General features: G+C 41.5%; 18 protein-coding genes, 1 long non-coding RNA gene and 3 other non-coding genes across 30 annotated transcripts; 14 read left to right on the top strand and 8 right to left on the bottom strand.

Moving 5' to 3' along the window:
- Positions 1 to 34975: 34975 nt before the first annotated feature.
- rgmb (repulsive guidance molecule BMP co-receptor b) lies at positions 34976 to 43369 on the top strand. Its single transcript, XM_026342525.1, has 3 exons — positions 34976 to 35480; positions 39227 to 39774; positions 41084 to 43369. The coding sequence occupies exons 1-3, from the start codon at positions 35363 to 35365 to the stop codon at positions 41837 to 41839; spliced, it is 1422 nt and encodes a 473-aa protein (XP_026198310.1). The 5' UTR covers positions 34976 to 35362; the 3' UTR covers positions 41840 to 43369.
- Positions 43370 to 45812: 2443 nt separating this feature from the next.
- On the top strand, positions 45813 to 53039 carry erap2 (endoplasmic reticulum aminopeptidase 2). Its single transcript, XM_026342591.1, has 21 exons — positions 45813 to 45872; positions 46623 to 46891; positions 46999 to 47185; positions 47274 to 47443; positions 47569 to 47707; positions 47898 to 48032; positions 48120 to 48240; positions 48364 to 48518; positions 48633 to 48746; positions 48851 to 48982; positions 49198 to 49329; positions 50017 to 50085; positions 50210 to 50385; positions 50481 to 50560; positions 50642 to 50825; positions 50981 to 51137; positions 51236 to 51420; positions 51555 to 51716; positions 51862 to 52002; positions 52189 to 52270; positions 52505 to 53039. The coding sequence occupies exons 2-21, from the start codon at positions 46731 to 46733 to the stop codon at positions 52649 to 52651; spliced, it is 2829 nt and encodes a 942-aa protein (XP_026198376.1). The 5' UTR covers positions 45813 to 45872; positions 46623 to 46730; the 3' UTR covers positions 52652 to 53039.
- A 1344-nt stretch (positions 53040 to 54383) lies between these two features.
- Positions 54384 to 66857, top strand: lnpep (leucyl/cystinyl aminopeptidase). The gene is made up of 22 exons (XM_026342590.1): positions 54384 to 54791; positions 57097 to 57191; positions 57715 to 57917; positions 58416 to 58527; positions 58704 to 58961; positions 59077 to 59267; positions 59508 to 59646; positions 60170 to 60304; positions 60453 to 60573; positions 60700 to 60851; positions 60925 to 61038; positions 61148 to 61279; positions 61439 to 61573; positions 62170 to 62330; positions 62415 to 62503; positions 62718 to 62901; positions 63043 to 63199; positions 63405 to 63589; positions 63766 to 63927; positions 64229 to 64369; positions 64483 to 64564; positions 64722 to 66857. Exons 1-22 carry the CDS (start codon positions 54770 to 54772, stop codon positions 64851 to 64853), a joined length of 3102 nt encoding a protein of 1033 aa, XP_026198375.1. The 5' UTR covers positions 54384 to 54769; the 3' UTR covers positions 64854 to 66857.
- Positions 66858 to 73156: 6299 nt separating this feature from the next.
- Positions 73157 to 77109, bottom strand: slc14a2 (solute carrier family 14 member 2). Its single transcript, XM_026344351.1, has 10 exons — positions 77004 to 77109; positions 76648 to 76713; positions 76378 to 76546; positions 75694 to 75883; positions 75373 to 75501; positions 75020 to 75212; positions 74408 to 74555; positions 74080 to 74214; positions 73858 to 73907; positions 73157 to 73775 (listed from the first exon to the last, which is right to left on the bottom strand). Exons 1-10 carry the CDS (start codon positions 77052 to 77054, stop codon positions 73374 to 73376), a joined length of 1533 nt encoding a protein of 510 aa, XP_026200136.1. The 5' UTR covers positions 77055 to 77109; the 3' UTR covers positions 73157 to 73373.
- A 16821-nt stretch (positions 77110 to 93930) lies between these two features.
- Positions 93931 to 126838, bottom strand: setbp1 (SET binding protein 1). Its single transcript, XM_026344312.1, has 7 exons — positions 126074 to 126838; positions 119885 to 120477; positions 106248 to 106663; positions 104110 to 106041; positions 103769 to 103976; positions 102618 to 103668; positions 93931 to 98805 (listed from the first exon to the last, which is right to left on the bottom strand). Exons 2-7 carry the CDS (start codon positions 120317 to 120319, stop codon positions 98300 to 98302), a joined length of 4548 nt encoding a protein of 1515 aa, XP_026200097.1. The 5' UTR covers positions 120320 to 120477; positions 126074 to 126838; the 3' UTR covers positions 93931 to 98299.
- A 7328-nt stretch (positions 126839 to 134166) lies between these two features.
- Positions 134167 to 139401, top strand: cdk7 (cyclin-dependent kinase 7). Of its 2 annotated transcripts, XM_026342258.1 has the most exons (12): positions 134167 to 134264; positions 134479 to 134538; positions 134629 to 134662; positions 134766 to 134833; positions 134979 to 135047; positions 136605 to 136715; positions 136806 to 136924; positions 137280 to 137379; positions 137480 to 137566; positions 137666 to 137815; positions 138170 to 138308; positions 138933 to 139401. In XM_026342258.1, the coding sequence occupies exons 1-12, from the start codon at positions 134199 to 134201 to the stop codon at positions 138959 to 138961; spliced, it is 1032 nt and encodes a 343-aa protein (XP_026198043.1). In that variant the 5' UTR covers positions 134167 to 134198; the 3' UTR covers positions 138962 to 139401. The 2 variants fall into 2 exon arrangements, with proteins under 2 accessions (XP_026198043.1, XP_026198042.1); XM_026342257.1 differs by having other exon boundaries at positions 138170 to 139401.
- A 137-nt stretch (positions 139402 to 139538) lies between these two features.
- On the bottom strand, positions 139539 to 140999 carry LOC113150308. The gene is made up of 3 exons (XR_003297672.1): positions 140868 to 140999; positions 140152 to 140257; positions 139539 to 139882 (listed from the first exon to the last, which is right to left on the bottom strand). It is a non-coding gene; the product is annotated as an uncharacterized LOC113150308 (long non-coding RNA).
- A 38-nt stretch (positions 141000 to 141037) lies between these two features.
- Positions 141038 to 156435, top strand: serinc5 (serine incorporator 5). Its single transcript, XM_026342752.1, has 12 exons — positions 141038 to 141199; positions 147612 to 147779; positions 149304 to 149482; positions 149860 to 149942; positions 150259 to 150352; positions 151023 to 151234; positions 151467 to 151559; positions 152709 to 152835; positions 153364 to 153433; positions 153612 to 153648; positions 154102 to 154246; positions 154612 to 156435. The coding sequence occupies exons 1-12, from the start codon at positions 141173 to 141175 to the stop codon at positions 154754 to 154756; spliced, it is 1380 nt and encodes a 459-aa protein (XP_026198537.1). The 5' UTR covers positions 141038 to 141172; the 3' UTR covers positions 154757 to 156435.
- Positions 156436 to 156447: 12 nt separating this feature from the next.
- On the bottom strand, positions 156448 to 164075 carry thbs4a (thrombospondin 4a). The gene is made up of 23 exons (XM_026342751.1): positions 163826 to 164075; positions 162881 to 163078; positions 162507 to 162754; positions 162307 to 162409; positions 162106 to 162197; positions 161373 to 161424; positions 161039 to 161274; positions 160808 to 160945; positions 160630 to 160710; positions 160399 to 160551; positions 160190 to 160294; positions 159994 to 160101; positions 159750 to 159909; positions 158731 to 158849; positions 158598 to 158650; positions 158425 to 158509; positions 158237 to 158333; positions 157945 to 158123; positions 157707 to 157755; positions 157409 to 157605; positions 157160 to 157332; positions 156939 to 157078; positions 156448 to 156851 (listed from the first exon to the last, which is right to left on the bottom strand). The coding sequence occupies exons 1-23, from the start codon at positions 163905 to 163907 to the stop codon at positions 156793 to 156795; spliced, it is 2907 nt and encodes a 968-aa protein (XP_026198536.1). The 5' UTR covers positions 163908 to 164075; the 3' UTR covers positions 156448 to 156792.
- Positions 164076 to 165357: 1282 nt separating this feature from the next.
- On the top strand, positions 165358 to 170159 carry mtx3 (metaxin 3). 2 transcript variants are annotated; one of them, XM_026342753.1, is made up of 9 exons: positions 165358 to 165467; positions 166781 to 166850; positions 167087 to 167163; positions 167276 to 167368; positions 167454 to 167636; positions 167726 to 167802; positions 168140 to 168297; positions 168566 to 168654; positions 168803 to 170159. In XM_026342753.1, the coding sequence occupies exons 1-9, from the start codon at positions 165387 to 165389 to the stop codon at positions 168896 to 168898; spliced, it is 924 nt and encodes a 307-aa protein (XP_026198538.1). In that variant the 5' UTR covers positions 165358 to 165386; the 3' UTR covers positions 168899 to 170159. The 2 variants fall into 2 exon arrangements, with proteins under 2 accessions (XP_026198538.1, XP_026198539.1); XM_026342754.1 differs by lacking the exon at positions 168566 to 168654.
- A 1060-nt stretch (positions 170160 to 171219) lies between these two features.
- cmya5 (cardiomyopathy associated 5) lies at positions 171220 to 182176 on the bottom strand. Of its 2 annotated transcripts, none has more exons than XM_026342272.1 (15): positions 181931 to 182176; positions 180416 to 181058; positions 177701 to 180275; positions 177423 to 177664; positions 175358 to 175453; positions 174998 to 175216; positions 174856 to 174878; positions 174519 to 174643; positions 174262 to 174396; positions 173996 to 174142; positions 173708 to 173846; positions 173382 to 173515; positions 173179 to 173296; positions 172930 to 173106; positions 171220 to 172842 (listed from the first exon to the last, which is right to left on the bottom strand). In XM_026342272.1, the coding sequence occupies exons 1-15, from the start codon at positions 182044 to 182046 to the stop codon at positions 172590 to 172592; spliced, it is 5142 nt and encodes a 1713-aa protein (XP_026198057.1). In that variant the 5' UTR covers positions 182047 to 182176; the 3' UTR covers positions 171220 to 172589. The 2 variants fall into 2 exon arrangements, with proteins under 2 accessions (XP_026198057.1, XP_026198058.1); XM_026342273.1 differs by having other exon boundaries at positions 177423 to 177669; positions 177706 to 180275.
- Positions 182177 to 183093: 917 nt separating this feature from the next.
- tent2 (terminal nucleotidyltransferase 2) lies at positions 183094 to 188312 on the bottom strand. Its single transcript, XM_026344189.1, has 15 exons — positions 188241 to 188312; positions 187752 to 187906; positions 187255 to 187362; positions 186865 to 187093; positions 186644 to 186758; positions 186478 to 186566; positions 186296 to 186353; positions 185862 to 185928; positions 185700 to 185776; positions 185398 to 185526; positions 185264 to 185307; positions 184868 to 185004; positions 184176 to 184267; positions 183994 to 184073; positions 183094 to 183886 (listed from the first exon to the last, which is right to left on the bottom strand). The coding sequence occupies exons 2-15, from the start codon at positions 187868 to 187870 to the stop codon at positions 183800 to 183802; spliced, it is 1431 nt and encodes a 476-aa protein (XP_026199974.1). The 5' UTR covers positions 187871 to 187906; positions 188241 to 188312; the 3' UTR covers positions 183094 to 183799.
- Positions 188313 to 189913: 1601 nt separating this feature from the next.
- homer1b (homer scaffold protein 1b) lies at positions 189914 to 207019 on the top strand. 2 transcript variants are annotated; one of them, XM_026342407.1, is made up of 9 exons: positions 189914 to 190321; positions 194596 to 194752; positions 196083 to 196214; positions 197893 to 197985; positions 199992 to 200140; positions 204695 to 204851; positions 205074 to 205184; positions 205299 to 205379; positions 205515 to 207019. In XM_026342407.1, the coding sequence occupies exons 1-9, from the start codon at positions 190317 to 190319 to the stop codon at positions 205704 to 205706; spliced, it is 1077 nt and encodes a 358-aa protein (XP_026198192.1). In that variant the 5' UTR covers positions 189914 to 190316; the 3' UTR covers positions 205707 to 207019. The 2 variants fall into 2 exon arrangements, with proteins under 2 accessions (XP_026198192.1, XP_026198191.1); XM_026342406.1 differs by lacking the exon at positions 189914 to 190321 and having other exon boundaries at positions 194453 to 194752.
- A 1221-nt stretch (positions 207020 to 208240) lies between these two features.
- Positions 208241 to 221187, bottom strand: LOC113149919 (junction-mediating and -regulatory protein-like). Of its 2 annotated transcripts, XR_003297613.1 has the most exons (11): positions 219509 to 221187; positions 217259 to 217432; positions 213851 to 214001; positions 213053 to 213222; positions 212797 to 212962; positions 212495 to 212664; positions 212029 to 212112; positions 211854 to 211949; positions 211235 to 211769; positions 209392 to 211142; positions 208241 to 209269 (listed from the first exon to the last, which is right to left on the bottom strand). XR_003297613.1 is itself a non-coding variant. In XM_026342241.1 (10 exons), the coding sequence occupies exons 1-10, from the start codon at positions 220337 to 220339 to the stop codon at positions 210835 to 210837; spliced, it is 2685 nt and encodes an 894-aa protein (XP_026198026.1). In that variant the 5' UTR covers positions 220340 to 221187; the 3' UTR covers positions 208241 to 210834. The 2 variants fall into 2 exon arrangements, 1 of the variants encoding a protein (XP_026198026.1); XM_026342241.1 differs by having other exon boundaries at positions 208241 to 211142.
- trnaq-cug lies at positions 215412 to 215483 on the top strand. The gene has a single exon. It is a non-coding gene; the product is annotated as a tRNA-Gln (tRNA).
- A 2011-nt stretch (positions 221188 to 223198) lies between the features above and the next one.
- On the top strand, positions 223199 to 223270 carry trnaq-uug. Its single transcript has one exon. It is a non-coding gene; the product is annotated as a tRNA-Gln (tRNA).
- A 560-nt stretch (positions 223271 to 223830) lies between these two features.
- Positions 223831 to 223902, top strand: trnaq-cug. Its single transcript has one exon. It is a non-coding gene; the product is annotated as a tRNA-Gln (tRNA).
- Positions 223903 to 224628: 726 nt separating this feature from the next.
- On the top strand, positions 224629 to 227232 carry cenph (centromere protein H). The gene is made up of 10 exons (XM_026344337.1): positions 224629 to 224920; positions 225465 to 225605; positions 225751 to 225806; positions 225890 to 225935; positions 226031 to 226099; positions 226275 to 226331; positions 226419 to 226482; positions 226573 to 226624; positions 226792 to 226952; positions 227055 to 227232. The coding sequence occupies exons 2-10, from the start codon at positions 225484 to 225486 to the stop codon at positions 227145 to 227147; spliced, it is 720 nt and encodes a 239-aa protein (XP_026200122.1). The 5' UTR covers positions 224629 to 224920; positions 225465 to 225483; the 3' UTR covers positions 227148 to 227232.
- A 60-nt stretch (positions 227233 to 227292) lies between these two features.
- On the top strand, positions 227293 to 230971 carry dimt1l (DIM1 dimethyladenosine transferase 1-like (S. cerevisiae)). Its single transcript, XM_026344335.1, has 12 exons — positions 227293 to 227486; positions 227887 to 227960; positions 228091 to 228177; positions 228297 to 228358; positions 228460 to 228553; positions 228640 to 228689; positions 228788 to 228911; positions 229054 to 229146; positions 229241 to 229305; positions 229397 to 229460; positions 230053 to 230159; positions 230259 to 230971. The coding sequence occupies exons 1-12, from the start codon at positions 227429 to 227431 to the stop codon at positions 230299 to 230301; spliced, it is 921 nt and encodes a 306-aa protein (XP_026200120.1). The 5' UTR covers positions 227293 to 227428; the 3' UTR covers positions 230302 to 230971.
- Positions 230972 to 232160: 1189 nt separating this feature from the next.
- On the bottom strand, positions 232161 to 246937 carry kif2a (kinesin family member 2A). 4 transcript variants are annotated; one of them, XM_026343752.1, is made up of 22 exons: positions 246734 to 246937; positions 241610 to 241704; positions 240475 to 240597; positions 239673 to 239727; positions 239271 to 239387; positions 239067 to 239111; positions 237635 to 237735; positions 237390 to 237485; positions 237243 to 237297; positions 236997 to 237159; positions 236733 to 236823; positions 236544 to 236607; positions 236339 to 236430; positions 236111 to 236253; positions 235718 to 235922; positions 235455 to 235565; positions 235293 to 235360; positions 234903 to 235028; positions 233849 to 233996; positions 233606 to 233707; positions 233200 to 233335; positions 232161 to 233084 (listed from the first exon to the last, which is right to left on the bottom strand). In XM_026343752.1, the coding sequence occupies exons 1-22, from the start codon at positions 246792 to 246794 to the stop codon at positions 232999 to 233001; spliced, it is 2283 nt and encodes a 760-aa protein (XP_026199537.1). In that variant the 5' UTR covers positions 246795 to 246937; the 3' UTR covers positions 232161 to 232998. The 4 variants fall into 4 exon arrangements, with proteins under 4 accessions (XP_026199537.1, XP_026199538.1, XP_026199539.1 ...); XM_026343753.1 differs by lacking the exon at positions 239067 to 239111; XM_026343754.1 differs by lacking the exon at positions 234903 to 235028 and having other exon boundaries at positions 232162 to 233084.
- A 2644-nt stretch (positions 246938 to 249581) lies between these two features.
- Positions 249582 to 257188, top strand: unc45b (unc-45 myosin chaperone B). Its single transcript, XM_026343634.1, has 20 exons — positions 249582 to 249691; positions 251070 to 251231; positions 251329 to 251365; positions 251487 to 251662; positions 251774 to 251863; positions 251982 to 252149; positions 252280 to 252445; positions 252665 to 252835; positions 252940 to 253111; positions 253220 to 253520; positions 253781 to 253875; positions 254093 to 254234; positions 254317 to 254457; positions 254562 to 254689; positions 255026 to 255092; positions 255216 to 255329; positions 255685 to 255800; positions 255901 to 256018; positions 256138 to 256293; positions 256809 to 257188. Exons 2-20 carry the CDS (start codon positions 251070 to 251072, stop codon positions 257079 to 257081), a joined length of 2793 nt encoding a protein of 930 aa, XP_026199419.1. The 5' UTR covers positions 249582 to 249691; the 3' UTR covers positions 257082 to 257188.
- A 10685-nt stretch (positions 257189 to 267873) lies between these two features.
- Positions 267874 to 271395, top strand: LOC113150984. Its single transcript, XM_026343766.1, has 9 exons — positions 267874 to 268128; positions 268958 to 269016; positions 269094 to 269159; positions 269242 to 269478; positions 270473 to 270502; positions 270594 to 270677; positions 270973 to 271045; positions 271127 to 271180; positions 271289 to 271395. Exons 2-9 carry the CDS (start codon positions 269010 to 269012, stop codon positions 271356 to 271358), a joined length of 621 nt encoding a protein of 206 aa, XP_026199551.1. The 5' UTR covers positions 267874 to 268128; positions 268958 to 269009; the 3' UTR covers positions 271359 to 271395.
- Positions 271396 to 272305: the final 910 nt, after the last annotated feature.

Here is a 272305-nt window from a genome sequence, read left to right as displayed (position 1 = left end):
AGAGCAGAGGAGAGGAGATCCACTTACTCTGCCTGTTCTGCTGCAAGTCTCCTAAACAATAATCTGCTCTCAGGTGCTGGTACAAGCAGCTATGAAAAGAGGGGCCTGAGGAGAAATGTGAGGAGGGGGGGCATAACCTGCTTCAAGCCCAGCTGATGTAGCGTGAGGGACATGTATGCCCACACATGCACACAGGAGAAAGGCTATTTACCTATATTAGACCTTCACATATGTTTTATGTCTCTCTTTCTAAACCTGTGGAGACAGCATTGTTCACCATCACACACAGACGAATCGCACAAACCCTGACCCACATTGTTTTTACAGCTGAATTTTACATTTGTATGATACAAAGTGTATGTATAATATGTAACTTTTGCTTTATAACACTTTTGCTGCTAAAATAGAAATATATTCATATACTAACTATTTGCAAAAGTTATTAATGTTAGCTAATTAGTTAATCTCACCTCCAAAAGCCTTGCTTACCAAGAAAATACATCATAGTTTCTCAAAATAAGCTCATTCCTCCACAACACTGGCAACAAGTCTCACTCAGGAACTAAAGGCTGACACTCTTAGTACACTGAATTACAAAATACTAATGACAGAGAGCATTACATAAACTTTAATTGCTCTTCAAAGTCTGTATGGTTGTTTTTTTATTGATAAATACATATTTTTATCACAGAATAACATGTATATTATTATGTATTATTATATTGTAACAAGAATGAATCAGCAATGCAGCAATTTGCTTCAGTTTGTACACTGCAACATTGACTGCACCCTTAAACTATGATTGACCACGTGGCCAGTAATTGTGGTCCTTATCTCATCAGAGATCACAGCTCTTGATCTTCCTCTGCTTCCCCTTTACCTCTTCCTGACACTCTTCTTTCTCCACCAACCTGTCTTCTTTGATCCATATTTCCAAAAAACAAAGAAAAAGAAAGCCAATCACAAGTCACCTGGTTATGTTTGTTATTTCCCCCTTTTTCTTTTTTTCCCTTTCCTCTTTCCACTCCCCTGAACCAGTGGAGGCAGATGGCTGCCCACCCTGAACCTGATATTGGTGGAGGATTCTTCCTCCTCTCCACTGGTTTTCTATATAAATCTATTTATGGTTGTGATTTTGTGTTATACAAATAAACTGAAATTAAACTAAATTCAGTTTTAATTGCATTTTAAATCGTTTTGAACTCAGTATGTTAGCATTTGAAAAAAGTAAGTGTTGTAAAAGTATCATGTTTTGCAGATAAAGGTCTCTGACTGAGAAAGGAGGTCATGAATTTCGGTAACTGTAGTCAGTGAATGCATTTTGATGCATTTCATAGTTTGCTCCACATAGACTTCTGTTTTACTGAGTGAGTTTAGTTTTGACACCGTGACTTCAGTTTGGACCAATGCTTGTTAACAGTTGAAAAAAACAGCAACAGAGTGTAATACATCCATAAATATATGTAGACTTATAATATATGATTGGGTGCAATGTTTGCACCAACTAAATATTTATCATGATGGTTGGGTGTTCTGTATGGGTGTGTACTTGCAGTTTACACACTATACAGTGTGTAGTATATAAGTGTGTATCAGGCTAAGCTGAAAACGTTGGCTGAATTATGCTCCACTGTCAGACTGGTTTGCTCTGCACAGGAATAACAAGGTGCTGGGAGGGCAGGTTTGCATAAAGATAAAGACTAGTTGACAATGCAGTGTGTGCACAGTTCAATATTCAGTGTCATACATATAAGTTCCTGTTCTACAGCTATTCAAAGAAGTATTTTAATTGTGTTTATTTGTTACTTACCTCTGCACTGTGTGGTGTGATAAAATCAAGCTTTGCATGGATCTGTGTGTGTATGACCACCAGGGTGAACTTCCTTTTTAGCCCCCACTCCCAGTTTTTTAAGTAGGTTATCTAAGAATAAAGAAAGACTTGGGTGTAGGGTTCGATTTAACATTAGGCAAGTTGTGGTTTTATAGGGAGTACTGTATGTACTAGGACCTTTTCTTGGCCAGAAGCAATGACTTCTTTATATCCAGTCATAACTGTGAGATTTCCATTCTGTTTCCAGTCTTGATGCTAAGTTACGCTAAGTTTTCATTTCCCCAGCATCATATTTAATGGGCAGACATAAGAATGATTTTAGGCATAACATTCCTTTGTGTTTAAGCATGTACATGTACTGCATAAGGAATATCTGCAGTCCATGAAGTGTCCTCACAAAAATATCATGAAAAATGTGGATTTGTGTGGGCTTGTGTACGTGTGTGTGTAAATATGAGGGATGTAATGTAGACCCTACCCAGATAATAACATGCCACAGTGACAGAGAACGCTGTTAACTAACAGCAGTTCTCCGATGATCCTCTCCATCACACACACACACACACACACACACACCATCGACAGTCTGAACATGGCTGTGTATCAGTGGAACAGGAAAGCTGCTCTTTATCTCAGAGGTCGACGTTGTTCAGGCCATCAGATAGCAGCTACATCTCGACTCTGTCTGTGTGTGCACGAGTCTATGTGTGTGTTTGAACGTGTGCACATTTGAGTGCGTCTAGTTTAATAGCATTAACTCCTGCAAGCGTGAAATGAGACAGTCTCCAACTATCTGTCTTTAAGAGCAGGGCTGAAAGAGCAGAGTGGCTGAAATGAGCTGATGGATCATGCAGGCTTCCAGTCAGATGAGCCTGTTAGCTCTAATAGAAACTGTGCTGGTCTCAGTGGAGAGACATTTTAGAGTGAACTCCACAAAACCACCACATATTGTACCTGCTATGTCCTTTAACTAATGATGTGATTTCATTATGTGATGTAATATTTTCAAAGGGAAATCTTGGGGTACTTGTGACTGCTAGGCAACACTGACCTCATTTCAATGACAACTCATCAGGTCACTGGTTTTGTCTTTTGGAAAATTACACTGGTTATCACCAGGGATCCTAGCTAAGCAGGTTTATTGTTTAGTCCAGACTAATAAGTATTCTATAGATTGCTTAGAAAGGAATTCTGTTTAAATCTATCTTTTAATCTATGATCCAAATGCTGTACCAGGTTGTGAGATTCTCATAAGTTTGTGGCTGTAGTGGTTGGATAGTGTAGTGGTAAGATCGCCCCCCTCCATGAGGGAAACTGGGCTTTGAATCACCACTGTGGCCTACTTCCAGTAAGGGTCCTTACCCTGCGAAAGCGTAAGGAGGTCTTTTAGATAAAAGCTTCTGCCAAATCAAACAAATCTTCTGGATGTCCTGACGGCAGTCTTGGCTACTGATCAATTAGATTACTTCATAAAACCCTGAACATGTTGTCCAAGACTTGCCAGCAGGTTAGCAGGCACCGTGAACACTGCCAGAGACAGCAGAAACAAACAAACAAACAGACAAACAAACAAAAAAACAGATGTTTTTGTTCTTGTCTGATAGTTTTGAATCTCACTTTTGTGCAGATTCATCTTCCAGTTCCGCATGAACTGTTGCCTTGATAGAAATGAAACAACACACACACACACACTTTACACACAAATATTAAGGCTGTGCATCACGGTAATCACACAGCAAGGGATGCTGGGTAATTTGGTTAAAGATGTCAGGAACGTAAATCACCTCCAATCAGTCCTGCTCTCTCATTGGTCAATTCTCCCACCTCCAGAGGAACTTTATTGGCTACTCATCCACCCGGCTGTCTCTTAAGGTCTCACGATGTTCAGCTGTTGCTCAAAGGACGCAGACTTCATTTCAGGCTCCAGTGTTGAACATTTTCAACAGTAATATAACTGGGCCACTTTATGTGAGAAGACTTAATTAGGCACACACAATCAACTGACAGACGCAAATGAGTTTTTCTCTGAAATTGTTTACATTATTATTGCTTACATTTATTCTTTCTGGGAGTTGAGCTGAACTAAATGATATAACTCTCATTTCTGCATGGCAAATATGGAGTCTCTCAGACTAAAAAAAACATACATACAACACACACACACACAAATACAATGATGTGTGCATGTAATTGTAAGTATTTCTGTGAGTTACTAGATTTTCTAGGTGTGTGTGTCCTGAGTTGTTTATTTGCTCTGTCTGGGTGTATGTATACTATGAGTGTCTGCTTGTTTGTGCCTGTTTTTACACACTAGCTATGGTTTTAGATGTCACTTTGGCTGCTCCGACATTACATTTCAAACTAATTTCCACAATCTCACTTTGCAGAATGAAACATATAGAAAGCTGTTCTCTCTGCTACATGTTTTACATTTTAAAACACAGATGTGTTGACTGTAGTTTTGCTGAAATGTATATTTCTGTCTGTCCTCCTGAACACTTACACACACACACACACACACACACATGCACAGAGTTTTATGTGCATACATACTTTAGATGTTCGGGGCTTTGATTTTCTACAGCCTGCACCACAGAGTAGACAGCTAGAGATCTTCAAACAATACCTGGATAATGCTCTGACAGCCTCACTGCATATCTAGTGCTAATGATTACTTGTTACGCACAACACACACACATGTGAACACATACTCATGCACACAGGCATGAGCTCAGACTTAATGATTCTGTGAACGTTGCATATTTCAGAGCTTTTTTTTCCCATTCGCTCCCTTTTCCCTCAGGCAAGGACCTTCATCACACCGCCGACCATTGATTGGGACGATACACAGCATTAATAAATGAAACGAGTGCATTGAAGGTAGATGTACGGCATTCCCGGGTCTGTTGAGAATGATGAGAATGTCAAACTGTGGTGGCGAGTATTTGCTTCTGTGGATGGGGGCAGTGGAGGTGATGGACAGTGAACCGAGCATACAAATGAACAGCCACCCACAGGGAAAATCGTCCCACCTTGGATGTTTACTACACAGGGACTGCTCTGTGTGAGACTGCGGTTCTCAGTAAATATTCCTGGTATGTGTGTATGTGGTAGTGTACACTCTTGGGGAGGGGTGCTATGTGGAGTGCTACAAATGTACTGAAAGAAGAGATGCTGTGTGTGTTTGTGTAGGTGTGTGTGTGTGTGTGTGTGTGTGTGTGTGTGTGTGTGTGTGTGTGTGCCCTGTCCAGGTGGATGTGTTCTAGGTCAGGCTGTTTGTCAGAGCTGGGACCAGATCGATGTAGCTCTAATCTAAGGCAGTATGATTTGATTGATCACCTCATATTCTGAGGCCCTGCACACAGACCTCCACTGAGTGTGATGGATACACACACATATATGTACAAAGACACACACAGATCACCTAAACAAAGGAACTGACTGGGATGAAATACATTTTGGACACTGTGTCCAAGAGGGTCAGAAAAGATTATGAGAACAAAAAGCATCTTTCACACGTGAGACATTGGTGTGCGATCGCTGTTTGCCTGTGCTCTGCCTCTTCATATCTGCATGTGTGTTAATGTAAATGTGACACTGCGTGATGTTGACACGGTGTTAGTTTTCCTGAAGGTCGGTTAACACCGACAGACAAGGGAACGGTTCCTTTTGAGTGGCTAGAGGAGTGTGTTAAATGAGCAGAGCTGCTTGCACCCACAGCATGGCAGGGTGTTTGCATAATTTTCCATATTTGAAATGTTAATGACACCTGTAGGCTATGTTATAGTGAATCTGCTCATAAGTGAATAAAATTAGATAGTGTGTGCATGTAATTGTGGGTATTTCTGTGAGTTACCAGATTGTCTGTGTGTGTATGTGTGAGTGATGTCAGTTGTTTATTTGCTCTGTCTGGGCGTACATACACTACCACATGTCTACATGTGTGTACTTATCCTTATTTACATGCATGGAGTCAGGATCTCATCCGCAGTACTGGTAATGGACTTTGCTGTGTGTTTGCCTGCTGGGCAGTACTGCCTGATCTCTTTTGAGAGCTAATGTATTGTTTGAACATTCAGCACACCTCCTCCTCTGAGTCTTTCTCATTTTCAATATGGACTGAAGCTCTATTTTTTCTCTACTTGAATTAAATGCAAACTTAATTATTAACAAGCTGATGCCAAATGTCCACTTTCAACAAAAGTGTAAACATTAAGTAATATTGTGTGGGTGAAAAACTGTTATTTGGTTTCAGAACAAGTCCTTAAAGCAGCTTTTCAAGATGAGAGTATAAAGAGAAGATTAAAAGCTGGAAACATTGTTCTTATGAACATATATTCTTATAAAAAAAGAAGGCAGGTTTGTCTTTGTGTTAATAGTGATTAAGTGCAAGGCCTTTACCTTGCCCTGGGTATCAACCAGTCACATGGATGTGTGATCAGGTTGGATGAGGAGCATCAGCCTCCAGCATGTGGTGAGTCCAGTTGCAAAGTCTGTCAACTGGGATTTTTCTTCTCCCTATTAGCCAAACATTAAATAAAATGCTCAGCATCACAATCAAGGTTACACGTTTCATATTTCCTTGTAGAATTTCAATGTCTGCTGCTTCCCAAAACACAGCGCAGGTCCAGCCCCATCTGCTGTGTAGCTGTAAAGACCTGCTCCCCCTCAGCCTCACAGGACCACACTCACCACAGGCAGACACACAAATGAACACAGATAAGGCCACTCTGCTGGATTCATCACTGCTAGTTTCACTCTCCAAATGTGTGAACCACTCCCAGTCTGTCCCTGTCTGTCCTCTTCCATTTCTATCTCGCCGACTCCCCTCTTCCTCCCCCCTTTTGGACCTTCCTCTATGAGCCCATATTGTTGTTTTATCTGACTCCCATTTCTCCCCATCCCATCAGTCACTCTGCCTCCTTTGCACCATGGGAGGAGGATGTCCCTTCATGTTGTGCCCAGGTTTTCCTCTCTGAAGTTTCTGTGTGTGTTCGTGGGCTTGTATGAGGGCATGAAAGAGGAAGAGAGTGCATTTGAAAACCCCATTACAGAGCAGGTGTCCCTCCATCTGTGCTGATCACAGTTAACTTCTTCATCTCTCTCTGACTCTGTCTCTTCCTGCCACACAAAGACGTTCACTGCAGGGAAGTGTGACATTACTGATTGAAAATGAGAAAATGTGAAAATGAGTGAAAGCGGAAAAAAAAGAAGGGTAAATCAGAGGTTGGACAGTGCCGAAGACAAAGCAGAGAAAAAGAAATCCAGAAGTAAGGGTAAACTTGGGTGAAAAAGGATGAGATAAAAAGGAAATGAACAGTGTTTACAGGGAGTTAGATGAGAACAAATGGCACAAAATGGTGTGAAACGAGGACAATGCTGGAATAAGCATTGGTGAGGTCACCACTGCTGATATACATGCAATTTTATGCACACACACACACACACACACACACACACACACACACACACACACACACACACACACACACACACACACACACACACACTATTAAAACATGTCTGAGGGCTGCAGGAAGCAGCTGATCCGCTCCCAGGGGAGAGCATCTCCCTGCCTGGATGGATGGACCAATTCTATGAGTATTACATGGATGTATGGGTGGGTGAATGGTAAATGGCAGATCAGGTGGACAAAAGGTGTGTGGAGGGTTTTCCCATTCATTCTGTCAAAAAAATTGTCAGATGTCAGATGCAGCTGTCATTTTCACAACAGTAATTTTAGAAACAAGCAACAACATTTGTGTAGCAGCAGCAAAGCTGATCCATATCTGGACATGAAAGTTTTTGTTTTATAGTGATAAGTGAGCATTATTTTTATTGTACTTCCTGGAATCAATAAAATACTTAATTAAAAATGCAGCACTGACTTTTTTTTCTCAGCATTTTTCTTTGTACCAGTGATTTTTTTGTTCGTTGGTTATCAGTAATTACACAGAATGCCCATTTCTCCTGCTCCTCTCAACAATAGAGTAATTATTGAAATAATTACTACTGTGGTCAGTAAAACTAAACACATCTGAATGAAAACAAACATGAACAATACAATAAATGCACCATTATTTGCTCCAACCTTGCTGTTATACTCCGTCTTGCTATTACAACATAAGCTGGGATTTTTGCGTGACCACTATCAATATATACTATATTTGAAATCTATTATTCCATACTGATCAGTAGTGAATGTGACGTTTACTCTCTGCATGATCGTGGTCAACCTTGCCTCACACTGCCTCTCTTTCAACACCTGCCTTAGAACAGCAGATAGAAACAGCATGATGATTCTGGTGTGATATTAATTAGCAAACAGACCTAAACCACACATGACATCACTCTTAATGTGGAATATGACCACGCCTATTCTATTGGCACTAATATTTATGCTTTTTTCAGTCACATTTTGATGTCATTTAGTGCTAACTCATCTTATTTGACATCTGTGTTTGTTTGTCAGAGATTCTCTGACATGTATTGTTTCTCTTCTGATTTACTAATGGACCCTAGTTCAGCTGAGACACTTAGAAGCTTCCTGTCAGCATTTGAAACAAACCAGTCAGAGATACGGCTGAGACTCTGGCTGCCTTTCAGGCACAAGTTAAAAATAAAACATTCAACTAGAAAGTGTATTTTGTTGAATTTCTGATAAATGGTTTGATCACAGAGTGTGTCTTTTAAATGCAGATGAGGTTATTCTGGACTATTATGAGCAGGACTTCCAGCTGCTTCAGGAGGTTGAGGGAGGAGTCAAGAGACAGCATTTCAGGCAGGATCTTATGATGTGTACCACTCAACACTGAGCCAACTGGGAGCACTGAGCTGAATTTGACACACACGACACCATGATTACACTGACACACTTTCCCCAACAATGACAGCGAGGCACTTGACCCACTTTTTCACTCGTCTGTAAACGGGTGCTAAAGTCTCTCCTACAAGCGCAGGCACAGTTCCTGTAACCTCAGAGCATCATGGTACTTCTGCTCCCCTCGGAGTCGTGTCAGACAACTCAAGCCGCATCTCAGCCGCTCCGGAAGCAGGCAGCATCATACTGTATCATCTTAATAAGACATTGGCAGGAGAAAGTGCGTGTGCTCTTACAGTCACCTGCCCTATGCCTGTGGTTTTATGAATGGTGTAAATATTGGATATGGTGCCCCTTAGGTCTAACACAACATCTTATTTGATGTGAATTAGCACATACTCAAGGGAGAATAAGGGTAAAAAAGAGTAAAGTCTGACTGTCTCTGTCTTTATCCCTAAGAGGTGATTTGAGGAATCGAGCAGCACTTACCACCTATGAGCTGTGGAGTCAGATGTCTGGATATATCAGCTCAACCATTCATGTGTGCTGGGTGTATTTTTATGTGTGTGTGTGTGTGTGTGTGTGTGTGTGTGTGTGTGCATGATTGAATGCGTAATTCTGTGTGATGTACTGTAGCAGGCACCTGCTGGTGCACTTTTATGGGACTGACCTCACAAACACACTCTCGCTGCGCTCCAGACGCAGGTTTAGTGCACTCAGTTTGTTGGTGGTAGTGAGATGGAAAAATGGTCCACAAAGCCTCAAGCAGAACGGTTTGTTTTATTTGCCATCGCTGTGCAAACACGTTCTCTCATTCAGTGTTACAGACGCGAGTTGTTCTATTTTGGTGATTGAACAAGGAACAAGATGCTTTTAAGATGATTATGTTATTATTGTGTTATTTAAACTGCTTTATTATCTCGAAGATTCCCTGAAAGAACACCGCACAAATTTAGCATTATAATGGTGCAACATTGTCTGACTCTGAATTGTATGTATCTCTATCTCTATCTCTATTACTGTACATATTAGTTTTTGGCCTTTTTATGCCTTTATTTGACAGTGGACTCTATTAATAGTTGATGTTACATGCTCATACCACAGGACTGCTCACCATTCGTTCAATACTCACCTTCTTACTTGCCTATCTTCTAGTTATAATATATCATGCCTATTGCATGCGGGTGCATGCATTCCCACTCAGGTGGTTTACAGCTGCCAGCAGAGTGTATGGACAGCACTATGGGATCACATATTTCGTCTAACCCTGCTATGTTTTTCTATGTTGGTCTGGGCTGTTAGTGGTAGATCATTTAGGCTGAAGGAATGGATTACTTGACATTGATTAAATGTTTTGATTATATTTATGTATTTACAAATAGCAGCTCTGTTGAGCTGCCCACATCGAAAATACATATAGTGTTTTTCACATGTGGCTGGAAGACGTGTAAACAGAAATATGATATGTACATATATGTATATATATATATGTACAGGGGTGCTGCTTCCCTTGCACACATTTACATATGTTCTGATACAAGTTGCATCAGGACATTATTTAACCTTATAGCTTCTAGTGATTGTGCATTTGATTGCATTTGCCATTGTTTGCCTATGTAAAAAAACCTTAATAAGGACATTTGTACTGGACATATACCCTGCGGCAACCACTTGGGACCAATCAGTGCAATTAAAATTTTCATTACAGGGAGAAAAAAAGTCATCATTGGAATTTGATGCAAATTTAATTAATTACACATTTGTATTAAAGCAGGAAAAAAAGGGCACATGATAACCTTTGGAATGTGCAGGTGTAAAAATGCTGCTTACTTTCTCCAATTAGATTTCTTATTAATGCACAGGTAGAAACAGCTTTTTGTGTTGGGGGATGTTAGATTGCACACAATCAGAGCATTAACACCTTCAGTGTTTGTAATTGGCTACATGAGGTGCGGTGGTATGATGATGGTATCCTTTTCATTTGCACTGATGCATTGTATTTGAACAGCATCGTGTAATTATTTGTCAATCTCACTTTGGAAGGCTTCCCCAAGGCTAATAGAAACAATATGGTGTCAGCTTCCTTTTCAAATGTCAGTCAGTCACACTGTTTGTCAGTGGATCAGAAAGACAAGTAACATGTTTCTCCTGTTTCACCCTGAGATGTGGGACCTGGAACATTACACTGCCCTTGTTGAGCCCATCTCCCTCCTCTCCTCTTCTATCGCCCCTGTCTTTTATCCAACCTAGGTTTACCCCGTGTCCTTTCCTTTCCTCATATTCTCTGCCTGTTTGCTTCCCTTTCTTCCCCTTGTCCCTCCCTTCTTCCGCTGGCTATCTGCAACTCTTTCAGTCCCTTGCAATGCTGTCTTCCATCTGACAACCTCAGAATGGAAACAAAAGAGAGAGCGGAAGATGGAGGGAGAGAGATAAAACAGTAAAAAGCCAAGTGAAGTCATACTTTCAGCCTCGCTGGATTCCTTACTTTGCTGTCCTCTCTTTTGCTTAATGTTTGAAAGAGCTTTTATTCCACAAATTCTCTGCGCTCTCATGAATAACACATGAGCATCAGTTGCAAACTCTCCCTTTTTTTTCTTTATCTCCCCCCTATTCGGCTCTCACTGGCTCTCTAAAACACACACACACACACACACAAACACACGCTCTTGCACACACTTCACTCACAGATGGCCTGGTCCAGGTCATTTCCTCTGTGGACGGTGGATAACTGGATTTACCAGTCTGCTGTGTTCTGTTGTTCTGTCAGATCTGTTTATGGACAAAAAAAGGAAAAGCATGCTAATAAACTGTACTCCTGTATGTGTATAAATAGTCAAACTGTCATTTTTTTTTATATTTGCAGAAGCAGAACTCTGGCTGATGATCACACTGCTCCTACAGCTCAGTAATAGTGGAATATCAGCCACCTTGTGACAGTATAATGTTAAGTTAATGTGTTCAGCAGATTATTCCATTATGGCTGTCTGTGTTTTGCAGAGGGGACGTAATGGTGTTATTTCTCATTTTTGTCACTCTGTGGTTACGATTTATTTTTTGTTTTAATGTGCACACAGTCATCCGTGCACATTATATTACTCTGCTGAGAAAGCTATTTCCCCATCAAGTTTGATAGAGTTTCTAGTGAAACCGCTAGTGCTGTTTAGAAGTCGGATATGATTTTGCAAAAAGCGTTTCAGCTTCTGAAAAACAAATGCACCACATGCCTTTGCAGCCGAACGAAAAGGCACCCCAAGAGAGTGTTTGTATCCATAAAACACTTCTTGAAGCTCAAATTTGACTGGCATGGCTGTACCCTCCTAAGTCATGTTCTCTAGACAAAAGTCTGTTCCTGGGTAGAAAGTGGGGCTTCTTCTCATTTGTGCACCTCAAGATAACATGACAGTGTACGGCAGTACACACATTAAAGCTTGGAAGGAAAGAATAACATCTGGTGCAGGCAGATTTTATGTTTAGATTCAGCGTTTAGCAGCTGTGCAGTTCTAAATGTGTGTGCGTGGTACTTCAGATCCAGGTCTGCCTGTGGGAAGTAAGTGTTGCATGGAAATAACCAAGTTGGCCAATTAACTGTGCGTGAAGTCATCAGCCCACACAACCCTGTTGCAATTTTAATGCCCTCACGCTTCAAAATAAACACACACTGGCTCGGGCACACACACACACACACACACACACACACACACACACACACACACACACACACACACACACACACACACACACACACATATCCAAACTAAATAAACCATTAAAGTTAACTATCCTTCCCCAGGGTGTCATCTGTTGGGAGGTGCTGAAACATAACATATTTCATGTTTTTGACTTAAGCTGTCAGTCAGCTGCCAGATTTACTGTAAGCTCCACCGTTCCAGTCTGAGATCATGAATCAACCGACAGCCAGGGAGAGACAAAGACAGACAGGCCCGCACTGCTGGAGATTTCTCTTTTAAAATTCAAAACTGGAAGGTGGCATGCTGAGAAAAACCAATTTAGGCATCATAACCTCACTGCTTAACGCCAGTTCAGCTGTAATTAGAGGGTGAGGGCCTAGTTATCACAGCTCTGCTCTCCCCAGTTCTTTTGTTATTTGGATGACATGGCTCGATGGATGCTCAAAAAATGACCTGTCCTATTCAGGGATGGTGTTTGTGTCAGTGGATATGTGGTGTGCCAGGTGGAAACAGGACTAGTTGAATTCAGATTGATTACTATTTGTCCTCTGAGCACCTGCTTAAACACACACACTCACATGAAGCAGTGGTTGAATTCCCAGTCCTATGTTTGAGCTGCATTACAAATGCATACGTAGTGTTTGGAGTGGCACAGAGCTGCTTTCATATGGAGATGTGTGTGTCAAGTCCAGGCCTCAACCTGCCACAGCCTATCTGGTACAGCATTACACCCACAGCTGCCCCCTCTGTCTTTCATACAGTATCTCTTATCCCTCCTCTGTTGAACACTTCCTATGCCTGTCTGCTCCAGATATTATAATGACCCTTAACAATATGCACAGCAGAGGAACTTCTATTAATAGTGATGACAGCGATGCTGTCCCAGTTGTTTGCCTTTGTTGGTAGCCTAGATCCTAAATTAAACATTCTAATTTCAGGGACTGTGAATGGGGCTGGGTGCTAAAGGACTTCAATGTAAATGCATGGCACAGAGAAAATGAGAAGAAAAGAGCTCCAAGATAACTGAGGCGACTGCGTTTTTCTAGTCTGCCAGGAGATAAATACGCTGGAGATGAATGTCAGTGAGGCTCATTGTTTGGCTGCCATGGGAGGTGTAGGCGACTCATCATGTATGTCAGTGTGTGTCTATACGTGTGTATGTGTGTACTAATTATATGCATGCTCTGAGCTCCAGTCTGATTGTCAGGCTGACGTGTGCTCACCTTTGTCTGAGCGAGGAGAAGGGAGGAAGGAGGGGAGAACAGGAGCTCAGAGGGGAGACAAAGATTTGGCAGAAGTTTAGGAGGAAGCTGGAAGCTCTGATCAAGCTTTTGTCATAGATTCGTGTGTGTGTCTGTGTGTCAGAGACGGAGAGAGACGAGAGACGAGAGACAAGGCTTGCCATGACAATATATCCGTTGCTTAGCAGGTGCAGTCTGACCTGCCACACTCTCCCCCTTCTTACATCTCTTAGTTTTCTATTCCTTCTCTCCTCTCTGCCAAACAAAGGCAAGGAAGTCTGTTTCTAGTGATGTCAAGCTGAACAAAGGCACTGAATGAAACACTGCTCTGTTGTAATGCTGCCTTTTATGTCCACCCTACTTCAAAGCACATTTGTTTTTTTACTACCGCTACTAACTATCTTTTACATTACTATATTTTTCTGTATATTCTTCTCATAGGCGATGTCTGAAGCTCTGAGCACAGGTGCATCATTTTATATTATTTACCATGTAAATGGAGTTTGGCCTTTTGACCTCCACTTTTTTCCAAATGTGTGAAACAGGAGCATCCAAAATTAACATATAGACAGTCGATACATATGTTTGCCTTTCTGCTTTCACCCCTCCCTACACACATGAGAACACACACAAACTCGCTCAAAGATCAGCCATTGATCTTCCCTTTCTCCCCTGCCTGGGCAATTATCTCTCTAATTATTCAGAATCCATCTTCAGCTCAGTGAGCGCCATCAACCAGGAAAGTGTGTGTGTTTTTGTGTTTCTTTCTGTGTTTGAGTCTAGGTGTGTGAGGATGTGTCACAGGGTAGGACAGACCCTGTTTCCTAATTGCTTAAAAAAGACAGGAACCTTCCTCTGCCTGACATTTGATTGCACCCAGTATACAGTAGCCTGTGGTGTAAATCAGCCACTAGTATATGCGAAGGCCTCTCTGTCAGGCAGGAATACACACACACAGGACCACCACATGGACAATATGTCAAGCCTGTCATATTTAGGGAGCCATTAAGGAAGAGTCAGCACCCCAGCTCTTATTAATGATGTCACTGTGGACAGTATATTGTATTAATGATGTCACAGCAAGCAGTGCGTTACAGCAGTGGGTGTTTGTCAGCCTGTGTGTGTTTAGAAGTGTGTTTGTGTATAGAGTGAGGAGCAGACGGGTGGAGCAGTGCTTCATTTGTAACACGGTCCGACCTTGATGCCTGTGAATGAATGACGGGGGGGGAGGGGAGGAAAGTGGAGGGAGGGGGTGGCGGTGGAGGAGGGATGGAGAGGTGTAACATCTCTTTGTCATCACTCCTCTCCTGTGGTTTTCCACTCTACCCTGACGCTCCGCTCTGAGGTGCTTATACTAGCACAGCCTCGCTTTGTGTGCATGCATCTAAGCTACTGTCCTTTGCTTTCCCAGCGCGATGTGTGTGTGTTTACAAGCTCAGACACCAGAACAACTCTGAAACATTCCTCTAGCCTGACTGGGATTACACCACGCAGTCATGTGCAGAGAGAGGTGAAGAGTAAAAACGTGTGTCTAAACAGTGGCAGTGACCATAAGAGTGTCTAATTTCTGCAGCGTGGTGATGCTGAAAGTGGATCACATCACAGCAGCTGAAGCAAAAGAGCAATCCGGACTGTATGAAACAATTTAAGTAGATTAAAGTGTTTTATTAGAAAATTCTGCTGATGTCAGAGCTGTAGATGTAAGGCTGATCTCAGTTCACAGAGAGAGAAAAGAGGTCAGGTTACTGTGTGTGTTTGAGAAGATTTGTGCACATAGGTGCTGACTGCACCTTTCCGTGCTGCACCAAGGTTGGATTAGAGTGAACAAACACAATTTACAGTGATTTATGTCTCGACTCATAAGGAGAAGGTTACAGAGATTCCTCTCTTTTGTGGCATTGTACATGGTGGACAAATAATGTCTTGGCTATTTCTCTCTCTCTTTCTTTTCTCTCCATGCACCTTACCTTACCTTTACTGTTTATTTTGTTACTTTCATAAAACCTCACGATCCTTCTTTTGGGATATGCTGCTACTGTATATGTGTGTCAGAGAGATGTGATTCTCTTCCTACTGGGTGTGCAGTGATTGCTTCAGAGTCTCTGGGGCCTAGAACACCTACTGGCAATAGTATTAGCATCTGGAAAACAGTTTGGTGTGTGTGTGTGTGTGTGCACATAAGTGTGTGTGTGCAGAGGATGTGAATCCTGCAGCCTCAGACTAATGATGTTTTTGACCTGCTCTTTGTGTTGAAACAAAGAGGTGCTTGTGGCCATGCTCTTCTTGGCCACACACACACATAATAAACACTTTTTAGAAGCAACAGCTCTGTGTGAGTGTATAATAAATGTGCATCTGTCTTTAACAGCTGTGTCCATGTTGAGGACACTGAGATGCATCATTGAGATGCTGAGATGCATTGAAATGATTTGGGATGCATGTGTCTGAAGCAGCTCTTCAAACAGCCCCAGCCCTTGTCAAATCACCTCTACTTGTGTGTGAGAGAAAAAGAGTGTATATGTGTATTAATCTCCATAAGTAATGACTTTAGAGTGCAGAAACATTTTGAGGCAATTATTATCTGTAGACACACACACACACACACACACACACACACACACACACACACACACACACACACACACACACACACACACACACACACACACACACACACACACAGAGCATTATGAGGATGACTTTACAAAGTGTATGTAGTTCAATTATCACCAAAGTCACAGCACAGTGTGCCATGCTCACACACATCAGAGCTGGAAATATCACAGCAAACAGCTGTGGACAAACAGAGATAGGGACGCACTTCCAGTCTCATTTACACGTCTAGTGAGTGAACAGTCACAAACACAAAAGCGTCATTACACACACATGCATTTAGAGACCTAAACACACCAGCTGACAGTAAAGTAAATACATTTATATCTAACGTCAGATATGACTTGCTTATCAGGCGTCAGGCAGTCCAGAGACTTTCCTCTTTGTCAAGGTGAAACAACACGAAGACATGCTAAATCAAAATAGTTGTTTCTACAAATTGTTTGGTTCATTGTAATAAACTGGACTGTAAATACTAATGTTTGTTAGTGAGTTTTGTGAATGTTTCTTTTATTTAATGAGGGACAGCTGTAGGTTTTATATGTATATCACAATATTCAGGAGATGAAAATGATCCATATAATATGTACCTGATGGGTTATTTACACCAGTCTTTCATGTTAACACTTGCTTACATTACAGTCTGTCAAGTTCCTTCCTACACATTTGTTCAGAGGCTGTGACATGTGTGAGCGCTCGCTATTTTGAATAGTTTCTGTTTGCTTGCTTTTGCCCCAGGGTATGCACTGTATGTAGTGCTAAAATGAAACCCAGCCGACCACTGTTACAACCATTTATAATCTCATACCAAATCTAAGTATTTAGTTTATGCAGCTAGGTCCCAGCCTTGTGTGTGTGTGTGTGTGTGTGCACTTGACCATGTAGACACTATAGCTCTGTATGTAATGACTACAGTATGTAATCATTTAGTGTACATAAGTGTCACTCTGGATAAAACACAGTGAAATACTGGAGCTGCCCTCACAAATGACACACCTCCTGTATACTGACAAAGCAACAGGTCTGAATGATTTTGTTGCATGATCCAATGCAGCAACATATGGTAGACAGTGAAAGTGTAATGAACCTCTAATACCGTTTGCCTGACAACAATATTGTTACTCTGATGTGATTTTCTTAGGATCACATCTGCACATGCGCCAAATTAGTCATCACGCTCATGCAGCTTGAGGTTAATTATATGAGTAACTCACTATGCACACTGCTGTATTTGTGGGTAGCGAAGGTTATCCTCAGTTGCAAATGGGTGACTAGCTGCCAATCAAAAACTTCACACTCTGTGTGTGTATGTGTGTGTATGTGTACATATGCATATACTTGTATAGCTGAACCTTCCCGTCTCTCTCCCTCATTCTCTGTCTATGTGCTGGGGTTGACAGAGGACAAAATGTGTTGCTGAGCACTGGACTTCAGCAACTGTGCAGAAGTCTGTGTGTGTGTGTCTATATGTGTAGTCAGGGATAGCTATGGGAAAGGATTAGGACAGCTTTAGACAGGCTTTGTTTAATAAGCAGCACAACGGCTGCTCCGGATGGGAAACCACCCTAGTCCAAACACACACACATGCAAGCACACACATCGGAAAGATACCAGTAGGCTAAAAAAGCTTGGACCTTTGGTTTGGTCATGGTGGAAGCTGGGCTGTGGCAAAGTGCATTGTACTTGTGTGTGTGTGTGTGTGTGTGTGTGTGTGTGTGTGTGTGTGTGTGTGTATGCTGAGCCTCTTTTCCAGGGATTGGGGTCCCTGGTTGTGGTAATTGGGACCGATGGAGCTGAAAGCAAGGGATGAACCATGGGATAAAGGATGGATAAAGGATAGGATAGAACTGTGCACATTGCCTAAGGAGCTCTGTGCTGATTGGTTCAGAGTGACTGTACATGTGTATGTATGTGTATGTGTGTGTGTGTGTGTGCGTGTGCATATATATGTGTGAATCTCTCCCTGCAGATGTGAACAGCTTAGCGATTTTCTCAGCGGACCAATTAGATGAGGGGGTTTGGTCCCCAGGTGTGAGAGCCTCCTCCTGGAAATAGAAGCTTGATTAGTGGGTGTATTAACTGTGTTTTAGCCGACGTGAATATGTGTGTATGTGCATTTTTTTTTCTAGGAGAGAGGAAAAGATTAAACTGGGCTTCCAGTGATTTGTGCCTATTTGTGTGCTGTATGTCTGTGTGTCTAGGTCTGGTCAGTGAAGTGGCGCTAATTCAGTTAAGGCAGAGGAAGCATCGAGTCCCATCCTTCTCCTTAATACATGCAAATAAATTCCTGCTCTGTTTGTCATAACAGAGATTGTTCCAACAGACCATTGTTTCCCAGCTGGATCAAACAGGCAGAGGTTTAGTGCAAAAGTTGGAGAACCACTTAAACTAGTATATTTCGACAACACTGTTGTTATCCTACAAAAGCCACGTTGGAACTAATGGTTCCAGTAACAGAGAGCGAGGATTAAAGTGTGATGGGGGAGAATAGGAAAGAGGTGAGGAGGAGAAGAGAACGGTAGAGATGGAGAGGCCGAAAGGAGTGCGGCCTGCTTCATGTGCGCCACCCCGGGGAGCCTAAATGCTTCCTCATCAGTAAACAGTGAATAATTCATCCAGCTGCCAAGGAGAGCACACTCACTCACATACATCAGCATGTGCACGAACACACTCGCGCACACAGCAAAACGCATATTCATGTCACAGACAGGCCATTTTTACAGCAGACAGATATACTGGTCCAGTGTGAAGCTTTTATTATTCACTAGCTTATGAACTCTGTGAGACCCTTCACTCTTTGACTGTCTGCATGTGTGTGCATTTGTGCGAGTGTGCATGTATAAATGTGTGTGTGTGTGTGTGTGTGTGTGTCATTTTTCTGCATCTGTGAGGGTGAAAAGGAGGACAGGGAAGAGAGGCACGCAACATTCCCCTATCCATAACCCCGAGGCTTGCACACACACACACACACACGCATTGTGCACACAGGAGGAAATGGCTTGAACAGATGATGGAGAGTTGACTGTTCCAGTTTGATCCCAGAAACAAATATAGAGGTCCATTTCTCAGGACCTCCAGTGTATATTACAGTGGCTGAACTATCGATCAAGGGTTGGACACGTCACACAAACACACCTTGTGCATACACACTCTTATTAGAAGAGCTCATGTTTGTGATTCATATTTGTCACATATAACAATATCACGTCTTAGCAGAACACTGCTGCGTGTGGCAGAACAAAAGGACAATATTTTATTTCATTTCCATAACTCCAGTCTGTGAATTGTTATTATGCTAATGCTGTTTGGGAGTCACTGCCACTGCACGCTAAGGTGCCAGTCTCGCTTTCTTTATAAACTGAAAGGAAAACACGGTGAAACATAATAAGCACCGAGGTAATCAATGCTAAACTGTTTACAAAAGCGGCTGGGGTTGCTGTTCCCTCTCATTATTTGATCACAGCAGTATTTCACAGCGTGTACAGTATTTTTTAAAACAAAACCAAGCAGAGGGCGGCGGCATGATAATGAGGTACAAGAGGAGGAAATGGATTTTGTCTCTAGGTAATTTCAGCCCTGCCTGTGTTTGTGTGTGTGTGTGTGTGTGTGTGTTATATGAGATGACTGATGTGTCTGACCATAACCTCTGCCCCAGAATCCTATGGACACCTGTCTACCCACACCAGATCCTCCCAGACCATCCTGTTCAGTGAAGGTCTGATTTATTAGACCCTAAGGGCTCTCACTCTTTCTCTGTCTCTCTCTCAGCTTGCTTCATACTCTCTCTCTCACTTTCCAACACAGTCACATGAACACACATTGAGAACAAACCATCATCCTGAAGGGCCAGAGAGAAGAGAGAAATGGTTCTTGTCATTTTTCTCTCTTAACTGGGGTTCTGCAGCGATCTCTGTCACCGATCTCCCGAGGGGAGGACATCAAACAAAGGAAAAACCTTTCACACTTTATTGTCTTTTACCACAGAGAGCTCATATCTCATTTCTCACTCTCTGACTCTGTCTTCACTCGTTTTTTTTTTAAACGTTTCTATCATATTCCCCCTCATTCGTCTTTTCCACTGTTTGCTTAGCCTCTGTACATCAGTTTATGTATCTGTGTTTTATAAAGTTTGAGGTTTGTGTCTGCTTGTCAGAAGTAGAGCGAGGGCAAAGATGGAAAAAAGGCGGTGTGTGTGTGTGTTTGCATGGCTATCATTGTGAGGACCAGCATGAACTTTTAACCATAGGACTGAGGACATTTTTACAAAGTCCTCACAACCTCACAATAACATTTAGCGTATTAGGACATTATGTTGGAGAGGAAAGACAGATGTCTTTCTCAAATCCAAAGATCAGTGTGTTGGATCAAATAGATGCCATTCAAATACTTTTGACAAAGCATTTTATTAATGTTCATGTCGGTTTGTCAAGAAAGATTTTGCACATGTGCTCAGATTTCAAGGAGTGGGTTTCTGAGATGTCACGATTAAAGGCATGCTCATATCTACCCATTTTCACAAGGACACAGGTGAGCACATGTGATTTACTGTAGCCTATTTGATCCCTGCTGAGACATGTGTTTACTATGTGTTGTTCATACACTGAAGCTGGTTCACAGGAGCCAAACCTTCTCTGACGTGTTTTACTGTGCTCCTGAATACCTGACATATACGTGCTGGTCTTTGGCTCTACCATTCAGTCATTCTGAAGTTTCCACACATGGATTTATTTAAAATATTTTAAAGGAATGCAGAGGGAAAAATGGTTAGAAATAACTAAAAACTTACATACAACACACTGTAAAGAAAATAACTATAGTAGCAAGCTACAATAATTGATTAGAATCTGAAACTGCATAATAACATTTTTCACTAATTACTTATCTAACTGAAACTGTCATTTCTTATATTTTGTGGTCACGGGTCACATCTTCTGCAGACATCTTGTACAAATCTAAAAAATTGGAGATGTCAGGAAGGCCCACAGACACAATTGATCAACCTCTATCAATATTTTACTCATCAGCCTATGACCTATATGACCTCTGTCAAAATCTTCCAGCTCTTTGTGCAAAGGTTTCCAGCTCGGGATCATTGTTGATGATCCCAATGACATGATGCCAAATCACACAGTCCAGTTTACTTAAACACCCCCACAAAAGGATGGACCCACCTCCATGCTAGACACATGGTGTTTTTCTTGTCACAGGCCTTACCCTTCTCATGCCAGACATAGGGCTGATCCATGGATCAGTCTCATCGCTGAATGAAACACGCCTATCCACATATTTTTTGCACATTAGGTTGAAACAGCAACACTTCTGAGCGTGAAATCCTTCTTTGTGTAGTGTTCATTTTGTAGTCTGCACTGATTCTTTAGCATCACCTCCTCTTGCAAATCTCTGGCAGTAATATGGGGTTAGGATTTTAGCTGGTTTTTATTCAGACATCTGAGTCCTCTTGGAGAAATGTAGCTTTTTAATGTCGTACCATGACAACTCACTTATGAAGCCTTTTTGGTGCAAAGACATAATTTCCTCTCTCAGCTTGTGAAACAGCTCCTTTATCTTTGCCTTGTTTTGTCAGCTTTAACACCTGCATAGATGGGATTTATATGGAAATTCAGTTTCATTATTGAGTTTCCAAAAGTTTAATTGTGTTTTTGACAATTTGCAAGCATTTCATATTAGTATTTGAAAATGCTGTATTAGATAGAGGTTGAATAATTATGACACGGCTACTGGAATAATAGTCACTGTTGTAACAAAAAATCTTCTTTATAATTCTTTTTCATAGTTTTTCATAGATTTAAAAAAATGCCATAGTCATAAATGTCATAGTTAAACCACTATGACAAGATGGGACGAATTAAACTAGGTTTAATGATCATGGCTCAAACAGATGTGTTTCTCTACCTACTCAGTTGGGAGATATAATGTTAGCTGCCGTATAATAGACCTTTTCATCACGTAAGATTTTAAAGAAAATGATATGGATAATGGCTGATTTTGATCTCAACATTCACAGAATAGTGACAAAGAAAATCTGGAAGTAACTGACATAGAGGAGTTTATGAATCTTTACTGAGAATAGTGAAGATTATTATGATTCGCAACATGATAGTGTGTCTTCAGCTTGTGGCTTTGCAAAAGAAACATATCCATATATTTATGAATGATGTTGAAAAACTGTCCTGTCATAGGGGAATAAAACACAGTTTCTTGTTTCTTCTTCCAGCTATGCAAAGTGTCTTTGTGTGTTGGTGTATAAGCCACTTTCTGTTTCAGAAAGACAAACACACAAGAGACACAGTTGGTTCTTACAGAGAGACTAGCTGATCAAATACACTCCAATACCAACCAGATGAGCCATCCATAAGACCAGGGAATAGTTACACACACACACACACACACACACACACACACACACACACACACACACACACACACACATAGAGCAGGACAGGGGCCAAGTTTACAATAAATGGCTCGGAGCGGCCGTCATCTGAGGTAACTGTTTCCCTGTGGACTCTCTGCCCTTTTGCAGCAAGCAGAATTTCTCCAAGAGAAGATGCTCACAGCGTCATTATTTTCATCTTCCATGCAGGGGTGAGAATGCTTCAGGAAGTAAATGGCTTGACACAGCTGGTATCTTCTGGTCTGAGTTGGGGGTAGGCTAATCAATACCGCTGAGGGAGATCAATCCTGCTGTATGTCTCTTAGTGGTTTTCACACTGTGTGTGTATATGTATGTAGGTGTGTGTGTGTGCGTGTGTCATTTCCCAGGTGGTCACTGTGTTTTAACTGTTATAGGATCTAATGGGAGACCTCCTGATGACAGCTGTTAGGAGCTACATACTGTTAAAATACTGAGTCTGGCACACCATCTGATTGGCTGTTGGAAACTGGACAAGCACAGTCTCTCTCTGTGTGTGTGTGTGTGTGCATGAGCGCACTTTTTTGTTTTTGTCTGTCGTGTGTCGGGGAATGTGTCTATGAATACACGTGTGTATGTCTTTGTGTGAGTGTGTTAGCATGTGTAAGAGCTGTACCCAGGTGCACTGCCTGAAGGTTGATGGGGTGAGAGGAGTGTGTGTGTGTGTGTGTGTGTGTGTGTGTGTGTGTGTGTGTGTGCTACTGAAGGGATGACAGGGTGTGTCAGGAGGATTCCTCTCCCAAAATCCCCGAACAAGAAATAAGGTCAAATTCAAAATATCATGTCAGAGTAAAATAAAAGAAAGAAACAGTGCTTGAAGGTATTTTTATGTAAATTATGATCCTCAGCTGAGTTGGAAATGTTGAATTCTAATAAATATCCACCCAAAAACCAAATGAACTTGAGTCTTGTTGATGTGATGTGAACATACAGTACACTGATAATGATGTTGCTAAAAGACAGTATATTTATTTTCCTCGAGTATGGGTGTGTTCATTTTGTCCTCAAGATGTTTCTGACTATTATTCCTTATACAACTACCACTCCTATCACATGCTTTCAAGGCATTTAGGCCATGCTTACATTCTAGATTTATGGTTCAGCTGCATGAAAGACCATCTTTAGAGAGAGGTAGAGAGGATAATGTGACACAATTTGAATATGTGTGAGACAAAGGCAAACAGACACACAGAGTAGAAGAGACACCTGTGAGGCCCTTTTCCTCCCCTGCTCCGTTATTCCGTTTTAGCCCTCTGGTGATTGGGCGTGTGTGTGGGTGTGCAAGCTTGTAAAAAAAAAAAAAAAAAACAGAAGACACACACACACACACGCACACACACTGACACGACAGTTCCACTCAGAGCTACTCACATGTGCAGACACAATGGTGTCTGAGTATGTTTCAACACTCGAGCAAAGCAGAATAAATTGTGTGCAAATATTTGTTTTCATTTCAATAAGCCATGTCAGGTGACGCGCAAACAGGAATGTGTTTAAGTTAATATAAAAATGTAAAGTGTGAATTTTAAACCCTTGATTTTAAGAGATGAGAGGAAGGATTTGTGTCAGGGCTATTTTTTTTATAATTTCTGCTAAAATATATGATGCTAAGGTCCAAATTATGCTTGTTTTATGAAGAAATACATTCAATTATACTTTATTTAGCTTCCTGGAGCTGTTCAAATCTCATTTGAGCTGGATTTTGTTTCTGTTATATTATGCATTACAACTCTGACTCAATTAATTAGACCTATTTATTATCATTGTGCACCAGTGCTCCACCTAGTTAATGGTCAGTCATTAATGCTAATTCTTGTGGTCCCTTTTACACTGAGTTAAATGAGAAAATTAGACATGAATATTATCCATGATGTATGATGTCTTTTGAACTTTGATCATGGAGCCAGGTGCTACGTTCATTAAAGTTGGCTGCTCTAATCTGCCCTGACATAAAAACCAAACTAACACTTTTAACACAGTGCTGGGCACAGTAGATTCAAAAGCCCTGCATCAGCTTTTATGACTTGGGGTCCAACACTGTGTCTGCGAACCAGATATTTGTTTAGCTGGCTGTCTTTCCAGATTCTGCTGCTAAACAGTTTTCACTGTATCACAATGCAAATATTCATTCTGCACGTTTTTGAGTTTCTTGTCTCGAGGAGCATTACTGACCTTATACAACTGCAGTAGTCTCTTTTTCACAGTTGATTTCTCAACTGTGAAACAGTTCAACCAGCCAGACTGTTGCTAAATGAGTTTTGGACGCTGCACCCCACCCTCCATCCAGCCTGGGTGGGCCTGTCTGCAGGGTGCCAAGCAGGGTGTCTGTGTCCAGTGATGTGAATTGACATGATGTTTGAAAATGGATCTGCCTAAATTATTCAGTCTGTTATTTTAGTGTCAGCATTTGGTGATGATGTCCGGTTGTCACGGAAACATAGTCCCTTGATCCCGAGCCCACAGCTGAGTCCCCTCTGGAAAAGAAAGAGATGCACTGTAGCCTCCTGATCATTTCAACAGAAAGGGAGGTGAAAATAAATAGTCAGCCAGTACATGTCGAAATGTATATTACATGTGTGTAAATAAATGTATTTGCTGGAGAGAAAAGACGAGAGGGGGATCGAATATTTTTATGTGATATTTCAACACTTTATATAGAGGCCACAGAAATATGTAACATGTTGCTGGGGTGTAAAGGAAATACTGTCCTTGTCTGGAACTTATACATATGTATGTATAATACACATACTGTATGTAGGCAGTTTTCTGGCTCTGTCTTTCTTTCTCACTTTTTTCAAGCACATACACAAGAAGGGTCCCAGGCTGTGATGGTCAGGCTTTAGGGATCTCCAGCGAGACATGAACACATGGAAGACTCATCTAGCCTCCAGCTGCTCGAGTGGAGTTTCTCTCCATGTCCCACTGAGATCCTCTCTGTCATGAGAGGCTGGCACTTCACTCGCTGGACACTTGTTTGCGAAGAAAAACTCCTATTTGTTGTCATGTGCGTTTGTCTGCATAACTGAAAGTCTGTGTGTGTGTGTGTGTCTGTCTTTGTGTGTGGACAGTAAACACTTCTTCGCGAGACCGAGAAACGGCTGTGAGAACAGCTGGGGAATCAGACGGTGATTCTCTCTTCCACCTAAACACTGGGATTTACACGCCTCCCAAAGCCCAGACTCACACAGACACACAGTGCTCTGTGCCAAGATGAACATGCATATGCATGCAATCATGCACAAATACACACAAAGGACTCTTCCACTTGCACAGCTTGCATCATGCATTTTAGGTCATTTCATCATCTGTTAGTCATTTTTCATCCCAGGCTTTTCACCTTAAACAAACAGCCATAATACACTCATTGATTTATTCCGAACGAGAAAGGGAGAGAAAAAGAAAGAGAACAAATTGGTTCCTGTTCAAGCAGCTTACTTGTGATATAACATGCTACCTACTGTTTCAGTTCATTACACACTCACTCAGCAGCATTTTAAGCCCTATTTAACCAGACAAATTGACTAAGTCAGCACTGATTTGTTCCTCCATGAATAGGAGGATCACACATACAACCAGTGTACAGTACTGGTGGATGGATAAGATACATCTTAAGGCACAAAGACATGATATGATACTTCACATCCACCTTGTACACTAAACGTCCCCATAGCCATGTGAATTTTATCCTAACTGGAGCTCAGCTCAGTTTGTTTCGTAAATGTTTCAAAGCACCAAAAAATATCTTTGCAGACCCAAAAATAAAATTTCAGTCTCATTTACACACACAAAAATCTGTATTCCAAAAAAAGCACATGACTTAATGCCAATCAGGATATGTTAATTCCCGCAGCAGCCATTTGGAGACATGCACAGCCTGCTGTCTTCACAGTGTGACTCCAAATCCCACCATTCCTAGTGTACTTTCATCCCTACCTGTCAGCAGATGAGAATGCTATACACCTGCGGCAACCGTCGCCCGTGTGTGTACGTTTGTGTATGTTTGTGCATGTCGATGTCCAATGAGGAGCTTGCTGTGCAAGCATATTCACAGCCAGCATTTCTGGAAAGCCTAATGAATCTCCAGAGGACTGTAACCTGCCAGCTCTCTCTTGTTCTGTCTTGTCTTCATTGTTCTCTCACTCTGTTTTCTACCTTCTTGTTTTCTCCCCGCTCACCCCCCCCCACACACACACACTCACTGTTTGTCTGCCTAAAACTGACGTTGCCTCTCTTAGTGCAGTGGGCTTTGCCTCCATCAGTTAACAAGCTTCCTGTATCTGCTCTGGGTACACAGCTTACATCTTCCCATCAACTACCAAGGAGTTAGGCAGTCCAAGAGAGACTTGCTGTTTCAGGATAGGGATCAGATGAACTCCTCTCACAACAAAGCAGACTGACCCATACTTTTGTTATGTGTAAGAGGATCCTTCTTCCAGAGAGGAGGCTTTAATCATACTTACCCCTTCGGTATTAGTCATGCCTCAGCTCAGCTTGTCTATCCAAAATCCATTACCTATGCCTGAGAAGGCCTTGTTAGTTTACAATTGAGTGCTAATTACACAACATTATGATACATAGGCCTCATCCTGCTGTAATCACAGTAATTAGGGAAATAAAGTCAGGTCTACATGAGCAGGGAGACAGAGGAACCGCAGCCGAGGAGAACAAAAGATTCAAATCCAGACGAACTAGCATTCATCTTAAACGTCCTTCACGAACACATGGATGTGCACGCCCCCACACACACACACACACACACACACACACACACACACACACACACACACACACACACACACACACACACACACACACACACACACACAGATATATATAAAATAAATACACTGACACATCAGTTAGGAAGTTGTGACTGCATCAGTGATCTGTTGCCTCACATGAACTCAGGGGGAGTGTGCACACAGAGCATGACTAATGAAACGCTTCACACTCATTTGGCTTTTGCACTTCAAATGAGATTGGCACGGCGCAGCGTCTAAAACACAACCATTAGATCTATAATGACTCCACAGCCTACTCCCCATGGATTGAGACACACACGCACACGCACACACACACACAGACACACACACACAAAAGACACCCACACACACACCACCCTCCCAGCCCCCCAGATAGACTATGTATTATGCATTCTACCCATCTGCCACTCTGTGAGCACTCTATCCCAAGGGGAAGAGAGGGAAGGGAAGGGGGAGGAGAAGAGATGGAGGCACTCACAGCTGGATGTAGGAAAGAAAGAGGGGCGGCGATGTTTCTCCCCCCTCTCTCCCTCCCTCCTTTTTCTGTATATCTGTCAGGTTGTGGGCTGCTGGAATGTGAGGGGCTCACCTGTGTTTGGGCTTCTTCCTCACAGACAGGTATGAGCATATGGCTCTGATGTATGAGTGATTTATAGATGCCCATACCTCCTCTGAGTGTGTGTGTGTGTGATATGTGTGTGTGTGTGTGTTAGGGGGGCTTGTGTTTACCACAGGAGGATGCGGAGGGCACAGCAGGAGATGGAAGCCGACCATCTGTAGCCACAAAACTCAAAATATCCGTGAAGTTTGTGCATACAGTACATGTGTTTGCGCGTCAACAAAAATGACCTGCTTGTATGTATGTGGAGCAGAGATTAAGAGAACAAGGGATGTTTGTGTGTAATGTGATCAAAGCAGCGACAAACTAGATGAACAGTTTCCACCAGTTCTGCTTTCATCATCTGATGTACAGGCTTGAAAATGTTCCAGCTACTGGAACTAACAAATGGATACAAGCCTCTTCTGGCAAAATCGAGTGGTAGAATCACAAGGCCTCCACTTATTTAACTCAGTGTTCGCTGGAGGAGCAGTTTTAATAGCACGTCTTTGTCTCACGGCTACCGAACATTCATCCCGAGCCGCACAAACTGCAACCCCATGATCCTCATCTGCCCCATTACATCCTTCAGCTGTTTCCTTCTTGCTGCGATGTGTGGCCGTGTGTTCAACAGTGTGTGTGTTTGCCCAGCGAAAACAGAGACTCCGTTGTCGCTGAGTGTGCTCTCTGACGCAGCTGTGTGTGCTTCAGATGTTTTCACACAAAGGACGAAATGATGAGGAAGAGAAGAGCGAGTGTAAAGACAAAGACGTCGTATAGAGTGCAAAAACAGGAGCAGTTTGTCAAGTGTCTTGATGACTTTTTTTTTCCAGATATATTCACTCCTGTTGTTTGTCAGACTATTTGTGGCAAATTATTCACTATACATTATCAGTAGGTTTGTTTTTCAAGGAACAATCGTCTGTCAGGAAAACAGAAATATATCGCTGTGGATCAGTGACACCAGATGACAGGTGTGTTAGTTTCTGTAGACATCACAGTTTTCTATTTCATGTCAGGTTTTGAGTTACTCTTTGAAGATATCCTGGTTTATGCTTTAATGAACACTCATTAAATGAAAATCTATTTATATATATATAGGCTTGTACTGAAATATGCTATGGAAAACATTTTCAGATCAGGAGTATTATCAGCAAAATATATAACCTATTAGGGTGCATCTATTTTGAAGAGTTATATGAGTGGATTATTATGAATGCATTAACGTGTAAGCTATCTAAACTTAATCATTAACACTGCATTATTTTTCATCTGAAAAATAGTAATTATAGTTGTCAAATGAATGTAAAACCTCAAAGTTGTACATATACTACTTGAGTAAATGAATGTGCTAACTTTCCACTAACTAGTGTCCTTAAAAACAACAAGTAGTGGTGATAAGTGGAGGAGGGGGAGAGTTGCAGAGGTGTATTTGAACCACACTAACATGTTTTTAATCTTTTTTCTCTCCTCTGTTCCTGTATTCGACTGCAGTGTTTTGATATTACTCAGATTTTACGTCAGTACCAGTCAGTCAGTGCACATCAGGTGGCTGGTCTGGGATAAAGAGACCAGAGATGAGAGTGTCAGAAGAGAAGGATCAATGTGATAATCTTTCTCTCTGGCCTGCATTAAAGGAATCCTCTCCCACTGATCTGCGGACTCTGATCACGCTACATTTCTCTTCAATGTTTTGAAAGATAAACTGACCCCAAGATAAGCGCTCTCGCTTTTCCCACTCCGACACTTTTTGCATAGAGGCATCTGAAACCAGTCTCTCTCTTTCTCTTTACAACAGCGGAGTGAATGTGCAGACACAGGCTGGCCTGATAAGTGCAGTGATGTAAAACACAACATGAGTTTGGCGAGGGAGGGAAACAGCTATCAAACAGGCTATTATAAGATTGGGTTTCCACTTGCATTACAAGAGGCTTTGATACCTGGATTTTATCTTTTATGTTATCGTCTCAGATCAGGAATATAAACACACACACCTGCAGTCCACTCTTACCTTTACTACACATCCATGAATGAGTCAGCAGTGAGAGTGTGTGTGTGTGTGTGAGTGTGTGTTGGGTGGATTGCACCCAATAATAGCCATGTAGTTCAATTTGAATGTCGAGTAAAGTGTAGTGTAACTACAACTATAACTATAACTTCTTTCATTTCACCTATATGCTGCACTATATTTGGGAAAATAATCTATCCAAAAACATTTCTCATCTTTTACTTAAAAGCTTTATTACTTATTTTTTGAGTTTTAAAACAATTTTTCTTATATATTTATGTATTTATTCTTTGCAAAAACCTCTTTCTTATCAATCAGTATATAATCGGCGTCCTATTTTCTTGAAATCAGTCAGGAGGAATGCTAATTTGCAAAGTATCCTCTGAAATTAGATTTTTTTATATCCCTGATCCCTGCTGAGGAAGCTACTTTGAAAGTATAACCTACCAATCAGAGTAGTTCAAACTGGAAGAAGTTTAACTATACAGCATTGACACCACAGCAAAAAAATCTAGTCACGCTGCTTTGAAAAAGTAGTTCAAACTACTTTGTTAAACATTTGACGCAAAATTTTAACAAAACATAGAGCAAAAAAAGTCCCCTGGCAGCGAATGATGCCACTTTTAGTTCCTACTTGTTCAGAGATCATATATAAAAACACACAGCAATAATAATAATATTAAAATAAAGCAAAATCCACCATTACCTTTGGAAAAGTACAAATTATGTCATCTATAGTTTTGTATAATGTCCACCCGTCTAACCTGTCTACTAAAAGGGATGTTGCACCAATCAGGGATAATGTTAGCCAGGTAACTTCTAAAACAGCTTGCAACAACTTCTCTTAACATTTGTTAATAAATAGCAATAATCAACAAGTTTCAAGGAATGCTACTTTTTTGTTGTATTCCTGGATTTTTTATTTTCTTCAACTAAAACTAAAGAAAAAACACTGAACTTGTTTTACTGACTTCAGCGTTGGTTTTAAAGGAATGCAGAGACGTGTGAGTAGTGTCTCAATTTGTCTTTTATGCAAATGTGAATGTAGCTGAACTTCCAGCAAGCTACTGCAAAATGTTCTCAAACTCAGAGTGTAGTTGCACGTAGTTTACTACTCCCTAACACTGCTATGTTATACTACTGATACGTTCTTGTTTGGCAATACAGTCAGTTCACTTGAATTGAGAACTGATCTTTTCCCCTTGTTTTATGTAAATAAGGTTTCCATGACTGAATTGTCTGGATCAGATTGGAGTTAGTGACTGAACTGCCCAGACATGTAAAACAATTCAAAATAGTTTCACCACTACTTAGACATTAATACATTAGTAAAACTAAAATCTGTATATAACAGTAAAACAGTATGAAATGGATCATTCTACTATATGTTTGATACTTTAGATGTAAATAAAAGTGCTTATATATTTTAAATTAAGTAAGACTTCTACTGCAGAACCTTCACGTCTCCTTCACTTTCTTAAGTATTATACATTAATACTCCCACCAGTGTGTGTATGTGTGTTAGAGACTCATAGCAACATCTTACCTTCCCCAAACACAACCTTTGACATGTTTGCAACAATGCAAACTCTGAATACTTACCGTACACACATGCATACGGAGATGTACCATGTAGTTGTGAGAGCTGTTTGTTGAATAACGGGCTGCTTGGAGTTGGGGGAAGGTGGAGAGAAGCAGAAGTGGAGAAGGGAGGCAGAGGTGTGGAGGTGAAGACAAGCTGGACGCACAGAAACAGACTGTCTTTGTGCCTGAGGCTCAGTGTGTGAATGCATAACTAGGCAGAGCATTTTGGCTGTGTGCGCATGTGGTTTAGTTTGCGCGTCCTCCGCTCACAGGCCTCAGCAGTGAAGTAATTGATTAAACGAATTACTGTGAAATATAGAATTAAACTCCATCAATAGGATCATATGCTATCTTGGCTTCTGTGTCTATGTAGGCAGATGTGTAATTAAAATTAAATATGAAATTAGTCATGATAAATAGCACCATTTGCACACATGTAATTGAATTAACCACCCTGTGTTCAGAGTGTTAACATAAGTGAGGTACGATGCAGGTTGACACGTTGTTCAGAGCGGCTGTCTATCTATCAAAATGCTACGTATTTAATGCCAGACCCACTATTTTGTGTCCAGGATGTACAGCTGGGCCTCAAATTAAAGTTGTCTCCGAGGTGGTCTAGAGGTGTCTCAGTAGGGTGCTAGACCTCCAACAGCTTCAGCTGTGCTCTAACTAAGTGATGAACATCATTATTCCAGCAGGTTTTCTCTGTTATTTTTATGATGGTGGTTATTTTAGACCAAAGCTTCTTAATTAAGCTGAGATCCTGAGACTGTGAAGGCCAATGCACATTATTTTCATATTCAGCAGTGGTTAGGGTTAGGTTAAAAGATGTGGGGGTAATATGTGCCTATATTTGTTAGACAGTAGTGAAAGCAAACAATACGCAACAAAAGACATCCCATGGTCAAATATGAGCCAGGGACAAGTGGTTCATGATCAGAACCTCAATCTCTTGGCCATTAGGGAGCTCCAGAAAAACATCTTTTAATTAAGTAGAAGGTGTGAAAATACTCCAGTATTAGCAGAATGTCCTTGTGTATGAAAAGCAAAAGTACTGGTGTGTTATATTTATTATTTTATTTATTAATATTTGTGTAGGTGTTGGTCAAGGTGGAGTTAATTGTAACTACTTTTATGCCATTGGATAATAAAATATGAAAAATTATCATATATTTAGTTGGAAAAAGTAACTTTAGTAACTTTTTTTTTTGTTTGTTTTTTTTGGTTTTTTTCTGTTATGGATTGCATGGGCCTGTGTCAACCCCAGCTCTCACTGGGCAGGAGGCTGGGTGCATTCTGGAGAGCGATGACATATAGAGACAGACAACGATTCATATTCACAATCACAACGTGATTCGCCATTTGGAGTCACCAGTTAACCTCACTGCATGTTTGGATAGTGGGAGAAAACAAGGGGACCTGGAGGAAACTGAGAGCCAGGCAGTGGATTCAATCCCACCTGCCTCTAGATGTGAAGCGACAGTGCTAATCGCCACACCACCGTGTAGCCCATAAATAACTCCTCAGCGTATTTTCCCACTCAGCGCCCCAGTTTTTCAATGTACTCCTTATAATGAGCATTTATACAGTACAGTACAGCATTTGGCAAGATTTCTTCACTAGCTCACACACACACACACACACACACACACACACACACACACACACACACACACACACACACACACACACACACACACACACACAGACGTCCTCACTGGTGAGAACAGAGGCTTATGGCAAACAGGAAGCTCTCATAATCAAATATCAGAGTTGCACACATCATCTCCTCCGGACACACTTATTGTCAAATCGCCATAAGCTTTAAAGTGACAGCATGGGTTCATTTTACTGACACAGGGAACCAGAGACCATGACCAAACCTAGGGCCGGCTGTAATGTGAGTTTACATGTGGTTGAGTCATGTTAGGGTGAAACTAGCCAGCATGACAAACAGCACATTAAATACCAGCCACAGAGAAGCTCTGTTTGCTGCAGAGCAGTCAAGGTTATGGAGACGCTTCCATATTGCATGTACACATGGATGAACACACACAAGTTAAGCCAGGGTGGCACAGTGTGGCAGAGTCGGGAGTCCTGCACATAAAACACATGCATCAACACACTTGACAGAAAAAAAAGGTACAGTGTAGAAGCTCAGTAGAAAACTATCTGTAGAGGCTTTAGTGCAACATCATAACTTTTATTTACAAAAGGACGTTTGGATGAAGTAATTCATTTATGAATTATCGCTGCAGGTGAAGAGAACAATAGAGGTAGCAAATAGGTTGTTTTGCATATTATTTATAGCCGTGTGTTTAGTTTTCACTGTCCGTTGCTGGAGGGTGTTTACATTGTCTGCTCGCCTCATATTAGTCACACGGTGCGAACTGTGTGTTTGCATTATTCAAAAGTAACTCCATTCACACTGTGTTGTGTACATTTCTGTTCTGTTTTTATTTTGGCTTTTTGTACAGAGACAAACTCATCCAAAGACCGTGGACCATGGAGGACTCTTTCTAACATAATTATATGGAAAAAAAAAAACAACATGTCAATTCCTAGTGGGTTTCATCAGAATACATAAAACAAACTATAAAGCACTGAGTTAGCCACTTTATGCAAATATGCACACCAGAAAACAACATTTCTCCCATAAAGTATCCAGCTTTAATACAGCCTCAACTACATCAAAGGCTGCAGCAAATTAATATCTCAGCAGTGTCGAAAACGGGGAATCATCCTGCATTAAAAGTTAAGAAGGGGTGTGAAGATTATTCAAGTCTAATTAAACTGCCCAGATTGTGTCATTCTTTTGGTTTTTCATATGCTGTACTGTAGGTTTATAACACATTTATTTCATGTGATCACTTCAAGCTCAAACTGTGTTTGCAGGCACCTGTCCCCGTCTGGTTGTTGCACATTTTATTAGTAGTGTTCACTGAGTGATGCAGATAGTTCATCCTTTGTTTCAGGTTTATGATTTTGTCTATAACAACTTTATGTCAATTATGTTGCCTTTTAGTTCAGAAATATAAAAAAATATCTTAGGAACTCTCAGAAACTGGTTTGACTTTATCAGCTTTCACATTGCCAAATGAAATACTTTGGCAGCCCTGCATTACATAAACCCATTATTCCCTTCGGTGTACGCAGTGATTTATTGGCATCTTAACGTTTTACAACTTTTTATCTCCGGCCTCTTCATTATTTTGTAGACTCTCTCTCTCTCTCTCTCCCTCTCTCTCTCTTCTGTGGTAGGCGGGTTTTCCGCCAGCAGGGCTTGGTTGATTCTTTATTGATTTGTTGGAGGGGGCACAGGAGGGAGGAGGAGGTGGAGAAAGTGAAAGGGGAGGAGTGGACTGGAGGAGAAACCCCGGTCTGTTGAAGGAGAGAGGGATGTGATTGCGCGTGTTTGGGACAAGAGAGGAGAGCACAGAGTGATCACAATCCAGGCGAAAGTCCGAGCGCGACGGGAGCGCACTGAAATCACTCGGGGTGTGGATTTGTACGAGTGAAAAGTGAAAGTGTCGTCGGAGTGACTTTTGGGTGTACTTTGTTTTCTTCCTCTCTTTGCCTCCCCACCCCTCCAACCTGCATTCCGCGGAGCAGCTGTGTTTTAATGCCCCTGCGCACCCGAGGAGGAGAGGAAGGAGCGAAGAGTGAGGAAGAAGAGGCAGAAGAAGAAGAAGAAGAAGAAGAAGTGAGAAGGCCTGGACAACACCCCTCCTCGCCCTTTGGAGGTCTGTCCACTCTCCCCTCCTGGCCCTGTATGGACGGGGATGGGGAGAGCCGGATGCTGTTGCCGCGAGGCTGAGCGCCTCGCCTCCCCGTCTCTGGTGCGCCGCTTCCTGCCACTGCTGCTGCTGATCGTCGTCCTCAGCTGCGGTGCTCACTTAGGTGAGTAACTAACTCCACTTTACGCGTCTGTCGGTCAAAGTCACAACTAGTCTGTGGATTTACGCACTTTCTTATCCAATTTGCGCTAATTGCTGCGCCCTGGACAGATTACAACCAGGCTATAGCAACAACTCTTTCTGTCAGTAGGCTGTATTTATTAGTATTGAGATATGCTTCAGTAGATATTTGGCACATTTGTGTGTCCAGTCCTTGTGCTGGGCCCAGTGCTGCCTGACAATGGCTCTCTCTCCAGCGGCAGTGCAGCAGTGTGAGCGCGGATCGAGTTTCTCCTCCTCTCTCCTGGGCCGTCATTCTCCCGTCTGCCCCTTAATGGCTCATGGAGGAGGGGAAGAGAAGGAAACACAGGCTGACTACCTCTCCTCATATTCATATATCACATATTAAAGCTTGAATCAGAGCAATACCGAGAAAAGGGAGACTCTGACCACTCTGAGGGAAATCAGATCATTTAAAAGTTTGTGTTGTAAATTGAACTAAACCTGCAGTATGTGTTTATTACTATGATAGAAATTAATCCATTCATTATAATATACAGTATCATCAAGGTGATTAAAGATACAATGTAAAGTAGTGCTTTCCTGTAACGCAAGCCCTTTGTATTTTTATTCATGATTTTATCTTATAATTTGTTACAATAACCAAAAAGTAAACAAAGATTTCTTTGTCTCTCTCTTTCAAAGAAGTCCTTTCGCTTAAAGACAAATGTTAATAAGGTGTTTGTGATGATTACTGGCTGTAAAACATAAAGTGAATCCTCTTCTGTAGAAATACAGAGGACGTGACCCCACGTTGCTTTTTGGTTTTAAATTCATCGGGTTAGATTTCATAGTAAAGACACATGCTTTTCAAATTATGTGCAAAAAATAGTATAATGTCCTTCGTCCACAAACACAGAAACCAGCTTCCCATTTTTTTTTTTTTTTTGGCCCGTTGTGTGTGGTGCTATGTGTGCAGGGGGTTAGCTGTAGTGGCGGGTGTCTATTGAGCAGTCACACCTCCAGTAATTAGTTTAACACAGCTCAGGCAGTGGGACAAAACCACCTCTGCACACAGTCTGGTGGGAACAGACCCAGACCCACTTCACATTAAAGACCCTCTTGGCACCTTCTGCTGAATGTGTGTCACCTGGAAAGAATGTGCATGATTTACTCTGTTTAGCCAAACAGAGTGTTTTATTTGTGAAAACTTTCAGAGGATTTAGACACATGTCATTGTCGCTCCAGTCGTTAGCTCCACGTGTCTGTTTGGACGGGGACGCTGGAGCGTCTGAGTTGTTGACTATTCTTCTCGGTGTCTCGTGAAGAAAGAGTGCATGCTGTAAAGCGTTGTAATATCTCTTAGCTTCGAGAGCTGTTTGTGTGAGCTGAGCTCAGTGTGTGGGAGAGTGCACACACAACAAGGTGATCAATAAGCACTTCACAAGCCGTTCCCCCGGTTGAGAGATGATCCCAGTAGATCCTCTTCTGATCTCCAGAGATCCGAGAAGTTGGAGGCAGACAGATAGTGAGGCTCAGCCGAATCTTTTGACCTCTGTCTGATGGTGGAGCTGTATGCAGGGATGACCAGAGGGTGAGGAAGCAGACTAAGAGAGCTGAAAAGAGAAGAGTGCTGATGGAGGCAAATCGTTCAAGCTTGGGGGGGGGGGAGAAAAAAAAATCTGCCAACAGATGAGGTTTCATACAAAAGAAGAAATGAGATCTGTGAGATGATAAAAGCAACTGGCAGAGGGGGGTGGTGTGAAAAGAGAGGTTAATATTGTGGTCGGACATGGAAGGAATGATGTGGGCATTGCTGACTGTTTTATTGTGTCTACAGTATATTACATACTTATCCCAGGGGATGAACCAAACCAGAGTCTGGATGTGTTGAACGTCCCCTGTGCATTATTCTTCACGTGAACAGTCCTTTATTTTCTTCATAACATTTTTCTGTCAATTGCATACTCACTTCAGCTCAACTTACCACAAATTGCTTATTTATATGCATAGAATGGATTTTCTTATGAAAGTACAGCTGTGCATACTGAGAAAGGGCTTAAGACGACGCCTTCACAAAAGGGAGATCGCTGGAAGCGATGATGTGAAAAAAAAAATGTAGAAAACTCTGCTTTAATATTGATTCAGAACAGTTTTAATTATCTTATGAAAATTCTCTCTTTGCTTGATGGATTCAAGGGAAGGAAAGAGTGCAAGGTCAGCAGTAACCACATAATAAGAGCTGGTGTGAAACTTCAGCAGATGCTTGTCATCAGAGAGTTTTAAACATTTATGTAAGTTATTGGTTTGAACTAGATTCCTTCAGTTTCAGGCTCAGCTCCCTCCTCGCTGTGTCACCTCGCTTTGGAAAATGTCAGTGAATGCGTGCTTCTGTGTGTTTTTTTAGATCAGCCCGCGATTAAGATGCCCTCCAAACGAGAATAAACGCACTCTGATTAGATTGGGAGCGGTATTTAGCTACTGTAGGGCAGATAGAAGCAGGAGGCTGTTGGTGCACCAGTGGAAGACACAATGTGTCCTCAGTCCTCAGACTGTCTGTACAGCGGTGGTTGGCCTGGAGGGCAGCATGTGTATGTGTGTCTGAGCGTGTGTGTCTGTGGGTTAGTGTCAGTATTTAACAAGCAAGAGAGAGATTCTGAAGCGCAGTGCGAGTAGGGGGTCCGTACCTGTACCCTGATTTCTAAAACTTGGACCACTACTGCCCCCAAATGGTGACACCCAACTCCATGGCACAAAATCAAATACATGTACAAAGACAAGCTGGAATGTGCTATTTAGATATAAATATATATATTTATGTATTTTTGTACTACTGGTACCAACGTATGCTATGAGGATCAAAATACGTGCATCTAACAGAAGCACAACCAGCATTCTTTGTATGATAGCTATTTGTGTGCAGAGCCTCTCTCTGTTTGGCCTAATCTAATAGGAGCACACTGTGACTGATGCATTAGGTCTGGTCTCTAATCTCTCTCTTGCCTGCCCCCCCCCTCCTCTCTCTGGTGATCTATGATATAAAAGGCTGGTTTGACCCTTGTTACATTCAGAAATGTAGCAATAGATAAAACATCAGGGACAATTGTGATGAGTATACAAGGACAGGACAGCATAATCAGTCTTTAAGATCCATATCCTTATTTCAGCCTGCTCCGGTGCTCAATGTTATCACCGTAAAACAAACATAAAAGGACAAAAAGCACAACGTGTAGCCATATTTATTAAAGGTACATTAGAAGCTTCACAAGTCACGATAGCGTGTCTGTATGCATAGTAGCGCACAATGTATTGCATTGCTCTCTCAGTCTGTAGCACCTTATGTGTTTTGTGCACCATGGCTATATAAGCAGTATTATCTCACTCCTTGTGGGAAAACATTCTTTATCTTTTCTCTGTCTGCTCTTTGGTTTATTACACTTCAGGTTTATTACACTCACAGAGCGGCGCTGCTGATTGATCAAGACTGTAAACCGGCGGGTAGTTCTTTTTCCAATTTTATTAGGTTGGATTGTAACAGGCTTGTTGCGTAGTGTGTTTAAGATCAAAGCCTTCTCCACTCAGTAACCTCTGTTGTCTTCTGTGAGCGCATCAACTTTCTACTTCTAGTAGCAGCCAGCTCTAACAGTCCATTCATGCCTTATTTGACATCTATGTTTCTATTGAGTGGTTTTCACCCACTTTAATTACTTTCTTGAATTGTTTCTGACTCTGTATGTGTGTCCTCCCCAGGTGAGTGCCAGGTGGCCACCCCTCAGTGTCGTATCCAGAAATGTACCACCGACTTTGTCTCCCTCACCTCTCACCTGACATCAGCCGTGGATGCCTTTCACACCGAGTTTTGCAAAGCTTTACGTGCATACTCCGCCTGCACCCAGAGGACAGCCAAGTCCTGTCGGGGGAACCTGGTCTTTCACTCGGCTGTGCTGGGCATTTCCGACCTCATGAGCCAGAGGAATTGCTCCAGAGACGGCCCCACGTCCTCCACGCACCCAGAGGTTCAGCCCGAGCCCTGCAACTACCACAGTCGCACCCAGCACGCCCACGCACATGCACATGCACATGCACACTCCCACGCTCACAGCCATGGCCACGGCCATTCTCGGCCTGGGTACCTGTTCTGCGGGCTGTTCGGGGACCCACACCTGAGAACGTTTAAGGACAGCTTCCAGACTTGTAAGGTGGAGGGGGCGTGGCCTCTCATTGATAATGACTATCTGTCAGTGCAGGTGACAAATGTCCCCGTGGTACCAGGCTCCAGTGCCACAGCAACCAATAAGGTGAGAAGAAACTGTAATAAAGGGGTAAGCAGGAAGAAATGGGCCTTTCTGCATCTAATTTGCTGTTATTAAGGCTGAAAAAGTTTCTTAAGTGACAGCAGTGGTGGAACATAGTTTACATATGTGTATGTTAGAGAGAGAAACCGCGTGTCTCGGTAAGATATCGTACCAACGTGAGGCTGAAAAATACCCCGGCCCTACTTTTCTTTCTCTTTTTGCTTCACGGTCTGTGTCTCACCTCTCGTAGTGGGAGAGAGCGACAGACTCACAGGTGTGAGGCAAACAGACTGATCTTGTGACTGAAGCGGCGTTGGAAACCTAACTTGGTTAATGGCTTCATATAGCCTGACCTCTAATAACATGGAATGAAACACGTGAAAGGACCCACTGTTTACCTATGTGCGTGTTTGTGTGCGGCACTCCTTGCACTCCAGCTTAAGGCACTATGTGTGTTAGAGGTCCTTATCCCTATGTGACAAAAGACACACACTCACAAACTCACACGCACCGCCAAATGGATGACGAGCCACACAAAGTGATCTTTGTGGTGTTAAAGAAGCAATGTTGATGTTTCCCCTGATGATCTGCTCTCTCAAGCCAGTCGATAACTTTAATTATTAAAACACATACACACCCACGCACACGCTCGCCCATGCACTCACTCGCAGAAACACACAAACACACACACACACACACACACATTAAGCAAATAGAAGGGTTGCTACACTGTGGAGCTGAAGGTTTGACCTTGTGTCAGAGGTGGGGCAAGTTATTAGTCACTATTAGGAACACACACACACACACACACACACACGCGTACGTCTGCACACACATACAAATACATTAACAGCCCTCCAGGCTTAATGGCCTGCTAGGCCTCATTCCTCACAGCTGTCATGTGAACAAAGCAGCCATTCACCGGAACTATGATGCTAGTGCTAACCATAATGCTCACACCACACCCTCTATCCACCACTGCTTCCACTCACCACTGGAGCCCTGTGTGTTTTTATGTCTGTGTGTGTGTGTGTGTGTGTGTCAGCATGTTTGCTTAGCTGTGTCAAATTACAACTTGTTAAAAAAGTCATTTAGTCATTTCTCAGATGCAGTGTGATGGGAGTGAAAAACCTTGGTAATATTTGTGTGTGTCAGTGTAAATGTGAGAGCCCATTAATAATTTTAAATATCAAATAATCAGGTTATGTTTTCTCAATTATTAACGATATAAGTGTGACGTGCACATCAGTTCCTGCATTTGGAAATCATCACTTGTTTAGCACTTTTAACTTAAACTTCTCCTTCTCCTCAGATCACCATCATCTTCAAGCCTTACGAGGGTTGTACAGACCAGAGGGTCTACCAGGCTGTCACAGACAACCTTCCTGCTGCCTTTGATGATGGCACAATAAGCAGTGGAGACCCCATTCACACTTACGCTGGTGCAGACGGTGCAGCTGGAAAGGTCCGGGCTCTATGGATCTCTGAGCGCACCCCGGGACGCCACGTGGAGCTTCACGCTGGCTACATAGGTGTAACTGTAATCGTTCGACAGCTGGGCCGCTACCTGACCTTGGCAGTGCGGATACCAGAGGAGCTGGCTCAGGCCTATGATGCCACCCAGGACCTGCAGCTCTGTTTGAACGGCTGCCCCAGCGGTGAACGCATCGACCAGGCGGGGCATCTTCGTCTGCCCCTCTCTCCCCCTGCACTCGGCCTGCAGCTTCAGCAGCTGCGTCGGCCCAGCTATGCCTCACAGACACAAGAATACCCCTACAGTGCCACTCAGGCTTTCAGTGTGGAGGGGGCGAAGGAACGCTGCAGGGAAAAGCTGGAGGTGCGGGATATTTACTTCCACTCCTGCGTGTTTGATCTCCTGACCACCGGGGATGCTAACTTCACAGTGGCGGCGTACAGCGCCCAGAAGGACATGGAGAGTCTCCACCCGCACAGAGATAGATGGAGGATCTACCCCCGTGGTTCTGCCACCACTTTACACTCAAATTCTCAACCAATTAAATGGCTCGTTCTGCTCCTGCTGTGTTCTCTGAACAAAGTGTTGATCTAAAAGTGGAAATGCGAGTGTGTGTGTGCTGGCGTGTGTGTGTGTGTATGTGTGTGTGTGTGTGTGGGCTTGTATATGTGCACTAGAAAGAGAGTTTTGGGAGTGTTTCGTTTGCCGAGCACTGATACTGAGCACTGATTTCTCTCTCGTGCAGAGTGGAAACAGCAGGCTGGACAGTTACTGGGAACTAGATGTTTTTTGTAGAAGAGAAGGCCCAGGACAGACTGGTAACACTAACTGCATCATACCTGCCAGAATCTTCTCCAGGTAAACAAAACAAACAAAAAAACACAGGATGGTGATGATGGCTTACGCAGTCTGTCTTTATCTTTGGATAGGACGCCATTGATAATGACACAAACGTATTTGTGTAGGTGAATTGAGTGTGGATAAACACTCCAGACTGTAAATAGTTCATTTTGTCTTCAGTGCACAGTGTAATTGCGTAGAGTTTTTTTTTTTTTGTGCCAGTCGATGTGATTTTTCTTTAATACCTCAGACAGAGGATGTTTGTTTTAACAGATGCACTTTATTTCATTTTATTTTATGTAACAAATCCACATCAGTGTTTCTTCCTCTCACTTCCTCTCTATTCACCAAATTCTCCAAAGGCTCAGATTCTGGAGACTGTCTATAATTTGGCTTTTCTTCCTTTTAAGTAAAAGTTGATTAAACACTAGGAGTTGCCGTTTTTGTTAAAGTGAATTCTTCCAGTTGTTGATTTGACTCAGCATCAGTCAGTCAGTGTGAGTTGTTCTGTTGAATGTATTGTGAATATTGCTACCGAAAATTTTGTTACTGTATGAATTTGTATGTATTTGCTGTTTTTCCTCAATCCTGATTTCAAAGTGTGTGTGTGTGTGTGTGTGTGTGTGTGTGCGCGGGTTTTATGTTGAAGTGTTCTTTTATTTCATCTGAAAACCATGTTAGAGGTGCACCCACCTTTTTGCCAAGAGTATACTTTGTTATTTTCATTTGAGCCAAAGACATATTGTGAATGGTTTTAATGTACAGAGGAAAATGCAACTCACCACCAAACCAGCACCCTTCCCTTCCACACATCCTCTCTCACCCCTGTTTTTAGGCTTGCTACTGTAGACCGGGCTTCTCCTCCACCAGAATTGACAATCTGCTCATTACATGTAAGATGCTGAGGAGACTTCACCAGTGTCTGCTGGGATATATGCTTCAGCATTGTGTTGTGGGAAAAGAATGCCGTTTGACATCTGGTACAAATGTCAACCCCTATGACTATGAGCCTTTTAACCATGTAACATCCTGTATAATTGTGCCCCACTTGTTTGGCCGTATAAGCTTAATCTCAGTTTTTGGCATTGTTGTGATCTCTTACGTCATGTGTGAGTGTCAGCTTGGTGAAGAATGACTGGTCAATGTTGAAATACTTAACTTATTTATGAATGTAGTGTCCTGTAGAGGAAGTTAAGCTCCATATTCTTGCTGTTGGATAATAATTTAAAAAATGTCAGATGTGATTGTACTGCCACCTAGTGGTGCTCTGTTGCTCTGTGTTACTCAAGGCGCTCAAAAAAAAAAAAAAAAAAAAAGGAAAAAAGACTGTGTGCAAGTGTTTTATTTAAAAAAAAGAATAAAGTCAAAACAGTCCAAGTGTATTTCCTGTTTTAAAATGTTACATTTAGAGTAACAGAACTTGCAAAACTGGTTCGCTATATATGTAAAAATTGTTAACAATGTTAACATGCAAAAGGTTTTTTCTCCCAAAAATGTTTAAGTAATTCTAGGAATTCAAAGTTAATGATGAGCAGGACTTTACACAAATGTCTTCACAAAAACACAGACACATATGTACAGTTTGTGCACTAATCCATCTGTGTGAGGTTAGGTTTTGATCAGATACCAGGTCTGACCTCACAAACATGATCTGTTTTCAACTGCCACAGTCAGTAACACCTGGGATGTCGACGCGAAGAGGCTGAAAATGGCGGGACAAAAGTTCTGTAGCAGTTGAGAGCTGCTTTTCTTGATCCTAACAGAAGTTATGTTCCCATTTGTGCCATAAGACCCCGATCCAAAGCTCAGTGTAAGACCATCTTTGTGAAGCCAAACAAGCAGACGAGAACCTATATGCAGTCGACTTCACTGAGTCGACGTCTGGCAAGAAAAAGGTCCCTCTTCCTGGAATAGTTGGTTTTTTCAAGGTCACTTTGTGTGAGCCCCTCTGTTTTCAACCATCTGAAAAGCAAAAAATATTCTTAAGACTTCATTTTAAGCCTCTTATAATGAATTTTAAAACTATTTCCCACATACATTACTTCATACACTGCTATAATACTGTAAACACACTGATTCTTACCACTTAATAACAACGTAAATGGTCATCAGGGTGTTGAAGATGATGATCTTCATGAAGTATCAGCCTGATAGCCAGTATGACCACTGTGTTTGTCCACACAACAACATCTGGATATCAAACCACACACACACACATAAGGAATAACATCTGCACTGTGTGTCTGTTTTCATTAAATGCTTGCAAACAATGCATATGTACCTAGTTGTTCTTCATCTTCATGGCATATGTCGTCTTGCTCATCTTTAATGATAAAGATGTGTTAAAGGATTAGTGAAGATAGCAACAAAGTGATACGCTCACATGTAGCTGTAGACCTACCTGATGATAAGGTGCGGGGCCTCTTGATGACTTTTGGATGTCGTCTGTGACTCACGGAGCAACTGAACGAAGGCCAGTCCCTGGTCGACACTGTGATTATTGCAACAGCGCTTTGGCCACGATGCTTCTTGTTTACAGCTAAGCTGTGTGGTGCAGTGGACATGTGGCCCTCTGATGGTGATCTCCAGCTGACCTGTAGGCGCCCTCTCCTGAAGTCACTCACCATACAGACCAGAAGCGTCCACCCCAGCCTTTCCCCTGACAGGTGGACTGGAGGAGCCAGAGATGCCAGGATATTACCGTCTACACCTCCTGACCCAGGGTGGAGGAAGGTGGAGGGATCACATATAAACAAAAACAGAATGTGTGCATTTAGGATGATGAGGTGAGGTTTCACACAAATCTAGTAACTGTGTGAGTGTTTTTTATCTAAAAATAACATATTTGCTGTTTATCTTATGGGGATACATTTTCAAACATGAACATTAAAATTCTGTATATAGTCTAGTAATAATATTAATAGTAATAATCAAAAAAATTACCTAATCTAAACTAAATAAAAAATCAACTAAACTTCTCACCTGTCCATAAATAGATGATTGGAAGGTAAAAAAGACTCCTGGACGGCTCAGTCATGTCTACTTTAGCTAAAGTCACTTTTATGATCGCTGATCAGCGCCCTGTGTCTGTGTGTGAGTCTTTGAAATGGGGGCATGTTGTTTGACTTTGCCACGAGCATTGCATTATGGGGGATTGGCATGTCTCATTGTTGTGACCTTATACTAACAATGGTGCCTCCCACCCCCATTGCCACCCCCTGCCCCCCACACACAGAGTGAGCGAGACTAAAAAATACAGTGTGCAGTTGTACACATATGGAGCTCTATCTGCATTTATAAAGAAAGGAAAACCCTGAGGACAGGACAGTGACGGGGACATTAAAAAGTCAGCGGAGAGTCATTTTAAACAACTGGAGCCACACCTGCCTTAGGCTGTTAGAGCTGAGGTGAGAAATTGATCATATCAACACAGCCAGAGCATTAGACAGCAGCCTACTGGGGTACACCTGCACACACACACACACATATTTCCCTAACCTTCACCATAACCACTGACCTACATGTCTAATCCTAACCTACAGTAACTTTACCATGAACAAAGTAACTGGTCTAAATTTAAATGATTTGTTCACAACAAGGAAAAACACTGTGTGAGGACTGTTGTGTTTAATTCACTCTCTCTCTCACACACACACACATGCACAGACACACACACTCACACACAGGCAGTTTATTTTTTAATCCGAAGTGGGCGGGAGCTGAAAAGAGAAAGTGAAACTGAAAAGCAGGCACTATAGGGAAGAATGATGAAGCTGAATTGATCGAGGTAAAGCTTTCTGACTCTCCTCTTAAACATAACCTTTTTACATACACATAACCATCCGTCTTTATTTTCCTGACTTAACCGATAAGTTCAATTTCTGGGGAATTCATCGATTCTTCCGACTAACAACTTAATCTTCTCAGTACGGAGCAGCACAACTACTGCCTGTGCAGCCTGACTTGACCTGCAGCTCTGCTCCTGCAGCTGTTGCCACCTGATAGTTATAGCTGTGTGTCCTCATCCAGTTTTGTCCGCATGGGAAATCATGTGAATCATGTTCACTTGTCACGTTTGGGTCTCCTTCAGGATGAGGTTGTGGCCTAACACTGTGACACAGCTCAGTTAGCCAGAATGAACTGTGCACATGGTCCTGAAGGACCAACTTCCTACTAAAACACTTAGTCAGTAAAAAGTAACAGTCGTCCACACTGTTTGAACTATCGGCAAAAAGGAAAGGACAGATTTGTGGTGCTGAGTGAAGTCCTTTGTTTTGACTGTTGCATGATGTGGAAAGGTATTTAATGTAAGCAGTACCTGTTGTATTAATTTATTCATGTTTATTCTACATTTATGGTGAATATCATGACCTTTGAAACCACAACACAAATGTAGCCAGATGAAGCAAATCATCTTAGCATTCAGCTAAATCACAGAAAGAATAGTGATATTGTTTTTATTTATATTTTGTTGATATTGTGACCTATGAAACACTGATGTGTCAATAATTAATAATCCTCTTTTATTGTCTTGCAGGATTAAGAAGATATGACCATTTTTTTCTCCAGTGCCTAACTGTAACAGGTGGTCTTTGGTCTCACTTGACTTTTTTCAACTCACTGGCTGAAGGACATTTTCTCCAGAATGGTTTGGATGGGACTGTTAGTGCTGTCTCCGTTTCTTGTGTCTCTGGTTGGGTGTCAACACACACAGAATTCATCAGCTCCTACTCACCCAGCAGGAGAACAGTCTCCTTTGGGCACTGGCAATCTGTCCTTCCCGTGGAGCCGTCTCCGCCTGCCACGGTAGCCTTTACACTACTTTTGCTTTACGCTCACTTTCAGGAAGTTGACAAGAATTTTTGTTCTTTGATCCTGTTTTTGAGTAAAAACAACGTCTTTCTTAACCTTAGGTACATTGTTCCTCTTCACTACCGCATCCTCCTGCACGCCAACCTCACAAATCTCAGTTTCACTGGCTCAGTGCAGATCCAGATTGATGTCCAGAACAACACAAACTGGGTTGTATTACACAGCAAGGGTCTGCAGATCTCCAAGGCCACCATACTGGACCAGAACCTTTCTCATCTATCCGAAAAGGTAGATGCAGAAATTTTATTAGAGCAGCATGTTTGTTATTGTTACCTAAAATGGATTCAGGGTTTTTTCCCATCTCCTCTCGTTCTAGGTTCTTCCAGTTCTTCATAACCCTTCCCATGAGCAGATTGGCATTTTCTCTCCCAGGGTTCTCAGCAATGGGCAAAAGTACTTTCTGTATATTGAGTTTGGGGCAGAACTGGCAGAAGGATTCTACGGCTTCTATAAGAGCACCTACAGAACCAGCACAGGAGAGACCAGGTAGAACCATATTCATACTTTTACAGCTAATTTTAAAGGATATTCTTAACATATAGGGAGGTTCCCTCTACTGTCCAATAGCCCATTGTCTATATAATACAAACATCTGTGCTGATTCCTTTTAGAACCTTAGCTTTAACTCACTTTGAGCCCACAAGCGCTCGGATGGCATTTCCTTGTTTTGATGAGCCAAGCTTCAAAGCCAACTTCTCCGTACGAATCAGGAGGAGCCCAGAGTACACTTCTCTGTCCAACATGCCTGTGGTGAGTGTCATTTGCTACTTTTCAAATGTTTGGGGTCATTTAAGAGGTTTCTTTGTTTTCCATGGAGATTTTTAGTAAAATACAGGAGAATGCAAATCCAATTCAATTGAATGCTGTTTATACACAAACATTTAATACATGTTTAAATGTGTGACTCATTAATGGCTTCAATCAAATGTATGTATTGCAGATCAAGACACTTAAAATAAGCGATGACCTACTGGAGGACTGGTTTGCTGCCAGTGTAAAGATGAGCACATACCTTGTAGCTTTTGTCATCTGTGACTTCAAATCTGTCACTGCCACAACATCTTCTGGGGTGCAGGTATGTCTCCAGCATGTTCCTTTAACAAAACTATGACTTTATCACATTCGACTTTTTGTTTTCTCATGCACTGTTCTGTTTCTGCAGGTGTCCATCTATGCCACTCCTGAAAAGTGGCAGCAAACCCACTACGCCCTGGAAGTGGCCGTCAAAATGCTGGACTTCTATGAAGAGTACTTCAACATCCGCTATCCTCTACCCAAACAAGGTAAACCTTTAAAAGAAAATCTGTTACTAAGCAACAGATCTTTTTTTTTATTATTACATTTCTGTCAAAATCTCCTCCATCCCATCACTGTCTGTTTCCTGATGTGAGTTTTCCCTCTCTCAGATCTAATAGCTATTCCAGACTTCCAGTCTGGGGCAATGGAGAACTGGGGTCTAACCACATACAGAGAGACCAGTCTTCTCTTTGACCCCCTCACATCTTCGGTTACTGATAAACTCTGGGTTACTATGGTGATTGGCCACGAGCTCGCTCATCAGGTGTGTGTGTGTGTTCCCACTAATGACATACAGGATTAAGTACTTGTTTATCTTCTGCAGTTCTGATGTCAATAAATCACCTTAAGGTAGTAAAATTCAAAATCTCACCTGCAGTGGTTTGGGAACTTGGTGACCATGGAGTGGTGGAATGATATCTGGCTTAATGAAGGATTTGCCAGATACATGGAGTACATTTCAGTGGAGGCCACCTACCCTGATCTCAAAGTGGTATGTGCTTTAATATAAAAATGGATTGATCATAATATTATTTATTATTATTGTTGAACCTTGAAGAGTTAAGCATGATAATCTGTCCAAACTCCATCTTGCAGGAGGAATATCTGCTGCACACCTGTTTCGCAGCAGTTGGTCATGATTCATTGAACTCCTCTCGGCCAATTTCCAGCTCAGCAGAGAACCCGACGCAAATCAAAGAGATGTTTGACACAGTCTCCTATGACAAAGTATGCTTTTTAGTGTTCTCTCAGATGATGGCAAATTTGGCAGTCTTTGAAAATCTGGGCTAAATAAAAAGCACATAACACCAAATGCACTCAGATAAGACTGATCTACTCATCTAAAATAATGTGAAACTGCATGAAAGTCCACACGTACACACAACATAACTGGTCATTGCTCTTTGATTGAATAATAAATTTTTTTCTGTCTCTCTCACCAGGGAGCCTGCGTCCTGCACATGCTGCGACACTTCCTGACAGATGAGGTGTTTCAGAGTGGGATAGTACGATACCTCCGCAAATACAGCTACAGAAACGCACGCAACCAGGACCTGTGGGACAGTCTGGTCAATGTAGGAACACTATTACTATAACATTCAATGTGCAATACACTGTGACGTTCTTTGTCATCTTTTTGTAAATCCAATACCGAAAGGGCAACCTGAAAGAATTGTATTTGAGTTTGTAATCCTCAGAAGAGTAGTAGACTGTTTCTTAATGGCAATTTTACTACAATAATGAATCATCAAGAAAATAAAAGCCATCTAATCGAATCTATTTACAGAGAACGTTCATTTCATATTTTTTATTATAGTTGCTTTTTTTTACCATTTATTTCAACTTCTGAGACTTGAAAGTTACTTTAAAGAGGTAATTAATCAAACCTTTTGTCCGTTTTCATTGCAGTCAGACTGATGTTATCTGTGCCTGGTGCAGATTGTTTTCAAAAGAGTACACAGCCTTCCCAAGAATCAATAACAAAACATAGACGAAAATAAAAACTGCCATTATTTTCACTGTGATAGATTACCAATGTTGGGCTAAGTTTAAAGTCTCTCAAAGTAATTTTTCTACTGTACAAGACTGAATTGGAGCAAACATCTGCCAAAAAGATGGAAAGATCAAATTCAAAACACTACTAGGATCAATAGTGATGTAAAATGTGATTTGTATTAAATGGATGAAACTAAAAAACAAAAAAAATATTATGCATTTAATAGAAACATATGCTCAGAATGTTCAATTGTACTTTATTTCAGACATGCTCAGAAGAGGACTTCATTTCTGGGAAACACTGCTACAGCAGCAGCCAGGCTGCTAAGAATGCAGTGAGTAAACACTGAAACATAAATTGTCTGACCTGTCTTTGCGTGTTGCATCTAATAGCATTGGTATTACTGACCTTTTGAAGTGGTGTGATCACAAGTATTGACCTCTAGTTGTTTGCTACAGTACCTATTTGCAGGGGAACATCTGGACCTGACAGCTATGATGAACACTTGGACTCTGCAGAAAGGTATTCCTGTGGTAACAGTAACGCGGAAAGGCTCTCGACTGCTGCTGAGACAGGACAGATTCCTGAGGACAGTCCTGCCCTCTGACTCTATCTGGCCAACACTGCAAAAAGGGTGAGAGTGCATATGTACACGTAGCTTCATTCTCAGTGAGAGTGTCATTTAAAGTAGCACTCAAATTTTTATAAAAACGCTTTCCTCTGGTATAGTTTCCTTTGGCACATCCCGCTGACGTTCAAGACGGACGCTTCCAGCAGCATCCACAGACACCTAATGACAACACAAACAGGTAGGAAGGAAGAGAGACTGAAATTCAAACATGTTAATTTTCCTTGTTGTGATATTGTTTTCTCTGATATTTACTTTTTAGACAGTATAGACATAGGAGAGGATGTCAGCTGGGTGAAGGTAAACACTGACATGACAGGGTATTACGTGGTCCATTACGAGGACGGCGGTTGGGATGTGATCACCAAACTGCTGAGGGAGAACCACACTGCTCTGAGCTACAAAGACAGGACTCACCTGATACACAACGCCTTTCAACTAGTGACGTAAGCAGTACATGTGTGCATGTGTTTGTAGGTCTCAAACTACATGGTTACAGAGAAAGTTCTTATTGCATGTCTGTAGTTACACACAAGAACAGCTATAATTACCGTACCTGAATTCTACCCAGATTTTCTATTATTTTTGTATCTCTTTACAGGGCAGGCCATCTGCCAATCAATAAAGCCTTAGACCTGATTGGTTATTTGCGATTAGAGACAAACACAGTGCCTCTCCTCGAAGGACTGGGCTATTTGGAGGCCTTTTACCGGTTGATTGAGAAAAGGAATGAGCTTGAAGTGACACACAATCTGGGAGTAAGGAGACAATTACACAGTTTGCATGATATTTATGTGAGTATTAGTAAAGAACTGTATTCACGTGGAATGCTGTTTCTCTCTGTGTGTTTATACAGAAGTACATCCTGCAATTTTTCCGTGCTGTCATTGACCAGCAGACTTGGAGTGACAGCGGCTCTGTGTCAGAGCGACGTCTGAGGTCAGAGGTCCTGGCACTGGCTTGTCACCTGGATGATCCACCCTGTCTGGAAAGGGCACGTCAGAATTTCAAAGACTGGCTTCAGTCCAACAGGACACTCAGGTTCGTCTTTCTAAATGAGATTTTATACACATAATAATAATATATATAATATATATATATATATATATATATATATATATATATATATATAATTTCTTATTTTACCCTAATTGGCACATCTCTGCTGTTTGTAGCTTACCCACTGATGTGGCAGAGACAGTGTTTGCAGTTGGAGCTCAGGACGACCATGGATGGGCCTCCCTCTTACACGAATACAACATCTCCCTCTCTGCAGCACAAAAAGCCAAAATTCTGTTTGCCTTGACTTGCAGCAGAGACACCAACAAACTGCAAAGGTATTTTGTGCCTACCCTGTTTTTCTACACAGTTGATGCTGCCACCATGTGGCCAACAGAGAGTATTGTGTCACACTGCTGCTTGTCCATTTTGTGTTCTTGGTCAGTATTATAAATATACTACATAACTTAATTTGTGTTGCAGACTGCTGGAGCTGGGTCTGGAAGGAAAGGTGATTCGATTACAGGACCTGTCCTCTCTGATCCTGATGGTGGCTAGAAACCCACAGGGATATCACCTTGCCTGGGACTTTGTCAAAGAGAACTGGGACTCACTGGTTCAAAAGTTAGTATAATGGAGAGAAAGTGAAGGATGAGGTGCTACTATTCAAAACATGTGCACTACCACTGCAATAGTAGTTTATAATGTGGATTGAAATGCTGTGTGTAAACCAGTGAGTGGCTTCTTTAGCCTTTTATTACGATAACCATGACTGAGACTGTCCTCACGGATTTCTCTGTTGACCTGCAGGCTCCAGTTGGGTTCATTTTGTATCAGAAACATCATCATTGGCACCACAGGCCAGTTTACATCTCCAGAAGAACTCGCTGAAGTAAATATGGTCTTACATCTTTGATATCCACTGATATACAGATTTGTTGTTTATATTGCCTCACACTGATCATTATCTAACACACTAACCAATATCAAATTAGAGATAAAATCAAAACACTGTTGTGTTTCATACACTACACTATAGAAGCACTCTATATAACAATGAGTAAGCAACACTTTAGTGTACCTGGACATGTTCTCGGACAGAAATGTATTTGTGTTTGGTCCCTAGGTGCAGCTGTTCTTTGAGTCCATCAAAGAACAGGTGTCTCAGCTGAGAGCTACTCAGGTTGCCCTGGACAATGTGAAGAAAAACGTTCGCTGGGTTCAGAGGAACCTCGAGCCTCTGAAAAACTGGCTGAATTATCAAATGCAGTGAAAAACAGTAAGGTGGTGGTTAGAACATGCCTTCATGAGAATATTTGTGTGTTTTGAAGTTATTGCATATGTGTGTGTTTGTTTATTTGTTTTTTTTAAATCACTGGAGAGATGACAGTATTGTATGTAAGAGTAAGAGTGTTTTCTACATTTCCAGGGAACTTATTTGCTAGAATAAAAAATTTTCTTGGTAGAACTGGCAGCTGAGCAGTAAAGCGCACGAGCTGTGTGTACCATGAATATTTGTTATCTTTATGTGTAAGTGTGTATGTAAAAGAGTGAGAGAGAGAGAGAGAGAGAGAGAGATTAATTCCAAGGTGACACACAAAAGCAGTTTAAATGGTTAAATAGATTCTTCACCGAATACACAATAAAAGGGTACATTGTTCCTCCTGGTTGTGTGTGTTTTTCTGTTTATCTGGTGACATCAAGTCTTCAGCTTTTAAAAAATGTCCTATTTCTGGAGGTGGATATTGTGCAATTTTTGCTATTATCTTTCCATTGCAGCACTGTCCAATGACATGCAAAAGGGAAACTGGTCTCTACTACAAACTATGTAAAATATAAAAGAAATGCGCAAATTACTAAACAATATTTATGGTATCTGTTTTTGTGTTCCTTTAATATTTCCTTTTAGATTTTCCATATAGTACCTAAAGAACTGTCCATTTAACAAAAAATGTTCTTCAACTGTATAGATCTTTCTGCAATTCTGTAGGGGATTTTAAATACCCTTTTAAAATAGTCTGTGTTATAGTGGCTGTCATAATCCACAGCATTAATCACATTAGTAACATAATAATTATGCTATTGTCACATTTCATATCTCAGTTGCTCTGTGATCTTTTATTGATTCCATTTGAGTGCAGGTATCATGTTTCTTTCTTTAAATAAAAACACACAAATTCCTGCACATTTCGCAAGACAGAGAGATGTAGTGACTGAAGAGGTCATAGAAAATGATCCACATTATTTATACAACCATTTAGAAACTCTTTGTGTCCTGATAGTGACATTGTAATAATGGAAAAGACCACTTCCAATAGGACAGAAATTATTATTATAGGATCCTCACAGGATGAAGGCGATTTCTCAGAACATTTGTTACTGATTTACAGTGACCAAAAACAATACCATCAAAATCCCTCTGCAGCAAAACAGAGACGCTGGATCCACAATGTGTCATGGGTGAAGCATTCAAGGTCTTTCCTTTCATTTGCAGTTTGTGTTTGTGAGTGTGCATGTCTTTATTCCCTTGTGTGGATACATTTGGTTCAAATACTACTGGTGTGAGGACATGCTGGACATTTTAACCAGTCAGAGAATGAGCAACATAGAGAGAGATGGTTTAGCAATTAGCCTCCCATTGTTTGTGATATATTACCACATAATTTGCCTTATGAAATGTACCACAGGAACTTTTTAAAGTACCACAAGAACTGTGTATTATCTATACTACTTATTTTAGGGTGCAGCCATAGAGTAGGCATGCATGTGTGTTTAGTCATGTTAACCATGTAACCTGTAAATAGGTTGATCTCAAGCAGATACTGGTTAAAGATAACTTCCATTAATAGATGGAAACCAACACTGTGTCCTCACAACTATAACACAAAGCGTGCGCACAACAACGTGTTGTGTCGTTGTTGTGCGTAGTGTGGCGGTCTGGCCCCGCCCCCTCCGCCGTATCGTCCAATAGGATGTCAGGATGGTGGTTTGACGGGACGTTGTCAACAACTGCTCTCAGAGGAAGCAGAGTGACATTTGCTCGGTGGTTAGTTTTCACAGCACAGTGGAGATTTGTTTCCACGTTTTTCTAGCACAAGGGTTGGTATTGTAGAAAGTCCCGGCGTATTAAAGCAACACGCAGCTATGGGCGACAAAGTTACGGTAAACAGCTAGCGTTAGCTCGTTACCTGAATGTCTTTCTGTTGCAATTGTCAGAAGTTGGCTAGTTACAAGCTAGCTACTACGTAGCTAACGTTGGCACAGTGAGGACGGGCAGCTGTTTATTGTGAGCGTCTGATATCCTGCGGTGGGTTGTGGCCAGATTTAAAACCATCACGTCTGTCGAGCTGCTGGAAAACCGCACACGAGGAGCTCTCCGAGGTATCCCACCATGGATCCATTTGATAGTACAGGTAAGAAATAAAAGAAAGATGTGGGGGTAACGTTACAGTAACGGCAAGCTAATAGCAGCAGGCCAGCTAATAATTGACGCGACGTAAGCTGCAAGCTCACTGAGAGTGACATTCACCCTAGGACACATGTTGAGAGGGGTAGGTTTTACCTTTGACAAGTCCACGAAAACTACCTTCATGTTTTCTATGTATTTGTTCTCATTTTTACACTTCATAGATCATCAGAAGCCTAGTCGCACGGTCAATCTGTGGACAGTCCTGCTGTGACATGATAATAATAATAAAACACGAACAGAACGGGATGTTTGTGAATCATGTAATGTGTCTTTATTTATACAACGTTTTGATTTTATTTTAATCATATAGAATACATTTAGTTTGAACACAGGCAGTAACTAATTTCTGACAGCTTAGCCGAAGCAATTGAATCATTTTAGGCCAGAGTTGAAGTTTCACTGTTAAAATACAGTAGAGCTATTTGCCCAGTCTGTTTGATAATAGCTACAGTTTGTCTTGGTGTGGAGTGCTGATAAGTCCTGTCAGCTCGGGCTATCCACAGCCAGCTGCTTTATAACCTCTGCTGTGCTCTCCCCGAACTTCTAGGGTTTTATTTAAAAAACAAAACAAAATGGACACAATGTGACAGCTCAGGGAAGCTGAAGCCACAAGCAAATCACAGAAATTTGACTTCCCTTTTTTGCAGTCTCGGCTGTGACTTAGTCATTTTTAGTGAAAGACCAAGCACAACTTTCACAATCACATTTTGATGATATGTTGATGTGAGAGCTTAAGCAGATGCTTTACAGTTTTTAATGACCATCTAATAAATCAACAGATTATAGAGTTCAGTACTCAGTATCTACTATACATCATATCATGTACCTCTTGCCTGTTCCTACAGACACAATCATGGTGAGTTGTACTGGGTGTTCTTGTGCCTGTCCTATGGTGTCCTATCCTCCTGACAATGTTTATAGTAATTGGCAAAAAATTACCTCACCTCAACATTTGTTACCTTACTAGAACTAAATCATTAGACCTGTCAAAAATATGTAATAAATGTTGTCAGTAAACAGGAGGAACACAGTCAGCAGATACATTGCCTTCCCTTTAAGTTAATAAAGGTACAGAAGCTGTTTATTATTGAAATACCCCTGGTCTGTTTTTTAATTGTAGTCTAAATGATAACCATCACATCGCCTGCCTTCCTTTTCTGACCATGTCATTTTGTGTAGATTACTAACGATTTCCATAATATCCTACAATTACACAAGTTTAATGTTATTTTATAGGTCTTTTCTATCATATGTTCTTGTAGACGTTACACATTACCTCCTACTTAGCTCCTCACCTATTAATAGATATTCATACCACAGTGTGTGGTCACAGCCCTTACAGTGATATCAGAAACACTGTACAGTACAGAGATAGCTAGATTCAGCTCTCATGCTTATGTCTTCTCGTAGTATGAAGAAAACTCACATTTGTTTGGTGTCATTGTCTTTGTGTGAATAGTGCGTGTTCAGAAGCTGTTTCTCTGTGCTTTTCATTCAAATCTATCACTAAAGAAACATTGTCCTTAGCACTGGAATGTGAGGTAGAACAGAAGATCTGCATTGCACAGCTTTTTTACTACTTTTGTTAATATTAAATTAGAAAGTTGATCATGCCTGAGATAGTTTCAGGCGTTACTGAGGAGAGAATCTGGCTGCCAGGAAATCATGTGTATTTTGTAAGAAAGAATCTAACTGTTCTCATGACGCTCAACACGCGGGTCAGTTTATAGAAATGCTGACGTTTGTAGAGTGCGGTATGTGACATGGTCAGAGGGGGAAAATTCATTACATTTGCTTTTTCCAAGTTTTAAATGTACTTCCCTAGTTGTTGGCATTGCACTTACACTTGTAAATAAATGTGCTATGAAATAAATAAGGTTAGACTTGAAAGTGGCTGCTTCACCAGCCTGATGAACCTGTTTTATGTAGGTCAAAGAAGAAGGAAAAACAACAAGTTTACTAACAGGAAACTGAAGAAAACCAGTGCTTTGTTGAATGTTGCTTTATGTTATCTGCCTATCAAGTGACAATAACAATAGCTAACTTTGTGTTGAATATTGACTTGCTGCCACTACACTCCTCTCTGTGAAAAACTCTGACACTCTAAAAGACAGCACAAAAATATATTTAGACACTGTGTGTGCGTGCCGATGTATATATTCATTAGGGCTTAGGGTTCTTAGTCACTCACCTCTGTTATTTCCCCTTTTGAACATCCTGTCAGCTTTCTGTTCCTCTGTATGTTGCAGAGCGAGCAAGCTTGCCGAGGAACATGATTGAAAACAGCATGTTTGAAGAAGAGCCTGATGTCGTGGATTTGGCCAAAGACTCCACTACGTTTCCAGTATGCCTATGTCGTCTTATGTCATGCATGCTGTCTGCGCTTTTCATTTGAAAAACCAGTCTACCTCAATAGATTCATAGATCTGCCCATTTCTGTAGAAGTGAAAGAGGCAAAAGTTCTTTTATCTGTAAATCAGGTCATGTAAACAGATTGGCTTTTTGTAATAAAAGTGTAGTTGCACTTTTGGTAAACTTTTGGTTAACTACATGAGCACACTCTTATACTGTCATATGCAACTGTCTATAGCCAGCACTGTGTGCATTACGTCTTGGTAAAAGGAGCTCTATTTAAGCAAGTTGAAGATGCTGTATCTTTATCACCTGATTTCCCTACAATAATATACAAGGCATTTGAAATTGTCTCTTCATTAAACACATTATGTCCAGGATATTTCTTTTAGCATAAATTAACTATTTCTGTCCTAATTATTTTTGATAATTCCTGTCTCTGTTCTCACTCACTTCAGTGGGAGACACTCCCTAACTGGATAATAACAAGATTGTACTGTACATGCTCTCTGCAGACGTTTCCTCCTCTTGACCCAGATGAGGTGGCATATGAGCCTCGTAGCTCACGACTGCTTGTGCGAGGCCTGGGAGAGAACGACATGGATGATGAGGAGGAGGACTGCGAGTCTTCAGCCCGTCTGCTGGGCATGTCCTTCATGAACCGTAGCTCTGCTAACAGATCCAACTCTTCCCCTTACACCAGACAGTCTCCACCCAGGTGATATACCCAAAAAGTCATTTTTTTAGATGCAGACTAAAACCTCTATAACACTAACACTGTTGAAGTTTTAATTGTATCCCCAGAACAAAAGTATCTGTTAGGTCAGAGTATAATCACAGTATTAGAGTGTGGAAAGTAACTTTATAATCCTGTCTGTGATATAGCTATTACTACGATATCACAAAATAAGTGTAGTTAAATGCACTTAGTCCTTTACACTGAAAAATAAATGACTGTAATTTTCTGGAAAGACTTTTAACACTTTGGGTTTGGCTGTGACTAACATTATATAACAACAGCTGTAAGGTCTGTTTCAACCTTAAACAGATGCTAAAGATTGCAGGGCAGCTTTTGACTGAGCTGAGCAGCCTCAGTACCGGGTTTAAAAATTACTTTCACAGCTTCTGCCTTCTACAGCTTCTTCAGAGTCATTATTGCTCCCTTTTATCCTTATGAAATAAGTTATAGTAAAGTATGTTAAACTATTGTTTTCAGGTCTTGCTCACGACCCTCGACCCGTAACATGGTCGTATGTGTCCTGTTCCTAGTCATAGTGGCCTCTATGGCCATGGTCCTCTACTTCTTACCTGGATGCACCTTTACTAAGGTAAGAAATACTGTATATTATATAGTTCTGTATAGTAGGCTTTGTTACCATTTGTAGATTAACAAAAATTACTATTTCAACACGTTATTTCAGTGTCTCTGCCAAATAATTTCTTTTTTTCATTTCCCATTATACAAATTTCTCTGCCTCACCCCAATCCTCTATTTCTCCTGCAGGCAGGTTGTCGTAAGACAGACAACAACACTCCCTTGGAGCCAGTCTACCCTTTGTCCACAAATGGTGAAATGTTTCCATGGGCGCAGTACCAGCTTCCTCACAGCATACGTCCTCTCAGCTATGACCTCACCCTGAACCCTGATCTCAATAGCATGACATTCACAGGCCGCACTGTTATTAACATGTCTGTGCTACACAACACCAAGCGCATCGTCCTGCATGGCACTGATCTCAACATTACCAAAGCAACCTTTAAGGTGGGATTTGATGGTGGGAGAGTAAGATTTCATTATGCTTGTGCCTTAACAAAACATCAAAAATTTTGCCTTTATGTTGCCTGTTAGTTGTTAACGAATACTTTCCCTGTTCCAGTTAGGTGATGGGGAGGATAGAAATGTGACTGTACTGGAGTACAAACCCAATGAACAGTTAGCCATTAAGTTCTCTGAAGAGCTAAAGGCTGGCCAGTACTGTGTTTTGACCCTGGATTATTCTGCCAACCTCTCACACACCTATGGCGGCTTCTACAACAGCTCATACTATGATAAAGATGGAAACAAAAGGTACACTTGATAAACTGGCTGTACTCTAAGTACTTCACAACAGCTGAAGGATGTGCTGCAGAGTAAGGGCTTTATAAAAAGCCTGCGGATCATGTGTCTTCATAGTTAATCTTGTGACCTTTGGCTGAACTCATGACCAGACATTAACAAAGCAGCAAAAACAGAAATTAAAAATGAATGAAATTATAGGTTGTTTAATGAATTTCAGTATGATCATACTCATCTCTCTCTTATCTCCAGTGTGCTGGCTGCAACCCAGTTTGAGCCATTGTCAGCTAGGAAGGCCTTCCCCTGCTTTGATGAACCATCTTTCAAAGCTACATTTCTCATTAAAATCAGCAGAAAACCAGACTACATGACTCTTTCTAATATGCCTAAGGTACTGTAACATCGATTAAACCTGTTTATATTTACCATATGGTACCAAATGTTGGAGTGTTTATACTATGCTATGCTGTGTACTAACAAGAAACAGCATCACTGTACTAGCACATGTACTAGCACATGGGTAGTAACAACTGGCATATACGGTAGGACAGAGAATTGTGTGTTAGTAGGTTCACTTGCAAAATGGAAGCTCTGTTTTTTCCTGCCTTTGATCATCTCAGTGGACACAGCCTAATTCTCCTTCCCAATACAATATCATCATGAATCTTATGTTTTTCACCTAGATACAGTTATTCTAGAAAGTCTCCCTAGATTATATTACTTATTTCCTTGTGTCGTGCAAGTCGTTCCTGTTACTACTGTGACTCATAAGCTTTTAAGCTAACTAATGGTGGGTTGGTATTTGCTTGCAATGCTGTTTTTCACAGCTGTCTGACACACATGCTAAATATGATTTAGTTGGGCATATACTACTTTAGCTAGAAGACAAATTGTCTCCACACTGTGTGTTTCAGGCCAAGTCTACACCACTTACCAATGGCCTCATGCTGGATGAGTTTGAAAAAACCAGTGTCAACATGAGCACCTACCTGGTGGCCTTCATTGTTGCTAACTTCATCCCTATAAACCGAACCGTCTCAAACACTCTGGTAGGTCTGACGCAGATGCGACTCTCTTTTGTTTCCCCTACATGTTGTATATGTTTGCTCCACCATATTTTTGACATTTAGCTTGCAGTGATGTTGTATTGTTGCTGATAAACTGTGTGGATGATAAATATGATATTGTTTGTTTTAGGTATCTGTGTACTCTGTGCCAGAGAAGAAGGAGCACACCGAGTATGCTCTGGAAACGGCTTCCAAACTCCTGGAGTTCTACAATCAATTCTTTGAAATTGACTACCCCCTAAAAAAACTAGGTCATTACACACACAAACCTGCACATTTCACACAGTGTCTACGTGTCTACATGATAATTTAGCCGTCTCCAGTTGTTTTTTTCTCCCCTTTATGCATCTCACTATGATCCCTTTCTCTTTTGGCAGACTTGGTAGCCATCCCAGACTTTCTGGCAGGAGCCATGGAGAACTGGGGGCTCATCACTTTCAGAGAGACCAGCCTGCTGGTGGGCAAACAGTCCTCTTCTTTGGAAAAACAAGTGGTGGCTTACATCATAGCTCACGAGCTGGCTCATCAGGTAGTTTTTACTTTTGTGAATGAAATGTTAAATATGATCCATGTGCTCATTTATTCCTGATGCTGTTTTGCAGTGGTTTGGAAACCTGGTAACTATGAGCTGGTGGAACGACCTGTGGCTCAACGAAGGCTTTGCCACTTACATGGAGTACATGTCATTGCAGGCAGTGTTGCCCGAGCTGGACATTGTAAGTTCACACATATGACTCGTAACTTATTTCTCTATTTTAAGACCAGATACAGTCGTGTGCTATTCTCTGTGTCTGTGCAGTAAGTCATGTGCATGCATGCTTGCAGGGTAATTTGTTTCTGACAACGCGGTTTAGAGCCTTGGACAAAGATGCTCTAAATTCCTCCCACCCGTTGTCAACAGAGGTTAATACACGTGAACAGGTGGAAGAGATGTTTGATGTTATCTCCTATCAAAAGGTACATTTTTATATATACATAGGTGCGGTGTTGATTAAATCACTGAATTCCATAGATAGCTGTTTATTTTCTAAAGAAATTTCTCTACTTGACCTTAATCTCAGTCGTAACTGTTTTTGGATGACATGATCCCAGACACTTTGTGCCTGTGTCTTTCAGGGTGCGTCCATTCTTCTGATGCTGAATGCCTCCCTGCCAGGGGATCAGCAGTTCAGAAAGGGTATCATTCAGTATCTAAAACAGTTCAGTGGACTAAACACAGACACCAGTGACCTCTGGAATAGCCTTACACAGGTGTGTGTGCCTTATTGTGTTTTTGTTATTTTCATTGAATATCGTGAAAACGAAATATCAATAATTTATCTCTTTGACTGCTTTTAACCCTTAAATCCTGCCGCAGTGGGTCATCCAACACATTATTTAGCCGCATTACTGAGAAATTAATTAGAAGCTACATAGTAAACAAAAGGCAGAATGACTTGTGTTAAGCATTGATGAGGTAACATGATAATGATAATTTATTAATCTTTTGCTTATCCGCCCCTTTAAAGAGAATTGATAATTGTCAATTTTACTGGAGTCAGTAAAATGGACTCACTGCTGCTCTTGATGATACTTTATTTTCACCTGCTCTTACAATGCTACTGTGTCCGTTCTAAATGTATTTTAGGTAAATAGCCAAACAAATAAAGTTGTGTTGTGTTAAACATTTAGAGTTTAGTCCCACTACATCCCTTTGTCAATAACCTCTCTGGGTTTGGATCAAAAGTCTTAATTATTTCCACAAAAAGTAGAACAATACAGTTGTTCAGTACTGTATACAGTACTGTTTCAGATGCACTGTTATCATCACACAGGATCGTGACTTGGATTCTTATTTTTGATCTCAGGTCGAGGTCTCAACGCAGCACCAGAATGTGTCAGAGATGATGAGCTCCTGGACATCACAAAAAGGCTTCCCATTGGTCACTGTAAGCCGCAAAGGAGATCAAGTGACCCTCCAACAGGAGCATTTCCTTCTCACATCTGAAAATACTACACATAATTCCAGGTGGATTACCACAAAAGCAGACACACACACAGATCATAGAAACACACCATGACCTGACTGACCCTACTGTGCACTCTTTTTTAGTTTGTGGAATATTCCAGTGACGTACGTAAACGACAGCTGTAGTTTGGCCCCTGAGTGCAGACAGGTGTTCACTCTGAAGACCAAGTCAGGTAACACAAAACATTAACATTCAACAATAACATGCATAAGATGTAGTTTAGCAGAGCAGCAGACATGCTATTTAAGTATAGCTGGAGCATAATCTTCTGTCAGACGTGTCAGAAAATAAAAAACACAGCTGAAACATCCTCTAGTTAAACACAGTGTAAGTCTCACTCTTCCTACTGTGCCAAATGGTAAGTTTTTGTATGTGTGTGTTTTCAGCCACTCTTAAGCTTCCAGAAAGTGTAAAGTGGCTGAAGTTGAACTACAGAAACACAGGATTCTACATCGTCCACTACGAAGATGAGGGCTGGGCTGCTCTTACAGAAGCTTTGTCCAGTAATATCAGCGTTCTGACACATGAAGACCGTGCATCACTGATACACAACATCTTTGCTCTCTCCAGGTATAAAAGACAAACTGAACAGTCTTTTTTCAGTTGTGTGCTGTGACAGAAAGACGGAAAGAGGAAGAATATTTTCCAAGTCATGTACTTAATTTTCATTTTGCTCCTGCCCTCTCCTTTACTGTCCCATGTTTTCAACAGACTGGAACGTGTTTCCTTCCGTCAAGTCCTTAACCTGTTGAACTATATGTCCAATGAAACTGAGACTGCTCCTGTGACAGAGGCCTTGTTACAGCTCAAAAATATCTATAGGCTGCTTGACAAAAGACAGGAGCAAGAGCTTGTGGCTCGGATGGAGGTACTGTTCATACACATACACTGCCACACTTAAGACATAACCATCAAATACATCCATAATATTCATAAAAATTATTAAAACATTTTAGGATTCTAGAGATTTGGCAAAATAAAATGTGTTTTTTTTGCCACAAATGTCACATTTTAAGGTAATGTAATAATGTGTCAATGATTTCTTTTATTTTTTTATGTACTGTATGTAACAGAGTTATATTCTGAACATTTTTGGTTCACTGATGAGCAAACAAACCTGGGAGGAGGAGAAGAATGTATCTAAGCAGGAGTTACGCTCCACCCTGCTGGAGATGGCCTGTAGTCTGAATCAAGAAAACTGCACTCAGAAAGCCAGATCTCTGTTCAAACATTATGCTGAGCCTGCTGGGACCTTTCGGTAAGTGAAGCATAAGAAACATTTTACTAACTTTGTGACGATTACTGCGAGCAACATAGACTAAATGTCCAATAATTAGAAGGGGGATTGAGCCGAAACTGAAATTTGGAGTGGTCAACTAACCTATGTTTGTCTATTCTTTTCTTGGTATGTCTTTCTGGTATGTATTTCTGTAGGATACCAGGTGATCTACAGCAAGTAGTTTTCAATGTGGCTGCTCAGTCTGATGAAGATTGGATGACTCTGCTCAACATGTATGCAAATGCCACCTATGATTCAGAGAAGCGAAAAATACTTCAGGGCCTAGCTTCCTCTCAGAATGCACAGCATTTAGTATGGTAAGTGTGATAAGCATCGATATCTCTTCTTCTCCCACTGAGAAGCGGAAATATCTTAACTAATTAATAGTAAAATAAAAGTCCACTTTTCTGATGCTGTATTTCCTGCACCACTTACAGCACGCTTAGGTCCTTTCACACAGAGAATGATGCAGACTTGTGACTGACTACTTCACAAAACTGCATGTCAATTATAAGAAAAACTCAGTCAGTATTAAAGAAGCTGTTTTACCTCAAGCCTGCTTCTGGATTTGTGTCCTGCAATTACTTGTTACATATTCACTTATTATGGTCTGTCTAGGATTCTAAAGGAAGCTCTGAAGGGGGATATTATCCCGACACAGGAGTTGCCTTTGATCATCAGCACTGTGTCAAACGGCTTCACTGGCTACTTGTTTGCCTGGGATTTTATACAACAGAACTGGTTCCGCCTCATAGAGAAGTAAGTGATCCCTGTCAGCATTAGACAGATTATCACTGAGGATACATTTTAGCATTTTTTCACATAAAAATAAGGAGAGGGAAAAACTTCTTCTTTTGTTTTTTTGTCTCTAGGTTCTCTGTGGGCTCCTTTGCTATCCAGACAATCATCAAATCTGCCACCTCGCAGTTCTCCACACAGACACATCTTGATCAAGTAAGTTTTTATTGTTTTTTTTTACATCTTTACTACATTACAGAATAATTGAGGGTCCCTTCTGTTGTTTGTGGGGATATCAACTGATTACAGATTGCTTTAATTTGTGGTGTACTGTCAAGTCTAATGTGTCAAAAATGTTTTATGTGTTGTGCAGGTGCAGCGTTTCTTCTCCAGTCTGAAGGAGCATGGCTCTCAGATGAGGAGTGTGCAGGAAGCTTTAGAAACCATCAAGCTGAACCAGCGCTGGATGAACAGGAACCTGCCTAATCTGCAGAAGTGGCTGTAATACAGGAGCTCCATCTAGTCTCAGCCTTGCTAACAGGCAACCGGGGCATGTTGTCAAGACAACAGCAATGTTTGCACTATTGTAGGACTGTCTCTCCTGACTCCTGTTTCCCAGGCGAGAGGCTGTGCTCTGCCTGTGTGTACAAGGTGTTTGATTTTCTGAGACTGGTCCTGTGAGTTTTATTGGTTAGCTCAGGGTGGCTCTGAATCTGTGTCTGACAGGGAGTTGTCAGATGCAAACACACACTCCTCACACTTTATGCTATTGACCAAACCTCTTCTTTGCAGCTCTCATATAGACCTCATGCCCAAGCAGACAATCATGCTTCACGCACACTCCTTTCATTGAGTCTGTTCTCGGGCACTTAAGTGTTTGAGCTGTATAATGGCCACAAGTCTGTGTACTGTATACACTGTCAGTGACTGCTGGACTTTCTGTCAGCCATTGAACATATATGTAGATGCAGCTGTCAGAGATTACTCAGCAATGACAAGTTAAAATTACTGTTCCTTGAGAGTTACTTAGTAAAAGAATTAAATTAACCTTTAATTAATGTATTATGAAAATCTATCTAGAAACGATAGCTCCCTGTCAATCTGTACCATGGTTATTCACACAGCATGAAGCATCCACTATATTATTTGACTGACAGCTGAGAATACCAAACTTGTGTTGGCATGAATTGAATGTACTGACAAACCTTCCTGCTGTGTACAGTAGATGGCGTACTGCACAGCAGTGCACGTTTAAATCAACCGAAATGTGTCTTATATGAGAGCAGGCAGTGCACACTGGAACCACATTTTCATTTTCTTTCCTTGTGTTTTTTCTCTACCAGTCATAAGCCCAGTTCAGCTCTGGTCATTAGGGTTCAGTTTGATTGCTTTATTTTTTGTCTGCAGTGCAGCCACTGTACAGACTTATTCTTCAACTCTGTTGAACTGTGTTTGTAAACCTGTAATTAAAATGTACATAGGATGAAGCTACAACCTTTCTCCCTATGATCTAGGTTGTACTTTTTGAACATTGTGATTTTGAACATTTTAGGATTTGCTTTCAGTTGTGTGTGTGTGTGTGTGTGTGTGTGTGTGTGTGTGTGTGTGTATATACATAATGTAAAGGGGAAATGTATACAAAGAGTTGATCTTGAGACTTGATCTGAGGTCAGTCATTTTTACTGTATTTCCAGATTTGAGACCACAGCGAGGACGTCCTTTGCAAATGAATGTTAATGTTTTAAGGGCTAATTGAAGATACTCATGCATCTTGATGCACACTGATGATACAGAGTGTGTAAAAGAATGTCTGCTTTGAACATGGCGTATCTGTCTAGTAAGCTGTTGTTCATCAGCCAAAATGTAACTACAGGTTAAAAGGTTTAAAGTTACTCCCATGTTAACTAGCTGTGTTGCTCCTGAGAATGAAGAGTAGCTTAGCTATTTATTAAGTTTTTTTTTTTACATGTGTTCCAAGATGTTGTTTAGGTACAACAGCACAATCACCCTGAGCTTTATTTACAATGATTCCATCACTCATGAAGTTTAGAGTTACTGATCTCCAGCAGATTGTGTGATTTTTCTTTGGAGATCCTGGTTATATCAGACTTACGTCACGCTTTAAGTTGCCATGTTTCCATCTTTTAAAACCTCTTTGTCTGTTTATGTAAAATTGTGTTGACAGGAATTTCGCAGTGAGATTCAGGTTCAAGTGTCGGTAGTATTACCTGTGGCTCGGTCATATGGTTCAGTCTGCGTTGTACATACATCATGTGTTTGTATGCACTAGTTACTCCTACTGGTTGGGGCTGCTGCATACGATCAGGGACTACTGAGGGAAACCTGGCACAGGTTATTCTTTGATGAAGTTGAAACAGAAAAAGTTGTCCATGTTAACGGTGGGGAGGGGGTCACAAAACAAAAAACAGACAATTTATAGGATCTTATCACAGCTTTACACAATGTCAGCAGTATAGCCATTACCATGCAATCCATCATAGTTTGTCAAGTAGTGTAATAATGTGCTCAGTCGTTAAATATGGTACAAATGCATTTATATTGAGGCTCATATTGTGTTATTGAGGTAGAGTGTCGTCAGTCTGGGCTGCAGGGAGTCAGCTCAGTTAATCAGCTTTAATAACCCAATAGCACACTGTGATTTCCCACTGTATTCTGATTAGAAAAGAACTGACTTGTGAGAAGTCAGTTAAACAAATTCTCTGGACATGAGCGTAGCTGATGTCCTTTTTATGATCAGGTTCAGTGTTTCGTCAAAGCGGCAGAATCAGTGGTGCGAGGACTGTGGTGGAGTGCCACGTGTGATAAACCTGATCCGTTTGTCTTGCACTGGGATGAATTGCTGCAGATGCTTTTGTGTTTGTCATTCTGTTAACAAAATATAAATAAAAGTTGTTTTCTGAAAATGTTGGATGTTAATTTCTATTTTCTATTTACAAAGAAAACTAGAGTCTTTGGAACATTTAACACACCATATAACGAATTACCTAAATTCAAAATATACTCATTGTCTTGCTAACCAACACAAAATTATTATTGCCATTCTGGTCCTAATAGAGGGAGGAGAGTTTGTGGATGTCAAAATGAAAAAACACCCAAGTTCCTCTACCAACCACAAACAGCATATGTTAATAGTCATTTCAGCTGTTCTGCTGCGTGCTAGAAGAACTCAGTTCTGAGAAAGAATAATGACTAGGACAGTGACTTCCTCTTTCTTTACAACAGTGAATCACGGCAGATTTAATTTGGCTTTTTTGACACTGATCAACAGAAAAAGACTCACGTCAAAGTGAGGACAGGTCTCTGCAAAGTAATGTCAATTAATCAAAAACATGATGTAGGGTCATCCTGGAGGAAAACCTGATGCAGACTGCACCACAACTGCAGCTTGGGAGAAGATTTGTTTTTCAGAAAAACAATGACCCCCAAACACACAGTCAAAGCTACACACAAATGATTTACACACAGCAATGGCTGCGAAGAGTGAGAGTCCAGACCTCAATTCGACTGAGACTGTGTGGTTTGACTCGAAGGTTACTGTTCAAACCTGCACAGAAAAAAAGGGATAAACACAGTGTTAGAAAATGACAACAACAACAATGAAAACAAAGTTAATCAACCACGATTCAATGTTGTAAAAACAATACAGTGTCATAAATAAAATCCTTAACCATAAATGAAAGGCCAGTTAAGGTTACGTGATACTTCCCTGTCAAACCACCAGAGGTCTTTCTAGCTCTTCTGGAAACGTGCACACTGATTCTAATTCATGTTCTTGAAGGTACTGTGCGCACTGATACTGCGTATTAAAATATGGATGTAGAATGACTACAGCGTACTTCTTGTACGCTGGAGATTTTGTGGGACGTGATCGTCCAGAATACCTTGAAATCGATGTCAGTCCTATAAAACTAAATAAAGCTGTAAAAGAGATTTTCATGTGGAGCAGCTGCAGGTTTTTGTGCATTTTAACCCACTATGGCGTTTTCCTCCGTGTGTGTGTATTTTATGTGTGTTTCAGAGTCCGTTTCATTCCTAAAACACTAGTTTTGGCTGAGGGCCACGCAGATGGAAGACATCATACAGGCAGCATTTTCACCCTCATACTTTCTGGCTTGGCCAAACGGTCTAATTGCACAAACATTGAAGACAATCGAGGGCTTTGTGTTAAAATGAAATTAATAATACAAACAGAACCAGTTGTATGACACCTGGCAGACACCACAGGGGCCAAAGCTACTTGTTCGCTGATGGCAGTAAAGGTGACATGAGCTGTCAGAGTTATTTCAGCACTGTCACTGTTGCTTTACCTTAAATTACGACTATGAAGTAGAAGTGTTATGGTCTTTCATGATTTTGGCAACTTTATTTTCATTTTGTTAGGATGAGGTGAAGTACTTAAGAATAATGGTGAAACACATTTAAGACTCACACACAAGAACCCTTAGATATACTTTCTCCAAAAGTAACTTCCTGTAAACAACAGTGTAACAGTTCAACCTTTTTACAGCAGGCTGAATGATACTTTCTTTTTAATATCTAAAAAAGCTGTTTGAAAAATCTGTAATGTCAACAACAAAATATCACAGAAATGATTATTTTACAAAAGAAAACCACTGTTCTTAAGTTGATGGCGAAACAGCATGTAAAGGAACATGGCTGCAGGTTCTTAGCATTGTTTCCATGTATCTATTTACATCTACAACATGCAAGTCAGCCTGCATGGGCCAGTGGAAAAGAAACATGTTGCATGTTTCTGCATGCAGTGAGTGAATACAGCTGGTATTGTTGATGTCATCATGGTATGGCATGAGAGGGTACAACTGCCACTAGATTCATGTTCCACAAATACCACAGACGTGCTGACAACATCAGAAATGTCACATGACAAATTTACATACATTCACGTGTAGACTATATACTGAAAACAGGTTTCCAGAATGTTCTCTGAACAGAAGTATAGCTTGGTCCCGCTTGCTGACATGGAAAAGGTATTTACTAAAAGTCTTTTACAATAACGACTATTATAATGACTAATGATTGTGTCATGTCTTCACAATGTTAAGTAAAAGTGTAGTAAATGGTAAAAGGTATAGAAGTTATTGTGCATATTGTTTCCTGAATATTTTAGTAAATATCATTTTAATATTAAGATTTATTGTCTTCATACAGCAGAAAAACCTGTAACTCTTTGTGTTCAGTTTTTAAATTCTGGCTCATAATTTTTATTTGCTTTACACCTCTATATGTATCGTCGGCATTTTAAGCATTTTAAGTTTAAGTTCTTTATTTGAAAGTGCAATGAAGTAAAAGGTCAAAAGTCAAATGATCACACAGATGTTTGCAAACCTCAGCTCGCATGTTGCAGGCATCAGGCCGACATTACCAACATTCAAACAGTTAGACTATTAAATCTCTATTCTGTACATTTAAAAAGCTCATCTGAGATCAGCACTTCTATGTTACGTTATCTCATGCTAAATTCAGCTCGTTTCTCATGAGTCACACACCCCAGTTAATCCATTCATCACTTACTAATGACCTCATTCAGTCACAGACTTTGATGGAAGCACGACAACCACTGCAACTATGCAGTCTTACTAAACAGAGATGATTTGATTGATGGTATCAGCCGAGCTTTTGTTGTTCATTTGCGATTCCATTGAGATACAACTTTAAGCAACATCTGATCACAAAAAGTGATAAAGCTGTGGTTAATGTCTTAGAATGAGGAAATACGATCATCAGGTGAGCAGCGTGTGACAATTTGAAGGTGAACTGAAAGGCCAGCAGGAATTCACGAAGACTGAAGTCAAATGTGAAGTATTTGAACCACTTGTCATCGGTGTGAGGGGGCTGCAAATTGTAATATTTAAGTCAATACCACAGTTTGTTTCTGTTTCCCTTCTCTCTTTTGCTCTTGCTGCAATCACATGGTGGCAACAGACCTGAAGTGTGAATAGAAATGTACCTGCTCTGTTTCCTTGTCCTTTCCTTTGTGTGAGTGCATACAACATTATAACCACTGACATGTAGTAAAGTGAAATAACACTGATTGTATAATTTTGAGGAGCCCTGTTGTGAGCTGAGGCAGCAAGTGAACAGTTCTTTAAAGATTTGTAGACACATTATTTTATCATTTGGATTTGGACAGTTGTTGATTCAGTGAATAAATCTACTTTTGCATCTGTTATTACCAATAATTACTAATAAACCACTGATTAATATTAATGTGGCACAAGAGAATCTTTCCAATACTATTTTTCCATCTTTATTAAGTCTCTTGCACCTGTTCACTAAAACCATATTACAGTTATGCAGAACAAACATTTCCACCACAAGCGTATGTATATGCAGATAATTTCCTCTGACACAGAACAAAGCAATCAAAATAAAAGTCTTGATGATGAATGATAAAAAAAAAGCTCCCCTCATTATTTTAAAGCAGTGAGGAAGATCTAGTGTCTGGAACAATTAGCCTATCTGCCCTATTACTCCTTTATGGCAATAGCTCAGTCCCAGAGTTTGTGACGACAGACTTTAGGCTAAACTGTATATTTATATGCTGCACCACTAGGCAGAAACAGTACCCCAGCTAATCTTTATTATTTCTATTATTTCATAACTCCCACTTCTAACTAGACAGAAATAACTAGACAGAAAAGCAAGGCATGTCCCCATATTTGCAGCACACTATGAGTTAATCCTCTAGTAAAAGCCATTTAAGCCTGCGTGGTGGATAAATGGCTCCTTCAAACAAGTTGCAACCAGCAAGCAGCCTAGTCAATACTTACCTTTCTTAATAGTTGAAAAATAGGGGAAAATGTGGTAGAGTAAGATTAAAACACAAACTAAAAACACAGAATACGAAAGGTAAATAATTGCCACAGGAAAATTAAACTCAGCTAACTAAGAACAAGTGCAACAACAAGACCCTAATAAAACAATGCAGAACATAATAGGCAAAGAAGAAGTGAAATTAAACTCATAGCAAACTCATGGGGTGGGCGAAGGGGGCCTGATGGCACGTGGCACAAAAACAGCAGCCAAGGCATGGAGAGCAACGACCCTCCAGAGGCTGAGCAGATGTGTGTGTGCAAAGCCTGAAGCATGGCGCAGTGTCTGCGGACTCTGGTGGTGGCATGATGTCAGCTGATCCCTGAAGTGGCTTGCTCGTCCCCTCATTATTGACGGAGAATGAGAGCTACACAACTGACTATAAGAAGCAAATATGACAAATGAGAAATGGGGTGGTGAGGCTACACACTTGAGGTGATATAAACCTGAAGAGGGGAGACACGATCCAAACTCAGTCTAGTACTGATTTACCACCGTGCAGATAAGAGGTAATGATAAGACACGAGGGCAGCAGAAATTCGGACAACAATCTGGCAACAAGAGACTTGAGACGGTGCAGATCAGAAGCATTTGAGCAGAAGTATGACTGGAGGAATGGGAAGGAAGGGAAAGCAAATGACAGAGGGCAAAATAGCGAGCCTAGTCCAGGATTGTGGCGTCTGCATCCTTAGGTCATGATAGGAAAAGTGGAATCAAGAAATTACTGAAAAGCAGATTAAATACATGTAAACGGGCCAGTAATTAAACAGGTTTTTGCTGTTAGATTAGATTAGATTTTATACTTTGTCATGTTAGAGCCCACATCATGCTGTGATGTTTTTGGCCTTAAGGGCAGCTTGACTAAAAAGGCCTCAGGTATTAACATTACCATAAAAGGAGACATTGCATTGACTGTGTCACCTGAATGCCACAGTCTGCTCAATAGTCCTGTTTAGTTGAGCTACTGACCTACTTATTTATCAGTACAGCTAAATAAGTAGGTCAAGATAGATGGTGACACATCTCATATCATAAAATTACTGGCCAAGTGTACTTGATGTTCTTGCAGTAACCAGCTCAGTAAACTGGCTTTCCACAAATCACCATCACTCTTTACTTCTACTAATCAAAAGACTAAACAGCAAACCCTCTGGATGACCAGGTGTCTCAACTAAACTAACATGACATCAAATAAATCTGTGTGCGAGAGCAACAGTGCAGGCAAGTAAGCAGGTTCATCAGGTGCACACCCTCTCAATATCTGTGTTTGTTCAGTTGCATCAACTGTGAGAAACTTCAATAATGTCCTCTAGTATCTCAGAACCAACCTCACCTTAAAAATACTCAGCCCCTCCATAACAGGTACTGTACATTCACTCTAATGTGAAAAGCCACTACGCCATCCAAAAGATACACAGCATGATGCTCAACCCACTAAGCAACAGCCAAGTCACCTTGAGCCACTTCAACTTAGTGAGAAACAAAGCATCCACTCCTACATCTACCTACCAGCCATGTTTTCCACTGTCTACTTGTAACTGTTATAGGTTATAGGGAAATGACTGATCTGCCAAAACCCCTACAGCCAACCTCCACCGAGAGGACCTCAGGTTTCCAAACATGCCCCTCTGCCTCAGCTGTTTTCTAAATCTACTGTCAGTCATCAGTTCCTCTCTCCTTTATCTGCCCAGGGTAAACCAGTAACAGGACTTTGCATGTTGGGTCAGCCAAAATTGCTTGCTTCCTGACTTCTTCACGAACAAATTGTCTCGTCTCCAAGAGCATCACTCTGCGAGGCCAATTATATTTATTTTCTGGAGATTGGACTGGAGTGTTGTTCAGACTCCCCATATTGTGCTGGATGGGAACTACTGTTCATATTGTGTATAGATTTGTATATTGCATCATACCATTTGCAATTATTATAGATTTGATTTCAAGACTAAATAAACCTTGATGTAAATAATTTATTTAAATACACACAGTTAATATAAAAAGTGAACAAATAGTGCTACATGTCATGAAATCATCCAGCAAAACAACAGTTTATACAGTACATTTTCAACTTACACATAATACACACTTATTTACATTCTTCATACATTTAATGAAGCGTTTCCTTCTCTCTCTCTCTATTTTACTCTCTCTATTGTTCTACCAAAACACAGCATTAAACATAATCAGCAAACGTGACCTCTGTGAGGTCATTATTTCTGACTTCTTCTGCAGTATCCTGATGTTCTGCAGGAGGAGCACTGTCATTCTTACTGTCCGATATCTCACTGGCGACCCTCCCTTCTTCCATTCTTTCAAGCTCAATTCTCAGTTGCAATTTGTCATTTAGTGTCACTTGATCTTCGATGGCTTTCCGCTGATCCTCCTTTTCTTTCCTCTCTTTCTCAGCTTTCTCTTTTTTCTCCTGCTTCTTCAGCTTCCAGAAGAAGCCCAGGTTTTTCTCAGGGTAGGTGACTTTGGCCAGAGGCAGCTTGAAAATCCTATTGGTCCCCGTTGTCAGGAGGAGGAAAGTGAGGGCAGAGAGACAGAAAGGCCAGGTGCAGGCTGGCAAACCAAACTGTAGAAGGAAGATACATCATCTTTCAGTTGGTTATTATTGACTGTTATGTAATTAGCAGTGAGAAAAGAAGTCTGCTTACCCTGGACATGATATTAGAAATGGCTGAGCTGAGGTATGCGCAGAAAAATGCTGCAGAGGAGAAGAATAGAAGTAATGTGAGCTAGCATTCATATACCTGCAGTAGCAGGTGTGATCATAGATTGCAAATATCTGGTCACTCTGCCAATGTTTCACATGGGTACATGTCATGTAGCGATCGTGTCTAGATTAAATGCTTTTCATTTTCCATGTGTCACCTTACCACAAGTAATGGCGAGCAGGTGCACCTGCCAGGTGAGAGCATAAAACATTCCTCCAATGGCGATGCATGCTAACACACTGTTATATCCCCAGAGGCCAAAATAAATGTCTCCAAAAGGAGCCGCCAGAGCCAGACCTGCACAACAAACATACATTAAATCACAGCTTTCAAAGAAAAGTGCTGAGCTCAGTGTAATTAGTCTGGTTATTGTTATTATCTGTAGTTGGACAACAGTGATTCATTCTGTAGGCAGGTCAGGAAGTAAATACCAGATGCGCTGTGTATTAGTGTTTGTCAGAGTTACTTTTATAGATGTTGGTCCTCTCACCTGAGACCATTCCTGCTGCTGATCCAAGGACAGCATGAACACATGTGATGGGGGAAGAGATGAAGAGTGAGATGATAAAAATGCCCCCTGTCCAAGGGTTGTCGCAGCCATAGACTTGGCCTATTCCTACTGGAATTGACTTGAAGAGCTGAAGAAGTAGCACAGTAAAGTTAAACGTAATTGTATATGCACAACAAACCATGATGTTCACTCAGACTTCTTCATTGGGCATCTCTCTAACTCATCTGTTAGCTTTAATACATTTATCCATCTATTATCTTAATCGCTTGTCCTCTGAAGGATTACAGGAATGCTGGAGCCTATCCAAGCTGTAACTGGGCGAAAGGTCGGTTCATCGCAGGGTGGACATACAGAGACAACCATTCACAACTAAGAGTTAACCTAACTTGGGGTGAGAGGAAGTACCCAGCGAGAAACACCTTTGATACATCTGTCAAAATAGTTTCCACTAACCTAAAAAAATATCTATTGGTAGCTGAAAACAGGTTTAAACAACTGAGTAACTGTGAGCATGGCTTGTGAAATCTGAGTTGGGATTGTGATAATGTCTAATGCTGAAAATGTTACCGAATATATAGACATGTCACTGACCTTTGCTACGTTAACTTCAGCCCAGGTGATGTTGGGCATCTGTGAGCGAGGCTGAATGAGGACTTGAGGGAAGTAGGGGTTGTAGTGGCCGGTCGCGACCATGTGAAGACACACTAGGATGTTGAAGGGCAGGGTGAACACTGGCAGGTCCCAGCGGCTGTTAATAGATGCCAGGGCGCTGGACACAACTGGGCTGAAACAAGAAGAGAAAACATTCTCAGTGTTCATCTACATTTGACTGAAAAGCACAATTTCCTCTTTTATTATTCAATTAATTTTCCATAATGTATCAGTGTTGACATATTATGCATCATAGATTCCTTGCAGCTACCTTTAATTTCTTATTTTCTTACCACATCATGGACATGAAGATGTTGGGGAGCAGAAGCCACCAGTACCAGTCTCCTGCACTGGAGAACACAGCCATCAGCAGACCCACAAGGATGCCGTTGTATCCATACAGCCCTGCAGCTATTGCACCCCTGAAGGAGTGAAATCATATCTTTATCCAACATAATCAATTATCACACTGTACCATCAACAGGAACTTATATAATTGTGTTTACATTTTTGCACAGTATCGTGCTTCATATATTATATAGAGCAGAACTGTTGTTGTTGGGGAAGTCACATAACTGCTGTATTGGTTAATAAAATAAAAACAGTGTTCAAACCTGTTCTGTTGCAGAATGAGAGCAGAAATGGTAGCAGAAAGTGTGCCCACAAAGCCGTTGAGGGCCCACCAGTAGTTCTGCAGGATGAGGCCGGCAAAAATAATGAGGCCACTCAGAGGGTTGTTGACAAACATAACCTGGGCAGCTCCTCGCAAAACCCAGTCCAGCAACTGCAGCAAGATGAACTGTTCTAGAAAACGGAAAGGGGAGGGAGGCTGAGCTTTTTCCACAGCTGTGTAATCGTGAATCCACAGTGTTGCCACCAGTTCAGAAGTTAGTCTTGTCAGACTCACAAGTGTGCAGCCAGGGGCAAAATGAATAGACCACACAGTTTATGACACCTTTATTTGACTTATGTGAGAAAAAGTTCATCTTGAAAGTCGGTGGCAAGAGACACAGTGAGACGTGAAGCTTGAAGCACATGAGCATTGGCTGACGGTGCATCTGTGTCGCAATGTGATTGGCTAAGGTGAAAGAGGCCCTGTATACGTCTATAACAAAGTCACCACTACATTCACAAAGATCATGTTACACGTTGCTTTTTCTCTACAACTTTGCCTTAAGGTCACAGATTCTTTGAGTTTGTCTGTGGTCCATATAATTGTTTATACATGCATATCATACAGCTAATTCCATTGTGCCACCACTGTACTGGCTTTATGTGGATCTATTGTGGTTACTTACTTTCCATCCATTTTCCAAATGCTGCCATGTCTCCAGAGAAGTAGGATACTCCCTTGAGGAAGCGGGCCCAGGCCCTCTGCAGGGTCGTGGCTCCTGCAGGCTGCACCGGGTCATTCGCCTCCATGTGCTCAGATGGCAGGTCAAGGTGCGCCATTAGTGGCTGGAGTTCCTTAAGAAAATAATTTGAGAATTTAAGGACAAGGACATCATGTTAAAATACTTACATTATCTGTTTCATACTTCACAGTTTAACTGTGGGCACTGACTCACAGTAAAGCCGGTGGTGGCAGGAGAGCTGGTGGGCTGTGCAGCAGATGTGATATTCTTTTGAATATCCTGAGAGAAGCAAATGCATCGTTCAGCAGCGAATTGAATTAACAGTACAATCTCCATTTTAAAATGCATTTAAGGTTTACCAACCTGTATAAAAAATGTGAAATATAATCTTGCATCTTAAGAAAATGTTGTTTTTGATTTGTAACTATATTATATAATTGTGGTTCTATATTATAGAGAATAAACACGAACCAAGTAGCAGGCAAAATGTTACTTCTCTATGGTCGGTGATATTAATTTCAGTGTTTTAACGATTACTCAAAATAATACAATTAGACACGTGTCCTTACCTTTGTGCAGTGTGATCCAGGCATATGTCCCAGAATAGGTACAAGATGCATGGGCCTGCTTCTTACCAGCTGTACTTCAGAAACTTCCTCTGTTGACTTTTATAGTGATAAACTGCAGGGCAATCTCCACCCTTTCTCTCCGCCTCTCCCTCTCATCCATCTCGTCTTTTCCTCTGCTCATCCTCTACTCAGCATTGATGATCTTTTCCCCACCCACATCTCTCTAGGCCAGCACTCTTTTAGTCCACTCTCTCATTTCATGTTGAGATTTTGTTTTGTTCTCCTTAAAAAACCTTCCCTCACATTGAAAAAATTCCTTCTCTGACTCAGATTTGCTCCACTTCTGCTCAATACTGTATTTGTGCTCTGGGATTTCCTTTTGCAGATTATCTGTGCTCCATCTCACACCTTTCTCTTTGCACTCAGCGTGCTGCATGCTCACAAAGCCTCTGCTCATGGATCGCTGCTGCTCTCACTTGGATTTTGACCCAGATGACCTTGTCAAAATGTCTTCTTTAACATGAAGCACTGTAGCCGTTGTACAGTTTATCTACCATAGTGGTCCATCCTGCTCTGAAGGAATACAAATGTAAATCACTGTGATGTTGCCTGTTTACATGCTGGTACCTCTGTTTAGTAACATCACATTCCATTTGTTTTTTACATTAGTGCAACATAACAACACTTCATGTTGTTACTTCGATTAGAACTAAAATAGTTTCATTTTTTGTTTTGTTTATTTCATTTTTCCATGCATATATTGATATAGGCCAAACAAAAACACAACAGATGAATGTATGAATGAATGATGTATTGGCAGTCAGCATAAGTCAGTGGTCGTAAACGAAAAAGAGAAACTCACAACAAAGGTGCAACTTTTTTTACCAACAGCCAACAATAGCTTAAACAAGGGCGATGACAGTGGGTAAATGACACTATAGTACATGTAATTTTGACAACAGTGGATTATCTATTAAAAATAATAGTACAGCCCCAGGAGAGTGGGACAAAGAAATATGAGGCCGCCTGAGAGCATGTGTGTGCAGAGCAGGAGTGGCCAGGTAAAAAAAAAACAAAACGAAAAAATGAAGACAAGACAAATGAAAGGAAGAGCAGAACCATGACAGAGTCATCGTCCGATAAACTGTGCAAATAGTTTAAAAAGATAACACAGGTGGTTGTAGGTGAATTAGGTGCCATGTTTCCAAGTTGAAACCTTTGATTCTGATCAGATTGTTGGACTTTTTTATGATAAACCTGACACTGAATTTAAAATCTACCAGCTATTAAATGCCAAACACGCCTTATTTTCAGCATAATGCTGAGTTGCTGCTTCCTTCTGGTTTATGTCACATTGATCTTAAAGAAAATTGTGATGGGCATTCTCATTGTATTTGCACAATGTGCATCTCTCCCAAATGAACAGCTGACAGTAACCGTGGAGAAGCTTCCACACAGCTAACACAAATCAATGCAAACGAGAATGTAAAAGCTCAGGGATTCTGAGCATCCAGAAATTATAAACTAAATTATTTCATTTATGAAATTTCTCTGCTGCTGTTTTACTGAAAAACAATTCAGATTATTTATATTAGAGACATAAGAAAAATATGTATCTAGTATAAATGATCTGAAATTTTTAAAGGGGGAATGTCTCTTTGATGAAACCATCAACTCACAGACATCAGAAAGGGGGCCCCAACCAGACACTGAATTTTAATTTGTATTGTTTTTGAAGGTGTTTATATACTTTTGATATAGTTGTGTAGTAAAGCAGCATTTACCTGTAAGAAATGTAACTTAACTTAACTGTAAATATAGTAAGGTACGTGTGCAAATGTGCTCAGTCATTGTGTGTCAGTGTCTCTGGGTAGCAGGTGAATTTGTAAATATTGTTTACACTGTTTCACTAAACATGATATCCGAGAGACATGACTGTAAACAGCACACACACACACACACACACACACACACACACACACATACGTACACACATTTGCAGATAGCGAGTGCACTCGGGTGTGGTTGTTCCTGTAGTATTTATTTGGTCATTTCACACAATTACAGCACTCTATCAAAACTGACGAGCAGCACTGATTGCTGCAGACATCTAGTCATCACTGACAGAGGACAAGAGTTCCCACAATTTTTAGACTCATAGAAAGAGGAATGAAGAACAAACAGGTACTGTGAAATATTTGCATCCGAGCAGATCACAACACTTATTTCCTGCAGTGGCTGTTGGTGACTTCTTTCTGGAAAGCAGATTATCAGGTAGTTATGATTTATCAGATAATGCGTTGAGAGTTGTGGCGATGCCAAACACGTACTGCATGTATTCTTGTCATTAGAGTAGAGCATTTACTTACTTGTAAGCAGTCGCCCATGTGCTTATCTAAACCACACAATCATGAAGTTATTTGTTATGTAACTATTTGTAACTTGACTTCCGCTTGGAAAAGACATAATACTTTGTGTTTTCAGATTATCTGGTTTTACGTGTTGGTGAAACCACAACAACAACGTTCTATTACTTAATGCAGAGCTAGGGTAGCTCTTCTTCTCTTTTCCCAAATGTTGCAATGAAGTCTAACATCCACACTAGAAAAAGGATATTGCAACACTTTAAAAATAGCACAGGGAAATAAAAGTGTTCATGTAACAGCTCCGATCGACTGTGGCTGCCGCTGAATGATAGCATCATGTTCTCCACCAGCAGATTGAACCTGTCACTCCAGTCATGTACAAGCTGACCTGATGCAGAGCGCTGAATCAACTCACTTTTCACAAATCACTGTCTCTTCAACTTTTACTGTTTCATTGCACCACTTTTCTTTTTCTGTGCTGCCTTGCATAATTGATTTTTTTAAATTTTCACAGCTTGTCAGATGAGGTGTGTGTTCAGGTGTCCCAGCTAGTATTGAAATATTAATGTCATGCAAATGACAAATGCTGCTTTGCAACTATGAATACTTGTAATACTAATTATTGTAAATGAAACCTGATGTTATTTACTTGTTTAATGTGAAATTACTAAATAATACAGATTGGGGAAAGTTTGAGCCACTCACAGCATCAGTGGCGTGAAGAACACTGAGTTAATTCTGACATCTTGTGGAGAGATAAGAAATTACACATCAGCTCTGTCCCTCACTCCTCCAACATCATTAGACCGGTGTTTGTCTCCCTCCGCGTTTTTCCTCCCCACACCGGATTAAACCAACAAAGTCCTGGATCCATTTGCCTTTAAGCTGTTTCTTGATAAGACTGAGGAGATTTTTCTCATACATAATATAATAGATGTCACACAAATAAAAGCTTTGAGCGCAGACACTTCAGCCCATATTTTCATCACAAACAGATCTGACAAGATTAGAAGAGACAGCAGCTTCAGTGTTTTCATGCAGCCAACCCACCCTCATGCACACACGCAAAAAGTACAGGGCTCCTAAGTATGCCCTTATGCATGTGTTTGTCTCCCTCTGTGTTTGTCCTCCCTGTGTGTGTGTGTGTGTGTGTGTGTGTGTGTGTGTGTGTGTGTGTGTGTGTGTGTGTGTGTGTGTGTGTGTGTGTGTGTGTGTGTGTGTGTATGTGTGTGACGGGGTAGCGGGTGGTGAGGGGGCTCTCCAGCTTCTGCCAGAGTCTATGGAACCTGATACTTCATGACTCCCCATCACAAGAATGTGAGTTTCCTTCTCTCTGGCCTGGCGCCCGGCCACATCTCCATCTGTCTGTGTGTGTGTGAGTGTGTGTGTGTGTGTGTGTGTGTGTGTATGAGTGTGTTACTTGTTACAATTTGCCCCTTTTTCAGAGTGAGCGGCCTCTTTTAGCACTGTGAGACATTCTTGTTGTCCTATTTGTTTTCTTGGTCTTTTGCTGTCATGCTGTTAATTGAATTTGCAGCTTTCTGTGTGAACAGGCAGAAATATAGGTACTTTACTGTCTAAACATTTTATGATAATCAAAATGACAATCTCTGGACACAGGGGCATCACCTTCACATCGATGGGTCTTCAGTGACCTAAACAACATCAGCAGAAATGCATGTTTCTGATGGTTTTAACTTCTCATGTTGCTTTGCTGACAGAAACGTTTACTTCAGGTGTCAGTATGTAACAGCCGCTGTGAGGGATGCAACAGACTTGTTGAAAGTTGATGATGTTGTATGTTTTCTTATGCATGATGAACATGCAGTAGATACAAAAATGCTTTTTACATTTCATGTGATAATTTACTTATTAACATACAGCATAGTATCAATGTTTGTTTAGTGTAAAAAAATGGCTCCTTGTCAAAGTTGGAAAAAATAAAAGGTGAAAACTTCCAGAGGGGTAAAAACATATTATAGGTGTTGTATTTCCTTTTAATCACACAGACTTTATGATTTGAATTCCTGAGCTCATCACTTAGAGACTAGTAATTGTTGTGAAAACATTAAAACAATTTGTTGAGCTTGAGAGGGATTTCAGCTGTCAGCTGTTACTAATGCCCCAGACTTTGATTTAAAGGACCATACCAGTGTTTTTACTGTTAGCTTGTTAGCTACAAATCATGCATGTGTTACATTAATAGCATACTGGCCATTTCTGAGTGCACACTATGTAATTTTAGGACACTGATGTTTACTTTTGCATGGACTGGGAATTAATCGACAGACTCATGAGAATTAATGATCCACCACCATGAAAGTCAGAAGTTGCACAAGCGTGCATAAAACCAAACACTTAAACATCAAACTTTAACAGCATTACCATGCAACAATTATGTATCACTGAAAATATCAAACAGAAACATATTCAGTGTGACAGATAGCAAGTCAAGCCACTGTAATGCTTTTAGATTTTCTCATTATATGGAAATTAATGGAAACAAGTGGAAAGTAGGAAAACTTTGTGTATGTTCAATGATTCAAAACTCTCATACTTACAACAAAGTAAGCAGCTAAATTGTTTTCACACACTGAGGCTTGTAACTGAAGTGATAGGATCCAAAACAAAATGTGTGTATGTCAGACAATAATCTAACTATCACTAACTAAATATGCTTTTGCATTTGCCATAAATGTTTCAAAAGTGATGCACAGGTAAGGAAAATCCCTCTTTGCACTGCCACTTAAAAACATTTAGTGTCTCATTTGCTCACTCTGAATGAAGTGCTAGATTCTGTTTCTAACGTTCAACAAACCGCACTTCCCAGAAACCCAAACAAAATACTGCCATTAGTGTGCGTGTGTGTGTGTGTGTGTGCGTGTGTGAGACAGCAAGAAAGCGAGACAGAGCAGGTATGAGTGAAGACAAAGGCTCACTTGTTCACAGCGGTGCTTTATCCTCATTACACTCCTCATTTGTTTACACTGTTAATTCTCCCACTTCCTCCATCCTTCACTGCCTCTCTCTCTCTGTGGTGACACATTGATTCAGTACACAATCTATAATCAGTGTTTGCACTGTTGCAGCTCTTCACTCATGACAGAAGACGCAGCTCAAACATTTTACTGTAAATTGATCCGTACGTCGTGTTGGTGGGACACGAATGTTTCCCATCTGAACGAAAAAGCTTATGGGCTAAACAGGATGAGGAGAAATCCCCACCGAGGAGGGTCAAGCAGTTCGGATGAAAGAAGGGATTGGAGATGATGGAGAGAAGCGTGTTTGATGGTTATGAATTCCATCAGAAAGATGAGGAAAAACAGAGGGGTTAACAGTGTCGCTAGCTCTCGGTTTATGAAGAGACAGGCGGGCAGAATTAAAATCAGACAGACAGAGAAAATGAGAGGAGGGGGGAAGGATGAAGGGAACGAGAGGGAGAGAGAGGGAGAGAGGGAGAGAGGGAGAGGAGGAAAGAAAGAAGGAGAGCAAAAGACAGAAAGTAATTGGTTCTATGATGGCTTCCAGCTGCATGGCACTCAGCCAAACCAACTCTTCATCACAAGCACTCACACACACACACGCACACACACACACGCACACACACACACACGCACACACACACAACCACTTTAAGTCAGTAGTTCACCATAAACATAGGATCTTGGTAGTTTCTGGTAATATACTGTATGTTAGCGACTGTGACATGCTCAACTGCCCAATGTGAGAAATCCACTTTGTGATTGAAATAATGACCTGTTATTTTTAATAATGAGCAGATTTCTTCCTGTTCTGGTGCTTGAAATTGTATAACATAAATATGTGTGTGTGTATGTGTGTGTGTCCATACTGGCAGCAAGATTCAGGGGTCAAAAAGTTGTTGTTTTTCTTTGCATACATCTCTACTGGTGTAGAGAAAAGTGTGTGATACGCTGCGCGACACAGTACACTGCCGTTACACATTCTGCAACAACAGATCTGTTTAAGTTCAGCTGTAAATGCATGAATAAAGACAGAAAACTGTAACCTGTTCTTGCAGATAAGCAACTTAAGACCTGTCAGATGCTGGAGACGTCGACTCCTGGTGACAAAGATTCGCTGACAACTCATTTAAGCACATATGGGCATGTGAATGTGTTTGGTGGTGATGTATGTTTATGTGTATGTGAATGAGGCGTAATGTGACATCTGTTTGAGAGACAGTAAATTAACAAGTTTCCCTGCGAGTAAAGCAAAGTGTCACTCAAAACAAATTGCTCACGCACAAACGTACTCACTCATAAAGGGTGCGCGGAACAACATAACCACACAGTCATCAAACAAGCTATCATAAACTTTAAATAGGATAAACACGATAAATAACTCAGGGACAAATCAGGGGCTGTGTAGCAGGAGAGAATGAAAGATTAACACCCATGTTAACAACAAGCAAACACTGTCAACAAATAAACGATCAATTAAAATGAATGATGACAATAGAAACACTTACATATGTCATTTACCAAATGTACAAAAAAGGATCTTTTATTATGGGCACATTTCCAAATCACAGACAGGAACAGTTAAGACAGTGTTAAATGAAGTAAAAGGCAGGTAGATAAATGGACCGCCAAAAAAAACAAAAAAAGCTAATATTAAATCTCTGCATATCATATGAATCTGAACATTATAGCTGTGGAGAGTTCCCATTAGGCCTCGCAGGAACAGATTTTGGCATTTCCAATTAAAGGGCTTTTTTTCTCGTTTGCGAGCGTTTTCAAAATGCTAATTCGCTGCCACAGATGTTCCTGCAAATGACTGCTAAAACTTGACAAGAACAGAAGACATTAAGTAGGAAGCATGTAGTTGAGCGTGGCTGAAATATTCATCGAGACAGAGATAGGGAAGTGAATCTGTCGGCCACTTCAAGAGCTCGTTTTCGGCTCTGATGTCTATCTCGCAACAGAATCTCTCTAATTGATATGCAGCTAACACGTCGCTTTACACTGTAGGTTGGTCATGGGCTGTTCAGTAATACTGTAACTCCTAAAACAAGACTTCAGATGGCTAATCCATGTCTTGAGTCAGTAAAGCCGTCTGCTGTTTGACATTCTCGCAGCTTCTTGCTCTCTCTTCCTCCAACACTAGTTGCCTGGAGGCTTTAAACACTAATTCAAAACATTGGCAGCTCCGATATTTTAATTCCTTTTTGAAAACTGACTTTCGCCTTTATGGCTTATTCTCATCTGTTTTTTATGTGACCGTGACCGAATAATGATATCAGAGACCGAGTAAAGACAAGAGCACTGTTTGGATCAGATAGCACTTGATGAAGGCTGGAAAGAGCAAGTATACAGTACAGTATGTATCTTCGCAGCATGCCAAAATTCTCCCTCTCCTCCCTCTCCTGCATTAACGGACGTCCACAGCTCGGCTCTCAAACAGATGGTAGAGGCATTAGGCCAGGGATCTTCAAAAACGAGAGAAGTAAAATTATTATCTCTGACATTTCAATACAGCCTTTAGTCCAAGCTTCCATGAGTGCTTCCAAATCCATTCAAGCTAATCTAGACTCCTCTTCACACAGCTTATCCTTCTCAAGCTTCTTCCTCTTTAAGTCCCGTGGATCACTGCTTGTCAGAATCATCTCAAATAATTTACAGTGTGTAAAACACACCCGCAACATAAAGACCATCATGTAATGACATTTAAGCCCTCCGACACTGACTGGAAGTGACTGTATCCATTTCTCATGGTATTTATGCTCCCAGCAGGAGACAGGCCAAATCCCAGGCTACGGCATGGCAAATTAACATTGCTCAAGTTGAGTGTGGTCTTCACTTTCACAGCAATATGAGCAGTTATCAAAATCACACAAGAGAGCCACATTATGCATGGTAGTAAATGACTAATCTTTAATGAGACCCACATTTAACCTTCTAATGGCTCTTTATTAGAGTAACGAGCTATGCGCCAGTGTGTGTGTGTGTGTGTGTGTGTGTGTGTCAAAGAGAGGAAATGTGTGCGCGCGTGTGTGTGCACACTGCATGTGAGCGCAGCAGTGAAACACTAATTAAGCTGTCGGATGGTGCAGCAGATTAGGCAGGCCCCCCTGCAGAGTCTTCGGCCCCGGTAGGCAAACAGGCTTCATCCCTCAGTCAGCCAACCCAAATACATCTCAGCCCAGCTCTACCCCGAGCTCAGCAGTAACATCAGCACTCGCTACACCCAAATGTCTTTAGTCCATTGAGGCTGGATCAGATGGTCTGCCAGAGCCAACAGCCCAGACTGCAGGGTGACTTTAGACTATTAGCACTTCTTTCAGCAGTGGCTGTATTTATGCATACACGTTTAATCATATGCACTGAGCACCTACGCAAACACAGATGCACAAATATAGTACTGACATAACATAAACCCAGAAGCTGGTGTCACAGATAAAGTCCAGTTTGGAGAATAAGAGAAGGGGGGGATTGAGTGTTTTGCAGAGAGCAAAGCATTTGTTTCATGGTTTGAAAAGCCACAAGATTATAAACTTGTATGATGTGTGTGCATGTGTATGTTTTAAGACGTAGCTACTCCACCACAAAAGGAAGGAAACTCTACCCTCGGTTTTGCACAAGTAACAGTTGAAACTATTGTGAGAGGCATGATGGGGCGAATGTTAAAATAACTAGTCTGTAGTTATTAGAATGTCTTCACTCGGCCTTCTTTGTAGCGCTCGCCCTCACACACACACACACACACACACACACACACACACACACACACACACACACACACACACACACACACACACACACACACACACACACACAAACCCATCTATCTCTCTCTCACAACATTCACATCATCGCTCTGTATATACAATATACCACAATAATTCCAATGCATCTGCTCTCAGTTTACAGAAATTTATGAGGTAAGTTCTATTCTTTTCCTTCTCTTTTAGTCCCACTCAGCACTGAAATACGTTATGTGTCTCTGCTGGATTTGGAGTTTTTCAGGGTGGCCACAGATTCTCATCTGGGCCTCTCTTACAGCTCATACAGTATCAAATACAACATCCTGTCCAAAGGGAACAAAAAGTGAACCGTGTCACCGCAATTCAGCAAACAATGTGTGAACCAACGAAGAACCTCAGAAGATCATTTTGACCATGTGAGTGTTCACATTTATAGTTAGATCATGGCTAAACCCATCCCTGCCTGCATGCATATACCTGTATGTGACTGCAGCCCATCCTGGAGGATGCAAGGCTGCTCTCCCAGGCTCTTAAAATGGCCGCTCGAAGGCATGGACAAATACAGCTCCTTTTATTAATGCTACACCTTTGATTAATCTGAGCAAATCTGTTCCCCATCCAAAGGCTGACAGCTCTGGGGCCAAAGCAGGGACCCCAATACACACACACACAAACACTGTCAGTGAGTGTTGACACAGTCCAGATGTTGGCAGCTCTGTTCCAAATGAAAGCAGGGCAAACGGCCAACAACCTGAACCACTCTCCCCATCAAATGATATGTTTACAATAATACTGTTCAGAGACTTGGGAGACACACGCACATGTGCACATGCATGCACACTGAGAGCAGACACACATCAACGCAGTGCACACATCTCTCATGTATTCTCAAAGCAGGGGAAATGAACTAATGGAAAGCCAGCATACCACATTGGGTGCAAAAGAGAGCTTACTCGTGATGGAGAAACAGAAGAGGAGAAGGAGGGAGTGCGGTGTGGCAGAAAGCAGAAGAAAAGGCAGAAAACGGAGAGACACGGTGTGACAAATAGACTAATCAAAAGAGAAGCGAGTCATTATCATTGCCTTGTTTGGATCTGTGTTTCCCCTGCTATGTCAGTCAGGTAGAGAGAGGCAGGGGATGGAAAAATAATAGTATCGTTATGTAACGTGCCTTGGAGGGCTGGAACTGAAGCAGACTAAGAAAAAAAAAACACCACTGGCTCCACACAGAGGTGCAGCAGAGGTCAGACTGTACCTACTGTTTTCTATAGAAATGACATTCATGCATTTTCTACTTATGGACCCCAAAAAATAGATCCACCCACTTTAAAAGGAACCAAATGTTCAACTCTGACACCAAATGCTAACGCTCTATTTTTCCTTCATCAGGCCATTTCACATGATTAATTATTGGTGGGAGCCCGAGGAATGTAAATATTGATTATTGCTCAAACATTAGGCATTTATCACAAAGATTAAAAACACTCATAAATGCATGTGTTGCAAATATTTTTCTCTTAACATAAATCATTTGGCAAACTTCAAAGCTGCCTAGGCGGTCCTGATCCCCAGGTTCAGAGCGGTTTATCTTTTTTCACTGTTTTCCTTTCAACGCTCAAGTCTGTTGACACACTTTTGTGTGTTTTTATGTAATTACTGCCTGTGAATATTCCTATATGTTGCGATAAATATTCAAACATTATTAGATACGTCTAATGAGCAGTCGTTCAGCTTCAGTCCAGTGAGTCTAGTCAGACGTTTGTTTTCTGCGTGTAACTCTTGGCTGTCACACAGTGCCAATGCATCACGACTAGCCGACAGCTCGTCTTTATTATAACACACACAGCTATATGTGCATATGTCAGATGCAGGCATGTGCATGCATTCAGAAAATGAGGAGATTTAGTAAATATCCTATTATCTTTGTTGCTGTTTCATTCCAGACTATTTTCTGGAGCAATAACAATCAGATAATATTTCCTTGTTGTCGGTTTGATGAAGACAAGCCACTGCAGGCACAAAAGAAGAGAATGAATGAGTACAGCAGCCTGATAAAGAACTTAATCCATTCATCTGTTGCAACAAGACTAGACAACAAGAGAAGTGGTCTGCTGACTGCTGACTGTTTCCTCGACTTGCTAAGTGTACAACCAATGATCAGACTCAATCTTTCAAATGTATAGTGGCTGAGTAGTGATAGTATTTAGTTAAATAAACAAAAGGAGAGAGAGAACTTAAAAATACAGGCTTACTATGCATTGCATCTATGTATCACTCTTGTAAGGTGTTATTTTGAGTTCAGGTTGCATTTACAGTTAAAGTTAGGATAAGGGGACTAGGGAATCAGTATGTCAATGAAAATCAAATAAAAGTATTAAAAGTGGATTTATACCTTACAAGATAAGAAATTTAGGACATAAAATGTTGTTGCAGATGTAATGTAATCTTTCTTATAGTAAAGTTTGTTTTTCATTTTTCCTGCTCGGTGTTTGTTGTCTACCACTATGGCCCAACAACCACAGGAGTACCGTGGAGGTTTGTCTAAGCACTTATTGTGCCTGGAGGACGCTAGTTTTTCCCAAGCGTCACCATAAGAGGCACATTTGTGGTTTTGGGTGAAATGTCTTGACAATCATAGAAGAGTTTGGTGATGAACTTTTCATCCAGTCTCATCACCAGGTTAACATTGTAGGTGATTCAATAGACCAAATACCATAAAACTAATGAAAAGGAAAAGGACTAATGACTTGCTAACACTCTGAGTAAGCAGGGTGAACTATGAACTGTACTGTACAGTTAAACAAAGTAAAACTGTCCCCACCAATGATTTGCATGTTAGTATTGTCCTCATGAGTATGTTACAAAGCTCCCACAGGGACACAGTCACACCAGGCTGATAGTACGGCTGTAGACTATTATTATGATGATTAGACATAATTTTCTATATATAGAGAAAAGCACATAGAAAAGTATATACTGTTCATAATATGACTGCAGATATGCAAAAACAATACTGGATTTGTTGGGTAATATATCATTGAAGCAATATTGTATTTGAGTAAATTAGTCTTGGAGGAGTGTACTTCACCGCAGAGCTTAAAATGCCTGGCACTGCGGAAACATATGGGATGAATTATCTGCACAACACTCAGGAAGAAAGAGAGAGACCGAGACAAGAAGAATATTTCCATGAAATGTTTAACTCAGTAATTGAATGTTGTCTTTTATTTTGCTGTTTTCGGCCTTTTGAAGCTGCACTGTTCCATGCTATCACCAAGCTGATGGTAGTGTAATGAAGTGTGGAGGAACAGTGCCAACTTCAGCAGAAATGCCTGTGGTTCTGCCTTCCAGCCCAATACTAACAACACAGCAGACAAACGGCGAAGATGAAAACTAACCAAGGAGCTGAAATCATTTTTAACATGAAGACATGCTCCCTGGGCGTCACATAATCTCATCCAGTATGGAGAGTGTGTGTTCGCTATGGGGGTCCATTAATAAAATATGACTGTATCATATAATAGACCTGTCTGCCAAATTACAGGAGACAGAGAGACAGCTTATTAGGAGGATTGAGGGGGAGGTGTGTGTGTGTGAGAGAGAGAGAGAGAGAGAGGGTGGATGTGTGTGTGTGTGTGAGAAAGAGATGGAGCCTACCGTCATCAAAAAGCACATTACTTAAGTGTTGGCATCATTAATAAGACTCAGGCAGAGCCAATCTGCTAACAAAGGCTCTAACTGTGACCGAGGAGAGAGGTGGACAATTACTCTCAGCAAAGAGGAAATTCTGCCTTTGTGTTTTTTTTTAGTTCTTCTTCTTTTAATACCACCAGCACAGAAACACACACACACACACATATATCAAACTATTTACACATGCACAGGTCCATTTTCACACATGCAGATACACGCACTTATTACACGCACATACACAAAACAGGGCGCTGTTATAAATCCAAATCCGACTGCCGTGAGTCACACTGTCACCGTGGCAACAGTGGCCGGCTCCATGCAGAACAGATCCTGTCATATCTCTTGTGTTTTTTCTTTGCACCACACACAGACACAACCACATTTCAGCTACAGTTATTCCTGCGCTGATCTCTCCGCTGGATTAATGAATAAAGCAGTGAGGGGTGATGATTTGACAGCTGGAGATTATATAGTTCAATTTTTTGTTATTTCAAATATTAAAATAAAAATAAGTCACCTTTCCTTCTGCTCACACTGTATTTGTGTACCTGTCATGTTTTCAGCTTTAACCACAGTGAGATGAGGCGATGCTGTCTGTCCTGTGGATGCAACATGAGGGCTTTGAAGGGCTCCAGCCGCACTGATACGTTTCACCACCAGATGGTGTCTCCCATCGCTGCCATCAAAGTGCAGTGGATAAAGAGAGAGGAGGGAGCAAGAGGAGCGGGTGTTTAGATGTTGCCTACTCTATCCATCTTCATAAACACAAGCTATAGTCATCCTCTGTAACTCCAACAGAGATAAACTGAGGGAATGCTTGGTTACACGGCAGACTTCCTGGTTTGTTGGCTTGGACTGTAGTAGATTTATGGCTGTCTCAGCTGTTGGTGGTCTGTGTGGTTTTGGACACATTCACTGATATTCACCAGTATTCACTCTGCACTCTGACTCAGTCTGTCAATAGTAAGTAGTGAGAATAATCTATAAGTTTTGGAATAGTGCTGTCCCTTTTTAGAGTGTTATCTTTGAACTCCACACCTGTACTTGAGGGACAAAGCATCAAATAGTGACAGCAAGAGCCACAAAGAACTGAAATCATGTTTTTATTAAAAGGTGACATGAGACTACATTATGCAACCATGGGTAAATGTCTGCTTTTACTCTGAAAAGCAATGATAACAGAGAAGGCAAACTTGTCATAAATGGCAAATGTGGTGGAGCACAGACCCTTTTGTAGACTTCCTGAGGAGTCCCGCTGCCAACAAAGATGAATTTGTTAGCAGAAAGATGAAGAGGAATTGTCCAAAGTCAACCCAAACAACTGAGATTGTTTAAAACTGTGTTGGCTGGTTTTGCTGCAGATGTTGGCATGACAAGAGTTAAATCAATTTGTCATCAAAACCAACAAAATCAGGCTCTGAATCATTTCCACGAACTTGTCCTTTTGTCTTCCAGAATGTGATACCAGGACATGTGCTGTGGCAAAATGCTGATTTATACCGGATTTTAGGAAGTGGGCAGAAATTGGGATGAAGAATCAACAATTTAAGAGTATAATCACCAAAGCTCTGCCCACTACATCTACAACCAACTCCAGCTTCTTTACAGTCTTTCTGCTCTTGGCTGAATGCAGTTGACCACTGCTGGGCTGTTGCTGGACTGTGGTTGAATTTCCGTGCCTGACCATAGCCCATAGTTTTTGCAGCGCTTTGAGTAATGCTGCCTTATGTTGGCTCTAATCTGGGGCTGTGCTGCTCCTTATCAGACATGCACACATGTATTCTTAATTGATTTTCTAACCATAATGTTAGAGAACACAGCATGGTAGAGTGGTTAGCAGTCCCACCTCACAGCAAGTAAGTCCTGTGTTTGAACCTGCCATTTCTGCGTTGGCATGTTCTCCCCTCGCCTGTGTGGGTTCCCTCCGAGTACTTTGGCTTCTTCCAACAATGCGACATCAAGATTTGGTCTATCTGTGCCTGTAGGTGTCAACGACAGCATGAAAGGTCTGTCTCTCTGATGTGTCCAAGTTGTCCACTGAATCTCATCCAGGGTCAGTTGGAACTGGCTCCAGCACACCTCTGACCCCCACAAGTTGTTTGAAGGAAGTGTATAAGTGAAGACTAATTTCCATAAAACGCCATGAATATCCATCAGCTGTTAACTAGCTATGGTTTTCTCATGTCAGTGATCAGCTGGCTGGTCAGTCATCTTTGCAATGTAGGTGAAACTTTTAACAGGAGATATGACGGAGACACAGAACCGATGATATTGCTGATATCTATAAATGTAGATAACAGTTTTTAAAGTAACACATTGGCACATTACACAAACCATTCTGTTGAAGCAAGAATTCGTAATAGGAGACACGCCACCTGTACACTCACAATCACTTTGCTGTCAATATGGCAGCAATGTCGTCTGTGTGAACATTCTTTTAATCTTTATAAGGTCAGACACGCATCATAGCATCCAAGCAGAGATTATGTGTGTCAACAGAACTCAGCACACCCAGTAACTAATCTTCCTTGATAAATTCAGAAGAGGCCATTAAAAAGGTGACTGTATAACATTTTCTTTGCTCCTGACATGTTCATCTTTAAAATGTGTCCACTACATACAGCACAACAACTGAGACCAGGCAACAATCCTAAATCTTTTCTTGCAGAGGCGATTGGACAACAGAGATTTGAGGGAAAGATCCTCCTTTTTGCAGAAAACCTATGGGCCCCAGCTTAGCACTACAATTTATAAACCCTGTCCTCCTCCTGCTGCACTCTCTCAGTACAATCGTCCACTATTGTATTTTCATTACATTATGTATCTCTTGATACTGTATCATAACACTGATCCGGTTCTTCAAATATTTACTTTTTCTGTAGTTGTACTGAAATATTTGTGCACTGTACAGGTTTTGGAAGGATTTTTCACCTCTTTAGTGCAGCCTTGGGACTCTCTAAATTCAGTAAATGTCCAATATATTCTGTTGTCCAGCATGGGGGCTCCACCTACTGACCAGGCAGAATATATTGTACTGTACCTTAATATATACATAATACATACATACATATTTACATTCAAGATATTTCAACATATATGTGCTTTATATGCCCTAGGTCTCGTTTTAGAAAGAAATTATCTGTTTGTTGTTATCCGTCACAGAGGTGGAGGTTTCATAATCACCAGCCTTCATCCTATGAGTGATAAGGTTGTGTGCATATGTACAATCGTTGCACCTAGAGTTTGTGCCATGGATAACACTGTCTTGGTGGAAGCTACACGACGCTAAAGTGGTGAGAAAATCCACACATTGCACATCGGATAAATTATGCTGGTTTTCCTATGAAGTGTCGCTCTGGCTCAACAGTACATCTTTAACGCAGAACGTGACTCGCTGTGCCGTTTCACTGTGATCACACAAACCTGATGATCTATCTCGTCCTCTCTGGTGTGCAGGAGGTGGAGTAGGGACATGCATGCTCATTTACAAGCATCAGGAGAGAGTGATTTGGGTGCAGCCCTGACTTCCATCAGAGGGGGGATTTTTTTCTGCACATCACTGGTGGTGCCAACGTTTCCATCAGCACCACTAGACACACTGAGACACATTTGGGCAGCTCACCCTGCAACCATGGTAACAGAAGAATTTTACTAGTTGGCAACAGCCAATAGTGGGGCACTTCCCACTCAGCTCCGTCCAATAACAGAGCAGCCTGCAGCCCAGCCCACCTAGAACTGACACTGATGGGCTAGTGTGAGGAGGATTTAGAGATGTAGGCTTGGCTAATGAACAAGTAAGAGCGTAAGAGTGTGTAGGTATGTGTATGTGAGTGTGACTGAGTGAGGCTGTAGCATAATCTGATGAGAGGATTCCCTCTCTTTTAACCACAACAAGCACACACATTGTGGAGTAGTACTTACTCACTAAGACCATCTGACATTCAGCACCAACAGTGCAGGAAGCCCTCCCGTCATCTCGTTCCCACACACATTCACATGCACAATGCTCGTATACACACACACACACACTCCAAAATAACATAATCACACTTCTCTTGGCATGTAACTAAGCAGTTTTTGGAAGATCAGAGCAATAAAATTAATATAGTTTTACCCAGGAATAAAAAAAACTAGTGCCAACATCAACTGTCAATAAAGTCATTTATTATTTCACACAATGGATAACATGAACAACTTCAACTGTAGTTCTTCTTAATAAGTGCTCAACGCTGCCAGCCAACCGAAGGGTAGCAAAAGAATGAGCTTTTCTTTCTGAGGAAAGAGAAATAAAAACAAATAAAAACAAACAAACAAACAAACAAAAAACAAAACAAAAAACAAAAAAACAAAATGAATCTACAAGATCATGAAAGATAAACATGACCATAAGCATGCCAGCGGACATGGATATACATATATATTGCATGTATATATGTGCTTAAGACATATATCTGTATGCCAGCAAATGCAAATACAAAATATATGTGTACATTTACACATATATACTGTGAAGGATATATGCATATGCATGCGCATCTAGTATTTACTCATTTACTCTATATGTCAAATATTTGCAGTTTTTAATATTCATACAATGTACAAAAATGCTTCATGAATTAAAAAATTCATTACAAAAAGAAACATATCAAACAATGTACAAGTCTTGCTCCAAATTCAATTGAAATTCAACTTTCGGCTTGTCTAAAATATTTATGCATACAATCAAGTTGAGCATGCAAATAAAGGAAACTCACTCTAGAAAAAGGTTCAAATACACTATGTATACAAACTAAAATATGCCCACACTGTTAGAAGAGCTCACTTTGTGCTCTAAAGAAGTACATCTATTGGTTTTCTCAATGCTTCATCTGTACTTTCAGCTTTGAACAACATTATAGCTTAGAACTGTACATTTATGAGGTGCTGTCTCACATGACCCCTCACTCCATTTGTAGGACACTCATCACAGCATACTACATAGGGAATGGGGGGTGATCAATATTTAGGTGCCATTGTATCCTATCCTTGTTGCTGTAGTGAACAGGTGAATGTGAAATACAGTAAACACTCCCCAACCAGTGATCTAAGATCAAACACTGCTGCTCTGCCCCTGATGTTAACTAGGACAAGACTGGTTAAAAGATGCCTACATCAGTGTTTGGGGTCTCCTGTTTCCACTGGTCCAAACTGGCTGCTAAATAAAACAACAGTAAACTTGAACCCTATTCACAGCCAAATCCCCTCTGCAGTCTCTGTGTAGAGTGAAAGCTCTGGATTAGGACAATACTTGTCAGTGTTAGAAGGCACCGGAGCATTGGCTGGTAGGAGAGACAGACAGGACAGACAACACCTGGGGTCTTTAACTCTTACATCAGAGACTGCTGATTGACCACAGTATGGAGGAGTAAGCTGCCAAGCGTGTAACACAGTCTCTACACCTCATGGACCACAAATCAAGACCCCATCTTCACCACAACAGACTGCAGACCCACCGAAAGTCATCTAGCAAAGCAAGGTTAAGCACACTGAAGTCAGGACGAGTGTATTTTTGGCTATTTCCTCTGAGAACTCCCCCCACACACAATCCTCTTGCTTACTCTTCATGATACTGCACTGCCCCACCCCAACTGGCTGCAGGCACACTAGCTGCCTGTCAGCAGGGATTCCTATTTTTGGTGGAGTACACTACAGTGGGGCTTGTATCCTCCAATACCTTTTAACGGTGTGATAAGACAAATCATTTTAGCCGACTGGAGGGTTGGTGAATGTACCGTAGATTTAGTCAAATATGAAAATCGATTAGGGTTGTCATTTCTGCCTGTCTTCTTGGGTCTTGAGCAGTCGTAACACATAGAGGTCTACTGTGGTTTTAGGAGACAGTCCCAGGATAACTGAGCTCAACTGGTATCCATGCAGGATGGATGTACTAACACTATTTACAACAAACACTTCAATACTGTAGTTTTACATCTGGTTAAGGCTGTACTGCATAGAGCTGCAGTAACTATAGTTTTCATGAAATGATAGTCACTTTCTGCACAACTTATTACAAATTATTACTGGTATTATTCACAATTCTTGTTACATTAATTCATTTTATTCAGTAAATAAGACCACTTATTTCTCTTTGTCGAAGGGTGGACCCAGAACAGAAATACCTTTTAAGGTCATTGCCAGGCATGGCCTGATGCATAGCAAACAACAATGTACAAGAATGTGTTTTCCATGTCAACTTCCTCTGTTCCACCTCTGCCAAGTACATAACCTGTTGTAGGTTGTAAGTAACTGGTTACACAAGGGCAGAGCATAATCGATACTGCTATATAGAAATACATCCAATGCAGTGGGCATTTCTATTCCCTCCACTGCTGTAAACCATCATGTAGGTCACAACATGATGTGTATCTAAACATTTTACCAGTAATTTGGTACCATTAATATTTTGAATAGCCTAGTTCTGTTATGATGATATCAATCAGATAACTACGAGGAAGCTGAGAGAATGACTTGGCAACTGGTGACAGAGGATGCTGACTATGGAAGCTGTGAAGGGACACAGGCAGTGTCGGGGTAACGATGACTAAGACACATGCGTCATATGCACAATCATGAATATTTTGGATCAATTTCTGGGGCACTCTTTGATATTTCTCAGGTTAAATGTAATTGGTGAGAGAAAGAAACATAAGGCACACGTTGAACTGCTGCAACTGAGAATCCCACCCCACCCAAAGAAAATTGAATTTCCATAAATGAAACTTGAAACAAATGAAACAAAGTTGCAGAAGGAACACTGAACCATTGCTTATATTCTGAAATACCTATTTGAGAAAGTACCAACCACCACCCAAAGCCACAGATACTGTAGACAGAGTTTAACAAAGACTTGACATATTGACACTAGAAATCCAAGATGGCTACATCCTAGAGTGCACATAGGGATGCTTTACATTGGTGCCAACATGGTGGAGAGTTTGTCAAACTCTGATTTGAATCATTTTAAGTAATACATCCTTACACTGAATACTGAGACTTTGGTTTCTAAATCTAAATACTGGATTTACTTTTCCAAAAATACTTTCAGGGATATGGATTGAAAATCATGTTAAGTAGAAAGACTGGGATTAGCTTTTCAAAAACACCGACTGTGAGCCCTCTTCTGCTGAACTGTCCAATCACGATTCAGACTGGGACTTCAGTTTGACGCTTTTGGCTGCGCAGCCTGCATATACAAATTGATTAAAATAATGCATGCTCTCTGGAATGGATATCCACACCATCGAAGGCCGAAACATAAGGCTGGAACAAGCATGTAAGTGCTGCATTTGATTGATGGAAATGTATGGTTTTTCATAGTGCATTAAACCAATTTTAGGGTTTACCAAAAAACACACCTGATATTCCTCCAATATGCAATGCCCCCTGGATATACACACAATATTGAGTTTATGAATGAATACATGTGGTTCTTTCTGTCTGAAAACAAATTAGTTTTGAGTCGCACCCATGTCTTGTTTTTGGTTGTAAAACAATACACAACTTTCATTGTCTATGGTACAACAATTCTATTTGATATACTGTATGCCAGTACATGTCTATGAGCTGGTGTCCCATTTTACAAGGCAGGCAACAGTGGACTTTGTTTCTATGTACAGTTTGGGACAGTCTCATCCACCATATTGCCTTAATGTCACTGAACAGGACGGGCCTGAGCAGGAGGGGAGATAAAAACGAGACAAGGGGGTAGGCTGAGGGAGCATAAGCATTGGGAGATGTAAAACATGACTGGGAGTAGATGAGAGGGCAAAGGGAGATGGAGTTGAATGGCAGGCACCAGGGAGGGCTAAAGAATTGGGGTGAGTGTCAAGCAGGGAGGGGAACCAGGGGTGAGGAGCTGCCAGGATGTTACTTGTCGGAAAGAGGAACAAAAAACAAGGAAGGTACAGATGGAGGTGAGAGTAAAAACAGGGATAAGTCATAGGATAATGTGGATTAATTACTGCTGTATCATCTGACATGTCTTTGACACACTTCCTCAGAAAGGCAAAAATAAGCAGAGCTGCACAGTTTTATATTAACCATTCCCCCTCCCCTTGCTGGTAAATATATGGCTACAGCCACATTCAGATACAGTATCATAAAGTACCATACACGTCACTGTATCAGATACATAAAGAATCACATAATATCCTACACTATCATAAGTACCGCACACTTTTATAGCATCAGATTCAGTATCAAATAGTACCATATAGTGCCATTGTAAATGAAGGTCCAATGAATCCTTAAAAGGATCATATCTGGTTGGGCTGAGCAAACAGAGGGATGGTACCACAAGTGTTCCATCCTCCTGCTCCTCCACTGACCCACTGTAGTCCTCACAATTCAGAGAGAAGAAACAAGTCAAAGTGCATTGAGAAATCCCAAAATTAAGGACACTGCATCTGATAGGCTTGAAACAGACTCTGTCGACTGCTCTGTGTTTGTTTACAGAGTTGTTCTCTCCTGCAGGTTTACTGACTGGAAGGAGACCATAATTCATCCCTGCTGTGGCCCCTGCCTCTGCGTTTCCCAACTTTGGTCAGTGGAGGCACTGACCGCGCTTCATGCACAACAGTCTCGATTGTTGCTGAGATGGAATCGTGATTGGAGAACTCCAGAGGCTCGGGGGTTAAGCTCGGCCTGAGGCTCTGCCTACCTGGCAGGTCATCACACCTCTCCAGGACAGGCATTCCCAGAGTCCTTCCATCACCCCTCCTACTGGCCAACATGTCCAAACCCCGATCATCAGCCCGATCTTCCTCCCTCATATTGGTCGGCTCTAATTCCTCTAAGGGTTGTTTTCGGGGCCGTCCAGGTCGTCTTTTGATGACATTGTTTCCTGTTTTGGCTTGTCGCTGCAGGCGCTTGGCACGCAGGATCTTCTGCACATGCTCGAAGTTCAAAGAATGCATCCTCCTGACATCCTTCTGAATCTGCTCCACCTCACGACGTTTATACCTCCGCTTGCTGGGAACACCTGGGAAAGCAGAGAGTAAGCATGAGTGAGGTGAGGCATCACAAGGTAAATAAATAACAGAGCAAGGTCTGAAGAGAAGTCTAAAGAGAAGGGAGTTGATACTAGATTAACACTCAAAAAGAGCAGCCTTGGAAAGGCCAGGAAAGACATCATGCCAATTTAGCTCATGGAGAGAATGTCTTTTTTGCTTCGAGAGCTTCCTGCTAATTTTGACATATTCATGTAAGCCTTTCAAAGCCCAGCTGAGCCAGGAGTGCAGCTCCTATCCTGTAATTGTCTACTAGAGAGCAGGGAGGAGAGGGGAGAGGAGGAGATCCCATTCTGCTAGCAGGAAACCCACAGAAATGTCTCCTTCAACCATTTAATATGTCGCTACACAATAACAACCCTGTGCATCTGGAGCACAAGCTGCCAAAAAGCCAAACACACACACAGACACAAATGCAAAAACACACATGCAAATACACACAAGCCAAACATGCACAAATAATGAATTCAGCAGTTCAGAATGGCTGAGCAGAAGAAACTGGAACCATATTGTTTCCTTCCACTGGTAAACTGGGCAGTATGCCCTTTACATGCTGTTCTATCCTTTCTCTTTCCCCCTTTCCCCATCACTCTCATTCTCTTTTCCACTCTTCTCTTCACAGGCGGCAATATGCTACTCTCTAATTTTCAATTAAACTCGTAACACTGCACCATTTCATTTCCTTCTCTATTTCAAAAAACGTTTCCCGGTCTTGGTCCGTGTCTGTCATTCTTTTTGTTTCCCATCTCTGTCCCATTTCTTTGCTCCCCCCTCCGCTCTGTCTGGGCACTGTTCCCAGGGCTCAGACTGAGCCACAGCCAAAATGGAGGAAAAGCACAATCAGCCACCAGTCCCCAAGCAGTGCGCAGACAACATGCTTGGTCTCTTTTTTTTCTTGAGCGTTTACTCCTATTCCTGGATTCCCTATCCTTAACCATCTCGTTTCTTCTTTTCTTCCAGGATCCTGCTGATACAGTGTAGCAGGTTTCTGCAGTGCTCTAACACACGATGACTGCATTAGACCAAAACAGAACATATTTTTTATACGCAAAATATGGCAGGCTGGATCACAGGGAAATATGTAAAAATGTACAAATGCACTGGGAATACGTCTTTTTATTATATAACGTGTCACATTTGGGCTGAATACGTCAGTGTTTGATGTTACTCAGATTTAGAGTTTCACATTGTTTCAATAAAGTGCTGCAACAAGCAGACGTCAAATATACCGTATGTGATACTGTGATCAAGTCTTTAAAAAATGGTAAATAGGAAAGTTACAGGTAAAATGAAATGTTTTAGTGTCCCCATGCTGCTAATGAACTAGGAAAGATAGGGAAGCTAAACAGAGGCTGCTTGAATGACCCCCAAACTCAGAGAAACACCTCACACTATTGTTTCTCTAGAATTCAGAGCAGTGAGTGAAATTAGTCTAATGCAGAAAGCACTGAGTAGAAGTAGTTTATGAGCCTCATACAAGTGCGCGCACACACACACACACACACACACACACACACACACACACACACACACACACACACACACACTACAAAGTAGCAGAAATTTATGAGCTGTATACATGGAACATAAAACTGGTGACCTTCAGCAGTGTGAGAGGCCATACAGCACTGAGGACCTGTTTCTTTGTAGAATAGGAAGTCACTACTACTCAGAGAGCCATGCTCACTTCTCTCTACTTCCCCTGCAGTGACCGAGACCAGGTTTCAGTCAAAGTAAACTGATCCTGGATGTATATTATTTAGTGAGAGTGTTTCTCTGCATGGAAGTGCGTGCAAAGAAGCATGAGGCCCAAAGAAAATCATGCTTGTTAATTCAGTAGAAAAAGACCTGCTTTTATGCAAATGATGCATGTGAGCGATTACTGTCAGCTGCAGTGAGACCTGCTGATTCCTCAAGACAAACACATGCATTAAAAGAAAATAATATTGTGCAAATCACTATAAATTAGCTCTGTTAAGGAAGGGTTTACGACCTTTGTTACATGCTCCGATAGTACATAATGTGTACCAGAGTGGGCCTAGGCCTGCATGTGCATGTATACATGTATGGCTGTGCAGCAAGCATGCGTATGCACATGCACGTGTTTTAATTGGGGTAAAGCTGTGAAGTGAAGCAGTAAGTCATGCTAGAGGAGGGGCACAGAGAATGGGGAAAAGAGAGGGTAATGGGGGGTGGAGGGGGAAGGGAGACGAGGGGAAAAACAGAAAGAGAAAGGGCAGAAGGAAAGAGAGATATAAGGGGGAGGGGGAGGAAGAGGCGAAGGAACAAGACTTTGTATGGATGTGGGAGAGAGTCGAAGGAAGAAAGCAAGGTGAAACTGCTGAAGAAGCACAAGGTGAAAAGGGAAAGACATGGAAAGCTGAAGAGGTATAGCAACACTGGAGGGATAACGTGAAAGGGGTGGTAGGTTGTGTGTAGGGTGGGTGGATAGTGTGTATATGAATCATCCGTCCTGGATCCCCTGGGGTGGGGGGTGTATTCTAACTGAGTCCCTGGCTTCTCCTCCCGCCACTGGACTAGACCCCAGTCATTAAACCCCTGGCTGCCAGCCATCTCTTTTAACACAGGCAAGGGCCTTTTACGGCGTGTCTGTAGAAAATAAATCACACAGTGTGAATAATATATCTCTGGCAAAGGCATTGGCAGGAGAGAAGGAAAGGAGGGAGGCAGGGGAGGAAAGAGAGATTGGTGAATTATAGTTGTCTCCATCCATGCATTACGTTCTTGCTATCCTCAGCCAGATGTGCTCAAAGACAGCACAATACAAAATGTAGCAAAAACACACATTAGTTTAGCAGTTCGAATTTGGAGCTACTCTTTGTCTGCTTTTAGTCCTAATAATTCTGTACACAGCATGTTTATAAATAGGAACCACCTTGATGAATATGCTGCCACCTACGTTTAAAATGGGGAAAGCCTCGATAACAATATGTGATCAAATAACATTCCTGCTATCACTGAGAAACCAAATAGTATATAATATATAATATATTGGACAGTGATTATTTTTACAAACATGCTACCAGTTCAGCTATGTTAACATTCCACAAGTATACATTATTATTATGTGTAACTGGCTTGTAACGCCATGTACGCCAATTTTCCAGTGCTCTGACGTCGGACACACTGGCCACAATGTAGCATCTTGTGTTTTACTGGATAGTATTTATTTCCATTGTTCCCCAAGTACTAAATGTCCACATAGCCACTATTATGCAATCTATGTCAACATAATGGTCACTGGCTAAAGTGGTCAAGCAGATGACAAGAAAGAACTTTTCTGAAACACTATCCATGTCCAGGCGTCAGTGTGACAGACGTAGTTTGGTTTCATTATTTCACTAGCATCCCTTCTTTTCTCTTAGAGGAGTTTCACTATTTTACATTTTCTACCAGTTATGTAATAATAAGGCTGTTAATGTCAGCTCAATATGTATTGCTGATGCTTCATCCCGTAACACTTTCTACAGGTATGGTGTACCCGTGGAAAGCTGCTTTTAATGTGAGGTAGTCTAGCCATAAGTGATTCGAAACAAGTAACAGGCAGTTATTGCAGTTTGGTCAAACCTCAAACCTCCAACACATCATCAAAGTAAGAAAAGCATTCTAACCATACCATCACTGTAAGAAAAAAAACACACACACAAAAAACCATTCCTGCTGTTATGGTTTTCAATCATAGCTGAAGGGAAGTGCACTGATTTGTAAATACACAGTGTAGTTTGAAACAGGATCCGGTAGTTCTATTGTAAAAGGTTCTTACCAGTTAAGGAGGGACTGGAGCACTCGTTCATCTGTCCTGGCTCCTGCCTGGCAGTTTGGAATGACATTAAGCCCTGATCTCCAAACACATTGAGCCTCATCTTCCTGCTCCTCCCACCACAATCGTCCTCCCGTGACCCCGAAAAGAGGCCTGACGCTGAATCTGACCGCTGCGATTGGTTACTGTAGCCGCTCATGAAGCTGTTTATTGGCTGCCCGGTCTGATGGGAGTGGAACTGGCTGTCCGCAAGAGAGTGTGTGGACAGCTGGTCCGGCTCAAACATCCCTAAGCTGGATCCCATGCTGCCCCTCTGCTTCTCCAGATGCTTTGAAGAGCCCTGACTGGCCAAGTCCCTCCTGTCACTCAGCATGCTAAGACGTGCATTGGTCTTCGCTCCACTAAAGAGACCGCCCAGTTCCTGCCGGTCTCGGGGTGAAAGGAGGGGTTCATCCTTGTGCTTATGTTTGTGCTTGTGCTTCCTCTTATGTAGGCGAACCCCTGCAAGACCACCTGCACTGCTGCTGCTCAGGGATCCCAAGCCCTCTCCTCTACTGGAGGGCCCTTGGAGTGGCCCACTAGCAGTGCGAAGCTTTGTCCCTGGCTGGAGTTTAGAGTGTCCGCTGGAGTGGAAAGCCTTGGGAGGGGGGACAGCAGGCCTCATGAAGGGAGATGGAGGTGCAGGTCCTAGTGAGTGGTGGGGCAGGTAAAATGGGGGAGCAGGGGGAAAGTAGCCCAGACTTAGAGGAGGTGCATAAGGCATCGCATAGGGTGCTGCATAGTAATTTCCCCCTGCCAGCGGATAGCCATATCCTTGAACAAAAGGCAGCTTCGATGTGATTGACTCGCTGGCTTTGGCTGGACGGCCGCGTCTCCTCTTAGCCTTCAGATCGGCGCTCCTGTGGAGGTATGAGCTGGAGTCACAGGGGTATGAGTCATAGGTAACAGGGTAGTAATGGTGGAAGTTGAGTCGGAAGATGGAGGGATATGGGTGCTGGGGGTAGCAGGTGTAACGCCTGTGAGACACCCGTAGCTGCTGGAGCTTTAACACGACCTGCGGGGAGGTTGAAAAAGGGAAACAGTTAGGAAATACACCATGTACTACGCACTTAAACATTACAGTACCTGGTCAAAAATTACACAGTGTTCCTAACCTCCTCCAGTTCAGAGAGAAAATGAAGATGATCCCGGCTCTGTAGGCACTTTCTCTTCTTACGATGATGTTTTTGCTTCTTTTCCTGCTGTGACAGAAAGTTGTCAACAGCAGTTACTTGCCGTTCACAGTGTGTTCTGCTGCCCCTGTTGGATGCCTCCACAGCTGCTGCCTCTGCAGCATCAAACCCACATAGATCAAATGAGTACCTGTATGAAAACAACATAAAATCATATTAAAACAACCATGGTTATGAATATGTTTAAGAACGAAATATGAAGCAAATAAAACTTTAAATCAAGGTTTAAAAAAGTAAAGGTGTAACATAGATGTCTACTGCACCTGCGTCGAGAGGCAGGGCCCTTCTCTGTTTGATCCGACGTGCTGTTGTTGTCAGTCCCAATCCCACTGTCACTGGGAATAGTCTCCTCACTGTGGGACTCACTGATGGGGGATAGCGTCACCTCCTTCACTGATGCTCCTTCAGACAGGTGGGAAGGTGAGTTAGCCAGCAGGCGTGGAGGAGACAGCTTCCAACCCCCAGAGAGGAAGCTTCTGCCCGGTGGCTTGGAGGGCAGGGCTGAGATAGGTTGCAAACTGGGCATAGTGGCCTCAGAATGGCTGACTCTTATGGATGGAGCACTGGAGCTGGGAGACAAGGTGGTGGAAGGCACTACAGGGCTCTCATAGAGACTGGATATGGACAGAGGCGGCTTGTCTCTAGTGGTTTTGGGAAGGTTGGAGCCTTGGCTTTCTGCTCTGGGTTTTCGCCCTCTCTTCTTACCAATATAGATCGTTCCTCTCTTGCTGACATTTATCTGCTTTCCTAGCCGAGCTTCAATGGTGGATGCCATGGCACTCATAGCTGATGTAATAGGGGCAGAAGATGACTTCAGAGCCAGAGCGCCATTCTGAGTAGAACCTGAAAGGATCTCATTGAGGATGCTCTGCATTTTCCCCAGCTTCATCTTATTCACTGGCCTGGAACTGCCCCTGCCACGTTTTAGTTTCAAATTATTAGAGCTGACACTGGTGCTCGTGGAGGCCATTTGCACTAATGTGTTATGTGTCTTCCTCCTGCGACTTAGACCTGCAGAGATTTCCTGTGCCAGTGGGCTTGGAGGGGAGGTGGAAGTGCCCTCATGGATGGTCTCCACTGTTAGGAGTGGCTGTTTCTTGGGGCGTCCTCGTTTCCTCTTGATGGGTGTGTGGACGGTCAGGCTGTCAGTGTTCGTGTAGAGGGGGCTGGAGGGGGTGATGGGGAATGCCGAGGGTGGATCAGTCAGGGTGGAGGGGCTAACCCGGTTGTCTCTCTGTGGTGACGTGAGGCTAGCATGGCTTTTAGCTTTCAGATAGGACCACCTATCCTTGGCCTTCGTTGGTCTAGAAGTGGCTATCGAGCTGGTACTGTGGTTGGGGCTCGGACTCAAAGCTAACCGGGGTCTAGGACTGGGACTAGGGCTGATGTTGGTCCTGGGTTTTGGGCTGGGGCTAGGACTGATGCTTCCCCTGGGACTGGGGCTAGGATTTGGGCTAGGAAGCCTTGGGTTTGTGTTAAGATTGGGTTTATTGATAGGATTGTGAGTAGGCTCTTTGTGTTTAAGAGTGTCTGGGATCATTTTCGGACGACCCACTGGGTTCTTTTTCATTCTGTTTGCAATCAAACCTGACTCTGGGTCTGGTCCATTTAGAACAGTCTCTCTGTCCGTTCTGTCCACCCTCTCTCCTTTTTCTCTTTTATCGCCTTTATCTGGCTTCTCTGCTTTTTCCATCCTCTCTGCACTGACATCAGCCTGACTTGTGAGTCGAGAGTCGTTTTTGTGAGTCTCCATTTTATGTGCTACTTTGGGTTCTGGGGGCCAAGGGTGGTGTTTCTCTGTAGTGTCAGAGTCCTGCCGTTGCTGTGATTGCTCCTCTATAGAAAAGGGCTCATCCAAAGAAGGCCTCCTCCGCCTCTTTCTTCCTTTCCCTTCCTCTGTCAGCATGGGCAACCCTCTGTCTTCTTCATCTCCTCTCCTCCCAGCAATTGTTCTCTCTCTTTCCTCTTTTCTCTTTTCCTCTCTTTCGTCATGGAACCGCTCAACTTTTTCCTCTTGCCTGAACTTCTGCCTCTCCTCGGAATTAGTTGGACTCTCCAGTCCTTTCTCGGACTGTCTTCCCCAAGGTGTATCAGCACCATGGGGATGACAGAAAGCCCTCTGGGAGTCCTTCCTGCCATACTTCCTCTTGATGTTCCCAAAGAGCTGTTCACTGACCTCTTGCAATCCCCTTCCCCTGGAGAGGATACAAGAATACAGAGAAACGATGATGAGGAATTTCACCAATGCTATACAATCAGCAACACAATAAAAGAATAAAAGCTCATTAGTAAGCATTACAGATTCACTCTGATATATTTTACAATAAAATGTCCTTCAATACAGTGTTTTGCAATGTATTATGCAATTTAAAAAATAACCACACAAGCAAATGAACCATACCTGCTGAGAGAGGTCAGGTTGAGAATGCTGGCATCTGTAACCACTGGCAACTGCAGGTCTGGAGTCAGGGATCTCTGAGGTGAGGGGCTTCGTGTCACTGTTCGTGAGAAAGGTTGGGTTGGATCAAGCAAAGAGCTCCTACTGACTGCTGCCAGTTCTCTGGCTGGCTCACAATCGGCGGGATTGGCCGCAGAAGGTGCTGTAGATGTGATCCAGTCTGAACTGATTTGGTGTTGGTGTGCATGAGTGTGTTGGAATTGTTGTGTGAGGTTGTGCTGCGTTTGCTGTGTGTGTGATAGTGTGTGTGCAGGAAGGAGAGGGCTGCGAAGCTGGTGTTTGGGCGGGGTGTGATCCTCGAGTAGTTGTAGCAGGCCTCCCTCTCTCTGCTCAGGCATTCTGAACTGGCGCTCATATGTCTGGAGAAGAAAGAGAAACAAAGACTGGTTACTACACACAAACTGTAATCACAAGACAGCTTTATATAGCTGCGGGAATAGGCAAACGATATAATAATGATAATGCAATGATAGAATTCTGACTATGCTATTTCCTGTCTTCATAACATCAGCCTGTCTTCACAAAGATAAAGCTTTCAGTTCTGCATATAGTTTCGTGTATCAGCCCGTATCAAATCAGTGATTTGTTGTGCTCTGATACGGCATTCTTCTCTTTTCACGGCAGGACTGAAGCTTTTAATACATCTTGTGTGCATGAGCAAACAGTGTGCAACAAAACAAAAGACTTGTTTACAGAGCAATTAAATTCCTGTGGCAAGGAAGCTGCATGCTGTGAGAGCTGGGGGGATGTCGGGGAGTTGGTGGTGTCTGACTGCACACAGAACACAGTAGCCTAGTGTAGCACTCCTGTGTCCCTGACTGCCCCAGACTCCAGATTATTTACTGTATTTTATGTTTATTTTGTGGATAACTCTCCCGTACTGTTCACAACTGTAATTGTCATAAAATGAAAAATAAACTGTCTCGCTGTCAACTTTAAAACTGTCTGTACAACATATATCCTGAAATCATGGCAGAGTTTATCTACATTTTTCCAGTGGACAGCCACAAATCCCCTTTTTACAACTGTCTGTGTAAAACAGAAAATTCATAAGCTTGATTTACAGTATTAGACAACATAACCCTGCTTAATACATCACTGCTGCATCACTGTACCTCTGCAAGCTGAGAAATAGAGCAGCGGATGGCCTTTGTGGTTTAGCCTGTTATTAACAGACTCAGTATGACGCAACAAGACACTGTTCTGCCGCGCTGCAGGAAGATGTAACCTAACCACAGGCCTGCCTCGCAGCATGTACACACAAAGGTGCAAGCGCACACGCACAGGCTCATAGATGCATACAGTAGATATACATGTTTTAAGGGTTTTATGAAAGCTTCCCTTCGTACTTCACTGTACTGGATGAACTCAGTCACATAACCAGTTTCAGAAGGTTGTCTGATGATTAGCTTCTGCTCTATGAATATGGACACGCAATAATTATGACAGGGCACATATTTAAGGGAATGTCCTGTTTTGCCTTTTAATCTCCACTCCTCAGCCTATTTCTTCTTTTTCTTTCTGCTGCTAGAAATCAGCAGTCTGACAATGACACTTGTCTTGTACTTCCACACAGGGTGCTGTGCCAAACGCAAGCTGCAAACACTGACACATGAAAAACATGCAAGAATGCGCCACACAACTCTGAATATGTGAAGGAATACACATACTGCGCAAGCACTGGGCAGCGTAAATAATTAACAATGCTAGAAAAAGCATGCGCTTATACATGGACTCACACCCTCATTTGCATGTATCTCCTGAACACAGTGCTATGGTATCATTTCGGTTCTGAAATGTATAAAGTGCAGGTGTGTGTCCATGTGTGTGCCTGGTGACACTAGAGAAGACACGTTGTGAGTCTGCAGAGGGATAAGATGGCAGACACCTGATACATACTTGCTTTCTCATTTAACCTGTCCTAGAATACCTGCTGTTTCAGGTTAAAGGGGGGCACAGCAGAAGAGACAGACAGGGCGATGGAGGTGGTTAGAGTGAGACAGATATCCATCCACACGCACACACACACAGACACATAGAATGCATCCTATCCGACAACCACAAAGCAACCACCGAGAGATACTAAAGAGAAGAGCCAAGGACCTCTTTCCTTACTACAGATAGTGGAGCAAAAGAGAAGAAAACGAATACAAGGAGCTAACCCCCCTTTCTGGTTGAGGTTTGGCTATTGGCACCAGTTCAGCTTTTTGTTCTTAGTTTCCTCCCTTCTACCACCCTCTCCTCGCTCTTCCCTCCTCTATGCCTCTTGCACCCTATGAAGCATTTCCAGGAAAAAAAATAAAAAACACACTGTCTGATATTCAAGCAAGCAAATAAAAATAGTGGTCAAATAGATCGCGGTACTCTTACGGTTGTTGTGATTACCACTGTGTGAACAGAACTCATCCTTGCCTTTTCAAGACAAGGCAAACCATAATCATTTAGTTGACTACATCATTTTTCATATTAGTACTTTAAATTTTCATATGTATTGTGTGCTTTCCTGTATTTGATGTTTTGCTTTATTATCATTTTCCTCATCAATTTCACTGGAGGCCCTGTTGCCCCAGTGCGTACTGTAAAACTGTATACTCATACTGTACTGTCAGCATCTGCACAGTGCTAGAGTGTTATTCAAATTGAGTCTGATATTTCTCAGTTGCACATAAAATGCCCTGCTGTGTGAACAGGAGCTGTCATGTCCCTGTGCTACTGCTGGCCTGCAGCAGGGGGCAGCGGTCAGGAAAACAGCACTAGCATGGACTTTGACCCTGGAGCAATTCACAAGCACAAGAGCTGCGAGCTGCGAGGCTACAACCTCACTGTCCCTTCTGATTAAATATAGATAAGAAACACAAAACAGGCCCAAAGCATGCTTAGTATGTCTGACGGTCCCTCCCCCAGTGCTCTTTGGGCTGCGTTTACAGGTTAAGGGTTGCACTCCAGAGCTAACCAACAACAATTTCTAGGATGTCTCCCTCTGAGTCAGAACTGTAACAGCATGGATTGGTCACACAAAGTCCCTTCAACACCTGAACGCAGGCAGATATGTACCTGCACTTTTTCTTTTTTCCACTGGTGATGTAACCATCAGATAAGGTCAGAGTGCAGCTGAGGAGGTCATGGATAATATGTGACTAAGTGCTGCAATCATCCAACTGAGAGGCACTTTGGAAATGAGTCAGCATATGACAAATATATGTATCAGCCTGAATGCAACAGTCACACTCAGCAGGTTGTTGTGAATCTAGATTTGAATGTAAAATAGTGCACTCTCCTTTTCTTCAGTTTGATGTGAGGGGAGGTATGTGCCTGCCCCTCCTGTCCTTTCCTCTCGTGTAGCCTGTTGAATAAACTGAACCTCTCTCTCTCTCTCACACAGACACACAGACACACACACACACACACACACACACAGACACACAAACTCAACACTCTGGCTGCACCATTATACAGGGAAAGAACACCCTAAACAGGCACACCCAAATCTCACAACCCAGCACACATATACACCAGCAAACATATACACAAGTTCCATGCACGCACACACACACACACACACACACACACACACACACACACACACACACACACACACACACACACACACACAGACACACAAACACGCTGCCCTTCAAATAGTTTTTCGCAGCCTTTTATTTGGCTGCACGCCCGGTGGTTAGAGTGTTTCATTTTTCCCTGTGTATGGAACTGGGCAGCTGTCCAGACAGACACACAAAGAGAAAAAGAGACAGAGGCACAGAAAGACATAGGGAGAGAGAGAGGGAGAAATGTGAAGGGGGGGGGGTTACTGAAAGAATGAGAGCAGTAGAGATTGAGGGAAGAACAGGACAGCAGAAGAACAAGAATAGAAGTGCCTAGACCCGTTTACAACTACTTCCCTCCAAAACCTTATGATTGATATGATCCTCTCTTTTTCCCACTATCTGCTTGTCACACACACACGCTCTCTCCTGCCTCCCACTGTCTGCCTCTGCCCCTCTGGCCTTGTGCACTGCCCCCCCCTCCCACACGGCCTCATCTCATCCCTCCCTTTTCTTCTTATTTTTTCTTTTCTGGAGCTGACCATTCTCCCCCTGTGGGAACTACCACCACCTCCTCTCCCCCCCCCAAGGCCCGCTTCTCTCCAGCTTCATTCAGAGCAGTGCTTCTCTGTGATCTGTGTTTCTGACAGCTCTGCGCATACAAACACACACACACACACACACACACACACACACACACACACACAGCACCACTGCAAACAAACACCATGAATACTAACACGGCTTTGTGTCCACAGCACTTAAAACAGGGTAGAAGGAGAGGGAGGGAGGGAGGAATGAGGGGGGGTGAGCGCAGAGAAAACCAGGGAAAAGCGATGGTGGAGAAAAGAGGAGCTGTGGCACCGTGTTGATCTTGTGGCCACTCATACAGCGCTCTCCCCCCTCACTACTGCCACCCCCCTCATCCCCGTTTCTCGTCCTCTCGTTCTTCCCACCAGTTCTCCAGGGAATAAAGACTTCCATTCATGCGCCCGAGGAGACTCACAGCAGGAGAGAAAAGAGGGAGGCGAAGAGGGGGGGAAGAGGAAAGAAGAGAGGATGTCAAGGTGGGACAGTTTGTGGATCACTGGGATCAGGCCCGCTGCCTAAAATTGTGTATTTGTGTGTGCCCCTATATCTGTTTTCACTCAGTGTGCGCTGCCAGTGCTCTACTATCTCAGATCTGTGCCAGCCAAAGCATCTTCTGGGAAAGCTGGGTGGGAAAGTTTGGAAATTGGGCCCCATTCAAGATTTCCACTCTTGGACTAATGCTGCAATTCCAAAACTATGTGTCGAGCCTGCAGCCAAAGTGCAGCGAAAAAAGGCTTAATTATTGAGGCTTAAAACTCTTATTTATATTTTTCCTACACGCCGTTATGTACCCTCCCTGCTAGGTATGGTCAATCATTTGATCTACAGCACATTTATCCTTCAAGTGAATGTACAGCAGCAGCCAGATTTAAAGCACAGCAGTAGGTCTCAAGTAAAATGTTCCCTCCTACGTCCACAGCAGTAATCCTTCAGATTGGAGTGCCCCTAAAGATAGCAGCGAAACACCCAACAGTCTCCTTGTCACGCTCTCTTCAGACACACTCAGACGCAGATGACTCAATCTGAACAAAAGCCTGTGATTGGCTGAACCGAAGCATATTATTTTGGTGCAATTGGAGGTTTTCACTCGTGCAGTAATGACAGACACATTTACATGCTACACAAAGTATACATCTAATCCCTGCTATTAGCATTAATGGCGTGTGTGCAGGTGTATGTGTGTAAAGCTCGTGAATAGTGTTAAGAACGAGTTCCTTCATAGCGATTATTACAGCGATTATGTACCAATTGTTCCTTTCATGGACACAACCAAACCTATTGATATGCATTATGCATTTCTGTCAATGCACATGCTTAGCACAAAGAAAATGTACACAAGCAAAGACACTTGCCAGACAGACACACACACTGTCACTCTACATAAAAGCGTAAGAACAAGTCTAATAAAGGCTGGAATGCATCATGAATAGACAGAACGCCGTTTAATCAATGCATCTTTTGAGGGGAAGTAAATTGCAAACACATACACTGTACACACGTGCACAACACACAGTATAAACACCAAAGAAATGGGTTGTGCACCATATGACCCAATCTTACCACTTCTGTACAACAGGAAACAATTAACAGCCAATGAGCTGCTCGAAATCCTAAGGGATGACTTCCTGTGCAGAATGATGGGTAACTCAAGACAGAAGCACTGCTAAGATTAAACACTTCCTCTCTGGCAACCAGTGGCCTACAACTGCAAGGTCTCATTCACATGTTATTTATTTAAAGGTGATGCATTCTAATGCAGTGTTGTCTGGCCACATGTTTCTGTACGAGTTCGGGGAACATTGTATCTGTGCATAACTTTTTTATTAAGCAAAACAAAACAAAAACAAGGCATAATCACACTACAGAGTGTCAGTCAATAAGAAATGAGGCTGACAACATTTTATTTAGTATTTTCTGGCAGCCTTGCTGAATATATGGTAGACAGCTGACAGGAAATATAGGGGGTTAGAGAGGGGGGAAGACATTTGGCAAAGGTCTCCTGCCAGGCTTGAACTGTGGATGTTGCTATTTCACAGTCAGCCACAATCATGTCTGTAATATATGGGAATCATTTTATGCAAAAAATGCCTGGTTTTGGGAAATTGTGAGGGGCATTGCATGGACAGACCAGTTATTTATAGAAACATAACAATCACCAGATTAATCACTATTTAAACAGCCATTAGTTGCACCACTACTTCGTGAATTTAATGCTTATAAACATTTGCTTACTGACAAATTACTGTGTCATGAAGGATTCTAAAGTTTGCCCTCCAAGTTTATAGCTTGTAAAGTAACATTTCCATTGCTTAGTCTACATCTGTGTGCATTTCAAGCCAGGGATATCCTCAGATGATCCCCAGCTTGCAAGAGAGAGAGTTAATGACATCCTCAGTGACAGGGAGAAATGGCAAAGTGAGACACAATAGTCTTAACCAATCAGACTGCCCGCCTCCCCTCAGGCCTACTCGCACCAACAATAACGCCTTTGTGTGAGGCTGCACTCCACTCGTGCGTTCATATACGCACACGCAGACACACACAGACCAAAGCACGGCGTTCTACGATTTCTTAGACAGCCACAGAGAGGGATGGGAAAAGCAGTGTTTTACATCTAGAACTGCATCAACACGTAAAAAACACAACGCTACAGTTTGAAAGTGTGCATTTTTACAGGCAACCTGGCTCTGGGTGTATGTGTTTACTTCCAGACCTGGGCACATGACTGCAGCTGCCCCCTTTGCTCCCTTGTCTAAACCAGAACCCCTCCTTATTGTAGGTGAGAGGTCACACGGACTGGCATTCCTCTCGGGCTAAGAGCGAGCGAGCGAGCGCTACGCCAGGCAGAGGGCACAGAGAGTGAGGAAGAGAGAGAATGAGCAGGTAAAAGTGCAACAGAGCAGGGCAGGTAGGAGACGAGTGTGTCGGAGTGAGCATGTGGCAACGGCTGGATAGTGTAGTGGTAAGCGGGGTTCAAATGCCGGCTGTGGTCTACCTCCAGTAGGGGTCCTTAGGCAAGACGCCCTTAAGCTTACCCTGCCTTTGCCTTGTACCTCACTTGTAAGTCGCTTTGGATAAAAGCGTCTGTCAAACGACTAAATGTAAATGTGCATGTGAACATATGTGTGTGTGTGTGTGTGTGTGTGCTGAAATGGACCACTAAACAGAAGACCCTTGTGGCTCTTCTCTGCTTCATAAACACAGCTGTTTGTTTAGTCTGAGCTGCCCCAAGGGGAAAGACACACATACAGAAGGACAGACAGACACATTTATATCATTTATTCATGTCCGCATTCATACTTAAGAGACAACGAGCAGAAATAAACAGCAGCACTACAGATGAATTATTTTACAAATCCTGCTTCAAGGACATGAAAGCAGCAGAAAAATGGGCACAATCACATAAACACAGTGTCTGAAAAGCCCTGACTTTTAAATTATTTGTATGTGTGCTTTGCACCTATGCTTGGTAACAACTGGTTAAAAAAAAGGGTTTAAAATATGGTTATAAACTGTTGGGTCAATAAATCCTAAAGTGACAGTAAAAGACAGAAAAGGGGGGACACCACCTCTCCACTGTCATCTGTCTTGCTTTTAGACACACACACACACACACACACACACACACACACACACACACACACACACACACACACACACACACACACACCTTCTGAAAGGCACGCAGCAGACAGCTGAGGGGACCATCAGATTTCACTGACAAACACACTTACGCTTCAAGTGAGACACAGTGAAAGTCAATACTCTGCGCCTGCTTCTCCTTTCCTTTGACTCCCATCATCCCATTTTCTCCCCTCCCCTGCACTGAACATCACCCTCTATCCCGGCTGAATCCTCTCTCTAAACCACAAAATACAATCCACTCACATACATACACACACACAGACACACACACACACACAGTCACTGACTAACCACAAAGGCAAAGGCATGATGGAGCCATACTAATAAAGACGCCACCGGGAACACACAACGCTGTGACTCAACATCATTCGTGACCGCAGAGGACATCAAACATGACCGTCCTCCAGATAATCTCACATGTGAGTCACACTCAACCGCTGTCCAAACACCAAACTCAGGCCCATGTATATTTTTTTATAGATTCTACATTTTGCTAAATCAAAACCCTCTCCACTTTGATTTAAGATTTCCCTTTTATTTGCTTTTGGTTGGAGGACGAATTAGTTTTCTTTTACTACACAATATCAGTTTTATATAATTTTAGGAGATGAGTACTTAATGGTGTGAAAACCCTCCTGAAGATCTATGTCTTCTTAAGAGCTGCAGCGTGACTTTTTGTTATAATATCTCTTGATGTAAAACGTTCATGTTCATTGGTAAGTGCTCCCTGACTGTGCAACTGGCATTTCTTTAAGTGCAAGTAGCCACCTAAGGTCTTCATTAAAAAATAACTTGAGCTACACTGGCTATTCTGGTCTGCTTGCATCTGCCTGAAGAAGAACAGTAACCCACTGGGACTGGACACAATAGTGAATGAATGGAGCTTGACCTTTGGGAAGAACTGAAAAGATGGTATGTGTGTGTCTGATTGAGAAATTAGCTACAGTTCTAAGCAAATGATCAGTGTGCACACACACACACACACACATACATACACAGACACAGATACCAAATCCAACCCTGAGGGTAAGAAAGCAAAGGCCAGACTCCAGTTGTCTCAACCCTGACCCACTCGCACAAACAAACAATACTGCACACACACATACAAAGACACACACACACACACAGACACAGAGGCTTACACAACAGCGGAGTCCAGCTATCACCTCGACTTCTGAATGTCCGGCAGGGTCAAAGTTCACCTCTTCTTCTGCCAGCCTCCAGCGCTCTTTTGTGTGGCTGTGTGTGTCTTGGTTTGGTGTGTGTGTTTGTGTCTGTGTGTGCGTGTACATATGTTCACTAGGAGTGACCTTGCAGAGTCATTCATTGTGGATACACTGCAGCAAAAAAACACTACTGCAGAGCTGATGAGAGAGCAGTGTAATGAATTGTGTGTATGTTTTGTGTGAGTTTTGAGAGAGAGAAAGACCGACGAGCAGATTGTGTTTTGTCTGGACCGTCTTAAGGTTTGAGAGCAGATCAGGTTAGATGTGAAGTAATATGTGTGTATGAGTGAGTCAGTGTGGCTGTGGATGTGTGTAGTGTGTGTGTGTACAGGGTGTGCATGGTGGTCAGACACAGATGGACAGCTGGTGTTTCAGTGGTGCTAAATCACTCACCCCTCCCCAGCATGCAGGCACACATGCACACACACACACACACACACACACACACACACACACACACACACACACACATGTCCCATCCCCCATCGACCGCAGGGAAACGCCCCTTAAAGCATTCCCAGTTCTTTACTTTCAAAGACTGCACATTGAGTACACACACATTCACACACACCAACCAAAATAAAAGTCTGGTTACTTTCACCACAGTGACAGACAAAAGTCCAATATGTGAGTGTGGTCGGGACATTTTAGAGGTGATCATTTTATATTCATACACATTCATAAATCAGTCAAAGATAGTAATAACAAAGCTGACACACACACACACACACACACATGCAAGCTCATCAAGTCCCTCAGGTCACCAACCGCCATCTCAGCCAGGGATAAAAAAGCTCACATGAAAAGGCTAACCATTTCACACACGCAGATATGCACACACTTGGTGTGGCAACTGTGGCAGCATTAATTTCCTAGTGAATGCACTTGACTAACACATAATAATCTTAGACACTGCTGGGAGACCACCAAGCAACAACACACACACACGTACATCCAGCCAGTGGGACCACCAAGCAGAGGGGCTGTCAAGACAAGATAAGTGTGTGTCTAGCATCAGGGTTTCGCATACACCCTCTAATACACACACACGTACATACAACAACAATGATACACAGCCTGGCCTGGACTCCTGGAAAAGCTCTGGCTTATCTCTCCCCACAGATAGTGAAATGGATTAAGAGCCACATTTGGCACGTCCAGAGAACTGGACAGATAACCAGGAAAACACTCTCTAACTGCAATCACTGCTCAACATGATTTGTGTGTGTGTGAGAGAGAGGGAGAGGGACAGGGAGAGAGAAAGTGGATGCATTCTAGCTTGCGTGTACTTCCCTATGTGTAGGCATTGGACCAATAACTATGCATGCATGTGTGTGTGTGTGTGTGTGTGTGCATGTGGGCATGTGTGTAGAAGAGTGATGCAGTGGTTGACCCAGGACCCAATCAGTTAGAACACACACATTCAGCTTCCAAACACACACACACACAGCGTACTCAGACAAAGAGCTGTGTGTGAGAGGACGGTCAGCATGTGTGTGATGTCAGCTGGAGACAGAGAAGGGGAGCCCATCATATCCCGTTTATGAGTGTGTGTGGGTCTGTCCCTTGACACAACAAGCATGCTCATTGACCCTCCTGGTTATAAATGCCTGCTATGAGGATGATAGGAGAGTGCGATTCCCGTTAAGGCTGGGAAATTGCATCATCTCTTCTCTTCTGTGTAGCACTGTATGCACATTACACTCAAATAATGTGGTGGGGTTAAATACAGAGATTTCCTATTATTATTATTGTTATTATTACTATTATTATTATTTGTATGCATACTGCTCTGCTGATTTTCATTCAACCTTTCTCACACAAATAGCTAAAAGTTAAATCTTATTGGAAACAACTGACGAGAAGAGAAGAGAAGAGAAGAGAAGAGAAGAGAAGAGAAGAGAAGAGAAGAGAAGAGAAGAGAAGAGAAGAGAAGAGAAGAGAAGAGAAGAGAAGAGAAGAGAAGAGAAGAGAAGAGAGTTTTGACAGCAGACTCTTTGCACAAATTATAAAACGGCTCAAACATGGCATTTCCATGTTTTTCTTTACACCTTTCTACATGTCTGTCGCTCCTCTTCTCTGTCTATTAGAGTCAGATCTCTGTCTTAATGGGCATCTATTGTATCCTGCCTCTCCTCCTGCTCTATTCATCACACTACCACACGCACATACACACTCCCTCTGAGGGGGCCCCTTAACCAGGCTCTCCATATGCCTGACCCCCACCTCCTCCCTTCTCCTCCTCCTCCTCCTCTTTCCACAACCCCCTTCTCCTCTCCCCATCCTCTTGCTCACACTCTGGCTTCTGCTCTGTTGCTGTTGCTGCTGCTGCCCCATGCTGCCATCTGCTACAAGACAACAGAGGGTGAAAGAGGAAGAAAAGAGTGGTGAAGACGAGTGAGTGAAAAGAAGACATGAGGGAAGACGAACATGAGGGGAAAGCAGAGAAAGAGAGACTGATAGAAGATAAAGAGGGAAATAGGGAGAGGGATACAATACAAGAGAGACTAGAGAGGCTGTCCATCTGCTCCCCCCTCACCTCCCCTCCCCTCCTGACACACAGCCACACCACAAAGAGAGTATTTAACCTCACACACACACACACAGAAAGAGAGGGAGACAGAGAGGCAGAAAGCAGCCCAGCCTCTCTCTTTAACCCGTTCCTCTCCAATGAGCCTGCCTGTATTACACCCTTGGGGTGGCAGGTGATGGGTGGATGGAGGGAAAAGATGTAGGGAGGGGGGCAGGGGTGGAGGGAAAGGAAATGGGGGGAGGGGGTGTGATTGAGGGACAGAGCATAGGGGATGAAGGGTTGAAACTGATCTGAATCAACACCAACACGTCCTCCTCCCCTTCCCCAAACCTCAGCAGAGACCAGCTTGCAGCCCGTGTCACTATGACAACCTCTGTCAATCATACTGCAGCTTTGGACTTTCAAATGGGGACTGACGGCTGCTCAAATCCAAGTGCAGAGCTCCACTCACTCAGCTCACTTGTGGATATAAACACTGAGAAGTGGTAAACATGCTTTTCATAGTATATTTAAGGAGAGGTGACAGCAGGTCAGACGGAGTCAGCCTGCTTTGTGGCTAGTATACACATACTCCAGACAGCTAGCTGAAATTATGGCTGTGGCTGACGTCAAAATCTGCAGATGACAAAGCAACACCCACGTGTTTTCTTTCCCATTTGGCCGCACTTTCATATTTGAACACTACACAGACTGTGAGCACAACGTGTCGCGGCTTCGCGCGGTTTGGTGATTTCAACTGATATTCCAGTTGTTTGGAAAACCCAGCAGACATCCAGCAGCGGTTTTTCCACTTTTTTTGGCTTATGAAGCAATGTCTAGTTGCAGCCACCTGTCACCACTTGTTGTTACCCCAGTTCAACCAAAACTGGTTTTCCTTGTTTTGGCTGAGTCCTGGACAACTAAAATTATTATGAAGTATTTCATATCAAAACATAGTTTAAAATTAGAGACAAGTCTGAAAAAACACTGAGCAGCAGAAACGTTTTGTTCTGCTTACTACGCTTAATCATCTTTTAATCAATTTAGTTTTATCATTCAAACAGGATTATGTGCCCCCACCTTTGCTGGGTTCACTGCCGGTAGTCTAACTTAGTGAATCAGTGACATGCACCCTCTAACTCACTAAACAGTCTATTTCTTTATTTCTTTCATTGTCCAATTTTAGAGACCTATTCTTTTTGAGGAGGTTTATTTTTATTAAACCTCATGTTACATTATGTTCCCACTGGTTGATTTGGATTTTTTGTTGCCTCAGAGCCCTGCAGATTTACAATCGAGCTATAACTTACCATGAAAGACTAAGTTATTAATAAAAACATAACAACCAGGAATTTGAATTAAACCCATAACACTGGTGCACAACAGGACAAAACACAGTCCAGCGCAATGTTGACAAAATGACACTTTCACTCCTGCTGGGCCTGTCGAGCTCAGATGACATCGAGAAGGCTGTCAGGACTGGACACAAACATGACTCTGTAGGTCAACACACACTGCAAACACTAGATTCCCCCAAGGACCTGTACATACACAGTGTCACACACACCAAACACCAGTGTAGTGTCTTGAGGGTGCAATGAGGAGGAGGGTGAAGGGGCGTGACCCACAAAAACTGATTTCATTAATAGACAGGAGAGGAGAGGAGAGGAGAGGAGAGGAGAGGAGAGGAGAGGAGAGGAGAGGAGAGGAGAGGAGAGGAGAGGAGAGGACTCTGTGTATATGACCACAAATGGAGAGAGCAGACACCAGCTGTCACATGCTTATGTCAGCCCTATTCTCAGCTCCTATGTGTGTGCGTGTGTGTGTGTGTATCACTGTGGGATCTCAGCTAGCCATGACTGGTTTCAATTACACAGCAAACTTTGACCCTGTGTAACCAAGAAGGGAAAGGAGCTACTGACAGAGAAAGGTGGCGTAAATGAGAAAGGAAGTGAGATGCTGAGATAGAAGGAAGCCACAGGACACACACACGACACACTACACACCTACTCAACAACTAGGACCACATAGGCGGCAGCACTTACAGGGGTGGTGACTTACCCTTTTCCTAGGTGGTCCTCGTTCTTCATCCTTTGAGCCCCGCCCTGCTCCGGCCCCACCTCCTGTTCGTCCCTGCCGCCCCCCTTTCCCCTCTCCAGCTGGTGGCCTGATGGTCATCCTGATTTCCGGCGGGCAAATGTAGTTCTCAAGGCTCTTAGGGGGCTTCTTGGTGCGCTTGGTGGTTTGGATTTTCAGCTTTAGACTTCCTTCCTGGAAGCTCGCCTCCTTGATGGAGAACTCCTGCTCCTCCAGAAGCCCCTCCCCTTGTTCCTCCAGCCCCTCTCCTTCACTGATGGCACCGTTAATCACATCATCACCACGCGCCAAACCATTGCCCCCGGTTCTTTCCTGGTCCTCTTCATTTGGCCCCACCCTGCCTCCCTGTAACTCCGCCTCTTTGGGTCGGGCCGAGCCAACCAGATCCCTTGGCTCCATCCACGCTCCCGCCAGATCCAGTCAGGATGGGGGAAGTTGAGGCAGCCAGCCAATAGGAAGATTAAGAACAGTAGTCTGTCGGGCTGGTTGGTTGTCGTCAATCAGCTACTGAGGTTGGGTTGGTTGTCCCACAGGAACACAGCGAAGCCAGGGACAGTCTGCAGAGAGAGCAGAGAGCGGTGAATGATGTGATTAGTAGAAAAAGGGTGACTAAAGCATGGTCTTGTCATTCCCATAACTTCTATTTCACTGCTGCCTCTCAGCACAGGCCCATCCGCTGTCATCAACATCATTAGCTGCCGGGTATGTATGAAGACAAACACTCAAGCTCATCACAGAAGTGCTCTCATTTGCATTTTGTGCCTCACATAAACAAACTAATTTTTTGACACCCGCAACCGCCAGCCTTCCTCTCTCCCTACTATGTTCTTTACTCACTCTTGGCTAATCATCCCTCATCCCTTCATCCTGCCACAGATTTGAAGCAAAGCCGTGCAGACACTAGAGTGATCAGTGCAAAATAAGACATTCCTCGTCTCTGCTCTAAAACCAGGCTGGAGTTAGCCTGAGGACACAAGACAGAAAAAATGAAAGAAGCTGACTTCTGTTTTTTTTTCTTTTTCTTTTTTACCAGAGCATTGAAGGAGGGTGGGAATCACACAGGGGGAAAAGGGAAGGCAGCAGAGAACGACGAAGGAAAAGAATCTAAATTCCTTCCCCAGATGTGGTTTACGAGCTGGTCTGGAAATACCAGTGTCTGAAGTGTTCTACACACGCATGCAGAGGCTTTGCTACACACATGTATGAAAAGTGCCATACACTTATGCACATAAATACACATACAAATGACAGTGTTGCTGTTACCGAGTAGACTCCTGCCCCCTTACTTCTATTTCTGCTCTCTAGAGAACGCTGCAAAGCTGCAGTTGCCATTTCTCAGAGAATTCAGGTTTTCCTTTTTGGATCATTGCACATGCAAACACAGTATATTGCATACTTGCGCACACGCACACATGCACACGTATGCATTTACACGGCCTTACTTGCACACAGGCATATAAAAAAGGCAATCAAAACAAACACTGGACTACACTTCTCACTACAGCTCCAGGGAATCCCATCAGTCAATATGACATGAGGCATGACTGAGCTGGAAGTGGGGAATGCTGTCTCGAACACAGAGCTTAGACTGACACCATTTACACTGATGTGAACCCAGATTAGACCACTATCTGCGGACATACAGATCAAATAAAAGCTTCTGCTGGCTGCAGACTTACAATGACCAGAGATCACAAAAGGTTTATAGCATATACTAAGAATTATCCACTCCCTTAACATCATTTAAACTGCACTTCAACATGGTTTCTGTGGGCATTTTTTACACTATTTGTGTGTGTTTCCTCTGTATGTAGTCCTGTACCAGCCCACACTACTGTACAAACAGCTGATCCCCATCATAATACCCAACAGGCAGCACAGCACATGCCTACAGTATGATTTAATTATTATAATCCACAGTGGTATTTCAAGAAACTTGTCAGTATATGAGTCCAACCCTAAGGTCAAAGTCAGTGGTTTGTCCTTCCTGTATTGCATTTGCTAAATGAAATAAAAATGAAAAAGCTTCTTTCCTTGTATCTTCTCTTTAGCCATAAGTTTGTCAATGTGAAACCACAGTCTTTCAATGCTGACTCATAAGGGTTACTGGTGTAGGTTTCTCTTAGCTTCCTCGTGGTTAAGTATGAACAAGACTTAAAGGACAATAACAACGATTTTGCATATTTTAACTTATGAACTCTACATTTCCTCTACTCTACAAGGCTGACCTTAAATTACCAACCATTTTCCAAAGCATACTAATACATGTCCAGATAGATTTCCCACCTTCCTGTCAGCAGTATATTCAAATAATTCAGTATGAAAAGGAACTTGCTAAATTTGCTTGAGAAAGGTAAAACACCATCAAGTTTGCAGTGTCATAAAGCAAAATATGTGATTGCAATGCTTTTTGACAGTCTGAAATATCCAGTGTCAAAGTCTTTATCCAAAACAGACCTTGCTCTCTATATAACCATGCAGCAAGGGATGTGTAACAGTGACAAGTACATACTAGAAAGTCTACCAAATTATGATTGATGGTTTACTTATTTCAAAAAGGTCTATGCAAGATGATTTCCATTCCCCGTTAAATGAACGAAAACCATTGTGTCCCTGGAACCAGTGGAAATCAGCTTGGAAAAACAGTCAGCAGTACTGTGCTGCTGACCATTACAGGCAAGTTGCATTTAATGAGCTGAAACATGCAAACCCCTGCAGCATGGACTCACTATCTTTTGGCCATATCCAAAAGACACTGAGTCCGGACCCAACCTGATTGTACAGTGCCCACATGACCCCGTTTGCTCCTCTTATTATCTCAGCCTTTAATGTCAGCTTGGTGACTCGCCCTAATGGCATGTGTGAAAGCCACGCTGACGGTCATATGACTGAGGACAATGACAGGAAAAAGACACAGCTGCCAACCACAACATCCCACACACATGCATCACAAAGTAACTTGTCCACTGCAGGTGGTGCTCTTAAGACTCTGTACCCCCCACCCCCCCACCCCCCGCTTGCAAGTATAAAAGGGTGTAGTGTACAGGTAAATCTTCATTCTGTGCCATTATGGTGTAAACTACTTAGCTGGGTCATGACTATTCTTCCTCCCTGCTCAGCGCCCTAAGCCGTGTTAGTTCTCTGTTACTGGCAGACAGGCTGAGAGTTTATGTAAGACTGACCCTTCCTTGGGCCTCCCTTGCCTGGCTAGCCTGAGCTTCACTGTCTCTCTCTCTCCTCTCTTATACACACAAACACACTGGCACACACACACACACACACACACACACACCTCGACTAGCCTCAGACAGCAGGGTGATTGTGAGAGGCCAGACTCGCTGCATAAATAGCTTATTATGTTCTCAAAACTGCCAGCGCTAACCAGCTTCCCTCTCAAATAACATAAGGTCATTCCCTGTGCTGGATGTGAAAGGCTGTGAGTGAGACACTCCTCCAACATTTGGCCTTGTCCTTTGAAAACAATAATGATAAAGCATTGATAATGGGATACAGATGGACAGAACAGAGATGGTGAGTGATACAGACACACAGACAATACATACAAGTAGAAAGAGTCTGAGTGCGAGTGAGAAACACAGAGAGAGGGAGATCGAGATGGCAGCAGAAACACAACCTTTTAAGGCTGCATACCCAGCAGCCCTTTGCCTGAGGTGGACTCACAAATAGCTCATACACACATGCAGACAGATGCGCGCACGCACCGACTCACACATGCACAGGCACACCAAACGCCCATGTGATTGCACAAGGTGAAGAGCCTTTTTTTTTTTTTTCCTCTTTTCTTTGATGTGAGAGTGTAGTAGAGGCTCGGTCGTCTCTGGCTGTAGATGAGTATCTCAGAGGGATGATGAACATTGTCGGTCTGCCATTTTCAGTTTTCATTTATCTCTTTTATTCCAACTCTCTAGTGAAGGGGCAATCATGTAAACCAATGTCTCTAGAAGGATCAAACCTTTAGTCGGAGACAAATCAAAAGGAATGGCCCCAGCCTTCTAGTACTTCCAAACCCAGTGGGCATGAGTTTTCAAATAGGAAGTCTATTAGTTCTCTGCCTCAGAGCAGAGCAAGTTGAAGGAAGCCATCTTTTTCACCCTGTTCACATCAAAGAGCATATTCAGTTTTGGAATTGAAACCTTACAAACCTACGTTTGCACGTAAAACACGGCATTAAAACCTTTTCTCTCTCTGGTTTACGACCCACTGCCCGTGCATGTGTTCAGACGCGGGGCAGCTGGACAATCAGAGACTAACATGTGTGGGACAGCCATAATAGAAAATGATGGCCTTGCCTCTGCTGCGTGCAGTCCAGCACACACACACACACACACACACACACACACACACACACACACACACACACACACGCTCTGGATGAGCCATATGCCAGGTAGCACTAAAACCATCCTCACCTAACTACCCTGCAGAAGCAGATGAATGTTAAACCATTTTAACTGCAGCAGAAGCCACAAAATGGCTGTCAGCAAAAACACCTCCCCTATTCCCCAACTGTCTTCCTCCTTCCCCTCACCTCACCCCCACCCTCCACCCCCCAACCTCTGTTTTCTCCTGTTCTCTGTGCTACCTCTTTCCTTTACCCTCCACTGGTTTCTCTCTCTCTCTCTCTCTCCCTCCCTCCCTCCCTCTCTCTGTCTGCTCTGCCAAAAGGTGCTCCAGTGCTGATATTCTGTTAAGAGTGCCTGCCAACAGTTAGATTTGTCCTTGGATCCCGTTCACATTCCCTCCTTCCCCCCTCTCTGTGATCCTATTTCGACCCGAGGTATCCAGCTCAGAAGGGAATACACCTAATCGATTTCTCATGCTTTAATTTATAAGTGGCATGGGCAACTCATTACCTAATAGGTGGTTTAATAGCCTGCTTCATACTTTTACGCCACAAAAAACGCTGCAGGAGTTTTAACTCCCTCAAAACCTGTTAACGAGACAAGATCGATGGTTCAGTCGGAGTCTTCATCCATCCCTCAATTCAGTGTAGCTACACACTTCTCTTACAACTGACCACTTGTTCCTTTTTATCCCGTGCTCATTTCCACACCTTCATTCATTCAAATATCCAAGAGACATGACCATTTTTCCATACTTTCCCTGAGTCACACTTTTATCTTTTGCTGCTCTGACTCTGAGGTTTCTCTGGGCTCCTGATAACAGTGATGTGCAGCCATTCACTTTCAGCCAAAGCATGGTCATTACATTTGGCTACATTTTCTCTGACATCCACCTCCAAGCCTTGCAAAACTGATGAGCTATTGATAAACTAGACTGGAGGAGCACCACTGGACGCAGTGTGGGAGCCAGCAGCATCTCTTAACAGCTTTGCTGTGGACTGTGCGCTTTAATGTGACGGACTGGCCGCAGCCCTTTAGTAGTCACAAGTCCAGTTGGCACAAATAAACAAGCGTAAATGCAAAGTCAGAAATGTGACACACTCCTCACACGGTGAGGGAATTTCAACTTGCAACTTCCAAAACATTTGCCATCATCCATCCACCTGAATCCCATCCAACCAAACAACCTTTCAGGAATCCTGTTTGAAATACTGTTGAATGTGACACAAGCCATGTCAGACTGTAGCACGCACAATCATCTGCTTGCTGCAGTTCATCACAGACTGTGATGCTATGTGATGGACCCTGGGTGCCAGTGAAGATGCAGGAAAAAGCCTGTGAGGTGGAGGGCTGAACAGCAGTGGCTGAGCTGCTCCTTGATCAATTTCTAGTGGACACTTAATCCCATTGACCTAATTAGTTGTTTTATCTTCCTGCCGCTCAATTACCAAGGAATACCACGGTGATAATAGATGGAGGCTTGGTGGTACAGCATTTGGGGGGTGATGGGGTGGTGGGGGGTGGCGAACGTGTGACTGAATGTGCGTGCGCGTGGTGGTGCGAGTATGTGCGCGCGTGCACGTGGTTAGTCGAACATGTTGGCATGCGACTGTGAGCCAATCCACGTATTTCATGTCATTTAAGGAGCAAACGTGGCCGCGGACGCACAGAATATATGAGGTTATAGGTTAAGGAGGCATGTAAAAAGCAGGGAGGGACACACAGCAGCTTCCAGCATCAACACATTCACAGCAGAGGTGTGTTCAGGTGTGCAGCCGGGGACACTTACCCATGTCTAATGTTGTCAAACACTCGGCTCGAACGCGTAAATATTTGATCAAGATCATTTAAAATCCATCGAGACACATTTCACACAAGCGAGGGATGGGATGACAGCCTCCTGGCGAGCTGTCAAACGGTGCCAGGATAAATGTGAATATGTATTTTTGACAGAAAACCCCGAGGAAAATGGCGTCAACGCTGCTGTGGAAGGAGAGGAGAGAGAAAATAGGATTTGCAGGCGATCTGATGACAGCAGCAAGGTGGCCGCACAGGGGAAAAATCCAATCGGAAACTTGGCGCTTATTTCCAATTCCTCCCAGAACAAAAACGATCTTTTAGGGGCTTTGGCGAATCGACGGTGCAGAGCGCGTCTCCGGTGCCTCGCAGGGTCGCTGGTCACTCGGGGAGCTGCACAGCGCCGAAGATCCCTCGTAAATCCGCTACTCGGTTGGTAAAGGGAGGAGGGGTGAGTAGGATTGTTACTGCAGTCAAAACAAGCCCGCATCCGACTACAAGCACCAAATCCAGCGAGGAAACGTCGGCTAGACCGCGCTCAGAGCCGCCAGCGCTGGAGACGCAGGAGGACGAGGCTGGAGACCGGAGTGCAGCTCGCTTTCTGTCGCCGGTTCGAGCCGATCGAGGTTTTCCCCCTGTCTCTCTTTCCGTGTGCGTCTCTCTGCTTTTCCGATCGGTGAATGTCAGGTCCCGGAGCCTGGTGTCTGGTAATGATCTCACCCAGCAGACTGAAAGCTCTGACCGAGCAGAGCAGCGCAGAGGAGAGGAGGAGAGGAGGAGCGACATCGCCTCCACCTGGCAGAAACACGCTCAGCGCGTCTCCTTTTTTTTTTTTAACAACCTCCCCTTAATTCCCAGAGTCTTCTCCTGTGGGACTGGAGTTACAGGCATGCTGTTATTTTAACGTATCCTGATGCAAAGTAGCAAAGCTACATTTGCAAAAAGGGTTTTGCTGTTCAGACCGAGTCGCTTCTGTAAGGGGAGACATCTTTTGCACATTTTTTGCATACTTTTATTCTTTGACATGCAAACATAACCCACATACAGTCACTTCATTTGATACATGCAGGGGCCAAAGCATCAGAAAGTCTTAATATCATGCACTCCAGTACGACTCCACCACCCACTGGGACCTCATTAGTAAACATATAATAGAATTAGCTCAGTTTCTGACAGAGAAACTTGAACCTTGTCAAAGTAGAATTTATGGCAGAGCTGCTGTGTGTGAGATTGCATTAGCTTGTACAGCTGTTCCACATAAAGTGGCCTATGAGTGTATATTAAGTTTAATATACGATATATCATCATATCACCATATGTAGAGTATGACCATATCGCCAGTATTACAACATCATTAAGTAAAAGTTTAATTACATATGGTGAGACATTTAAAGTTTAGAAAAACATTATATTGGACTTCAGAGATATGTTTGTCAGCTTCAGGACTGAATAGTTCAGTGAGTCCACAAGCATTGTTCAAATTATCCAGATAACATCTGAATACCACCTCCCAGTTTCCAGAGCATCCAAAGTTAGAAGTCATTGAATTTGACACGTAATGTCACATTAAAATGCTCTGTTTCAGGGGCATCATGGTAAAGATAGCAGCACATCATGGTTGGCTACGTAGAGTTCACTAAAATTCAGTTATAACAAATTATATACAATATTTTGATATCGTCCACAAAAATCCATTAAAGAACATGTACATCAAATGGATGACAAATCCTAAACCAGATCATATGATCATAACACTGAAGCATCCTATTTTGAATAATTTGTTTAGACAAATAAAATATAACAGGAATGAAGACACCTCAACTTTCTGTCTGTCGGTGGATTTTAACAGTGAGTCCACATCTTCAGTAGACAGCCACATAAACCTCCACTGAGTCATTACTAAAAACATAAATCTAATCAAATATTGGCCAATTGCATGCAGTCACAGAGTTTTGAAACATATCGTGAAACATTTAGCAAACCTGTGGGCGATGTATAAATAAGGATTATCACTTGAGTCTTAATAGGAAATGGTTTGCCCATAAACCACAACTACTAGAATGACTTGAGAATTTGCTATTTGACACAGTATAATTAAGTCCAATTTAATCAGAGGGTAGTTTAAAGGTTCAGTGAGACAAAAGTTGCCATACTACACTCTGCCAACACATTTGCTTCAGAGAAAGACAAGGTGGGTGGGTGTAAGTGGGATTGAGTGGGTGAAAAGAGGCAGATTAAAGTGTAGGTTTGTGTGTGTGCTCACGGGTGCTTTCCCCTTAATATGTCAAATTACTGCAGGATGGAAAACCCACATCAGCCAACCATGGACAAGCCACATTTGTTCCATTAATTCATCATTGTCAGAAGTTATGTTTATATCGTGTCTCCATGCAAAACTTGACCTTCTTTGTATGGAAAACATCTTTTAACATTAACAAGCAATGCAAATGATGTCAGATGACCTTTCTCTCTTGGTGTCCCACAGTTACTAGCTGTTACTCATCTCTGGCATGTGTGTGCGCAGGTCACCTACTGGGAGATATTTCATTAGCAGCGGCGGTGTTTGTGATTGTGTGCTTAGTAGCATGTTAACACTCGATACAGTTTCAAACTTGTAGTTAAAAATCTGCACCGCCATCAGCGGTTTGGGTGTTGTTGCTGTTCACTTCCCCTGCTGACTAGATTAACAAATGTGCTATGGGTGTGTGTGTGTGTGTGCATGTGTGTGCGTGTGTGTATGAGTGTATTAGAGTCTCTCTTTCATTTGAAGTGTTTTCATAACAATGGCACCTCTTTACCGCCTATTTTTTCATTTCCCTACTTATGGGCATGAGGCCAGCATTGTATTGCTTTATTTTACTTCTGTCTTTATGAGGCCTTTTTAAATGAGATTTAAATGTATGTACATTTGGAGGGGTTGATTTCAGGATTTAAAAATGAATAAATAAAACATAAATAAATAAATGACCTCACAAATACTAAATAAAATGTGTGTGTGTATGCATTTGTGTGTGTGTGTGTGTGTGTGTCATGTGTGTCTATTGATTTGAGATGTGTGCAAGAATACAAAGAGACCCCTGAGAATGAGGGGTCAACAGCTGCTCCTCAACAACCAATCAATTGCAGTGTATCAGTAAACATTACGCACACACACACACACACACACACACACACGGATACAGACGCACACACGGACACACACAGACGGCACTCTGTTCTCGAATCTGTTGCCATGGATACCAGATACAGGCAGACAAGAGGGAGCAGTTTTCCAGCTTAAACTGTAAATATTGAATTATGATGGGGAGGAAAGAGACAGCAGTGCAGGGCAACGTTCCTGCCTGAATGATCTAAATATCTAGATAATCCTTTCATCTCTATTCACCGCTACAGGAAATCTGGAGCATCATTCATGTTCATCAAATTCAGCATAAAAAGATCAATCTGTCTTCCTGATCCAGCCATTTATCTGACTCTCTATTACAGACTGAGAGCTGCCCTCATTCCTTCATCTTTCCCTGCCTTTTTGTCTGGAAGATCTTCATTCCCTCAAGTAGGATGCAAAGTAAATGCTTCCCCGTGCCTGATTTGCAATGCATAAAAGTGAATCTCAAACCAATTTACCGAATGCTACGGCTTTTATGTGGCAACAGTTCCTCTGTGGTTTCGTCTATGGGGAGATAGAAGATTGAGATGAAGAGGTGAAGAAGGAGGAAAAAAATTAGTTAACATTTAATAAATGCTTTGGCAAATATTTTAAGTGAGGCCACTGGAGAGAAAGAGTGAGAGAAGAGCCAAAGAGAGACTCTCAAGGTGAATGTCAATAATTGGTTTGCCATCTTTATGAATAATATAAGCAGTGGAGTCAGCAGAGCTAAAATAATAATGACACTAATATTCATAACACAGCTACAGCACTTGACTGCACCAGAGAAGGAGAGTCAACATGCTAACCTTGAGCTGACATTGGGAGCAGGAGAGAATCACGTTCAATCAATGAAGGGCTTTTCTCAGGGAGTCCACTAATCTCACAGGGCAGCAGAGGGTTCATCAGAGCTGAGAGACCCCTGGGACTGTCAGAGGTAATGGGGTTGGCTGGGAGAGAGAGAGAGAGAGAGACAGAGAGAGAGGATGAGTGAGTGTGCGTTTGTGCGGGAGAAAAAGATAAACAGTAAAAGCATGCAAGGAACACAGAGTTGTGATAACATGCACTTGTGTGTTGCAGATGTGTAGGACAACAGAGCATCTGTCTATGTGTGTGTGTGTGTGTGTGTGTGTGTGTGTCAGAAGGAGCGAGGGCCATGCTGATAGAGTGAGAAGTTAATGGGACGTGTGACAGGGTTGATTACTGTGGCCTCAATGATCTGGATGGGTTAATGAAGTAAATGACTTCTTGGATAGCACATCACTGGGGCTATCTTCAGCTCCTGATACACTCAGATAAGCCAGACTTCCCCTTCATTTAGCTTACAACGGCGACTTTCTTGAGTATCCTGCTGCCTTTAGTTGCATAAGACATAATTATTAGTCATGACATCAAAGGTTTTAGTTCAACCTAGGGACACATTTCACACACTGACTTGTAATTTCACAGTGCTTTAGTATTTCCCTAGTGAAGGCTATCAAATTATCTAAAAAACTGAATCGATATGGCACATAGAGCATTTCTACGATATTGCTGAAGGACCAAAGTGGCCACCTGCAGTTTGCATATGCAGCCACGATTGCATTTGCAATGCTAGACACAAACACAAACCCAGAGAGAGAGAAAGACTTATTGCAAGACTTTGTTCTCCATTTGGGAATGAGATTCTCCTAATGAGAGCAATAACAATGTCTGAGAAGAGCTGCAGAGCGCAACAAAACAAGAATGCAGATGGAAGCTAAGACAAACAACAAAGACAGCCCTAAATGTAGTTGACTGTGGACTCCCTGCTGACTCTGTCTATGTGAAGAGATGACACTGCGCCCATCCCCCTGCTACTTATGGGGACATTATCATAATGTTGCCTCTGTATGAGCTGAGCTATCAAGTGGGCTCATCTTGAAGTTCACTACAAGCCCTGGTGTACGCTGATGCTTCAGATGCTGAAGGGGCACAGTAGTGAACAGAAAAAAAAATCTGGCCTAATATTTATTCAAACTGACAGTTCTGGCATCTAACAATGCAGCCCAGGACTGACAGCACCAATTTGATGAATCTCTGCGTTGGTTGTAAACAAATGACAGCAAGGAAGATAATGATTGTCCTTCTGTTTGTCCTCCTGTTTTCTCATTGTCTTGTCACTACAGACATCTGCACAGAATAACGTGGAAATGAATGGATGGAGCGAAATGGGTAAAGACAACAAGTCGGTGGAGTGACAAATGTGGTTTCAAACCCTGTCTTAGATGCTATATTATGGGAGGAGACAAACAACAAGTAACATATTACGAGTGGCAACATCTATTACACCCATCAATAATGAATAATTAGTTCTCAGAAACATATTGTTTGTCAAAGCTTGTGTGAACCTTCACACCTCAAACATCCACCCTACAACATCCTGTTGTGTTATAACTGTGCATGTGGTCAAACACAGCTGTGTGTGTGTGTGTGCGTGCGTGCGTGTGTGTGTGTGTATGTGTGTGTGTGTGTGTGTGTGTGTGTGTGCGACAGAGTCAGAAACAGCAGAAACAGAAACAAAGGGGAAAACTCCCCAGATATGACAGAACACTGCCACTTCCCCTGAGCCTATGTGAGTAAAACAGAGATGTAAAGCAGGTGTATGATACAGCACTGACTGTGAGAGCGCTGAATCATTCATCACTTGCACATTCAGTCAAAGTTCCCTATAAATTTTTATCAGTGGTTCCAGTGTAGTGACCCAATAACGGACACACATGACTAAAAGGTCAAATGGAAAAATAGATGACCAATTAACATAGGAAGAGACACTTTTATGTATGGCAGTCGTCAACAGGCTCGGTTTTTCTCCTTCCTCTTGCATTTTGATCTTGTATTCTGCATTTTGATGTGACATGCACAGTTTGTGGGTGCCGGCGGCTTAAGACAAATCTGACAGTTGTGAGCTTGTTCAGTTGCACATGTGTTAGGCAGGGTGATGCAAAAAGAAATGCACACACACACACACACAGACACCTGGGTGATCACCTAAATTGCCTCCTCTTACCTTTCTTTTCAAGACATTTGTCCAGATTATCATAGCTTTACAATCAGTGCACAGTGTCAGACGAAGAATGAGATGGCCCCATACCACACAGACACACATACACACGAGCATGCACATGCACATGCACACACAAAAAAAGACACCTGGTCTGCATTTGTTGTTTACTGTACATTGTGTGAACACTGTCCCATCTAAAGCTGCTTCCCAGCAGCAGGATGTGGTGGTGCGACACGTCCTCGCTCAACAACACCCACTTCCTATGAGTTTGATAAACAGCCCTGTGGTTTTACTCTCCTCCTGCCCGTCAAACACAAGTACACGTGCAAGCTCAACAGCAGCAACATCTGCTAATGTGACATTTAACCAACATGAGTTATTGTGCATAATATTACCCATAGGTGTCATGAGATTTACTGTGACAAACTGAATAAACGCCACCAAAATCACTCATGCCTCCATAACTCAGCTGCTGCTCTTCTCATGTGTAGCCCCACAGAGAAACTGAGGGAAAAGAGAACAAGAATGCCCTCAAATCATACCAGGATCATAGGAGGACATCAATATGTCACATTTGTTTTAGAGGGAGTGATGTAAGGAAGTCTGAGTTATGTCTGCCACTGGACAGTTATGTTCCACATTAAAGCCCGTCTGTGTGTCCCTAAAGGTTGATGATACAATGCCAGTAAACAAATGAACTGCTGGTGCTTCTCTTCTCTTCTCTTCTCTTCTCTTCTCTTCTCTTCTCTTCTCTTCTCTTCTCTTCTCTTCTCTTCTCTTCTCTTCTCTTCTCTTCTCTTCTCTTCTCTTCTCTTCTCTGCATGCTTGCATGGGCACATACGGTGCTGTCAGTCACATCTGTGAGCTGTCAGGATATGAATGTGCATGCATCTGAGAGCAGAATGAGGGGTATATTAGGCCTGCTGATCCTTCACACTCCTCTTGTCAAACTTAACATGAAAATGAAATCCTGTGTGTGTGTGTGTGTGTGTGTGTGTGTGTGTGTGTGTGTGTGTGTGTGTGTGTGTGTGTGTGTGTGTGTGTGTGTGTGTGTGTGATGCAGGAGACAGGGCGGGTCAAAGAAGAGGAGCCGTGCCTAATCCTGTGGGATGTGAGGGTATCTGCTGTGTATGGAGATGGGATGTAGAGATGTGTTCAGCGATGCATGGATCACAAAACTTTCGTAACTGACAGAAGAGACTCCCAGGAGACCAATGTCAAACTGCTAACTGATAAAAGAATAACAGTGCTGCATATTGCATGATGAATGCTACGTGTTCCAGGAATTTAAGTGCAAATAAGATCAGAGTTTTTTTCTTTTACTTCTTAAAAGGTCAAGAAACTATTAGTAGAAGTCAGAGCCACAGATATAGATATTAATACAAAACACGTTTCCAGAAAAGTTGGCAATTTTACTAAAATGCATTAATACTTAAAATCTGTTAAATGTTAAATATTTTTGGTACAAGAAAAAAAATCAATATTTTCACTGACCATCTTATTATTTTTTGTAAATATGAACAAATTTAGTTTAAATTATACAAACAGCGATAGAGGCTTTTTTTTTTTTTTTTTAACTGATGTTCCATCATCTTCCCATTATTAATCTGTGAACTGATAATACCAGTTGTGTAGTTTTACAAATGAAATATTTGCCAATTCTTACTAGATACAAGACTTGCTGTTGCTGCATTGTGATTTTCAATAGGGGACATTTTAGACTACAGGCCAGTTAAGCACATGCACTCAGCACAAATAAAATATCATTTCAAATGAGTCATGTTTGTATAGAATATTTTTTCGGTCAGGTTGCTCCTGTTGTTGGACACATCAAACCAGTAGGTGGCAGTATTGGTCAATTTAAAGTCTCATTTAACCCGGAAACACAACTTAAGGACCTTTAACAGGCCAGGAAGTGTGTCTTCGTGAAACTGACAGTTTGCTGCCATGGCGCTTGATGTGAAGTCCAGAGCCAAACGATATGAGAAACTGGATTTTCTCGGAGAGGGTCAGGTAAGTAATTAAACGTATCAGTGATTTCTGTCTGTCCTTCTGTCTGCGGCCAACCCTGGCACGTTTTGTCTTGTTGTGTAGAAAGCATGATAGCAAGCTAACAACGTTAGCTGGTTGTTAATGTCAACAAAGCCTTTGGTGCATGCTGCTGAAACACAAACAGATATGTGTAGTTTTATGTTTCTGTATTTATTGTTCTGTTATTCTTCCCCAGTTTGCCACAGTGTACAAAGCCAGAGACAAACAGACTGATACCATAGTTGCTATTAAAAAGGTAAGGTTAGCTTAATTTTTAACTAACTTTGTTAGCCTCTGTATGTGCTATGTATGTTTCTCACCAAACTGTTTCTGTGTTTTCTGGCAGATTAAGGTTGGCCACAGAACCGAGGCTAAAGATGGTAATTATTTTCACTTTATGAGAAAATGTTCTCATTGTGTGTTTAACTACACTGTATGGTAAACATCATTCCTCTGTTAATGCCTATAATTTATTCTCCATAGGTATCAATAGAACAGCTCTACGAGAAATCAAACTGCTGCAGGAGTTGCATCATCCAAATATCATAGGGGTAAATAACCTGTCAGTATATTAGCATATGTTTAAATTATATTATTCACATGCTACTAATAGTACTTAGAAATAATTAATTTTTCTATTTTGTAACAATCATATGACTGAACTGAGAGTTAATATTCATTTGATGTTCATTGTAGCTTCTTGATGCCTTTGGACACAAATCCAACATCAGCCTGGTGTTTGACTTCATGGAAACAGATCTAGAGGTGAGACAGCTCCCAGATCTTAGCTTTGTTGTAATTTTCATTAAACTAAATTAAAAGGGTTTTGGTGGATCCACATTTCTTGACTATTTTCTCTTGAAATTAATAAAAAATAAAGTTCCATGGAGCTTTAAATATTCTCAAAACTATTCATAGAAAGAATTATAAATAATTCACAGGCTTAATTAACATCTGCAAATTATAAACCTAGTACAAATGTCTCTGCAGATTTATGTTTTATTCATTGCCACTTTCTGCAGTATGGTCCAGTTTCTTAGTATAATATTGTGTGATTCAGTAAACCAGTTCCATGACAGATGTAGAGTCGAATCATTATCTTTCTGATTCTTTCTATCTATTTGAAACTGTTCAGAGATTGTTTTCCTTTTACATAGCATATGGCCAGATCTTTATACAAATTTGTGCTAATCAAAGATATTGTAAAAGACTAAAGACTGCAATTACTTATTGGACATGTGTGCAGTTTTTATCTTCATAACATGCGTTAAAGTTTGTGATTTCTCTAGTGTCCTGTGTTTTGTTTTGTTTGTTTGTTTGTTTGTTTTGTTTTTTTTAATCAAAGTCCCACATAAGGCTGATTCAGAAATGAAAGCTAGGTAAATATTGTTCAAGGTTTTATAAAAGACAATTTCATTTACAGAATGGACTTTAGTGTTTTAACAATTCTGAAAACTCAGGAATGGAGCATTTAGCAGCAGTGTCTTTTTTCTATCTATTTTAGACAAGTGGGAACTTTAAATTAGTTTAGCTGCTGTTTTGTCTGGCTTCCCATAATGTGAATGTCAACGCAGGCCAGAGAATTGAAAATCGAAATGTGATTGAAAGGTGTAAGGTCAGGTGGGAAAATATGAGCAGGATGACGAAGACAGCAGTGTGAGTGCTCTAATCGAACCATAAAGTGCTTCCATGAGGCCACTAAGGCTTTTATATTTTCCCCACCTCCTCATCTGGTTTATTTTAGCATACAAGGCTCCAGTTTGGCGGCCACCACCAATACATCACACTCTAATAGAAGGATGCAAAACAAGATAACCATGCTTTAAAAAAAATCAATATCACTCCTCTTGGCTCTCACAATGAATTGATGCCATTAGCTGCTCACAAGCAGCACACCGACAGGGCAGACATGATGATGAAATGCGATGCTCATTATATGTATATAGTATAACTTTTGCTGGAAGCCTATTTTCAGGGCACATGCTGAGATTTTACTGTATGAGCTAATTGGCTACAGATGCTGGATGCTTTTATCGCCAGTAACAATACGTAGCAGGATACTACAGTTAGTGTTATTAGAGCTGCTGGAACAATGGAGGTTCTGGATGAAAGGTTAAATCTGAACTTTGTTGTTGATTTTGGCTCCAGCTGTGGGCACTTATAGCTATGTCCCAGTTGTAATTAAATCTCTTTTCTGCTCTGCTAAGTGTAATTGTATTTTGTAATTTAATGTGACCTACAGATATATAAATACATGAACATAATTAGTTATCAGATATCTGGCTTTATTCAAGACTCTTTGCCTTGGTTTCATTTTGTTAGGTTATCATCAAAGACACCAGCTTAGTCCTGACTCCGGCCAACATCAAAGCCTACATCCTCATGACTTTACAGGGATTAGAGTATATGCACCAACACTGGGTCCTGCACAGGGTAAGAGTATTTGCATTTACTATACTTTACTGTAGACACCCAGTATAACACACAGTCAGTAATATGTATGTTGCTACTTGGCATGACCAGGATCTGAAGCCCAACAATTTGCTGTTGGATGGAAACGGAGTGTTGAAGTTGGCTGATTTTGGTTTAGCCAAATCATTTGGCAGCCCTAACAGAGTCTACACGCATCAAGTTGTTACCAGGTCTGTACTGTTTCTCCATCTCATGGTATAAATAACACAAAACCTTTTCTGATACCCATTTAAGCTCACCTAGACTCACTGGAAACAAAAATAAATGATTTTATGTTAAAGTTAAATTTATCTCAGGAAAAAATACTACAATTTGGTTTTGGGTGACATCATTCATTATGGGGAAAGAAAATGTATAGATAAATTAATAATAAAGCCACTAGATTATAGCAAATTAGAAAAATGTTGGAGGATTTCATTCTATTCTACATAATTATTGTTTTAATATAAGAGAGTGCCTTTATGATTTCACAGGCTACTTGAGAGTTGTCAAGTATAACTCTCTCTGTTCATTGATTTCTTTTAGGTGGTACCGCTCCCCTGAGCTCCTGTTTGGTGCAAGGATGTACGGTGTGGGTGTCGACATGTGGGCAGTGGGATGCATCCTGGCAGAGTTGCTCCTTCGGGTACACAAACCTCACTTGATAGAGAAATTTATACCGCTAACTGGGAATGCTGCTATTTTTGTGTCTGTGCTGATGCATCTTTGTGTCTTCTTTGCTATAGATACCCTTCCTTGCTGGAGACTCAGATCTTGACCAGCTGACTAAGATCTTTGAGGCTCTTGGAACACCTACAGAAGAGACATGGCCTGTTGGTATCAGTTTTTCCCCATTTATGTCTGAGACTTTGATATAATATTAATAATAAGTATTTATTTATCTATTTATTTTCTTCCCAATGTGTCTGCAGGGAATGAGTAGTCTACCAGACTATGTGTCATTCAAAATCTTTCCTGGGACACCTCTGGAACAAATATTTACAGCAGCAGGAGACGACCTGCTAGAGTTGCTACAGGGTTTTTTCACCTTTAACCCTTTGACAAGGACGACAGCTACACAGGTTAGAAGCACAGTAGCTGTTCTCACTATAATGTAGTGGAGTAATGGGATCCAGGGAGGTGATCTTTGTAAAAGACCACAAATGAAGAGCCGTTTTACCTTTTAAGTTGTTGCATTACTTGTATATATTTTGCTGTAAGACTAGATTAGAATGTTTTAGTTATCCATATAGTTGTCTTAAAACTTTTTCTTGAAAACTTTACACTCAGTCTATATGATAATGTGACAGATGATACATTATGTAAGATTATGCTCTATTTATGTACATACCTGCAGTAATACATTGATGTGTAACGCATAATTTCCTAGCTGCAGGCATTGAAATATTTACTACTGCTCATCTGTTGTTCTCCAGGCTCTGAAGACGAGGTACTTCAGTAACCGGCCTGGCCCCACTCCTGGTCCCCAGCTCCCCCGACCCAACTGTTCAGCTGAGGTTCTGAGGGAGAAGGAGAAGGTTGGGCTCAAGAGGAAAATAGAAGGCCTGGAGACAAGTAATGAACACATGCACACACTCCAGATATACTTGTCATACATTACATTTTATACCAAAGTTGTTATAAGGTATTTCCTGTAATAGAATGATGAAGTTGATCAATATCACTGTGGTTTGAGCAGCAAGAGAAGGTGTCTACATCAAATATTTGAGGCTGTTTTTAAAGAAGCTTGAGATTTTAGAACATCCCACACAGACCAGACTTGCATATAACACATGATGATTTTATTTGTCTTGTAAAACGTTTCTGTGTTTTCTTTCTAAGGTCATAAATTCAGAATACCACTGGATTGAACCTAGCAATTCGAAGGGTGTTGGCTCCATTTTTAACTAGTTTGAAGTTCTGTATATAGTGAAGTATACACACACATACATACAGTTTAGTGGATTGTGGGAGGGTTTGTTTTACTGAAGTAGGACCTTGGTGTTACTGGGAGGTTCAAAGCTTGTCCAGCTCCTCCCTTGGTTTAGAAACTTTGGTGGTTAGCAGATTGCTCATTATAGGCTTGTTTCACTTGTATGTGTATTAAGGTATAGGTTCATGTTGTGAATATAAATACTGTGTATTAATTTTGATAACTTCATAAACGTCTGTTTGCTTTGCTGTTTATATTATTTTCAGCTGTGATGAAGAAGAAGCTCATTTTCTGACCAGATGGGACCTGATACATCAGAGGACCATCATCTTCACACCACTGCATGACTCAGCTTCCCACAATGCTCAGGATTGTCCACTGGAATGAAAAATAAATTCAAAACCAGTGAAAGAGAAAAGGGTTCAGATGTAGTCAGTGTAGGTCATTGTAGAAGTTATAGCCGTTTCATGAGCTGGGGACTGTGCCTAAGATTAGCTTTTAGCTGCTGCTGTGTCCAACCAGTCCAGCAATTGATGTGCAACAGAGACTGTTCGTAGTCAGTCGTGTTGGGTCCGGTGCTCCTTCTTGATGACTAATCTTTGGGGAGCCTGTTGGAATAGGTCTATTTATGTGACTGAAAAAGAAAACTGAATAAGGGTGTCTGATTTTTCTTTTTTTTTTTTTTTCCTCATGTTGATATGTTTGTGTTTTTTGTATGTAAAACCAATAAATGGTGCAAACTCATATTTGGGATTGTGACTAAAGAGTGAGACTTTACGACAACGGTTTTAATAATTTATATCTGATTTATTTGCACACATTTGTCCACGGTTATAGTCAGATCTAACTAAAAGGATTAGAATGTCCCACCAGTTCATAAGTTCACACATTTAACTTGACTGATTTCATGTTAGGACTATTTAGTTTGTTTCATTGTTTCACCCATTCAATGTGTGTGGACAGAAATGTGCTTGTGGTTTATTTATTCTATGTGTTAGTGAGTCAGAGGGGGCTGTGTGTGGGGTTTGGCACACCATGTCTCCAGACCAGACAGACTTGACACTTGACATGCTTGGCTCAGCGTCATGCAGCAACTTGCCACTAGACATATATTTCCCTCTCTGTCCTTTCTCTTCAACATTGTTGTGATCCATCGCAGTCTGACATGTCAGAGTCCCTGATACTCTGGCAGATATTCTGATGCCCTTTTGGTTTTCTGACAAATAGGATCAGATGAGAGACGAAGACCGGGAAGAGGAAGAGATAAGAATATGTCACTGTTGGAAAATGCAGTCTTTAAATTTAAACAAAGAGATTTCTTTCTTCTTTTTAATGCAAACATTAATGCATAAAATGGCTTTTTGATTAGGGTTAGAACATTAGTAATACGAGCAGAAAAGGTTGTGGGTCTGAGGTCATGTTTCCTATCTTCACAACCCTGCATGATTCAAGCATATTTATAAATGTACACAATACAGCACTGACATGGAAAACAAGGACCTTGTGTGGCAGCAGTGGATCACATGACAGGTTTGGCAAATGGCAGCACATTGAGAGAGAGATACAGTGGCAGCCTTATCAGCTCAAACTCCTATGACACCAGAAAAGTCACTGTTAGAACGCAGTTGTCTAGTTGTTGGCGTGTTAATGTCTGATAAATTCACAAATATAGCAGATTTTATTCTGTGTTTATGACGTATTGCTACTTGTATGTCCATAACACAACAACACAAAATGTAAACTGTAAAAAAACATAAATAAATAAATAGGATTTGGGGTAATTTTACATTAGGTCTAAACATTTTGCTGATGACCAAACCTTGTCTTGGGCTTGGGAATACTAAATAATTACAGATCATCGCATGTTCAGTATAACCTCTGGTCTTTCTTCTTATTTGTTTTTCTCATGTAGAGTTTTTATAGCACAGTGTTAAAGTTTTGTAGCTTACTGTAACTATAATGACTGTGCTGACATCTGCAGCTTTGCAGCATGTTTAAAATGACATTAAATCTCAAAATACTAAAGTGAATCTTCATCAGCCCCAATTTCAGTGTCTAAGAGAACTGATTTTATTGCTTGTAGACCCTGTATCAATGTTGTTTTACGTACATCTCTCAGTTCATAATATAAATGTGGTCTTAAACTGTGTCACATCTGGTTTTGTGGGATAAACTCCGAAATAAAAAAGAGAGACTCTAACCTGAACTTGTGCCAGGGAGGATTTTCTTATTGGACTTTGTGGTCTGCTCAGTCATCTGGTTCAGTCTTTTTGTCGGTGATGTGCAGTGGGAGGAGGAGGAGGAGGAGGAGCAGGGAGGAACAGAGAGGAGGAGCAGGAGGAGGAGCAGGGAGGAGCAGGGAGGAGAGACAGCGGCGGGGCGGCAGGACGCAGCAGCCTCTGTAGACGCGTTGTTGTTGTCGTGTGCTGTGGCTTTCGTGTGAAAGGAGAAGAAAAGCGAGCTCGTTTCACTGTGAAGCGGATTTTATTTATTGTGTCCGAGCAAAATGTGTATTCCGTGTTTCATCTCGCAGGTGAGGAACAATTACCCGAGCTCCTGTTGTCTTGTGTTGTTGTTGTTGTTAGCTAAATGTCACCGTGGGACGTTAAAGCTAAGTCGAACGTTACAGTCTGTTGTTTTATGTATTTCAGCAGCGCTAGCATCTGTGTCAGCTAATAGCAAATGACAGTCTGTATCTGAGCCCTGTGGGTTTCTAGTCAGCCACCAGAGTTAATTAAGAGGGGGGAAAATATTACAATTAACGTTACCTTACTTACGCGAGTACATAACTTTACTGGAGTACCGCTGGTGTAACAACGAGAAACGAAGCAAAGCAGCTAAACTAGCCGTTAGCTAAAACATCAATCACAGCGCAGCAGGCTGCCAAGAAGGTAAAGTAGTTAGTTAGTTAGTTAGTAAGTTATTTAGTTAGTTAGTTATTTAGTTATTTAGTTAGATGGTTAGTTAGTGTTTCCAAAAGTAACGTCATCTGAATGTTTTTACAGATGTGCTGAACGGGAACATTGGGTGGGTTAGCAGTAATCTCCTTTGTCTTGCATGCTTAAACTAGATGTGATAAAAGGGGGTTTCTTCTTGTCTTTTATCCTTTTAGTAACTCAAAATGCAGAAGTCTAAATATATAATCTCACATAGTCTTAAGGCTACCTCAAAATCACGGTTACTATCACCGAATCATATAGCGTCAGTTCCTTAATGTATTTATATAAGTACATTTCCTGAGAAAAGAATCAACAAATGAATCAGTAATGTGGGAAATGCTCACTCATCTGTTGTTGTTATTATGTTATGTTTATGAGATTTAGTGTTAGCTATTTGACTATAAGTGGTGTTTATTACTTTGAAAAGACAGGAGAGCATGAAGATGGAGGGTTATATAACTAAGAACAAATAGATACATACATCCTTAATCTAGTGGAGAACTGTTTTTATTTACAGTTCTTTGAAAGATGAGAAATAATGGAAACTGGGAGGGCCTATCAATAAGATCTGTTTTGTGTTGCAATGCCATTGCATATTCCCTATTTAGTTTTTGTCACCATCCACATTTATGTGTATATTTTGTACTCCGCTTTTTTGCAGGCCATATGTGTGCCCCTCTATATAGGTTTAGATATGCTCAAATGGATGTGTGGTCTAATAATATCTTCCTTGGCTTGGAGGTGAAAATTAAGCACGGGTGCGTGTTGTTTGGGTTAGATTTGGAGAGAGGTGCAGGCATGATATGGGACCAGCTCCCTTGTATTTTTTCAGTGAGATCAGGGATGTATGCCATGCAGTGAATGGATATAGGGTAGGCTTTAGCTCGGTATTGAGTGTTGTCCAAAGTGCTGCAAGCACCGACTGTGAGTGTTGGACAGGACTAAAATCACGTGGGTGTCTATAGGCAGCACAGCAAAGGAACAGGCAAATTTGGTAAGGTAAGCAAGTCAGGAGGACCTCAAGGATAAGAGACTGTTTTATCTTCAAATAAGACACCAAGGACTGACTCCACCACTTCCTGGCCTCTGTTGATGTGTGTAAGCAAAAATGTAAACATAACATTGCTCCAGTACACTTTGTCTTTAATTTTACACATTATTATCTACAGCCCAGCAATTCTCATACAAACTCAACTATCACCATCAGATGGGTTTTGGCTGGGTCATGAGAAGGTCATTGCACGGTGGTCGTAATGTTCAGGTGTTGATGAGGTGTAAAATCACTTGACTTTTAAAGCTATATCCTAAGTGAAGACAGCCAATAAACATCTGTATTTGGCTCTTCAAAATAAATAGCATGGCCAAAACTACTGGCCCACATGTGAGGCATGTTTGCTATTTTCAGCTTCCCCCCAGGAATTTTGCTTTGGTCAGCAGCAGGAGGATTATGTTTTCCCACCAGGGCATTGTTAGCAATGTTTCATCTCTGTTGTTTCTTTCTGTCTTACAGCAGTGATATGGTCTTTAACATGTTTTTCATATGTTACCATGTCTTGGTCCTATTATTTATTTTGTAGTATTTGAAACTGCTGTAGCCATGGGAAATACTTCACATTGTGACATTAATATCATTTTGATTTATAATATAGCTGATGCTTAGAATGGCATAATATTGTTTGCCAGTGCAAGTGAAGTCTAATTCTAGTGCACTGAGAAGTGAAACAGGCCTCTAGACTAGTGAATGCTTGTTGATCTGATACTGCCTTGTATTTTGACAGACATCCTGTTTCTGTTTGGTCTGTTTTCTTTAGTCAATTTATGGCACGCCTTTGTCTGCATTTGAGTATGTAACTTCTTCCCTCTGTTTTCCAGCTGTTCTGTATAAGTCTGATATTTCGTCCATTCTTTTCTGTACATTGGAATTTCTCTTTGATGGCTGTAGCTAGGGGCTGTATTTGCTAGGGGACAAGCCAAGATCTCCCTTTTTGTATAGGAAACAGAGCAGTGATACATTTTTGTCGTGTGTATACAGCTGCCTAGCTAAACGGACAATAGCAGAGCTGTCAGTCACAAGTTACGAGGAAATGTAGATCCTGATCTGGAGCTTAGTGCAAGTAAAATCCTGCCTACTAACTCATTGTCTTAAATGTTTGTTTAGTTTGCTCTTTCTTCCTTTTTTTCTCCTTGCTGCTTTGAACGCAAATGTTGTAATTTGAGAAGGGATTGTGTCTGCAGTTTCATCTAAATCATTATTCACTATTGTCATCTTTATCCTGTGGCCATTATTATCAGGTTCTAGCCAACAGGGAGTTTCCATATTTACAGTTTTGACAGTGTTCATCTAAATGGTGAGTCATGCCTGTCTGTGCTGCTGTTCTTTTTCCACTGTAAACTGTATTCCTCGGATTGTGTCTGGTGTTTCCTGATTTTTTCTTACTGCTGATAAACATAAAATCAACAACTCATGACAGCTGATGAAAGCTTTTCCCTTTGGTGAAGCATTTGGAGCAGCAATTAGTGTTCACCACAGCAGGAATCTATTGCATCTATAGCCTGGTTCTAACTGGTTCTTTGTTTTCCTCAATTCTCAACCTATGTTAGCAGTATGGCTGGTTTAAGGAGAGAACCTTAACTGGCTCTGTATCTGTTTACCCCCTCTTGATACTGTTCCACTGTGCTTGCTGTGAAATAATAAGTGACCTAGTTTTGTGGCTGCTCTGTTTGTATTGCTGAAGTTGTTGGGTCAGAGACTATGTGCCGCAGAGTAATGATATTTGATTGTTGCTGTTGTTGTTGTTGTTAATGTGTTCGATTTAGTTTTTGTCCTTTTTTGTCTTTTCATTATTCTTTCTTTGACGGCATTACAACATTCAAGAAGGGGAAGCCACATCAACTCTCTGATAAATAGCTCACAGTCTAATCGTCAGGTGTTGTTTTAGGATTGTCTACCTGTGTATCTCATGTGGTAGTTATACATCCAGCTCTAGGTCAGCTATCTTGTTGAGTGTGTGTGTGTGTGTGTGTGTGTGCACATGCTTTCAGCAATATCATCTTTCTCCTGACTATTACAAGAGCTGGGGGGTAGTCGACTAAGTGTGTGTGACTTAGAGTGAAAGGCAGGTGAAGATGCATTCAAGTAATAGGGTGGGGGTGGATGGAGGAAATTGGATGAGTAGAATGAAATCGAGATTCAGGCTGAGTGAGAAAGAGATGAGTCTTGAGAGTCCTAGTGTAGTGAGGCTTGGTCTCTTTCATGGAGGATTGTGAGAGTCATGTCTTAATATAACTCTAGGAATTTACCTTGTAAATAGCTTTTTACAGCAGCTGTCTGTGTTTTGATGGCATTTTGATCTTTTGGATGAATGGCTACAGCAGTGTAGTAGTTAAGCTAATGGGGGGTTGCTGTTGATATAAAAGTAGGGGTGTATACCAGACATGCCGGCCACCTGTTAACATGTTAGTGGGGCAGGCGGACAGAGTGGAGGAAGGGCTTGATGGACTGTAACGTGGGTAGGGTCAGCGCTGGTTACCATGGATATTTTTTGTGTCTATGGGTGGTGGAATTCCTGGAGACATTTTCCACTTCCCCTCTCAGATCAGCGCTGCAAAGTTTGCTGTTGGGCCCCCTCACTGTGTGCGCTCCACCAGTGAAACACCCTCTAACTAATGAAATCTAAACACCCTCACAGCTTAAGTCATCCTGTTTTTTTCCTGCTCACTATTAGTCTGTTGTGGTTAATTAATTGTCCATTGAGAAAAACGTGGGTACAGCAGAGACAAAGGAGATGGCTTATCTTGTTAAGCTGTAGTCAGAGGGGCCATATACATATAACTTGGTTTAGATTCAAGCTTAGAAGTCTATGGGTGCACAAAAGTTCAACTATTCAAATAATAATAATATGAACCCTTCCTCAGTGTCTCATTCATTGGTCATTTGTTTGCATGTGTATAAGCTTGATGGGCACTTCACACAACCTTGATGAATCCTGATTGGGAATAAACCATAGACTTCAAGAGGTCTTTTTGTAATGATTTTAGATACAAAAGGGGCAATTAATTTATTGTTTTTTCTTTACATTTTAAAAACTTTATAGGTGAGCACAAGTGTGACAAAAAGATCACCTCACATATACAGTACAGTGTTTTTTTAAAAGTTTTGATTTAGCTCTCAGAGTAGAGCATCATATCAACCTCAATAATACCGGTAGATTTTGTAGTATTATTTCGTGATATCATTTATGTAGCGACTCAATATATGACATGTTCTGCTTTCTTGCGAACAAAAGCAACAACACAAGCCCAATTTCTATTAGTAGTGTGAGTAGTATGTTAGAGAGAGTAAATAAAAAGATATTGTTACAGAGAGATGTAGACATCTAAACTTAAAAGCATATCAACACAAGTTCCATCCTGTTACACGCATGGATGTAACTTGCAAGGTGTAAAGTACTCTTAAAGATAGATAAACGGTCATTAATTATACAGCAGCGTGGATACATTGCAGATTTCCTGATCTTACATGTGGGCAAAAAAACAATATATAGTAGAGAAAGGGACTCTCACAAATTTACTCCTTTTAACACGTCAGATACTGATTCTTTCCTTAAAGCAGCACAAATAAGACATGATTGGTTTTTGCTAGATTAAAATATTAGAGTAATATAATCCATTCTACTCTCTCAGTAGAAAGAATTGATCATCTGGAAAACTCTCAGTAAATCCTCTGTGCAGAGAAAGCAGAGGAGGAGAGCCACATGTGCAAAATAGTAGCTTGATCCTGACCATTTGCCAGTATGGATCCACAGTCCTGCAGCATACCACACATTGCTTGTATCTAGAGCAGAATATAGCACATCGGACAATATTGCACTGGTTTTACCACATAAGTGCATCCTGGCCAGATTACAGAGAAGCAGTTAGACAAGGGCTAAAATTACTGTTAAGACAGTAGAACAGAGAAATTTAACTGATCCTGCTAGGGTCCATTTCCAGGTTTGAAGCAAACATGTATTAAAGCCATATATACATATATACATTGTGGAGAGACAGAGACAGATTAACTAAATACTCAAATTACTGTCACAGCTTCCTCCAAGGTAACACTGGCCTTTAGTTAGTTGCAGATGTCTCACTACACAGTACGCAGCTCTTAGGAGAGGGTTCCTTCCACATACATGACACTTTAAAATGAAAAGGTCAGCGGTTGTTACCAGATCAGTGCCCCTCTGACTATAATTTTCTAACACTACCCTAATGCTTTAATAACAGTACCAAGACAAACTTTCCCTATACCTCATTCCTAGTAGTCTTGGCATGTAAGTCATACTGTCATCTTTCTTCATCTATATCATAAGTCTGTGTTTAATCCCATGTGGCAAACAACATTTACAAGAAAATGGTGAGTGTAAGCCCTCCTGTAATGGGGCACTAATGTAGCCCTACAGCAACGAGGTAGGAGGCTTACACGGGCAGGGTGGAGTGCCTTCAGAAAGACATTACACTGTATAATTATAGAGCCTCTTTCCTAAATAGAACAAAGAGCCTATATTTATGGGACTGTCCTCCTCCTATATGAGGGCCTATTTAAAGAAACAGAGTAGGCCTCTGTGTGTGTGGTTTCAGACATTGACATCTCAGTCTGCACTGACCAAGACTTGTCTCTGTGAAGGACGGAGTTGGGATTTGTAACCATGAATGAGCAAAGACACTGCTGACTGTCTTCTATTTCAAGTGTCATCTGTTCAGTGTTTTTTTTTTTTTTTTTTACTATGTTTGTCTATTCTGGAAGTGCAGTCCAACTTCTGTTGATCTTCTCATGTTCCTCCTTCCGTTTTTTGTGATGGTTGTAAAATGAGCACTTTCTCCCTGGTCTTACCTTCCTAAAAAGCCCCTTAAATACATCAGTACTGTATCAGATGGCGAATATAGATATAATGGTGTGAAATATTGTGAAACCGATATTGTAATGCCTCCCCCTCCTTTTTTTCTGCATTGTTCTGCCTGCAGCTGGCCTGCTGCTGTGGCTCAGCAGCATGTTCATGCTGCTGTAACTGCTGCCCCAAGATCAAACAATCCACGGGAACCCGAGTCATGTACGCTCTCTACTTCCTGTTGGTCACCATCATCTGTGTCATCATGATGTCCCCAACTGTGGAGCAGCAGTTGAAAGAGAATGTGAGTACATAAATTACACACTGTAATATGTCATTCCTCCAAACTGTGTACACATATGTACACACTGCACATGTCTGAATCAAATGCACTGTATGTTATGTTTTCCAACCTCCCAAAACATTTTTTGATTGATTTAAGATTCTGGTTAACACCAGTAAGATAAGGACAATTAATAACATACAATGTCCACTGTGTGTGTTTATTTTAACTGTTAAATGTAGAGTGTATTTAGATATTTAAGTGAAAGTGTTTGTGGATGTTTAAAAGTGGTAATTTTAAGAAGGCAGAGAAGAAATAAAAGCACACAGTGAAAATTAAAGCTCAAAATCGGTAATTAAACATGAAATGATGATATTCATATATATGGAGAATACTTCAGCTGACAGGTTTACCAGCTAATGACTGCAAGCTTTTACCATTATTGCTACTTTTCTTATTCTCCAGTTTTTTTCTTTGGTGTCTCTCTGTCAGTGTCTACAGTACAGTATTAAATGATTCCCTACTGTGTTTCTCCTTGTGAGACAAGAACCTTGTAAAAGACCCATCCAGGCACAAAAAGTCCTCTGCTAGCCTATGCAAGGCCTGCTGAGTTACACACATACATACATAGACTTGTACACTCACACACTTAGCACAGTGGGAAGTCCCAGCTAAGAGAGCAGCCATTGTGTGTATGAGAGCGGTGGTCTTTTCTGAAGAGATTTACAGCAGTCTGAAACAGCCGGCCCCTTTCCCTCTTAATCACAACACCATGGACATGCTAATATGGTCCTCAACATGAGACAAGAGCTCCAAAATGGGCTTTTTTGTCTATGTTGTGATCTGGCTCTACACACTGAGGTGATGACAACTCAATCTGCTGGCGTTTCACCCATGAGTACAACATGAAGGACCAAAATTAAACCATTTATGATGTAAAAGTAAAGATTTGTAGTTCTCTCAAAAATAAAATTCTAATGTATTTGACCTTCCCCTATTCTTCTTCGGGAGTTGTTGGGATTGGTGAAGGAAAATATTTAAGCATTATTTCCATTATCATATTTAAAGAAAGTCTCTTCTATTGCACCAAGCAATAAAAAAAAACCACTAGTTTTCTGTTGAAGGCCACAGCAAAGGTTTTATGTACTTAATTAACTGCACTTTTGCTTTCTATTTTTTGATGCAGCCTACTGTAGTTCAGAATAGTTTTTAAAATGGATTTCCTTTTGCTCAGGCTGCCTCTACTTCTCCTTCTTCCCGATCCCTTTGACTTCCTGACAAAAGGCGGTTAATTTATTCATCTGTGTCTTTTGTTTGTGTACACTGACAGTTAGTTGTAAGGCCCCCTCTAACAGCCTGTAGAGAACGAGGGATGAAAGAGGGCTTCATGGAGAAAAACAGGGGTTGTTGTTGCCGCCTGTTCTCTCTTTCTGCTCCTTTAGAGCCGTGACAGTGAGAATAGACACTGTTGGACCTTTCTCTGAGGCCTGACACTAGACAAACATAAGCAGAGGTTTCTAATTTATTTATTTTTATTTCTGTCAGATTCCATTCTACAGTGAATTATGTGAGAAAATGAATGCAGGAGAGAACTGCAAGACTCTTGTTGGCTACTCTGCTGTCTACAAGGTGTGCTTTGGCATGGCCTGCTTCTTCTTCTTTTTTGCTATCTTCACCATACGAGTCAACAACAGCACAGGCTGCCGGGCAGCCATACACAACGGGTAACAAGGCCTTTTTTATTCTTCAGTTTTGCCCTATCAGTTTAATTTAATTTATATTATAATATAACCCCAGACACAGCACGCCTATGAATATAAAGGAAGATAACAAATTTAATTCTACTCAAACCTAAATATCAGCTATGTTAACCACCAGATCATATTCTGCAAGAATTATTTTTAATGTGTGATAGTAACTATTCTAAATTTGCATGGTTAATTCTTGCATCTTGTTTCTTAAAACTGTTGAAATTCAGACTTGCTGGGGTTGTTGTGTCAGCCAGTCATTGTTTGGTATTTAGGTATCTTGATTGGTAATGTTTAATATTTAATTTTCTTCATGCACAACCTTCAATGTTATATTATCTTTTAAATGTTAGGTTCTGGTTTTTGAAGTTTATTGTGCTGGTGGCATGCTGTGCAGGAGCCTTCTTCCTCCCAGAAGAGAAAATCTTTCTGAACGGTAAAAACAAGACACATGACTCTAGAGCAGCAGCACTATACTGTAAACTTATCCAAAGCTGGATTTAATAGTATAACTGGCTAATTAACATGAATTAATTTAGTTAGAAACACTGTAAAAACAAGGTAAATAAATGCTGGAATAATTTCTAGCAAAGTCTGACTCAAACCATCTTCTAAAATGACCCTGTGGTTTCGCCTGTAGTGGAACCATAATGTCAGTACTATCACAGCTTGAGAGTGGTACAACATGCAGCAGATTTAAGATGTCATCACTCAAACAGTCTCCCTCTTTCTCCCTCTGTTTAATGTCACAGTGTGGCGCTATGTAGGAGCTGTTGGTGGGTTTATTTTCCTACTAATCCAGCTCATGCTGTTGGTGGAGTTTGCACACAGATGGAACACAAACTGGTGAGAGCAACATGTCTTATTTCTCTTCCTATACCTTGTATCCCAGTAATTCAGTCTGGCTTAATTACGTAAGCATGGAAACCCTGTAAATTAGATCAATGCTGCACCTTTTATTTTCTCTAAAAAACTCTGAGGGTGGGACATATTCTTCTGTGAGGTTATTTGGATAAGAAAGTGAAGTAAGAGGGAGTCATGTAGCTTTGTTTTTTTGTGGGTGGAGGGGAGGCTTGGCAACAGGCCCCTCTGTGCAGATTCACAGGATGCATATGGTTAAGGAGTGTGTACTTGCGATCCCTTTTCCTTCCTGCGTAGTCTCACACTACAAATTTTTTCAAGAATATAAACATATAACTCTCTGTACACACTGGCATGTACCTTTGTATCTACTTTAGTTATTAAACAAAACCTTAAATTTTCACATGAATTATAGTAGATGGTAGAACACTTGAGCAAACATAAACCTGTCCTCTCGTCTCCTCAGGGTGCAGGAATACCACACTAAACATAAATCTTTCTCTGAATTTTTTTAGGCCAATCTTTTCTGTGTCTGTTTGTCGCTCCTTTCCCCTGTGCACTTTATCATTTTTACATATTTAATTGGCTTTACCCGTGTTCACATTGTGCTTTTCCTGTCTGTATTCTCCCTTCTCTTGTCTCTTTCTGTGTGCAGGAGTTCAGGAGTGACATATAACCGGCTGTGGTATGCTGCTCTGGCCTTTGTGACTCTGGTGCTGTTCACCATTGCAGTGGGAGCTGTGGTCTTCATGGGTATTTACTACACCCACCCTGAGGCCTGTTTGCTTAACAAAATTTTCCTTGGAATCAATGGCAGTCTCTGCCTCATCGTCTCCCTACTGGCCATCTCCCCATTCATACAGAAACGTGAGAATCTATGATTATAACCATGTTATCTCATTTGTCTGTGAAATGTGAATACAAACATTTGTGATTAGGTTGAGGGAAATTCATAAAACACAGTTGAGTCTCACTGATCATGCACAGTATAATGAAAATAGTGACAGTATTTTTAAAAATACATTTGCACTAACTCAGGAATATCTAGCAATTTACCCAGTTAATTTACAAACTTGTATTTACTTATGTGTCCGTGCAGTGCAGCCCACGTCAGGCCTGTTGCAGCCAGGTGTCATCAGTGTCTATGTCATGTACCTCACCTTCTCAGCCTTCTCCAGCAAACCAAAAGAAAGTAAGTATGAACAGTCCTCCATCCGGCCACCAGTGGCAATCAACATGGGTTATGTTTGTAAATGCTGCAACAACATATAGTAGTATTCAGACCTCCTTCCCTTTTTTTCAATTTCAAAGCCTCTACTGTGCAAAACACATGAAAGTGGAGTTTGCAAAAAAAAAAAAAGCACCTAAAGTACTCTGATTGTGATGGCTTCTGTCTAGCCACTCTGCCATAAAGCCCAGATCAGTGGAGGGCTGCAATGATGGTTTTTCTGCTCGGACATTGTCTAATCTTCACACAGGATCTCTGGAGCTCAGACAGAGCGACCAGCTCTTGAAAGAGTCCTTGTCGTGCCAAACTTCTTTCAGTTGAGAATTACAGAGGCCATTGTGCTCTTGGGAACCTTCAGTGCAGCAGATTTCTTTTGTAGCCATCCCCAAATCTGTGCCTTGCAATAATTCTGTCTGAGCTCTGCAGACAGTTCATTTGACCTCATATTTTTGGTTTCTGATACAGTATGCATTGTCAGCTGTTAGGCCTTTCATAGAGGGGTGTGTGCCTTTCCAAATCATGGCCAATCAATGTGATTTACAACAGGTGGACTCCAAAAGAAATGGGAGGCTCCTGAGCTGTATTTGTGGTTGCAAAGGGTCTGATTATTTCTGCCTGTGTGATATTTATCAGTTTTTTTCTTTTTTAAGCAATTCAAAAATTCAGTTTTCACTTTGTAATTATAGGGCAGTGTAGACTAATGACAAAAAAAAATAATTTGAACAACAAACAAATTGAAAGAAGGACATCAAATAATAAAAAAAAAAAAATGTTTATAGAAAGACCTTCACATATTATATCTTGACAGTGTCTAATATTCTATGCAGAGGTACTAGTGCAAAAAGAATCTTTATTATAAAAATATTAAGTTAGTAACACTTAAATGTATGTCTTGCTGTTCTTGAGGTTGTCGGTGCTATCTCTCCATTTTCACTCCCCCTGCTTCTCTCTCTCTCTCTCGCGCGCGCGCGCACACACACACACACACACACACACACACACACACACACTCCCTCACACTCCCTGCATCTTTTGCATTTTATTCCTTTAAATTACTCGCTCTACTTGTTTTCTTACCTCATTCATGTGTGTCTGCACATTCTTTTTGTCTAGCTGTGACGAGTGATGGTATGAACACAACCGTGTGTGTGTTTCCTTTCAACTCTGGGACGGAGAGTGACAAGAAGATTGTCACTGCTGTGGGAACAGTCATACTGTTTGCCTGTGTTCTTTATTCTTGGTAAGATACGCATACACACTTTTGTTTCTGCTTTTTCATAAAGCCGGTGTCTACACACTTGAGAACTGAGTTTTTTGTAATTAATTTTTCTTGAGCTTTCTTAATGTTATTGCATTTATCTAGAGATTATATATAGTCTAAAATTCAAACCCAGTAACAACAGTTCTGTTGCAATGTGGCATAAAGTAAAGTGCTGTTTGGTAAGCTGTAGAGACAGAGACAGGGTAGTTTTGATTGGCTGTCATTCTGGTGAGGCAGTGTGTGATTGGCTGTATATGAGCTCAGGGTGTAAGAGACTATGAAAAAAGAAAAAAAAAAAAACTAGGCTTTTGGCCGTTTATTCACATGTGTTTCCCATAAAGTGGAGGACTCATGTCTCTTGTGGTTGATCCTTGACGAACAGGGAATTAGACTCTGCAGCAATCTGAAACTGCACGTTATTGGAAAAATACATAGTGACTTAATTACTACCTTTCTCTCGCTCATTCCGTCTTTATTTCTTTCATTCTTTGTTCATCACCCCTGTAGTTTGACGTCCACCACCAGACGAAGCTCTGCAGCACTCAGAGTGTGTAGGAACACTGAGCCAGAGACTGAGGTAAACACACAGATATTCAGACATCACATGCATGTGGGTTAATGAAATATACAGACTGGTTAAGCCAATCAACAGGACTTAAAAAGCCTTAAAAAGCCACTCCAGATTAAAGAGATGAGACTCGTGTTTGTGTATCTCTCAAATATGTAATTCCCACTATGTTTTCTTTACCTTGTAGAGAGCTCGCTGCTGTTTCTGTTTTGGAGATGACACAGGTAAGGAAAGTCAAATAATTCCCCTTCACCAACACATTTCTTTAAATTCCTCCCTTCTGCAGCCTTTTCTGTGTGTATGCATATGTCCCCTGTCGTAGTGTTTGCACACAGACTGGCTGTACTCATTGCTATTCATCAACCAGATTGAGCATGGTGAGAAAGTATTGGTCAGCAAACATAGATGATGTCACTGTTACTAGGTTAGTGTGACACAGTGAAGCAGGACCAGTAAGTGGAATGTTGTGAAGGCTCACGCTGCCACCTGCTGGAAACAAAACAAAGTACTATGTTGGAAATTGTAACTAGAAAAAAATATCACTGCTTGTGTAATACATATTTATTTTACACAGCAGTTAAATGCCACTTGAATTAGGTAGTCTATAATGACTTCATTTGTAACAACATGGCAGTGATCCACACTAGTTTCATCTGATTTAATATGTACTTTTTCAGATTACTATGATGAAGAGAAAACTGGTGCAGGCCAGAACGTTGTGTATGATGAGAGAGAGGCAACCATCTATAGCTACTCCTACTTTCACTTTGTCTTCTTCCTGGGATCCCTTTACGTCATGATGACCGTTACCAACTGGTTTCAGTAAGTGATCCTGACTCTGTGGGTACTTAAGTAAAAGTGAGTCTGTAATTAGTGGTACCTTAATAAGAACTGTGGGAAGAGCACAAATGATGTAAATGATATTAACAACTCTATTGTGTTTAGGTCAGTAAGTAAGGTAATGATGTCACATTCATGTTTATGTTGTCAAGGTGACCAACTGCAACAGTTTACTGGTTGTGAGCTGTCTTTAATGATATGTGACACTTGTGCTTTTCCTGACATGATAGGTTTAAAGGACTGGTGTGAAAAATGTCATTACATTAAGTTCATTTGAACTAAGATCGGGTTAATCATCAATAGTGTTTTACATTTTAGTTTTACACTTCTCTCTCTATTTGTTTCAGCTATGATGATCATAAGATTGAGAAGCTGTTGGACGGGAGCTGGTCAGTGTTCTGGATCAAAATGGTCTCGTGTTGGGTCTGTGTCCTTGTTTACATGTGGACCCTCATCGCTCCCATGGTGTGTCCAAAGCGCTTTGAAGCTTAAGATGCACATCGCTACACTAAGATCAGGCTCCTCTGATTCCTGGGATGTGGCCAGGCCAAAGCTCTTACACTGAGCTAAGGGACCACCTTTCCAAATTTCCAAGCCCTTTTACTATGAAATACAACCCCACACTACCCTCAGCATTCAAAATTGACGATTATCTGTTGCCTTGGTTTATATGCTAGCGTTTACTTTGTTTTACAATGTTAAGCTGTTACTGCCTTGAAGGTTTTTGTTTTTTACTACCACTACCTTAGGGATTTCTGTATGACTTACAGGTTTATAATTATATCATCGGAGATGAGTTGTGTTGGGAAACAAGCGTCGAGCACGTAGACTCCATGGTTATTTCAGACTTGAAAGTGCGTTTTGCAAAGTATTTCCTCTGTGTATGTTAGGGTTTCCTGGACTCATGCTTTCACTCTTCGCTAGGCCGTGTCATTCTGTACAGTCAGACCATAAAGTTGTAGCAAAGTTTGGGGACTACTTTATTTAAAGTAAAAGATGTTCACAAGACAATTTGTATTTAAGTATGTCCTAAGTTAACAAAAAAAGATTGTAGTATAAATTAAAATAATTAGTCCCGGACTCTTTTTAAAAACTCATCTCTCAGGCTCACATTTAAACTGTATATGTTTGTGCTTTGTTATATTGCGCCCCTTTTGTAGACGTTTTCTATGCAATGAGCAAGCGCTTTGTCGACACCCAGTGTTGTGAAGTTTCCATGTAGAATACCAGGATAATATTTCAGATTTTATTAATGTCAGTGCTCCCTTTGAGCCAGATCTTTTATGAGGAAAATCCATCTCATATATACATGTACAGTCATTATCATCATCATTGTTGCACAGGGCATCAATCTGCCTTACATAAAAGTGATGTTAGTGGGGTGCTGCTTCTCTGCAGGAGCTGCTGTGACAAAGATGAGGAATGTTTGCCAAAGGTAGATGTCAGAAAACAACAATCGGCAGATTGTTTGGTCTGTTACAGAGAAAAGTAGAACAGAGAACATTATGTATTTGCATGCACACACAGACACTTAAATCAGCTGTTTTCTGTACAGTTATGAAGGCTTTTTGCTATGTCTTTGCTACCCTTGTCAGCTCATAATGGTGGTTGGAATAGGGTAGCCTAAGTGCTTTTACTAGTGAGTTATTCAACACTGGATGTTGAGTTTTCTGCCGGTTCAAACAAAGACCTTCACATGTGACATGTCTAACAGTTTTATTGTTTTTTTTTTTTGTATGACTAAACATATTGCACATTGTCATCTGCAAGTCCTTTTACTCCTTCTCACTGTTTCTCAATAACCAGTCTGTTTGTCTAATTTTACTCTAAATGTGTTTTATAAAGTGTATGTACATTTTGCTAAAGTTCTGTGATCTGTGGAAGTTCACTTTAATTTTTATTTGTACCGGCAATTTCTGTGATATGATTTGTGTTTTATATATATATTTCTGCATTTTAATTATTGGTATGAATGTAGAAATTAAATGGTGCTGAACAGCTTTGATATCCAACAAAAAAACAAAATTAAAATCAGACAGCAGGATCCACTGTGAAGGCTGTATAACACCATAACACATGTGGGAACACATTTTTGACCAAGTAGTTTGAAGTCCATGTGGGTGCCATGTTCATTTTGTTCAGACTTTCAATAAAACATCCAGTAAAAGCCATGCGGTGTCTTTTTTTTTATCAGTTTAGTTTTCTTTCATACACATATTGAATGATCTCATTTCAAATGAGCCAGATCATACTTTTATTTTTTGTAAAATGAATTGTACTCGCACTATATTCAAAACAGTTCAAAACAGTATTACATTATCGTTAACAGCACTCATAAAATGCAGATAAAATTTAGGGTGATTATTGCATTGATATACACAGTACCTGCTGATAATTAAAGATATGTACGTAATGCCCCTTTTTATGCTATCCTTTCACTAAGCCCTTATCATGCTAATGGTAAAGTTGGAGTCTTTAACAAACACTGCATCATTCATCTTTCCATAGCTCCTTTCTTTCAATAGTCTTTAGTCAACTTTCACTCTGTTCTCGGCATTGAGATCCTGGTAGTCAGCAGGAATAGTGTCTGTGGAGATGAGAAAGAAAAGAGACTTATTAGCATAATTACAACTTTCGCAGGTGACTGACCTGCGTTCGATTTGCAGACACTCACCGTTGCATCGATATTTCAAATTGGACCAAATTATATTTTCCTGAGAGAAGCAGAACACTCCCAGTCTCCCTCCTCTCATACTGGTGTCAATTATCACTCCTGTGTCTGCCACCAGGTCAGAACCCTCAAAAAAGCGAGCCCTGGTTGATTCGCAGGGTGAAACCAGTTAGTTTACACAGTTAGAGTGTCAGTTTCTAAGTGGTGGTGGTGTGTGTCCATACCTGATGTACCCGATCTGTGGTCTGTGCTGGAGGAACCAGCGGTACGAGACTCTGTCTTTCCAGCCGACATTCCTGGGGTCTTTCCACAGGAGACGGACCTGCTCAGGGGTATCTCCTGTGTGCCAGAGGGAGTTCCTCAGATACTCTCCAGGACCTGTCTTAGACTTTACCACCTGGTGAAACAGAATCGTGTTAGATAAGAGAGGCACACACTGATCCTGACAACAGCGGAGGACAGTAAACACACACCTTTAGCTGGATTCCTGGCTCAGCAACAGCCCTGAACGGCGCCGCCTGCCAGTAGGTTTGCTCGGTCTGTTTCCACATCACCACGTAGAAGGAAGAGGAGTCCTGGTAGCCGAAGATGAAGCCAGCGTAGTCATCGTCTATGAGCGTGTTCACGTGGAATGTTCCCTCAAAGTCGACCCCACTGAACGCTTTGTAGCCTACAGTTGTGAAAACCAGAAGTAACACACAATGAAGAAGATAAGAGAACAGAAGGCGTTACAGGTGGTCATGTGACGGTTTGAAAGTATTCTGTACTTACCTACAGCTAGGCCGGGGTCAGAGTTCATGGTCTGGACTATCTCCATGCCCTGTCAGGACAAGAAAGAGAGTTTGCACTGTCAAATAACACAAACGGCATGTTGAGGATTAATTCTAGCAATTTACGATCCACATTGAAAAAACTTTAGCACAGAATTTGGAAAGAAAACTCCAGGAACAAGTTTTAGCCTTAAGAGAGGATTGATGAGATATGGGGTTGAACATTGACTACTGTCTACCTGGTTAAGAACCATCCAGTTGGGGTCAATCTGAGAGTCCCCCTCTGGGTCCAGCACGACAGTCTGATAGGCTCTGAAGTCTGTCAGGGTGACCTCAGCGTTCTCAGGACAGTGGTCGATTACGTCGATGACATTGTCTTTGTCAAAGTCTCCTTCACACGCGTCTCCGACATTGTCATCTGAAATACAAGGACACAGCTCAGAAACCACACAGCAGCCAATACTGCACACACTTTATATACTGTAGTACATGCACGTACACACCCAGGAACAAACAGCAGGGGACACTCACTGTCAGAGTCTTTTTGGTCTGAGTTGGCAACCAATCTGCAGTTGTCTTTATCATCCAGTATGCCGTCATTATCATCATCATCATCGCATTCATCTCCCTACCAAGATAAAATGAAACATTTGTAGTAGTACAAAGAAAGTGACATGAATGAATAAACTTTTAGGTAAAGAATACAGAAAGATTAAAACCATTCCATCTTTATCGGTGTCCAGCTGAGAGGAATTGATAACTGTGGGACAGTTGTCCTTTGTGTTTTGGTGGCCATCACCATCACTATCAAAAAGAATGAAAGGAAGGAACAAAAATAAAACATTACACATCTTTGTCTACATTCACACCACAGGACGCATCAAAACTCTACCTGTCAATGTTGTCATCACAGGTATCTCCTACAAGGTCATCGTCCGAGTCAGACTGCGAGCAGACAAGAAAAACACTCGGTCAGAGTTAGGGCAGCAGATGAATATTCTTCAGGTTGTGATTTGGTTTGTTACCTGGTTAGGATTTGGCATATCAGGACAGCTGTCACAGGCATCTCCCACCCCATCGTTGTCTCTGTCTCTTTGGTCGCGATTGGGGACTCGTTGGCAGTTGTCAAGAATATTCTTCAAGCCTGAAAAGATAAACACCTGAGTTAAATTATCTCTATACATTTAAATGTAATATTATTTACAAATATAATTCAAATAATAACATAAGAGCACAGGTTCAGTCTGTCAAATGCATCACCAGATGGCAGTGTTTGTTTAAGGCGAAGGTAAAATAGTTTCCAGTGGCTTTCAAAGCCTGGCAGAGGTTCACTGTGGAAAAATGCTTTTTCTGAGGAGACAGACATGACCAAGCGCTTAGCAATCCAGCCTTGGAGTTAAAGACATAACCAAATGATCAAGAGGTTGGGGCTCAAAAGGAACGAACAGTGGTCATCGAGCAACATGTGTAACCGTAGAGGTAAGGTAAACGTGTAGGCATAAAAAAAATATAAAAAGTTGAAACTGGTTCCAGTGGAACAAATGAGGAGTGTTCTAAAAGGGCAACGGAGTGAAGTATGTGAGTAGGAACATTTAATACACCGTTCTACTGGGGTTTTAAAGGTTTTCTTTTAATGACGTTTGACAAGTTTCCCTGGAAGTCAGTGATCTAACTGCTAGAGGACGTGAATTGGAAACAGACACAAAAAAGACCAGAAGGATGTTCTGGATAGATAAATCACTGCCAGTTCAGTGAAAGCAACACAACATTCCCTGTTTGCACTGTCCAAACAGGACGGTATATGTTTCATTATTGTCTGAAGAGTACGGCCAAGAATGTGGTTTGGTAGTGTTTAAATGTGATTATTGGACATTTGGATTCACACTGTGTTCCTAAATTTATTTCCTCTAATTGATGTAAAAAAAAAGCCAAGACGTTTAGAGAAATGACAGTTGTTTCATTATGTCTGTCTAATTTCACTAGTGTTGCACAGCAAGCACAAAACTCTAACTACTAAAGTATTAGAACTTATTAACACACTTACCATCGCCATCCATGTCATCATCACATTCATCTCCTAGCCCGTCCTGATCCGTGTCTCTCTGTGAAGGGTTTTCTACTGTTTTGCAGTTGTCACATGCATCACCGTGGAGATCCTTATCACTGTTCCTCTGGTCCACATTAGGAATGAGATAGCAGTTGTCCTAGGACAGAAAAAGAAGCTTACTACATATGTTTACTGCATGTCCATGATGTGTTCATTGTATGCTGGACCTGTTGTCGCCTACTTCTTGGTTAGTAATGCCATCATTGTCTGCATCGTCGTCACAGGCATCACCTATGTTGTCTCCGTCTGCATCTTCTTGGCCAGAATTTGGCACCAGCATACAGTTGTCCTTGAAACGACACAAGGAAACACCCACAGCATTCATTTTGTATGCTACAATGGACTAAATGCAGAACAGAGGATGTAGAGTTAAGCACCTTTTCACAGTTGTTGTCTCTGCACGGGAGCTTACTGTCTGGATATGCATCAATATCTGTGTCCTTTCCACAAGCATAGCCATTACCTGCCCATCCAATGCCGCACTAAATGAAAGAAAAGGTTAGCATGTGTGCATGATGTAATGTAAAGTAACAGTACACTAACTTATATTATTATTATATTATTATTTTCTAGTGTGAATTCTTACGACACAGCTAATGCTGCCATCTCGCTCCACAACACACTCTGCGTTAGCGTCACAGGGGTTGGGCTGACCGTTGGGGCAGAGCCTGGTACCATGGCAGCCTGTCACCTGGTCACCTGTGAAGCCAGCCTTACATTCTCCACAGCGGAAAGAGCCCTGGTGAAAGAGTCAGAGACTGAGGTAATCAGCTGCAGGAGGGTGGTGATAACCATGCATTAGTTGCAGTTGTCTTACCATAGTGTTGTGGCAGTGTGAGTTGGCAGTGCAGCCTCCATTCTCAGGTGGTCCAAGACACTCATCTACGTCTTCACATACCTGGGACAAACAGTGTATAAGCAAAGAACATTTTTCCAACACGCACAGATATATCCATGAATTGTTTTATATGAATAGCGTTCATTTTTTGTTGTACCTGTTTGTGTGATTTGGCGTAGGACACTCCTACTCCGTTTATTTGTGGTCCAGTGTATCCCAGTGGACAGATTTCACAACGAAAACCAGGAGCAGTGTTCACACACCGGACACCAGGGAAACATGGTTTGAACTTGCACTAGAATACACGCAGAACAGATGAAGGCCAATAGCTAATTAGTTTTTCTTTGCATAAACACACACAATGTGACACGTAGAGTAACATCCCTACCTCATCTACATCATCACAGTGGACCCCATCCCCTGTGTATCCGTCTGGACAAGGGGCACATCGGAAACTCCCCGACTCTGAACGGATGCACATATTCTGTTGGAAACAGATCCCAGGTGGACACTTGGTTTCCACCAGTGGAACTGGACCTGGAACTGGACCTGGAACTGGACCTGGAATTGGACCTGGAACTGGACCTGGAACTGGACCTTGGTTGGTTGGATCGCCCCCAAGACCTGAACATAGATGCATACTGTACGATCACTGTGTTCAAATGTCACATTGTCAATAGTGTCTAAATAAGTCAAAAGAAAAATGTTTTTGTGCTGCTTACCACAGACAAGGCACTCTGCGATGGTATTCCTCAGAAAATTAGTCTCCCTAATCTAAACCAGAAAGAAACAGAACGTAGAACTAAACAAACTGTGCTGCATGCAAAGCTGTGTTATCACTATACAGCCTAAAAGTTTTCAAAAGCTAAAAAATGTTTCTGCTAAAGTAATCTCCAGTGATCTGTTTCCTTACATACAGGACTCCTTCAGCATGTTTGATATGGTTATTGCCTCAGGCTCCAGGTGTGATTCTGAATCTCCCAACAAATCCTCTGCTTTACACGATCATCTCAACTCATTCATCTCCCTGCTTCGGAGGCGAAGGGCCAGTTTTTGCTTTTACTCAGCTGTCTGTTGCTGTGGTTATATAAAGCCTTCAAACAAGAGCGCTCCAGAAAGTCAGCAGGGCCTCGCAGTCTGGATTCTCAATTTTCAAAAGGAATTGCTGATTTTATTACAAAACCAATCACACTCTGAAGAAAAAGGAGATTCAGCCCACAGTCATCCGCTTTTCAAAGTAGATCATTCAACAGACCTCTCCACGTTTACAAAATACATTATTTTTATTTAATTTTAATGGACTACTCAACACATTTCTCTTCCACAAATGTGGTAAAGAACATTAAAACATTCCCCTAATTTCTATATCTTCCTGTAAATACTATGTAGGTCAGTTTCAACATATCCTGCTGTGTGTTTTCTTTTCCAAAAGGTGCTGCGCACAGAACAAGTCACCTGCTGGTTGAGCAGCTCCTTCATCTCAGAAAGCATCATCTTCAGCTCTATCATGGTGACCTGTTCAGGTAACATCCTGCCTCCCTGAATTTCTGGGAGAATTTTGCAAATCAGAAATTGAGAACATGAATGGTAAAAATAGGATACATGTATGTGAATAACACAAATATTTATATACTGAGAATGAACATCCGCTCTCACCGAGCAGCTGCAGAGGTTCCTCCTCATCCACACTACAGTCCTGCAAAGTGGCCACATTGTCTATAGTGTCCTCTATGACCAGCTTCAAGTCCGTCAGTTCACCCTTACAGAATAATGGAAGAAAGAAAAAGTGAGAATGAAATTCCTTTAGCAGAATGCATCTGTGGTATGATGTAAAAATACTATAAACCCTTCTTCACCTGTCCACTTGACTGCAAGGTCCTAAGTGCCACCTTGTTGGGACCAGGAGGGAGTGACCCAAATGCAGCTGGTAGATCCTCCAAAGTGTGTGCCAATCTGCAGTCTACATAGATGTTAAGGCGACGGGGACCATGCTGCAACCCTCTGGCATGTAGCATCACATGATGTTCTCGGCCATCTCCCAGGGAGGCATGGTTGAAGCTGGTTGTGCCAAATCTGCCGTCGACCTTCTGGTAACGAACGGTCACTAGAGATGGAGGGAAGAGCGGATGACAAAGACATAGGAGAGGAAACAGACACAGAAAAGAGACTGATGATTTAGTCTGTAGTGGTCACAGGCACCGCTACTCTATGTGTCACTATAATAGTTCACCCTTGCTCAGTTTGGCCTGCACGCTGAACTCCAGGTACTTGGTGTTGTCTTTGGGGTTGACGACACTGTAGAGAGAGGTGGGGGCCATGCTGTGAAGCCTGAAGGAGGAAAGCAGGAACGCCTCATCTCGCCCTTTGTTTTTCAGACTTCCTTGGAGCAAGTCTGGAAGGCAGTCTGGAGACACCAGCAGGTCATACACTGAAACAGAAGAGGACTATTCAAAACCTACACCATACACACACACACACACACTGTGCGTACAGTGGTGTGCTGTGTGTGACATGTGTCCAAGAAGTTGTTCAACTTAACTGAAGGTACACCATCTGTCACTCTGTATGTCGTCCTGACTTTCTGTTTTCTTCAACGTTAGAGGACAGTTTGTGTCTTGGTGCCTATGTCTCACACTGTACTGTGGACTGCTACTGCTGAGCCAGTGCATTATGCTATTTTATTATGTGTGACAATGCATGTGCGCGCAGCTGTGTACGTAAGCGCACATTCATGTTTGTGTCCTGCTGTGTTTTATAGAGTGTTGGACTGGAGTAGAAAGGAGCGGCAGCGAACTCTTTCCACTGGAACAAACCCACTGCCTGACACTCACAAGAGCTCATACACACATGTGAACACAAAAATCACATAATCCATCCATGAGATGAATTCAAGAATGATTCAAAGTGAAAAATCAATTTCCACTGTTTGTAAAAAATGCATGCAGACCTTAATTAGGTCACTGTTACTAGTTCATGTCCATCAAGTCATAAAAAAGCCACAGCACTTCAACCTAATCCACAGAATTGTTACTTGTGGCTTGCTTCAAATTCAGACATTGTGAGACAACACAGTTACTAAAATAATGATGCGTAAAGGTTTAACATGCACAGCACAGAAACGTACAGCTTCACGCGGTTCTCAGAAGGGAATGGCTGGTGAAGAGTCACTACTTACCAGTGCCTTGAGCTGTGACAGTGAGCAGCAGCTGCTGCAGCACCAGAGACAGAGCTGTGGCTCTTGCACACACACCCATCATCAGTGCTTCAGAGTGTGACACATGAAAAAAGAAAAACTGCTCCTGATGAAAGTTGTCTTCTGTGGATCAGTGACAATGTTACCCACAGAATGATGGAGAAGTCACAACTTGAAGCTAAATCTCAGCAGAGGTGAGATGGGTTTGTGGTCACAGGCACAGCTTATAAAGCGAAGGGGAGTGTCCTCGTATGCTACTGTTGCGAAAGTGGCACACAGCAGGGACTATTTTAATAGTCTGTGGCAGTACTTTTCATGTCTGCAGATACTAATAACATCATTTGGAATAGGAATGTTAGAGTGCTGCTTTATTTATACTCTATCAGCTAAACGTCAATATCTCAGTGTATTTATGAGTGGGTATTTGTAGTATAACAGCAAAAAAGTACCGTAAATCTATCTCTGTAGAGTCAGACAACTTTACAAAATGTCTGAAATGGATTGTACCTGGTTCTCAGGGGAAGAAAACCTGATTCCAGCTGGCAACTGTTTTTCACAAACATCAAGAACCTGTGTTATAAATGTGGATTTGATCTCCAAGCTCATTTTCAGTAAAGCCAGCTGAGTTGTATAACTGCATGCCATGTGTTTTAAATCTTATTTTAACTTGTTCTACATGTCCCTGCAAACCTTTTCTAAATTCCACCCGCTGGGGAATGTGGGAAAGGAAGGACAAGGAGGGATAAAGTTGGGATAGTTTTTTAACCCTGGAAACAATTCACGATAGATGTCTGCTACTTGTCTTGAAGTCTTCTCTACTTACCTCAAGCACATTTTAACATCTCAGCTGCTGGTCTGAGCCAAACAGAGACATTTACCATACCCCTGTGCATTATCACCGAACATCCGCCTGTGTCTGACTGTCTGGTCTCTAACCAAACGCCTGGCAGCCTTCAGTGGTCTGACTGTCAGCCCCGGGACAGACGTTGTGCTAGTTTTGCTGAAAATAAGTTCAATACCACAAAAATGGAAAAGTATTTTGACATGGAAATTAGAATGTGAAGATGCTGCTTGTCCATTTTTGCTGTATAGTAAATCAGTATCTTTAAATATAAAAAAACTATATTGCCAAATCATATAATATATTGCAAAACAGTTATTGTCTTTAAGTAGCAGTTCTTGCATCTTTGATTAAATCACACAATCTTCCCCCGGCCCAGTTCTCATGGACATGATCATGGTCAGATTTTCAAATTTCCAACGCTGCAGAGCATCTTATAGATGTTGTTGTACTGTATGCCAATAAAACCTGACCCATCAAAAGAGGTTGTGCTTATTATTTATATTAATAAACCATCATTTTAACATGCTCACCAAAGCGTTAATTAGTTAATTAGGCACAAACCGTTTGAGTTTTTGAATGACATGAATCAAACATGTCCACGTCATTACTGCGTCAGTTCAAATGTAGAAAACATCATCTCGGCAAGCTGTGGTGTCACAGGTGCCCCGTGACGTCACCGGCTCCGTCCATGAATCCAACATGGCGGCTGCCATGGAGCTGAGATGCTGGGGAGGAGACTGGGGTTTACCTTCTGTCCACACCGAGTCTCTCATAGTTCTGGTAATGTTACATGTTGTTAGTGAAAATACGGTCAACACAAACTGTCCTGTTTTTAAGACAGCGCGTGTCTTCTTCCGGTTTTCTCTGCGTCCTGTATCTCTGTATTTCTGGTTAGCTTTCATGCTAATATAGGCTAACTTCTGCTGTGCTGCTTGACAGCTGCATCGATGTGCAGGAAGGAAAATATATATTTATTGATATTACGTGATGTTACAGCTGTAGAAATAACAACTGTGCTGACTGCACGGCCTGTCCTGCTGCTGTGGCCACCTGTCAGAAGTTATTCTCATTGCTAACAACCATCGGTGCCTTCAAGGTCAGCTTGCAGAGCGTCCGATTTAAACTAGCTTGATATTTTTCTCTCTCTTTTGCTGCAGACTCTGAGGTAATAAAACATTTATTAGTAAGAAATAAATCTCCGGCTGTTTGCTGCCTGTGTAGCTTGATGTTTCTCAGCCCATGCAGTTACAACTCTCGCCACAAGGGGACACCTTGACTCATTTTCTGACCCAAAACAAAACTTAATATTAAAATATTAAAGCAGACAAGTTAAATGATTTTTTTTTTAGCAGAAACGGCTCATCTTAATAATATCTGAACAACATAAACGTAAGTTTTGTTATTTTTCGTACCAAAAACCTTTTTCCGTTTTCTTTTCACTGTGAGCATTTGCTGTTTTTTTCTTATCCTCTTTTATGTCATGTTAAACTGGAAGTGTTTTGGTGTTAGTGGGTTAGTTTGATAAAAGAAGATATCTGAAGACATTACTTTGGACTCTTGAGCTGGGTGAATACATTTTATGCCATAAACTGTTAGAAAATAGACAAATTATTCATAGAATTAATGAAAATATTTTTTCGTTACAGTGTCCCAACATTGCTGTTCAGTATCAACAGGATACTGATAACATGGATAACCACGACCTAAATCACTGAGAATATTCCCAGAGCTTTAGTTGCAGTGCTAAATGATTTAGCTAAACACTTATGTCTTTGCCTTTATTTCTTTCTTTTATTAAATCCGCAGTGTACTCCGACTGGTCCTTTGTGTGAAATGCTTTTAAAGTCAGTGCCTGATTCCCCCTGATTGAAGTGTGGATTCGGCTTTATTGAGAATCTGATATAATAATACAAAACATAACCTTGATTTAAGTCCTTAACTGCTGCTATATGCCGCTCTGGAAGTTTGTGGCTGACAATTGTATTCTGCAGTGAATTAGCGTTTGAATCAGTAGTTTTATTGTAACATCTAAAACTAACTTTCTCTTCTTTCTCTTTTTACTGATTCCTGACTTCCTGTTGTTTTTCTTTTAGGCATACGCCAAGTTTTCTGGAGCAAAAGTCACAGTTTCTCCAATAGACTGGACATGGAAAACTCTAACAGGTGCGTTGTTATAAATTCATAACATTATACCTGGGACATGACTAGGGGGTTGCTTCATATACATATATGTGGTTAACATGTAACATGTCTGGAAATATATCTGTATAAAACATTTTATGCTTCCATCTTAAAAATAAACCACATTAGACACACTAATAACATGAAGATATATTACCAGTCACAGATAACGTTACCTTTGTATTAAACTGTGTACATCCCTGCTGTTCAACCTGCAGCGACCGTCCCAGAGTTGGTTTGTGGAGACACTACAGTTCAAGAACCACCACGCATTCTCAACTTCCTGAGGAAGCAGGTATGATGCTGAGGCTGCTCAGTCCACCACCTGTTAATTATGTCCGCAAACTCACTGAGCAAAATTACTGGATCTACTCTAATATCTTTGATGTTTCATATGTTTTTTTCAGAGGTTTAATGCAGACTATGAGCTGACAGCCAGACAAGGGGCAGACACTATGGCCTACATCGCTCTGCTTGAAGAGAAACTGCGACCAGCTCTAGTAACCCCATCTCTCTTCTGCTTGTTCTAAGGATGTACTAAGTGTGTCTTTGTAAATGATTAGAGTGGTGTTTTGTTCCCCACAGTTGCACACTTTCTGGGTGGATGCAGAAAACTACGCCAATCTGACACGGCCATGGTTTGCTTCACGTTCGCCGTTCCCTCTTAATTTTCTTGTTCCTAGTTGCCATGCCAACAACGCCCTCTCCCATATCCTTCTAACAAAAGGAGAGGCACCACTACACAGAATCACTGAGGTGGAGGGAAAGGTAACTACTGATCAGTCCTATGCATCTGTCCACTCCGTGTGATTATATTTGGAAAGGTGTGTTAATCCTTCTCATTCTCGCTGCCTCAGATTTACAGTGACGCTAAAGAGTGCCTGAATCTCCTCTCCTACAGACTGGGAACAGCAAACTACTTTTTTGGAAACTCGTGAGTTCTTCATTTGCTGAGTTAAATGTTAGTTTAAGGAACCATATAGAGTATATCACAGCTAATGGAAAACAGAAAATTCAGCACAGGACACATAGAGATATTGTCTGTTTAGGTAACAAATCTTCTGAAGTGTATTTGAAAAATAATTCCAGTAGAAAACAGACTTAGAGAGTCCTTGGCAGTGTTTGACAAAATAGTCCATTGTAATTCAGAATTTGTAAAGAACTATGATAATGTAAATGATATATGTTTGATATTTATGTCTAATACCCCAATATTGCTTGTGCATGCCTGAATTAGTTCGTGTATATATTATATATGTTTCTGATTGTAGGCCAGCCAGCCTGGATGCCTTTGTGTTTGGTTATCTGGCTCCACTCGACAAAGCCAATCTTCCCAGCAGTCCTCTGCAGAGCCACCTCAGACAGCTGGATAACCTCACACGCCTCTGTGACACCATCCTCGCAGTCTACTTCAGCTCAGACCACCCTTGTAAGATATTGCTGCACACACTGGAAATATTGTTGGGTGTTTATTTTGGTAAAATTAACACACAGATTTAAAGGAAAGTTTATACTTGCAACCAAGCAAACCACTAACTAACATCAGCTAACGTTTCTTTCTTCTCTGATCTATCTTTTCACTGCATGTTTGCTCTTTGTACAGTATTAACTTTATTTGTTTACTAAACACTTTTCAGAATTAACTCTCCTCATCTTCCTTTTTCTTCCTCTGTGCCCCTTCATTTCTTCCTCTCCAGGTCCTCCCCCACCTGTTCAGGAAACAATGGACGCAAACCTGCAGAAACTAACTCAGCTTGTAAACAAAGAGTCCAACTTGATAGAGAAGGTGCTTTTTCTTTCTTTTTCTCCTTCTTCTGTGCATGGATGTTTTGTCGAACTCTAGTTGAAGTTTGTAGTGCTGCTTACTAAATCACGATCATCTTATTTCCCCCTCTCGTGTGTCATCTGACTCATTTTTATACTCTGTACTGTAGATGGACGATAACCTTCGCAGCAGCCCTCAGCACAAACCCCACAGACCAGACCCTAAACCCAGTTTGGCCAGTGAGAAGAGCTCCACCCCTGCCTAACACCACATCATTCAACCCTAATCCAGCCTTATGAATCCAGGAGGAACACCCAGTAGACGAAAGGTGGTGCTCCCGAGTCACCATCCTCAAATTTAAACAAGTTATAAAACAGAGTTACAACTGTAATGGAAAAGAGCATAATAATTAGCAGAATACCACTATTTAAATATCAAATAATATTTCAGATAATGGTGGTGGATTTCACAGATATTTGAAAGAGAAGTGCATGTGTGAGTTTTTTATTTTTTATTTTTTTATTTGATTTTCAGTTTATTGCATGTTTGTGGTAAAGGATGGAAAGTTCTGAAGTGGTGCTCAGTGAGAAAGAGACAGAAAGTTCAAAGGGAAGCCAAAAGAAAGTCCAGCAGGGAAAATAGGTGGCACTGTTTAACCTCTGAGTGGGCTGCGTGTTGTTTTCAGGCCTTTTATTGTTTGTGTTTAACACTTAGTAATGTTTCTGTTTTAGTTCACTACAGTAGATGCACCTTTGAGAACACGAGTAAAACCTTTATTTGCAGAGTGATGCTGGGTTAAACAGGAAAGGTTGAAGAAAGTGGGGCTGAAACAACGAATAGCAAGCTTTGTCTAGTAATTCAATCCAATCCTCTCTAATCACAGAGGAGCTCAGATCTTTCAGTACCCCTCTAAGCACACATCATTGCTGATATACACTGTAACATGTTCTGTAAATTCAAAGAACATTTCAATTAGTGCAATGTACAGTATGTTTGCAGTCATGGCTCTAGGAATAACCAGTTACTCATTTTGCTTTGCTTTTGCCTCCTCTGCTTTGTATAGTTTATATAATTGTAAATAGTTTTAAGCTAAAAAATGAGTGCAATTGACCTGTGGTCTCCTCAAATAGGGCTGTTCAGCTTGTTCATGATGTATCCCACTGAGGTGACTGAAGGGCCTTGCACACTATATTAACTTATTTAGACAAACTATTTGGGACTAATGTGTGTTTTTCACAAGGACCATCAAATACTAATGTGTCTTTCAGTCTTTTTTTTTTTTTTTTTGTGTGTGTGTGTGTGATATAGTCTGTGTCATTAACAAGCCACTCACTTTTCTTAATCATGGCTTCTGCAGTTATTTTCGTACATTGGTGTGGATTTTCTGCTGTGCTATCATTTGCTGTGCCTATTTGATGGTTGCTTTGTTGTTGTGTTTGCGAATGTCTCACTAGCTGCCTTTTGTTTGTCTTTATTTTGACAGTCTCATTATCTAGTACGGACATTTGATGTGAAATGAGTTGTCATCTTCCCTAATATCCTTACTGTTGTGTTTACTCATTCATACTTTTTTTTTGTCCTGTTTTTTGTTTGTTTGTTTGTTTACCTTTTTTCCGTTAATAATGTTTTTAAACATCCCATAAAGTAATTTTATGGATACATTCCCTTTAAAACACCATCCTCTGATGCAAAAATATTAATTGGGTTGTGTTTGCTGCCAGTTATGAAATATTGTTGGACAACAAATACGTATGTTAGGACCATATTGGTGCAGTGTGCCTTTGTGACTGCTGGTGTCAAACTGTTCTTCATAATGATGATACAGTGTCATACATTCAAATGTTTGCTTCTGTGGCTGTGGTTCTTGGTTACAGCAGTTTTCATTTGATGAAATACAAAAAAATGCAATCATAATTCTTTTTCTCTCCACTTTTTATTTACATGTTTTCATGCATGTGCCTGGTATTACCACTAAGCTGTCAGTCAGTCATGCCATTTTTCTTTTTTAAAATGTAGGTGTATTCTCCAGACTTCACACTAAATCAGTTCATCAAGGCGTGCTATTGAGTGGCTTCTTTTTCCAGTAATAATTACTGGAAGGTTAACCGTTACCCACCATGCCTCACTGGCTGTGTGATCAGTTGTTTGGATGTTGGGAGGATAGAGGCTCTTTTGTCTGGTTTTGGCCCTAAGCGTGGAAAAAAGTGAGTAATTAAGCTGAATGGAAATGATACCATCACATATTGTCCAAGTCTTTGCTGAATTGAGGGAGAAAGTCTAGCTGACTGATTTCTTGGCTTTCTTGGCTAGTTACTTAATACATGGAGTAACAAGAAAGGAATAGCACATTTAAATTTGTTGTCATTTCTGTGGTAAAATCTATTTAAAAAATACAAATAAACATCAGATAGTATCAAAAAAACCTGTGTTGAGATGAGGAAACTGGCTCCCAACTTTTAAAAAGAAAGTGAGTTCAGATTTCCCGACAGTGCTACCCACTGCAGGAACACAGAGAGTAGTTAGTCCCAGTAAAATGAAGCTGTCACTTTGTAAAGAGCTTTCCTCCAGGCTCCAGCTGAGCGGGCCAACAGATCACATGGAAGCCAACAGATGTGCTCATATGGGCAACACGTGTTCACCCCGCACCCTTTCCTTTCCCCGAAATTAGGAAAGGTGTCAGGAATTAGTGACAAAAAAGGTACACATGCTTGGAAAACGGTAACTTTATAACTGTGAAATGACATGTCTTCTGGAAAATTGTGTTCCTTTGCCAGGCAGGTGTATGTGACCACAAATCCACAGTAGCAGCAGTAGAGAGTCTTAAAAGGCATCTGGACGTCAACATGTATGAAAGATCTGGCACAGTTTGTCAGGATTGGTAGTAGATTTGTAATTCACTGATTTTGACCTGGGGATAAACCCAGTCAGCTCATGTTTTTGCTCACATTTATCATCAGTATGAACGCTTTCTAGGTTGATAGTTTATACAGTCTAACCCACATTTTCAGGTTGGGGTTGTTTGGTTCATCATTAATTATAACACCACAGCTCTAGAGTTTCTCTTTCATCTTAAGGTTCGACTACGTTGAATTGGATCCCAGAGTAACTATTTGTCCAAGTTAAAGGGAACCAAGATTACATGTGTTTATTTTAATAGAGTACTGACGCCCTCTGGTGGCATCTGAGTAAAAACAAACACTGAGTCCAGTGGAGCAAATAGAAAAATAATATTCATTCAGTTCAGGTGAGAAAATGGGACAGAGAAAGAAAAACAGTTGTTCTGCATTTGCCGTCAGTCACGTAACAAAATATGAAGCTGATCTGTTTAGAAAGGATATTTACACACAATAGACATATACACGATGTGGAACACAGTTCAAAAGGTGCTACTTTATGTTTTTTAAAATATAAACTCATTTTCTAAATTTGGGATGACAAACTACTTTACACTTGTTGAGTGTTGATACAAAATGAATTTGACTTGAAGAACTTTGAAGAATCATGGACAATGAATAAACCACATCAACATTTACAAAACTGTCACATCAGAATAAAAAATTACAAAATTACTTTATGGGATGTATAACCTTTCACTTTGACATTTCCCATTTCCCCCTTTAACAAAACAAAATACAAGACACCCACCTCAGAGAAGATTTCATGTCACTCACTGTAGTCCACAGCCTAATCATCTGCACAGCTGCTGTTTTTTTATATTTACAACGCATAGTTACTAAATTAAATTCAGTCTGTGATCAAGTTTTGTTTAATTACTAAAACCACACCAAACGAATAACAAGGTTTCCAATCACATCTTTCTCTGTGGGTTTTATGTTGTGACAGATATTTTCTTCTTTTCTTAGTGATCCAATCATTATTATCAAGAAGTTAATGATCATTCAAATCAACAAATGTCCAGCATGAACTGTAAAATCTTCAGTGTGTGAGCAGCAGAGCTAACTGTTCTTGGTGAACTCCGGTACGTCCAGCACCATGCTGACCTCCAGACTGCCCGGCATCTCCAGGGCCAGAGCAGGGTGGCATGGCTGGGTGAAGCGTTGGCTAAAGGTACCTAACAACTGACCACTCAGGGCGTTGTAGAAAGACAGACGACCATGCGGGTAATCCAGGAGGGTACCCACTCGCTCAGGTGTCTCAATCACAAACACGCTGGACTGAACATCGTTGTGGAGCAACTGATACCTGCAGCTGCAAAAGAGATCAAACATGGACGTTTCAGACAAAAGCAAAGATGGAAAGTATCTTAGAGAATTAGGGGAAATCTTTTATGCATACCCTGATGGTGTGGGGATACACTGCAGACACCATGACCATCTGTTTTCTCCCAGTGAGCTGTTTCTGTCAGCTGTGCTGTACTGCACTCCGAGCCTGTAAGCTGAACTTTGGGACACAATGGTCTCCCAGTAGTAACGTCCTCGTGCCGGAAACAACTCACCCAGGATGGAAGGACACCTAGACAAACACACAAACTCACGTTGGTACATGTCCCTGAAAGGTTTCCTAACAGGATGAGAAGAAACTCACTCTCTGTCTGTGAAGACTGTGTTCAGATGTGTGTCCTGGGAATAGTGTAAGGTGGTCTCATCCACAGACAGCTCCAACGCAGGGTGAGCTGAGGCTTTCAGCAGCTGGAACCTCGTCCCTGAAAACAGTAACAGATAAGAAAATAAATAACAATAACACAAAAACAACCACAAAGACAGTTTAGGAGTCTTTTTTTTTTTTACCTTTTGTGGAAATGAGAGCAGCCTCGCTCTGTTCGCTCGCTCCGGCCTCATTCACAGCTTTGATGTAGAACAAGTAGTTCTCATTGGGCTGCAGGAGAACCCTTTGTTCGCAGCATCTGATTCCTGCGATTGACCTATGATCAGGTCACAAACACACACGTAAAGATTTATACAGACAGAAGTGTCCATGTATGAGAATAAATAATAGTGTTATTAACTAGTGTTGATCAAAACTGCCCAGACACCAGCATGAATCATGTGAAAAAAACCCCCATTACTGATTCAAATCCTGCTGTATGTGTTGGATCATGGTGTTTGACACTCACCTGAGTCCTTCTCCCTCCAGTTCATACTGGCGACAGTACTCCAGAGTGTAACTCTGTCCAGTTGTCGAGTTCCACCTCAGCGTGGCTGAATCCCACATGACTGAACAGTGCTCTGTGTCAATCACCGGCACTGAGGGAGCTAGCAGAACCACAACATATCGATGACAGTGTGAAATGATTTAAAACGTGTGTCTTCATGGTCATGAAATTAAAATGATGCTTTTTAGTTTTATCAAACAAATCAGTTTTATTGTTGTTGTTGTTTTAGTTTAAATGTCCCACACTGACCGGTTCTGAAGGTGAGTTTCTCGCTGGGCAGAGAGCAGCCGGTATAGTTGACAGCCATCACCCACACCTTGTACTTCTTGTCAGGCTCCAGTTCCTCCAGGACGCAGTAACTCTCCTTCACCGTCACACGGTACTCCTCCGACACAGCTACGGACAACGACTCATGGATATTTAGTAACCGTTCAAAGCCATATCTTTAAAAACAAAATCAACACACCAATTTCTTAAAGAAAATGGTGATAAACATCTGTCTTAAACATTTTTACCTCCTTGCGGATCCTCCATGCAGTAAACCTGGAAGCAGTCTATGATATCTCCAGGGTTGACTGTCCAGTAAACTGTGACACTGGTGCTGGTGGCTGAGCCTGGCTCCTGGGGCTGCAGTGTGGGTCTCTGAGACACTGAGGCAAAGTCCAGGAGATAGACCAGGATCATTACTGCACATATATGCACATAAAACCAAACGTCTTGTACAGTCACTACTGCTCAAAAGTTTGGGATCACCTGTAAATTTTAGACGTACCTGGGATTCCTTTGCGCTGTGCAAGGTGAGAACTGGCTGTGTTGCCTTTAGCGTAATCCTCAAATACTAGTAATCCTTTGGGACCCAGCTCCAGTGACATGGTAGTGTCAAGCGCTGCCTTGAGCCTGATCACACAATCACAACATTTAGCTTCTAGACTCAACCACAAACCTCTTCTGCTGTTAGTTAAACATGGTTGAGACATTTAAAATTTGACACACTCCCCAGGTTATAGCTTTGCAGGCCAAGCAGCATGTTACACTGGTCACTCTCTAGTCATTGTGTTATTATAGTAAAACACCACAGTAGCTCACACTCCATTCACTGATAGTATTACCTTGCATAAATGTCTTCAGGTGACTATTGGGAGATCAGATTAAAGAGGGATTTATCAGACATTTGCCCACAAACACTGATTTCCAATCAATGACCAAACATGATGCCACTGATCAACAAGTCTTAGAAACGTTAGGACTCACACGTGCATCGGTCTCGGCCTCTCTGGCTGTGGTCTCCAAAGTGGCCTTGGCAGAATCTATGCTCTCCTGGAAGGAGACGATCTGGTCATACAGCTGCTCCAGCTTGGACTTCTTCTCCTCCTCCATGCTGATGGACATGGTGTTGTACTGCTCCATCACGAGAGCCATCACTTCCTCATTCTGTGCCTGCATCGCTCCCTCCATCTCCACACACTGGTCCTGGCCAAGAGGAGCATGACATACAGAAGAGAGAGCTGCTAAAACCATGTCGATAAGGGGTACTTCCTTTATTCTGGTTGATATTCTCTAATCTAATTATAGAGTTTTAAGTGTGATTGACACAAAGTGAGGCTGTTTTACCTCTACAGAGTTGTAGGCCAGCTCCAGCTCAGACACCAAGTCCTCAATGTTCTCCGATCTGCCTTGAAGCTCTGAGATCCAGTCACCTAGCTTCTCCTGTTGTACAAACACATGCAGGTAAAATATCACATCTCACAGCATGTACGGTATATTGTCTAATGACAATATATAGTAAAAGGTCTTCTCAGGATGTGGGAAGTTTCACCAAGCTTTCACCAACTAGAAATACATTTCATCACTTGCTTGATATAAAACATTAGGCACCAGTGAAAAAGTTCTAAAATATGAACTTTAAGAAATTGAGAAGGTTCATGGTTCTGTTGTTAATAGTTAGAGACAAGTTCCTCTTACTACTGCAGCTTTAGGGGAATTAAAAAGGGGGAATATTACAGGAGGAAGAATGGCGTCTATCCCCTGTCGCCACCCAAACACTGATGGATGATGTCAACGAAGGTGTCAGTGTGTGACGGACACGGTGTTTGCACACTTTCACACAGTCGTGTCTTGAAGCGATGTAGGAGTGAACCGTTCATTCGAACTCACACCTGGACTGGAAACAGTTTTGCTCAGATGCTTTGGTAAACCTATAAGGATTTATTTTCCCTTTGGCTGAGTATCTGAACGAACTGCATTTCTTGGTGCTGGAGTCAGACTAGTATTATAGGCTTGATCTTTGTCTTATTTACTGCCCAGCTGTCAGTGTTTCACATAAATATACTAGACCTGGTTCCAATAACATTTGATCATCCTCAGTTTGTTCCAGCTTTTCTTTGATTTAGTTGCCAGAAACTCCACTGCGATTGTTTACTAGGTGCACAGATACATACTGTATGTTGCCTAATGTAACCTCACAGAATGAGGGCAGCACAATGAGGAGCCCTGTCTTTAATTCTAATAAAGCAAGTTTGACTAAGGGCCTGCAGATCTAAAAAAAACAAGAACCATATTATTAGATTGCAAGACACAGATGTAAAAAAAAAAAAAAAAAGGAAATGACCCACCCCGTGCTGACCCAGAATGACAGCGAGCGAGAACAGATCACATATCAGTCTCCACATGATGATGTCACACTGGACCTTTCCACCGATCAAAGCAGAGCATTACATCACAACATTTACATGAACTTGGCCACAGCTTGTCAGGAGCCTGACAGCATGAATGGAAAAGTTAGAGCAGACTAATTTAGGAGCAGTTTGTCATATGAGGCACTTCTCTCATCACACTGAGGATGCTCACTTTTAATCCAGTGTTCGAGAAACAGTCGATTTACTCACTGAAAGGCAGCGAGAAGGTATTTCTTAAAATGTGGAACTGTTCCTTTAAATAGATTATTACATTTTGCAGTTCTTTAAAACACATTAAATATTTGTTGTAGATACACCTACTGAGCAATCAGATATGATTTATGTATTATTGTACATATCAGACACATTAAATAGATTGAATACAATACAATACATAATCATTATTGTCTATTATATGTCACATTTTGTAGATATTTATTTTGTGATGTTTAGCTTTGACTTTTATTTTGTGGCAATTATCATGAAATTAACATTTTAAAATGTGTGTAAAGCTGCAGTGATTAGCTCAATGAGCAAATATTTTATTATTGATTAATCATTTAAATAATTTGTTAAGGGGAAATTTATCAGTTTTGCAGGTTGCAACTTTAAAAATGTTAAGATTTGATTTTTTTTTTTTTTTCACTGCTGTCATTCTGTCTTAAAGCAATTTATTACAGAACTTCTTTTGCTTTTCTTTTTTAATTTGGTGGATCAGATTTTTTTTTTAATACATTTTTTAAAGCAGCAGAGGCAAAGACATCCTGACTTAACCATTAGTATTGGTCAACTTGTAAAAATCTATCAAATCAGATCCTACACTGCCCATAATGAAGCTGATTGTCGTTTTTTGTTCAACACTTCCTGTTACAGGCCCACATCATTTAAAATTCATGCTGGTTTTAGAAAGACATACAACTCTAACTATTGTGATAAATAAAATGTAAAATTGAGTTCCCTAATTATTATACTGAACACATCCAATACAGCGTGTACACTACCTTGATTTCCTCATAGGCTTTGTCCACAGACTTCACCTCGTGGTTGTGATGCTCTCCTCGCATGCGGTCGTCCTGTGACAGCAGACGTCCACAGGTGAGACAGAACCAGTCCATCCCCAGCAGTTCAGCAGCCATTCGAGCCTGACTCGCCTCCTCTGCATCAATGATTTCATAGTCGGCCTCAATGAGCTCCTCTTCAGGGGATAGATCAAGCCCTTTCTCCTCCATCTCCACTTCCATCCTCTCTTCTCTGTCCTGACCACACTCAGGTCTTGATTTCTCTGTGGCTCTTTGTATTTCATATTCTGGGATGTCTTTTGCATCCTGTTTGGATATTACCTCGTATTCGGGCTCATCGATGGGCACCTCTGCCTCCTCTGCAGCTGCCTCATCCTGCTCAGTCTCTTGTATGACTTCCTCTCTGTGAAGATTAACATCTGAACCTACATGCTCAACAATCATTTTGGTTTCTGAGGTATCTTCCATCTTGTGTATTTCTCCCTTTTGCTCTGCACCTGCCTCTTCCGGCTGTACAGCATCTCCCTGCAGCCCAGATAAATCCTCGTGGGGAGTAAAACTCCTCAGAGGGGAAAACACCCCCTCGTCTTCTTCCAAGTCCTTCTCTGTCTTCTGCTCCTCTGTGCTGACCTCCACCACTTGCACAGGTGGTAAGCACATCCTGTTTAAGTCATCCCTGCCTTGTTCTTTTTTGTTTACACCGACTTCTGGTTCTACTTCCAATAGAGGCTCTGGCACTGCTTCTTCCATCGGCACCTCCTCTGCGTGTGCAGTTGTAGTAACAGATTCAGGGAGAGCTACTACAACACTTGCAGTCTTGTCCGACCACTGATCAATATTGACATCCATCTCTACTGCTTGTCCTTTGGGGACGAGGAGAATTAAGTCACCACCTACATTCACCATCTCCTGAACAGCATTCCCACTGTCCTCCGAAGGTGTTGTGACTTTGGTTTCAGTTATCGGCTCCATTTTGTCTGATTCACACTCAGCTACTGATTCCTCTTGTTCATGTTGCTCAGACTGAAGAATTGCACGACCTTTCTTATGTGAATCTGTACTGATGTCTTCTGACATCCCAGATTTGGTTACTTCACTTGACATCTCAGTTTTAATCTCTGACTTCTGATGACTTTCAGCAAATAATTCAGGCAACTTCTCCTCAACTGTACTTTCCTGTCTCAGAGCTTTGTCTTCTTTATCTCCTTCACGAACATCTGTTGTCTCAGCACTTGTTGCCTCTTGAAGATCAATCTGAACTTGGGTTTGAACCTCTTTTTCTCTCACTGCTTTTTCAGTTATCTCCACCACTGCGTGTACTGCTGAATCACAGTCAGTGATGACCTCAACATGAGCAATGTCCTCAGGGACATCTTCTGCTGCTTGTTCCTCCTCGCACAGTAACGTTTCACTTGATGTCTCTATTTCAGCTGAGGGTTCAGTCAAGGTGAGTTTTTGCTGTCTTTCAATCTCAGGCTCTTTGATTTCAGCTGAGGCCTCTACTTTGGCTTCACTTGCTACTTTCTCATCAGTGGCCACCATCTTAATATCCGTATGTGGCTCCTCAGACAAATTCCTCTCAGTTGTTTCTGTTTGTGAAGGCACCTCACTGGACCTCACCTTTATTCCTGGCTCCTGTGTAGCCTTTGCGAGCACGTCCTCTGTGATTTCCATGACTTCTTGAGTCTGACATGGCTGCTTGGCTTCAAAAGCACTTTCCTCCTCCCTCTGATGCTCCCCACTCTTCTCTGTTTTCTCTGCTTTATCAGGAAGTGGTTCATCGGTGCTGCTCTCAGGAGGATCTCTCTGGTCTCTTTTTACCTTATATTTCATTTCCTGATCCTCTCTCAGTTTAGACATTTCCGAGACTTCTGTTGCAGCCTGCTCTTCAGTCTCAATAGAAAGTTGGATTTTCTCCCTCTCATTTTCTGTAACTATATCTCTTTTCTGTTCATTTTCTGCAGATTTGAACTCATCACTCCTATCTTTACCACTAGCCTCCTGCATCTTCAGTTCCTCTGTGTTTTTCTTGTCTTCTTCTTCTTCTATCACTTTTATTAGACATCCTGTCATTTCAAACTCACTCTGCGACCACATCATCCTTCCTTCTGTCTTATCCACTTCTGACTCTGGTTGAACCTCCACTGTGGGAGTTTCATCCTTCAAAATAAACTTCTCCAGGTACCCGTCTGCCTCCTCTGAATCTGACAAACGTCTTTTATAAGATTTCTCAGATGCCACACTCTCCGCCTCTGAGTATTCCTCATCACTCCTCCTCTTCTCACCTACGGCGTCCTCGTAAAGGTCTGAATACATGAAAGACATGGCAGTGGGCTCCTCCAGGAGGATGGGGTCAATGATCTTCGGAGGTCCTGGAGAGATATAGATAGGGGTGAGGATAGTCTCTTCCCTCTCAAACAACACTGCACCACTTTCCTTCGTCGATCTCTGGCTTTCTCGTCTATTTCTCAGTCTGGCTCCTTCCTCGTCCTCTCCTCTCTGCTGCAGAGCATCAGCAGGAGCCCCTTCTCCATAGAACACTTCATCCAGATGTTCTCCAACTATCTCCACATCTGTAACAAAGACAAAGGACTCCTCTGAAGCAGATGGGCTATCTCTGGTAGTCTCCTTAGTTGTTTTTTGCTCTTCCGCTTTGGGTGTTGTTCTAGGCTTTTCTGCATTGTCGTGTACTTCTGCAGTTTGTTCTCCAGGAATCACCTCATCCAAAAGGGTGAACTTCTCAAAGTAGTCAATGTGGCTGGTGCTCTCTTGCTGAGTAGGGGTGTGTCCGAGCTCTGTGTCTGCTGATGAATGACCCAAATCTTGCTTCAAAGGCTGTGGAGACATTAAAACCAGCAGTTAATCCATAGAGGACACATTGGGGTTTAAAACAGCAGCTTGTTAGTGAAACTGATGTTAGAGATACAATAGGTCGTTATCAAAGCCACTGAAATAAATAAGATCAATAGAAATACCTTGTTGTGATCCAACGTCTCCCCTTCGTCTGGCTGCACTTGATTCTGTTCATGTGTCCAGTCATGTTCTCGAGACTTGATCTTTGGAGTCTGGTCCAGATAAGACAAATTATCTGTCAGCTCTGTGCTCTCCTCCTCATCTACAGTGGGAAGTTTGGAGGGCACTCTGATGTTGAGAATCTCATAACCCTCTGAAATCAAACTAAACAGCTGCTGGTCTTTGTTTTTGATTTCCTCTAGGTCCGGCTCTGTTTCGGGTTTCTCCTGTTTGACATTGGGAACAGAGACCTCCACCATTTCTAGCCTCTCCACTCCCAGAGCCGAAGCAGATCTCGAGCTACCAGGTCGGCTCAGCCTGTCTCCAAGCCTGCTGCTTCTTCCTCCAGACCTCGTTTTCCTGCGTACCACTTTGTCCTCATCGAAGACGATGTTGATCTTTCCTGCTGCTCCAGAGCCCTCCATGCTATAGGCTTCAGAGATTGAACTCGTCTCAGAAGCCCAGGGAGTAGAGCAGCGGCTAGAGGCTGTCTCCCAAACAATACCACTGTCCTCACTCTGAACTGTTACCATGGAAAATGATGGATCCACCATCAGGCACTGGACTTTGGGCTTCACTGACTGGTCCTGGACAACCTCTCGCAGACTGAAGGAGAGAGAAATGAACAGAGGTTGAGAGAGGGCAGCATGCAGTTTTGGCCTTTAATTAGAGGAGGAAGGAAATTACTAAACAATATGACTGCAAGAGGAGATTCCTTTGGCAAAGCTCATGGTAATGCAAGCAGAGAACAAACCAATGAATCAACTCAAAACATACTGCAGCAGGATGTGCCAACAATTAGGTTTTGCAGCACTGAGAAGCTAAAAACACAGAAACACCCATTGATCTTCTCTCAAGATGATTACTCGATGACAGCTGATCTATGTCTAGCATTAGACTAGGTGTGAGCGTTAAGCTGAAAAAGTCATGTTCAAATGCTGAAGCTGAGCTGTCCCTGCTGCTATGAATACAGCTCAGCCGCTGTTGGGTTATACCAAAGTGACGTCCTAAAGCGTCAGTCATGTAATATTAGAGAAGAGATGCCTGGCCTTCTCAGATACATCCAACATATCAGTGTCTTCTACTATTTGTGATATGGCAAGGATAACTAGAACACCAGTATGAAGCATGATAAATCAGAGGTAAAATATGGGACGGTGAATATCAGATATTAGAATAGAGCTGTTTGCAGAGAAGCCTGATAGTTCCTTGTATGAGCTAAAGAACAGATGATCATACTGTATGTCGCTTTAAATGAGACATTAATGAAGAGCTACTGTGTGTAGAGACCCGTCCAGTCAACGTTTAGGCAGAAATAAGACACAACTTTTATTTTTCTCTTAAGGAAATTTGTGTGGGCTAAGATGCCCACACACAAGTGGAGTTGGACTCCAATTCTACCTAAAATCTCCCAACTAAAACAACACCTTTACACAAAATGTGCGAATTAAACTTGTAAGATCCAGTATGTAAAGCACCTGTTTTGCAGTTCCTCCACTTCGTCGTCATCGTCTTGGCTGATGGCCTCTGAAGCTTCACTCTGAAACTCCTGCAGCTCTGTCATCTCCGAGTCCAGACTCTCACATTCATCCATCTTGGCGATATCCTCCACCTTTTTCCCTTTGCAGGTCCCAGGCTTGTTTTTTCTGTGTATTTTAGAGACTTCTTGATGTTTTCAGACACTGTGAATACAGGAGACCTGGTGTGCCTGTTTGTGTCATTCTAAGTTGGGAAATGTCCGTCTGACTCAGCTTGGGACAGAAATAGACTGAGTGGGGAATGAAAAGTGGGGAGTGGAGATAGTTGGGAAAAGCACTGAGATACAGTAGAACTGGCTGTTAAACACAGAAACCAACGAACTTTAAGAAAAAGTTAGATCTTCAAAATATTACAAAGGCATCCTAGATCTGAAAAGATCACCATTGTGCGCCTGTTCCCATGGCACTGCGACTTTAAGATCAAAATCCCCTTTGCTAAGTTAAATTTAGCTTGTGTGGTGAAACAGTACCCTCCTGGTTCCCCCAACTTCTGAACTGCTGCTTAACTGCAGCTAAACAAGGCCACGCACACACGTCCTGGAAGGTATCTACCCCCCCGGCAGCGCTGGCACTGTGCAGAAGTCATAAAACTAGCTGTAATAAGGCGTCAAACCACAGAACTAAAAACAATCTGCACATTAGCTGCCAGATGAGGCTGCAGAGAACATTTGAACAAAAGGTGCAGATATCCAAGTCATCTTTAGTTTTAGAATCCTTTTTTTCAAGGCTGACTCCTGAGCCCCTACAATATACTGAATGATGTCTCATGAACTCCTCATGATGGGGAAAAACTGCATTTTCTTGAAGACAACATCAAAATATCAACGTATTTAACCAGTTCTATGCTACTGGTCATTCTGTTTAATGCATGTCTGACACCTCAAAGCTCAGATCTTTTTAACAATTAACATCCCATACCCCACAATAAATAAAGGCTTGTACCAAACCTCACTTTCTCACATTGCTGGGATATCTGAACATGAATGACAGCTGCTAAAAAAAAAGCCTGTTTACAATTTAATATGATTTTGGCACTTCTATTAGCAAAGCCAACAAATCAGTTGACTTTACAGAGCTTAAAAAATAGAAAGTGAAAGCAATCATACATCTTTGTACATTTATTTTTTAAATAAACATTTAAAAGTCAGTAATATAGAGAATGTACACAAAGAGGAAAGAAAAGTCACACTCAAAAGTGTAAATACTTTGAATAACATAACTGAGTGAGCACGGCATAAGCTTGATACCACAAAGGGACAATGTCTAGAGTTTTGCCCTTTTGCAGCCCAACTTAAATATCACTTAATAACAAGCTCAGTTTACAGATGAGTTTAGAAACCTAAAGGTATTGATGATGAAAAAGGCGAAGACAGTTAATGTAATAACAGAACAAAAGTGTGTGAAGTGTTTAAACCCACAATTTCTCTACTGACCTAGAAAAATAGAAAGAAAAAAAAAAAGGCTTTAATGTTACAAGTTGGTGAAGACATACAATATACTGTATATGCTGTACATGGTATATGTGGCAGAAACAAAAAGGCATCTTCAAATATAAACATCAGTGTGTCTGTAAGTAAAACTGAGATCAAAAAGATAAACGTAGCTGATGCTGTATGCTCAATATGTACAGCCACAGGACATACAGTGTGTGACCAATATGTAGGCAGCCAGCGCTTTTAGTCTTTCTGGCTGTGAGGTGCAGACACGGCAACCTCTCTCAACACATCTCAAAGGTCTCCCGTCATTTCTGGGCACGGGGCTGTCTTGAGGTAGAAAACACCAGTCAGCTTATTTATTTAGAGGAATCCCTTATTTCCTGGATGACTCCTTATTAATGACGGCTCTGACGGGGAGGATCGAGTTCAGGTCCTTCCTCTCCTGCAGTATCCGACATGACTGCACAGACACAAAAGAGAAGGGAAGCGGGGGGATTATGAGTAGCTCGAGAACAGCTCGGGTGAACAAAAGAAGATATGGAGTCAGCACAGTTGCACAGCAGTTACCTCAGCAAACTGTGCTTTAATGGCGTCAAACTTGGCCTTCTCATGGACTGCCCTGGCGACATTGTTTCTTTCAAATGGCTCTGAAACACAAAGAGTCACTATCACTCACTGATTAGGTAGCATTGCGTGGGAGTACAGTATGTAGAGGTGTCATGTTACTTTATGTCCATTTAAATGTTTACCTTCCACACATATGTATTTGTTTCTCCACTCTTGAGAATTGATCTTGGGTAAAGCTCTGGCCTCTCGAACAGAGATCACCTGCTTATCCCACCTGCAAGAGGAGAGAATTCAACATGAGCGCTGCCAAACGACTAGTATGGCCTTGCAGATTTGAGTTAATTAATAAAGAAAATGTGCATGTATCTTTCATGCATCAGTTGTGGTTTAGTTTTAATTCAAGCTAGAATTAAAAAAAAAACTAAACTAAACTAAAACTTGCAGGGAAAGATTGTGTGTGGTGATAGCGTGTACCATAAATGTATACACATGTCGAGTTGTTTATAGTATATCAACCACTCCTGTTTGAGTGTTGGATACCATCAAATGTAAAAATCAGTGCATGTTTGAGTGGCGAGTTATTTAGTTTGACCTTGCAAATGTGGATTGGTAACGCACACTGCAAACACAAGGATTATGGTATGTTATGTTAGTGCTGTGTAAGGCCAAAAGTCCCACCTGCTCCTGCCCCTCTCGCAGAAACATGAAACCAGAAAAAGATGACGGAGGATAGAGGAAGGATAGGGGAGCCACAGGAGTGTAGAGGGACAAGAAGTTGGCAAAAGGAGCACGACACAAGACATTAATCTAAATGGACAAAAAAAAACTGTCTCTGAATGACTAAACTCAGTTCAGTGATGTATTTGGGAAATACCTGAAGTCTGTGGCATAGTATCTGAGAAAGCCCCGAAACAGATCTCCCAGAGATGACTGGTTTGTTGACTTGTAGGGGGGGATGTGTTTGGGTCCCTCTGGAACTATGTCGATGTCCATAAAAGGATTAAAACACTCCTGAAAATCAAGGTACAAGACAAAAAGGGTAAAGACTTCAAACTGAGTGACACAGACACATAGAGCTGAGCAGCATGGTTAACCCCCCACGAAACCTTTTCATTAGAAATTCTATTCTTTTTACAAAAAGAAGCGTAATTAAAAAGTGTCCGCCAGGCATTTTACATCGTATCTTCCTGTTTGACATACCATTTGATTTCCTAAAATGGCTAAACTATTTATATGACAAAATGAAAGCAAAAGGAATAACCACACTTACTGGGTAGTCCCTCTGTAGAGAAGGGACAACAGGTTCTTTAAGAGCTGCAAGGAAGACAACACATTGCTTACATGATTCACCATAAGTCAAAAGTATAAATCAAAATGACAATGTCTGTGCGTGACTGTACTGACTCTGGAGATAGTGCAGGACCATCAGCACCAGTGTGTAGCTGCTTAACGTTCCTTTGCTAGCATCGTTAATTTGATGGTGGCGTGCCCACTTCTTGACGACAAGGATCATGGGTCTTATCCTGAGATCAGCTGAGAGTGGGACAGAAGCAGAAGCAGGTCAAAACAAGAAACCTCTTTGTTTCCCCTTCTGGAAATGAAAAAAAATAACTGCAATTGTTTTGGCTGAATTAATGAAAAGAATGAAAATGTCACAGTTGGAGTTAATTTAGTTGCTGCCATAGAAATCGTACTGTCTCACCCACCATCTGCGTAACTCCTTAGAAGGAATGTGTTTCTGATGCCCACTGTGTTGTTAACATTCAGATCAAATTGTAGATCACTAAAAGAGGGAGGAATAGTAAAACATGTATCGATGTTTATTTCTGATTTGAGAGACTTTAACTGTTTATGTGTTTTGCTCCTACCTGCCTTTCTCTCTAAACCTGAGGATTGGCACTTTGGCCCTGATCAGCTGAGTCCTCTCCACATATGCTATAAAGCACAAAAACATCATGAGATTAATGGTAGTTGCGGTAGTTTTGCTTTCCCTTTACAGAAACCCAAAGCTCTTTAGTCACTAGGTGAATAGCTCCATCTAGTGGGTAATATAATGCTAGGCTACAAATCCTGAAATAAGTGTCTACAAACTCAATATTTTAAATATTGTTCGATAAATACTGGGTGTGTAGCAGAGCTAAATAGGAAAAGGGACGTTAGATTATTGTAAGTAAGACTATGTTTACGACTATATTAAAAAAGTATTATATATATTGTTATATTATATTAACAGTAATCAACAAAATCATTACTACCCTAAAAGATTTTATATTTGCAAAATGATTTTGTTTTTATTACTCACATAGAGATTTAAACAACCTTTGGAGAGCAGATAGTACATTAATAGGATCGTTTCTTCTCTGAAACAAAAAAAGAACAGAAAAGCAAGCACATATATATATATATGTATAAGAGGAAGTGGGTATCTGTGACTGAACATTCACATTTTGGAAAACATACAAGGCACAGGACAGTGAAACTTACTTTTCCCTTGAGGACCAGACAAAGATCAGCATCACTGCTCCTGCAGCCCAATCCGTTCATAGAAGACCCAGTCAAGTAAAGTCGTGCCCCTGTGAGAAACACATTGACTGACTAAGAATCTCAACAGAAAGCCAGTGCATAACATGACTGTACATTTCCTACACACCTGCATACACTCGCTGTATGTCTAGCTGCAGCTGAGCTCGGCACACCTCTTTCCTTTTCAGATCACAGGCTTGCTGCTGGCACGCCTCAAACAGCTCCACCATCTGATCACTCAGCTGATGGTGCAAGCAAATGCATCACAAACTAAACTAAGGGTATCTGCACAGAAAAATGGCATGACTTGCTGTATGTCTGCTGTAGGTTAAACACATCTGTTGATACCTTGTCCTTAGCGTAGGCCTGCAGGCTGTTGGAGCTTTCTGGGAGAGTAAGCATCTGAGGGTGGAAATGGGACTGTGGAGTGGGATGAGCACGATCAAACCTAGGCAAGGGTGATCTTGAAGATCCAGCTACCATTTGATTAGGAAAACAAGGGGGTGGAGGGCAGGTTACAGGCGAGCCAAGGCGTTGGCGCTTCACAACATGGGGGCTGTATTCATCATACTGCCTCCTGGAAGAAACATAATGATAGAGATAGATTAGATAGATCCCAATAGGAAATTCATATAATGTGACAAGACATTTGAAAAAATAAAGTTTCATACAACAGGAGTGAATTTAAACTTATAATATGACACTAATCATTAGTATATTGCTGGGAAAATGACATACTTGCGCCCATTGGTCATAGCCGGTGTGTAGGGAGGAGGGACTCGAGACGTGGATGGTGTAGGTTTCCATTCATATGGAGGTAACCTCTGTAGCCTAGGGACATAGGAACTACCAAAACACAAGCACTTCTTCAGTAGGACTGATAAATCCAGAAAACACCCTGTGGTCAGTCTCTGTTGTCCACACTTTTTCCCACCAGCTTCTTGTGCTGAATTGCATTAAACTGTTATATACTTATGTTGTCCAAGAATAACATATTGCAGCAACATTAGTTAACATATCCCAGACACTGAGACAGTGCAGTCTTCATGTTGTGACAATCTAAAGTCAGGTTACAATGATTTATTACAAAAAAAACAACATAACAGTAGATCAACAGTAATACACGTTCTACCACAAAGACATGAACGAGTCCAACAAGAAACCATCTTATAGTTTAATGGTATTTTACTGGTGCTGCTTCACAGCCCTGCAGTAACTTTGTTTACCGGGCTCACCTGTTGACGCCTGCGAGGCTTTTGTGGTTGTAATCGTAATAACGGGGCACAGTGGGCGGTGGGTACAGGCCGTTACTGTAGGGTGGCCACCCCCTCGGTGCAGCGCTGCGGGGGTACATGCTGCGGTTCCTCACGGGGCTCCAGCATCAACTCCGCTGATCCGAAAGAAAACAAGTGCGACGTTACAGTCGGTGAAGTTGCCAATGAAGGGAAATAAGTGTAGCACTCATCATTTCTGAAATACTTTGCCCCCGGGGGATGGGAATGACACGAAAAGTTACTCAGGAAACCGAAACTTATCGGCGACAAGGCTAAATCTGTAGCAAGTTAGCAAACGTTGACGTAGCCTAGCTAACTAATTCAAACAGCGCTGATTTCGTTACCTAAAATCTAAAATCATTTCCACGTAGATGTATATGAGGGGTACGTATGTGAAAGCGTGCCACTTTACTCACATTAAACATTCAACTTATACTCCGTAACACTTACCAAATTGCATGTCACATGTAAACAAAACTGAAGCTGCTAATCTGTGGCGAACACACTTCCGCCTTGATGTCGTCACACAAAAGCATTGGAATCGATTTAAAGGGGACGTGCGCTCGTTAAAGGGCCAATCCACTCAAAAAAGGGTTTGTTAGTAAACTGCCTCAATTACTAAATGACATAAAATAAATAAACAACCAGTACATTAAATGAAAACGAAATTATGGTATCTTCGTGACTGTGTGTGCTGTTTAATTTGTTGTTGAGACTGTAAGTGACTCTATACCCAAATAAGTTTAATTTGAATTTGGGCTTACATCTGTGAATAAGATAACACACACAGATACCAGTAAAATCACCTTGACTGCTGTGACGTCCACTGTCCATTATTCATTGTCTGTTGAGAAGCTTCACGGTCTTATCTTTACATGCTCTTCACTTCAGTATATCTTTACTGTACAGCTGAGGACTCAAACATGCAAATTCAATCTAAAACAATCTTGTCAGTGTCACAAACACATGATTGGATGCTTATTAGGCTGGAGCTTTTCCTGCAAAAGCCTATCATATCCATATCCAGTGTATTTCTGCCATAAGATATCAATAGAAAAAAAACAATGAGACTGACAGTCATCACTGTAAGTGGACACTAAACTTCACAGATATTTGTTGATTGATTATGTGCCAAAAAACATTACATTTTTAAATTGATTTTTATGTTACTGTTACTGTTGTAGTTTTGTGAATTATGTAACCGAGAAAAAAACAAGCTACAGTACAATACTTGTGTCCAACATTATTATTTACAGTTGTTCCATTTTTGATATTTATATTGACATTGTTGTTTGCTGACAAAACATATTAAAACACATGTAGGCACATGTACAATAGCAAATGTTAACGATATTTACAATTCAGTCATTTTAAAATAGGGCAGAGTAACCTACACTTATAACCTATATTTTGCAAGCTATGAGAGACAAATAATTTATTATCATGAAGCATCATCAACTGAGTAATTTATCACACCCTTTACAGTATATTAATAACAGTATATAACAGTAACAGCATTTTCTTTAAGGTCTTGGTGAGTAGGCTACTTCCCAATAATCATAAATCAACAAGGCTTCAAATGGCATCGGTCCCTTGAGTCCCGAGTGACGTCACTGCGGAGGCCGGTGTCGTGACGTAGGCAGTTCAATACCGACAGTGATCCGAGTAGGAGGGAAACCGATGCATCAGTCAGATGTGGAGCGGTCTGCGGGGCGGGGTGTGCCTAAGCATCTGTGATAGGCTTAGATCAATAAAGCGCACATACACTGTAGCTACATCATAGAAACTGCAGGATATTTTATTCCACATGCAAATCAGAATTGATAAGGTGAGCGGGATTTTATCACATGAATCAATGTAAAGAAGGCAGACAGGGGAAAAAACGACGTCGCCGGAGCGCAAGAGATCATTTTAGGTTAAGTTCAAGTGGCTCATTAGAAATCGGCTGTATTATAGAAATGCACAAGCTGTGAAATAGCTGTAGTCCGGGCGAGAGTGGGGGTGTAGCCTGTGAGCCGGTGGTAATGAGAGAGAGAGAGAGAGAGAGAGAGTGAGGGGGGGAGAGAGAGACGCGGGCGGACAGTGTGATGCTGTGCGTTATCTACTGGCTAAATGAGGGTTGTCTTTCTCACTTCAGGCAGCGAGGCTTCTCCACCCTTCCAGCAAGGATCTGTAATTTACGCGACAGCAGCAGGGAGCCTGTCGAGCCTCCACCGGACTCTGCGCTGGATCTCTCCCGGCGCTGCTACGGCCGCTGCAGCTTCAGCACCAAACGCTCAGCGCCAGTGGTGAAGAAGATCTGCCATCCGTGCCATGTGTACAGCGACATGTATGCGTGAGCTCTTGCGGTGACAGCGGAGGGGGGGGATGGAGCAGTTGTCATCAAATTCCTGCAGACGCACCGACGGTGATACAGGAGAGGCTGACGTGTAGAGAGAAGACCTTCATACGCAGCACAGAGATTCGTGTTTATTGCCAGCGAAAAGGATCAGTGGTCAGGTGTCGCCTTTCATTTCAACCACAACAATGGGGTAAGTGTGATTATTATCCTACAGTCAGATTGAGTTCGCTTTCTCTCCCCTCTGTATTGATATTAGCTGTGGCTGCCTCTGAGGGTATGAACTTCCCTGTGATGGGAACCACACCAAACAATAACCAAGGCATATGCGTAAAAATGTATCCATCAGTCCTACATGTCGGTGATGGCCGTTGCATAGGTGAATTAGTGTGTCTGACATATGTGGTTGATTAGGGATTTCTGGCCTTGCTTTACTGCACTAAGACAACAAATTCTTGGCCATGTAGTGATGAACCTCAAGTCTTTCTCCTCAGATTATGCCCCTTTTTTGATGTTGACATACAAATGCCTGTGCAGAAGTTGCCCCATCATCAAACTTTTAGGATCAAAATAAGGGGTTAAACTACAGTGGCTCCCAAAGCGGGAGTGCCAGAGGGTCCTAGATCTATAGGGATTATTGGGTGTGCTCACCAAAATGAAACAAAGGACGTTATTCCCTGAATCCACTGGAACAATAAGAAAGTGAATGAGGTTGTTTTTTCTATGTCTCAGTGTCCCTCTGTTTAAATTGCACCTACATGATAGATGGTTATGTAATTCTGAAAGAAGATGCCAGCAGATCTTCTATATTATTCTTAAACAGAGAGACACGTGTTCTGTTTTACTGCACATCCCGTTCCAGGTCCTGATGGTCTAGAGAAGGTTTGGGGACGGTGTAATACTGGCAATAACTACAGTGGCTCTCTGTCTCTGTGGTAGTAAAGTGTGAGCGACCATCCTCAACACCAGGCACCCATCAGTGAAATATCCGCCTAGTGCGCACTGCTCATTTGCATGTTCTTTAACCCTGAGCTCAGCGGTCCATTTCCCCCACCAAGCCTGCCGTTCATTAACAGCTGTCTCCCGCAGTTCATTGTGATTAATTGCACAGCAGGAGGTTAACAATATGGCACAGACATGGTGTGATTTTAAGGCATCAGCCAAAACTCCTGCATTAACTATTTACAATACACCGGAGGCTTCCCAGACGCCCACTCTGCCCTCCTACGGTGTGGGCAGCCCATCATTCAGCGGTCTCCCACTCAGCTTCAGCTCTCCACTGGGCTCTGCCATACTGGTGACTAAGTTACTGTTATGCAACTGACTCAATGACTCAATTGATCCATCATGGAATAAACTCCAACGTGTGTTTCGGAGCAGTGTGCTACATCCTGTGTGTGTATTAAAGTCTGAAAACGTGCAGGTGCAGATGAGATGAAAACGCACACAGGTAGATCTTTTGTCTGGCTGCCCGTCTAGCTGTAATGACACCGATAGATAGAGTCATATTTCACTTCCGGCCTCATGGCTCAATACCAAGCCTCTTACGGCGCTAATGGTAACAGCGGAGAGGAAAACATTAGCATTGGATGAGAAGTGGAGATGCTATCAACACTCTCTCTGTGGCGCTCTCACTTCCTTGGGCAAACGTTGTCAGTGCACAAACAAACTCAGTTTCTCTCCCTCTGCCTTTGTCTTTGGTCGTTTGTGCAGGTGTTAAGACGGAGAGCGAGTATGTGTTTACTGGCAGGTACATCTCAGGTCATCCAAGTTGTTCCCAGTAGATGGAGCAACAGGGAGCTCTCTCATTTAATGGTTTCTTAGTAGCTTAAATAAAATCTACTCGACTTCAAGCCCCACTCTGTTGAATTAATGAAAAACTCTGGAAACTAGACAACTTCTGGAGCGAGGAGAGCTGGAGGCGGAGGTGGCAAAGGAAAGTGAGATCTACACGGTTGGACCGTTTCATTATGCTGCTGGTTCACTGTCAGTGTTTGCAGAAAGACAGGCAGCTTTATAGTTAAAGGAGACACACATATGTAGAAAATAAAATGCAGCCTTAGTTCACTGTGACTCTCCTCTGTGCTTCAAGCCTCAGACGCTTGACCCTTTAATTCACAACGCAGCTCAAACAGTGAGTCTGTCTCTACATGTATATCAGTTCACCTGGAGTACTCTTTACCACTTCAAGTAATTACTGTAATTTAATGAAAATAATGAATCTTGAGAAGCCAATACAAAATAGTTTTGCTCCACAGATGAACTTCCATGACGAGCTGTTTGCCACAGTGACAGGAACATTTTACAACCACAAAATTCAAATTAACAGCAACATTAATTCAATATTGAGTTTCCCATAATACATTTTCAAAAGGCATATTGCTTTTCTTAACATGACTCTACACCACCCATGCATTATTATGCTCACATGTCTCGGACCCACAATGCCCTCATGTAGCTGTTTGATGGTGTGTTAGACCTTAACGTGGTTTTCCTATAAAAACTATCATGAAAGTTCAGCACACAGCCGCAGCTCCTGTAATTGTTTACACCACACTGTGTTAGCAGTTCAGAGCTTCCCACTCTCTCCATCTTCTTTTCGTAGAAGATGGGTGGATTCATCAGCTCTCTATCCTCTCCTCCATCCATCACCTCCTCCACGTTCCCCTCATCTCTCCCTTCTCCTCCCACTTCATCACTCGCGCTCCCTCTGCCACACCGCCTGTCTCCTGTCTGTTTTAACATTCACGTTCCATCACCTGCCCTTGTGTCATTCAGTATACTCTGCATGCTAAACAGCTCCTCCTCCTCTTCCCCCCTCCACACTTTCTCATTTGCCACTTATTAATATCCCACTGAAAACTACCCCCCCCCCCCCCTTTTTAATGAAGGAAAATATATAGTGAATTAATATTCAGGAAGAAAGCAGCATTTAAGTTAAATCACATTCCATTATTTATTGTGCTGAAGTTCACTTGTAGGAGTAGGTACTGCTTTTTTTGACAACTGGTGGGTGTCATTTTGGAACAAAGCTCCTTGGCACAGGCGTTCATGTAGAAATCAAAGCTCAAGAACACTGCTGTGTTTGGTACACATACAATCAAGGAAGAAGAAGTGCAAATTTTGCCACGGCGCCATCAAATTATGCAATGAAAAATGATGCCAGTTACCAAGCAGCTCTTGCACAGATCATACGAACAGGCCGTTGTTGTGTGATGTGTGCCGGGAGAGAGTTAAAATGACTCACAGTTCCGCCACTTACACTGCTGTCGATGATTATGATAATTCGCACACAGCACTCCACAAGCAGCTTTGTGGAGCGGCATTAATCATCCCAGATTCACTCTGACTTCCCATACTCCCCACATTCCCCATCCTTCTCCGAACTTCCCTTTCTCCGTCTCTTCCAGTCTCCCTGTTTTTCTTTCTTTCCCAGTCTAGGCTAATCACACGCAGGAGGGGTGCTGCTGCTGAATTTTAATATTCATATATACAGCAAAGCCTTTGATGTCCCCCCCATCACCCCCTCAGTGCAGTGTAAGCACTTCTCTATCTGCTGCTCTGCCAGCACTGCCAGCCCAGAATATCTCCCTCTGCACCCTGTGCTTTGAGTGTGTGTGTGTACAGACTGTAGATATTACCCAAGAAGCCCTAATAATGCTGGGATGTATGGGGGTGTTGTAAGAGCAAACTGAGGGGGTGAGGGGTGAAAGTGGCGCATGAGTGACGGGTGGACGGTTGGTCAAAAGACAAAGATGACGCTAATAGAACTTAAATATCGGAGTGTCACACCGAGGTCACCAAGGAATTAAGTCATCTCACTGGACTCATGGTGGAGTTTTCATCATATACAGATTTGAGCTATATAGACATAAAACCACATTTACATTTAAAACAGATTTTCAATTCCATCATGTTTGTGTCAATCTGTGTATGTTTATGCACTGTGTATGTGCATATGTGGAAGCTGCAACTCTGTGGGGTGTATCTATGGTAGTTAACCATGGCCTACTGTCTATATTTAGCCTTAAACCCTCTCCTTCCTCCCCCCATGCTCTCCTGTGTGACCCTCGCTCTGTGCTGCAGGCATTCCGATACCAGAGAACGGAGAGACGGTGCTTCCCTACACACAGAGAAAGATATGTAGGGTTTCTGTGGGTTAGCTGAATGTATTTACGGTGTAGAGTAGAGAAGCAGAAGACTGACAGGTCTAGGTGGCAACTTTGCTGTATGTAGTTTGGCTCAGTTAGCTCGTCATCCATGTTATACAAGAGAGTGAGTACATGTAGAGGTCCTTTGATAGCTCTTGTTGTGTGGTGCAACTATGGAGGATGGCGAGTTGGTAATTTGGTTGCCAGGGCGATCTGACTCCCCCGTTGACAGGGGTTTCTGTGCTGGCAGTGGTTTTGGTGAGACGTTGGTGTTGCGGCACAAAGAGGTTCACCACTTCTTCTTCGTTCCCTTCAGGGAGCAGCCCATCTACAGCACGCGGGCCCACGTCTTCCAGATCGACCCCAACACCAAGAAGAACTGGCTGCCCACCAGCAAGCATGCCGTCACCGTCTCCTACTTCTATGACAGCACACGCAATGTCTACCGCATCATCAGCCTGGATGGTACCAAGGTGAGCGGTGGTTTCTAATAGTTCCTGTGACTGTAAACCCTACACAAACGTTGTCACACAGGTTTCATTATGATATTTTAAATTTCTGCTTTTGTTGAGATATTGCAGATGTTTCAGTAATCACGTCCCCACGCACCATTTTAGTGGCACTTTGATCTACTGAGTGTTGACGGTGTTAATAAGCTCTGCACCGGAATCTAATGCGCAAACACATCTTAAAAGACCCCAGCGTTGCAGCCTGTCGCAAGACCAACAGCTTGGGTTTCATCACGTCTATGCATGCAACTACTGGGCTTTTGAGTGTATGTGTGTGTGTCTGTGTGGTCTACACTTTATGTCTCAGGGCGTTAGATATCCAGGAGGGATATTTCTGCTGGCCGTGGTGTGATCGAGGTAAAAACTGGCACTGACTGAAGGTTAAGAAGAGTCCTTTATAGGGACGTATCAGTCACACTCATTCACTCACTCACTGACGGCCACAGAGGGAGGAGGGGTGAGAGTTAAATGAGAGAACCAGATGACAGAGTGAGAAGAATGAAAGGTAGAAGAAAGAACCAGAGTGGCAAAGACATCAAAGTGTAAAGCCAGGTGAATGATCAGAGTCTCAGAGTGATGGGATATGAGTGAGCCATTAGATAGTTGATTTCACAATAACAACAAATGTCACACAAACAGGAGTCATTACGGCATTTGTGGCACTTTTGTAGCATTTACCACAAGCGAATGGTGTTTGTGGGAGTGACTCAAAATAAACCAACTGTGCTCGCGGTGATGGGGAAATGATGAAGCTCACTTTCTCGGTATTTAAACCTTCATCCACTTTCTCGGTGTGTGTTTTGTGTAAAATTCTCATCACAATTACCCACAAGTCCCAGGATATTTCTCCAGAGACGATGTTGTGCCCATGCAAAAGTGTAGAATGCAACTATATTCAGCTGATAATTATACAAAACAGATAAAATCAGCAAAACATTTTAGCAAACACCTGAATTTACCTCTACTTTCCCATTTCCGCTTCGACTGACTGATGAAATATTCAGTTGTTTACGCACTCAGTCTGATAACAAAAGTTAAGTTAGCTGTTTAGTTATCTGATTTGTTGTGCTAATAATCTTTATTTCAGCATCCCAAAAGCTCATACTCTGCTTTAAATTGTTTCTGCTTCTTCATCTGATCATCTTTGTTTCACACACACACACACACACACACACACACACACACACACACACACACACACACACACACACACACACACACACACACACACACACACACTGCAGTGATAAAATTATTACATTAAAAGATTAAGTGGTTTGCTTCTGTTTTGCAGGCAATAATCAACAGCACCATCAGTCCAAACATGACGTTCACTAAGACCTCACAGAAGTTTGGCCAGTGGGCGGACAGTCGAGCTAACACTGTCTATGGCCTGGGATTCTCCACTGAGCATCATCTAGCCAAGGTACCATCCCCAACCACACACAAACACACACACACACACACACACACCAAACATTCAAATCTCATATACTAAATTTTAAGCATCAATAACAGAGTGAGTTTTTCTCAACTAGTCCTAATGAGGCTTTTTCCCTTTGTGTATCCAATATGAGAGTTATGTAGATGTGTGGGTTCACTCGAGTGAGCATGCGCTTATGTGCAGTTGAGTAGGTGGTGTTTCTTTCTCCTCTGCAGTATGATTAAGCTCTGTCATGAACTGGGGGGACTCACAGGACCCCACTGTCAGAACAACACACACACTCACACATAAACACAGCTCCACTTTTCCAGTCATTTTGTTGTTGAAGGTTTTGTTTGTTTGCAACAATTAGCAACAACATATAAAGTAAGTTTCAAGGCCTTTGGGTTTGGTAAATATTTTAAAATAAGGTCAACGTTTTTAACCTTCTAGTGCATCATAAGTTTTCCACATATTCTCCTCTAAAAAAACACAGACACAAATCTACATATACACTCCCACATACATACAGATTTAAAACTCGTTCTTATTTCTGTTTAATTCAGGACGATATCTTCAGCACAAATATTTTACATATTGAAAAACGTCTTAATAATTAAATTAATATGTTCTGTGGTTCTGTGAAGTCAGCAAAAATGTGTCACTGGGGTCATCTCAGTTTTGGTTTGGTTTTTGGACATGACTTTAATGAGAGACCAAACTGAGGCTCTCTGAGCCTTTGATGCTTTTGTAAAAACCTGTTTGTCCAAGGCTCTTCAGATTTATGAAAACATAATACTAAATAATGCTGTACAGAGCCCTCTTCCATTTTCGCAGCTGCTTTATTCGAACTGATTTACTGTGGTAATTACACAGTTAACAGGAACTGTTTCTGAGGTGTATCAGTATGCACCTTCTGTCCATTTTGAAGTTTTTTTTCCCAGTTTAAGGTTGAAATAATCAGATTCTACTGCATTTAGATCACTATACCAGAACTATTATATTGCACTGAAGTGAAATGATATTGAGTTACTCATTGCAACTCCACTAATGTCAGACACAAGACTGGCTCCAGCAGGACTATTTGATTTCCTCACCACTCAGCCCTCTGCAGCGCTCTATATACCAAATTACTCTGTGAAACTGTGGGTGTAGTGTTGGTGTTGAACCACACCCTAAAGGGAAAACAGGGATCTGTGCTTATGCATATGTGAGTGTTTATATTTTTGCTCGAAGGCCCTCAGCTGAGCTCACCTTACCACTGCAGGCTCACTGGGTGTATCTTTGCACAAGACGAAAATAACTAAAGATCAGCTTCAGCCAATAATAATCAAGCACGTCTGATTAAAGACGTAAAAACTCTACATGGAAAATACAATTACACAGTGTGCTTTGCTGTGTGTGTGTGTGTGTGTGTGTGTCTGTAATAAAGGATAGGATAAAGGTTAGGAACAGTAACCCAGTTAGCTCATGTTTCTGTTGAGGCACTATGGTTAAGTGCCTTCTTTTCCGAGTTCAAGTGAGTCGTTATTGGCAACAGTTTCTCCCATTCCCCTGGCTTCACAGTTGACCTATTACACACTGATCTGTGTGTGCCCATGCACAAATGCTTGACTGAACACATTAAACCGCAGTATTGTATGAATTATAGGCCATACTTATGTCTGTCCTTTGTCTCCAGTTTGCAGAGAAGTTTGCGGAGTATAAAGAAGCAGCGCGACTTGCAAAAGAGAAGAGTCAAGAAAAGATGGACATGGCCACATCTCCTTCTCAGGTATGTATAGAACCCCCTGTTACCCCGTTTTGTCAGTCCATTCCTAATACAAAATAGATTGAATTACTATATTTTAAAAAGACCAAAACACAATCATATCAACATACCCCATAATTAATAAAAATCCTATGTTTTATATCTGTCAAAAAATGTGACAAAGAAGCACAATATTTTCTTTTGACATGTATAAAAACCAATAAATACAAATACACAAATAAAATACAAGAACTCTAAAATTGTAAGTTAGCCCTGACATCGTGTGCACCCATATACATTTTCTCTGTATGCATCGAAAGTAAAAAGAGACATCTGTCCATGGACTCATAATTTAAGGGACCATAATTAGCCTGTATGCTAGGTATTTTGTTTGTGTGAGTTACAGTATCTAATAACAGAGTGTTTTAGGGCATGTGTAACTGTGTCTGAGAGAAAATTGGCTTGTTTCAGATGAAAATCCCCAGAGAAATTTGTTCTTTAATCTAAAGGCTGTTAACGGGCTTCATGTTCTCGTCTGTTCATTATGGAGGCTGTGGTAGGCCCCCCTCGCTGAGCTACGGTCTATTACTTGTACTATTAATGTTGCAGCCAACATGGATTGCAATGCTACAGTACCGTGTGCTTCCCACGGGAGGACGCCTTTTAATGAAGCCAAGTGGACAGCTTCTCTCTCGTCGGGGGTTGAAGGCTGCATGTGAACTAGCCACCACCACACTAGTGGTGGTGTGATTGCTGTAACTGTAAAAGCGGCAGCTTTCCTGCTACAAACCTGCTATCGTGTACTGAAGCTCTAAAGAGAAAGTGTTTCCACCACATGCCCGTTTGGTTTCTCTCTAACTTCCAGACCCTCTCTTCTCTTTCCTCTCTATAAACTTTAAAACCAGAACACTACAGCACTAAATCCTAATGTACACATTGGTCCAAAAAGACATGTCTTTGCATCAAGAGCAGATATTAAATAGTGTTCGAATGATTGTGACGAGTAAAATGTGATGCCAGCTGTAATGATTCCTCTTATCTGTGACAGCCTCTTATCTATAAGAGACATACAGGCAACATCACTGTGCTGCTGTATTGTGAGCCTTAATCGCTTTGTTTTATGTATGTTCAGCAGCTAAATTATTTGTCCCTTGTATAATCCTGTGGTTGTTTGGGATATAAAGATAAGAATTAATCTGTAATTCTGCAATTCCCCAGTGCTACAGTGAGATATTTATTAGCCTATAGGCATGTGGAACTGCTCACTAAAATGTAGTAGTACAGCAATAAGCTTTATCAGTGTGAGAGACAGCACCCCCAAACACACACACACACACACACACACACACACACATCCATCTTTCCTTTTTTTTAATAGCATAAAAAGACAAAAGGATAATATGGTTCCTAACTTTACCAACCCATGTCAAGCTAAACTGCTTACAGTGCTTACACGTTGCTATATAAATATCTTAAACAAGTACTGTCAGATGAAGTAGAAGACACTTATTATGACATTAAATATGTTTCCACAGCAGCCTATCTATCAGCACCACACACCTCCACAACATTTCACGTCAACTATTTTATATCCTATCAATCAATTTATTTATCAATTTAAATAATAACCAACAGGTCCATCGGTCATTCAGACAGTTGTGACTTACAGTCTAACCGTGGTGCCCTTTTCTTCTTTTTTACTTCAGCCTTGCTGTCCGTCTTTGCTCATGCAGTTCTTCTTCAATTTCATCTAAACACATCATTGCTTTTGCTAATCTTACAGTAAATGCACAATGTTTCTGTTTGTGTGAGGCAGTTGTTTTTAGTGAACGCAGCCACAAACCATCCAGAGCTAAAAAGCAAAATTTAGTAAATGTAAAATGACTGTCTGGCTGACATTTGAATATTATTCAGGTACTATTTCATTGATATGGGAATATCACAGATATATAATATTTAGCTTTTAAAGTGTTGATTTTATTATTTGATTGTTTGATGTGTAGCTGAATAATATTGTGTTTCCCATTTAGGAGTCCCCAGCAGGTGAGCTCTCATCACCTTTGACCCCAGTGACTCCTCCTATGGAAAATATCAATGGCACAGATGAAATCTGTGACACGACTCCGAACTCAGACACCCGTCCAGAGCCGGCGCAGAACGCACTGGCCTTTGCACACAGGTACATCCCACATTGTGATGTGTTTACTGTTACTCCAGTACAGATGTTATTTTGACCATATACACTCACTCTCACAGACTTTACATACTGTAAAATAACACACAACCTATACTGGCTATTAGTTTACTAATTGCTAATTGTCTGAGACACAAATGTAAAAACCTTTCTTTACCTATGATTTTTCGCCTGCGTCCATCCATCTATGTTGCATGTCAGCATAGTAGTAAGCTCCCTCTATTCACCGCTGCTCTCTCGTGTTTTTCCTCTCTAGGGAGCAGTTTAAGACTTGTCGGGTCTGCTCTTTCTAATAGGAATGCCATTACAAGTCCTGACTACTGCAACACTATAACTACGCAAAAAAAAAACTGTTCAGGCACAAGCATTACCAAACATAGGCTTTACAAAGCGTACTAAAACTCCAGTGAGGAGCAATGAAATTACAGGACTGTTCCTTGAATTATATCTGTGACATTCACACACTCCACTCCACATGGACCAGCAACAGATGTAACTATTAATGTTTCTCAGGAATGAGGAATTATTTAATTTATTTGTTGTGTTCAATCTGAGCATGTTTGGTAAGGAAACACATATATTTATAGTTTTATGTTTGCATATTTCAATGCAATATCTCCCAAATGCAAATTAAACTTTTATGACTTTTATGTTGCATTCCAGAGGATATACTGGTGCCACGTCTATGCATGCACCTCTACTGTTGTATTTATTCCTGCTGTCTTTGTGCCCTGTTACCAAACTAAATATTGAAATTGCTAATTCATATCCCTTGTGATTGTTGGTGCTAGGGTTTATTTAGTGTGTGTTATGTAAGATAAAGAGGTTAAAGTTCCCTGTAAATATGTTTGCTGTGTATAATGGCTTGCTAAGAGGTGTGGCTGCGAGGTTCATCACAAAAAAGGTGTCAAAGAAGCGTTTATATAAGTCTTATATAACATGCTGTAGGTAGTGGGAGGCAGAGAAAGAGCAAGACAGACAGACACATGGAGAGTGTGTGTGTCAGAATCTGGTGAAGTGTGAAAACGACAGAAAGAGAGGTGCATTGTGCAAAGTCTGTAATGAGTCACTGATACCTGAACATCCACCGACTGCACACACACTTGTTACAATAAATAAAGTGAACAGGAGGGTATTGACAACGGTCATTTGAGCGAGTGAAGTGTTTTTTTCCTACGAAAGGAAATGTGCTGTCCTATCCACTGCCACTTGTAGGTGACTGTACACACAGGTCTTCTTCATTTGTGAAATCTCTGTAATTTGTGACATTTTCATTATTTCTGTAGCTGCAATACTTACTAATTAAAGACATCAATAAATTTCTTAATGTATTATCATTCTTCTTTGGTTACCTATTGGTGTTTGAGTGTAATCTTTTTAAATTAAGATCATTTTAGAGACATGTAGAGGTTTTTATTAATGCATTAAAGTCTGAAAAGGCTGTGGCACGCTCCAGTGTAAATGCTTAGAAATCCCTACTGCTGCACATTATGAACTCTGTTAGGTACACAGAGCTGTGCAGTGGAAGCGGGATGTAGAGAGGACACCCACTGCCTGCTGCAGCCTTGCTGCTGATGTGTCTATTAATGCTGCATGCGTGGGAGACGGGGTCGCCTCTCTGCATTCGTGATTGCAAGCGTGGACCTAACAAGCCAACCTCCGTCTCGTGTTTTCTTAGGCATATGGAGAGAGGGTAGATACAAGGACCATCCAGATATTTTACCACATAACGCTCTTTTTTGTGTCTTTTATCTCTATGATTCATTCTTCTTTAATTTAGTACCTACTGTGGGTGTCATCTCACGTCTTTCGCCTTTTACAGTAGCACCATCAGCCTCTCATGTGCCTCAAACTGCTATTAAAATGTATTCTGACAATTTGTTTAACAGCGTGTAGATGATTTTATAGCCAAAAGAATAAAAGTGTTTGTAGTGGATTTTGAATGTGTCTCGTATACTACTTCATATACACACCTGAAGACACAGGTGTTGGTCTTTGGTGCTGGATTTTTGCATCCGTCCCCTGGTTTCTCTCTCTGCCGTGTGTCTGGAATTAGGTGATGACTTATCTCCTTAGCATGTACCCCACATTGCTGCTTAGTGGGACTGTGTAGGAGGGTATGTGTGGGTGCAGAGAGCAAAAGAACAGAGAGAAAGATGAGAGACAGCTGTATGCAGGGCTGTGAGAGGATTTTTTTTTTATATTGCAGGGTGTAGGCGTGCTTGGCAGACCTGCAGTGGAACGCTTTTTGAATGGTTTTCTGAATGTTGTAAGACCTTTCGTTGGGTCTACCTTGGCTGTGCTGTGTATGACTGGTCTTCTAGTGTTGGTGGATGTAGGCGTCCGTCGGTGGGTTTGTGGTAGGCTTGTGTGAACGGATACAGTGCCGATGTCATACGTCAGGGTGACTCCGGTGTTGCCACGGCAACTGCTCTGCCTCCCTGCTTCTTGAAGGGCTCTGTGAGGAGGACCGACCTTCCTCACAATGCACAGTGGTCGGGACACGGCAGGAGCACAAGAGGGCTGTTGAGAAACCTTGTGTGCCATACAAGTTCAAGCTTTGTGCTCTGCAGCTTAATTGAGCCTAGGAGTAGATCTGTCCGTGACACACACATGTGTAAATGTAGTAAAGCACAAAAAAGATTGTTGATGTTTTATTCATGGTGTGTTGGCAATGTTACAGGTTATCGACAAAAAAACAAGCATTCAGATATCAGACACCCCAAAATCTGCTCATATTGTGTGTCCTGTAATGACCCACATGAAAACAAGTTAAAGAACACCCTTATGTACAAAATACAATTTTATATAAAAAAACGTGATTCATACTCAGAGACAGTGCACAAAATAGCTTGAACAATTTCAAAGTCATACAGACAGGAACTGCTTCTTCAGTTTACATCAGTCAGTTGGATCTTGAACGACTAGTAGTGGAATCATAACTTAATCAAGTCAGCAATATAATCAATTCCTCACAATGAGACATTCAGATTGTGTTGACAATCATAGTTCAGTGAGACAGCGGCAGCTAACTTACCCTCCATGTGTCTCACACAGCTTCAGCTCTGCTGTCCTCAGCCAGAATCACGCTCAGGTGTCCTCCTGAAGCCTTTCAGCCTCAGTCATTTAATGAAGATGAACGCCGGTGCACTCTTCTCTGTCTTCTGATTCTCCCTCCGTCATTCTCCCTTGCTTTCTCCGTCCGTCTCCACTTTCACATCTTGACGTCTCGCTTGCTCTCCTGCTCTCCGAGCTGGTGTGTGGGGTTTATACATTGGCGGAGCTGCGCGCCTTGGTGACAGCATCGCTCCATGTGTGTATGTGTGTGTGTGTGTGTGTGTGTGTGGTTGTGTGTCAGTTAGTATGTGCATGTGTAGGATGAAGTGTCGTCTCTCTCTCTTATGCGTCACACACGCAGACACACTTGCACTCACAGAGGGGGTGGCTGTTGTGTAAGAACTGAAGGCGCCGTGGGAGTCCTGAGTGAATTAGATCTGGGCTTTCTCTCTTTTACACTTCACAGAGTGGGTGTTATTGCATTGTGGAGTACTGCTGCAGTGTGTGAGCATATACTGTACATATACAGTATGAGTGTGTGTGTGTGTGTGTGTGTGTGTCAGCGAGGAGGCGGAACAAAACTGAAAACACCATCGTAATAGGTCATACCCAGACCCTCATCACTCCTTGAGCGAGCTAAGCTTCCTTTTGTGTTTGGGTATGAGTTTTCAACGCTGTGAGGAATTACTGTGAAGTATGTGGGAGTAAGAGTTCCTTTTCAAAGGTACTTGACTCGATGTTAGTACTCGACAACGTTTAGGTCTCTCACACACTCTCCCACCCAAGTCAGACGTTATGTGAGAGACGGAGTGGGCATTATGTAAATCCTAAACGAATGCCTGCATCACTCATACACTATCTAACAAGAAGAAGCATTTTCCCTCCAAAACGTTCAGTTCATCTCTATATCTATTATTATACTTTAACTCTGAAATGTTGACCTCACAGTTCAGATAAAAGGGTTTTTTTTTCCACCACAGTTTTCTCCCACACGCTCCTTCCCATCATGAAATTAAATTACTCTTAGTCCGTTTAGTCCCCTTTATTTCTCGTCTCATCACTTTGCCTGTGAGTAGCTGAACCAGATTATGCTCTAGCCAGGCTGGGGATATAATCTCAGATTACAATTTATGTGGCAGACAGTTGCCATTGCAGCTACTGGCCAACAAGTGCCAATCTGCAGCCAGAGTGCCCACTGCAGCCCTTGTCAGAGTTCAGTGCAGGAGCACTTATCTCAAAATATAATCTGTTCATGGATGAAGGGAGGATGGATTAATGGAAAGCTGGTTGACTGGATGCTTACAAACAATACGGGCTCTTATATTTTACTGTGTTCAGGTACTTTTGTGTTAAAAATAAACCTTTACTTGATGTTGCATATTTAGATCAGACTTTTCAGATATACACATCTTACATCCAGCATGAAAACATGAGCACTTCTCATCTTATGCTGATGATCTGACGTGTTCCTGTGTTCTGCAGCCCCGCCATGACAAAACACTGGGAGGCTGAGCTGGAGGCACTAAAAGGGAACAATGCCAAGCTAACGGCAGCTCTGCTGGAGTCCACAGCCAACGTCAAACAGTGGAAACAACAACTGGCGGCCTACCAGGAGGAGGCAGAGAGACTACACAAACGGGTGAGGGAAGGGGAACAAAAATACTGTGTATTAATGTGTGATTAATTGATCAAATCAAATAGGAGTGACCCGTTAGAAGGGATGGCATAGAGTCAAGATGACAGGATGTGAAAAATACAGTTGTGTGTAAGTATGGGTGGAGTTAAAACAGGTTGTCTGGGATTGATAGGGATCAGGTCTTTTCCCTGAATCTGAATCATGATGACCATCTTGTCCTTTTAGGTGACGGAGCTTGAGTGCCAGAGCAACCAAACCCCGGTGATCAAATCCCAGAAAACTGAACTCAACCAAACCATCGAGGAACTGGAGAACACACTACGGGATAAAGAGGAGGTGTGTATACGGCAGCGAGAGAGTGAAGGGGGTGGCCTAGATTGAAATCCAAAGGTAGATGCATCATGTGTTTTTGTTACACAGGTTTTTTAATCTTTTTTTGATGTGTTTCAGGAAATGGAAAAGTTAAAAGAAGAATTGGAAAACATGAATGACCTGATGGAGCAGAAAGACACCTTAACTCAGAAACTTGAGGTAAGCAAAAGGCAGTGACATTAAATACATAACATTTCATCAGAATACCTGTGTCAAATACATCAAATGCTGATTCTCGAATCTCAAAAACATAGAGCTTAAAATGCCAACAACTATGTCTCTCATTTTCTCCAGGAGACAGAACTACGCAGCCGGGTGCTCGAGGAGCAACTGGCAGGTGCGGAGCAGCGGCTGGAGGAGAACCAGGAGGAACAAGAGAACTTCAGAAAGAGTCTGCGGACACTGCTGGAACTGCTGGACGGCAAGATCTTTGAGCTGACGGAGCTCAGAGACACCCTGGCTCGGCTCATAGAGGAGGCCAGCTAGAGGCGCAGCTGCCTAATCTTCACAGACAGAGCCATATGATAATTTACACTCTGACACCCCCTCAACTGACCCATACCAAACCCGCCCGCTATACAGTACTCCACCTTCACACATCATAACCCAAACACTGCACTGCCCTGATTCCGATTTTGCTCAGAAAGGGCAGCTATTTCCCTGTGTTTATCTTGCAGGCATCGAACTCCAACCAACCACAGGCACTCCTGTAGTTCAAGACAGCGCAGGGACTACCTCATCTTGCCTTCTGATTGGCTGGTGTGGGGGTAACCTTGGTTGAATTGATCTCTCCAGTTTTTAGAGCTGCCACACTGCAACTGTCTCCCCACCAACCCACATACATTAACACATTCACACAGAGTTAACTTGAGAACTGTGCCTCAGTGCCATCTGCTGTATGACTGGGAAAGCTGCAACACAGCTTGCAGCGTCACATCGCCCTCCTGCACCCCCCCTTTTTCTCTTTTCTTCCTCACTAAACCCCCCCTCCACCCAAGGAGAATGATGAAAGTCATGTGGAAATAATTGCTGTTAAGACTCAGAGAACTGCGCCAAAGCTGCCAAATCCCCCCAAAATATTGTCCTCTAACTAGCAGATGCTTTGATCCAAAGTGACTTTGTTGAACAGAGAAACAGATGTTTTAGCTCGGGCTGCCAGCAGAGTGTCACTGGAAACAGGGAATTAAAGGATGGCTCTCAACAAACCAGTCGGTCTTAACGATTGGCCTGGAGAGACATTAGCGTGGCTCCCCAGCCTGGACACAAAGGGCTGCTGGGAAATAGAGTTTTATTTACTTCTTAAGCAAAAATAAAGGACTGCTACGTATCTGCAACCTATTTCAAATCCTACATGTTAGACGAGTATTGAATCTTCCAGAGGCATTGTCCGTGCCACACACACAAATTTTAGACGACACGTGCCCATGTTCGATTTAACATGAGAATTCCTGTATCCAGACTGCTTCCACCATCACAGACAACTGACCTGTCTTCCTGCCAAACTCAGTGTGTTGTGTGTTTCAGAACAAGGCCTGACCTTCGACATGACGTGTGCCTTCAAAAAGCACATATAAGTGGACACGTTTGTACATGTGTGTGTGTTTTGTGCTGTGAGCGACAGACCCTGTTCTTGGACATCAAGGCCTACACACACATACACACAAACACACTGAGCAATACCAGACAGGCTCTATACGACACCTCTATCTAACTCTATCAGGTACTCTACTCAGTGGACTCATGCAGATAGGTCACATGCAACTCAGCTGAAGCCCCCTCCCACCCCACAACCCCCCAACCCCCCCACACACACGACAGAAGGTGTACTACTGTTGACCGCAAACCTGTGTGGCAGCCCTTCTGGTCGAAGTAATGTGTCATGAAGGGCTTACAGAGTGTCATCTACATGTTCGTAAAGCTCCACCCTCAGTGAAACTGGCCACAGATCTTCACTCCTCACGGGTGAATACAAAACTGTACTCAGCTTCTACTCTTTTTTTTTTTTTTTTACACAGGATATTATACTGACAACATAATTATAGAACTGTATAAGACAACTTTCTACTCAAGACGACATTGTAAATGAATGGACGGAGAACTCAAACGCAGTAACACCCTGCAGTGGCTTATTGTTGTGTATTAACCCACGGAAAAGTATGTAAACACACTGTACCAAAAATACACACTTATAAAGCAGCTGTTAAAATAATAAAAAATGCATCTTAAAGCCTCCTTCCTTAAAAATCACATTTATAAAAAACTATATGTTCACATTAAGTGATGCTTATCTTACCTTTCAATTGAGCACCCTGTTTGACACTGTGTACACTGTTGTAACACCATTAGATATTAAGATACCTTCAAGTCCTAGCACAACACGATTCTGTACTTATATATTATAGGTTAGTGCACTGGTTAATACACAGGAATAAGACACGTGTAAAGGGAAATGTTACCCTTTTCTTTTTTTCTTTCTGGTTTAACTTTGACAGTCGAATGACAGAGATGGAATACCTTAATATTAATGCTATTGTTAATGAATGCCTTTGTACAGTAGTGGATAAGAAGCTTTTCATTCTCCTGTTTTGTAACTTATGGTATTTAAATGTAGGTATTATTATTGTATTTAGAGGTATGAGAAAACTGGCAATATTTTTGACTATTTAAAGTAATTTTGAACTCATGATATTAAAGAGGTACCTCAGGTTAAAGACGTTTGTAGATTGATGAGACTTGTGTGTTTGCAGGTGAAAGGATTTACCGAATGCTGGGGGGAAAAAAATACCTGTTGGTGCTTCTGCCAAACAAAATCCTTTGTTGAATTCAAACGAAAAAAGACAGATCTACCAGGCTGAGAACACACCTCTGTGAACTGAGTGATGCTATGTGTTATATTTAAATACAGTGACGGCAGAATTCAGTGTGTACAAACCACGTTTGTTCTGTTCCTTTTTTATTAAAAACCCAGACTTAGCCGTAATTATCTAACAGTGAAACAGACAGTCTCAGAATTTGCTTCACAAGGTTTTATTCAAATGCAGGGGCAAGGTTGTAAATAAAACAAAAAGAACGGAATAAATGCAAATTATAGGACTAAAGGCTAAAAAGTATTCTTTGAAATAGTATGTCTATACACTACTGTGTGCAAACAACTGCAGCACTCAATTCAGTCAATTGTTTTAAGCAGTCAATCTGAACTCATCATTGTTTAATCCCTGTTCTTATATTTGTATATACTGATATTGCACTTTTCAGGTGACTGACGAGTCTACATAGGAACTGTTCAGAACCAAACACATCACAAATCTATTTTGGTGGAAATGCTTTGGGAAAAAAAAAACAGGATACAAACAAAGCCATGAAATGCAGTGCAGAATTACAGTAGGCTGACGAACAAGCTGTGTTAACATTATTTATAGATAAAGGTCAGTGTAAAACACACTCCCGTGTGTTTGTAAGGTCAGTCAGGTTATAACTGGTTTATGTTAAACGGTCACCTTATGAACTCAGTCTACCAAAAGGTTTGAAACACAATGTTGGTCACTGTTTTGTGGAGCAACATAAAGTTCAGCATTAACATATCAGTGTTCATGTGAAGAGTCAGGTCAAGGTTAGATCTCTGTCTTGTGCTACATGATGGGGGTACCATAAGAAAACATTGTGCTGACAGCTGACGAAGAAGTAAAGGTGCCTCAGAATATATAAATAATAAACTCCCTCTCGCACTGAGTATTTTTCAAACTGTACAATATGACATACCTCCATCCCTGTACTTTCTGCAGTTGTGTCTGCCTCGTGATTGATTTTTAAATAACTTTCAACGCAAGCACAAGAGAAAAAGCACAAATCTTTGCATCAAAGCTGTTTAAGAAGGTGCATGCTGAGGCTGACTCCACATATTTTTATATCATGTTTTTACTTCATATGTGTGTGAACCATGTGCTGTCCAACATCTCACTGGTCCTCTTGCACAGTCTTTCCATCACACGTCTTTAGGTCCAAGTGTTCAGTGCTTAAGCCTTTGAACAAGACTTACATGAGATATAGTGCTTCATCAGTGATGAAAACAAACAGGAAAAAAGATTATTACTGTACAGATAAAGTGATTCAGAATTGGTAGTATGTCTTATGAAAGTGCTGAAACCATATGATCAAAAAACTTTGGACTCACTAAAATGTTTCTGCACATGTTGGTTGTGAGTTTAGTGCGAGTCCATGTGTGCATGGTCATGATTTCGCTTCCAGCTCTGTGAGTAACAGACCACCAACTGTGTGGTTCTGCCCACTAAGTGCAGAAAATCTGAAAAGATGCAATAGAGGAGAGGAGAGAGTGAATAAGATGGCAGAAGAAACTGCATCAATCAAGTGCCTTCGCCACAGCCCACAGTGACTCCCTACAGTGCTGAGAGAATCTAACCTCCCACATACCATCCATCATTCAAATAAGCTCGACTAGTTTCACAGCTCTGCTGTGACTATCCCACATACAAAGTTTAGGGGATCACCAGGCAAGTTTGCCCACACTTCACAAAGATTACTGACCGTGACCTCCACCTCTGCCTCTACACTTTCTCTCTTACTCTAGGTCAGATTCAGGTCAGAGATGTAGTTAGATGTGCCGCTAAATGATAAACTTATTCAAACCATATCTTCCACTGGCCTAGCCATATGGTGCTGTCCAACAGATGGGTCGGTACATATTCCTTCACCCAGAGAGGGGGTGAGATTTGGGGGTGGCGAAGGCTGGTAGAGGACAAGTGCGGGGGAAGGGCACAAATCTGTTTTGACAAACTAAAGGATTTAGTGCAGATGTATTTGTGTGGTGTCAGATTAGACAACCAGTGGTCCTTACACTAGGACGACCACATGTGACAGGACAAAGCCAGCTTGCAGCACAGTATGGCTCAGTGATAGGTTGAGTCACTGAAGAGAGCTGATTTACAATCTGGACAGTAAATCTAGTAAACCCAGTACAAATTTCTGGCTAATCTAATACATGATTTTCAATCCCCCACATGACTACAAATTGCCAGCTACACTTTACCAACATATGTCCCGAGTTATAGTATCTCATTTCTTTGCATTGAATGAACAACTTTCTACATGAGGTTTTCAGTTTCACGGACACAGCAAATGTCAGAGCAGTGTGTTGGTGCAAAACGTGCCATGTGCTGTTTCTGAATGTGCACACAAAGGGCCAGTGCAGAGCTTTTCAACAGTACAATTGATAAAATACAAAAAGAAACACAGAGTAATTACAGTCTGATAACAGGCATAAACCCACAGTGACACACAGTATAAATGAAGGAAACACAAAATTACGTCCCTTATGAAAGAGAATGTGGTGTGAAAAACAAATGAACAGGTTGACCGTAGACCTTTGGAGTGTTTGGTGAGTTGGTGATATTCAGTATGACTCAGGCCCTGGCATAGTCACTAGGTATATGTGTGACTGGGCTGTGTGTGCTTGAGTGTGGGTGAGTAACCGTATGCGCACGTGCGTGTTTATAGTACATCACATCACTCCACAATGCAAAATATTTCAGTGTGAGCAGTGCCAGAGGATCCAGGCATCTGTGTGTGTGTGTTATGTATTTTGCCTGAGCCTTGAACCCTAGCTTTCCCAGTCAGGAGCAGCCAGACCATCATCATCTGAGTCTGTCTCTGGCGAAGCCTCCTTGATGCGGCGCAGTGCCTCATGGATGCTCCTGGTCAGTGGGTCAGTGGAGGACGAGAACTCTCCCTGGTCTTTTGTCTCTTTACGAGGGACACGCCTCAGTTTGACCCCCTTACGAATTTGAGCCAGAATGCTGTTGGGGTCATCGTCTCCCTTGGGAGGAGGCAGGGACCGCTGGTCTACCTTTCTCAAGTGGAAGCTGCCTCTCTTCAGGGATGCCAGCACCTCATCCATGGGTGAGCTCACTGTATGCAGGGACAGGAAGACACACTGTGATTGGCTACTGTAGCTAGCTAATCTGACATAGCCCAGTACCTGTAATAAATGGCCCCAGTACCTCTTCTGCTGTGGGTGTCAAACTCTGGAGTCTTCTTCAGCTTTTTCCGGGCGCTCACCAGTTGGCTGCTGTCGAAGAAGCGAGGGATGAATGGGCCAAGTGGTGAAAGAGAGGGGTCTTCTGCTGCACTTTTGCCTTCAGCCTTCTGCCCATGCTGGCCAGGGCTCCCTGAAGGCGACAAATCTTCCTTTGTTGGAGGGGGAGGTGGAGGAGGTGGTGGAGGAGGAGGTGACATAGGGGATGCCAGCAACGAGGACAGGGAGCAAGGAGAGCAGGAGGAGTCTGCAGGACTGGGCACAGGCAGCAAGGGAAGGGATGCAGTAACAGCTGTGACCGGCTGAGTGGTGAGCGTGGTGCTGGGGCTGGGGTCCGTCTGCACGCTGGTACTGAGACACAGCGGCTGGCCCTGCGTCTGGACAAAAACCGAGTCCCTCTCACTCACGGCACTGGTTTCCATGCTCCTTCCACGCTCTCTTCTTCTGGAGTGAGCCACTCGTAGTCGAGTGGACTTGAGAATCACCTGACCCGGGTACCGCTGTGAAAAGAAGTAGAGATAAACAATAAGAAAAGAAAGAAAAAACTAAAACAGTTGCAGTAAAGTTAATAACACAGAACTTACTTGTTGGAAAGTGCGTAGCCTGTCGAGAGTTTTCTGTCTCTCCTGACTCACTCTGCTGTTCTTCCTCTCCTCATCTTCTTCCTCTTCAATTTTAAGCTGGAAAATGTCGGAAGAGAGCGTTACTGAGCATGCTTCATAGCTATACGGCCCCAACATTAAAGAAGCATATATGTACCTGTAAGAACTGGTGGGATAGAGAGTCCTTGTGGAGGGTTTGACGTTTCTGCTGTTTCTGAGTGTGGTTTGATACACAGACCTCCTACAGAAAAGTAGGATAGAAAATGAGGAGACTGCTCCACACAGGATTATGCACAGTACCAGGAAAATGACAGCTACTGCAACAAAACCTGAAACTTACTGATAATTTACTTTAGTTTTACACTACTGACTACTGTGAGCAAGAATATATTGTATAATTACATCTGACTGGCTGACATATGAGTCTCTTATATGTCTATCTTTATGTAATTTTAGAAAAATCTAATATTATCAAATGATTTCAGCAGTTCATTTGAGCAAATTTCATTTAAATTGTAAATTTATTTGGTGTTTTTTTATGAAATGGGTTTCTGGCCTAGCAAAAGAGCTAAAGAAGCTGAGGAGCGAAAATAAGTACAAGTGTGTGAGCAAGGGATACACACCCTCTTGTTTTTCAGATACGAGCGCTTGGCAGTGATGCGCCCCCTCCTTGCCTCCAGCTGTCGAGCACTGACCCGAAGTCTGCGCAGCTCTTCCCTCTCTGCAGCATCATCCTCTACTATATCATCTGCACTTTCAAAGGTGTCATAGTACACCACCTCATCCTGACACTCTGGAACCAAATGCAGATAAGTTTATACAGACTCTCGTTCACACACAGGAAACAGTATAGAGCAGTTTGTCAAAGGGTGTCTTGTTAGGACACCTTTAAAAATGAGATAATGCTTCTCAAATCAGGTCATACCTGTCATCTGTCGCTGAATGCTGTCAAGCTGAGCAGTGAGGAGCAGCTCCTCACACTGTAGTATCTCAGCCTGAATGTCATAAAGTTGGAGCTGGAGCTCATAGTACTGTGTCTCCATGTGGTCTAATAGTGCCATTGCATCCTCGCTGCTACACAGACACTGCATCTGCGGGACAAAAAAAAACGAAGTGGCAAAACACTGCTGTTTTTGTTTGTGCATATGTGTTTTCTATGATGCTGAGTGTTACTACCACACCTCCTCTCGAAGTGTGTGTTTCCTCTGCTCCAGACAGATCTCCCTGGCTCTCTGAAGCTGTAAGGTTTCCTTGGCAACAGAGTATCGCAGTCTCTCCATGCGCTCCACCGCCGCTGTCCATGAAGATTTACCAAACTTGCGCTGGTCCACCCTCATACGCTCATACACCCCTACAGCATGCACGCAGAGAAACAAACACAGTGTGCAGGTGGCTGAGTGAAACCTCCACAGTCAAATGTGTGAGCTCACATGAGGTGAGTCACAAACGCAGTCTACTTTTTCATCTAGTGCCAGTGGGCTTCCTTCCACTTCTTCTCTCATATTGTGATGTAGTGTGACTCAAGTCTCACAGGAGTAAAGCTTCATTACAGTAATGTAGAGGGAGACATCTATTGGCCACATTTAGGCATCACAATTTTCTTTCTGGTGTCCCCTTTAAGCCACTCACTTATTTAATGTCTGATTTAATAAGTGTCAGGTAATAAATAGGCCAATCAGTGGTGGAGAAAAACTGGAATAAGCAGAGGGCACACTGGGCAGTTACCCTGCACAGAGAGAAGCTACTGGCAGAGCTGTTTGATCAATAGGTTGTCCTTGTATCCTCCTGCCCCTGTTAAAGCATGGCTGTCTGCACTGTCTCATTAAAAGTAAATCACATTAGCCCTGGTGTTCAGAACCACACACAGGTCAATAGCAGGCCAGTGCTATTAATATGTGTGCAGTGCGTGATTATTCAAAGTTATTCCACTGCTGCTTTGTTGACTTGATATTGGCAGTGAAAGTGATGACACACTGTACCTTTCTGAGCTTTGGCAGTGATCTCAAAGTATTTTACAGTAAACTCCTGGATGCTGAGGACCGCCTCCTGAGCTTTCTTCTGCCAGTCAGAGTCCTCCTTTTTTAAAGCTTCAATCCGCCTTGGGCCCAGGTAGTCATTGTCCACCGAAATCTGACGAGAGAAGGTGAACATGTGTGTCAGCAAGAAAAAGAACCAGAAAAATATCTTCCTAAATTAAATAAATACTCTATGTGTAATCTGTGCAGGCTGTGATACAAGGTATATTCACTGAGGTTCACACTGAAGAGCAATTTGTTTTTGTTGTTTGAGATTCAGGGGGTTTAACAACCAATTACACACAATAAGTGGCAAAAGTAAAAAAACACAGTGATAGAAATGTTTTTTCTAATAATATTTAAAAAAGGTATTGTCAGTATAGTTTATCTCCACTTGTTGTGAAATGTTAGGGTTAAATGTAAGAAATAAAGTCTCCATCTCAGTGGCTTTACCACAGAAGGCAGACCTGGAGAGGGAGCTATTCTCCCACACATGGTCGCACTGGGCGTATGTATTACTGCATTTTGCCCATTCAGGCTTACATCCATCTATAATGTTGGAGCATATTGCAGGGCCGACCTATAGAGACAGTCAAACACTCACGCACAGATTCACACCTATGGACATTCAGAGTGTCAATAAATATATGGCCAATGATTATATCATTATCTCCATAATGATATGCAACACTGGTAATTACTGAACTGATCAACTTGGACTAAAGCACATTAAAACTATTTAATTAAAGACAGAAATCTAGAAAAGTAACTTTTACATGTAGCAAAGGGAAACAAAATGGTGCAAAACAAAAATGCAGCACAGAAGAACAAAAGTGAACAGCAGAGGTTACGGAGCTGCACAGCTTTCCCTCTCTGACCATAAGAAAACTTTGTGCACCTCAGCTCATACTGCAATAGTCAGCAATGCACCAGTATCATTTACCACTGCAATTTCCTGCTGTCAGGGTGCCAGTGCTCTGTTGGTTCATTTTCTCTTTCTTTTGTTTTTTTTTTACATTGTTTTATTTAAAAACTGTTGGCTTTACATTTAGTGATGTGTGCTATGTACCTACTATTTAAAAATGTACTAAAAATATACTGTATTAAAGGAAATTTAGATTTAGCCAAACATCCTTCTCAGATGTTATAGTTTTATATTTGAAGCAAGAATTTTGATACAACACAACTCTGAAATGTTAACTGTTAACTGTTAGCACCTTATGGTATGTTGTGTGTTGGTATGTAGAGCACTAGTTAATATTCTGTTTAAATACTGTCTTTGTTTACGACAGATATACTGCCCTAAGGCAGGTTGTAATGGGCATGGGAAAAGGGTTTATGAGGCAACAAGGTTTAGGTGAGGACTCAGAAAAAGTCTGTTACAAAAACAATCACATGAAGAAGCTACAAAGGAAATAACTATAGACATTCAGTGAAAGAAGAGATGCACAAAGCGGCACTGTGCTATAATTAGACCCGGAAGTACAAGTTTAACCCTCCCTCTCCCCTCCCCACACAGTCAGCAGGTTCCATGGTGTAATGGTTAGCACTCTGGACTCTGAATCCAGCGATCCGAGTTCAAATCTCGGTGGGACCTACTATTTTGTGAAAACTTCCTCTTCTCCTATTTGACAAAGCCTCTCAGGGATTCCTTGTACTGACATGTCTGAGCGAACCTACTGCAATGAAAAACCAAACTGTGCAACAGCAGAAAGACAGAGGAATGGTAGTCTCATTACAAATGAGTAATGAACAAGGGATCTGAAAGTAACAAACTCAGCTGACTAACTTGGATCTCTTACTAATACAGTTAGAGTTGATAATAGCTTCCTGAACTGTGCTACGTGGTTATTACAAACTCAGCTTGGAAAGATCTGGTTGTAAAGAAAGAAGTGAATAAATTAAGAAACACAAAGCAAAACATGTTTAGATCACTTATTGCATCTGTAGATTCGCAATAGTTATTTATTAAATGCAAAATTATATTGCATGATTTTTTTTTCAATTAAAAAAGACTAAGGGGACTTTTCACATCTATTAGAAATTGTTTTTTTCCTAAATGAAACAATTTTCATCAATCTAATAATAGGTCCTAGTGGCTTTTGACTGTCATCACAAACTTCTTCATCAAGTCCTGTAGTTTAAATGGTCACAATGTGGTAGGAGTGGAAAAAGTTCCTTAAGCAAATAATATAATTTAGCACAGTCATAGTCAAGTTATTTCATAATACTAAAAACAAATTATACTAGATGTGACGTTTTATGAGACGTAATCTGTGTCATTGGTTTTGATTTTGATTGTTTACACTCATTCTACTAAACTCATCTGCATATGAAGTGGAAACTAAACTAAACTAAACTAAACTAAACTAAACTAAACTAAACTAAACTAAACTAAACTAAACTAAACTAAACTAAACTATTTCTTATTTAACACCCTGCTGACACTACTGTCTTTAGTTGACACTTTAACTTTACATTTCTGCTGATGCCATTGATTCAGCGTCAGTGTGTACCTTCCTATAGGATCACACACGACATGACTTATTTATGTCTCTTTGAGACTGCAGGAAACAGGAGATCCATAGCGCTCCACTCCAGCTCACAGTATGTCACCGAAACCCCACCTGTTTCAGATACTTTAGCACTTTAGCAAAAGAAAAAAATAATGAAGAGGAAAGTGTTCACATCCAAGGTTAAGAAAATGTGTTCATGCCATCAGCACTGCAAAGAATAAAGTTTAGCCACCATTCATCCATTCACCAGCCTCCCTGTTCTCTTTGCAATAAGACGTTGTATATCTCACCTCCTCCACTGACTAACAAATTATAGGCATTTTATTAGAATATACATGAGAATTCAATTTACACAGCACATCACAGTCAAACATGTACATACACGCTGATGCACAAAGAACCTATTTTAGGAGACATGAGAATATCCTGTGAATATCTATTGTGTTTTACGAATTTTCCATACTGGCGTCTGTAGAGAAATAACAAATGACATCACTGAGTCTAGCCCCACCGGGCCCCAACACAGCATCTAACCTCTGGAGTCAGAAATAATCCCACTTGGTTCACAAGCTCTGCAACAAAGGGATAAAACCACCAGAAACAACACAGAAACTGTCCTAGTTGGATGTTACTAGTACTACACAACAGCATATTGGCTGAAAAAGCTGAGGAAGCTTAGTAAAGTGCCAAAGAGGTTTCAGCAAATTACTGGGTCACGTTAGGATTTGGGTCGAAACTCTCTGAAAGACTTAAGAATGTAGTTTTACAGGACACATTCCCAAAAAACATGGACGTCTCTCTATACTTGTTCATGGATATAAGTGCATTTAAACAGTGAACGGGTGCAATCTGTTACCTTGATCTGCTGTCTGCGCAGCATTGCTAGTTCCCTCATGTCTCTGAAGGGCTGCAGCAGGTACTGGTACAGCTGTGTGGAGGCCTCCAGCAGACCCCCATAGGCCTGGTCTTCGTCCTCATAGAGCTCGAGCAGTTCCACCATACTGTCCATGCTCTTGTGTTTCTCTAGCAGCTGCATTGCATACACACAGAAGAAGTTACTTTTATTATTAAGAACATACTCTAGCAGAAGAGATATTTATAAGCCCTTATGAAACATCTTTTTAATAAGGTATTTGCAATAATCCAGATATTTGTTATTGCAAAGCTTCCTAAAAAAACACAAACATGCAGAAATCATAGCAGGACACCAACACACTGTAAATAGATGTAGTGTGCAGAAGTATGTTCAAACCCATTCTGTCTCTGTGTAACAGATAACACACAGCACAAACACAAACACATACACAAAAGTCAGAAGAAGATGCCTAAATCTATTTTAGTGTCACTCAGCACTAAATGGAAACTTGCACTAGTCTGTGAGACTATGAAGATGCTTTGTGTAACTGTAAGTAATAGGGAGTATATCAGAGTGCACTCTCTCAGCACACAGACCACGGCTGAGTGAGCAGAGTCCTTTCTGCTGCTGGGAACAAGATCAATGCACACACATTTGTGCCAGACTGAACAATCCTGCAGACTACCAGCAAGCACCGAAATAGCCATTAACTCAGACCTCAAATGGAGTGGGAGGATCAATAGGTGTGTGAGATCCCATGACACAGCACGCTGTTAACTGTGTTTGAATGAACTATACAGCACTGTCACTGCAGGCAAAAGAGCTTCAAGTGATGAAGAGCTGAACAAGATCAGCAGCTCTCCCTTCATCCTCAGAATGAATGAGCACACCTTTAAGCAAAGTGGAAATCCCATACAGCGACACATATTCATTGAAACTATTGGAGTAAAGTAGCTCTGGTTGGTTGGTGCACATTGAGACTGTGAGATTGTGAGACTCATCACTCGGCTGTTTGATGTTTTTTGCTCAGGAAGGCAGCATTTCCTGTGTCTGGTTTAGTATCCATTTTATTCTGATTGTGGAAATGGGAGTGGGTGTGGGACCGACGTGGATGATTCGTCTATGCTACTCACAGCCAGAGAGGAAACGCCTTGGCAAGGAAGCCATACAAACACATCCTTGGACAGTACATTGATTCAGTTCTTTTTAACTTATATACACTATTTATTATAACCTGACCTTACAGTACGGCAGTGTGAGCTTTAATGAAAGTATTTTTATTTTATTCTGTTTGTGATAAATACATATCAAGACAAAAAGTGGATTTAAACCTACCAATCAAACAGCAAATAGTCTTTAACTAAGATTCTTAGTCAACACAAGATGTGTATATTTATTCCATAAACACAGTTAACACTCAAAGTTGATCTGCCATCGACTGTCAGAGACAGGAGATGTGCTGTGATTCTAATAATGGAGAACACTTCCATTTACGTGCGCTCTCTCACTCTCTCACCATCTCCAAGGACTTGTTGCACTGTTTGGCTCCACGATTCAAGGATGCATTAATCCAAAGCCACTGTTTATATTAAGAGCAGCTAATCAATCACTCGCTGCCGCTGGTGTGTATGAGGAGCAGGCCCCCGGAGCGAGCAGTGTTTGGATCATGTCTTCATAGTGTCAAGTGAACAGTACGTACAAAGCAGAACTCAGTTAGTTACTCAAGACGTGTTTTACCCAAATGTTTATTTTATTTTTTAACTATTAATGGTTTTAACTATTTTGACTACTAATGTTAAGCATTGTCTGAACTCCACAGACTGGTTTGAAACCAGGCAATTCTAGGAAATATCACACAGTACATATGATCAGATAGAGGATTTGACTCAGTATTGTAAAAAATGTAATGTTATCACCTGGATGATGTATTTCCTCAGCCATAGAGCATCATACACAGCCATGACAGGTCCTTACAGATACAAGTTAGTTTAACAAAGCCTTCTTTTTCTAGTTTTTGTTTCATTCAGTAACTTCCAGTGGCCTCCTTTTCTCACTGACCTCACGTCTTTTCATGCTTTACTGTGCAGCACATAAAGATTAATATATATGCAGTGTCCAGTTGCTTTTTGTGGCTGTGTCACTGCCACTGAACTGGTCCAACTGGTCTGATCAGTGAGGACACAGCAGCAGTGGGATGCTCCTAATTCTTAGGTCATGGTCATGTTGTTAGAGAATCACTAAATCTCTCACCTCTTGCAGATTTCTTGTTGCACGGCTGAGCGCCTCCTCGTACCCGGACTGCCTCAGCTCGCTCAGACTCTCGTAGTACTCGTCTGGGTCGTCGTTTTCCGTGAACAGGACCCGCGACAGGATCTTCCACCCACAGGTGTCAAGCGCATGGCCCAGGTACACCTGTAACCGGTAGCACAGCTCATCCATTTCGGTTTCGGACACTTCAGCGGGGCCGAAAAGCACCGACCACATCCCGGCTGGTTCCTCCGGGAACACCGGGAGACAGGAGTCCAGGTCCGAGTTGACCGAGCACAGCTGCTGGTGGACTGCCCTCAGGTCCTGGAAGGAGAAGAGTCCGGCCCAGCTGCAGTCCTCCCTGCTCAGACTGTCCAGCTCGTCCAGGTCCAGACTGTCCAGTGAGGGGGTCAGCTGCTCGTCTCTGGGGGATTTCAGCACCTCGGTATCCGGACTGACGGGAGACGCCGCAGATTTACCAGTCTGCGTTTTGACGGGGCTCGGTTTTGGTGATCTGGCGGACTTGGTTTTAGGGCTGCAGCCTCTAACCCCAGCCTCCCCGGTGGCTTTGCTGTGGCTTCTAGATACTTTATCCCTCACAGGACTTTCAGGCCATTTTGTTTTGCCTCCATCCTGGCCAGTCGCCTCCGCCAGAGGATCCCTACCGAGGCTTCTCCTCTGCACCGTCCTGTTGTGACATGTAATCGCAAATTTGCCCTCCACCTCATTCCAGGCGACGATGAACACGAATTTATGCTTTTCCTTCTCCTCAAACGCATTAGGACGAACAGCCACCCACCCCGACTCCAAGTGATCCTCCATTGTGAAGGACATTAGTGCAAAGCGATGATGCACAAATCGCTCTCTAACGCTGCCTCTGCAGAGCCAACCTGCGTCGGCGCTGTTTGCGAAGCGCAGTTTCTTCCAGTCTGATAACAGCGTTTACCAAGCAGCGTTTTCCCTCTGAGGAGATTTTGCCTGAAGGGTTATCCTCCTCTGCTCAGGCGAATGAATCGGGAGCAGTGCAGCGTCCTTTCCCATCTCCGGGCCCACCTGCCTTCAGCTCGGATGTTTGACGGTGTGTCCCAGTCTCCTGCAGCGTTAGCTGTGTCATCAGCCCCCGGACCGAACAGGACATCACGGGACAGTGCGTGGACCAGGACCAGCGGTCGATCCGCCCGTCAGCCGTGTTCCCTTACAGACCTCCCTCCTCATCATGGAGCAGCAGCGGGGTCCCAACAACAACAACAACAACAACAACAGCAACAACAGCAACAACACACTGAGGCCGCGGAGATGCTTGATAAGAGTCCAGTAACGATGTCTTCTGAAAGGCTAGCATCGTGCCCAAACTCAAATCATCTTCATGTTTTCCTCATCGTTTGCACAACAAAATAACACAAGCAAAATAACAATAATGTCACCTTAAAGTGCTCAGAGGATTATCGGAATTTCTCCTTTCACAGCGACATAAGAGCGTTCTTAGACTATCACAGGACATTTAGCTATAGAATTTCCTTTATTACTGTTTTTGTTTGTTTTTATTTTATAATTTATTATTGCAGTAATAAAGAAGCACTCTAACTGGAAGAAAGCACTCAGGCTGCAAGAAGAGCCGATCAAAGTGCTTTGTCCTGACAGCATTTGAATGCAACATTAGAATCTCAGCTCGAGTGGCGCACGTAAAGACGTGGTGACGTAACTGCATCGTCAAAAACCAGTATGCCTGCATGTAATGAACCTGAGGGAGAGGAACCTAAAGACTTCTGTTTGTGAATGAAAAATGTTTACAATAAAATAAAAACGTTTTCAATATATATATGTGATATTGTATCATTCCTTTGATGTGGTAACATGTACTTTCATCTCTACAAGTCCCGTAAAGTCTTTGGATTCTTGGAATGTAAAATGTTTTACCCTTCATAAAATCTATGATTATATTATTAATGCCATTTATTCTCAAATAAACATTAGAAAATTGCTGTACAAACATGTCATATAAATGACCTAGTATCCACAGAAAGATGCATCAAGCCTTCTGCTCGAGTCAGTGTGTTGTTTTATTGCTTGTACACATTGGCTGTTTCAGAGGACAGGAATGGAAAATTATATTCCCCCTCAATGATCACAGCCTTGAGATAGATAAAAGTTTGTCTCTCATCATGGTGCGTGACTTCTAATGATTTAATGGATACCAACAGAGTTCACATCTGCTTCGATTAGCCCTAATCTGTAGTGCAGTGTCTTTTCATTCTTAAATAAGCCTCGGCTTGTTTCTCAAATGCAATAATTTAACAAACGTATTCAACATTTTTTTGTTTAGAAATACTATTTTCGATGTATTATTATTATATTATATATAACATATATGTAGTAAAATATTCCTTCAATTGAAGCAAACATGAAGTGGGAAAAGTGTTTTCTTGCTTTTCAGTTGTGATTAACAATAGATTTAAAAAAAAACATTTTCTACTGATTTCTAACTCAGATAAGATCGTCTGTGTTATATTGTGTGCCCAAAATTGCATTTCCTTTTGTTGTTTCCTTACACTGGGAAGAGTAAGTGAGAGGGAAAAATTAAAAGCACACTGGGAACACAATTATTACACAGCTATCTGTATAATGTTAGTTTATCTCTCTTTAATACCATGGGATATCCTTCTGTAAACCAATGCCATGAGCTTTGCTTGTGGAATATGTCAACACAACTTCTGTTTTATTTGTTTCTGGCAGTGAGATACTGAAACATTATTACTGGGCCCAACTTTTAGAGCAGCACACAAGAGTTTCTGGCTCTGATATTGCCAGGCTCAATTTCACAGCAGCATGGGATTTTCACCTAGTTACAGTAATATTTTTTCATCTACTACAATAACAAACAAAACATGTTATCCTGATTAAACAACGTTGTCTGAAGACACATCCTGTTGTTGTTGAACAGATGTTCATCTGTTTCAGAAGGTCATATAATTGACATGTATCAAGCAAAGAAAACTTTGAAGGAGACTCATGAAACTACTAAAACTGGGTTAAGAACTGTCCAACAGAAATAGCTCATGTGGTCTGATGAGTCCAGATTTACCCAGTTCCAGAGTGATGGGAGCATCAAGGTAAGAAGAGAGGCAGGTGAAGTGATGCACCCATCATACCTAGTGCCTATTGTACAAGTTTGTGGGGGTAGTGCTATGATCTGGGGTTACTGCAGTTGGTCAGGTTAAAGTTCAGCAGTGTTATATGTCCAAAGAATGAGGTCAGCTGACGACCTGAATATACTTGATTGATTCCATCAATGGATTTTTTCTTCCCTGATGACACAGACATATTCCAAGATGACAATGTCAGGATTCATTGGGCTCAAATTGTGAAAGAGGAGCATGACTCATCATTTTCACATGTGAACTGACCACCACAGAGTCCAGACCTGAACTCCATTGCACAGCTCTGACTCTCCTATCATCAATACAGGATCTTGGCAAAGTCCACAGCAGCATAACCCAGAGATGGTCCGGAGTCACTTGAGCAATGTGTGACTATAAGGATTATCAAAAAGGAAAGTTTTGAGTCTTAAATGTAGAGAGGATATCTGCCTCCTGAACCTGAACTAGGAGCTGGTTCTAAGGAAAGGAGCTTGATAGCTAAAGACTCAGCCTCCTCCATGACTGTGTTCTTTTCAGGTGCAGGGAGCTCACATGTGGTTCCATGGTGTAATGGTGAGCACTCTGGACTTTGAATCCAGCGATCCGAGTTCAAATCTCGGTGGAACCTCAGTGTTTTGAGACGGTTCGTTTGGAGGATTTCACCGTCAAACCCTCCAGAAGAAGAGAAGCAGTATAAATCACTACATGCACTATACCAAACTCTGTTCAGCAATTTAAAAGAAAAAGTATAGTTATAGGCTCCTAATTACATTAACCTGTAAACAAAACCAAGAAAACCTGGTAGAAACTGGAACAGTTTACTTTATACTACCATGTGTTGTATATTAACTACATCTAAATTTTCAATCTTTTCTACCTGAATGTGTTTGATCATGTTTGCGTCTGTAAGAACTGACTTCAGATAAAACAGGTCAGTGCGAGTGTGATATCTATCTATCTATCTATCTATCTATCTATCTATCTATTGGTAATTAAACGTTTGGTGACATGTTACTAGACAATATTTAGACAAAAATTATTACATAAACATAGACGTGTACAGTCGTTTGTAAAAAAAAAAAAAAGGAAGGAACAAAAAGTAAAAACAACAAACGAAAGTTGTCGGAGCCTTGTCGTGGCAGGTCTCGGGTAAAGAGCTGCGACAGAGACGATGGAGCTCCGTCAGCAGGTTCCATGGTGTAATGGTGAGCACTCTGGACTCTGAATCCAGCGATCCGAGTTCAAATCTCGGTGGGACCTGAACCTTTTAGAACGAAATACACACGCTGCTGGGAGACTGGGACTCACACAAAGAAAACTGCTGTTGAGTTACAATTCCCGCATGTCAGCTGCACTTATTATAACCACAACTGACTTTTATCCTGTGTCAGGTGTATATGTATTATTTTAAAATGGAACCTCGTGCAGAGTGAGAGAAGGAGATTTTGCTCTTTGCTTTCACATAGGTTCACATTTTACTGTCCTGCATTCAGTGAGGTAAGGCGGAATACTACGATTCAAGATGCATGCAGTAGCCTAAATAATACAACACATAATAATCACACATTAAGATAAGAGGTGCAGTGTTGTTAATCAAGCCATACCTCATGATGACATGCAGGCTATGATATAAGCAGAAATAAAAGCCTAGTAGCCTAGGATGAGAAATATTACTGATATTACTCATTTAGTAATTTTGGCTTCTTTGTAAAAATATGATAACAAAATATAAAATAATAGTTTGTTAAAAATGTATTTTTAGACCGACTTCTGGTTAGGAAATTACTTAGAGACAAGTAATTGTTGCCAATTTGTCTATTCAGCCAATTTCATGCCACGGCTTAATACAAATTCAAATACTTCTGAACACTGTTAACCTCAACAATAATGACACAGATAAATTTGAACTAATTTTGCATGTAATAAATTATTCCCTAATTGTCAAATAAAAGGAAACTTCAGTGAGTGTCGCTGCCTCCCTGTGATTCTCCTCCGGACCTGCAGGAGGCGCTGCTGTGTTTGTCGGGACGTCGTCACTTCCTGGCGGGTTTCGAGTTGAAAATGATGTAAACAAACAAAGTCTCGACTTTAATGTTTACTTCATGTGTCCCAGCAGTTCAAAGCCTTTTATAAAGTACTGTAATTGTTTTAATTAGTAGTTATAGTCGGTCCCTAAAGTAGCGTTAAGCAAGTGTTACGTTATTTCTCAGGAGAGGAAGAAACTTCTACTGAATTGTTCGCAGTGGCAGGAAATCTTTCTTCTAATCTCTCTGAAACGGTAAGATATTTTAGCTAGCTCCAGTTGGTTTAGTTAAAAGTGTCTCCACTGAACTCTCTGTAATGATATAGCTGCAGAAAACAGACTGGTTTCATTGAATCACTCCATTAAAAGAGGAAAACTAGATACATCCACACAGCTGATGAACTGTACAGCTCTGACTATTTCCTTTTTCTCCCGCTTCGTATTTTTCTATTAAGTCGTTATTTTGAAGGACTTTTTTTTTCTCACACCATAAGTTTTGCATCTTGTAGAATATTTTAATCTATCTTGCAGCTACAATGAGCTTCGTACACGCTAAAGTTAATGTACTAGTAAATATACTATGATGAAATATGCAGCATAATAGTGTGCTGATGAAAGCGGTATGTTTACTTCATTTGTTGTCCTACTTTTAGTTAAGAACCAATTCAAAATCCTTCTTCACCTATTACCTATACTGTTATAAATTACACTCATATTCAGTATCATCTGAGTAACAACTCATTCTAAATTGATCCTGTTGTTTTGTTGGTCCTCGTCTGGGGCCTACTCATCCTTCCAGACACCTTTCCTTTTTGGTGATGGACCCATCCGACCACATGGGGGACCTCAACCACAACATGCAGGCTGTGGTACTGAATGATGGTTCTGCTCCCGAAGGCTCCACCAGACAGAGGAATACTTCGCCTGTAGACATGCTGAGGTTCATCATTCTGCACTTGCATTAACATTCATTACTTTTATCAGATGACTCACATTTCATCCAATTGCATCATGCAGTCATGAAAGCACCCGAACTGTCGCCAGAAGTCAATGTTTAGAACCTACTGAAATGACTTTCTTTTCAGAATAAAACAGCAAATGTCCAACCAGTGCTTTGAGATGGCAGTACAGCTTAATGCAGGTACTATATAGAAATGCATTATTTTCATCATCCTTTATCTTTATTAAGTACACAAAGTATTCATTTCAAGTTTCTTATAACAGGAAAAAGTAAGAGATCGTGCAGCACATCTGATGCTGAGAGAGACTTGTGAGTATTTAAAATTTGCCTAATGATACAGGTTTAAAACCTAAACCAAATAAAACATTGTATATTTTATTTTATTTTTTTTTCACATGTTCCAGACCCGATTATGTCGATGAGCTGGAAAGAGTGAAGACCGCTTATTTTAACAGCACTCTGGCACTACACAGGTAAAGCTATTTTAGAAATAAAATAATAGAAATAAAAAATCTCTGAAAACACAAACTGTTGCAAAGTTCATGTTTTCAGAGATTAATACCAGATTTCTCTACATACAATATAATGTGTTGTATGTTACATTTTAGAGACCATAAACATTCGGTTAACACTGACTATTCATTTCAGGATGCAGATGTGGCACGCTATTGCAGAAAGGCTGAAACAGAATGATTCTGAGTCTAAGTATGTCAACTCACAATATGCTGAAATAACTTGCTCATTGTTTTCTTGAAATTAATGTTTTAATTCTAATTTTATAATTGTTTTTAGTACACTGAAGGTTGTGAGTGATCGCTGCATGGCTCTCTGTTCACACATAAAACAACTTCAGAAAGTAAGCAGTCTCATCAAAATCTGAATTCTTGTCTTCACTGTTGTTGCAGATTGAGATAATTCCTTTCATACCCTCTTGTTGTTTTATCAGGAGTCAAGAGATCTTCAACACGAAATTACAGAATTACAAAAGAAGAGGCTCGGTATGTTTTATAGTTTATAATGATTAATATGTTTTTCCCTACTTCATGTGTGTTTGACAGACAACTAGCACTGAGAGTTAGTGTTAGAGTAAAATATTTGTTAAACTGACCTAGAAATAGTTTTGACACTAGACTTGCTAAATTTGTATCATTTTGTGTGTGTGCAGAGATGAAACGACTTACACGTGAGAAAATGAAAGAGATGGAAGAACTGAAGTCCAAAAAACAGCACCCAGACACAGAGAAGTACAAAGCGGCATTGGAGAAAGGCCAGACAAACCTGGAGAAATATAAAAAGATGACCATCATGACACAGAACGTCCTGAGGGTAAATTATAAAACAAAATGCATCTGTCAGAACAGGGTTTAAAAATGGTCAATGCATGCAACAAATGTAGCAGCTAGTGACTCAAAGTGTGTTTCTCTTCAGGGCATCCTCTTGGCCTGTAAAATAAACTGGCTGGACGATCCTGATCTTCGGGACATTGCCATGTCCTTGGAGGAGCTCCCTATTTCTGACTAGAGAAAAAAATAATTTACCTATATTTGTGTGTATTTGTTTGTATTGTCTAGTACATAATAAAACAGTTTAAATGTGAATAATTACTTTAGTCATTGTGATTTATTTGTAATGCTCAGCTGCCACTAGGGGGCGACACAAAGAGAAAAGAAGTTAAACCTGCACATCGGGTCGGTGAAGAAGAGGCCGCTCACACGTGTTTTCCGAGCCCGTACAGATATATTTTTAATAATTGTTCTAATTTGGGGGTTCTTCATATCTGGTAGGAACAAAACAAAGCAAAAATGCCGAAGGTTAAGGCGGAGAAGAAAAGCAGGCAGCATCAAGAGGTCAAAAACCAAGGTACGTGTTTTAAGGAACGAGCTAAAGTTAGCATGCTAGCAAACATCACAGTCAGCTGCTGGAAAAAATGACTTTAAAGACAAACATGTTGTCAACATGTCACTTTAAACAGTTTGAAGATGTTACCGCATCAGGCTCAAACATAACAAGGTTGTTGTGTCTGGTGACATCAAAGGTTTGTTTACGTGAGTTAAAGCTCAGGCGACACAAACTTTATTCAGAAGATCGTCATTTAACGGGACTCTCGTCCGCAAACGCACATACATAGTGTAGAGCATGGTTTAAGAAAATGGTTGAATTGTTTGCTGAGTGAGTGAGTTTATTTAAAAGCCCTCAACAATTCAGCATCTGTAAGTGAACACAGAACCTGCAGCAGTGACCTGTTTACTGTGTGTTTCAGGGATCATGTTCAACACTGGCATCGGTCAGCACATCCTGAAGAATCCTTTGGTTGTCAATGGTATCATTGAAAAGGTAGACTGCTCCAGTACTGAACACATTATGTACAGTTGAAGTTTTGATACTGATAGAAGCATCCTAGAAACAGAGACTGCACTGAGGCTTGATTACCTTTGTTCATAACTAGTGGCTCTGTGTTTTTCAGGCTGCTCTGAGGCCGACAGATGTGGTTCTGGAGGTGGGACCTGGTACTGGTAACATGACGGTTAAATTGCTGGAAAAAGCCAAGAAGGTGAGCGTGTATAAGTGTTTTCATTATTGCCTTTTTCAGCTACCAACTACAGAGCTGCAGCAGTTGTAAAATAGTTGCTTGCAACTGATCAGTGTAAACAGAATCTGCTGCTGTTGTAGGTGGTGGCCTGTGAGTTGGACTGCAGATTGGTGGCTGAACTTCAGAAACGAGTACAGTGCACGTGAGTGGAAACAACGGCACAGTGCCACCGTGCATTTAATATCTACAATTAAACACTAACATGCTATGCTTTTAATAAAATGAATTGTTGTTTTCTAACAGACCCATGCAGACCAAACTTCAAATTTTAGTTGGAGATGTATTAAAAACAGATTTGCCTTTCTTTGACGTCTGTGTGGCTAATTTACCGTATCAGGTAAGGACATGTTTTCCTTCATAATACACACAATTCATTCAGGGTTATTCAGTACAGTTATCTAAACACATCTTTTGATTGTGCAGATTTCTTCACCATTTGTCTTCAAGCTCCTGCTGCATCGACCTTTCTTCAGGTGAGGAGCAACAGGAGCCGCACTGAGAGTTGGTAACTCAGTTCTTCTCGTGTCCACATTCAGCATTTAGTATCTGCCTCTGTTGTGTTTGTGTTCAGGTGTGCCGTGTTGATGTTCCAGCGAGAGTTTGCCATGCGCCTGGTCGCCAACCCTGGCGACAAGCTGTACTGCAGGTTGTCCATCAACACACAGCTGCTGGCTCGTGTAGATCACCTCATGAAGGTTTGTGTGGACTCTCTGACGCCTGTCTGACAGCGACTCTTGAGACTAACAAAACATCATGACAGCATATTTCCATGGTTAATGTTCATTACGAGTATTTCTGTTGCAGCAGCTGTGTCTCAGATATTTTCCTCTATTTCAGGTCGGGAAGAATAATTTCCGCCCTCCTCCAAAAGTGGAATCAAGCGTTGTCAGGATAGAACCAAAGAATCCCCCTCCTCCCGTTAATTTTCAGGTGACGTCTGACTAGTTAATGGTGTAGGAATGAGGTTGGTCAAAACAAGCGGTAAGGTTTAGGTATTTAACATTGTGCTTTATTTGCTCTAAAGGAGTGGGACGGCCTCGTCAGAATAGCCTTTGTAAGGAAAAATAAAACCCTCAGTGCAGCGTTCAAGTGAGTACCTGCCTGCTGCAAATGCTGCCACTTAAAGCTCCGTCTGTAGCGTCAGACTAACATGTGGCTCATGCTTATTTATAATTTGCAGGTCTACTGCAGTGGAACAGCTGCTGGAAAAGAACTACAGAATCCACTGTTCTGTACATAATGTGGTGAGTGAATGTGCCTGTTTGTCAGTCTCTTAATAAATGCTGATTCTTGGCCGCTCTTTTGTTGACTAGTAGTTGAGAAACCGAAGCTTTCTGAACATCTCAGTCAATGTGAAGCAACTGTGTTTGAAAATGGTTTAGTGTTGCGAAGCATTTGACACAGTTAAAGATGACGCCATCCGCTGGCTTAATACTTGACTTGCATTTCAATGAGTAAAATAAATCTAAGACGTTTTAATCTGACTGTCAGAATAAAAGCGTGTATTTGCTGCTGTTGGTGAGTTGTGATCTGAACTTACTGTATTATGAAATCAGCTCACAAAATAAACTCTAAAACTCTGAATAGATATATAATCTAATGTCCCAAACCTGTGCAGCACCTCTCCTGATACGATTGGAACTGAAAGAAGCTTCATTTGGGATTGTCACGACTTTTTCGCATAGTGAAGCGAGGCATCAAACCTGCTTGCTGCAGTACCTCTGCTTTGTACTTTACCTCAATACTGAGTCGTATCCTCTGCTTCCAGCTTCACATCGCTACTGCAGACCTGTGGCATTTCAGTTTTAGCTTAACTCTCGTGCTCCATGTTGACAGGAGATTCCAGCAGACTTCAGCATCAGCAAGAAGATTGAGAGTGTTTTGCAGGAAGCTGATTTCAGTGAGAAAAGAGCCAGGTCCATGGACATTGATGACTTCATGGTGTAAGTTGACTGAATCTTCATCATCTTTCATTGTCAAAGAATCCAAACAGACTGTGATTTGACATGTTTCATAATGTTTTTCTTTCCCTCTATCTTCAGACTGCTTCATGCATTTAACTCTGCAGGAATCCACTTCTCTTAAATGGCAGAGAGAACTGAAGCTTCATAACTCCCGTCTTCATAATGAAGTTATTTGTCAGACGAGGGGAAAGAAAAGTATTGTCTGACTAATATTTTCTGTCGTGGAGCTTTGCCTGGACGAACTGAATTTTAAACGTTGGGTGAAATGTGCAAAAAAAAAAATAGGGGCGTATACAGATAAAGAGCTCATATTGAGTGTTGATGCACGGACATTTTTGGCAAATGGAATCTGTAGAAACCTTGTTCTTTGTTTAAGAATGTGTCATTTATTGAAAATATTATGGGATGGATGATAATTGTAATCCAAACACAATCAGTTTTCCAATAATATCCTAATTACCTGAAGGAAAAGGTAAATATTAAACGAGTTGAGTTATCTTGAGTGTGTGCAGTTTCTTAATGTAAATGTATGTTTTCTTTTTCAAAGAAACAATCATCTGTCGCTAAAGGCCGACTGCTCAAGTTGCAGCTCAAGGTTTAAAAACTGATTTGGCCTTGCTTCACATGATCATTCCACCTTACATTAATGAAAGTGGTTTAGTTGCTCTTGTGTCTGTTGATATTGGCTGAGTTGGTTGATGTCATGAGTGTTTACTCCCTCCTGTTGTATTAAACACTGCACAGAACAGGTGTCTGTTTTAAGAGCATGAAATTGTGAAGCTTGGACTGAGGATATTCCTCTGCTGTTTTCTGTCTTGTTGCTGGTGGAGTTGTCATGAGTCTATTTATAATCATGGATTGGCGCGCACTAACTTTTCTGCTAGACTGAATTCTTGGACATAGGTGTTTGTGGTCATAGTCAGTTTGTATTAAAACGCATTAATAATAATCACTGGAGAATGTATAGAGTTTTTTAAAATGAATAGGTTAATGCAGGTTACTGGGTCAGTCCACAATTTTTGGTGAGAAGTGGTGGGACAGGTATTTAGATCTCTATGGATTATATTGCAAATATGATAATACAGTAACATATAACAATAACTCGCTGTTATCGAGTATGATAACACTTCAGTAAAGTTTCTCTGCCTGTAAACATGGCAGCTGGCACCTCACCTGGCTGCTGTGTGGTGACAGGTGTGGTGACAGGTCGCTCTAGTGGTGATGCTGTGTAACTACACGTGGTTTGACATTTTATTTTGAAACTCATCGCCGGAAAAGGATAGCGTTAGTATGCCATTTACAACCATCGTTTGAGTCATATATGTATAAAAATTAATCTTATTCTACTCGTGTGATGTCTTTTTTGATGTTAGAGGAGGTAACAGTTCTCATACTGTCTATGAGGAGTAGAATAAAATTGGTTCTACTGAAGCCGTTTCAAAATAAAACGTTTCCATTTAAACAGCTCAATCCATATAATTTATTGCATAGTGCATGAAATATTAAACGTCACGTGTCTTAACTGTGCATATTTCATTAGTTTGTTTTCAAGCTACTGATGCATCCGGTAAGTAATAAGTAGTTATATCATTTCACTGAGTATGTGATGCTGCATGTCACTAATGCATCACATCATATTGACCTTTCTATTCAGAAATGTACCCTTCAGTTAGCAGCAATTAAAAACAATGTGAAGATAAATACTAGCTGTGCTGCAAACTTTGAAGTATGGAAAATAAAATTACCTAGAGACAGGTGTCAATATAGGATTTACCATGAAATGTGCACATTTTGATCATGCACACATTTGTTTGTTGAGGCTGTAGAAAAGTAAAGTCTGTGACATTGTGTCTTTACTTGTTCTTTACAGGAGCAGAGGTCAGTGACCTTTGTAGACAATGCTCAGGTTTTGCAGCCTAATCCATGTCTACTCAGAGGTGGAACAGCATGGCTCTTGGTGGAAGTTATTCAATACTTTTATTTGGATAACTGTCACAAAGTTTTAATGAAACACAAGAATCTTTATTAGTTCATCCAGCATTACATCTGGTTCAAACACTGAACAACAAAACCAATGGTAGGTCCGTGGTCTTCTCTATACAGTTATTAATAGCGTTTTGTTTGTCTTTTTTTCTAATTTAATTTTATAACAAAGTGTTAAACAGGGGTGGAAAACGTGTTTTACATTAAGAACTTTTAAGTCAGTTGCGACATAGAATTTCATGGTGTAAACTACATGTAAAAACCTCTCAGGTACACAAGAAGCTGTGGTTAAAGGCTTCGTCCAAACTGGTAAAAACTCTGAGAAGGAAGGAAAGAAGAGAAGAAATGATTTATAATGAGAGATTAATTTACAGTGCCGACTGAGGACAGTGGCATAGATACAGTACGCTGTCACAGAGTGCACATGCAGACATTGTCAGCCAAAGCAGAAATCAAATACTGGTTTCACGTGGTAAACCTTAAAACATGTTCAGTGAACATCTCTTCTGAAACCAAATATTCTGTTGAAAGAAAGTACAAACAAGTATAAAAGAAAATAATTTAAGAAGTACAGATAGAGGAAACTAAACATTCTTCATGAAAAAAAATCTACTAAAAAGAAAGGAGAATCTAGTTTCCTTCCTAAGTTTTCTAACAATACTAGAGTGAGTGAACAGCCAGTTCTGTTAGGAGAGGGACCATAACAAATGCAATTCCTTGAGCCTGTTGTTACTCAGTCTTTTTATTTGTTTTCACAGCTGCTAGTGACAGCCCGACTTGTGCCAAACATCCAGTGGTTGTGTGTCTGCATGTGCCACTTAAACCTCTTCAGTCTTTAAAGAGCACGTGGCCTCTTGGGATTGATCTGCTTACTGGCTTGCTCTTCCTCTTGGAGAGCAGAGCGGAATGACTTCACTTTATCTGTCGAAGAGAGGACAGAGAAACAGACAACTTAAAAAGTGCTCGATGTTTGTTGGAGCACAAGCACAATATGTTGCCAACAATGGGTCGAGGTGTGTCCTGGCTTCAGTCATACCTCGGAGCTCAGTGAGAATTTCTATTTTCTGGTCTAGGATCTGCTCCAGTTGAGTGGCGTATGACTCCACGTCATAATCCACCTCTTCCGTCATCTCTAGCAGCACTTTTTCATCTTCAAGCCACCGGATAGACTCCTGCTCACAGAGGACACATACAAGTGTGTAATTAGTTTAGCACAGCCTGAGATGAAAGAGTAACAGCAGCACTTAATTACAGCCTCAACACTGAAGCTGCCAACCCATGTTGCGCATTATGTGCAAAATAGAGCCTTTTACAAAGTTATTAAGCAGTCATCTCAAATATTTTTTAACTATTACTTATTCATAACTGCATAAAAACAATGTACTGTCTTGTCAGTGTGTATAGAAATGTGGAATATATAAGATTTTGCTTGTGGTTCTGACCTGGAAAACAGCTCGGTGGTCTTCCAGGACCTGCTCTTCCATCTCCACTAACTGAGACACTGCTTCATGGAAGGTGAACAGCTGGGGAGACACTTCCTCCTCCTAGGAAACATTTTTAAACAGTCAAGGTGTCAGGCACAGGTAGAAACAGAGTTAACATGACTTTCTGAAACCTGGATTCCAACAGACATTACAATTTCCAAATAGAAATGTAGACTCTTTAAAAGTGTCCAATGTACTTACATTCTGCTCACAGAGCAGTTTAAGGTCATCTCTCTGTGGTGACATACTCAGCCACTCCTCATCCAAAAGATCCAGCTGATTACCAGGGAGAATGTTTGGCCGACCCCCCTCCATCACTTGGTTGGGATCCACTGTCAGCTCCTTCACCCTGCAGAGAACAGACAATCAGGACCAATTCTTTTGCAGCGCAGACCCACTCTGAACATGGCTGCTCATGAATTGGGGGTATGATCGTAACCGTGGTGGTAAAAGTGTTCACAGATAACAGAGGATGGTAGAATCATGAAAGTGAAGACACCATGCGTGGTGACAGATGACTGTATTTGCTCTGTAAGTGGTTGAACCCTGACAATTTCTTGTGTCAGTTTATTGTCTTATTGGACATGCTGACGTGGTTCACAGGCAGCATGAAAGAGTGATTCAACTTTACAATATAATGCAATTTAATAAATCCCACTCATAGGAATTAATGATATTAAGGACTCATGTTTAATGAGGCCTCGCGGAGCTGATGAGGTATTACCACCCTACACCCAATCTGCAGGTACACTGCTAATTAATTAGGACTGTGAGAGGGATTACCTGCTGGGGGGTTGGCTCAAACAAAAGCTTATCACAGATGCTTATACTGAATAGCCTCACAGACATTTTAGTGGCACCAAACAACAGCTGACAGCTTATTAAGTGAAGTTGTGAAAGGCCATGCATCCATTGTGACTAATTACACCCAGCTTACAGAGTTGTCCAAGGCCCCATCGCTGACGTCATACAGAACAAATACAGACACATGTAATGTGTAACTCTTTAACTTAGTGAAAACAAAACATGTCCACACAGAGATAAAAGTGAAACATGAATAAAAGCGAGGAGGTGGATGAAAAGTGTCACGTCATGCAGATGAAAGAGAGTGAGGATAAGCAGAAGTCTTCCACAGTGATGAAGTGAGCGACAGCCACTAACATGAGCTCATGGATCTTCACTATAATGCAATAAACACTGTGCACTGTTTGTGTTTGTGTGTGCATGCGGTGCTGTGCTTTGGGGAGTGCTCGACCTGCTGGGAGAGGTAGCAGCAAAGTCATCATACTCAAAGGTATTGGTGGGAGAATGGTCAGAGCGACTCCCTTGACCACCCTGAGAGAATGGGATGTCTGACGGACTAATCCCAAACTCCTTCACTCTACACAGCGGCACCAGCACATGGAGGAGCAGAGGGCAGGAGAGAAAAGGGAAAACAAAGCCGGAAGAAGAAGTGAGAGGGGAGTTAGACAGAGGTACTGAGACTAGGCAGAGAAATTTACAATATCAAAGGTAAAACTAATTTTATTCTATACAGACACTGCTGGGGATTACAGTAAAATTAAAGAAGCTATAATTTCATAACATTGCATAGTTTTCAATGGTTCCTGGGCAACAAGGTTTTCCTCAAAGGTCATATTCCTACCTGTTAGCATAGCGGAGCGTGTTCAGTGTATTCTCGCACGATGTCATACCCGGAGAGATAGTTGCAATCTGTTTGGAGCAACAGAACACCATGCAGATTAAAATCACCTATAGAGCAGATGACAACATGGACATAGATTCTTTCTATGAACAACGAACTGACCATGCATGTGCGTGAATTTTCCCCAATGAAGGAGTCTCTCAGGACCTGCGTGAGTTTACTGGCTCTGAATGGAGTGTGGGGCTTGTTGCGACCGAGAGCCCTGATACACTCCTGAGACAAGAGGAAGAAAAAGGAGAGTCGTGTTATTTGGTCAATAAAAAATATTAATTTAGAATCCCTGTGTATTTTGTCTTTTCACAAACAAAAAAAAAATGGAAATGGAAATTAAACGGGACGACTGCTCCTCTTCTGTGTCTACACACCTTTAGGGCCAGCAGGCTTTTGTTGATCTCAGCTCCCTCTAGACGAGTCTGGCGGTCAGCACTTGATGTATCAGCCCCCCTTTCATTCCCTGCGAGGTCGATGAGGGAGAACTTGCCGTGCATCTTCCCCTTCCTCCGAAGAATTATCTGGAAGACAGCATGGCTGCGAGATGAATGAGCATTGGCCGATGTCTGCCCGGATGTCCTGGGAGTGAGAAGAACAACAAAAACAAAGGAAAAGTAAGGGTGAAGGAATGATTGTATAAACTTTAATTTCAAATATCCAAGAATCACTGCTAGGACAAAGTCATATTTTACTATGTGACACTTGTGTTTCACAGAGTTATGACGTGTTCATAGTGACCACTAACAGCAAACATTCTGCTGTCCCACCTGCAGCTGTTTCCCACTTCTATGAGTTTCAGGACGTCCTCTGTGCACTTCACCTCCTTTTCCTGAAGACCAACAACTTGCACTTGCTGTTTCCCGTCTTCCAGCACTCTCAACTTGGCTTTACGATTCAGTAGGTCAAACACCTGACAATACATAGACACAGTTGGCACTGGTTGTTTGGTTTGTTTAGAAAAAAATGAAAAAACACACTGATTACATGTGACTTGCCTTTCCACTGTAGATTTCAAAGAAGGTTGCATACACTTGCAGATCTAACTTCTTGTAGTTGGGTTTCTTCAACATGAGAAATACATCCCGAGCTGCAAGAAAAGATTCCACCATGTCACCAGAGCAAATCAAATTCTTGATGACATAATACAACAAGCTATATTTGAACACTTTACTAGAATACAATAAATTAATGTTAACTTACCAGCTAATGCATAAACTCCTTTAGAACAGTCTTGGTTCTTCCCAGAAAAATCTCCTCCCATAGTCTAGAATACAGTTCACAATACAAAATAGGTGTTGAGGTATGGTCAAAATAAATGTAGATTAACAAATAGGAACAATTCGGTTTAATCCCCTTTAGGAGATAAAGGAGTCACTGAATTTAACTCACATGTGTTTTTCCACTGCCTGTCTGCCCGTAGGCGAAGCAGGTGGCCATGCCCCTCTCAAAAATGGTCTCCACTAGAGGTCTGGCAGTAAACCTGCAGGATAAGACAAAACACACATTCAACCATTACTCTAATACATCGGTTTTAACCATTATGTCCCAAAAAAAGAAATCATAGTCCATAGTGTAGGATTTATTTGCATTATCCCCATTATAGTGACTAGTAAGATGTAACGTCTGTGAACTGTTTGTTGACTTGTTACAAACCTGTAAACCATCTCGTTGGTGGTGCTGTCATCAAAGGCGTAGTCAAAGCGGAACGTCTGGTTCTCCAGGTAACGGGTCAGGTCCACTTTTTGTTTAGGTTCATGAACCATCACTACGTCCTTACTGGGAATGGTGATCACATCTAAATCTTTCATTGTCAACTCTGGAACACACATCACATTACATTAGATCACATTAGATATAACTTGTCACGAGACCAATGTCGTTACTGAGAGAAGAACTTACCTTTCTTGTTGAGAGGACGTTTCCTCACACAAACACATATTCTGTGCTCTTCGATCTGGACAGTGCAACAGAGGACATTATGTTTTTTTTGCTCAGGGTCAACATCTAACAATCATAAGATAAGAAGAAGCCAAAGTCTCTACTCACCAGGTCTGCTGTTGTCAGGGGCCGGTAGTCAAGACTGGCTCGGAAATCTCGGATCATATACATGATCTCATAGTTAGGAATGGTTGTATCCACCTCCTGAAGGAGATTAGGGATAGACAAAATGACAGTATGAGGATCTGGGTTATTTAGTAGTAGTAGTTTATCATCTCATTGTCCAGAACACAGGATTCACTGTGTATAAGTATAACAATTAGGAAGCGAAGGGGTTAATAATATTGATGTACCTGAGCTCTCTTCTCCCTGAGCTCCTGTTGCTGAAGCCGACGCCGCTCCCTCTTCTCTTGCAGTTTTTCCACCTCCTTCACACAGTTCGACTTCCTCCTTGCTGACATGAACACAAGAGAAACAGTAATGCTACTGGATATCAGATACCAGTTGTCTTTCTTTGTAAAATCTTCTCTAACCACGTTTCCAATCTGTTTCATCTATTCCTCAGTAGTATCTCCTGGGTTGAGTCAAATCCTTCTCTGAATCTTTCCTTTCTCTTGGTCTTCCTTCAAACAGACGGGACACTTTGGGCTATATCCAACAACGTAGAACAGTGATGGTGCTTACCAGGATGCAGTGGCTGGCACATAGTGCCTCCAGTACAACACTAGATGCTTTCTCTATACAACCAACAAAAGGTCTTCACAGTGTGTTCAAAAGCTGCTCTCCTAATTTATTCCATCTATTTGCATCCTGAAACACAACTGTGCCAGGAAACTGATGAAACATCACCTAGGATGTAGCATATGCACCTTTTACTACTGCCATTACCACAATAAAATTATAAATGGTTTCAAATTTAGTATGATTAGAAATGGTTTCAATCATTCAGAAGGTTATTCCATATTTTCCCACCACAGCACATCCACCAATTAGTGTTCTTTCAGGTCAACTGCAAATGATTAGCAAGAGATCATCTGTTAGCAAATGTGAGTGAAAACCCCTTCTGATTCTTCACAGAGTTCATAAAACAGTGTTATATGATTAGTCCTGACTGCAGCAGCCCCAGCTTCCCACAGTAAAGCCTGGCTGAAGCCTGTAATACAAGTCCCGGTCTCCTGCTGACTTCTGTCTCCCAGGCACCCAGACTACCAGAGCAAGGGGAGTAATAATCTCCTCTAATCTGGTAGGAGAAGATTAGCTGGAAAAGGCAGTATATGAATGATGCAGCACCATCACTACTTGTTCGTTACTCTGTCTCACGGGCAGTCAGAGGGTTAGCTGAGGGGTGAGGAAGAGAAAAGCAGACATTCTCTCTCTTCTCCTCTTAGCTCATCAAATAACAGAAAGCACTTGGAAGGAATGGAGAGTAATGAAAAAAGGCTGTTGTAGCTGTCTGAGCCTTGAGGAGTAACGCACAGTGCTACAGGCTTTTCCACGTGTGTGTTTATGTGGGGCTCTGCAGTAACCAGACAGGGAGAAGACAAAGCATTCAAACAGCAGCACAGATTTTTTTTTAGTCCCTGTCTAATGCCCAGAAAGCCCGTCTGTTGGATGGATTGTGTTTGTGCTACTTTGCCACCACACCACAGCTCTGAATAGTATCTGGCAGACATTTTGGATGTACAGTCCTCTTGCAAGACTACAGGACTCTCAGATTCTATTGGGGACTCTCTAAGAATCACCATGAAGCACTGGGGGCAGGGGGAGCATGCAGGTGATACATACAAAGCTGTCCAAGATCCTTTCTGGATAGCTGGTGATGTGAGGATTCTGTGATAAACACGTGGTCAACAAAAAGATGAGATATAATAAAAACTTGTGTTCAAAGGTCTAAATCTATTGACCAAACATACAGTAAATGTTAACGGTTTCATGTCACATTTGCATTTTACCCCTGGTAAGTTAGTTATTTTGTTTGGATCACGTTACCATTCTGAAGTTGCTGCTGTGTCTGAGCTTGAGTGGGCTGTGCAGGCTGCTGGGATGGAGGCGGCGGTGCTGGTTCTGGTTGCTGAGACTGTTGGGGTCTGGCCCTGGTTGGAATCACTGAAAACATAAAACAACAAAGATTGAGAAAGACAACATCTGACCTGAATGTAACTAGAACACCATTTCCTTACCCATTTAGGCCAGTCAGTAAAGGTCACAGGTTAAATTTGTGTGAAATACAGTAACTGAATACTTACAGAAGGCCAGAATAATCTGATACCATTCTGCACCGTTGTGTTGACCATTGCTTTCTCTTTAGGTTTTATATATAATTTTAGATATCCAAGACCAATTTATAAGAAAGCTAATTTAACAATTTCCAGAGAGCTGCATGAAACAAACCTCTATTATCTCTGGACGGTGTGTCATTCTTAGAAGGTGCTATCGTTCGACGGTTCTGCAGGAAAAAAAACAAAAAACAAAAGCTACAGTATGGGTGGGCTATCTAATCACTTTAAATCATGATCAATCTTGAGGTGATAACAATGTCTCATTTAGGGGAATCTTAGAGAATGTGTCATTCAATATTGTCCTACTCCTACTTCAAACTTTGCATAATAATCCTTAATAATGTAGATCTGTGCTAAACCAACTGAATACAGAAACATAGCTCAGCATATTGTTACTGACTGGAGCCATTACTTATTCCATTAGCAAATTCTAGTATTAACTGTACTGTAAATTTCAAAATCCAGAACCAGTTTGAATCAACATAGCTTGTGATATGATCTCTTGGAGCAAGATATTCTATATTCTATATATTCATAGGTACTCAAGAAAAAGGAAACATATTTTTTCCATTTAATTTACCACCTCTCCTGCATGCCTGTGCAATGTGAAGTTACGGAAATAGAATCAGCCTGAGAATCAGATTAGTGCTGAGCCCAGAGTCTTTCTATCTATTAATGTTTATGACACTGCACACACAGCGTACTTAACAGAACCAATTAGCTTGCGATCTACGAGGATCCAGGTTCTATATTAAAGTCCAGCAAACTTCATCCACATAACTACCTGAGCTAGTTAGAGCACTTTAGATATATACAATATGAATGAAGGGTGTAAAATGAATGAATAAAATAAAACTAAACGCAGAGTGACCTACACCATCTGTGGCCAGATAATATAGGACACCCGTACTCACCTTTGCAATTTTGTTAACCTTCACATTTGTCGGTGTTGGTGGGGGTGGCGTCTCTGGACTAGGGGCAATCTCCTCATCTGGAGCCACATCTGGATTAAGTGCAAATATACTCTCCAAGTCAATCTGTCCAGAAACAGAGGTAAATTAATACAAACTAATACTGATACCAACATTAACCAGTGTGTAGCATTAAACAGGTTAACAATGAAGTAACAATAAAATAAGTAAGTAAAAGTAAACCATATAAAAATACTGAGCAACCTGAAACTGAACATTGTTCTATGATTAAAAAGGGCAAGAGTTTTGTAACCAAAAACCTTAAAACAGCTTCAGTGGTATCTTGTGAATGTTTGTATTTGAATTAGATACAATACAAGTGCAGAAATTTCTTTTCATTTTGACAAGTAAATTATTTTCTGGTAAGTGTCAAAGAAGACAAATGAATACAGTACATTTTAAACCATCACTTTGTTAAACTTTACTAAGTTATGTCTTTGATGCCAAAATGTGTAAAAACTATATGTGTGGCAGTGTGTTAATACTCAAGTTTTGGTCAAACTGAACTCAATGCAAATAAGAAAATGAGTGTAACATTTTGCTATAGATGGATGGCTAGCAGTAACCTGGGGTTAGTGCTATTATAAAAACCACTGACATCAGTTACAGTAGTGGCAACAATCTCACTTTCTTTCCATTTGCTAACCAAAGAGTCTGAAATGGAGGAAAAAGATGAGGGAAGAAAATAATGATCCAGATAGAGAGCTCCCAACCATGGAATATGCTGATTTTATTAAATATCGTTTTCATTGTATATATAGATAACAAATTTTTAAAAAAACAACATTTTTTACAATTTCTCAAAAGACAAGGCCAATATGTCGGTGGTACGTGATACAATAACATACACTATAACTACTACAATCAGGCTACATAGCTGGGCAGTGGGATATACTGTTACATACACCGTATGGGAGATATGGACAGAGTCAGTGCACAGATGGTGATGTCTGGTGAGACTGTTGTACATTCAGGCTGATTGTGTGATCTCCTGAATGCCTATGAATGTATTATTCATTGCTAAATAAAAACACATTACTGCTACTTGAGCTTTGAGCATTAATAAATGGTGGTTTACCTCTTTCCCTTTTGTGTCTCCATTTTCTATCCACTCCACCGTGACGCTCTCATTGTCCTCGTTCAGTGAGGTCACCATTGCTTGGTGTATGCGTCCTGTGAAAGTATCATAGACAAACATCAGATCAGTATAACACTACTAAAAAAAAATAAATATATATATATATATATAGTGCACCTCTCTGTCTAGTACACAGAGGCACCGTCATGGGAAATAAATCTGACTTGACAATTGTCAGGGGAGGCAAGACATTACTGAACGGCTGGCTGTTTGCAGAGTGCTGTATTGAGGCATACTCATTGAAAGTTGATGGAAAGGAGAAAGTGCAGTAGGAAAAAGTGTACAAGCGACAGGGATGACCATATCCTTAAGAAGAAGAAGGGCTGATTCAAGGACCTGGGAGAGCTTCGTAAGGAGTGGAGTGAAGCTGGAGTCAGTGGATCAGAAAATAGGCGCCAACTGCATTTCTAGTATCAAGTTCTTCTCAACCAGAGACAATGTCAGAAGTGTCTAACCTGGGCTAATGAGAAAAAGTTCAAGGTTACATTTTCAGATGAAAGTAATTATTGCATTTAGTTCAGAGGTCAAGCTCCCAGCTGTCGTCTAGCAGGTTTGCTGACCACAATATTACTGTCCTGTCTAACTCATCTGAACTGAATTCCATGGAGAAAAACACTCAAGCCAGCAATATAGACGCTGGAGTTAGCTCCACTAACATCTCAACTCTAACATTTTCAGATTCTGGATTTTGTTTTTTATAAGCTGTAACCCATTATCCCGCCCTAATAAAAAAAACTGAACAAAAAACAGCTCAGTACACATCACAGTGTTGCATGACACCGTCTTAAACCAAATCCTGTCTGGGCTCACATTATCTATGATATTTTATTTTACCTAAAAATCAGGATGAATTTGGCTCATTTGAGTATCAAATGGAAGCAAAGTAATAGGCTGAGACAAACGTGACCATGGAGGTTTGATAATGACCTGTTACAGAGAATCACCAATAATAGAAACAAGCACAGCTGCTGCTGCTGCTACTTGCCTGTATGCTTTTCTCTGTCTCTCTTTCAGCATAATAATACCAGTTGTAAAGAGCCTGCTCGGCCCTCCCATCTTTGTGTATGCAGATCTGACTGTATGCTGTAAATTCCCAGCACTATCCAGTAAAACACCATGTTCCTATATCCATTATTCAGAGGCACACAGGGAGCTGGAGAGCAAAGATGCTTTTAGTGTTCCCAGCTGCTGAACATTTCACCAATTCACCTTCCAATGTTTTTACATTGGTGAAATGCTGAAACATGAAATCTGGGAGAGTTGAGGAAAAACACTTGTGCACTTTAGGATTTCTTTAGGAAAGCTGTGTAAAAGGTACACAAAGTCCCTGATTCAACATCAACATTTCTGCAGCCTTTAAACACTATCTACTTAAACAGGCAGCATAAAGGTACCAAAAAGCTGAGTTCACATCAACCGATAGACTGTTAGGCTACCACAAGCTGCTGAAGCAGCTTCAATGCAGCTTCACTTCCCAAGTTTCCCATGTAACTCTTCTGGAGGGATAAACAGCATTTGTCAAAATTAGATTCTCTCATTTGATGTTGGTTGTGAGGAGTACCCATCTAAAATCTCACATAAATGTTCAACTGAGTGGAGCTCTGGTGACTTTGAAGCCTTGGTCATATGATTCACATTTTATTCATACTTATTATTATGCATGCAACCATTTCACTATATTTTAAACACTACTGTGACACCAGCAATGTGTGTACTTTGGAAAGACAGCTAGAAATGAATATGAGTGCCAATAGTAAGTAATACGTAATAATAAGTGTTGAACTGTGACTGTATGTTACAGGAAACACTGCAAACAGAAGCAACATGTGGTACTTTGTTCATCTACTAAGAGCACAACATCCTGCACTGGTGGCAATCAGTAGTGCTGTTGACAACAGACAACAAAGATTCAGACAATGCCATCCTAATCACAAATGCTTCCGACTTATAGCTATTTGCTAATAATAAAAAAGAAAAGAAAAAAGTAAATGTGACAAGCTTCTTAACTAATGTCAGTGTTTAAATGTGAGACCACAGCCTTGATATGGGCTTATGCAGATAGGCCTCAACTAAATAATATGGTGGACAAATAACAGCAGAAAGCAAAACGTTTTATTCACTTGGATGGAAATCATAAAAGATGACAGAGTGATCAAATTACAGCAGTAAACCAGCAGGAAACAAATAAATGTTACATGAAGAGATGTGTTTCTTCCCCACGTGTTTTGTCTGCACATACCAGATGCATTTGGACATTCAAACAATTTTGTCCTTTTTTGTAACTGATGACTGATTTAGATTATTAAGCAACTTTATGTTTATTGTGCATTTTTGTGAACCGACTAATGATGATCTCAATAATCATATAGCATTTCAGCATCAGTAAAGAGACTTCAAAGAGGTTCTGTGACACAGTGCATGTCCTCTGACAACAAAAAAACTGTATACCTTGTATGCATTGTGTCGCTATACACCTCAACTTCCTGACCTTCATGAATGCTGCTTTTGTTTTGTGGAGGAAGGGTGACCACAGCTGTAGGATATGGAGGCTATCCCACAGTTAAACATGGTGATGGAACATATACACACAAGGAATCCTGAATCATATATATATATATATATATATATATATATATATATATATATATATATATATATATATATATATATATATATATATATATATATATATATAATCTTGACATTTTAAATGATAATGTAAAGGAATCTAAAGAAAGTTGTTACCAGTCTATCTTTAAGTGGCCTCCAAGTTGGTCCAAAACCTTTAAAAGGCACCAAAATCAAGCACTTGGAGCCCAGATCTCAATCACATTAAAAATCTGTGGCAGTGGGAGATCAAGGTTAATGTCCTTGCTAGACAATCACAGTTTGGATAGATTTTGTCTATGCTCTATTGAAATTTCTCTATGGTCTATTGGAAAATTTAATTATTAACGCTTTTGGTCATGGTTATTCCCATTGATTCATAAAGGGTCTAATAACTTAGACTGTAACTGCAACTTCCCTATTGATCTCTCTAAAGAATTCAGACTCTTCTTATACACACACTGCATTTGTATTTGTAACTTCATGATATTTTAAGTCACAGGTCGTATTTTTCCTTTAATCAAACGTACTGTCCACAGTGCCCCACTTTTATAACAATATCTCTCTGAATGGGTATAATGACACCTCCCAGTAGCCTGAGGGGCTTAAAAGGGCGGTGCTCCAGGCTCTGCTAAGCCTGCAGAAAAAAAAAACAAATCCTCAAACATCATTTTCACTACAAAACCAAAGACATGTATTAATGACACTGCCAACATGTCACAGATTCTGCAAAAATGACTACAACCAATAAGCTAATAGAATCAATTCCTCTAATACACTGAGAGCACCTAATTTCACATTAATACGTGACTGAGATTAAACAGGAACCACATTTTAAAAAAGAATTCACATGACATTGTGTTGAGGCTAATAAACTAAGGGATGACTGAAGGCCATTTACTGAATAGATCCTACCTATTCTCCCAGACACAGCCACCATCAGGACGGACTGTAAAGGGGAAAACTGAGCTGGAAAGAGTTCTGGCAGAATAGAGGGAGCTGGCTGCAACAGATGGGGTGGTGGCAGCTAATAGCCTGAATCTGGCTTGAATTTGAACCAGGCCTGTCACCAACCCCCAAAGAGGGCAATCCCTGCTATGGATTGAGCAGAGAAATAGAAAGACACTTCACTATCGGAGCCTGTTTCTGTCACACTTCTCCCCTGATCCCAGGGTACTGAGAACAGGATAATCAATAATCAAATGTCTCGGAGAAGATGGAGTTAAGGACAGTGTCAATGGGTACAATGATTAAAGACGCACCCTTGCCTTTGGCTCTTAGCAGTTCATTTTCAAATGTTTTGTTCAAACTTGTATTTGTTGTTTAAGGGTTTACTGCAAACACTTGCACTGGGTGTAGCCGACAACCCAACAAGAATGACATAAACTTTTCAGTCATCTTTGGCTGCCTAGCCCCGAAGCAGGCTAAAAAACTAACATTCACACAGAGAATTTCCCCCAAGGGGAATGATAAAGTATTCATTAAAATTATGAATAATCATACAACAAGCTTTCTTTCTCCATTTGTCTGTCAACCCCTGAAGAAAATGTGAATCCCAGTGGTTTAGCTACATTAGATCACAGAGCTGTCGTTATCTTTGACAGGTTTACATGACCTAGCTAACTAAAAATACCATTTCTTCACTTAAGTGACCTTACCCAAAAGGTTTATAAAACGTTATAACCTATAACTTCGTGTTATTTTTGAATGGAACATTATATCTTTAATAACCGGTCTTGGGATACGTCTGCATACGGTGTTAGCTAGCTAAAATCAAGAGGGATGTCAAATTTAACGCTAACGCTGCATGTTCAGAAATATCTAGCTCCCTGATTTTGTACAAAAAGCCAGAGGATTTCCATAACAACTAACGCTAGTTTATTTAGCGAACCACACATGTACTAAACCGAATCAATAAATTAGTTATACAGTTGTGGTTAGGTTTCAGTCCAGCATTAACCCCCTGCTGCAACGTAATAAAGCCGGTAACATTAGCAGGCGTTAGCCGTTTAGCTCAGTCGAATTAACGTTCTGCTAGCTTGGTTAGCAGTTTAGCTAACTCGGCGTTTGCCATTCCTTTTGTAGATTCACGTTAAATATTTAATCTGGCTCTAAAGTTGGTGTTTCAGCTTCGTTATTCCCAAACTGACCGCTTTAATCACTGTTTGACAATATGAATGAACAGCTAACCGCTCACAGCGTTATATCTTCAAAAGGCACAGGGACTGACGCTAGCTAACAAAGGTAGCGTTAAATGTTCATTCAAAAGCTCTGGCCATGTTTAAGCACTCCGCCCTGACAGCTAATACCAACGATTTCGGGCAGCTAACGTTAACGTGGTCGTTACGCTCCGCAGTCGGGAGCAACGGTTGTTGCATTCAACAGCACCACAGCAACAAAGATCCCCAAACAACTTGCACAGTGCGACGGGAAAAGAAAAGACAGGGCGAAACTTACCATCACTACGCTTTATCTCCACATAGGTGCCGACGACAATCTTCCCAAAACCCGACGCCATCCTACATTACTTAAACAGTTACTAAAAACAGGACTAAAGACTTATTTTAAGGCGGACAGATGCAGCTTCTTGTGTTTAGCAGTCTTTGGTCTGGGAGGAAGATACAGACAACAGCAAGGAGCTAGCATTACGCAGCTGCCCAGAATAGCACTGTGCTTCCGGTCCGGCGTTTTCAAAATAAAACCATGCAAGACCTGAGCGACACTTCACTGAAACCTGGCGCTGCAGCAAAAAGTACAGAGCAAAGTGTTAATGGAAGGGTTTTCACAGAAGTTAGGTGGGCACATTTAGTTAAAATAAACAATCCCCCCGATTCTTATAATGATGATGATGATGAGGAAAGTTTTTTTTAAAGTTTTGACAGCTCAAGTCAAGTCAAGAAGGTTTATTGTCATTCCAACCACATATAGCTGAAGCAGTACATAGTGAAATGAGACAAAGTTTCTCCAGAACCATGGTGCTACATAAGACATTAACAAGACAGAACATGGGGCTGAGGACTGCTAAATAGTCCTAGCCACATAAAGTGCATCCTGTGCCACCTAGTGTAAACAGTGCAAGAACACAAAGAAAAAGTGCAGACAGACGTCTGAAGACGTACAATTTATATCTGAGGTACTATAAAAACAGTGGGGAAAATTATGTGCAAGAACAGCAAAGTCAAATGATTTGTGCAAAATGGAAACATGTCAAATCTAGTGAGTGTGTGTGTGTGTGTGTGTGTGTGTGTGTGTGTGTGTGTGTGTGTGTGTGTGTGTGTGTGTGTGTGTGTGTGTGTGTGTGTGTGTGAGTGTGTGCTCAGTTCAGTTTGTTGTGTGTGTGTTGAGGAGCCTGATCGCTTGAGGGAAGAAACTGTTCAACAGTCTGGTTGTGAGGGCCCGGATGCTCCGGAACCTCTTCATTGATGGCAGAAGTGTGAAGATTGGGTGTGAGGGGTGGGTGGGGTCGTCCACAATGCAGGTAGCTTTGCAGATGCAGCGTGTGGTGTAAATGTCCGTGATGGAAGGGGGGAGAGACTCCAATGATCTTCTCAGCTTTCCTCACTATCCGCTGTAGGGCCTTGCGATCTGAAACGGTGCAGTTCCCGAACCAGGCAGTGATGCAGCTGCTCAGGATGCTCTCTGATAGCTTACTGATATATCAATTGGATTTGTCAAACGCGTAACATCTCAGAGTCATTAGTATTGGGAAACCTATAGATCTGATATATTAACTCATAGAAAACTGGAACAACATAATACTAAAAGTAAAACACACAGCAAAGCAAAGATTGGGTGCGCAAAGATATTTTAGGATAAGAAGTTTTGTTGTATGTTTCAGGATTTTTGAATGCCTTTACATCACATTCCTTGTCACTGACAACCTGCTGTGCTACCTTAGAAAAACACTTGGTGTCACCACCTACTTTGTTTTCCCTGCCAGGAATTAACTTCATTCTATAATATTACTGTATAATATATGTGACTCTCTTAAGAAAACCCGGAGAGTCACACATGAATTGTGACATTTTTCAGCCCAAGTTTATGCAAAATTATCAAAAGACTTCATCAGATACTTTATCTTTACAGTTTATATGGAATACATTTTATTTATACATATGCTCTGGATATTTATCTCACAAATTTAGTTACTGGTGTTACTAGTTAGTAACACTTTGTAACAGAAGCAAGTTTGATTATTCTTCCTTGGTAGAAACACTCAACCCAACAATCCCACTTAAGAACTAGGTAGGTGGCGATGAAGAGGTAAAACTTACTTTAACGGTAGAAACCAGCAGAACCACGCTCAGTCACCAGAGCAAATTCTAACAAGGTTTATCAAAAAGGAAGTTTTAACTCTGTCTGCCTCCAGAACCTGAACTGGGAGCTGGTTCCACAGGAGAGGAGCTTGATAGTTAAAGGCTCTGGTTCTCATTCTACATTTAGAAACTCTAGGAACCACAAGTAAACCTGCGCTCTGAGAACAGAGAGTTCTGCTTGGAAGATATGGAAAGCAACTTGTAATATATCAATACCAAAAACAACTGACTTGGTATTGGCTTATTAGTCTAACTATAGAAGTCAAGATAGCAACCTCTACGTGTCAGTACAGCTGCAGATTCAGCCATAAGAATGTTAAAACAACAAAGAATTCCATAACAGACATAACCCTGCATAACGCCTCACTGGTACTGTAATGTCCACGTGTTTAACCCTGCTGGCCATCACTATTGGGCTCTACCTACATAATCAGGGACACACAAACACAGAGACACTCTCATATGTGTACTTATGAAGACTCTTCTTGTTATAATGTATTTTCTAAGCGCTAACAACTGCAACTAAAAGCTTCGAGATAATTCTCTTTCCAGAAGCTACCAGGTTCCTCTGTGGTCCTACAGCTGTCATCCCCCCCCAGTGGCTCCATACACATAGACTCTCTTAAACCCCCCTCCTGCTCCTTTGCCATCAGGCATTTGCTGGTGAGTTCTCAGCTGTCTGTGCCCTAAATAGACCTTATCAGGGACAGACCATCTCTGAGGGGGGTTTGTTGAAGTTGTTGGATGGAGAATAACCCTGTTTTCACTAAGCCTTGGATAATTTAAAGACACCCAAAATATATGTGAGGCATTGCACATAATTATTGTTTATAAAAACGCTTATTGCAAAGTTGTTTATAGAGGTTTTTGACTGCTTGGAGTGAACCTATATATGTCATGTAAAGTCCATTGTAGTCCTGTCCTACCTCACCGAGACTCACCAAATATATAAATTGAGGTGTTGGTGGGGGAAGGTTACACAAGACAGGAAAAGTTTGCAACAGACACTGAGGACTGAACATCCGCACCTTTCACAAAGGAGGAGAAAACAGAAAAGATCCTAGAAGAGAATCAAGCAAGACACAACAGAATCCTAAAGGTACTGTACAGCCTCCTCAGAGACATTGTTTTTTTTGTTTTTTTTCATACAGTCATGTATGAGCATATAAGGATAAGGACACAAAATAGATAGATTGTGCCAATAAGGGGAGAAGGAGGATGGTGTCTGTCAATTGGAAAAGCAACATTTGTTGAAAGGCTTCATCAAGGGTGCAAACCGTGCCCAAATAAGGCCTGAGGAGAGGCCATTTAAAGTTAGAGATAACATGTGCATGGCCATTTGCTACAGGATACCCAGGTCAGCAGGACACTGATTATCAAGAATGGTGAGAATGAGAAGATTTTAATACTACAGTAGTTTTAAAGTAGATTATGATTATTATTTACCATGTTAAATGTAAAATAAGGCTCTGTACGTTACATGTGAATATACAGAGCAGGCTTTAAACTGCTTTTGTTGCTCTTTTACCTTTTAACTTAATTAAATATTAATTATATTATTATATTATAATAATTGTTTTTGACCATAAATCTCTTTTCATGATTAGAATGTATGACTGTGAACCTTTAGAGGCTTTATCAAAGTGAAAAATAGTACTACCTAATTCTTCTAAGTGCCGAATGTCAATTTGTATTTTACATGACGCACTTTGTCAATGGTTTTCTGCATTCATTTGTCATAAAATGTGGTCTGATCTGCTTGGTATCAGTTGTGCAGCAATGTTCTGCTTAGTAAGCAGCAGTTTCCTTCGTGGTGTCATGCCCTGCTAGTTCAATGTTTCACCTACTGTACTCATGACTCATGAACATAGATTTTAGTCAGTTCTACTGATGCCTTCAAATCTTTAGCTGGTACTGTGGATTGTTTCTTCATTAATAAATGTTGTGCTCTTGGGGTCATTTTGACTGGTCGCCCACTTCTTGGTAGAGTAGCCACAGTCCCAAAGTGTCTTCATTTGTAGATTGTTTCCATAACTGTCGACTGGTGAATTTCTAAAGTCTTTGACATCACTTTGTAACCCTTTCCAGCTATATCTAAATCAACAATTCTTGATCGTAGATCCTTTGAAAGCTTCTTTTGGCGAGGCATCACTCACATAAGCGTGTTCTTCCACACCTACCAAATGATTTCTTAACTTATGACTCCAATTAGCTTTTGAAAGTAATTATTCACAGTCTTCACATACTCTTTCCAATCACACTGTGAGGTTTTTATGGTTGTTCTCAATAAAGACATGAAAAGTCAGAATTGTTTTTGTGTTATTATTTTAGGCACATTGTATTTGACTTAGATGAAGATCAAATCACATTTTATGACAAATTAACACAGAAAACCATGAAATTGTAAAAGGTTCACATACTTTTTCTTTACACTGTATGTCAATTTTCATGTCGTAATTAATCCTGTTTTCCACCAGATGGGAGACCCAATCCAGTTAAAAGACGAGGGAAATAAACACTTCCAGGCTGGAGACATTGACAAAGCTATTGAGTGCTACACAAAAGCCATCAAAGAGTGCAAGGACAAAAACACGCTGGCTGTCATTCACAGGAACAGATCTGCATGCTACCTAAAAAAGGTAAGCAGTTTGTAAATCAGTGCATGCATCCATCAGATAAAGTGTCTTTTTCCTCAGGAAAATAGACTGTGATTTAAATGTTTCTCTTTTGTTTTAGGAAAACTATGCCAGTGCAGCCTCTGATGCATCTAAAGGTAAAGTCATAAATCCAGAAATCAACACCAACCAACACTAATTGTAGACTCTTACCAAGCAGTTACAACATGACCTTAAACCAAAAATCAAGCTCATTATGATTATTCCACTTTTTTGTAGCAATTGATATTGATGCAGCAGACATTAAAGCTTTGTATCGACGTTGCCAAGCTCTGGAGAAGCTGGGAAAACTAGACATGGCTTTCAAGGATGTGCAGAGATGTGCCACCCTTGAACCAAAGAACAAGACTTTCTTGGAGACTCTCCGTAGACTGGGGGCAGAAATCCAGGCAAAGGTGAGCATCAAACAGAATGACACACCCATGATTGCAACTGAGCCATATGCCACCATCACTGGCCAGGTATTTGAAATAATCTGAATTTAATCGATTTATTTCCCTCTCTAGCTCAAAACGACATTCTCCACAGATTCAAGAGTACAGAACATGTTTGACATTCTCCTCAATGAAGAAATGGAAAAGGACAAAAGAGAAAAAGTGAGTAATGTAAACCAAAATTAGTCATTGAGCTAGCTTATTGTTTTTATTGTCTGCTAGGCTGTGGATTTAAAGTTCATCTGTGGTTTTACACAGCAGTGTTTCTTTTTACATTTAGGCTGCTAACAACCTGATTGTGCTGTCGAGAGAAGATGCTGGGGCAGAGAGAATCTTCCAGAATAACGGCGTGCCTCTGCTGCTGAACATGATAGAGACGGGAAAACCAGAGATGATCTTGGCTGCTATTCGTACTTTGTCGGGAATGTGCACAGGACACAAAGCTCGGGTGAGCAAATCAAACAGTTTATGAGAGTCCAGAGTTAGAAATTTTCAACATATGATGCCACTGTACAGTAGGTAGTGAGTTTTTGTGTGGCATGTTTTCTCATAATTTATATCTACAACTCCCTAAACAGGCCATGGCCATTATTCACATGGTGGGCGTTGATAAGATGTGCAGCATCATGGCGATTGACAATGAGGAGATTGCACTAGCAACCTGCAACCTCTTCCAGTGCATCAATGACTCCCTGACTGGTGGAGATTCAAGGGAGTATGGGAAAGAAGAGGCCTTGGTTTTGGGTGAGACAGAATAGTCATTGGTGTCTGTGTTAAAAAGTTGTTAATTAGATTTTAGTGCTTTTAGTGTTTTTGCTCATAGACTAAACCCTATAGCATATTGTTGGTATTTTTTTCACAGTACTACTGCAAATGCAGTACAATCATCATTGAGTTATACCAACTACTGAATGAATCACACAGGTCTGTCATACAACCTTTATTTAATCTGCCTCTCTGCAGATGCATCTAAAGACTTGAAAACAATTCTTCTCTCTCTGCTGGAGATGGTTGCTAGTAAGAAGGTTTCTGGCCATGGCAGAGACCAGGCGCTGAACCTCCTGACCAAAAATGTGCCTCGCAAAGACAGAAAGGATAAAAACAACAGCAGGACTCTCTTCACTATTGATCAGGGTAAGCTAGGCAGGCACCTGCATCATTAATCCTCTGCTGTATCCCAGACTTCTTGACATGGTCTGTTCAACAGAGTATAAATACACATATGTGCTGTCCTCTAGGTCTGAAGAAGATCCTCAAGGTGTGTGGTCAGGTGCCCGAGCTGCCAGACCAGCTGCCTTTGACAGAGAACACACAGCTGATTGCCAGTGTGCTGCTCAACAAACTTTATGATGACCTCACGTGTGACCCAGAAAGAAACAACTTTAGGGATGTTTGTGATGAATACATCAAGTATGTCCATAGAGTATAATTCTCCATTTACCAGTGCGGTTTTTAAAACCATCTAAATGAAGACAACCAGACTTTCAACTCTTTTTATTTCCTATGTCTTTTGCACAGATCCAAAATTGACCCTAACAACATGGACAAGACCCTTCATGCTGTCAACGTAATTTCGGGACTGCTTCAAGGTCCTTTTGATGTCGGTAATGCCCTGGTTGGACATCAAGGCATTATGGAGATGATGGTGGCACTGTGTGGTTCTGAACGTGAGGTGGATCAGATGGTTGCTGTGGAGGCATTGATCCATTCCTCCACAAAGATGAGCCGTGCCTCTTTCATAATTACCAATGGTGTGTCACTGCTCAAGGACATCTACAAGAAGACCACAAATGAGAGGATTAAAATACGTGCCCTCGTGGTTAGTCTGCCTAGAAAAAAGATAATAGAAAACAACAAGACTTTATTATTCACACACAGATCAAAAATCATTTCTAGAAATACAGCAGTTAAAAGAATGAACAAAATCAGACACTAGTAAATCATGGTGAGCTGTCACTGAACTTTACTACACTTTTCCTGCTCCTCACTGTTTATACATAGTTAAAAAGTTACAGTTCACATCTTTAGGGTCAATATTGTGTATAAATGTATGCATAATTATACCCATGTCTGCTCCAGGGTCTCTGTAAACTGGGTTCAGCTGGAGGTGATGATTATAGTTTAAGGCAGTTTGCAGAGGGCTCCACAGAGAAGTTGGCCAAACAGTGCAGAAAGTGAGTACTCACGCACACAGATGGTTAAAACAACTGTGATCAAGTCTAGTAGGCTATTATTCACCGTAGAAATAATGTAGTTGTCAGTGTCAGAAACCTGAAACTAGTATCAATAGTTCTGATATATACTATGTAAAGTACTAACCTATGAAAAAATATACTATATATATTATTAACCAGAATCATTATCATTAAACACTCTTGTTTTATTTTCTAGGTGGCTCTGTAATCCCCAGATTGATACCAAAACCAGGAAGTGGGCTATTGAGGGTCTTGCTTACTTGTCTAATGATGCTGATGTAAAAGATGACTTTGTTGAGGATGAACTTGCCTTGAAAGCCATGTTTGAGCTGGCAAAGGTATGAAAATGACTAACAAAGACATAAAGTATGCTGGATCTGATTAGACATTAGAAATAACCTAATTTCTCTGTGTCTTCAGTCTAGGGATAAGACAATCTTATATGCAGTAGCTTGCACCTTGGTTAACTGCACCAACTGCTATGATAAGAAGGAAATCATTCCTGAGCTGGTTCAACTTGCCAAGTTCTCGAAGCAACATGTGCCTGAGCAACACCCTAAGGTACCAAACTGCCTCTGAGTTACCAGACCACAAAATAGAAATTGGTGCAGACACAGCAAGGAATATTGCTAATATACACGTGTAAACACACTCTCTTTCCTCAGGACAAGAAGGACTTTATTGAGAAGCGAGTGAAAAGGCTGCTGAAGGCTGGAGTCACGTCAGCTCTGGCTGTCATGGTTAAAGCAGACAGCTCCATTTTGACCGACCAGACTAAAGAGATGTTGGCAAGGTGCAAGAGGCTAAAATGATGTAGCATTTGTCTGTCATTACCCACATACAGCTTACTGGAAGTTCCTCAGTAATCATCTGACTCATCTCAGATCATGTAACGTTGTGCATTGATAATGTCTGCTTGACTACAGCATAGCCAATACCAAGAATTTGAACATTTGTCATGTAGTTTGAAATTAGTGTTTGATTCCGTGAATCTTTGTCACCTCACCCACAGGAGAGAATCCAACATAAAACACAGTTAACTTAACTTAAACTAAAATAAATTTAATTGCAGCAGTGCTATGAGATATAGCGACAATAGCTTACCCTGTTTTCGTTTATTTATTTTTAGGGTTTTCTTGGCATTGTCAGAGGATGCCAGAGATCGTGGTACTATTGTAGCCCAAGGTGGAGGAAAGGTGAGTGACTGCATCATTGTGTGTATCAAGTGAATGTATGATACTTCATATAGTCACAGGTAATAAGGTGATGATCTTTAAGTGTTAATCTTTAGAAAGGTCTCCTAATGTCTCTGTCTTCAGGCTCTGATACCACTTGCTTTGGAAGGGACAGATACGGGGAAGGTGAAAGCCAGCCATGCCCTTGCCAAAATTGCAGCTGTTTCCAACCCAGAAATCGCCTTCCCCGGTGAAAGGGTACGCCATGTTACACTACATGCTTGTTTATTTCTGTGAAATTTCTTTGAATATGACACTAGGTGAGAAAAGGAGAATGGAAATTTGCTGACACACCCCTTTCTTCAAAACCTTCCCTTTATTACACAGTTGTCACTTCTACTTTTGACCTTGCTATTTTTTTTATCTGTAGATATCTGTATATCTGTAATCTGTAGCATCTGTACGCTGAAAGGAGATTTAATTATTTGTTCAGTGCTATTTATTGCTATTTATAGCCTTATTTGTTCTGTCAGTGATTTACAGTCTTCTTGTAATCATTACACTTGTGTGTTCTTCCATAAAATAATTCAAAAATATCTCTGTGAATTGACAGATGTATGAGGTCGTCCGTCCTTTAGTTAGTCTCCTTCACACAGACAGAGAAGGAATACAGAACTTTGAAGCTTTGAAAGGCCTCACCAACTTGGCTGGTTACAGTGAAAAACTAAGGTACTTTTTTCCCCATCATATGATTTTTTAGTCTCTATGACATCTCTTCCAGACATGTCCAGCACAATGTTTTCAATATATAATTTTATCTGTCTTATAGAAAAAAGATTGTGAAAGAAAAGGCTCTGCCTGATATTGAGAACTACATGTTTGAGGAGCAAGACCAAATCAGACAGGCTGCCACTGAATGCATGTGCAACCTTGTGACATGTAAAGAGGTGAGAACAGACAAAAATCTAAAAGCCGCACATAGTAACAGCATACACACGTGCAAACAGTGTGTAAACAAAGCTTTCTAACAAACATGGCTTTATTACGATAATAACATGTTTTCTAGGTTCAAGATCGTTACCTGGAAGACGGCAATGACAAGATGAAACTGCTGGTGTTGCTATGTGGCGAGGATGACGACAAACTTCAGATAGCTGCCGGTGGAGCTCTGGCCATGATCACTGCTGCTCAGAAGAAGCTCTGCACCAAACTGACCCGAGTGGTATGTGTATCAGAGGTCACAGTTGTTTTTAGTGTATTATATGAATTACAGTGTGACATTAGAAGCTGGTTTAAAGGCATGTGTGCACCAATGTGGCTCTATGTAAGACACCTACCTAATTACACTGCAGCTCACTTCTGCAGAAAACCTCGCTGAAAGCATGCCTTGCTGCAAGAGATGCAGTTACTAGACAAAACACTTGAATGAAATGTGTAAGCTAATATAGAATAACTTTGTTTACAAAATCTAAAAAAAAAAACAGATATTGAGATAGAACAAATAAATGCAGGTAATTAAGGCTATTAAGTTTGGTTTTATTATTATTATTATTATTATTATTATTATTATTATTATTATTATTATTATTATTATTATAATATAATATAAAATGACTTCCTAACATCTTCATATTAAGCCACACATACAGTAGATTTGAATCCCTATAAAAAGCAGCATGTGACATTAACACGTTTTACCAGAGTGACACTGACTGAGCGACTCGTCCCTCCTAACAGACTCCGCAGTGGCTTGAGATCCTGCAGAGGTTGTGTCTTCACACCAACCCTAATATCCAGCACCGTGGCATTGTGATCGTCTACAACATGCTCAACTCAGACGACAATGAGCTGGCCAAGAAGCTGATCGAGAGTGAGATGCTGGAAATCCTCTCAGTGATTGGCAAGGCGGCGGACAATCCTAAGAGGCAGGAGGTCATTGACGCAGCACGAGCCTGCCTGGTCAAAGCTATGGACCTTGATCTGATCAAACCCTTCACCAGCCCTTCTTAAAAGGCAGCAAAGCCAAACAACAACAACCACAGACGTTACTTTACATAATCTGTTAAATAGAGACTTTTTTTTCCCAATGCCTTTTCACATCAAATGTATTAAATGATTCATCAACCTGGCTTCAAATCTCTTCACATGTAATTTTCTTTCACAATGATTCTTTTTTATAATTTTCTTTTTTTACAGAGAATTTTGGGGCTTTGGGATAAAAATAAGTTTAAGAAATGTATAAAGATCATTTCCCACTTGATTGTTTATACTGAATTCCATTGTTTTTCAAGTGTTTGGTTCAATGGTAGAATGAAAAATAAATATAATATTGAAATAAGAGCTAAACGTTTCACAATGTTTCAGTTTGACAAAACACAAAATCTCAAATGGGGCTGATCAAATGTTGAACTGTTCCAGAGTTTGGTTAGTCAGCTTCACAAGACTATTTCAGTCTTCTTCTTACTAATGGAAACAATCAGATTGAAACAAACTAAAAATAGCCTTTTTTGACATTCCTGTAAACACCTGACTTTAACTGTTATACTGGACTGCTGCCTACACAGCATGTAATCACCCATATGAGGATGGGTTCCCTGTTGAGTCTGGTTCCTCTCAAGGTTTCTTCCTGTTGCCTTCTCAGGGAGTTTTTCCTTGCCATTGTCGCCCTCGGCTTGCTCATCAGGGACAATCACATTATTATGACTCATACACATACACTGTTTATGTAGTGTTCTTTGGTTGTGTAAAGCTGCTTTGTGACAATGTCAATTGTAAAAAGCGCTCTACAAATAAAATTGAATTGAATTGAATTTTTTAAAAAAAAGTACAAACCCAAGCATCTCATAATATTTGATGAACCCTCAGTGCATATACCTGGGTATATCTACATATATCTGGGTATATCTACATATATCTGGATATATCTGAATACCTGGGTATATCTGAATACCTGGGTATTGCTGAATACCTGGGTATTGCTGAATACCTGGGTATTGCTGAATACCTGGGTATTCTTTTAGGGGGCAGGTTTAAGTCAAACTTTAGCTGTGCCTCCGCCCTTGAAGGGAAGTACACGACCACCACGTTTCGATTTTATAAGAGCATTTTGTGAGGTGGCTGTGGTCTACTCCACTTACCTTCTTCGTTTTTTCAGGTAAGTCAAAACCAAAGATTATCAGGCAGATTATAATATCTAAAGCCTATAGAAATTATGATTTTTACGATTTGGTGTCAACGTGCAGCTTGAAACGTGCAGACCTCTCGGTGGAGGGGTGTGTAAAGTTGTACCTTTTATATGGCTCAGATCTCATGCTTGACTCTCTATCTTGAGGAATTACAGTAAATAACGTTATTAATAACAAACGATGATCAAGATTATACAGAGTGACGCCAAGATCCGCGTTCACCAAGCGGGAGCGCGCACAGGTTAAACGTAAACCCAGGAACAAATGACTTGTTAGAAAAATAACGGTGTAAAATCAAGATGATCTATGTTGGAGATGTTAACGGATTATAAGTCCATGCTAGTTTATAAGTGTTGCTCCTGCGGCTGCTTTATTAGGCGAAACTTAATGTCCTAGTATCGTAGTATTTCTATGTAAAACTGCAGCTTTCATTGATTCATGTCCAAAAACATTGTTTGTGTGGGTAAAATCTTTGCCCTATTAAAAATGGTGTAGCAGATTAGTAGTGCTGTGGTTAATGAAGGTTTTCATTGTTGTTCGTTGAACGATGAGACTAATGTGCTGCTCAGGGTTTGAAAAGCTAAATAAAAATGGAAAGCTAAGATTTGAGTTTGGGAAAATGTCTCATATCAGTAAGTTTCCAGCAAATACTATAACATACAGTATATAATAATATGTACAGTGTTCACTCTGAGGATTGAGATGATAAAACTAAATCCGAAACCTCTACAAGTGAGTGTCTAATGTGGTCAGATAAAGGAAGGAAAGACTTCCTCTGTGTTACCAGCAGGTTGGCTTTGACAAAGATGATCAAGATTCAAGATTTTCAAACTCATAGCAAAGTGTTCTCATAGTTAGTAGGAAGAACATTTAAATTATAAAGTCCAAAACGAAATAAACAAAAACTCTAAATGCTTCAGGATGGGATGTGCTGAGGCAGAACAACAACAAGTGATGCTGACAGGAATATGTGAGGAAGTTAACTTACTGAACTCTGAACATCTCCAACAGGTGCAAGGCAAGGGGGCTGGTGCCAAAAACGTGCTCAACATCAGACCCTAAAATGAACGGTAAGTCGATGCAAATAAAGTGATTTACCACAACCACCACAGAGCCTTCAGCTTGATTTGTATGTTTGCCTCGACAGAGCTTGTCACCTTGTTCCTGCTGTTGTTGGCTCCTGGACTCGACTGGTGCTTTCCAGTCACAGCAGGTGAGGCTGTGGTTTTCTGTTCTTATTTACACTACTTTAAAAAAAAAGAGATATTACATAGATATTATGTATGATGTTACAGGTGGAAGCACGGTGTTGCAGGTGTTTTACTGCAAGTCTTCAGGATGTGCTTTTAATGTGACTCAAGTATTTTGCAACGACGAGTTGCTCTTCAGTCACACTCAGATTGCAGACTGCACAGGCCTCCCTCCACCTAATACTGTGTGCCAGCACGGAGGTCGGGCATTTGTTTCCATCGATACACCCGGTAGCTGCGATTTTGAAGGAATCAGTTACATCAAGACCACAAAATGTACAAGTAGGTCCTTTTTCTTTGTGAACTCATTTTTCATACTCTACATCATATGTTTTTATTTATTTATCATTATCTTTGTTCTTAAACCTAATTTGTCTTTTGAAGTCCCAGATGCATGTGCTTATTTATAAATCTGATTTAAATTCTCATTTCAGAATCCTGCATTAAGCTCCCTTGCTAGTTTTGAAAATGAGAATCCTGTGCCTTGTAAACTCCTGCGGGGTTTTCTCAACTCTGTTATATTAAGTTGTCAAACAATGTAATGATGATGAGCGGTAAATGGTGAGGTAGAAAAATTAGTCAGAGGGAAAAATGCAGCACAGTCCACTTGCTGTGTGATGCAAGTTCTAGTTATGCTAAAATAATTTTAGTTTATATTTATGTGTCCATTCGATATTGGGTTTAGTGGCTGACTTACTTTGTGAATGTTGTAGTTGCAGTTCATTCTTGTTGTGGTGGCACAAACTATACTATAACTTTACTATAAAACATCCCTGGGACCAAGTTAGATATTACAGTAGATTTCAATTCATGTTCATTAAACTGTTTTTATTCAATATGCAGTGTAAGTAGACTGAGTAAATTGTTCATACTGATAATACACTGCCTGTCAAAAAAAAAGTCACACACTCTAATGTTTCATTGAACCTAGCTTTAGCTGTAGCTTTGATTACAGCATGCATTCACTGTGGCATCATTTCAATAAGCTTCTGCAATGTCACATTTATTCCTATCCAGAGTTTGATTCATTTTTTACCAAGATCTTGTCTTGAGTCAAGTATACCTCAAAGATTCTCAATAGGTTTAATGTCTGGACTCTGTGGCTCCCAATCTATGTGTGAAAATGATGAGTCATGCTCCCTGAACCACTCTTTTACAGTTTGAGACGATGAATCCTGACATTGTCATCTTGGAATATTCCTGTACCATTGACCCAATAACCTGGTCATTCAGTATATTCAGGTAGTCAGCTGACCTCATTCTTTGGGTACACAAAGCTGCTGAACTTTGACCTGACCAACTGCAGCAACCCCAGATCATAGCACTACCCCCACAGGCTTGTACAGTAGGCACTAGGTATGATGGGTGCATCACTTCACCCTCCTCTCTTTTTACCCTGATGCTCCCATCACTCTGGAACAGGGGAAAGCTGGACTCATCAGACCACATGACCTTGTTCCATTAGACAGTTCTTAACCTAGTGTCATCAGTCTTCTTAGATGTTTTCTTTGCTTGATGCCCATTATTTGACCCTTCTAAAACTGATTAACATCTTTTCCACGACCAGAGGATGTGTCTTCAGACATGGTTGTTTAAGAAATGAGAAGTTAATCACTGCATCAATAACTTGTTGTCAGCTGAAGCATAATCATCCATGCAGTAATTATTCAATGTGAGGCTCTTACCTATTTGCGTAGTTAAATCCAGGTGGTGACTTTTTTTTGGACTGGCAGTGTGTATTTGAATTTTACTCACCATTAACTGGTGCCAATTGGTTTTGTGACACTTCTTTTTATTATCTCAACTAGACTCCACCAAAGCTTGTACCTTTACCAATGGTAAGCTTTTCCTGCAGATACACACTTTACATCATGCTGCTTGCTATTGTCATTGACCATTAACTAGAGTATTTTCTTCTCTCTGCCGCAGCTACCACATCATCATCAAATACAACAATGAACGTGCAGGAGCCCCAGAAAAGTCCCATATCACCCGCTGTCTATGTGGTTCTTGGTAGGTTTTGAACATCTGCATTAACATCTATTTTAGGATAAGGAGCAAGTGGTTCACATTTCTTTAGTCTATTTAACCTGTTTCCATTAACTCTTAAGATTTTGAAAGTGTGGCTTTGCTATTAATCAGACTTGCATTTGCTATTCACCTGTGTTCTTGCTTTGCTCAAGGTGGCAGTATTTTGTCTTTCACATATTGGTAGTCAGGTGAACTCAGAATATTGTGATTTATTGTGTATTGGAAGAATTATCTAATACATCCATCTCTTTATTCACAGGCTTGGTACTGGTACTAGTACTGGTACTGGTACTGGTACTGGTGATATATTTCTTAAAAAAGAGACAAAATAGAGATCAAAATCAGCAGCCAGACAGGTAACTAAAAAAAACACAATTTACTCATGTGTCTACCTGTTGTGATGTTACATGCCTTCATGCGTAATATCATCTTGTTTCAGCGATAAGTCTGAACCTTTTCGAAAGATGCCACAAGCCAGAGAAACCACATTGAGGTTGGTGGCCATTAAATGCTGTACGACCATACTGTATAGCTCACATAATGTGCACTTGTAGATGTAATTATATTTGTTTTGACATTATTTTTTTGTGATACTATAGGTGATCGGAGCAGATTGAAAAATGGATCATTTCCTTCTCAGTATGACCCAGGAACTTAATCATGTGCAACTCTGCAGATTTTAATAAACACATTAAATATGAAACTGTCTTTCATTTATAGTGTTGTACGAACCTCCAACACACGTACCGCAATGTTACAAAATGGAAAATATTTCTAAACTGTTTGCTCAGTAGTGAGATAGGTCTGTGCCTCAAGTGCAATTCATTCATTCAGGTGCAACACTAACAACAAATTAATCACTATATCTCACATGTGACCTGCTGCTTTCTCTCCACGCTAAAATGAAATTTAAAAAAAAAGGAAACTTTCAGAACAAAACACCAGACGGTTTATGAAATAAAACAGCAAGGTAATGTCTCCTGAAACCTGAGAGCTGTTCTTTAAAATTGAACTAAAGCTTCTTTCACAGATGACATTACCCAAATATCCATGTTTGCACTTCATGATCATGCAACATTCCTTTCATACTACATTTAGAGAATGAAAGCAGATAACTCTCAGTCGTAGCTGCACACACCACAGTGTCATGGCCTGCAGAGGGCCTGCTCGAGCTGCTTTTTGAGTTTCTGTCCAGTGGTGCACTGAATGGCACGGCTGTATGTAAAAGAGGCAGGGCAGGAACACAGAGACGCACTGGGCAGCTCGCTGTTCTCAGTAGAGCCGTGACTCTTCACCAACACACAGTCAGCCTGTGCTGGAGATCAACACTGCGTTTGTTATCCGCAGCCTCATTTGTTTGTGATCCGGGGCTCATCTGCCTGAGGAACAGCTTTTTCCTTTGCGGGGACTGCAGCAGCTACTGTGGACATATAACATTATTTCTGAATGACTCCTCAGAAGAAGACGATTGGCTGTTCAGATTGCTGTGAGTTGGATGCATCTTGCGAGGCACTGTACGTGCAGTATGTTTGCATGGTTTATGTGCGGGGATGCATGTCCGGCACATGAACAATTGTGTAACATACGAGACATTTGGTGTGAATTGACAGATGTATGAGGTGGTCCGTCCTTTAGTTAGTCTCCTTCACACAGACAGAGAAGGAATACAGAACTTTGAAGCTTTGAAAGGCCTCACCAACTTGGCTGGTTACAGTGAAAAACTAAGGTACTTTTTTCCCCATCATATGATTTTTTAGTCTCTATGACATCTCTTCCAGACATGTCCAGCACAATGTTTTCAATATACAATTTTATCTGTCTTATAGAAAAAAGATTGTGAAAGAAAAGGCTCTGCCTGATATTGAGAACTACATGTTTGAGGAGCAAGACCAGATCAGACAGGCTGCCACTGAATGCATGTGCAACCTTGTGACATGTAAAGAGGTGAGAACAGACAAAAAGCTAAAAGCCGCACATAGTAACAAGAGCTTTCTAACAAATATGGCTTTATTACAGTGTTAACTTCTGTGTTTTCTAGGTTCAAGATCATTTCCTGGAAGACGGCAATGACAAGACCTTGATCTGATCAAACCCTTCACCAGCCCTTCTTAAGATGCTGGCAGCAAAGCCAAACAACAACAACCACAGACATTACTTTACATAATCTGTTAAATAGAGACTTTTTTTTCCAAATGCCTTTTCACACCAAATGTATTAAATGATTCATCAACCTGGCTCCAAATCTCTTCACATGTAATTTTCTTTCACAATGATTGTTTTTTATAATTTTCTTTTTTTACAGATTACTTTTGGGGCTTTGGGATAAAAATACATTTAAGAAATGTATAAAGATCATTTCCCATGTGATTGTTTACACTGAATTCCATTGTTTGTCAAGTGTGTGATTCAATGGTAAAATGAGAAATAAATATTACATAATACATACATGGAGGTAAATGTTTCACAATATTTCAGTTTGCGAAACACAAAATCTCAAAGGGGCTGATGACTGCAGGATCAAAAGCTGAACTGAGAGTTTAGTTAGTCAGATAAGACAGCATGACTATTTCAGTCTTCTTCTTACTATGATCAAGGTTCTGTACCAGGACATTGAGAGTGTACTGAAGGTCAATGGTGAGCTGAGCGCTCCTTTTAACGTGCAACGAGGCATCAGACAGGGCTGCTCGCTCTCAGGGATGTTGTACGCACTGTCCATAGAGCCTCTTTTATGTCAGGTCCGGTCCTCCATTAGTGGTTTGGTTTTACCTAATTGTACGGCCCACCCTGTGCTGTCGGCCTATGCAGATGATGTTGCCGTTCTCGTTAAGTAACAAACAGAGATCCGTACTTTAGAAAATATAGTAACGGCTTTTGGCAATGTCTCATCTGCTAAGGTCAACTGGCACAAAAGTGCAGCGTTGGCTGTCGGCAGGTGGAGGGGTGGGCTTCCCACTCTACCGGGGGGTCTCACCTGGCAGAGGGGGGGATTTAAATACTTGGGTGTGCATTTGGGGAATGAAGAGAGTGTAAATAGGAACTGGACTGGTGTTGTGGAGAAGGTGGAGGGGAGGTTACAAAAGTGGAGGTGGCTACTGCCACAGGTGTCGTACAGGGGGAGGGCTCTGGTGATCAACAACTTGGTGGCCAGTGGGCTCTGGCATCGCCTGGCCTGTGTGGACCCCCCTGTTGATCTTCTTAAACGGGTTCAGTCCATTATTGTGAATTTTTTCTGGGACCAGCTTCACTGGGTGCCACAGTGTGTTTTGTTTTTACCCAAGGATCAAGGCGGTCAAGGTCTGGTCCACTTGTCCAGCAGAGTGTCCGCTTTCAGACTGCAGTTTGTCCAAAGGTTTCTCTCTGGGCCTGGGGATGTGGTCTGGAGACCCGTGGCCTCTGCCATTCTACAGACGGCTGACGCACTTCACCTGGACTCTGCGCTGTTTTTAATGGACTCCACTTTTGATGTTTCGGTTTTACCTGTGTTTTATCGGAGTGTTTTTCCTGGCGGCTGTTCGGGTGGAGGAGGCTGGAGCCTTCGGTCTCCCTGCACTGGCTCCTGGCTGAGCCCCTGCTGTGCGGGGCCCGGTTAGACGTCCACGACGGCTCCACCCCGGGTCTGACTCCTGCTCTGCTCTCTTCGGGACTGACAACACTGAAGCGCCTGATTCACGTGGCTGGTCCTGACCTGGGTAACGCACCGGCCGTGGCCTCGGCTATGGGTCTGAGATCAGCCCGGGTTTCAGAGAGGATTTTGGGACTGGTCCTGTCTAGACTGTCTGCTGATGAACAGCGGATGCTGCAGGATTATTGCAGTGGCGTGGAGAGTCCGGATGAGCGAGATCCTTTTCCTGAACTTGGTTTTACTTTGGACTTTAGAGACTCGACCTGGTGCTTTGACCTCTACACCGTCACGGGGAGGACTCTGTACGCCTGCTGCGTCGTGGAGTTGAATAGAGTCCAGCTGGGGGTCAGGACTGACACGGTGTGGAGGAGGAGGTTGTCCCACGCTGTTGGTCTGCACCCGACATGGAGGGACCTCTACAAGCCCCCCTGAACAAGAAAACTGGAGATCTTCAGTGGAGGATCTTACACGGGGCGATCGCTGTGAATTCATTCACCAGCAGGATCGATCCGGAGGTTTCCTGCGCCTGTGTGCACTGTGGTCTACCGGAGACTGTTTTCCACTGTTTTATGGACTGTGACCGGCTGCGTGGGCTGTTTGGGTTGTTGACTGTGCTTTTTGAAGGTTTTAGTGAAACTTGGACCACGACTGTTTTTATCTTTGGGGCTGGGTACCGCAGAGCAGACGCCACCAAGTGGCAACTGCTGAACTTCTTGTCCGTCCAGGCCAAACTTGCTAATTCCAAGACCAGGAAGGCCGAGGGTCAGGAGGTCACCTCTGTGTTCCGGGCTTTGGTTCGGGCCCGATTGTGGCTGGATTTTAAGTTCTATAAGTTCATGAACAATCTGCCGGGTTTTGTTCAGCAGTGGTGCTACGACGATGTCCTCTGCTCTGTGGTGGAGGACGATCTTGTGTTTAATACTGTTCTTTAGGGATTCGTTTATTTTCACCAGAGGCTGAACCCTCTATTCATTGCTGTGTTTATTTATCTCTGTCATTATTTATTTTGTTGCTTGATGTCATGTTTATGATGTTTTGGTCTGTGGCACGTTTTTGTTTGTTGATTTATTTACTCTGCATATTTTGTGAATAAAGGCTTTTGCAAATTCAATTCTCTCTCTCTCTCTCTCTCTCTCTCTCTCTCTCTCTCTCTCTCTCTCTCTCTCTCTCTCTACATATATATACACATTTATTTGTATAGCGCTTTTTATAACTGACGTTGTCACAAAGCAGCTTTACACAAGCAGAGAAACTGTGGACGTTTACATGAACAGTGAATGTGTGTGAATCATAATAATCAGATTGTCCCTGATGAGCAAGCCGAGGGCGACAGTGAGGAGGAAACACAAACATGAGGGATTCCTGGGATGTAGAGCAACCAAACACTTCACCATCAACAAACCTGAGTGATCAGTGAGAGTGGGGAAGACAGCATCTAAACATACCAGTTCACCATATTCCTCTACGTCCATGAAAAAATAAATAGGTTTTTAGCCTCGACTTATATACTAGTATAAATACAGTATATATACATATATGCAGTATGTTATGACACTCTACCGTTGCTCCATTGAGAGTGTCATAACATACTGCATCTCCGTGTGGTTTTCAAGCTGCACCATGGCACACAAAAAGGTTCTACAAAGGGTCATAAACACTGCCCAAAAGATCATTGGCTACCCTCTTCCCTCACTGAAGGACCTCTACAGCACCCGATGTCTTAGGAGGGCACGCAACATCCTGAAAGACTGCACACACCCAGGACACCGGGTGTTTAAATGGTTGCCCTCTGGACAAACTGACTCAGGGTGCTGAGGTCACAGACCAACAGACTCAGAGACAGTTTCTACAATAGAGCAATAGCCCTCATGAACACACACACACACACACACATCTGGTTTAGTTTTTCTAGAAGAATGTAGATTGTATATTCTGTATATACAGCTGGTGTGCATGTGTATATTTGTATATATTGTAGCGACCCAGAGGTGGGGCACATTGTTCTGTTGGTGTTTGACTGTTCCAGTTCCTGTTATGTGTTATGTGGTTCTTCTAATTGGTTCTTTTATTTTGTAGTGTATATAGTTGTGTGATGTCAGGTGTGCTTCCGGGGGTGGGGAAGAGGGAACCCGGGAGAAACAGGCGGGAGATTTTAGTGGTTCCAGGGGTGACTAAAGACTGCACTGAGACCTGTTGTCACTCTGTTCTAATTGATAAAAATAAAAGAGAGCTGTTCACTCAGAGGCTCCTCACAATATAATTGTGTGTGTATATATATATATATATATATATATATATATATATATATATATATATATATATATATATATATATATGTGTGTGTGTGTGTGTGTGTGTGTATATATATTTAAATACTTTTTGTATGAAAGGTAATTGTTTTCTACTCTCTCTTTGCACCAATGTGGGACAGTTTGCAATTTCGTTGTACTGTTGTACCAAGTGTGACTGTACAATGACAATAAAGCTTTATCTTATCTTATCTTATATTGACACTGTGTCTGAGTCCCGAACGCTATTTGGGAGGCTATTGCATAACTTTGGGGCTTATGCTACGCCTATACTCATAAAAGCTGGGGTTACAATACGTAAACAACGCTCAGCTGATACGAGGCACTGACAGGCAGCCTGCATCCTTTGATCGAAGTGGGCGGTGCTGGATCCTGAGGCAGTAGGCGAAATTTCAGCTAATGAAGTGTAGAGAAGATAGAGGTGATGTGCTCGTATCTTCTGGTTCTAGTGAGGACTCTCGCTGCTGTATAACTACAACTATATCTACAACAAAGAGCAGGCTTAACTCGAAGGAACTCCAGCTGTGACCCGCCTTTTTTACTCAAAGGGAAGTAGGAGCACGTGAACACACCATCCCACCATCACGTTTCGGTTTTTATCAGAGCACTTAGTGAAGTGGCTGCGGTTGTCTACACCAGTTACTTTCTTCGTCTTCTCAGGTAAGTAAAAACCAAAGATTAGCAGCCAGATTATAATATCTAAAGCCGATTTTTTACGATGTGGTGTCAACGTGCAGCTTGAAACGTGCAGAGGGGGCGACACGGGTTGTTCGGTGGAGAGTTAAGTGTGTAAAGTTTGAACTTTTATATATGACTCGGATCTCACGCTTGACTCGTTATATTGCGGAATTACTGCGATTAAATCTGTGTAGTAATGTTATTACTACCGAACGATGATCGATGATGACGAAGATAATAGCTGGTTTTTCTACTGCGCATTGTTCAGTGATAAGATGCCAGCCAAACACACAGAGATCTAACTTTGTCAGAGCATGAAATGATGTTGAAGTGAGCTAAGTGTCAGATATCAGAGACTAATGTGCTGCTCAGGGTTTGAAATGCTAAATAAAAATGGAAAGCTAAGATTTGAGTTTGGGAAAATGTCTCATATCAGTAAGTTTTCAGCAAATGCTATAACATACAGTATATAATAATATGTAATGCACTCTGAGGATTGAGATGATAAAACTAAATCGGAAACCTCTACAAGTGAGTGTCTAATGTGGTCAGATGAAGGAAGGAAAGACTTCCTCTGTGTTACCAGCAGGTTGACTTTGACAAAGATGATCAAGATTCAAGATTTTCAAACTCATAGCAAAGTTGTTCTCATAGTTAGTAGGAAGAAAATTTAAATTATAAAGTCCAAAACGAAATAAACAAAAACTCTAAATGCTTCAGGATGGGATGTGCTGAGGCAGAACAACAACGAGTGATGCTGACAGGAATATGTGAGGAAGTTAACTTACTGAACTCTGAACATCTCCAACAGGTGCAAGGCAAGGGGGCTGGTGCCAAAAACGTGCTCAACATCAGACCCTAAAATGAACGGTAAGTCGATGCAAATAAAGTGATTTACCACAACCACCACAGAGCCTTCAGCTTGATTTGTATGTTTGCCTCGACAGAGCTTGTCACCTTGTTCCTGCTGTTGTTGGCTCCTGGACTCGACTGGTGCTTTCCAGTCACAGCAGGTGAGGCTGTGGTTTTCTGTTCTTATTGACACTACTTAAAAAAAAAAGAGATATTACATAGATATTATGTATGATGTTACAGGTGGAAGCTCGGTGTTGCAGGTGTTTTACTGCAAGTCTTCAGGATGTGCTTTTAATGTGACTCAAGTATTTTGCAACGACGAGTTGCTCTTTAGTGAAACTCAGATTGCAGACTGCACAGGTCTCCCTCCACCTAATACTGTGTGCCAGCACGGAGGTCGGGCATTTGTTTCCATCGATACACCCGGTAGCTGCGATTTTGAAGGAGCCAGTTACATCAAGACCACAAAATGTACAAGTATGTACTTTTTGTCCTTGTCCTTTTGTTTTATTTATTTATCATTGTCTTTGTTCCTAAACCCAATTTTTCTTTTGAAGTCCCAGATGCATGTGCTTTTGTATAAATCTGATTTAAATTCTCATTTCAGAATCCTGCATTAAGCTCCCTTGCTAGTTTCGAAACAACACAATGAGAATCCTGTGCCTTGTAAACTCCTGCGGGGTTTTCTCAACTCTGTTATATTAAGTTGTCAAACAATGTAAGGATGACGAGCGGTAAATGGTGAGGTAGAGAAATTAGTCAGAGGGAAAAATGCAGCACAGTCCAAAACCACTGTTGATGCTGTAAGCATTTCCGTTTACATTTTTGCCTCCATTCAGTAATTGGGTTTGGTTGACATATAGCAAGAGTCTGTGGTTACTTTGTAAATGCCATTACTCATTACAATCTCATTCATGTTGCAGTGCATTCTTGTAGTGGTGGCACTGTGTGAATTACTATAAAACATCTCTGGGACCCAGTTAGATATTACAGTAGATTTCAATTCATGGTCATTTAACTGTTTCTATTCAATATGCAGTGTAAGAAGACTGAGTAAATTGTTCATACTGATAATACACTGCCTGTCAAAATAAAAGTCACACACTCTAATGTTATGTTGAACCACCTTTAGCTTTGATTACAGCATGCATTCACTTTGGCATTGTTTCGATAAGCTTATAATAATAATTTGACCCTTCTGAAACAGATTAACATCTTTTCCATGACCAGAGGATGTGTCTTCAGACATGGTTGTTTAAGAAATGAGAAGTTAATCACTGCATCAATAACGTGTTGTTAGCTGAAACATAATCATCCATGCAGTAATTATTCAATGTGAGGCTCTTACCTATTTGCTTAGTTAAATCCAGGTGGTGACTTTTTTTTGGACTGGCAGTGTGTATTTGAATTTTACTCACTATTAACTGGTACCAATTGGTTTTGTGACACTTCTTTTTATTATCTCAACTAGACTCCACCAAAGCTTGTACCTTCACCAATGGTAAGCTTTTCCTGCAGATACACACTTTACATCATGCTGCTTGCTATTGTCATTCACCATTAACTAGAGTATTTTTTTCTCTCTGCCGCAGCTACCACATCATCATCAAATACAACAATGAATGTACAGGAGCCCCAGAAAAGTCCCATATCACCCGCTGTCTATGTGGTTCTTGGTAGGTTTTGAACATCTGCATTAACATCTATTTTAGGATAAGGAGCAAGTGGTTCACATTTCTTTAGTCTATTTAACCTGTTTCCATTAACTCTTAAGATTTTGAAAGTATGGCTTTGCTATTAATCAGACTTGCATTTGCTATTCACCTGTGTTCTTGCTTTGCTCAAGGTGGCAGTATTTTGTCTTTCAAACACTGGCAGTCAGGTGAACTCAGAATATTGTGATTTATTGTGTATTGTAAGAATTATCTAATACATCCATCTCTTTATTCACATGCTTGGTACTCTTACTAGTACTGGTACTGGTACCAGTGGTATATTTCTTCAAAAAGAGACACAACAGAGATCAAAATCAGCAGCCAGACAGGTAACTGAAAAACACAATTTACTCATATGTCTACCTGTGGTGATGTTACATGCCTTCATGCGTAATATCATCTTGTTTCAGCGATAAGTCTGAACCTATTCTAAAGATGCAACAAGCCAGAGAAACCACATTGAGGTTAGTGGCCATTAAATGCTGTACGGCCATACTGTATAGCTCACATAATGTGCACTTGTAGATGTAATTATATTTGTTTTGAGATTATTTTTTTCACTTTTTCTTCAGTGATACTAAAGGTGATCAGAGCAGATTGGAAAATGGATCATTTCCTTCTCAGTGTGACCCAGAAACTTAAACATGTGCTGATTTTAATAAACACATAAAATATGAAACAGACTGTCTTTCATTTTTAGTGTTGTCTTTCATTTTTAGTGTTGTCTTTCATTTTTAGTGTTGTGCAAACCTCCACCACACGTACCGCAATGTTACGAAATGGAAAATATTGCTTTGCTCAGTAGTGAGATAGGTCTGTGCATCAAGTGCAATTCATTCATTCAGGTGCAACACTAACAACAACAACAGAGGATATGTGAAATAAAACAGTAATGTTATGTGTCCTGAAACCTGAGAGCTGTTCTTTAATACTGAACTAAAGCTTCTTTCACAGATGACATTACCCAAATATCCATGTTTGCACTTCATGATCATGCAACATTCCTTTCATACTACATTTAGAGAATGAAAGCAGATAACGCTCAGTCGTAGCTGCACACACCACAGTGTCATGGCCTGCAGAGGGCCTGCTCGAGCTGCTTTTTGAGTTTCTGTCCAGTGGTGCACTGAATGGCACGGCTGTATGTAAAAGAGGCAGGGCAGGAACACAGAGACGCACTGGGCAGCTCGCTGTTCTCAGTAGAGCCGTGACTCTTCACCAACACACAGTCAGCCTGTGCTGGAGATCAACACTGCGTTTGTTATCCGCAGCCTCATTTGTTTGTGATCCGGGGCTCATCTGCCTGAGGAACAGCTTTTTCCTTTGCGGGGACTGCAGCAGCTACTGTGGACATATAACATTATTTCTGAATGACTCCTCAGAAGAAGACGATTGGCTGTTCAGATTGCTGTGAGTTGGATGCATCTTGCGAGTACAGTATGTTTGCATGGTTTATGTGCAGGGATGCATGTCCGACACATGAACAATTGTGTAACATACGAGACATTTGGTGTGAATTGACAGATGTATGAGCTGGTCCGTCCTTTAGTTAGTCTCCTTCAACCAGACAGAGATGGAATACAGAACTT

Source organism: Anabas testudineus, chromosome 9 (genome assembly GCF_900324465.2).
Source record: "Anabas testudineus chromosome 9, fAnaTes1.2, whole genome shotgun sequence".
NCBI classification, from domain to species: domain Eukaryota; kingdom Metazoa; phylum Chordata; class Actinopteri; order Anabantiformes; family Anabantidae; genus Anabas; species Anabas testudineus.
Note: the sequence above shows the minus strand (reverse complement) of the source record. Positions and strands in the feature narration are given on the sequence as shown.

Excerpts from the sequence above, each read along its gene's own strand:
- rgmb (XM_026342525.1), top strand. The coding sequence starts at position 35,363 with ATGGGGAGAGCCGGATGCTGTTGCCGCGAGGCTGAGCGCCTCGCCTCC. Across the intron at positions 35,481-39,226 it reads CAGCTGCGGTGCTCACTTAG|GTGAGTGCCAGGTGGCCACC; the intron begins GTGAGTAACTAA and ends TGTCCTCCCCAG. Across the intron at positions 39,775-41,083 it reads GTGCCACAGCAACCAATAAG|ATCACCATCATCTTCAAGCC; the intron begins GTGAGAAGAAAC and ends CCTTCTCCTCAG.
- erap2 (XM_026342591.1), top strand. The coding sequence starts at position 46,731 with ATGGTTTGGATGGGACTGTTAGTGCTGTCTCCGTTTCTTGTGTCTCTG. Across the intron at positions 48,241-48,363 it reads CTATCCTCTACCCAAACAAG|ATCTAATAGCTATTCCAGAC; the intron begins GTAAACCTTTAA and ends TCCCTCTCTCAG. Across the intron at positions 51,717-51,861 it reads GACACCAACAAACTGCAAAG|ACTGCTGGAGCTGGGTCTGG; the intron begins GTATTTTGTGCC and ends TTTGTGTTGCAG.
- lnpep (XM_026342590.1), top strand. The coding sequence starts at position 54,770 with ATGGATCCATTTGATAGTACAG. Across the intron at positions 59,647-60,169 it reads CTCTTTCTAATATGCCTAAG|GCCAAGTCTACACCACTTAC; the intron begins GTACTGTAACAT and ends TGTGTGTTTCAG. Across the intron at positions 63,200-63,404 it reads AGCTTGTGGCTCGGATGGAG|AGTTATATTCTGAACATTTT; the intron begins GTACTGTTCATA and ends TGTATGTAACAG.
- slc14a2 (XM_026344351.1), bottom strand. The coding sequence starts at position 77,054 with ATGCATCTTGTACCTATTCTGGGACATATGCCTGGATCACACTGCACA. Across the intron at positions 76,714-77,003 it reads CTGGATCACACTGCACAAAG|GATATTCAAAAGAATATCAC; the intron begins GTAAGGACACGT and ends TGCTTCTCTCAG. Across the intron at positions 73,776-73,857 it reads TTTCTAATATCATGTCCAGG|TTTGGTTTGCCAGCCTGCAC; the intron begins GTAAGCAGACTT and ends TTCCTTCTACAG.
- setbp1 (XM_026344312.1), bottom strand. The coding sequence starts at position 120,319 with ATGGAGCCAAGGGATCTGGTTGGCTCGGCCCGACCCAAAGAGGCGGAG. Across the intron at positions 103,977-104,109 it reads GGCCCTGCCTCTCGACGCAG|GTACTCATTTGATCTATGTG; the intron begins GTGCAGTAGACA and ends GTTTTCATACAG. Across the intron at positions 98,806-102,617 it reads CTCCAGTCCCTCCTTAACTG|GTGTTCCCAGCAAGCGGAGG; the intron begins GTAAGAACCTTT and ends CTGCTTTCCCAG.
- cdk7 (XM_026342257.1), top strand. The coding sequence starts at position 134,199 with ATGGCGCTTGATGTGAAGTCCAGAGCCAAACGATATGAGAAACTGGAT. Across the intron at positions 134,663-134,765 it reads CAGAACCGAGGCTAAAGATG|GTATCAATAGAACAGCTCTA; the intron begins GTAATTATTTTC and ends TATTCTCCATAG. Across the intron at positions 137,816-138,169 it reads CAAGGACGACAGCTACACAG|GCTCTGAAGACGAGGTACTT; the intron begins GTTAGAAGCACA and ends GTTGTTCTCCAG.
- serinc5 (XM_026342752.1), top strand. The coding sequence starts at position 141,173 with ATGTGTATTCCGTGTTTCATCTCGCAG. Across the intron at positions 151,235-151,466 it reads CTCCCCATTCATACAGAAAC|TGCAGCCCACGTCAGGCCTG; the intron begins GTGAGAATCTAT and ends GTGTCCGTGCAG. Across the intron at positions 154,247-154,611 it reads ACCGTTACCAACTGGTTTCA|CTATGATGATCATAAGATTG; the intron begins GTAAGTGATCCT and ends TATTTGTTTCAG.
- thbs4a (XM_026342751.1), bottom strand. The coding sequence starts at position 163,907 with ATGATGGGTGTGTGTGCAAGAGCCACAGCTCTGTCTCTGGTGCTGCAG. Across the intron at positions 162,410-162,506 it reads CCTTGCAGTCAAGTGGACAG|GGTGAACTGACGGACTTGAA; the intron begins GTGAAGAAGGGT and ends TTATTCTGTAAG. Across the intron at positions 158,334-158,424 it reads ACACCGATAAAGATGGAATG|GGAGATGAATGCGATGATGA; the intron begins GTTTTAATCTTT and ends TTATCTTGGTAG.
- mtx3 (XM_026342753.1), top strand. The coding sequence starts at position 165,387 with ATGGCGGCTGCCATGGAGCTGAGATGCTGGGGAGGAGACTGGGGTTTA. Across the intron at positions 166,851-167,086 it reads GACATGGAAAACTCTAACAG|CGACCGTCCCAGAGTTGGTT; the intron begins GTGCGTTGTTAT and ends TTCAACCTGCAG. Across the intron at positions 167,369-167,453 it reads AGAAACTGCGACCAGCTCTA|TTGCACACTTTCTGGGTGGA; the intron begins GTAACCCCATCT and ends TGTTCCCCACAG.
- cmya5 (XM_026342272.1), bottom strand. The coding sequence starts at position 182,046 with ATGGATGAATGTGAGAGTCTGGACTCGGAGATGACAGAGCTGCAGGAG. Across the intron at positions 174,397-174,518 it reads ACAGCGCAAAGGAATCCCAG|TGTCTCAGAGACCCACACTG; the intron begins GTACGTCTAAAA and ends ACTTTGCCTCAG. Across the intron at positions 173,516-173,707 it reads CTGGAGGGAGAAGGACTCAG|GTCAATCGCAGGAATCAGAT; the intron begins GTGAGTGTCAAA and ends ACCTGATCATAG.
- tent2 (XM_026344189.1), bottom strand. The coding sequence starts at position 187,870 with ATGTACCCCCGCAGCGCTGCACCGAGGGGGTGGCCACCCTACAGTAAC. Across the intron at positions 186,567-186,643 it reads CATACAGCGAGTGTATGCAG|GGGCACGACTTTACTTGACT; the intron begins GTGTGTAGGAAA and ends TGTTTCTCACAG. Across the intron at positions 185,527-185,699 it reads TCTAAGGAGTTACGCAGATG|CTGATCTCAGGATAAGACCC; the intron begins GTGGGTGAGACA and ends TCCCACTCTCAG.
- homer1b (XM_026342406.1), top strand. The coding sequence starts at position 194,453 with ATGGAGGATGGCGAGTTGGTAATTTGGTTGCCAGGGCGATCTGACTCC. Across the intron at positions 196,215-197,892 it reads CTGAGCATCATCTAGCCAAG|TTTGCAGAGAAGTTTGCGGA; the intron begins GTACCATCCCCA and ends CTTTGTCTCCAG. Across the intron at positions 197,986-199,991 it reads TGGCCACATCTCCTTCTCAG|GAGTCCCCAGCAGGTGAGCT; the intron begins GTATGTATAGAA and ends TTTCCCATTTAG.
- LOC113149919 (XM_026342241.1), bottom strand. The coding sequence starts at position 220,339 with ATGTCCTTCACAATGGAGGATCACTTGGAGTCGGGGTGGGTGGCTGTT. Across the intron at positions 213,223-213,850 it reads CACTGCCAAAGCTCAGAAAG|GGGTGTATGAGCGTATGAGG; the intron begins GTACAGTGTGTC and ends TGCATGCTGTAG. Across the intron at positions 212,963-213,052 it reads AACACACACTTCGAGAGGAG|ATGCAGTGTCTGTGTAGCAG; the intron begins GTGTGGTAGTAA and ends TTTGTCCCGCAG.
- cenph (XM_026344337.1), top strand. The coding sequence starts at position 225,484 with ATGGACCCATCCGACCACATGGGGGACCTCAACCACAACATGCAGGCT. Across the intron at positions 226,332-226,418 it reads CAGAATGATTCTGAGTCTAA|TACACTGAAGGTTGTGAGTG; the intron begins GTATGTCAACTC and ends AATTGTTTTTAG. Across the intron at positions 226,625-226,791 it reads ATTACAAAAGAAGAGGCTCG|AGATGAAACGACTTACACGT; the intron begins GTATGTTTTATA and ends GTGTGTGTGCAG.
- dimt1l (XM_026344335.1), top strand. The coding sequence starts at position 227,429 with ATGCCGAAGGTTAAGGCGGAGAAGAAAAGCAGGCAGCATCAAGAGGTC. Across the intron at positions 227,487-227,886 it reads TCAAGAGGTCAAAAACCAAG|GGATCATGTTCAACACTGGC; the intron begins GTACGTGTTTTA and ends TGTGTGTTTCAG. Across the intron at positions 229,306-229,396 it reads ACCCTCAGTGCAGCGTTCAA|GTCTACTGCAGTGGAACAGC; the intron begins GTGAGTACCTGC and ends TATAATTTGCAG.
- kif2a (XM_026343752.1), bottom strand. The coding sequence starts at position 246,794 with ATGGCGTCGGGTTTTGGGAAGATTGTCGTCGGCACCTATGTGGAGATA. Across the intron at positions 240,598-241,609 it reads GAGACACAAAAGGGAAAGAG|ATTGACTTGGAGAGTATATT; the intron begins GTAAACCACCAT and ends GTTTCTGGACAG. Across the intron at positions 237,160-237,242 it reads ACGTCCTCTCAACAAGAAAG|AGTTGACAATGAAAGATTTA; the intron begins GTAAGTTCTTCT and ends TGTGTGTTCCAG.
- unc45b (XM_026343634.1), top strand. The coding sequence starts at position 251,070 with ATGGGAGACCCAATCCAGTTAAAAGACGAGGGAAATAAACACTTCCAG. Across the intron at positions 251,366-251,486 it reads AGCCTCTGATGCATCTAAAG|CAATTGATATTGATGCAGCA; the intron begins GTAAAGTCATAA and ends ACTTTTTTGTAG. Across the intron at positions 253,112-253,219 it reads GTTTGTGATGAATACATCAA|ATCCAAAATTGACCCTAACA; the intron begins GTATGTCCATAG and ends TCTTTTGCACAG.
- LOC113150984 (XM_026343766.1), top strand. Across the intron at positions 270,503-270,593 it reads AGCTTGTACCTTCACCAATG|CTACCACATCATCATCAAAT; the intron begins GTAAGCTTTTCC and ends TCTCTGCCGCAG. Across the intron at positions 271,046-271,126 it reads CAAAATCAGCAGCCAGACAG|CGATAAGTCTGAACCTATTC; the intron begins GTAACTGAAAAA and ends ATCTTGTTTCAG.